This window comes from Columba livia, chromosome 10, assembly GCF_036013475.1.
Source record: "Columba livia isolate bColLiv1 breed racing homer chromosome 10, bColLiv1.pat.W.v2, whole genome shotgun sequence".
Lineage (NCBI taxonomy): Eukaryota > Metazoa > Chordata > Aves > Columbiformes > Columbidae > Columba > Columba livia.
The window spans coordinates 14,727,112-14,994,745 of record NC_088611.1 but is presented as its reverse complement, the minus strand read 5'-3'; the positions used below and the strand labels follow the sequence as shown (position 1 = coordinate 14,994,745).

General features: G+C 44.1%; 2 protein-coding genes and 1 long non-coding RNA gene across 8 annotated transcripts; 1 reads left to right on the top strand and 2 right to left on the bottom strand.

Annotated features, from left to right (window-relative positions):
- The first annotated feature begins 24,113 nt into the window (after window positions 1–24,113).
- SLC25A26 (solute carrier family 25 member 26) lies at window positions 24,114–108,876 on the top strand. 4 transcript variants are annotated; one of them, XM_005505616.4, is made up of 10 exons: window positions 24,114–24,350; window positions 26,074–26,230; window positions 27,831–27,940; window positions 40,492–40,596; window positions 42,086–42,133; window positions 80,795–80,839; window positions 92,159–92,228; window positions 99,912–99,976; window positions 101,189–101,262; window positions 105,805–108,876. In XM_005505616.4, exons 1-10 carry the CDS (start codon window positions 24,318–24,320, stop codon window positions 105,899–105,901), a joined length of 804 nt encoding a protein of 267 aa, XP_005505673.1. In that variant the 5' UTR covers window positions 24,114–24,317; the 3' UTR covers window positions 105,902–108,876. The 4 variants fall into 4 exon arrangements, with proteins under 4 accessions (XP_005505673.1, XP_064931548.1, XP_064931546.1 ...); XM_065075476.1 differs by lacking the exon at window positions 80,795–80,839; XM_065075474.1 differs by lacking the exon at window positions 26,074–26,230 and having other exon boundaries at window positions 24,134–24,350.
- LRIG1 (leucine rich repeats and immunoglobulin like domains 1) lies at window positions 108,747–200,443 on the bottom strand. 3 transcript variants are annotated; one of them, XM_065075470.1, is made up of 19 exons: window positions 199,803–200,443; window positions 165,055–165,126; window positions 160,131–160,205; window positions 141,480–141,617; window positions 140,293–140,436; window positions 137,890–138,033; window positions 136,975–137,118; window positions 131,936–132,079; window positions 128,365–128,445; window positions 122,952–123,023; window positions 121,595–121,666; window positions 119,227–119,390; window positions 117,057–117,377; window positions 116,156–116,437; window positions 115,169–115,588; window positions 113,750–113,872; window positions 112,995–113,159; window positions 111,639–111,947; window positions 108,747–111,458 (listed from the first exon to the last, which is right to left on the bottom strand). In XM_065075470.1, the coding sequence occupies exons 1-19, from the start codon at window positions 200,441–200,443 to the stop codon at window positions 111,226–111,228; spliced, it is 3,744 nt and encodes a 1,247-aa protein (XP_064931542.1). In that variant the 3' UTR covers window positions 108,747–111,225. The 3 variants fall into 3 exon arrangements, with proteins under 3 accessions (XP_064931542.1, XP_064931543.1, XP_064931545.1); XM_065075471.1 differs by having other exon boundaries at window positions 112,995–113,141; XM_065075473.1 differs by lacking the exon at window positions 199,803–200,443 and adding an exon at window positions 194,197–194,249.
- Window positions 200,444–207,918: 7,475 nt separating this feature from the next.
- Window positions 207,919–209,132, bottom strand: LOC110360958 (uncharacterized). Its single transcript, XR_002417222.2, has 2 exons — window positions 208,858–209,132; window positions 207,919–208,312 (listed from the first exon to the last, which is right to left on the bottom strand). It is a non-coding gene; the product is annotated as an uncharacterized LOC110360958 (long non-coding RNA).
- Window positions 209,133–267,634: the final 58,502 nt, after the last annotated feature.

Below are 267,634 nucleotides of genomic sequence, written 5' to 3'. Positions count from 1 at the left end.
CCAGGACTACGTCTGGGCTTGTCCAATATCTGAGCAGTGGGAGCAGCTGGAGTCGCAGTGAGGTCCAGAGCACATCATGGGCCAAGATGAGGCTCACCACCGAGCTTTGAAACTATGTTCTTGGTATCTGTATGTATATGTGTGCCAGGAAAGCAACACAAATCATTGCCTACAAGTGTGTTTTCTCTGCTGTTCCTGCACTGGTTCCCCAGTGCAAACACACAACACATGGGACCTTTTCTGCAAGCCTTTCAGCGATACGTGACTGTCAGCATTAATATAGAAGGAGAAGCAGCACAACCATCTGCAGCACTGACAGGAACCAGGCTTGAGCCATGAAAGCACTGTGTATTTTCAGCAAAGATCAGAAAAACCGGTTACCAAGGAGTAAAACAAAAAAAAAATTTAATCATTTAGTAGCCTTGTCTTTTCACCTCCTCCCCAGGATACGAATCTGGACCTTGTGATGTTCTGGCTTTTATTTTATTCAGCTCTCTAGAGGATGAAATGACTGGGATCCCCACTCCAACGAGATAAACGTGGCTAACATATAGGTAGTGCCACTGCCAGCAAAGAGCCCAACCTGCTCTAAGGCCTCTAAGCGATCTGTGTTCAGTGGTTTCTGCAGATGGTTGAAGTGGCTCATCTCCTCTCTAGCAGAAATGTTTTATGTTCTCCGTAGGGGGAAAAAAAAAGAAAGGGAGAATAACTGCATAAATTACCAGTGGAAGCAATCTCTTCCCTGACAGTCTTCCCTGTCTGCTCAGCTCCTAAAGGACCAGTATATACTGACTCTAATCAGGCTTGTCTGCTTGTGTCGGGAATTTCAACAAGAGGAGGGAGAAGAGAGACTCTGCTTTCCAACTGGCAGAAAATCTCCTGCAGCAGAATCTGCTCTTGGTGGGGCTCAGGCCCTTTACTCTCACCGATCAGATGAAAAAGTCGCTCCTAGGCATTACTTAGTTACCTTGGCCTCCATTTTCAGGAGTAACAAGATGGCAACAGCCTCCTGCTGAGCTGGATGTCCAGCTTACATTTTAACAAGGCTGGTTTTCAGCTGGGAGATGGCTGGTGCTACCTGGACATCTGCCTGTGTTTCCCATTGCTCAGGCAGGGCCAAGTGTGACCAGCTTCGTATCACACAGACCAGCACAACCACAGCAAAGGGGCAAAGCTTCACTCCTTGTTTTCAACGCAGGGAAACAGGATCATGAAAGTGCCATTTACAGGTTTCCTGTCCTACTGCAGAGAAAAACTGGTCTCATTTTTTACTGAAGTTAAGGAATTGCAGGGGTTTGTGCTTTCCTTTAAAGAGCCTGCCAGCCCTGCAGAGGCAGTGTCTGTGTTCTGTGTTTTAGCACCTGCAAAAAACACTCAGATCAGCAACTTGCCAGAGCTACAGAATACATAAACTGGTATTTTTGCATCTGCTTAGTGTGAACCAGCTGAGTAGGTTCATGTCTTTTTTGCAGGAGAAAGCAGGTGACACAAAATCCCTTTCCTTGTATTTTTAAAAGGAGGCCAAGAGAAGCCACTTCTCACTCCTGCATAAAACATTCAACAGGGCCCAGGCTCTTTATTTTCCACATTTTTGGTATAATCTCTAGAAGTAATGATCACAGCTGGGAAAAACTGCAGCCTGCAAACCATGAGACACTAATTTGGTTTAACCTGTCCCCTCTCTACAGTTTCAACTGAGGTGGGACCAAGCAGACCCCTTGGACCGAGTGTGCACACAAAACTGTTTTCCTTAGTATCAACTGGTATTTCCCAGTCCTCTCTCACAAGGTATGAGGATCTGGGAGCTGTCTGGGGAGATGGGATAAGACAGAAAGAAGAAAACGCCAATATTGAGTTGTTAAATGTTGCCTGAACGACTGGAGCATCACTTGAGCAGGGAAATGAAATGCCACTCGCAACTGCACATCGGGTGAGAACACTGTATTAGTTTCCTTTTTCTACTTGGGCACCACCTGCTGGCGTATAATTAAATTAGCATCATCAGCCAGATAGTAAACCCTCTGCAGTCCCTGAGAATATGCCAGGTTTTTTCCAGACCATTAAGCAAGGTAGAGATGAGGATTTTTTTTATCACCTTGTGCACTCCCTGTACCAGCACTTAGTCACTACAAATATACCTCCTCATACATCCCTCGTGTTTTTAAGATTGCAGTGGAGAGCTCTTACAGTGAGCGTTTTTCTGGGCACTACATGCTCCCAGCAGCAAGCAAAGCCAGGCCTGGGCACGGCACAGGCTCCCGGCTGCTTTGTGCTTCCCGTCCTGCCCGCAGAGCCCTCCTGGAGCTGCCAAAACACAGCCGGGACAAACACGGGACTGAGAAGACATTCTTGGGAGCCAAGGCTACTTAACTTGCTATAACTCCAGAATATAAAATCACATGGCTGAGAAATAACTGGCCCAGCTCACTCAGGCATCCCAGAAGTGGCTGCTCCTGGCAGGGGAGGGCTGCAAGGGGGGACCAGGAGAGGACTTGGTCACATCCTAAGAGCTGCTAATAGGCTTCTGGGAGTTTTGACTGAGAGTGAAAAGCCTCCAAACTACCATTTTTGCTGCAATCTGCTGTTGAAGGTTTGTGGTTTTGCTGGACCCCCAGTGCTGTGGGAGACCTGTGTCAGGTGCCTCTGCAAAGGGCTAGGGGAAGCCCTGTGAGACATGTGGGACCATTTATGTAATATCTGTCTTTAGCTGGCTGCAAAATAGTATGACTTTATGATAAACAGGTGCTTTTGAGAGCTCTAATCTCTCATTTTTGTCATTCAGAAGATAACTTTGCAAAAACAATACAATTTCCTACAGAATTCTTTGCAAGAAGTAGAAGCTTAAGGCAATCGAAGTGGAAGTGTTTCCTTCTTATCAAGCATGGGAAGAAAACAAAACACAACCAGGTATTTAAAAGCAACTTCTGGAAAGGCCCCTGCAACATCCAGAATGTGTGGAGCTGCAGGTAGGATTCATGCAGAAGGGAGAGAGAAGTGATCTGAAGTTGATGAAAGGATTTCCCAATGGTTGTGCATCTCTGCTTGTGCATGGTGACGGGGCTTTTATTTTGCAGCCCCGTGCCTGCTTTCTATCATTCAAAGCTGTTTCAGATCCCCATATAGGTAGGAAAAAAGTTCTCAAAATAATCAGAAAAAGGGATTTTTCAAACACAAATGCAAAAGCTTTCCTACACTACTTCGGCATGCAGAAAAATACATGTCTTCATGTCCTCCCTGCAGTAACAACACTCCTCCAGCTCTTATGGAGACAAAACAACTTGCCAAATGGAACTGTACCAGCAATTGCATTGAAAACTGCACTTGCATCCAGAGGAACCTGGACTTACCCCCATGACCATAATGCCCTGTGGGTCCAAAGGAGATGGTTAGATACGTGCAGATGGAAGCACCAACATGCAGCAGATCTACTAGAGCTGCAATTTCTCTGCTGGATTCAGCCGAGGGGAGCATAGCGAGTCCTGGGGGTGCTGGCCAGAGCTCAGCACTGCTGGACACATAGCCCGTGGAGGGGAGCAAGCCCTCTGCCAGCCCTCCTGGCACAGCCCAGGAACTGACCGTGCCCTCCAAGGCACCACATTGAAAAAAGAAAAATCTGAGAAGGATTTTAAATGTGTTTTGTGAGCAATAAGGCTCTCCCCATGGTGGCTTAGTCTGACAATCTCTCCTCATACGAATTTCAAAGAAGGCTTTGCCTTAGTGAAAATACAGTGAAGGGCTCTCTTTTATATGTGGTTTTTTTTTTAAAGCCTATGCAATCAAAAAGCTCTTTGAAGCTCCAGGAGCCCTAGACATTGTCTAAAAACATCTGCTTCTATTTTTCTGCTGTATTTTTCCTCAATGGGAAATGAAACCAATCAAAGCCTTGTTAGGGAGGAGACGCAGGACAGCACTGTGCTGACAGACTGGGTGCCGGGCTGGGACCTGGCTCTGCTGGGAGGGACTGGTGGCACCTGCACAAACAGCAACACTGGATTTCCAAAAGCTGGGTTCTGCTTTACCTGTTGCAATGGATGGGGATTGAATCGGCACAGTCAGGATGACCGGTATGGCTGCAGCCACTTCTCCAGTTATTCGCTGTCCCCAGCCCTGAAGCTGGTGTTGTTCACTGCTCACCCTGCCTTCTTGCAGTTCTGCACGGGGACATGTTTTTCCTCTCCTTCCCAAAGCTCAGTCTCAAGAAGCTTTTCCCTTGGTTCAGCCTCATGAATGATGGAAAGCGGAGCTGATGGATGGCAACACTGGCCTCAGAGAGGCTCCAAGGAGCTGTCTGCAGCATTCCCATGCCCCTAGCAAGTGAGGAAGATGCTGGCCAGTCAGTGGCCATCACATTGATCAATACGAGTTTGTATTTAAGCAAGCTGGAGAGAACATCTGTGAATATGCCATCTAAAAGCATTTTAACTGGAAGAAGCCCATTTTTCAGTACAAAAGCAGAAGCTCAAAGAAATATTATAAACTGTGTGCATTACTTTCTGCTTCTTTCACAGCAGGTCTGAGCCATCTCATCTGGTGCATTATGAAGAAATTATTTTAGATCTGCTAAAATACAAATAAACAAACAAAAACCTCAGGAGTAATAGTGTAGCTACCTTGCTGCTTCTCCCAGGGGAAAACTGCTGAATAGGAACATCTCCCTGCCTCCAAAGGAAAATAAAATCACCCAGCCTGTATGTCTTCCTCCCCAGCTGTTCTCTGCAAGTGCCCACAGCCACTGCTGGTAATTTCTAGTGCCTTGGCTGCTTGTAAGTCACAGCTACAAAAATATCATAATCGCCAACAACCTCATTGTGTAAGAAAATAGTATTAACTAAGCTGGAATTGATGCCACAGTGACAGCCAGGTTAGCATGTCCTGTGTCCCAGGACACTCAGAGCTAATCCAGCCTCAACAGTGGCCAGGGCTGGCACCCATCCATCACCTGTGGGTGATGGGGCTCCTTCCACCCAGGAACCCTTCAGCTAGAAACCCAGCAAGCAAAGCCAGCTGGGCTCAAACATACAAGGGGAGAGTGCAGAGTTCCTCAGGCTGTTGTTCCTCCTCCCACACCCCTGGGCTGAACAGAGTGTGAAGTGGAAGGAGTAAGAGCCCAGGCCACGAGGGCCCAGGGGAAAAGCAAAGAACATCCTCAAGAAGAAAAACAGGTTTAAGCAGAGGATAATAGTGAATACTATATGCAGTTCTAGAAAATGTGCTCAAAGGCAGTGTCAGGACAGGCCCTACATTCCCATAGAAATCAGCCAAAGCAAAGCTTGCATTTCACAGCCTCAACCAGCCTTTCACGAGCACCATGGCCCACCTGCCATTCACATCTCCCAGGGCATCCCACAGCCAGGTGAGCTCTGAAGCCATTGTAAGAGAAGAGAAAGGACCACTGCAGCTTCACTCCTTTGGTTCCTCAACCCTTGATGTTCCAACATCCAGCCTCAGCTTTCAACAACTCTGATTTTTTCAATGGCAGCCTCATTCCTGCTCTTCTCCATCTATTCTCAGACAACTTCAAACAGCCTTTAATCATGCCTTCAACTGCTGCAGCCTCCCTGTTTCTCTGAGGACACTTGCTCTCATCCTGCTGTTTTAGGCAGGGTGGGATTTCAAACCAGAACAGAGCTCCTGGTCCTCACCCATTCCCATCACATGCTCCCCAGCCCTACGCTGAGGTTTTGCTCTTGTTGGAGGTGGGAGCTGGAGGCTCCTTCCCCTGGACGTCTGTTGACTGAGAGGCAGTGCTGAAATGCAACACCTGCAGCATAAGAACTACTTGGAAAAAATGAAACTGCAGGGAGTGGAAAGCTCAGTATAAAATTTTATACTCAACTTGAGGCTGAAAAATCAGTGTGCTCCCCATTCACTCACTTGAGTTCTTCCCTCCCCATTAGCTCTGAGAGGGCCATCAAAGCATTGCAGCTGAGTATATTTCTGTATGGAGACAGGAGGAGTGATGATTTGGCATTCAAAATGGATACAGTTTATGCAGCAACGAAAAAACTGGGGGGAGAGAGACTTGGCAGTGAAACAGGAAGGTTATAAGATAAATATTCAACACCCTCCTTCCCAAATACACACTCACTCAGAAACAAGGGAAATAATTAAACAGCAATGCCCAGAAAACAAACAAACAAAAACCAACCAACCAAACAAAAGCCACAAACAAAAAAACCCAAAACAAAACACAAACACACAAACCTAAATGATGCCAAACCAGATTGCAATGCAGCGTGAGCTGCATCTAGCGGCCAAGGAAAGTAGTGCTTGTGTTTGGGGGAGCAGTTCAGCTTGGTAAGAACAGTAATCACCATGCCCAGAAGTGGAACCAGCGCTTCTCTCCTTGCTGTTCAAGTTGGGAGCCCAAACTGCAATCGTCCTGCCTTAAGAAAAACAGTAGCTCCCACAACAACAAAAACAAACACCACACACACAAACACCAAACCAAACAAGTCACAAAGCATTTCAAACAGTGTTCATTTGGGAGGTGCCATAGATTTGGGAGGTTTGCAGCAGCCCTTACAGACCACAGGCTACTGTGGCCACATCTTTGGGGTCAGCCGCAGTGCAAAAGGGCAGCTGCTGCCTGCACCACTCACAAATGAGGCAGCATGGGCAGAGGATGTGGGACAGAAAGGCAGCAAATGCAGAGCAAGGCAGTTGCATGCATTGGCCAAGACACCCAGAAGGCCGACAGCACAGGCTACGTGAGCCCTCACAGCTTCGTATTCTGCTCAGGGCTGTGTAATCCCTGGCCGCATGTTATTAGGTTCCTCAGCATTTCTTTCTCTAAATCTTGACAGTATGCTGACAACTCAATTTGGAAGCCAAGGTGTTTTCTTCATACAGAACTTTTTCTAAACAGGAGGCAGAGTACATTAACCCATGGCACGATTCATTACCCTCAACTCAGAATATATGACATGTCAGGGATAAAGCCATGAAGTTTTGATTTATACAGGTTAATCAAGGGGAAAGCTATTAACCAAGGGGCAATGGATTATTAAATAAAATGACAGAAGAAACATAATATTGAAACACCTAGTTCTGACTCTTGGAACATATAATTGCTCTTCTTATCCATCCCAAGTCATTGCTATGAAAGTTAAAGCAATCCCTCCAGCTAAGATACAGTATCAAACATGCTGAGGACCTGACCCAGCCCCCATTCAAGCATTTAGAGTGTAGGAACATGCTTGAAACTCTGAATAATGCCATTGAAGGGCTTTCTCAAGAGTACTCAATAACAGTGATCTCAAAGATGAAGACCTGGGTGCTACCTGCTGCAAAATTTTCAGTAAATTGCTCTTGACTAACAGAAGAATTAGTTTTGGGGCAGAAAAATCCCAACTCATGAAGAACTTCCACCTCCATGCCCCATATGAGAGCTATCTTTATGATCCCCCTCTCTGCAGGGCCACATAACACCTTTCACTACCACCTGCCTTGTTCTCAGCCCTTATCCGGATAGAAACATGTCCTCCCTGTGCCACTCCTGCTCCATCCCTGGAGCTACTTCTCACCCTGGTCCCACTCTTCCCAGCACCACTGAAGCCCCTATGCCTCCTCCCATGGCAGGTACCTGGTTCCTTCCCACCATAACTGAGACAGCAGGTACTGCTACTCAATTTTCCTACCCTGTTACATTTGGGGCAGGAACTTTCTGAGTGGGGCCATGGGCTGCCTGCCTAAGCCCTGTTATTCAGCAGGGATCCACTTAAAAAATAAGACTAGGGGGACTCAAGCAGCCCTCAGTGTTCTCCTCTAGCAGCTTTTAGAAACCTGGCATTGATGTGTGGCAGACCCTCTCTCAGCCTTAATTAACATGCCTTGCTATAGCTATTTGTCCAGGGCTTCCCCCATTCCTTCCTCTTCTCTGGTTTTATACTTAAGCTTACCTGTTTTGCTTTTCTGTATCTGTTCCTCCTATGTGAGGCAGACAAAAAGCAGAGCCCAAGAGGCTGGGGAAGCACTCATCACTAAAAGAGTGAATGTGAAGACACAGCCCAGAGATGCACACAGTGGCTCAGCTGTAACACCTGCCCTCCAGCTGCAAATTCACAGAAAGGCATTTCTGAATCCCACTTGGTAGCTTAAAGAAAACTCAGAAGTCAATCAACCCAGTGGGCTTGTTCTAAATCAGACATGCAGCGTGGTGAGCAACCGTACATGGAGCAGAAATAGTAACACTATCCTGCCTGCCTTTCCCAGCACCTTGGGTTTACCTGTTTATGCAGCACATGAACACTGAGGCCAGGGCTGCCTGCCCCAGCCTTCATCTCCTGGAGTTCCATCAGGCTGAAATAGCTCCTGGGGTTCTGCTAGGGACCTCTGAACTATCCACACCACCAGCACTTCTTTTTCTTTTTAGAACCCACAAGCCACATTACATTACATTACATGCACTCATCTCTATACTATCAGCTCTGCCAATGATCATTTAAGTGGTTGCATATCAAGTAAGTGCTCTATTAAATTCTAAACCGAAGGACTTCAGTACTCCTCTTGCCTAGACTATATGCTAACTCAGCAAAGATTACATGCAATAAGACCCCCTACAGCCAGCTCACCCTCACTTAAGGTGATCCTAGTCAGACAATGTTCTAAAGCATTTCTTAAGATACGTAGCAAACTTGACTATAATTCAAAAAACCTTCCCACTTCACAGCTCTATCTCTTCATCATATCTTCTCATTGAGTCTTCCTCTTTTATCTCAGTCATATTGCTCTTCCAACTCAGCACCTGCTGCCTGGTAACCAGCTGACTCCTGAGACTCCTTCTTTCAACCTGCCCTATACTCCCTTCAGAAGACAAAACCCTTTCCCTCCAAGCCTCTCCTACGTGCCTTTTTAAGGGATTGTCTCTCCCAGCTAAGTCAGTAATTGACTGATTTGGATCAGCTGAGGAAGGGAGGGATCAGTTGCCCACCACAGATAAAGCCGAGCCCAGTTATCTAGGGAGAGTATAGCAATTTTTTTTTTTAGACTAAAAGCTTTCTGAGTTGAGGAGCTGGTGCTGTGGTGCACTGCTTTTGGAGCATGGCAATGGATCAAGGCTGGGAATAAATAGGTGAGCTTTCACTGTATTATTATTCCCAAGACAAAGATATAGCAAAGCTCTGCTTCTTGCAGTGGTTAGCTTTCAACATAGAGATGCTGGGTGCTGCTCTGCTCATGGTGTTTTTTTTTTCTTCTATGATAAGTTGACCTTAAGCCTTTTCTGAGTGTTATTTTTTTCTAGTTAAAAGGCTGTCTGTGTTCTAACAGGCTGCTAACAATCAGGCCTGCAATTTAAGTTTTGGGTTGTGCTTGGTTGCTCATGTAAGACAACTTTGTTTCCTGGTTTTCAGGGATGCCTGCACACTAATACTGATGTGGTCCTAGTGACAATGGAGTTGCCCTGAAACATGAACATTGGTAATCCTGGGCTTCCTGCAGGCTGTTCAAAACTCCAAAAGAAGCTTCCTATGAGTAGGGAAGTAGTTTCTACTCATTATGGAAAATGCACACTTGTTGCCTTTGTTTTACAGAGGGCTTTGCTGTTGCAGGTAGATTAATGTATTTTCTCTCACTTTTGCATGAATTTTCTTAAATTATTAGCCTAACATTTCTGTTGGTTTTGAGCTCTGAGGTAATCTCCTGGTATGCCTGCCCTGAGCAGCTGTGTGGCTTCTGGCCCTGGGAACTGTAGGAGAGGGGTTTCATTTGGGTCTGTGTGACAAGGGCACTAACAAGTGGGAAGGAAGGAGAGAGACAGGACAGGAAAATATCTGCTGGTATTAACCCCAGGATGGTGGAAATAGTCTGTTCCTCTGATTGCTGGATATCAGTGGCAAGGGCAAATGTTGGTGACAAATCTGTCAAATAGGGTTTTCTCTTAAATCAATAAAACTGCTTTCCTCTAAAAGGGATTTCTTGGCTGCTGCCAAACAACTAGCACCAAGAGACAAGAACCATCAGGTTTAGATATCAACAGTGTCAGTTTAATTTTAGATGGAAGAACTTGCCTGCATGTCAGTCCTGAGCCATTTCTCCCTGCTGTCACATTTCTGGCCAGACCAGAAATGAGAGGGACCCTTGTTTCTGCCCCTCTTTCTTTTGAAATGTCTCTCCAGAACTGGATGACCTGAGAGTTTTGCTGCTTTCCCTGGTCTTGGCTGGCTCAGGCCTGTGGTGAGACCAGGAGATCTGCCCCAATTTCCTACCTATATGCCAGCCCTGATTCCAGCATAGGGAACAGGCAGGGAATTTCTGCTGGGAGCAATCTCCATCCTCTCCCTCACTGCAAAGGAGCAGAGGGCTCTGCAACCCAGTGACATCTCCATTTCCTCTACAGGAAAGGTTCAGCTCTCATTCTAGGGCAGCAAAATTCACTTTGGCCTATGTTACCAAGCAGTTTTAATTTTCAAATGGCTTTATCAGTCTGAGAAGGTGTGCTGAGGGTTACAGCTTGGATATCTGAGCTTCAAGAGAAATTTGAGATTTGTTCACAGCCCGTGAGAGAGAATATTTCAAGTATGCTGAAAATGAAAGGCAAGCGCTCTAAAAGGGGTTCAAGAGCACCAATACCTTCAGCTTGAGGATGCCTAGACCCCTTACAAAATTGTGAAATTGTGTCAATAATTTGAAGAAATAAAATACCATTATGGCTTTAGCATCAAAAGCGATGTAATGGCTCTTCTTTGCTGTCAGCAGGTTCAAGGCTTTCTCTGAACTACAGTGTTTTCAATGGAAGTCATATATAATGAGCCTAGTGTAGTGCAGTCTGTCACGGATCATTCAATACCTGCAATAAAGCAGAGCTGCCCCAATAGTCCCTAATGCAATATTTTTCTAGCTGAAAATGTTGTTACAGCACATTGAAACTGTAAGTGGAGGAATGGGAGGATTTTAAGGTAACTTCTCTTGGAAAGATACAAGAGGTTTTTGTAGGTCAAAGGGGAACTTCCCATTGTGTCTTTTATTTAAAATTATGTTGGAAAGTATAATAGAAGGTGAATGGTAATTTGATAAAAGTCAAAGGCTGGAAGAGGTGTTCCCTCCCTGTGCCAAAGTATTCAGTGTTTCAGTGGCTTCCAATGCATTTTCCAGTCTCCCCTGCAGCAACCTGGACAGAACATAGTCCTCCTCCCCTTCAGGCAGCTTTGTAGGGCTGGAGGATCACTCGATGTCTCCTTGGACTTGATTTTATAAGCTGGGCACAGCAAACAAAGACTGTCCCTTAGTTAGGTTAATGCTGCTGAAGTCACCTGTTGCTCACTGAAGCAGCCATGCAGTGGGGCTGGGGCTCAGACTCCAAGAAGGTTCCCAATTTGGGAGACCCATTTTAGAGGAAAACAAACTCTTCTAGCACCCTGGAGAGGTTCTAAACATGCTTATCACCTCCACACCAGGAAGTGTCTGGAAGCATTGGCTGGTCTGGCACAGCTGTGTCATGAGCTTCTCCAAGGAGAGCTGAAGATGCTCCCAAGGCAGTAAGAGATATCTGGTGAAGCACTGAGATTCCACACTTGATCTGGGCCGGTTCTGTGGGATATCCCAGGTGTGCTAATAAGAGTATAAAGTGCTATCAATTTCACTGGACCTCTGGAAGAAAAATACAGAAACCAAACATTTCACTTAGGCTTTCTGTGAGAGCTATTATTAAACCAGCTCAGTGCTTTTTTTTTCCAAGATCATAAGCCTAGTTGACTTTCCTGTCCTAATTCAAGTGGAGAAAATAAGATGGCATTGTGTGGCCTTCAGTCTCTATCCTATTTGTACATGTGTCTCAGGAGATTAATTATTTATGATAATGTAATTATAGAAGTGAACAAACAAGTGCATTGTAAATTCTGCCCCCACCTCAAAGAGGCCGCAGTCTGTCATTAGGACACTAGATGGTAGTCTCAGCCCAGAAACATTTCAGTGGATGTCTGACATTGCAGTGACAGTACGTCGTGGCTGTTTCAGTGGGGTTTGCTCGTTGAAACACAAGATTTGAGGTGAATCAGTTATGGTGTGGAAATGGTATTCAAAGCTGAACTCTTTGCAGTGTGTTTGGAAGCTGATAACCAATTCCCAGCTGATTTCCAAAAAGGGAGATCTTGAGTGTGATAATTATTCAGTTAATCACCACAGATCTACCTGAAAACCAGCAAAATTTCTATTTCTGATGATGTGAGCGCAAACTTTGATCGAAAGAGAAACCCCAGCCCTAGGTATCTCAATGGCTGCAGTCAATGAGATATGGAAAACATGTTCGTTTTTGTTTGGTTTTGTTTTTTTATTTGGGGTTTGGTTTGGTTTTTCTTAGTGAGGAAGTATCACCTGAGACCACTGAAGTACCGCAGCCTGTAGGCTATTATGTGAAGTTGTCCTGTTTCACGTTTGGAATGGGCAGACTGTGACCCATGAAGCCATGGTAATTTTATCATATGTGATTATGTTGGTATATTCTACTTTGCATAAATCACAAAGTACTCAATGACTTGCATTCTTTGTTGTTAGGGCTCCAATACGCTTTCAGATTGAGCCTGTTTGAAGGAGGTGGGCTAGAAACTCTAATTTGGATCTTCCATAGCCAGTCCCCAATGGTCTGTAAGACATTCCCTTTCACTTGTTTTATTTCTTCTGAAAACTCAGAACCTTTAAGGCTTATTTTACAGTTACTGCAAGTATATTTATAAAAAAAATCCTCATATGCCATTAAACTTTCAAGAATAGAAGAATTTTATAGTAGCACTGAAGCAGAAGAGACTTGGTTGGCTTTGCTCCCCACTGACCAATATTCAGGCTATTTTAGATGTGCTGGCTGGAGAGGGAGCTTCTTCCAGCTTTCCCTGAATCAAAGAAAGGATTCCCTGTGACACCAGTGATGTTAAGGAAAACTCACAGCCATGTTCATGCTTGCTTTATGTCTCACCACCAGGTCAATTAAAAAAAAAAGTGTGTGGGATGTGGAAATAACTGGTTTTAATTATTGGATATAATGGATTGACTGAGAAATGAATCCAATTCTCACTTTGCTGAGGGACTGGGAATAGAATGCATGAAGAAATCAGGCATGTGTTACTCCTAACATGACCATTTCTGTTTCAACAAATTGCAAACTATTATTGATTTCTATATGTAAGCTACGAACTAAAAAGAATTACAAAACTTCTCAGCAGTCTGAAAAGCCAATATCGACCAAACTAGAACACCATTTAGGAGAGTGATGCTTAGCTGATGAAAATAAATAGCAGTAAAATAGCTTCTCACTTGTAATTTTTATCTAATATTGTATCAGGTCTGTAATCCTTTGCAAGTGTCATCTAATGCATCACTGGCGACTGCAGAAATGTGCAGAATTAATAAAGAAGGTGCCTGGATGTGGAATAGCTCTCCACATCCAATCTTCCTGAATGGTTTCAGTTTGATGTGTGATATTCCTCTGAAAGTACAAAATCTATTAGTTCATGAAGCCAGTCTTGTTCTTGAGCTCCAGCAAAAGGTGCCCTTTGCTCAAGGCCTCAGTTTCATAACATTGATCTGTCTTTATCCCAACATGTGTCTTCAGCCATGAAGCTGTGTGGTCATGTTATAGCACTTGTAACAGGGATTGGGAATGTGGATTAGAATAAAATCTGTTTTAATACTTCAATACCTTTAAATACCTGATGGAGAGGAAAGGAGTAACAGTAGATGGGTATGAAGTGGCAGGCTGCACATGAAGGGAACTCAAGCAGGAAGGGGAGTAGAGCACGGAAGTGTGTGACTGGCATGCTGTGAAATAAATAGGCATGTCATAAAGCCAAAAATGTGACAAACATTCCTCTGAAGGGTGTTGGATTGTTTCTTCTGGAGATCCCTTCCCCTTGTCCTTCCTCCAGAATGTTACTGTCCCAGCATGAGACCAGCATCAATAGCTTTTAAGGAACAGATGAGAAAGTCTTCCTTGCTAGTGCAGTCCAATCATCATTTGCATTGAACAACCTTTCTTGACTAGGTTTTGGTTTCTTCTCTGTTTTAGAGCAGGGGAGCCTGGGTGGGTGGGTGGATGGGGGACTCCAAGAGGGTGGATGTTAGCAGAGCACAGTATGTGGGAACATTCCCTTCAAACATGCAAGTACAAAGACATTTCCCACCATCATCCTGGTGCCAGAAGGAAAGAGCCTGTGGAGCAGGCATTAGGTCTCTGAATGAATCTGCCCAAGGTTTAACACCTCTAATGTTCTGGTTAAAACTGGGGCTCCTGTTCCTCCCTCCCTTTGACAGGTCCTGGGTCTCCCTTGGGTTCAGCAGAAAGCGACACCCATCAGTATGTTCCCTATATCCCTGGGGTACACTTCAAAATTCCAGGCTTTTAAAAGGGCATTTAGACCAATAATCCTTAGTTCCTTCAGTAACCTACTCCACTGAGATGAGAAATCTCTATGAAGCAAGTGCCACTGCACTTTTGAGGCTCAAGAGGTATAAAACAGTTTGTACTGATTCTACAAGGATATAAGCTCTTTCTAAGTATGGTAGGGTGTTGCTTGGGGTAGGAAACTGGTGTTTTAAGTTGAACAAGCGCTTCACTAGCCTGGAGCTTCAATCTTTATTTGCTTGTGGCCAATCACAAGCAAGAGTGCCTCCATCCCGTGGGTTACAAATATTACTGTTTGACTGGTATCGTAGTTTGAAAAGAAACTAAACTGAGAAGCAGGTGTTGTGTATGACCAGACAAGGAAAAAGTTCAGGAACTCTCTGTATCTTCGGATCAAGATGAACTTTGATAAACTTGGTTATTAAAAAAAAAAAAAGCAACATTTTTCTACTTCTTCTGACTTGCAAATTAAGCTAAACTTACATTATCAAGTCGAATTGGAATTTATTTTCAGCTGAAGAGTTCATCACAGACTTAAAAGACTAAAGCCAAGCTCCTGCTGCAAAAGATTTCCTGATTTCGGAGCAAAAATTTCCTTAGTGAAAGGGTTTTTTGTACTAAATGAACAGCTAAAAGTGCAGAAATTTGTGTTTCTTATTCAAATGCAGAAAGGATTTTGATTCTAAGCCTTCCTCCTTCCCTTTGAAATGCTATTTACCTACACCAGATTCTAATAAGGTTAATGTGTTAGATGTTCCCCCAGTGTAAATTGTATCAGTGGGAAGAATACTGCCTGAATAGAGTCCTCCAGCTCTATTCATTTGCTTTCAATGTGTCAAATTAATTTTGCCACATGGGTAATAAAAGCTGTGCTTCTGTGTATTTCTGTAAACATTGTACAATTTAGAAAGTGTTTATGATTTCTTTCAACAATGAAACTTAAACTGTGCACAGTCCAATATCAGTGAGTAATTTCAGAAGCGACTGAGGCATGTAATTGAGTTTGTCAGTGTAATTGTATTTTGGAATGGATAGTGGTATGTTTTTTTTAGTCATTAGCGAGTCTCATATTTAGTGTGCTGATTAATTCTATTAGAAGAGTTAATTAGACTGAGGAGGTGGGGGTGAGAAGGGATACAAATCACTTCAAAGCACTGCATTTAACTCAAAGTTGATTATTCTGTGCACAGAGAAAGGCCATCTCTCCCCATTTCAGACTCACGTGTGTGATTAGAGCTCATCAGAGCAGCCCCATGCCTGCCGATAAGGACAGAGGATGAGTATGGATGCAATTCTCTCTCCTTTCAAGTGTGAACTTCCAAATTGAGGCACTACAGGGTACAGAGGTGACTTGACTTAAAAATAAGCTTCTGGGCACACTCCATAATAATAAAAATAATAATTACAATATCTGTATTTCTGGAACAGCCTCCCCATATTGTTCCCTGAAGAGAATAAAAGGCAATAAGGAATAAACAGGCACCATTTAAGGGCACTCTCTGGCTTTCTGGACTTTTAAAGAGCTTGGGCACCAGTCTTGGCATGGGAGATTTAGATTTTCCCCTGGAAAAAAAAAAAACAAACTTGGATGCTGGAGGTCTGGCAGCTTCAACCTCTGCCCTGGAGGTACTTGAGTCAGGAGCTGTATGCAGAGGTCTGTTGGCATCCACAGGCAGGAGCTGGCACATCTTGCCTGCAGGCAGCACCAGGATGGTGGGTGCTCTTGCAGAGAAGTTGACTTGTCTAGAAGAGGGAGCTGAACTTGCAGCTGCATTTGAAAAAAGACTTACAGATTTGACCCAGAACTGAACCATTTTTAGAGAGCATCACTGGCCCTGGGGTGGCAAATGGAGGAGGATGGATAGATTTTAATTCTCCCTACCTGCTGGCAGAGTGCTGCACACAAAAAGGTGCAGCCTTTTGAGTGGCTGTGGAGGAGCTGACGTGGCCCTGTCTCCACATCTGACCTCGCATGGATCAAGCCAGTTCAAAGTGTGAGCAAGCTGAGATTAAGCCGTTCTATGCCTCTCCATCTACACAGTGTGCCCCAAAGCATGTTTAGGTGTGAGATGGGAGGGATTGAGGAAAGAGGGGATGGATAATTGGAACAGCCTCCTTTAAAGCCAAAATATGTGAAATAAATACATACAGAATAGATTTTTAAGCAACAGTGAGTAATTTTTTTAATCACCTGGAATATTTTCAACTAGATAAACACAAAACACTGTCAGAGGAGCATTAAAACATGCCTTGAGGCATCATCTGAGCTGGACAAAAGTCAGGTCCCTTTACAAACCAAATACACATTCGTTCATGCTGTAAGTTATATTTTTGAAGTCAACAAGTTAAAACGAATCTTTTTAATATCTCAGAATTTTTTAATGTAGATTGTATCAGTTACCTCGGGTAAAGGGTTGAAGTTGAAGGTCAATATGCAGAAATACGTGACTAACAGAAGTGATTTTTTTTTTTTCCTTTTTAAAAAAAATACCTTTCTTTGGTAATACGTATCCATTGTATTGGAAGCTGGTATAATTTTCTGGAAAACAATCTGTCTGAATAGATGTGAAGGAAGGATACTGTCAAATGAAACAGTGGTCAGGACTACACAAAACCCAGATCAACAGCCTATACAATGTCAAGAAATTGTGATGTTGTGTCAGGGAATTGCTCCCAGGCTGCCTGGTCAGGCCATTATAACACTGTCAGTAATGTCTTTTATCTTCCAACTCCTTCCATGTACAAATAAAGCAGCCATGGTCAGTACAGGGCATATTTTAATAAGATTTGGAGTGGTAACATCTGGCAAATTCACATGTCATATGCTTCTCCTTCCCCATGTACAAACAGCCTGTGTTCCCATGCTTTTGTGTTTCCTTTAGATAATGGCTTTTCTGCAACAGAATACGAATGACAGGTTATCGGCTGGGAATGGCAATGCAGCTCACAATGGCACGATATGAAGAAATGATCCTAAACTTCTCCTGTTGGGAAACTTCTCATCGGAAGCCAGCTCTGATAATTTTGAGAGGACTAAAGCTGGCAAGTCTCTCTTGCTGCAAAACAGAAGGAAAAGGAAGCGGGCCCTGGAAAGTCACAGGAGGTTGAACAAGAATTTCATCAGCCTCCTTCCGCTGTTCCTGGGAAGGATCTTTTGGCTGCTTCTCACCAAAGGGTTGTGCTCCACAATGTCAAAGAAAACACAGAATGAATCTCATAGTCATGACCAAGATGAGATTGAAATATCTCAGTTAGGAATAAGAGATGCACGGAGGGAGAAAGCAGTGGGAGCCTCATGTAAAAGAGCAGCTGCATGGATGTCCAGGAGCACCGTGTTATCAGGATGAAATGACACCTTTTTTGCAATGTCAAATCACATCCTGGCTATTAGGCTTGGCTGCTGGATTCAGTGGCTGTTACAGCAATGGTGCAGGGCTTTGGGTGCCAACAGATGCACACAGATGCCTCTAGGGATAGTCTAAAATACCCAATAAGGTTAAGTTTCTGCAGCTGATAGGACTGATTAACCTGAAAATGTTTAGGTACTGCTGAGACATGATCCTGTTTTATGTCACTTTTGCCTCACTGTAATCCCAGCTTTGTTTGACTATTAACATTTTAGCCCAACATTTAGTGCCACAAAAGTTTTAGTCTCCTCTTGTGCTTATTATAATTCAAAAAACAAGCATTGCCTACAGATAGGGTTTGCACTTGTCCAGGTTGAGGTGTATAATCTGTGCTGGACTGATGCTGCTCTAATGTAAGACTTCAGGTTAGCATCCAGAGATTGGAGACCCAGTTACTAGACAGGGGTAATGAAGATGGGGGTTAGGTAGCCTTCCTCCCTCCCTGATGACTCCCTCCTTAGGACAGGGCAGCACACACATCCTGCCTCTGTTTTGGACTTTGAGATGGGACTCTCCATGGAGTAGTCACCTCCATTCACTCCAGTGTTGTCTCTGCAGAAGAGGAAAATGAAGCAGGACTTCATGTGGACTTGCAGGACGCAGGTGGCAGAGTGGAGTGGTAGCAAAAAGGAATGTGCAAGAGTTTTGGGGCAGGCAATGTGCTCCAGCAGCTAGTCCTTATGAGAGTCTGTACTCCCTTCAGCCCTCTGCTCCATGTCCTTATGCTGTCATCTGTGGTTTTTTGGTTTCTTTGTCCTTCTCTGAGTAGACAAAACAGATGGAGAAAATATTTTGAAATAAATGACACTAAAAATGAAACATATCAAGTACACAGCGACAAATACACAGCCCATTTTTTAAAGCAAACTGCATTCTTTTTATGGTTTACATTTAAAAATTAGCTGCAGTTTACATGCTGAAATTTAGCTCTTCAAATAAAGCCTTAACCTCCTTTCTTTAGCGGGATCTCCCAATAGGTAGATAATTTCAGCTGTGGTGGCTGCCCTATATGTCACTGCAAGTACTTCCCATCAGCTGTGCTCCCTGGGAACCAGAGGAGGAATTTATCTGATTAAAAACCCTGAGCTGAGCAAACAGCTGGCAATGAACTAATTTTCTAAAATATTGCCTCTTGTCTATACGGATGCAATTGCAATTTATTTCTGCCAGAAGGTTGATGGAGCTGAGCAGTGGAGGTGAGGATCATCCTTGAGCTGGAGCCACAGGCCCCTCTCAGGGGCTGCCATTGTTGCTGGGCTGTGGCATCAGGATGGAGGATCCATCCATCATGATGGAACAGGGAGGAGTCAGTGTCCAGCTCTCCAAAAACATGAAATTCAACGAAATCAAATTTTAATTGTGTATTCCTTATTAGGGTCAAGCAAAATAGCCTGAGGGCTCATGCTGGGCCTCCACCAGGATGGTCTTGGTCTCCTGCTGGTCTGTACTGGTTGGAAGGGGAGGATCAGTGGGTCTAGCACTTACATTGCACCCTCTCCTCTGAGGGGACAGCCAACCTCGTGTTTCATTAACAATGGCTGCAGCCTTTGGAAGAGACCAAGTCTGTTAATTCTCTTTTTTTTTTAAATAGAGGAAGGTACTAATTAACTAGGAGAATGACTCAAGCAATTCAGTGGCTGAAGGAACCTGTTGTCCCAGCTTTGGCCACACTGCAGGAATGTCAGGGATGCTTTTCTGGGACCATCTGGTAACGCACAACTGTCTGGGCAGCTTAGGTCCATCCTGTTGCAAGCGTTTTCTTAACTCTGCGTCCTGAGTCAACTAAGTCATTGCATCAGCCCACAAAATGAGCTGAGAACAGATGTGAGTGATTCCAGTGTCAGGGGTTTGGTCTATGACTGCAAACGCAGGCATAATTAAGATTTTCCTCCATTTCTGTCATGTGCTAAATGGAAATATTAGATTAACTCAGCCATGCTGTAAGGCTGCCTGCAGAGAGTCTCTGGAAAACGTGTTCACATGAAAAAGGTCACTATGTTATTTCACTTACTTTACCCAGTAGTTAAAATGCTTATTTTCTGTCTTTCCCAGACCATTCATTTTCAATTGTCCAGGCGGCCAATAAGGCAGAATAAATGAGGATCATCAGAAAGTTGTACAGTTTAAGGCTTTCTATCATTATGCAAAATCTATATCTTCATTAATCACTTTTTTTCTTAATGAATTTGGGGACTAGTGTTTCTGCTGTTAAGTACTCAAAGGAGTTATTAAACCTCTGGCTGTCTGGTTCCCCCATCTGTTTCCAGAAAAACGTACTGCAATTAGTTTTTCAGCAAAATTTCTAAAAACTGCCATATTTCTTAGCAACAGGGAACTCTACTGTAAGCGTGAGGGGAAGCTTATAGTGTCTGAGTGGCAAACAGTGACCTAAAATGCACATTAAACCAGTCTTCCTTATAGTTTGCAGGAGAGTTGAGGCAGAAAAAGTGAGACTGGGCAGGGGACTCTGCTCCCTTGCACAAGAGCCCCCGGCCACTTGGTGTCAGGAGGCCTCTTGGATTGTACTACGCTGAAGCTGTGGCCAAGAGTGTTGCTGTCCTGTCCCTGGCAGAAAGAAATGGCAGAATTTAAGCCTGTGCTTCTGCAAAGATAGAGCAGGATCTCTTGCCATAGTGTGTGCATGTGGCAGGTGTTTAAGGAGGCTGGTGACAACACTGTCTCCTGGAGAAGTGTCACATCTTTCTGGTGCACATCGCTCTCCTGTGCACTGACATGGTCTCAGGGAAGGCCGTTTGCTCTGCACTCATTTCACAGTTCTGCAGCTGTTTGTAATAAAATAAGATTAAAAAGTTTTTGATGGCCAAAGGGTTATGTTTTGTTTCTAGACCTTGAATTACCAGGCCCCTCTGCCATGCCATGCTCCTGTGGTGCATTGCAGCCTCTTGGATGTTGTATGAGGCCATGTCATTGAAATTCCTGTTCTGGGTGGCCTCCCTGGCCCCATTATTTACCTGCTTACTATCAAATTAAAAGGATGTCTGAGATTTTATTTTCACTATATTTATGCCAGGATAAATTTTTGCAGCTGATATATTTCCATCTGCTCTTTGCAACAGTGGGATGGGCCCGGTTTCTCAGGAAGCAAGAGTTGCAGGCTGTTGTCCGAGCTGAAGAAAAATCCACAATCCAAGAAGGGCTGACGGGTTGGAAGGGGTTGGCTCTGATGTGCCTGAATTGCCCAGGAGAAAGACAATAAACAGAATCAGGAGAGCAATTGCTTTAATAAATAAACTGGAACATGTCTGTGACTGATACTGTCAGGGGCTGATATATGCCAAGAAGTCTGTTTTTAACATCTGCTCTTCAGCAGCCTTAATACGTTATGACCAGATCAATATTTCTTCTGCTGCTGGTGTCAGAAGTCCTATAGCAGCTAGAGATTCGGGGGGGCAGGCAGGGGCGGAAATGCACACAAACAAGCACACAGATATGCGTATACATATAGACATACACATATTTTTGTATATTTGCATTGTTGTACCAGTGGAAGAATTAATAGTGTGAAATCGATCCAAAATGGTGCTTAAGTAGCCCTGACAAAGTGCACCCATCAGTAGCTGGTATTTGTTCCCTATAATGTCTTTTTTGCAGAGTACAAACTAGAGGTTTGCTATGTTGTTGGCAGCTTATATCCCACTCAGTGCATCCATAGATGCAATATCTTCTTTGTCATACTGTAATTAAAAGGCTTTTCAACTCAGGCCAAGGCTTTTATGTGCTGCAAAGGCTCAGGGAAGCAAGCGAGGTGCAGTCATTTTTAAAAGCACTCCTGCAGCCATGGGCAGGTAAGAAAAAGAGGAAAAGGGAATGAAAAAGCAGGTGAAAGGATGGACTAAGCAAAAAGCTGGTAGCCACTAAGCTGTTCCAGTGCTGGCAGAGTCAGCACTGGCAGCAGCATGGACACAGCTATTGTCTCCTCTGCTATAGCGTGTTGTACCCACAGAGCCAGGGAAAAGGAGCACTTGGCTGTTCCTCAGCGTGCCCTCCAGCCCCTGAGCTTCAGTCACAGCTGAAAGCCAGCTTGGGAGTAGGCACAGGACCATGAATGAGCTGAAAATAGGCTTGAGCTTTGGTATAGGACCAGGAACATCTGTCGTCCAGGTGCAGTCAGGGACTTCCTTTGCCAGGTGCTTCTGCTCGGCCCACCTTCTTCACTTGCAGTGGAGATGCTGGGCAGCACCTGTGACATTTCTTCACAAGGAAGAAAGGACGTGAGAAAATAGGTCTTCTCCTTCATTCAGCTTACTCTTCAAGCTCAGGGGGAGTCCACTGAAGGACTTAGAGATTAATGTGTGGCCTGCAGCATTAAGCAGAACTTGTTCATTTAAGACAGAACAGTGGTTTGGAAGAATAGGAGGTTGTGACCTCTCTGATGCAGCAGCAGGTCTTCTGACAGAAGGTGATAAATCAAAGAGTCACTGTCACTGAGTGTAACTGAAAGCTTTACACTGAACAATGTGAAAAATCCTTGCTATGACCCCAAGAACCCCTACATCAAGAGACCCCCCCGGGGCACACGTAGGGAATAAGGTCTCGTTTTAAGGCCTGCCATCAGTGGGTTGTATGGGGATAACAGTAACTCTAAAAGCATGTTTCATTTAACGCAGATGTCTGATTTTTCCCCTCAATACTGCTCCAAAGTACCTAATTTAACAACAGACATGAACTTGGAAACTGAGGAACTTTCAGCTTTTGTGTTTATTTAGCCACTTACCAGAATAAGAGCTGGAAATGGTAGATTTCAGATTTTTTTTTCCTGTCTAAATAGCAGAGTTCCTTCATAAAGCCAGGTACTCTGCTGGGTGTTACTGTAATAACTGCTCACAGTCCAGTCTTTGTTACATCACAGCTGAAATATGTAACTGTGGCTCCTACTTCTTCCAGGAATCAGAACCAAAGTTTTCAGGAATTAATTCCTAGGACAGCAAACTGGCCTGCCTTAGGCTTCACAAATATCACAGGCTTTGGAAGGAAGGGTGGTCAGACTGCCATACTGGGGTCAGGTGTGCTAGGAACATTGAAGTCCACCTGTTTGATCATGTCCGATATGAAACCAAGAAGTGATCCCCAATAAACATAACAAAGCCTAAATTAGAATAAAGTACTGAGAATCCACCAGATTATCATAAAAAATTGTAAATTGAGACCAGAAAAACAGGGAGCTCCCTTAAAAATCAAAGGAAATTGAGAAATATAACAAACTCAGGTTCTTTCTACTTTTGCCTGCAGAGCTTTGAGCTTTTCACTCAAATGAAAATGAAGACTAAATTAAATGAAGACTATTCTAACATCACCTGTCTCTGGGGACTGAGGCACTTCAGAAAAAAAATCACAGTGTTGCAGGAGAGCTGTAATAAATTTGCTGGAGTTGGTAACACCACTTTGATGCCAATCACTGTGCTGCTGAAGGCAGATGTTACGGGGCAGGATAGCACGGTGCTTCCCACCTGCAAACACCCTTAGCAGTTTGATGAAGAGGAGCTGAGCTGCCTGAGGGCCGTTACTGATGCTGAAAACATGGAGGCATCATCACGTCCCCAGCTGCTACGTCCAAAAGTCATCCCCAGTGATATGCTTGCAGCCAAGGAAATATGGAATTGAAGCCTGCCAATTTTCCAGCTCTGCATGTACTATAGTGCTCTCCAAGATTTACCCCTTTTCCCTCCCCTAGAATTTTATTTCCCGTAATTTCAAGTGTAGTTTCCTGCTGGTTGAGGATTATGTGAGGCCTCTGTGCCAAAATCCTCCTTGGAGCTTTTGAAACTGCTGTGGATTTGAGTGCCCTTTGTGGGGATGGGTAGAGGCCTCAGGGACACAAATATGAAAGTGTTCCTGATGGGATGGGAGTGAAAAATGACATTTTCATTTCCAGGGAGTGAACACACTTCCCAGAAACTGGCAGAAGAGACAACCTTGGCCAGGGGGATTTATTAACTTCCCTGTGCTTTTCTATAACCTGCTCTTTGCAGGAACAGCCCATGGAAATTCTGGTGTCAGCAGGACCACGCATGGGGCATTTGTGCTGCAGTCATGAACTGAGGAAAAGCCCCAAGTGACCTCAGAAATGTTTTTCCCTCAAAACACCTTTTTTTCCCAGTGGCCTTAGGTTTTATTTTCTGAACAGATCCCAGCTGTGTGCAGAAGGAACTGCAGTGGCCATTGGAGAACCCACCAGCACCTCGGAAGCCCGGACAGCAGGAGATGCCTGTTCTCCAGTTTCCTGGAGCAGCACGACTGCTACCACACAGAAAATCACCATTAAGTAACAACTAGTTAAAGCTTAGTAATAACTGATTGGTGCTTTCACCCTAACAGAGTGAGCACATTACTCCCCAGCTGTGGGCAGCGGCGTCACCACCCGCCGTGCGCATGCGCGGCGTCAGCACACATGCGCAGTGAGGACACGTTCCCGCCTGACCGCGGGTCAGGGGCAGCAACATGGCTGCGCCCGTGTGCGCGCCCGGGGCACGGCCAGAGCGGGGGGTTTAGTCCCGTCCCGTGGTGCGCGGAGCTGGTCTGTGCCGCGTCGTGTGGCCACCGCGTACCGCCACCCCTGCATGGAGCCGCGAGAGTCCTGGGCGGCCTTGGCGGTGAGTGAGCGCACCCGGGCCTGCCCGTTGCCAAGGCGACACGGCGGCCTGTGCAGGCGGGGCGGCAGGAGCGCGCCTGGGCGGCGGGAGCGCGCCTGGGCCCGTCCCCTTTGGCTTCAGCAGACGCCCCCGGGCCGGGGTTGTCGGGGTCGTGGAGCGTGTACTTCGTGCTTTATTTCCCACCCTAAAGCTGCTTTTCAACGCGTACTCCCAGCAGAGCCGCATGTGGGGGCAAAGCCCCCAGGCCCCAGAGCTGGGGACCCCCTGGCACAGCCCCAGCGCTCGCCCTCGGCGCTGTGTGGGGCAGCAGGGCTGTGGTGCCCCCATGGCAAGGGGGGAACTGGGGGACACCCCGGAGGCACTCAACTGAAAGGTCATGGCTCAATAATTAGGTCCTGGTTTCATTAAATCGCTTTACTGACGTTAAGTTTAACGGGTATGTCCAATTCCTGGTAAAGGTTTTCAGCTGTTCCCCTGCTGATAACGCTGCTGTTGCAAAAGGTGGGGGAGAAGGTGTGTTTTAGTTGTCTTATTATCTAAAAATCATGACCACTTTCTGCTGATGGTGTGAGCACACAGGTGTTGTCGCCCTCTGGCAGGTGCTCTATTAGCCGCTTCATGAATTTAAATGACATTTAAGATACAGAACTTTGAAAACTAAAGAAGCAATTAGTAACTTTTGATTCATGTTTTAACAGATGGGTAGATTAAATCTGATCGATGTTATTTTGAACAGATAAGGATTTTGATGAAAAAGAGGGAAGAAAAATCAATACATGCAAAATAGCAAACTAGATTAAAAAAAGTAATTAACTTATTGATTAAAACTTTAGTAGTAGATTGTGAACACCTCCCTGAATCCTCTGTTGGCCCTGGAGAAAAAAAGTGCGAATCACACACATGTGATTTGTATTCAGGCTGAGTTAAAAATTGGTGCAGCTACTTGTTGTGTGCTGTTCTATATGTGGTAGACTTCAAACCATTTATTTCACTCTCTTATTTTTAACAAGTCGTTATTTTCTACAAACCAGATGTCGTTTAGAAACACAGACAACAGAAAAAGATTGAGCTTTAGTTGAAACTATTTGGGGTTTAGTTTTAAGGATTGCTTTGAATAAAAACTTTCTCCTTTTCTTTATGACTGTGAAAGTATCTTTATTTTTTTCTTATAGGCTTTTGTCAGCAAAAGAACATAAAGCAGTTTTACTTTAGGCTTTGTTCAACCGAGGAAATCGGGGGGCTAACACTTCAAATGAAGATTTTTGCTCAAAAAATGTGAACGTGCTTTCTAGCGATGCTTACAAGGAAGCAGACTTGCTTCTGTCTTTCCCTGATCTTATCACACAACTTCCTAGAGGTGCTGGTCATTCTGTGCTGTGTCATCTTTATAAGTGACATTCACTGTCTTGTTTATAGGCATGGGGGGGTAAGTGTTGCATTGCTTTGCTTGTGCTATTCAAAACATGGAGATTGTTTTGAAAATACCTTAAAAATGGTTTAAAAGTTGTAATGTCTGTTGCTTTCTTGCTTTTGTTGAAGCTTCCTTGTTGTGGCTATAGAATCTATTGAAGTGTGTGTGTAAGACTGTCAGTTTATAATTAGACAACAGGATATGGTCAGTAGTGCTTTGGTTTTGGTTTTTAGGTATGCCTCAGTTACATAAGCACCACAACTTCACCTCTATGAATATTAATATTCTTTATTCCATGGTTTTGTCTTGAAGGCTGGTGGAGTTGCTGGTGTCTGTGTTGACTTGATCCTTTTTCCCCTGGATACTGTAAAAACAAGACTGCAGAGTCCTCAAGGATTTAGGAAGGCTGGTGGGTTTCGTGGCATCTATGCTGGAGTTCCGTCCACTGCTATAGGATCCTTTCCAAATGGTAAATTTTCTTTGGATTATGCTTTGTCTTCTTTAAATGGGAACTTACGTAGTACAGGACATTAATGTCCGTGGCTTCCTCTCCTGCAGGTAATTGGATTCTGTAAGTCCATGTCCAGCTGTGAGGAGTGGTTTCTAGAATTGTACAGCCTTGAACAAGTTCTTTGAGTGAGCCTGGAGTGAAGGCTGCTGCATGTTTGCTCTGAAAAGCAACCCTTACTCCGTGAAAGTGTTCTTGGATGTCTCATAGGCCTATTCTTACTTATAGGGACACCCTAAAGCATTTCTAGGTGCCAGAGAGGGCTTGAGCCTTGCTTCCCCTGGATGCTTTTGTCATGACACACCCTTTCAGGGCATTGGAAATGAACTGGACGCAATTCAAAGTGCTTGAGCACTGGAGGTCTTTGAGTTAGTTGCCATGGGGTTGCTCTGCCTCTCCTTTTCTGTCTGGAAACAACTACAACACTTACAATCAGAAGACATCAGGAATACTTTTGAAACTGAAGCTTTAAAAAGTAAATGCTGGAGAGAAAAGACATCTAAAATTGCTAATGCCTTTGTCCATTTTGTCTTTGTAGGGAAGGATAAAAAAGCAGCAAGCTATGCTGTCAGTTGTGTTAGGACAACTTTGCTGACAAATCCACTGACACCTTCAGATGTTTGATGTCCTTCATAAGATGATATAAAAAAATTCATTTCTTTATCTTGTCTACTCTCTTATCTCCTTTTGTGGTGATAAGCATCTTTTGATTAGCAGAAAGCAATTCACATAGCCCTTCTTTACAATTAAAATCTGTTCCCCCGTAAGACATGTCATTTTTTTTTTTGGGATTTACATCTTCAAAATCTGAACTGTGGTTTTATCTTTCCAACATATGACAGAGAGCTAAAATTATCTTTAGAAGAAGGGATAACCCTTAAGGTGCAAGTGCCTTTGTAGTTGTCTGTTTCAGTGAACAAACACAGCTCATGTTGCTGTGCTCAGTTTAGTTCTGTATGTTTCTCGTTCGCTGGACAGGACTTTTAAGAGTTCTTCAGAAGCTTTGAAGAGTTTTTTTCTGGAGCTAAAGTGCCAAATATTAAACTGATGATAGCTAGGAAGAAATTTTTAATAACTGGTACTGAAATAGTTTGCACATTGCAGGGTAGCAGACGTGTATGGTGATTTTTTTTTCTTTTCAATTAATTAACTGATTATTTTTTTTCCAAATAATAAAGACGATCCATCCAGTTCAACAAACCAGCCTTCTCTTTACCCTTCCTATCTTTTAATATGAATATGAAGATACCATTTTTTCAAAACCTATTGGACATTTGTGACTAATTAACACATCTTTCCTTATGTCAATACTAAATACAGCCTTAAGTGTTGGTTCCTCTGCTGTTAACATGAGGCTTTCCAGTGATAGCCAGGAGCATGAACTTCTGAATGAATTACCCCACAGATTGTGTTGATACTATTGTACTGTTTGGGGGTAAAAATACCCTGTTTTCAACTACAGTGTTAGAATAATAGGTGACAAAATCCACCTTTAAACGTTTTTATGCTAGTTCTGTGGTGGAGGAACAGTTAAATGACTGCATGTATTCTTAAATTTCAGCTGCTGCATTTTTTATCACCTATGAGAATGTGAAATCCATGCTGCCCCACAGCTCTACACCTTACTTGACGCCTGCAACGCACATGGTGGCTGCGTCCCTTGGGGAAGTGGTAAGAAAGATGTTCATGTGTTGTGTGTCTGTGGGAGGAGAGGCCCAGGATTGATGTCATATCTTTTTTGAATGTTGACCATCTCTGTACTTGTGACAGTTCTCATGAAAATAATAATTTTCTGTGAGGAAATGATAACTGGGTAATTTAATCATCAGTAGCTGAAGAACAGTGGGCTACAGATGATTCCTTGCATGATTGCAAAATGTGTTGCCCGTTTTTTCCAAGGTGGTCTGTAGTCTCATGTCCCTCACAATTTGGACATTTACTGCTTTTACTTTCAGGCCAACAAAGGGAGATGCAGCGTAAATTGAATGTGTTGCTCAGGGCTGTATCGTGTGCTTGTCTTTGCTGCTCTACGGCCAGAGAAATATATAGTGATAGCCATTGAAATGGCAATCTGACTTTATGGTATGGAAGCTATGGTGTTGTAACAGCTTTTTTCAGCTAATAAGGTTCTGCGTTTTGCTAGGTTTTCCTCTCAGTGTGATGGGAGAACTAAGCTGTAAAATAATTGAGATAGGGATTTAGAGGTTTGCTACAACAAACCTGTAATAAAAATAACATAATGCAAGATCTTCTCACATTTGTTTTATATAAAGTCTTAGCCGATCAATAGAAATATATAAACTATTCCAAATTGCGTCAGGGTGAAAGCTATAATTATAGTTTTATTGATTAGTCATTAAATTTTAATCAGGGCATAACCACTGGGACTATTATTTTGTCAGTAGTTTTTTTTTAATATGTACTTTTCTCCTTTGTACACTTTAATAATCACTATGATATAAATTGCTTTTAAATGTGAAATAATGAGCCAAAGACTCTGTCATGTTAGGATTCCCAAGGCATCTCTCTGCGTTTCCAAACTGTCTTTTTACAAAATGGAGAAATTAAGATTTAGAGCAAGGAACTGATATTGAGTTTGTAGGGTTGCTGCTCCTTCACTGCTGAGTATAAATGAGTCAGCTACTTTCTTGTGCATCGCTAAAATGTGAGTTATGTGCAAAGCTTAAAGGTGTGTTAATACTGACTAATCTGTGTTTTGACTGTGACCCAGTAAAAATAATAAAATGGGTAAAGATTAAAAAAAATGCAAAGGTTGCATCAAGATATATTGAAATATATGGGAGAAGTCAGTCAAATGGGAGGGTTTAGTTTTTATAGCAGCCACTCTTCTGTATTGTTGACAGCCTGTGTAAATTCGTGGGAAACATGGTCCCCTGGAACTGGTTTGGTCCAATTTCCCAGTTCCAGGCGAGAAGGCACAAAACCAAGCAGTAAAAAAGCAGTGGGTGTAGCATGTGTTTTCTTTTCCTTTTGGGCAGGAGGAATATGGAAGGCTAATCTCATCTCCCAGAGTGAGATAAAGGAAAGTACATAGAAAATCTGACCCTGTTAAACATAATTATTTTTTCCTATAACTGAATCTTGCTGTATGGGGACACAGAGTATCCCATAATACATGAAAAATTACTCACAAAGATACAGCCAAAACTCTGGAGAGCAGATATATGGTATAGCATCTCATCTAGGAAGAAGGTTGAAGGATACATGAGTTACCAAGGGGGGAAAAAACCCTTATTATACCACTTGGGTAACTGAAATTTGGAGATAGGAAACACACTTACTGAGTCCAGGGCTTTGGAATTTTTCATCTTGAGTCTGCATTGCCCTGTATGTTTAGTCTGCCTGTATCTTTACAGTGAGCTGCCAAATGTACTTGGAAAACATGATATCATAGGGAGTGGAAAGGAAAACCAGATGTTCTAAAGTTTTACTTTTAATATTCTAAGGCGGTGTAAGTAACTCTGACAAGGAACAGTATTTTTAACCTCCTAGTGCCCATTTTAAATAACTAGGTGCATCTTGCAGATCCATAGTTAATTGTATAGCCCCAGATTGATTTGTACATAATTTTTTATGGCACTTTAATTATGACAGTGAATATTATTGATTTCAAGAAACTTTGATAGAGAGACATCCCTCTCTGGGCATCCCCTACCAGGCTCCTGCAAACATGGTTTTATGAGACAAGTTTGAGATTGTTGCAGTTTGACTGATGAGGTTTCCTTCATGAGTGCCAAAGTGGCTGGGTTCTGCACAGTTAAGTTTACATCCTGCTGGCTTTTCCGTGGAGGTGAGAATAAAGTCATTTGGATCACGTTCTAGAGCAGCCAGCTGACAACAGGCTTTTCCATCTGAGGTTTAGATGTTGTTATGGTCACAATCTGAGCCTTGCAAGATATTCAGTGAAAGTTTTGGGCTGTTGCCTGTAAGTATCAGGTTCACTCTCATCTTTCTGACCTTTTATTTTTGATTGGCTATTTTTGGTGATGTCTTTTTTTTTATTATTATTATTATTTCCCTCTACTCTGTAGGAAAACAAGGTACCTTCACTTCAGCTCACTTGTGAGAGAAAGTGTGGGGGAGGACTGAGAACCAGGGTGAGAGGTAGATGTCCCGTTCTTTCGGCAGCCAGCAGTAATGACCGTGCTCTGAAAGTAGATTACCAGCTGAAGTTACTGAGCTGCTTTTGTCCTTGTGCAGGTTTCCAGAGTACTTTAGGATTACAGCGCTGGAGATGTGTTAACACTGCAGAGTGTCCCCAAGTCTGCCAGATCCCAAGTTATTGCAATGAAGCGCTGTGTCTGCAGAGTGTGCTGTGGCACCAGAGAGTAACTCAGATCCTGAAAACTGCCTAATCATATTGGTGACACTGTGCCTGCGTTTGTTTGTCCTGTTAAATTTTTAAGCAGATGTAGCCATGATACTTTAGGTTCCTCATCTGGCTTGTTTTCATTCTGCTTCAGTGTCTGTGCACTGTGGTCCCTTGAGTTCTGTAAATGCTGGACAAGCTTATAAGTCTAGAAAGGTGTTTCTGGTCTGGCTGCAAGAATGCTGAAACTTGGGCTACCTGCTGGGCTTTGGTGGAACACAAACCTCGCAGGAAGAGATGGAAACTTCAGCAATATTCTGAGAGAGCTCTGAATGGTTAGGTAGGGACTCTCTTCGAAGGTGAGAGGCTTGGCTGTCTTCAGCAAGGATTTTAGCGTAGCCTCACACTTAACGTTTTTTTCCAAAAATTTGAGAAAGGGATGTTGAATCAATTTGCATTCAAACATCCAAAAGTTTTGTCACAATTTTGTGGTAAGTGTGTGGTTCATCTGATTAGAACGTGAACATCGGTATTAATAACTTAGGATTGTCTGTTGTGCATCCTATCTCCTCTCAACCAGTGTAGTATGGGCTGGCAGACCATAGTATTCAAAGTAGTATCCAAAGTCTGACAGCAGCCAAAGTTTGATGGAACCTCTTCCACAGTACTTAAGTTTGTTTGTTTGTTTCTTTTCTGTTTTCATTGATCAGTGCCTGTCATTTTAGGCATGACTGTATCTTTTGTTCTGCGCATATCTGGATGCATATAGGGACTGAGAAGGAGAATGTGCTGACCCCAGCAAGACGAGCAATGGTGGGGACTGCAGCAACGTATGTAGTCTTTTGAATAAATTGTGCTGAATTTTGAAATATTCATAAATTAATCTAGGTGAGGTCAGCCCTGTAATACAGAGCTGCAGGATTTTTGCCAAATCCTTATGCAGAAACATAGCTGAGGAGTGGTTGGAAGGTGGTTGTAAAGGTGAGACTGCTGCCATTAAGGGCCAGTGGAGGAGGAGGATAGTTTGAGCGGATGGAAACTCAAATTAGAGCTGCAGCTGAAAATTGATTGTAAATAAAGATGAATGGAGGCATGAATCCACAAATGCTGCCAACAAATTCATCATACAATTAAAGGCCGAAACAGCAAATTAAGAAGTGTCAAACAGCTGAACAGCCACCCAAGCTGATCTTCTCTCATGTGCTCCATGTTAACTGCATCTCCTCCTTTTCATCAGCCACCTTTCCTAGATTGCTTTGTGTTATCTACTCAATTCAGGGCTTAGAGCACATGCTACTTTGCAGTAAAGAGTAGAAGCTTGATGGTTGTCATCTCTTTTCTTTCAATCCTAGGGCTGATATTCAGCCAATTTAGTAATATTTGTAGCACAAAGTGTCAATAGGGGAAAGCTAATTTGGGTTAAAGAGTACACATGAGAAATAAGTAATTGAAAAGTATTTCCTGATGGATTTCCTGGCTTGCAATGTATTTTGCCAGAGTCAGCTTTGAAAATGTCTCAGATAGTTTAAGGTAAGTTTATTCCAAAGTAAGGTTCTGTACAGGATTTGTCAGGAATAACTATTTCTAAATAGCTCCATATGTGGACAAGCCCATAATTCTTCAAGTGAAAAGGCTGTAGGAAAGAGTAGGGGATCAATTAAAGGAAAATACTTGATAAAATACAATGTAGTTGAAATTTCCGTGTTCTGGGCCAATGTAACCCCAAGAGACCAAGCAAATTGTAAAATACTAGTCATCTTTCAACAGGAGACTTAATGTGTTTTCAGAAAATATTGCCTATGTTCTCTTGCCTGGAATCTCATTAACATTTGTCCTCTTGTAACACAGCCTGACCCCACTTGGCTCCTGGGAAACAGTTTTATGCTGGATGGGATGCACCACACTACTTCTGCTGAAAGAACAGTTTGGCTGGTGGATGCGATTAGTTTCTTGCACCTTTCAAAATAAGTTTAACAGACTCTCAGTGGTGGAAGAGCTGCTGGGATAGATTGCATCATGCAGAAAATTCTGTAGGTTGAATTAAGGGTCTACTCTTCCTTTTGGCTTTAGGGCTTTCTGTATTTAAATGTGGTAGTAATTTATGATTCAAGCATCAACCAGGCTAAGGAGGATTTTTTTTCTTTAAGCTATTCAGCTGTCTGATTTCTGCCACTTGAGTTTAAACCAACTGCTTGTGTCTGTACTGAGCAAAATCTGTGGGGCAGTTTGTGCTGGAGTACAAAAGAGTTGTGCACAACAGCTGGCCGCTTTCTGTAACTTTTACATTTAATTTTAAAAAGGAAACAAACTCTACATTGATTAAACTTTGAAAGACTAATTTAGTTATGCAAAGCAGACAAACTTTTAAAACATCTGCAGGGAGAAGTACTTCTGTAAAGAAGTGTTTAGTGTCAGGCTTGCCAGCTTCACAAACTTGCCCTTTTCTTTGCTCATTAACTGATATAACTGGTATAACAGTTTCTCCTTGCTGTGAAGAGAACTTGCCACATATTTCCACTGTTTGAGGGGGGAAAGAAAAGTTTTTCAAGGTGTTTCTGAGGTGGCTGATAGAGAAGTAGGCAGGGAACCCACAGCAAGAGTTGTAGGTCATGTCGCTGGGCAATTGAAGAGCCACACGTGGGGAAGGAAATCGTGAGAGAAGAGCAGGAGCCCATGTTGAGAGGGCTATGAAGTGACGGACTTCAGGCAGCTGGGGTGAAAAGGCTCAGCCAAGATGGCCATTGAGAAGGAAGAAGTACGTGGTGGTGCCGACGATGCTCTGTAGCAGGAAGAAGTGAGCTCTGGAAAGCAATAATAGGTAGCTGACTTAAGTTTGACAATGACAGGATGTAATAGCACCCTGCAAAACAGCTCTGCTGATTCTAGGTGAAGTCATCTGAGGTGGAAACTTGGAGGAAGCTGAAAACATTTCTGCAGAAGCTCCAGTTTTCCAAATGCTTGTGATATTCAGTTCCTGTTAATGGTCTCATCTCTGAAATAGTATGTTTGTAAGCTCTGGGAAGTGCTGAGATCTGAGGGATCTTGCTGGGTGAGATTGCTCTTTGAAGAAATGTTTCCTGCCAGCGTACAGGGAGCTGCAATTAAATTTATGAAGGCCCTGTTGTGTCAGTCAGAGGAAAAGATGGGACAAAGAGCTTGGCATTGTCTAAACCTTCCCATTAGTCAAAACCTGTTCTCTCTATGGGTTTTAAATTAGGAATGGAGTCACCTGTTGGTGACCCCAGCAGCTTTGCACAGGACTGAATTTAACTGTGCTGAAAGGGCACATCTGTGCTGTGCACAGTACGGAAGGGGAAAACAAGATTAGCATAATCTGAGTTTTTATTTTGAAGACACACTTTTTCTCTGGGCTTGGCACTTAAAGCAGAAAGTGATAGTGGACAGTACAAATATTGGGCAATTTCTGCCCTTCCTGGAGACAATTTCTTCATCAAAATAGGTGTCAATGCTTCAATTCCCCACTTCAGATTTGCTTCAGCAGGTAGCACAGCCTGCTGACAAATGTGTGGAAGGGCTTGTTCACAACTTGAGTTGTGACCCACAGCAGATTACAGACCATAGAAACTTAAATTTTTGTTCTGTCTTGGTCAAAAGGGAAGCAGTTATTTAGATGAAGGCTTATTGGTGTTTGAACTGTTACGGGTCTATGGTTGCAGCAACTCAGGCTTCTCTCTTCAAAGGAAATATGAAACCAAATGACAAATGCATATTTCATGTTCCTCTGCTTTTCTGTTAATTTTCCTGGTGGTGGGAAGGGTGATGCAGTTCATCTTCCATCTACAGATAAAATCTCATGCTCTCCACCTTCCCTGCTATTTAACATTCCCAATCCAAGAACTGTGACCAGAGTCTAGAAACAATTATTGCGAGGATGAAATACTTTGCTAATCTCATAATATTGCATCAAAATAGTTATTTTTCCTCTTGTATCGGAGAAGGGAATCCCAATGAGATCTGAAAAACCAAACATGAACTTACAGAGTTTGGAAAGGCATGGAAAGCTGCAGTGCTGAATTCAAGGCTTGCTGAGAGCCCTGAACTTGAACCAAAAGGGAAATTTCTCCTTCTTTTTCAGGATCCAAGGGAAATCGGTGCAATTTAAGATCTCTTAATTTTAGACTTGCATATGAATTTAATAATTCAGCTATCTGAGGAATGGAAAAGGACATTTTTCATGTTTCAGATTAAAAATAGCAACTTCCTACTTAAAAGGGAGCATCTGACATAGAAATTCAGATGCTCAGATTATGTCATATTTATTAATATATTTTGGGAAGCAGCATTTTTTAATATTAAAAAAACCCAACAAATTAACACCACACACCCGAGCTATAAGGTAACTTTTGTCTGCAGGAGTGTGTTCAGGACCAATGCAGAGTACACTTAAAAAGAAAAACCAACCAAACAAAAGAACCACATAAACAAACAAAATCAACCCACACCAAACCCAAACCACTAAAAACTTCTTTATTGTTCAGTCTCTTTCAGCAGGGTTTTAGAGTTGCTCCATTTCATTTTTCTTGCTCTTTCTACATTATGTTGGAACAGGTAATCCTTCTGACCTTCAAGAATGGGGTGAGAGATAAGGATTTTGTTACCAGATTGACCGCAGCCTAAACATGTGTCCTTTGCTAAGTCATAGCCTCTTTGTTGTCATTTTTGTGCAGCAGCTTTTTCTCCTGAATGGGTTAGTGATTATCTTGCACAGGTATTGTGAGGTTTAGTTTAAAGTCTCTGCTCTCTGGATACAAAGTTGTATAGTGTCATAAATTAGGTTCTTATTTGATTAAGAATGAACTTATGCAAATGACATTTAAGAGTAACTCTCCCCAGGTATGTTCCTCTAGTTCTGTGCTAAGTTATATTTATGTGGTGAACATCAATTAAAGCTTCCCCGCCTATTCAGACAAAGTCATTAAAACTAACCTCCTGCTTGGGAAATTTAAAATCCTTCAGAAAGTGCTTTAAAGGGTTTAAAGCCGCAACACAGAAAGGTTTTCTGGAGCCTACCACATGTTTCTGGATCCAAATTTCAAATTAGGCTTAGCAAGCCAGAGATTTGCTGTGAATCGCTGAGTGCAGGTTCCCAAATCACCAGCCCCTATCATGTCCCAGAGCAGTTCTCTGTCCTTAGACTGCTCTTCTCCTGCCTTGAAGCAGAATGGCTGGGTAATTATGAAGTGGGAAAAATCTGGTGTTGATCCTCACCCAAGCCCAGGTTAGTTCAGAGACCGGATCAGTTCATTAGCCCTGAGAACACCAGGTGCCGGCATCTTAACAGGATGGGCTTTTAATCTTTGCCCTTCAGTAGTCTTAAGGGCATGGGTAATATCTGTCTTTTATTAAAGATAAGAACTTCTCAGTATGATTGTGGGAGCTTTTAAGAGTGTGAGTCAGATAATCAGCTGTGCAGGCTGCATGCCAGCCTGTGTAAGGAAATGCTTTTTCCAGCTGCTCTTCTTAGAGCTACAAAACTGTGAATAGTGTTGTACCAGGTGCCTCCCCAGTTCTGAGAAAATCCTTCTGTCCATCAACCCAATTTAAATACCCAGCACAAGTCCTTCATAACGAGTGTAACACCTGCTCTGTCCTCTTTCAAATGGTTCTGCAGACATCTCGTGCACAGATCATGCCTGCGAGGTTAGTGCTTGAAATGTGGTGTAGTTGCCTTATAACAAATGCACATGTTGTCTTTGGTTGTTTACTAAGTCCTACAAAATCAGCCATGTAGAAAATGGTTAGCTTGGAGCACAAAGGGTGGAAGTGAAAGGCTGTTAATCTAAATGTGATATGTTTATATTTGGATAATAATACATCTCTGAAGACCAGGAGGAGTTGTATTCTTTTCTAAAGATGTTGTCACTGTCTTCTATTTGGCTTTGCCTAAAGAGCAGAACATTGGATAGAGAAGCAAGGACGTGCCAGTGAACTAGAAGTGGTGTCATGGTGGTTTGCAGATAAGTGCTTGCTCCAGAATTTGCATATTTGTAGTGGCAATGCAATGGGTTTTTTCTAGTCCAACCATCTAATTCAGCCTCTTTGTCATGTTAACCATAACAGCATTAAAAAAAAGAATAACCTCCTTTTGGTTGGGAGTTTTCTTCAGCCGTTTTCATAATAGACTGTGTTTGCTGGTTTCCCTGGATGAGCTGTGTACAGCTCACAGCTTTCACTGTTCCCTGGCTATTGAATCATCAAGGCCTGGGGAGACCCACCTGCACCAAACCCCCCTGGAAGCAGGGCTGTCCCCTCTTTGCTCTTTGTTATGTGTCTTACTGTCCAGACAAAAATGATTGGTAGCCTTGTGCTGATTAGATGAGTACTGCCTAATTCTGAACAGCTGCTGCAGCTTTAGGTAGGATTGGCTCCTATCTAGAAGTTAGTGATTTAAAATAAAAGTATTTTGAATGAACTTAGGTGAGCCCATGCAAAAGACTGTGGGTTTCTGGTGCTATTTGCAGCGTATCTTTTCGATTAGCTACAGCCATGTAGAAACAGGTTTCAGGTGTACTGAAATGGTTTAAGTTGGTATATAAAGAGGCTTTGTGTTGACTTCAAGGCACTTTTGAGACTTTAATTGCACCAGTCAATCTTCATGATCTGTTGAGGAATCGGCCAGAACCATCAGGAAAGTCTGTTTCCAACATGAGTCTGGCCAGGAGATGGCAGCATCGATTCATCAAGGAGTATCAAAAAATAACATCACCTTTCCCCGAACTGGCAGAAGAAAAAAAATCACCTTCATTTCGTTGGAAGATATATTGTCTTAGCAGTACATAGATAAAGGTTAACAAAATAGTCCTGGTTTTGCTTTTATCCCTAACTGGTTAATGCAAGGTAGCAAATTAAAAATGCATGTAGGTTAGCATCTGAATACTAGCGTCACCCTTTGACCTGGTCATGATTTAAGACAAGGATTTGGAAATTCCGTACTCTTTTGTTCAGAAGTGATTACAGTATTAAAAGACTAGAAAGGTAATAGGTGCTAGTATTGTCATTTCTGCCTGCCTGGTCTGTAAGCTAATAAGAGCTTTGCTTGTAGCTGTAGTTAACAGCTCAAGGATTTTTAGTTTTAAGCTTTATTTCAGTGTTATTGTCTTCCTGCCCTTATGGTAAGTATGGTATGCATTGACATGGGAGAGAGAAGCTGAAAACTGGAGAACTGTATTACCTGGCCTGGTAAATAAGGAAGGAACCCATAGGTCAGCACCCATTTTCCCCATGAACTTGATCTGTAGGATCTTGATTCTTTCCATTCCCATCAAAAGATGGAAATAACTCCTGGCTCTAGAGCTTGCTTGGAAAAATGAGCGTAGCCCATATCAACAGGGTGATGTTGTCTGATGCCCTAATGTTTGCTGAGGTGACCAAGGACCCGCTGCTGTCCCCTCTCCATGGCTGGCTATGCAGAGGGTTGCCAGAGCGCTAATTCATCCTGGGGAAATCCCCAAAACTGGTAGGATACACCAGGAATGGCCTGAGTTTTGCCACCTGTGTTGTGCTCTTCTGTAGCAACAGGTTACACCTATGTAAACAGCCAAGAGATTAAAAAGCAAATTCTTCCTGGGCTCTTGGTGATTAGGGAAGTAAATGGCCCCCACCATGTGAGGTCATGTTATTGTCTGTTTTCTGTGTCTATTTTTCTAGTACTTGATGTGCAGGTAAAAGCAAATGCATGGACAGCTACTGCAGTGCAGCCATGTAATTATATCTTTCACCCTTGCTCGTGCAATTTGCTTATAGCTTTTTGATGTCTGAAAACTCAAGTGTGAATTCTGTCAGTACAGTGTTACCATACTGGTGCTACTTTAATGTATTTAGCTAAGAAAGCAAACTGTGGAGATGTGCATTGTGTTCTTTTAACTTTGGCAGCGTCACCTGGAAGGTGCTGCAGTGATTGAGGATTTTCTGCACCCATTCTGTCCTAGGTTGTTTCTTTTGTTTTAACCCTGTGGGCTAATAAGATATATGTGAACTTCATCTTGCATACTTCCCTTTAGAGACCCACATTTGACATCAAAAGACTGCTCAGATTGTTATTGATAGTAAGGTACACATGTAGGAACAAATAAGGTAACACGTTGTAAGTTCAAGTGCACAGTGAAAATGTCACCATTCAGTCTGATGTTGGCAGTTGCAGCTGGTGGCTTTTTTAGTACCAGAAGTGCCCTGTGGAGCCAATCTGACAGCGCAGCCCAGGTGACACAAGCCTTTATTTCCTTTCATAACAACACGGTGTAATCACTGTTTTTGTTCTTGTGCAGCCACAGATTCCCTTGCAAGCGCAAATTCAAATGGGAGAAACATCAAAGTTAATTTGAAATGAAATGCACCCCAAGTAGTCCTGGGGAAATGGAGACGTTACTTTGTAGCCACCCTTCTCCTGCCAAAACTGCAGCACCCCAGATGTCAGGAAGCCACGCTGGGCTCTTTGTCTGCTCTTGATTGACTAGATTGTTTTCATCCCAGCCTTTTTAAAGCTTTCCTCCTGCCTCCGTATTTTTAAGGAATAAAAAGGCTAATATAAGGACATGGAGTGTTATGAAGCATGAAGTTCTATAAATATTTATGCTGAACTATCAGAAAACTTGACAGTTCTTATTTTCTTGACAGATTGGGGTCACTTGTTATTTTTGACCCTGAGAACTGAAGAGCGTATGGAGTTAGATCTGTTTGTAATGACTTCTGGATATTGTTGCGTGGTAAACCCGTAGGAATGTAACAAAATAAGGGATTTTTTTTCTTGGTCTCTTTGTGAAAATGGAACTTAAACCTTGTACTGTGTTACCCACAAAAGACCACTCAGGTTGCCATCTCTGTGCAATCTGGCTGTGGATTCCTGAACTCAAATTCTCTTTGGCACCTGTGGGTTTCTGAGATAGCAGCTTAGTTTGCCGCTTCAGGTGGACAGCTTTCCCCTAGGTTGCTCTTGAAGTACTCAGTGATCACCTTTACATCTAGGGACCAAATTCATCACAGTGTGTTCCTGAGCCTGGCACAAGATGAGACCAAGAAAGGCTAAAAATCTGGCAAAGGCCTGTGATGTCTCCAATGTTTTACCTCCAGTCCCTGGGGCCAACTGAAGACAAACTTGTCTTAAAAGATGAAATGCTGGTAAACAGGCATTTTCTAGAGAGCTGAGAGGCTTCTAACTCTCTAACATTTCAGGATTCTCATTCCTCAGAATTATGTGCACACAAGATTGACTCTTACCTGAAGTCATAGTGGCTGGTGAACGTCTCAAAGTCACTTTAAGGCTTTTTAAGAAAAGCTGGAGATTTGTGGCAGCAGCTACATTATTACATCCAGCTGCAGTGGCCCTTCTTGCCTAGTAAATTCATTGTATAGGAAAGAATCAATCCAATGCTTCACCTTGAATGAAATCCAATGCATGTTTTAAGGTAAACCTTGAATATATCGTATGCATGTAATGCTAACTGGAGTGTCTCTTGCCATCAGCCACTAGAGGGCACAAAGGAACCACCTCGGAGGGAAGTTTGTTCTTCAAGTCCTGAATTTGCAGTTTAGATTTGAGAGTGGGGGAAAAATTCCTGTGGATGCCAGAAGGCAAGATGGCTTCAAAATTTTGGTTTCATTGCTGATTGATCCCACCCAAATTTGCTGGAAGTCAAAAATCTCAAGGATACTCAGATTTTTCTGTTAGTACAATTTTGTGTTCAGAAAGTATATAGGTCTCAGAGCAAATATATAAGCTGCTCATAAACAGCTTTTAAGTTCAAGTCATATAATCAGAAAAATTATTTCCTCATTTCTTAGGTTTCTGTACTTGGAACAATGTCTAAATGTGTCAGCTGTGTGCAAAGCAAGGCAGCAAAAGGACTTGCTTTCTGAACTTACACTTCTTTTGCAGGTCGCATGCCTCATACGGGTTCCATCAGAGGTTGTCAAGCAAAGGGCCCAGGTCTCTTCTTCCTCAAGTACCCTCCGGATTCTCTCCCACACCCTGTATCATGAGGTGAGTTCAAAGCAAAATTTGAAAGAAGTTGCTTCTTTCTTCCAACTCAGTGCTGTACATGTCCGGAAGCATTCCTACAACTTTAGTCCAGTTCTGTGGTCTCAGCACTTTCCCACCTATTCTTCTGTTGTCAAAAGTGATTGGCATGTTATGTCTAAGGAAACCAAACCCCCATGTCTCCCATGTGTGTGCACTTGCATGCGTACTCTAAACGACTCCTTTGTTTCCTCCTCCTTTTATATGGGGTACCTACAATTAAAAAAACAAAACAAAACCCAAAACAAACAAAAGCAAAAAAATGCACAAAAAAGCCAAGCAAGCAAAAACCACAAAAACACCCAATCAACCAAAAAAATAAACACCACCAAAATGAGACTTAGCTTTCCAGTTTCCCAAATTCTACATGTATTTAGACAAACAGCCCTTGTCTGGAACAACAGGATGTCGAGTCTCTGTACCCAGAGTTTGTTGAATGATTTACAGTTTTGGAGCAGGCTCGGGGGGACATATTCTAAAGGCACCAGGCAGAGGCTCTGTAGGAGCTTTGGAAATGAGTGCTCATCCAGTATTGGCAACTTCTGGAAAATAAGAGCTTTTGTCATCTTTTCAGTAGTTATACTGTTTAATCCTGTAAAACTTGTTCACCACTGTTTTTACAGAGTCTCACAAGGGATGTTTTGCAAGTTTTATTCCATGAGAGAAAGTGGGTCCTGAAAACACTGGGGGGAAAAATATTATACCTGTTTCTGTTATGTAAAATCCAGAAGAAGGAAGACATAGATATGACCTTTGAATAATCCAATTGATTTTTATTTGCTGGAACTTCTTTCTGTCATTTGGTTATTTCTGAACTTGGTCATTCAAGCTGGTACGTTCAAAACCATTGTTTTCCCCTACTTTCTAGCTGGCCAGAGACTTGCCCAACACTGGAATAAAATGTCCTTTAAGATATTAAACATAATATTATATACGCTTATAAAATTTCAGTTGGTTGGAATTTTATCAGCTTGCTAAAAGTACGAAATACTTGTGTTGATAAAAGCTCTAAAACAAGGCTTAGAGGGTGGACATTGGAAGCTGGCATCCTATGGGTTTATTTTGCATGGGCTATTTAAATAGAACAGTACTAGTTTCGAAATATTTATGAGATAGTGGATACCTCTAGACCAAAATATTGCGCAAGTAGAGTTTGAAATAATATGTTTCTGTGCCTTCTCACCTTTTTAATTTTAACTGTAAGGTATATTTTCTTCTCTATTACTGATTACTCTGAACAGTGGTTGAATGTTCTTTGAAATGAACATAAAAAGCTCTGGCATTGTAAATCATGGAGTACAGTATACAATGTTATAATCAATATACTCAATTTGCACGAAGTTCAGGTGTGACATTCAGTAATGCTGTAGCGCTTGCCTCATAATCACCGATAAATTGTGGTCTTTGGCAACCTAATTCCCTATAGCTGATGCTTTCTTTTGTTGGTTTACAGGGTATTCAAGGACTTTATCGGGGTTATAAAAGCACAGTATTAAGAGAGGTAAAACACTTGTCTTTCTCTTGTTTTTAATTGATTCCTTTGCCTTGCTTTGTTTTCTAACAAGATAGTAATACAGTTGAGATCAATTGCTCTAACCATAAGCTCTAAATCCTAGCATGTTTCATTCTAGATAAATTATGAGCTTGTAATTTAAAGAGAATACTGATAATGTACACTACACTACATGCAAGACATCATCTACCATCCCACCTCTCATTTCTGCTGCTGCTAAATCATAAAAGGATGGAAAGGTATATGTTAACATGATGAAAACCGTAAAATAAAGTACTGGAAGCTTCCTCAAGTCTTGTGATTGCATCATGTGAAATATGTATGCCAACAATGGTGAACTGGTGGCATCAGGCCAAGTTTGGCACAGACAGATTTAGGCTTTCTTTAAATATATTTGTCAGTAGATGCCAAGAGATTAGCTGTCATCTGTATATAGGGAGGATTGTGTGCTCTTTTTTTATTTAAGGAAAAAAAAATGTGTGAAAGAAATTCATTTAGTCTGTAGCTGTGATATGGCATTACTTAATTCTAAATCAGAAGTATTAATACTTCACTCTTGGAAAACAAATGGAGCTAAAAATATTTTTTGCCTGCTTGGCAGAAAATAGTTCCTAAACGAAAATATCTTCATAAACGTACTGTGAATTAGAGGATTGGTGTCATGGAATTGTTTGACATGCTGTGTGAACTGAAGGCAGATTATAAAAAAAGTAGAAAAACATACTGATGAACAACTTTAAGTGTAAAACTGTTCCAGAATTGGATCCCAGGGGGTCATATTTGACAAAACAGAAGTTGCATCATGAGTACCTCAGATACAGAGAGGAGGCTCAATTCGCATGGAAACATAACAGCTATTGTCCAGGAAAGGTTCTTTACTCACTGTGTTCAATGATACGTGTTGGTTTGTCCTCTCCTTATATAGCTCAACTGAGTACAAAAGGTTTGGGTATTTGCTGCTTTTGTTTTTGAAACACAGGATCAGATCTGTTGATCGTATTGCCATTGATGACAATAGAGGCTTTTTAAGCCTTCATTCAATAGCTCTGCTTTTAAAAGCCTTTCTTCATGCTGAAAACTGTTTTTAGGATGGTTATGTTAGCCAGCTCTTGTTAAGTGTACGGAACAAAGATGGATATGACCTAAAAAAAGAAATACCCGATTTAGTGATCCTTAAATTGCTGACAAATGATAATGCTCTGCAGTCTATTTCAGTAGTTTTGAATGTTTAAAAAATTAGTTATTTGTGCAGAGATGACACCTGCTTTTCTGAAACGTAACCCCCACCATAGCTTCATCCTGTACTTATTTTCTGGCTCACTAAACATGTGTTATTCACTCAGATTTCATTTGGAGATGGGCAAAAAAAGGCCAACGAATCATTTTGATTTCTCTGAGGAGTTCTGAATAAATGAATAAATTTAGATCCCATTGAATACTGATTTTGAATACTAACAGGTAGATAAAGCACATGGTTACTACTGGGTGCTATTCTCCATAATATTTGTTTTGACATATGTCAGGGTGGTAATTAATTTGCAGACCGTATTCATGGCATAGTGTGTGACCCTGCTGAGATAACTTTGTTTACTCAAAATGGCAGCACTTTGTTGGAAATATAATGGGGGTCCTCTCCATTATGTATATTCATAAAAGATCCTTCAGAACTGATTTCGGGTGAAGTATTGCTTTTTGGGAGAATCTGTCCAATAGAATGAGAAATAAATGATTACCAAATGAAATGTGCTTTCTTTTCAAGATGAAACAAATCATAGGTGATGTCTTTAAAAAAAAAAAAATCTCTTTGAATTTAACACTGTTAAGACTGTTGCATTTTTCTAAAACTAAATATTGTAAGACAATGGCCACTTGAGTAAGAACAGGGTATTGAACCTTCAGCTGGAACTGTTGTAAGCCTGGTATTTAATTTTACTATTTTCCCTTCTAGTACAGAGGAAAACTGTACAAAGTACAGTTCTTCCTTGAGGCAAAGTCTTTATTTTCAGATAAAAATCTATATTAATTCATTACGGGACACATCCAGGTAGCTGCAGTACGTATATATGCTGATATTTAATTCCAGAAGACTTTTGTACTTACCGAATTTGTTTACATGCTTTGGTTCTTTACTTACACGACACCTTTTGTTTAGTTACAGTGGAGTGGGTTTTTTGCATAGAGGGGCTTCAGTGCATGATTTTTCATTTAAAAATAATTGGAAAAGGCTGGAAATATTGATAGTTTTAATATTATTATATTCTTGCACTGGCAAAATTCTTAAGCCAGAATTTAAAAAAGGTTTATTTTAGTTGTTGCATCAGGATAATATTTTTTTCATATTACATAAAGCGGATTTTGGTCCCTAAATAAAGATCTGCTTGCTAATTGCTTAGACTCAAATGAAAATGAGTCTGATTGTTTGTAAAGGGAGTTCAATGTTAAAACCTCGTATTTTCCTAGAGCATAGTAGATCTTTTCAGCACAGCCTCATTCTGCTCCATGTGATTTGCATTAGCTGATGTGCTGCTACTGTTCTGTTGCAAGGTAGTTGTTTCATAATTCATTTTTGATTCTCACTCTCACTTATGCCCTTTATTTTCCTGTCAAAATACCTTCTGTACAAATGAATAGCAGAAGAGAAAGAAATAACTTTGTCTGAGTGTACCTCAATGCTTGGAATTTTTGGCTGGTGGCTTTCCCTACCTCATTTTTGGTGCCTGTTCTCTTGTGTCCGTTACATTTTGGTCTTTACTTCTTCCTTTGATGTAGTTACACGGAACTAATCCTTGAATCGAAAGGGAAGTGGGGTACAGTGCATCATTCTGTTGGCAGTAAGAGCCTGGAAGAGGCATCTGTGCTCCAAGGGGAAAGCTTTTGTGATAAAGCTCAAAGTGGGAGTACGGTTATTAGGTTGCTGAATGAGACTTTGAATAAACGGCAGAAATCGGAGGCTGTGAAATCATGTGGAATTCCCATTATGTCATTTCCAAAGCAAATCCAAGTGAGAATTGTCCTTTCCTATGGTTGTAGCGTATCAGTGCGCATCATTGTGGAAACTGGATCATGCTACTAAGAACAGTCAATGAACAGGTAAATTTACTAATGTTTTCCAGAACAGAGACAAGTTCATTTGTAAAATCTCCAGCCATCTTATAACAAGGCAGGAGCAGACTATAAATCCACTGTAAAACCTCTAGAATGTATTTAATGGGAACGTAGTTCTGCTGCTGAGATCTAATATAAGCAAATGGAGCCAGATTTTTAATTCCTGCATAATTCATTTTATTAACTATGACCAAGTAGAACATCTGTTAAAATTCCATAATGTTCAGTTCATGGGAAAAAGAGAGAAAACCCCTGAGTTCCCATTGGAGCTTTTCCATTTCCATTAACGTTACAGGACTCTAGCAGATGTCTTAAAAGGACGTTATTATGAATGAGAGGACAACACACAAGAAAATAAAGTGCCTTGTCCAGTTTGCCTGTGTACCATGAGTTACTTCACCATCTGCCTCTCTAGGTGCAGGTTGCAGCTTCGCACAAGCAGTGCCACCATTAACTGTTGTGTCCTTTCTGTCTTGCGTTATCATAGTTTGGAAGAACTGAGCGAGTCCTGAGTTCTGTGTGGTTTTAATTTCTTTCATCACTTTTAAAAATACTGCAGATGGACTTGGCCCTAGCCCAGAGGTAGTTTTGAAAGGAGCTAAAATTAATATTAAACTCTTCCTCAAAGGGGATGGGGGATGACTAGCTCTTTATAACTCACAGGTGTCTTGAAAGAAGACTGAGAATCGCTTTCTAATGCCAGTCTTTGCTGTGCATGCAGCCCAGAGTAAACCTGTCCCCTGACTTGTAGACTCTTTTGAGACAGTTCAGGCTCTCTGCTTGTGGTGGCCTCTGTTCAGGTAGAGCTGGTAATGACACTTTACTTGACAATGTTGTTTCAGACCTCAGAGCTCTGAATTTGAAAGTAAACTACTGGTAAGTCTGAACCCAACTCTTGTACAGCGTGCTGTTGATTTTACTTTCAGTGAGACAGCCTAGTCATCACTTTAAAGAGTCCTAGTTTATTTAAGTCAGTGCAGTTGTGGGTTGGTTTGTGGTGGTTTTTATGTATGTTTGTTTGTTTTTTGTCCCCTTCAGTGTACGCAAGTCAGAACTCTAAGTGGATGAAGGCAGCTACTGCTATCTTGGGAGAGAGACAGAGTACTCCATGCTATATTAATTTTGGAGAGGAGAAAGACAGCTAGTTCAAAGAATGCTATTGCATTAACGAGTGGAAGCAGTGTGACAAACAGGCAACAAATTGGGGGCTCTTCCCAATCTCAGAAAGCCAAGAACTAATAATGTCTCCTGAGGAGGAGGTAGTGCTTTTTCTGTGTGTGCTGCAGAGTAAGTGTCCTGATATATTGTATATATCAAAAGGGATATGCAGTGCAGCCTATGCAGATGAAGAAGGAACTAGCAGAAAAAAGACCAACAAAAAAACTCCTCCTTACATGACTTGCAACCTGGGAGAGAGAATCTAAAGCAACTGGCAGCAAAATGTGGCTTAAAGGTAACACCTGCTGCATTTTCCTAAATTTAAAGGCTCAGTGAACAAAGGATGCTGAGAAGGGTTTGTGTAAAAATGTGAAGCCCAGCTGAGATATGTTAAACACTATTGACTGAGGGAGGGAGGGGATCTCTGAGGGCTGAGCTCGATAGGGAACAATCTGCAAACAGGGAGCCTGGTTTGTTTATCCACTAGAGGTAGTTTTGCATGCTTTTCTTTTGTTAGGACATCTTTATATAAATATCCTGTTCTCCTAGCTGTTAGAGGTTTTTTTTTTAAAGTTTATCTCTGTTGCTGTAGGACAGAAAGAATGTTATTAATACATTCTTTTACTTGCACAATTAGGACTTTGATCTTCTACTATTCTCTGTGTATTACAGAGCAGATGTCCATAAAATGGGCAAACAGGACACTATCTTAATACAATATTTGGAAAAATAAACATCCTCCTTGATGAAATATGTGCAGTATCTGTCTTTTGTTACCTTCTGGACAACTGAACTGTTTTTTTTTTATTTTGCAATTCTAGACAGGTTAGGTTTAACCAGGAATTTGCCAGGCAGGATCTCTAATACTGGGAGTTTTGACTTTTACTGGGAAACCAGCACTTCTTTGGCTGTGTTGTTTCCATATAGAGCAAGAACAGTCTCATGAAAGGGATAGGAACTGTAAAATGGATTAACTAGCTAGCCTCTGCCATGTGGAAAGTTGAGCAGAAGTTGTGTGACATGATTTATGGGAGGAAAGTTGAAAAATAAGTCCCTGCTTTCCCCACACCATTAACATTAGCCTGTCATGGAAAGCCTATCACTGGAGTTGTATCAGCTCTTGTATCACTTGTACCATTCTAGATATCTGTGTTCAAGGGATTTTCATTTTGAAAGGTGTGTAAGAGTTAAAGGTAATTCTTGTGGGGAAAGAGCAGGGAGCAAGTCCATGCTCTGGGATAAGAGCTCAGGCACATCCCTGCTTCTTACCTGGAACATTGACAAATGGACAAAAGACATCATTGTCTTTTGCTGTTGTAGGTTATGCTCGTTACCTTTTCTCTGTAAACTCTGGAATAGTACTTGGAAATGAACATGGAGACCTTGAAAAGCAGTTATAAATGACTTCTACAGAGCACAAAATAACCCTGCTTTTTCTAATTTACCAGTTGTGGGAAATAAGTTTGGTGACATGCCTGAATGGCAAATAAACCAGCCAGGGTGGACAGAGACCTCAAGCAAATTCCTTGTTGAAGTTTGGAGTGCAAGGGGTGTCTTTTTTTTGGCAAGCATGTGCAATGGTCTCAGATTTTCTGATTGAACTCTATTTCTCAGGCTAGGTGTAATATCCATATATACTCATTAGAAGCAGAACGTAGCCATCCTTGCTGCCATCGATGTGCAGTTTACAAGTGGAGTGTACAATTATTGCATCTGTCTGGTATCAGTGGATATCTTAAGATGAATAGAATTTCACGTATGCAGAGTGTTTCTGTATTTTGAACACCACGGCCTTGCATCCAGGGTCTTTGAACAAAAAAAACTTTGAAAACTATGTGGACTAAAAAGGGTTTATGTGATTTGATAATGCAGATTCTCTCCAAGTGAATGTGTATGCAAGCAGTGTCTTGAAGGAAGCATATCCTACTGCATGCTTGAAACAGAGATACTATTTCCATACATTCTGTGAGTGGCTTTGCTAAAGCATTTTTGCAAATGATGTTTTCTGTAGTATTCATGGTGTAGGCATTTTATTGTTCACCAAACACATTCCTAACTTTGTTCCGCTTTTCTTCATGCTGTGATAATGTATACGTGATTGTTGTGTTGTTGTGTGTGGTGGTTTGTTATGTTGGGGTTTTTTTGTCTGGTTGGGTTTTATTTTAATATAACCTAAAAAACTATATTCTTTACATTGATTGCTTTTAATCTTCACATGTTTCACAATGGCTTGAAGAGCACACATGCGATCTCCACTGGAGAGCATGGATTTCCCCACCTAAACAAACTTATCTGTGACAAAGTATCTGGAATTGGTTGCAAATCCCTCATGAAGGAGAACACACCAAAAGCATCCCTTTCCCTGACGGGAAGGTGGGACTGTAAAAAGAGGAAGGACAGGCACCAAGAGATCTATTCCTCACTGTAAAAGGAGGAGAAAAGACTTGAAATAGTAAAAGTACTAAGTAGCAAATAAGTGAGGATAAGGGGTATTTAAATATATATATATATATATATATATTTTTTTTTTTTTTTTAAGCTATCTGATAGTGTCACTGGATGAGCAACATCTTTAAATCTTTCCAGGGCAAACTAAGGATATTAGAGTTAATGGAATAACTTTGAATCTTCAGTCATTGTAGCCTGACAGCGTCCCACTGAAGTCAGAGGAAGCCACTACAAGTCTAATGGGACTGGACAGTTGTGCCTACTGCTGTAAAATGTGGCTGGCCTTAACACTTGTGACTGTTTCAAAGCAAAAAAAGAAAGAATCAAACAAAAATCTATGCATTTTTTTGGCTGAGTGGTGACTACTTAGTTTTAATTCCACAGCCACATTCCACTATGGACAACTGTGTTTTGTCTGTCTAAATTCTTTCTGTAGTTCTCAGTGGGAGGGAAGATTTCCTGTTCTACTAAATTGTAGAGTAATCCTGCTGGTGGCCGGGCTGTAGCTGGTGAAGATGATGCTTCATTTGTGGGTGAAGCAATTTCTATATGTCTGTGCTGAAGTGCCTAATTCTTTAACCCTAGAAAGGTATGTGCATGCCGTATATCTGTTTATATAAAATCTGTACAAAGAGACATAGGGATGCATGTACATGTAAAATATGGTATTGTTTTTAATAATACCTTGTCAAGCGTCTTGGACTCCCTGAAGCAACTAGTCCTATAAATGCGTGTGACTGGTGTGGAACAACGAGCAGTTTAGCAATTTTCTAAAAGTACAGGGCTGTCTTTCAAGGATGAAATTGTAGCCTGAAGTAGACCAAAACATGATTTTTACAGTGGAATACTTCCATTGCTAGAATCACACTGCTGTCAATATTAATAGCAATTGTCTGGTTTTCACACCTGGGCTGCTATTACCCATTTTCTCTACATCTGCTAAAAAACAGAAGGACAGTTAAAAGGATCAGCAATCCAAGATCAAAAGCTTTTTCCCCAAATTTCTTGTATGATGTTAACTCAGCCAGTGGTTCTGCTTTAACACAAAGACTTGAGTGTCTGTTTTGGCCAAGAGAAGATGCTCTTCAGGACCTGAGGGCATAGTGGAGTTGTGGGGATCCGGGCTGGTGTGGGGCCAGGAGCCAGGGCTGGCTGGTGTCTGCTTGCCCTTGAACTTGGCAGTGACTGGGAGCCTTTAGCACTTGGGAGTCTCCAGCCACTAATTGAGTGGTGGCTGTCATCTTGCTTTCTCTTTTATCAGAAAGATAATGTTTTCATATTCTGTAGCTTGTTGAAGTAGTTCTGCAAGAGGGAGGCCTGAAGGCGTTGACATGTGAGCTCTAGTGATTTTTTTTTGGACAGTGTCCTCCTTTCTGTTGTGGCTTCAACACCTCTTTAGCTTAAAGTAGCAGGAAGCAGCAGCTTTGAGCTGCAGTTCAAAGAACAGCCTGATATATACTGGCTTCTTCTGGTTCTGCGTGAGGAACCTCTGGCAGTGGGGCTGGGGAAAATCTCTTAAATCATCCCAGCATTGTAAGAATTTGTCATCCATACCCTCAATATGAAAATTCAGGTCTGCAGGTATCCTCAATATCATGCCTGTCAGTGATGCTGGGTTTGCTGGGAACCTTAATCCTCAAATTACCTTTTGTGCAGATTTCGAGGGTGGTATTGATCATGATCTTTCATCTGTAGGTACAACAGCAGATTTGAAGGGATGTAGCTAAAGCATGTAGAGGAAACTGTTTTTAATCTAGACTGCTGCTGCTGAAACCATGCCTTCATTTGAGCAGTAATAATTCCACCCACCCCTGACATGTCACTAGATTATATATGCATATAATGGCTCTGTTACTTGTTCATATAAATGTATACTTAGATATATACTTAGGTATATGTAAATAAATATTAGACATCTATTGAGAAATATGAAACTGAAAAGTTGAATTTGAAACCCAAAGGTTACGGTGAAAGGTGTGAAAACGAAACCAGATCTGCGGCAGAGAGCTGATGTAATTTCTCACAGTTATGATGTTTAGAAGCGTGGCTGGAGATGTGCTCATGAGAGTCTGCCTCAAGAACGTTTCTTTCAAATGCTTAATACAGATCATACTTCATTTTTTTTAGAAAGACTAGCTTATTGTTGTCTTGCAGTAAATAAGAATTGATTCCAGTGTTTTGAATGTAGAAGTGAACACCAAAAAAAGAAAACACTGAAAGTCATACCTATATTCAGAATATTTCAAAGGCCAGGATTTAGCTAACAGAATAGATGAAACAACTTTCCTGGCTTGTTTAAAGGGGAATCTTGAGAGTGGACTAGCAATCAATTCTTACAGTACAGGTTTCGGCCAGTTAAGGGGAATAGAGCTAATTTTGGGCATAGCAACTTTTGCTTCTATTTGAAAAAATAATAAATAAGAGTGGAGCACAGTGCCCTTTCTCCTGTTCTTTCCTTGCTTTGGGCAGACAGACTGCAGTGCTACGAGCTGCCACACGCTAGAGGGCACGCGACGCCTGCGCTTGCTGCGGTGCCAGCCTGAGAAATGCCTCTCGCAAGGGCTCAGGCTGACCTGTGGATCTTGGAACTGAATTTGCTTTAATCTGCCTCTCAACCCAGCTGCAAAGGAAACATAAAATTTGAAACGTTATTAATTTTATTTGATTCTGGGGACTCGTCCCATTGAATTTCCGGGGACTAACTTGTGTGAGTAAATGGAGTGAGATTCAGTTTGGGAATGATTTTATTGATTCCTGTTTTTGAATTTGACTGGGTTTTTGTTCTTATAAATTAACTGAATAAGGTCTGTAGCATTCCCTGTGTATTCCTGCCCAGTGGAATAATGCCTATGTGATCGTGAAGAAGATAAGAGCTTGTATGATCATAACATATTACAGTGTCCATGCTGAGACTTCACAGGTTATGCAGTAAGCTATTTTAAATTTTATTTTAGCATCAGTTTTTGCCAAGATGCTGCATTTCTTTAGTTTATCTGTTTTTAAGAAAAAAATACAGTAAGGTTTATAATCTAGAAGGTGTACACGCCACATGGTCATTATCCCAGTTTGAGAATCCCACGTCATTTTGTGTGTAGTTGGAAATGCCTGTGGGGGATGGAACAGGAGAGATGGCGGGTAGCATGATTTTCATTATTTTTATAGAAATGTAGGCAAAGCCGGTCTGGTGTTTATACTGCAGATGGAAACGGTGTTATTAAACGAGGCTCTTATCTCACTTTTATTTTTCTGTTAATTTTATAGAAGCCAATAAAGTGTAAGCTCTGCAAATTTTCTTTTTATGCTGGTTGTATATGTGAAAATTGTGGTTGGGCTTTTCGAAGCCGGCAGGTCTAGTTGTGATAAAGTAGAGCTTGGCCTGAAGGTTTTGGCATCGTGCTGCAGATGCAGCAACACTTGGGTCCCTCTGGCTGTCCCGGGCTTGGACCTTTCCCAGTTAAAGGCTGCTAGTGATGCATAATATGTGACATGGATACATTTCTGTCATGAGTAAACTGAGGCTTCTCAATGCTTTTTCAGACAAAACAAACTCCTCAAAAAGAGAGAGAGAAACATAAACCAGGATACTTTCCATGGGAGAACAGCTAGTACATTGTATTCTGTGTTTGCATTTGACATTGTATGGTCTCTTAACTTAAAAATAGAAGAGCAAATAAAGAAGTATCCATACATATCAGAATGAATGTTCATACCTTAGTGGGAGGTTGTCTGCTCTGTTCTTCCTTTTGCTGATATGAAATCCTGAAGTGTAAGAAAACATTTTAGAAGTCTCATGGAATATAAGACCATGAGGCACTTAGCTGAATCTTGTCTTTCTGACTTTAAATGTATTGAATGCCAATTAAAGGAATATTTAGCCAGTGGCAAAATTAATACTGGGCCACATACCTCACAGGTTTTGAGTGGCTCTTTTTTTCTCCTTTTTCTCCAACCCTCCCAGCATTTTGCCTTCTGGCCTGCACAGATGTGCTGCCAGTATACTTTCTATTTCTGGAAATGACCCATGCAGTTAGGTCAGTTTGTTTTAGCCTTGCTCCTTGTTGCTGAAGTAGAATAGCACATTTCCCCTAACTGCATGAAAGCCGGGGTAGACAGTCTTGATAAATATGATTAATGGGCCTCTTTGCTTTGCTCTGCAGCTGAAGGCTTCCTGAGGTTCTGTGTCAGCTGGGCTACAGCTCCCCAAAGCAACTCTTACATAGAAAGTATGCCTCAGGTTCAATTATGCTGTTAAAGACATTTTTATTCACAGCTTTTGCTATAGGAACGTCTTGGCAATTGAGATAGGGTAATAAGAGTCTGAAGAGGTGGTGTTGGCAGGAAAAGCAACAGAAATAGAATTAAATCATATAGAGGGGGGAAAAAAAACCCACATTGATGTGAGTGATGGTAAAATAAAATATGTGATTGTCATCAAGGAACATTCAGCTTGCACCTCTCTATTAATTAGCAAACACTCACATTTGTGAGGGTACTCTGAATTATCCTTAACGTTCAGAGGCCAGAGTTCTGCCCTGCACATGGGAATTGCTGCCTGCAGCACGGGCCGGATCCATCCAGCTTTCCTGGTGCCTGCTCTGCAATTGTAATTGCAGGAGCACATCAGCCCTTCTCAACAATTGAGTACAAGTCTTAATAGCAAATAATCCTCTTGAAGTTGTTTCCCCCTCCACTGCAATCAAAGGAGAGCTTTGTTAAGGCATTAACGAACAAATTAGCTGCTAAATACTGGTAATAACCTATTTCCCATAGATTGCTTTTTAATTACGGCCTAAGCTGTGTGATTCCTGAAATCACTGCTTTGGTAAGCCAGTGTTTGTGGTCACTTCCAACTGCTGTAACTAATTGGCAAAAAAGTAATTTTTAGTCTCTCTACTGATACCAGAACACACTGTGCTTATATATTCCTGCCTGCAGAAATACTTTATCAGTGTTTCTTTTAACTGTCATTTGTATTTTGATTTAAATGTATTAGGCTCTGCTGTGAAATTGTTGTTTTAGGTTTACTTCTATGTACAATATATGTTCTCATTAGATTTTTAGATAGCATAGATATTTTTCCACTTAACTGTTACAAGAAGCTTTTCCTTTGAGGGGGGAGGAATTAACCACTTTATATCGGTTGGTTTATGCTGACTATTATTTTGCTAATCTGTGTCACAGCAACCAATTAGAAAACTTAAATGATGGTTTGTTTTTGGAGAGAGGGGATATCTTTTGTATATTTGTTGCTTTTCCTCCCCAGATTTCAATAAAGGCTGCGCGTCTTCCAATATATCATTCCGCCTTCCTTCAAACCTGACTTTTTTATAAGGGAGCACAGCCATCAAAATTGGCAAGCGTTAAGCCTGATAATTAGTTCAATATAGTGACCAATTCTGTGAATTACAAGTTCAAAGCAACATATGGACATGGATGAAATCAGATTTTGGCATTTCTCACTTAAATTGTTTCAGGACCCTGCTGGAGCGTCTTTGATCTGTAAATAACAACTGCAGTTCACTGCCTTACTTAAAATACATCAAACACATTCATGACTTTTGCTTTTACATGTAGACCTCGCTTCTAGTTACAGTTTTGAATCAGATTAATAAAGCTATTCATGTTTTGAGGTTTCATAGAGAACGCTACCAAAGATAGCTCTTTTCATTCTCCTTGTTTTAAAAGAAGCAGTAAACATTTCTCTGTCTTAATATGCACCCCAGACTCCATCAACAGATGCTTTATGAAGTCAAAAACCATCTTCTGTATTGCAGATCCTCTACAACTCAATGGCAATGGGAGTCTTGTTTTACTCTTTCAGCAGTATAAAACAAGTGGACCAAAGGTTTATTTTCACTGCACCATTCAGTAACTTACTCCAGTAGCTCCTTTCCCTCCTGCATCTTGCCCACAACAGCCTTTTTCTTAGTTCTGAACTTTGTGGTGGTTTGAACTCTGTTGTGCCATCTAGCAGACAGTAGCTGGGCATCACCAGGCAGACACTGTTTGTTACTCCTTAAAGATACACACAGGTGCTGACCTCGTTCAATAAGCATCATTGCCCTTCAATAGTTCATTGCATGCACTACCTCTGAGCTTATCAGTCACCTTAAAAAGGGCTGTATGATTTCTTGGTAGCAAAAGAATGTGGGAAATTATGGCTTCTCAGTGTGTTTTACCATCAGCTTTCCAGCTGGCTAACTATTGCTTCTAATTTAACTCCCAGTGTTTTGCTTACAAAAGTTAAGCATTCAGCAGTAGTGCAGTGTTTTGTTTTGTTTTTTCCCCTGCTAAATAGTATAATTGAGTTCTACACAAATGCCCGAGAGTTGTTTTTATAGTGCTTTAGGGATAAAGTTCTTGTCCTATACAAGTTTGTACAGAGTGAAAATTCACTGCAGCCCTCTATGCCCTCCAGAAACCCATAAGCTTGCAACTTAGCTGAAAGACAAGCTCTTTTTCTAACCCTGTCCCTTTTCTGTTTCTAGTCCCTTAATAAGATGCCAGATAGCTCACACTTGCCTGATGGGATCAGACCCATGTTCTCTCCAGTCCAGTATCTTGTCTCTCTTCATGGGGCCAGATGTGGAATCCTCAGGGAAGCTGGGAGGTAGGAAAGGTGTCCTGCTGTGTTTCAGCCTCACAGCTGGCAGCTGTTAAAAGGCAAGCATTCAACCTCCACTCAGTGAGTCCTTGTTCCTACAAGCACTCCCAGCAAAAATGACTGTAGAAGTAGGTACTGCAAATCCCAAACTTTTACATTAACCCTTTTAAGTGGATGCAGCTGGCTCGGAGATTTCTTACTCCAGTGATTGATATTTGGGGGGCACAGCTTATATTTATTATCTGGGAAAATAAATGATCCTTCCTACTTATTCCCCATTTATCTTTCCCTTCAAGCCTCTCTTCAAAAATGGCCTTATTTGGTTTTTGCATCCTCCCTTGCAAAACAGGATTTGTTTTGTAAATTAATATATGAATTTTTTCTGGGATTTGGTAGCATTAGATTCTAAAGAATGTTATTCCTCTTTTGGTTGTCCCTAGTATTTGTATCAAAACTATATCCCACAAGGTTGTAGTTTATGTATTTTTTTAGTTATTCTTTTGTTTTCTTATTTATTTACTCTTCTTGGTACTCTGAAATATATGCATGTTTTCTATGAGTGCTAATACTTCATCTTAAAGAGGAGGAATTTCATTTTGGATTTGTGGCTCTGTTCGCTCATGTTCTCTATTATTTATTTCACTTTTGTTGTCAGTTTATGTATGTGTTTATTCTGTTCATCTTGAATATTATGTAGTTGAGAGATGCTTATTCTGAATATTTAATAGTACTAATTGTTACTTTTAGAACACAATGTTTCTGAAAGTGTGAGATTAGAAACTGAGCCCAGGAATTTCTGTGGCAGGTCAGGCACTTTCTGGCCTCAACTGTCATTGACTGGAGAAAGAATAAAGCCCACGGTGCCTGTTCAAATCACTGAAGCGTTCCCTTCCCTGATGTTATGATACGTGTCATACGCTCTGTTGAGAGACAATATGAATGTGCCAGGTGCATAAATGTTCTCTGGATAAACCTGGATGTTACTCTGTCTTCTCGCTGTGCCTTTTATGATACACATCTCTTAGACTGATGTGAGTATGTAAAATACGAGCTGTTTTTGAGAAAACTGAAGTGTATATACATCTAACAACCATGGAAAAAATGAGAAGCAAACTAGATGCTCTGGTGAAGTTTTAAACACCAGCCAACAAAAAAGCCCTGATGTGTTTGTTTTCATTCCTGTACTTTTTAGAGCCTATTTCATAATTGTTGATGCTCGATTCGGAATTTTAGGAGGGTGTTTGAAGAAGACAGTGTAGTTGTATGATTTAAGAGGCTGGTGAACTGCCATGGCCTCTGCGCACAATGACTGAGAGTAAACTCACCCTGCCTAGATATTCCAGATGTCTGTGAGAGAAAATAAACGAGGGAAAACAACAACTATTGAGTGAGGGAGAAATACTTAAAAATAAGTGTTTGGGGTTGGCAAACCACGGGGAGAGGATTCTGCCTGAGATCCTACAGGGCTGTGGCTCGTTCAGAGTGCTGAAAGACTAGATACAAAAGATCTTTAGTCCTTTGTTTTACTCTGAGTCAATATGTTGCACAGATCTATGGGTCAGGTGAACATAAATTGTTCTGTTGGAATTTATCCGGCCAGTAACTTAACCTCTGACTCACCCCAGCAATGGTACAGCATTACAAATGTAGTCTTCAAGGAAGGATGAACACATTTCTTAAGCCATTGGGCACAAACAAAACCTTCCAAATCAGTCAAGAATCCCTCCTTGTTCCACTGTGCCGTCACCCCTTGTGCCCTGGGATGCGTTTATTGTGGCCAGCTCTTGGAAAATTCAATCTGCCCATCTGTGTTCTGTGCTCAGAGTGACTGAAAGTACCTTTCCTTGTTTTGTCCAGCTCATGCTTAGCTCTGTGTCCTTTTAAAAATTTTCAGAGCTCCAAGTGTGATGACTCTCAGCTAAAAATATGTATATCTATGGTTTGATAAACTAACCTCTTTTGTTCATTTACTTCAACAGAAGGGAACATAAAGAAGGGAAGGCAAAAACATGGTTTGCTTGGTAGTCACAGCAGTTTAGAAATAAACTCATTCAGGCCGCAGGAATCCTGTGTATTACTAAAAAGAATGTATCTTCTTGCCTGTGATTTCATTTTACCTTCGTGCTCTCTCAAAAACCACCAGACATACAGAGCTCCCCCTAGTACTTCCAGAAACAAGTAAGGCTGCTTAAGTGCTTAAATCAGGTTTAGCTCTTTGACTCTGAAGTATGGGAGTTGGAAATGTCTTGTGTGTGTAAGGGAACTATTCACTATTCCCATTGCTAAATTTCCTTTCTCTAGTATTTCCCCCAATTTTTAATTTAAAAAGAGAGCAGAGCTGGGTAGTATTGGCAGGAAGAAGCAAGTTCAAGGATCAATATGAATTTTGTGCTAAGTAGGTAGCTGGAAGATCCTGCCTGGGTCATGGGGCAGACACTGAAACCATGGGACCACTTGCTGAGATCAGTGTTTGACGGGATGGCCTTGAATGACTTTAAAGTATTTATTTTCCCAAGGCCTGTGAATTGCCAACACAAGGAGTACTTTTGCTGTAATAAAATACTGTGTATTTAAAGAGAATTCCTTCTTTCTCAGGACAAATGTGACCTTGATTAAATTATTTCTATTTTTAATCAACTTTGAGGTCCCTGGAACTTCCAGAGTTCTTAGCAGCTGTTCCTCAGATGTCTGCTGGCCTGTTGGCCTCACAGATTTCCCCATCTCCTCAGCAAGACTATAGACTTGGAACATGTCCTGAACAGCCAGAGATAACATTTTGTGGCCAAGAAAGACTAAGTGATGCCCTGAGCTTGGGAAAGGGCTCTGTAAATGGTCTCCAGCGCATCCCCACAGAAGCTATATGTTGGAGAACCCTGTTAAAAAGCACTTCAGCTTTAATAGTTGTACACTGATCCCCAAACACTGGATCTTCCTTCTGCTGCCAGTCTGTCTTTTGTGCATTATGTTTCCTTTAAGAGCAGAATACAGGCAGAATCTCTTAGGCTTCTGCTTTACTCTTTAATCCAGCACCACAAACCAGAAATCCTTGGGGTTTAAACAGCTTCACCGTTTATTTACACAGGTCTGCAGCGGCTTTTTGTTTTCTTTGTTGTTTCATCTGTGGTTTTCCCTTGGCCACATTTGGGATGGTTCTGTTTTCTGTAGGAAATTCTGAGCGGCTGTTGAGCTGCATGCACGCCGTCTTCCCTGGACGTGCACCCGGTCATCTCTGCACATGGTGCAATGCCTGTCCAGCATCCTGTTCTCAAGGTCATAGGACCTTTTTTTTACCAAAGAAGGTCTATAAAAAAACTAAACACATTTTCCTATGGACCCATAATCCACAGCATCTCTGCCTTCCCTATTGCACTGTCTCAAGCTCTGCTTTCATGCTCCAAAACTCCCTCCTACAGCCCTGAGCTCTTGGTTGAGCAGGTGACAACATGAGCTGGGGCACTTCCCCAGGTGTCCCTGTGCTGGTCACCTGCCTGTGCCATACAGATAACTATTGAGCTCTTTCTGCAGCCTTTCCTGCAAAGTGATGTTGCCAAATGGAGTCTCTCAGCTCAACCAAAATGCTTGCAGATGTATTTGAGATGTTTGTTTGATGTTCACAGAAGTTTTAGGAGTTTCGTGCCTAACTCCGTCTTAATTGCTGAAAATCAGATGGTGAGTTCGAAAGTCAAGCAGAGAGGAAAAAGAAGGCAATTTCATGCACCGCTTCAATAGCAATCCAGTCTAAAAATGCACCTCTGTACAGTCAGAGACAAGATGTCAATAAATATCCTTTTGAATGGCTTGTGTTACATTACTTACTGGTACAGCAGTGACTTTTTGGAGATGGGTTATAAGCATATGGTGGAGGTGGAAACCTTAGTACTGATTAACTATTGTTATCCAAGTGATTAACTAAATTTTGACCATCCAGACATTTTGTAGTTGGAGCTGGTGGAAGGCAAAACCCAACAATGCCAGTGAAATTTGGATTAAGACCATGTTTGATGGTATTGCTAGTTGGCAAAGGTGCCAAGTTTTACTGTGCTAACCAAATACTGTCATTTATCATGTCTCAGGTACCCACTGAAAATACATGGGCTACAGTCCAAATACTTGTGGAGATTAACAAGTTGAAAGTTTACTTCAGGGCATTCCTGAAACCTCTCAGGAATTAAAAACGAGGAATACTTCTTGGTACAAAATGTCCTCAAACTTCCATCAGCGCCGATGTCCTTTTCGCAGTTGTTATGGATAGTCTGCAACTAACCAAACGGTGACGCAGGTCTGAGGTACCACTTTCCTTTTCCTGGTAGATATGAGACCATTTAATTGAAGATTTAGTTATGGAGTTTTCTCTCTATGAGCAGAATTCCATAGTTTATTATAGCGAAATTCCTGAAATAGCCAAAAAAAAAAGGTCAGTTAAGGGAGGATCAGGCAGCTTAAAGCCAAGAAAATAGAATTGCATGGTGTTGTATGTGCATTGGGTTGTAATGGCCATTACCCATCATGAATCAGACTTGTAAATGCTGTATGTTTGCAAAGGAGGAAATTTGCCATTGCTGGTTTATTTTCAATCAATGCTGTCCGTAACTGTTACAGGTACTTGAATGGACTTAGAAATCTTTTTCTTTTGAGGTATCTACTACTTTGCTTCTTTTAAGGTTTAGCACTCTTCTAATGTTTTATGTGAATCTATCGATGTTATTTCTACCATTTGTGATTTTATTTCTGCCTACAAGCATTACTATTTAATTCTGTCTAAGGTGTTTCCGTAATTAAATTTATAGTGCAGCTTAATAACAGTTCAGAGAGTATAAAGCTCCCAGTGTGCTTTAGTTCTATTTGAAAGTGGATACCTGGGCTACAGATTGGATCAGAGACAGTAAAATTGGATAGCATTTTGTGACCCTAAAGCTTTTCTGTTCAATCACATCTTAACATTCCATGTTACTGGGATGGAAATGTTTTTTGTACAAGCGTGTTTTGAAGTATTTTAGTACAGTAAAGAAAAATCACTATAAACCAGAACTATTGGTATTTCTGTGTCTTAAGAGCTGTTCTGCTCTCCAAGCTCCTGTTAACTTAAGTGTGAACTGCTTGAATGAGATGTTTGCAGGGTCAGGCTGCTTCCAGGCATCAGTATGGCGGGTACCCTGGTTTTCTTTACTTGATGAAGCATGTTGAATTGACAGGAAATTACTAGTACCTTGTCTTACCCCTTCTTTCATTTTTCCATGAGAATAATCAGGAGATAGAAGTTTGTTGCCTAACAGAGAAATCATCAAATTGTGCTTTGACAGTAAAGAAATGACAGCATTGGAAAATCCTAATGAACAAAAGTATTTTGCAGGTTTTGGAAACTCAAGTGTCAAGAATATGGGCCCTGTGCAGATGCCACAGCTTGAATAAACTTTCTGATCAAGCACACAGGTGTAGCTTTGGACAAAAGAATGCAGAGTTGAGCACTGCTTTGGTTTTACCATGAGTTTTACTGCAATATATCCTTTAATGCTTGTGCTTACAGTGACAGAAAACCTTTTGATTACCAATGCCTATAAAGAGCAGATGGTATCTTCTGAATGTGCTTTAATATGAGAAGGTATTGAGTATAGATTGAGACCGTGCGTATTGTGAATGAACTGTGTCTGTAAACTCCATTTCAGTGTTACCTGTGCTTTGAAGAACTTACGATATTTAATATGTCTACAGACATCCCATAAATTCTTATTCATCCCACCTGCCTCCCTGTGCTAAGTTCCTGCTGTTACAAGTAGAGCTTTGATGAATATTTAGATTGCACTATAAAGTTCTTTCCTTCAAAGATATGGATTTTCCTCCTGGAAAAAGTTTCATCTCTGTTCAGAAGCACATAGGAGAGAAGAACTGTCTTGTGTCCGCAGCTCACCGGTGTTGCAAATGGAGTGGAAATGAATGGCTCTTCCTAGAGTAGTGCAGAGCAGCCAATACTGTTTCCTAATACCTTAAAAGCTTGGTCAAAAAAACAAGTTTAGTATATACTGAAGATTTTTGGTACTGAAGCCACCTCTTTCCCTAGTCCTGAAATGACTGCAGTAATCATCTTGATGGATATTGTTCTGTGATTGTTTCATGCTTGTAAATTTTGTGACCCCTTCCCTCCTTTCTACCTTTCCAACCATCCATCAGAAGTATCAGAAGCCTCAGTCACAGGAACCTGGCTGGGCTTGCTTTATTTTCCTTCTTCAGGAATCAGCTATTTAGTATGAGATGGAGTTTTATATATGCAGCTGTTTGAAATTACATCTTCCTTTTCTGAAAGGGGATGTTTACTGCCTCATTAATACCAGTTAGAAGTTCTACTTTATAGCATTACATTAATAAAAACAAGGTGGAAACACTAGTGGAAGGGTGAGGTCTGAGATTTTCATTGAGATTTTGAGTGTCATTCCTGTCCTTGTAAAGCTACAGCTAACAGGTTGTTCTTGTGAGAAATATGTGGCCCTTATTTGGCCAGATAGATTGTGGAGCTTTAGATGTATCATTTATCATCTTCCTTGTCTTTCTTCACAAATGACTTCTTTGTGAAGCCTTCTAGTCGACAGCCATTTTATCAGAGTTGACTTTGAGAGGTCTCCCCTGGAACTTCCTGGAAGACCTTGTCATTTAATGCTTTAATTTTATCTTGAAGCACTGTGTTCCATGGAAAATGCCGTGTATGTGTGAGCATATGCCCCTGTAAGAGGAAAGCTGAGATCTTGCAGCTACTAGAAATGTTTGTGTTGCGGTGTCAGGATCTGACCTTTTTGACTCTTGACAGAGGACTCTACAAGAAATCTGGATCACGTACGTGCTGTTTTAGGCTTCAAAGCAAAATTGGAGATCTGTGGACATAATCTGAATGTCCCTTGTGTTGCTGGAGAATAAGACGTGTAGGTGAGATGTGTTCTTATAGAAAACGCTCATCCAGAAGTTCTTCCCTTCAGGAAATTTATACTTCTGAATGCAGCAGTAATCATTAGTGGAAAGAGGTTGTGTTCTCAGGTAGACTTCATGCGTGTTATTGCACATCTGAGCTGGCACATTATGTTTGGGTCCTTCAGCCGCTGCTGTAATATGAATAATCCATACAAACCCCATCAAAAGCAAAGCCTTACTGTTTTACTGTGTCCTCCCAGCAAAAGGTCATCTTTGAGCTGATGACCTTGTAGTCCAAGGGACAAGATGAAGGGCTACCATTTTTTCCAGATGTCAGATCCAGAAAGATTGAGTGCTTTGCCTGAGGTTATGCTACCAACTTCCTATGCAGTTGGGGAATTCTCAGTGCCAGACCAGTTTCAGAAATGAAGGACTGTCCCACTGCCTCACTTAAGGATTTTTTGTTGTGACTAACAGTCAAGCACACACGTGCCATTTTTGCAAGGCACTGCGGGGTGAAGCTGTCACACTGGCTGACTTTGCTAATGATCTCAGAAATTCAGTGTACATATATGGTGACTTCTCTCCTGTTCACTTTTGAGCTCCACAATAACAGAGTCTGTAGCTCAAGGTTCTGCACCACAGAATGCCTCAGACTGCACAGGCGTGCACAGACTTTTAGGGTTATACTTGTTTCCCACAATTTTCTGCATGTTTGTCTCCAAACGAACCATGAAATGATTCAGTGCCCGCATGTGGTTTTAATAACAAGCGTATGTGGGCAAATGAGAAAATACAGAATGTTCGACTGCAAGTTTCCAGCATACGATACAGGTTAAAATTGAAGTAGGTTTGTAGTACAGTGTTTGTCAGAGTTGGTTAATTACTGTTGCGTTATATGACATTTTAGATGAGAGTTGTCTCTCTAACCTTGTAACAACTGTTGAGTGGTGGAAGGCTCCGCGTTTAATCAAGGGCAGATTTGGAGCAATAAGCTCCTGTTTGATCTTTGCTGAGATCCGACTGTTGTTCTCGGAAGTTGTGTGGTGGTGTTGTTGGGTTGTTTTTTTGTTTGTTTGTTTTGCTTCTATTGTTATTGGTGGTTGGGATTTTTTGCCCCCCCCCCTTTTTTTTGAGAGAGAGAGAAATTAAAAAGAAGTGCAGCAAGTAGCTTTCTGATCTTGTTTTAGCTGAGAGTCACGTCAAGGGCTTATGCTTGTTTAATAGTCACACTAGGCATCCGCATCTTGAAAACTACAACTGCTGTAGATAAATTCTGGCTTCAGGTGGTCTTTTCAAAGTCCAGGGCAATCCTTCCCTTTACCACATATCCTCAGCTTTGCAAAGCGCTTCTGAAAAGACATTTTATCTTCCATTATTATTTTGCCAGAGGGTATTAAGTTCTCAGATTTTCAAAATCTGTTTTTCTGTTCTTCCACTTCAGACATGTTCAACTCTGATGTTCCTTCCATGCATACTGAAGGGAGATTGTAACATCTCACTAGCTCAAAATCAGAAAAAGAAATGTATTGCTGTCAGACGAGAGAATCTCTGTTAGACTATTCTGACTCTGTATTTTCTTCTGCTTCCAAACATGAAGGGTTAATGTTGGTTTAGACTTAACCAGCTATTGCTGACAATCTGGCATAGGCTTGCTGATGAAATACACAGTGAGAATTGCCTTTGTCAGTCTTTGAGACTGATGTCCTTGTGCGTGAAAGGAAGGAAAAGCATTGAAAAAGCCACAGGGAAGAAAAATGATAAATAAAGACAAGTACTTGAAAAATTTCTGTGAAGGAGAAGAGAAAAATCTGTTGTTATGCCTGTGATGAGAAGGTGAAGAAGTAATGACTTAAATAGCTCTGGGGAACTATCCAACAAAGCAGCACCTGAGCTGATCATGGCGCAGGCCCATCCATCACAAGAGGCCCTTAAAACAGGTCAAACATGTTGGGAACAGGCACTGCCCTTGGTCTACAGCTTGGGATCTTGTTTTCCCTGTAATATTGTAATTCCCGGGAATGGCAGGTGTAGCTGTAAGAGAAAGTGAACAAGAAACGTAAGGAAGCAGTGCTTTCAGTATCGTGTAGAGTAAGAGACTTCAGTAAAACAAGTGGATAAAGCCTATAAAATTCATTATACTCTGCATTGCTCCACTTGTGTTATTGGAAGAGTTGTTTCTCTATGGAGATTTTCTTCAGTATCTAAATGACGTGTTAGGGTGCCTGTATTGTGTAGAGATAATTGAACTTGGTGTATATGAGATGTACTGGGCTACGTTGGTTTCTTCTCACCGTGATCTTTGGGTACCAAACCAGATTGCAAGGAGAACTCCCATTGCACATGTAAAGGTCTTTTTGCTGCAACACGAATAGCACAGGTCTGCTGGAAGCTCTGGTCAGTGCAGAGGTCTGAAACGACAGCAAAGAAGCCATGGTAAAATTTGCTATAAATCCTGCCACCTCCATAACTGGCATATATCAAACTTACAAGAAGTATATTTGGCTCAGAAATTTGAAACCAGTTGAATGTCATCCAGGCCTGTAAGCTGGAGAAGGCCAAGTGATCTGTGTTTTGGGAGTGCAGAAGACCTTAGGAGTACACTGAGCTTGAGGGCAGGGTAGTTCTCCATGGCTCTTCTGGCTTTTTGCCTGGCTGTGGAAATGCACCCAACCCAGGCAGCTTATGGGACTTCTCGCAAAGCAAAGGCTGTACCATCAAGGCAAGTATCTGTGTGTTCTAGAGAGGAAATGTACTTCTCTGAGGCACAAACATCCCAAAGTTCTCTAGATGATAACACCTGTATGCAGTTATTTTATCTCTGGGCTCATCAGGATTTAGGAGCAGAGCCATATCTTAAAGGAGCTGTCACAGCAATCCTTGTTTGCCTCCAAGGTGTCTCCTGAAGTGCTTCTGCAGGTAATCAATCAACTAATAAAATACACTCTTTGACAGTAGGTGGAATTTGGAAATTAATTTGCACCCCTTAAATGAGGCTTCTAAAACTATAATTATCATGAAAGGAAGAAACGAGCTGTGTCAGGTGTATAAATGATTTATTTTTCAAGAATAAACTGTCACCAAAGTGGCACTTCAGCTTACACCGTCTGTGCTGCATTTCTTTTAAGTGAATTAAGCAATGACATTTGCCTCCCCTCCCGTATTTGCAGGTCCTGGGGCAAATCTTCAGTTATTTGTGAAGTGATTGGTACAAAAGTGACCTGCGACAAAATTGTAGCTGCTTTTTCCATGTTCTCTTTCTCTAATGTGTGATCACTCCTTACTGCCACATCACTCCCTGCTCAATGCCTTATGCCCAGAGGACACCACAGACTTGTGCAGCCCCGTTGGCCATTCAGATTTCTCATTAACTCTCCAAATGGTGGATTTTATGAACGGGATGTTGGTAACATCAGGAGATAGAAAGGGGAGGAAGTTTTAACTAGTTCGGGGTCTGGACTGTGTATGGCAAAGGGAAATCCAAAATATCAGATTCTCTCCTCTTTTTTTAATGAGCCTCAGAGATCTGTTTTTGAAGGTTATGAGAGGGCGTTTTTTATTTTCCTTTGGAAAAATCCAGAGAAATATGAGAATTGTGAAATTTGAATGGTGAATCATTTCCAAAAATATTTACCTTCAAAATCGAGCAAATACTCTGCCAAAAATGTGTCACTGAAACGTCTGATCTGTTTACCAGAGCATCCAAAATGTATTTCAGCTGTGTAGGTAAAGGGGACACGCAGCCTTCACTGTGAAATTGCCACTAATGACCCTTCTAGTTGCTACATCTGAAATGTATTTGTTGCTGACATGTAATTTGCTGGCTTCAAAGTGCGTGCGGTGTGCTGATATACTATATGTAGTTTGTGTGACATGGAAGAAAATGGTCTCATTATTATGTATTAATCTTGCATTATTGGTGCATTAATTTCAGAGAAAGCCCAGGAGGATTTCTATTCATTTGTGTCAGACTGACTGCCCTAATGCACTGTTTCTGAGAAGGGCTGTGCCTGATTATTTCCCCTGTATTTGGTTGCCTGAAGTTAAGTTGACTTGAAAAGCGGATGTGGATGCTCAGCACCACTGGCTTGATTCAAAAGTCTTTTGCACGCTGTGAGATTTTTTGGGAAAAAAACAGAGTGTGAGTGAAATAAAGTACGGTGCCCTTTATCTACACTAGTAATGCTGTCTCCTACACCAGAACTGGCTTTCACTGCAAAGCATCACAAAAAAATGGCTTGTGAGCAAAACATACTCGTGATTCTTACTTTTACGCTTAGGAGTGTAGGTTGGAATAATGCTATGCAAAATCCCTTCAATATCAACTAATACCTTTCTTCTCCTTTCTCCTCCAATACCACAAAGTATTTTTACTGGATTGCGGAATTTTTTGGAAGTGTACTCAAGATATTTTTCGTAATAACCGAGTGGCAAAAATTAAACACTCTGGAATGCAGCTGAAGGGACAGCCCAGCTACCCTGAGCATGTCCTGGTTTGCTTGAAATATGGTTGCCCTTTACAGGCACTCAATTCATCTTGAGGCCAATTTTAACAGTGCACAGTGCAGAAATGACTAACTGTTATGACATGCCCTGAACCAGCTCCAGTTCAGCTTGTGTAAATTCTACATGTGGGGTGCTTTTGGAGCTGACAGGTGGAATTTTATTGTGATGGTATTTAACTATTCCACCACAGTAAAGGCTTTTGTCATTTATCTTACTGAGTTGCTACGTGTTGCAAAGCAAAGGCACAAGTTCTTTTTACTTTTTTTCTATCAGCACATCTTGTGAAGTTTGTTGTTCAGGGTCTGGAAACATGGATAGGAGGGTCTTTCCAGGGTTCGACTATGCTTTCCAAATAGGTACTTATCAGTTCGTCTGTGGGCACAGGGCATCATATTGGGGTCTTTTTCTGGGATGGCTGCTGCTGGGTGCACCATGCTGGTGGTGGTGAAAATAGCTCATCCTTGGTTTAAGCCCGAGAGTTAAGTCAGGCTTAGGCCATACTCAGAGATTCTTTTCTGGCTACACAGCCAGCTGAGGAGCTTACGGCCCCTGTTACACTCATCATTTTTAACCTAGCTCATTTGGCATGAAGTGGGGATGAAGCAGTTACCTGAGGAGCCAGACAGGAGCTAGGGAGGGATGGGGACAGTCAGGTGTGTCACAGGTTGTGATAAGCACTTGGGAACAGGGCGAAAGTGGTAACCCCTTCATCCCCACAGCTGCAGCTGGAGGGGAGTGCAAGCAGAGAGCAGAAGCAGAGGTCATTCTGTCTCACAGTCTCTTTCTCAGTCTACTGGACATTTTCCTCCAACATAACAAAGCTATTTTCACCATCTCTGTCAGCATTTCAACACGCGTTTGGGAACCTCCTTTCCACCTCAGGTTAGTCCTAGGTCTCAGACACTGATAATATTCACGGCAGGACTTGCAAACAAAGTCAGGTCATTTAGTGGCATCATGTTAACTGAGCTTTTAAAATTATATGTGTGGATGCAGAATCAGCACACTGTTCCACACGTTTCTTAACACTTTTTGTGATCCCGAAGACCACTGCCAGCATTTGTTGTTACTATTTGAGAAATAAAAAAGAAAAGTGTTAATGATGATGTATTTTTTGATTGAAAGCCCTAGTTGATTTTTGCTCTTGTATGACTTCTGCAGATTTTGGTTGCGTTGTCTGAAATGATCTATTAGTACTTGCTCTGAGATAAAAACTGTGTTTTAAGTGAAGAAAGCATTCTGGCACAAATTAGAAAATCCCAAGGAAGATAAATGAAAAATGTAATTAAAATGCCTTGAGGTTGAAACATTGTGGGAATGGTAATGCATAGCTTGCTAATCTCATTAGAAAAAATACTGTTTTAAGTCACCTGGATATATTATATGCTGCTAACACCAGTCCGTTCCAATTCACCCCAAAAGGTTATGAACGTTACACTGCTTTGAGATCATTCTTTGTATTAGGTGATAGCATTACTTTCTTTCCTTTTCTATTTGATTCTTAACTTGTTTGTTAATTTTTCTTTACTGCACAGCCAAGTTCTTTGAGTCCAGCTATGTGCAGGGCAACCTCAGGGACACCACGTCTGAGATCAGGATCAGTAGTTGTTTTCCTTCAGATGCTGCTTTGCAATTTTGTTCAGCTAATTTGGGCAGATACACCTCAGTTTCAGGGTGAAAGGAGCATCACGTGTGCTTTACAGGGCCTGTGGGTGGCATCCAGTTGCTGCAGGAACGGAAACAGTTCTGTAGACCTACATTAAGGGCAGGTGTCTCAAGAAGATACTCAAATACTTCTGAAATGGTAAAATTTCTGGAGATTACTCATGGTTAGGGAATGTCTGGATATTTCCCCAACCAACATTTTTATCTTTGATTGTCTTTCTTTTCAAGTAATGACTGTTAGCATGAAAGTTATTTCAGTGCTGATTTTCTGTTTCCCAGCTGGAAAACGATTAGGAAGACTGTGGCTCAAACCATATGTTTGTAAATACCATCTACTGCTGTGCATCACAGGCAGAAGCTCATACCAGGCAACACAACTCAAGCTATTGCACTTGTGGGTTTTATGAATCTACCTATGGCAGCAGGGAATCGGCAAATCTGCTGCTTGGCTGTGATGGGCATTTAACATGGTTGCAAAACTAATGAGGAAAAGAAATAATCTCAGTGGAATCTTCTGGATGTGAAATGGCCTTTAAATGAATTAAAGCTGTGAGAGCAGCATTTCCCATCCCTTTCCCTCTAGAGGCCACACTGCAATGGGTGTGCAATTTGGCCTTCTCCTTTTGGTGTCGATGGTTTCCACAGAAGGACGTTTCTTAAAGGGACCGTCAGTGCAGCAGATGCTGTGCTCAGACCTGCTGCGTGGCAGAGGAATGTGCTGGAAATGGTGGGATCCGATCCCATGGCGGGGCCCTGGCAGTTACATTGACTGCTTGGGTTTTTCTGCTGCTAGTTGTGATGCTAAAATCTCTTGGTGGAGCTGCAGTTGTGTTGTTATCTTGGCTTATCCTCTGTTGGCTATTTGGGGTCACTTTGAGTTCTTTATTGTATATATAAAGTAACCCACAGAAAAGTTTAGACTATTTTCTTTGGCTTTTCTCTTCATTCACCACGTTAGTTGCAGCACCAAATTAGCAGAAAACTTTGTTTAGGCGTCAGTTCAACGCAACACTTCGGCTCAGCTCCAACTCTGAGAGAACTTTTAGATTAATGGGAAGTTGGGAGCGTAAAGAAGAGTATGGAGTCTGAAAACTTGTTTGGGTCTGCTCTTTAATGTTTTTAAAGCACAATCTTGCTCCTATTCAGCAACAGTGAAAGTTAAGCATGTTCTTAAGTCCTTTGCCAAGCATGGAGGGGATGATTTATATTGCTAAAGTGGAAACTTTACAGTGTCTACTTCTCTGATCACAGCTCTAACCAGGATTTCATAGAACAAGAGTTAGCTGGTGCCATGCTCTGGAGTTCAGTTCCCATCAAAACCAGCCCAAACCTATAGCTGGGATGTGTGGACAGCCCTGCAGGCTGAGCAAATGAAGAAAATAAGGGTTTGTGTGTGTCTGGGATGTTCTATTTGTTTAGTTCTTGCCCACCAAAGCACCTTTGTTCCTCTGGAACCTGTTCCCGTGCTCTTGCAGTTTGGTGCACTTTCCTCATGTCCAAGCTGAGTAAACAGAGTGTGGGAAGTTATTTTGGTTTAGCTTTGTGGTTTAATATCATGGTTAGGCTGTATAAAGACATGCAAATTAATTCAAAGGCTTATGGTGAAACCATCTTCTCCATCAATGGGTTGAAACAAATAGTTGGAGAGTAATGGCTTTTATTTCCACAGGTCTTATAATGGTGGTGCTGTTGTGCAAGCAGGGTTAGACTCCTCTGAGGAAACCTGAAAGAGGTTCTTGAAAGTGAACCCTTCCCGCTCTCTGCACGCAGCCAGCCGCCTCTAAAGTTTTTTCCCAGCTCGCTGACAGGCAGGAAGGTGGGGGCTGCAGGCAGCGAGATGGTTTTCGGCTTTCCCAGGGGCTCGATTGCTGCGGACGAGCGGGCAAGCCCACACCTGGGAGGGCAGCAGGTCCCAGGTGGCCCTGCGGTGTCCAGCCCGACATCCTCCAGCTGCTGCCTTGGGGGGGAAAGAAACGCTCCATTAGGAGCAGAGCAGCTCTCCAGCTGCATACGCAGGGAGGTCTGAGGGGTCCAGGGGGCTTCCTGTTTAAATAGTTAAAGGGTCTGCAGAATTGGTTAAACTGTCAAAAAAAAAAAAAGAGAGAGGGTAAAAAAATAATAAAGGAACCATCCTTCCTGTATCTGTACGTGTGTTGTCTAACTGTTCATTTGGGTTCAATCAAATGCTTGTTGTGATTTTTCAAATCACTTTAATGGGGTTTCAATTGTGTCTTTTGTAATGTAGAATCAGATTAAAGTTTGTGGAACTGTAGCTGCAGTTCAGGAAAGCTCATGCTTTAATACGTAAAAGCTAAGAGAAACGATTGTCATAAGCTATTACGTCCCCTGATGTAAAATAGCTGAGTTGCTTCACTGTGTGACTTCTGCAAGACCCTGTCTTGTGGTTTGCGCTAAAGCAACACAACTGTTTATTAAAAACTAAAAAAGGTAGGTGAGGGAGAGAAAATAGTCCAGTCTTAGTTCAGGCACACAGGATAGTCAGAATATTTAGTACAGGACTTCAGGACACATGTAATTGCTCCTGTGTAAAGAGGTGGGAAATTGGACATGTGTTTTAGTGCTTTGCAGAGCCAACTCCTGTTCAGCCAACACCAACAGAGAACACATGGCAAACTCTTCGAAGGAGGCTGTGAAGATCAGTCCTTTAACCCCACCTCTGCTGACCTGCCCGTCAGGCTGCTGTGTGACAGCCACTCGCTGTCCCGTCCGGGGGCTTTCCCTGAGCCTTGTTTCGTTGACACCCATTGGGACTGAGAACCTTGCAGGCCAAGGCTATTTCTTCTTTTACTGCACTGTGCAATGCAAATATGGCTGTTCCTAAATAGTTGCAAAAAGCAGTCACAGAAGAAAGCTTAGCTGTGCCCCATTTTGTGAGTTACTCACAAAATTTTGGATGTGTATGCACAGAAGTGTGTATACATGTGTGTAAGATAAGTAAAATACCTTTACATGAATAGCATTTACTAAATTCGACAATTATCTGCATTTTTTCCTCTCTGCCACATGATGGAGATAATGGTGTAAGATATATAAACAGTGCTGCATGGATCATGCAGTTCAAAGAAAGAAGTTTCAAGTTGCTGGTTTATAGTAGTTCTTCCATTAATGTTGGTTTTGCACTGGCATCGATGGAGTAATTTTCTTATAGTATCTGTGGCATGTTGTGTTTAAAGCAGCATTTGGTTACTTGTCTTGTTCTACATTTTTGGTGTGGTTTTGGTGGTTGTTGTTTGTTTGAATTTTTACAGAAGGCAAATGCTCAGTAACACCCTTACCAAAAAATCAGGGCTATTGATGCAGCAGAACACGAAAGTTTCTATTTGGTAAGACATTCAAAAGAATTTGCTTAGCTTGCATTAACTTTATTGGGACTTTAAGTTGTACTTAAATGTACACAGTTTGGGGTCAAATACTAGTAGGTCTGTTGTGTCCAATTCTGCAAAACCAGTGAATTTGCCGCAGTTCCTGCTTAAGATGTGAAAAAGGTCACATCTTGGATCCTGCTCTCACCATGAGTCTGAGGCTGTGCAACCTGGGAAGGACACAGTGGGATCTGAATTAGTTGATCCTTCTGTGCTAGAACCCTTTCACCTGCCCTCTCCTCTTTTCTCCTTGAGCACAGGTCCTGATCCAAAAACTGTTGAAAACATGTGTGCAAAATTCCCAGTGATTTCAGTGAACTTTGGATCAGGCCCATATGCAAAAGCAAAGATGCATTTTCCCCTGGGTTTTTTTTTTTTGTGACATTCAGAAATCTCCTGGAGAGAAATGTATTTAGTTTTTATGGTGAGAGCTGCTGTGTTATGTTTATAATCATAATGTATAACAAAACTGCTATAGGTTGAGATACATCCAGGAAGCAAGAATCACCTGTTTCTTTCCAGTCTGTTAACTTTTTGTGGCTGTTACTCTGAGGATGCAAATTCCTGTGCTGATGTCGGTACAATTAGAGCTGCGCTGTTGTCAAGTTTCTTTGATTGAATATTTGCTGGATGAAGCAACTCTCACCCTTTCCTCTCCGTAGATCCACCTGCCTTGTGAATCAAACATGCTGCTTGTTTAATTCCTTGTACTCAGGTCCTTTTACCTCGTGCAAAATGCTTATTTGAGGAATTGTTCAACTTCTGTGATACTGCAAATCTGTCAGTCCAGTGTCTACCTACAATTTTTTTTTTGCTTCAATCAGATTTGTGTATGTTTGTACTTGGAGGATCTCATTTGATAGTTGCCTTTCATAAAGCGTTGCTGTAATTACATTAAAAGAGTAACTTGTATGTAAATGTACATTACAAATGCCAAATACAAATCAGAGAACTGACATGCTGCCCAAGCAGCAGCACATAACCGTGTGTGTGTGTGTGTGCACCCACGTATTGCTGTAATAGCTTCTCCAAATGTTAGGGTTTTTCCTCAGAAGACTTCTTCCAGAAATGCTCCATGCTCCAGGGTTCTGCCCCTATGTTTTTTTCATGAGAACAAAGATTAGTCCTTCATGGTCCTAAACTCAATGCATGTGCATGACTTAAAGGCATTACCTACCAATAAATAGGAGATTAGCTGCGGCTTGTGTATTTCCTGATCAGTTCGGGTTTTTTCAGATGGCTCGTTGTTATCCCGTTTCCTTTAACGATGGGACACTTTAATGAGTTTGCCATCTGACATACATCTGTTTCCTGTTAAACAATACCTTCATTCTTCTAGAGCTGCTAAACTCATCTTTTATCCGACCAGATTTTTATCTGCGCCTTGAAAACAGCATGTACAAGTCCATGTCAGCATATTCATTTTCTTGTTGAGGATTTTTCTGATATATTGTTCTTGAGAAGGAATAGCAAAATGGGCACCTCCTTTAGTGCTTGTTTGTTGGAAAATGGGAGAACATGGATATTATTTGTATAATTAGGAGCTGGTCAGTCCAGCTACTGTTTGGAGTCTAATAATATTGACTTCTGTGGGTAACACTATACATTCTAATAGGTATTCTGTCCTCCCAGCAAAGTAAGGGGCTTGTGCAAAAGGCAGTGATTTTGAAAGCTGTTAATATTGTTTCTTTGAGAAAAGAGCCTTCAATAGCTCAGTCATGGTCTGTCTCATGTAAAGTTAGGGCTCTGCGATCTTCAGACTCTCTTAAATCAATCCAGCCTGCATTGAGTTTGTGCATCTGCCTCTGTGCTTCTCTTCTCCCAATGTTTTGGAACATGCACTCATGCTGGATCTCTGCCTGGGTCTTTCCCCTCTGCTGGTCAATATTACCCCTCTAGAAACTGTTTTTGTTTGTTTGTTTCATAACAGCTTTTTCTAGTGGAGGAAAAACTGGATAGAATTTGCTATGCATCGTACAATCTACTTATTTGTCTCTACATAATGCCCATTATATGTTAATTTTATAACAAGTGCGTAGTGCTGTTTAAAAAAAAAAGCCCTGTCTTATGTGAAATTCTGCCACACATGTCCAAAGCACACCTGTTAGAATGGTTTGTAACCAAATTAAGCAACCATGTGGAGCACATAATATTTTGTCTCAGAAAAGAATTTACTTCCAAACATTGACATATGGTAGGTGACAAGTGGAAATGCTTTGGATTTAGAGCTGGGGAAACAGAGGAAGCACGATGCAAATATTTACTTGAGAGCTAGTGAATGCTTGAATCAGAATAATGATTAGAATTAAGGAATTTTGTATTTCTTCCCATTTATAACATGCAGTTCTCTCCCAACTCGCACAGGGTTAATGCTATTTGCTTGAAAATGGGGGAATAGCTGATTACCTCAGGTGGATGCTGGTGCATGATCCAAAGCTTTTGTTTTAATCACACTCTTGACACTGTTGAGACCTGTGTTTCTACCACCCTAAATGCCGTTCCTTTGCCCCTGGCAGTGCTGTAGAGCCATCGGTTCAACTCCCAAGAGCTGTGAAAAGTTGTTTGTTGCAAATACAACTTGATAGTTTTACCACTGATGGCCCTGCTTCCCATGGGGTTCCACCTCTTTGGCTTTGTGCGGTCTTATAGGAAGGTGCTGTATGTGAATGTGGTCTTTTACTGTGTCCTTTGTGGAAGGGAGCCAAGAGGAGATCTTCTCTGGACACTGATAACCCAATGCTGTCATATTGCCTGAAGAGTTTTGTTTCTAATTGCATCAGTGTTTATTAACAAAGCCCTCCATCATTTATTTAACATATAAACATCCATTCTTTCACCACGCTTACACCTTTCATCTCTCGGTGCTGCAGGAACATGGCTGATGGCTTTGACAGTCATTCTTGTTAAGATTACAGATTACCTTTGTTGGGTTCCTTGTGGAGTCTGCAATTTGTCAAGGAGGATCAGGAAAGCAGTATTAATTGAAGCTTTGCAAGAAAATAAGTCTGCTTTGGGCTATACCATGGATGATGGCTCTGCTGAGCTCCTCTACACCTTCACCTTTAGTCAGTATTGTGGAAAGCTACAGGTCTTCATAATGGTGTCTACTGTGACCTCTGACAGGGCTGGAGGGGAAACTTACCTTATTTCATGCTGTTTTATCAAATCACATCATGGGGGAAGTATATTTATAGCTGGAACATCAGTTTATCATAATCCAGATCTATTGGGCAAGCACGTGAAGAATTTTAGGAGGACAAGACACTGAACCAGATTTACTATGATTATTAATGTAAATGTTTTACTGTTAACTCCAGTGGGCAGACAGGGTTGTTTTATTCTATTGTAATTTGAAAGTGTTTGTAAAGAACCATCTTTTATAAAGAAGCTGTTTAAAAAAAAAAGGAATGTAAAAAGAACTTAGGTAAAGAGAAGATTGCTCTCCTGAAATTTGAGGTGAAATTTGAGGTTTATGTATCCTTGGAAACCAGTATATTTTTTAGATATTCAGAAGTGGGTTATTAGACTTTTCTTTATAATGACAATGGAGAAGGCACAGTTTGGCACCCACAGCTCAGACGCCGTGGTGGGGATCTCCTTGTAAATCCAGGTTCCAGTGGTGATGGCATCTCCATGGGCCTTGTCAAAGTCCGGGCAAGCGACAAGTGAGGTGCAAGTTTGCGAGCCACTCTGTGACGGCTGCGGTACGTTCTCCCTGAAGTGAACAGGTGTTCTTGCTGGTGGCCTTTGTGATATTAGTACTGTCAAAATCCTCTTCATAACCATGGGCTTTTCTCCGCGTTCTGCTAACGTAGGGAACAGTGGAGGTGTAGGTGAGAGCAGTTTCAGGGATGTTGAGAAAGCTCTTACAAGGTGAGCCTGGCTCATCCTCTGGCTGTTTATGCCCATCTCTCCTTCAGTATTTACTGTAATGTTTGTAAAAACAGATAGCTTTTCTGGAGAGCAAAGCCTGCTGAACTGGAGACAGGGAAAACCTGAATAAACAAACATGTGCCACAGATTAGTTAAGAACATCTGTAGGTTTTATATTGTTTTGAGAACACATACCACATGGTTTTTCATTTCTTATGCTTTTCTAGTTTCTCCCTTTCTTTCTGTCTCTCTTTTTTCTTCTTTTTAAATATATTGCTAATAAAGGTTGGAAGTAGAAAGCACAGCTGGACTATGCATGACATGCCACTGTTTAATTTCTAGCTCGGAGGATGAGAAGAAGAGTAGTTTTATTGTATCCTAGAAGAGAATAAAGCCACATGCAAATTCCAGCCATGGACATCTGTTTCCTCTTTGTGTGAAAGAATTCTCATATTTGGAAGGGAATCCCAGTTCTGAAAGGACTGATGAGGGTTGGGGGGGGGGGGGGAGAGAGGAGGTTGTTTTTTTGTTTTATTTTTCTTCTGGTTCTTCTCCCTCCTCCTTTGCCATTTCTCCTGCGTGCTCTCCTTGCTCCATGGCTTCTGCGTTTCCTTTTGGACCATGTCAGTTTGCAATGCAGCATGAGATATTGGATGTGTGAATTTCGAGTTACTTTAAAATGCTGTGTTGTAGTTACAAAGAGTTATTATTAACTTTCTTTAATTAAACAGTATTTGGTGGGACGACTTTTTCTCTGCTGTCAGTCTTCAGTACTTGAAGATTGGTATTTTTTTTAGAAGTGGAGAAGTGTGTATCTGTTTTCCTGGCTGTGAAGTGCAACTGTTTCTAGAAGTAACTTATTAAAAATAATGTTTTTAAATCCAGCTGTGTCAGGAAAATTAAGTAGATCTGTAGAAACAAGAATCTGCAACGTTCATTTCATTATGTTAGGCATCAGGTGCTAAGGACTAGAGTGACCAGAGTAAATGATAATTTCATTGACCTATAAAACATTTTAGAATAATGATTTACAGCTGTCTGGGCGCTTCAAACTTTTGTGTGTGTGTGTGTGTGTGTGTGTGTAGGAGTTGACTCTGTCGAACAAACAGCACAGTTATATAACATTGGGCCAGACATGAGAGCTGGTACTCTGTCTATTTTATATTAACGTCAAATGAGAGGTTGGTGGAGCTCGCCAGGGTTTCATATTTGCTGGCAGAAAGTCACCCACATGTGTGGACCACATTTTTATTGTTGCCTCAGCCTATTTCAGGCATAAATATTGCTGCCTGGCAGGGTGTGATTCTGTTCATTGCTGAAGAGCTTTTCTTCTAAAAAGCAAAATATGAAAAGGAATGAAATACTGTAAATGTGCAAATTAAGAAGTATCCCCAGACTGCGAGATTTTGTCACGTCTGTCGTGGTAGAGGGATAAAGGGCAGTAAGCCATCTAAAGGCTTTTTAATTGTTGGGCGAGTTACCCTCGCACAGCTATTTCTTTTTGCATATGTTAATCCTGCTTTTGGGTGTGGGCTGGTTAGTCTGATCTCTTAGGGGAACGAGCCTTGTGCACACAGGGTGTTTGCGCACACGGATGCACAGCGGCCTGCGCAGCCCTGGGGCACGTTGGCCGCGGAAATGTGGCAGAAAGGCAGAGGCTGCAAAGAGAAATACAAGTTCCTATAAGTTTCTTGAAGATACGGGTGTGAGGACAGAATAAAGGCGATGAAGGGGTTTGAGGAAAGGCTTGCAGTAGGAACTGAACTTTCAACAGAGGATGTGGAATAAATGTAGAGAAGAAATGTGATAGAGGTCCGTGTTGTGGGAAGATCGCCGAAACCGGCTTGGAAATTATTTGGCTTCAGAGAATCCAATGACAAAACCCAAACTCGCAGGAAGCCAGACTCCCTTTCATTCCAGCGCCCATGAAATTGCCCCTCAGTTCAAGAAGGACAGGGAACTGCTGGAGAGGGTCCAGCGTAGGGCAATGAAGATGAAGGGAGTGGAGCACCTCCCTTATGAAGAAAGGCTGAGGGAGCTGGGTCTCTTTAGTTTGGAGAAGAGGAGACTAAGGGGGGACCTCATTAGTGTTTATAAATATATAAAGGGTGAGTGCCATGAGGATGGAGCCAGGCTCTTCTCGGTGGCAAACAATGATAGGACAAGGGGTAATGGGATCAAGCTGGAACACAAGAGGTTCCGCTTAAATTTGAGAAAAAACTTCTTCTCAGTAAGGGTGACAGACACTGGAACAGGCTGCCCAGGGAGGTTGTGGAGTCTCCTTCTCTGGAGACATTCAAACCTGCCTGGACATGTTCCTGTGTGACCTCACCTGGGCGTTCCTGCTCCAGCAGGGGGATTGGACTAGATGATCTTTTGAGGTCCCTTCCAATCCCAAACATACTGTGATACTGTGAAATTGCCTGTGTGGCTTTTGTTTTAAAGTCAGGATGTTGTCAAATAGGCTCTGATGGATGGCTGTAAAAAATGGTGGACACCTCTTGTTATGATCTTCTTGATGCAAGCCAAGGTGCTGCTCTGCTTGTTTTTGTTGGTGCTGTTTCCTAGTTTGTTTTGCAAGTTTCCAAACCCTGTGGAAGTGTGACTTGTGAATGTTTGGGCCCTTATCCTGCAGGCATCTTAGAGAGCAGGTTGCCCAGTGTCTGTGCAGGTCCCACTGACGCACATCCCAAATCTTCCCGGCTGTTTTGGAAGCCTGCGCGTCGCAGCATCTCACGGGGTGCACGGGGAAAAGTGAAGCTGATAAGCCCCATGCAGGTCTGGTCCCCACTGAGCGGGACACGGAAAGCAAACATCACTACCCTTGAAAATCAAACAGCAATCATGAACAAATTTCCTCTTTAACTGAAATGCTTCTAGCTAGGAGATAAAAAAGGGTTTATGTCAAAAGCTTCCCTTGTTGTCTTATTAACAGCTGCATAATTTTACGACTCATTCACGCGTAAAAGAAGCAAAACTTGGAGACTATTTGAAAGCTTGTTTTGTTTGCTGTACAGCTGGATACAGAGCGTTTCCTCTTCTCTCTTTTAACAAATGCGAAGCAAATGTAGTGGGTATTGTTGGGGTCTTTTTTCTATTTTTTTGGCCTAGATAATAGAAGATTGTGTTGCTTTTCATTTTACGTTGTAAAGAAACCATGCCATTAAACTCCAATTCAACAATGATGCAGCAGTATACGGAGATATATATATCTTCTTGTAAATATATTAGCACATATTACTGTCAAATAGCTGGACTTTTTCACCCAGTATTAAAAACAGAATTTAATTGCTATACTAGGGTTACAAGGGCCTGATAAATAAGAGCCTTGTCTGACCTTTATTGTGGGGCTCTGAGATGCCACCAGGGATATTGCTCATTGTTCAAGATGACAAACTTCCTCTGAGATTTCAGTTTGTCAGCTCAATGTACAGCAGTGACATTGATTTCTTCTCACTGCCATTTCCTGCCTGAACAGATAACAAATTTTCTGTGGCAGGTGTCTGTCAAGCTTAGTTTTGCCTGGCAGATTAACTTAATAGACTCATTTATTAATCATTAGTTGCAACACAGTGAAGCAGACAATACTCTTTAACTCTTGTGATGTTGAATGGATGTACCATTTCAGATTCCTTTGTGTAGCTTGAATTTGGATTTAATAAGCTGTTCATATCTCTGCAGTGAATGTGTTTAACCTGACATCACTCATGTTACTTTTCATGGCAAAACCTGCATAAGTGCTCTCTGAGACTAAGAAAACGATGCACAAACTACAAAATTAGCCTACATAAGGGGGAAGCTGATCTGACATGCATCATGCTTAAGGAAGGAAGATAAGAGTAGAAGAAAATAGATATGTGGAAGACGATTTGAAACTGGGCCTGGCTGGCTGTTGAGGTGGAGGAGAGAACTGCAGGAAGCATTTAGGAAGGGGCAAAGTAGACCTGCAGATATAGCTGTAGGGCAATTCTGGCACAGGCTGCTCTTTCCCTAGGGAGTCCTTCTTCCAAGATGACACCTGAGCTGAAGATAGCAAAGGCAGGGTTGATTCCTGAAGCGGATTTTGGACAGGGCTTGTCAGAGTGGTGAAGGAAGAGGAAGAGCCAGCAGAACGTAGTGCAGAGATTCGGGGAGGACAAAACTGTAAGGGAAGGCAAGCTTGGAATGTGACGTCTCTTGTTGCAAAGAATCACTCTGTTCATGGTGAAAACTCACTTACTCCATGTGTTAGCCCTGCACAGCCTGCAGAGCTGATGGACATGTTTGCTTTTTCTCCCATGTGTTAAGAGACTTGGTCATTAGGCATTTATTAGGGCAAAATCTGTAAAGGAGCTGGAATTGCACAGGCACTGCTGGGAACACATGGCAACAGGAATGAGCCTAGACGGAGATACAGGCTGTTGCTGGACAGAAGCAGCTTTTGTTGTAGGTGATGAGAAAAGAACCACCGAGCATCTCCCTTGGATTTTGGTTGGGTTGTGGTAGCTTTTCACAACCTGCTTTAATTCTCTGGGGAAATTGTTAATGTGAGATCACTGGGAGATGTTCAGAAAAGTTCTTCTCTGCATCTGATGCCCAAACTGCAAAGCCCTGGTTGTAGCACAACTGTTTTCTGCTCAGCTTTTGTGAGAATGTGTATTCCTGAAGATGTTATTTTTTGCCAGACTGTGTTCCTGGTCTCAGGAGTGTTTCGTGAACCATCCTTCTGGCTTTCTTGGCTGAGCGTCAAACCAAGCACGTCCCTGCACTAGATCATAGTGCTTATTGCTCTTCTAGGCCACCCTGGTAACGATACATTAACCTCTCAGCAGGGAATGTGATAAACAAAGTGAAACCAGTCATTGAATGGCAGCATACATAAAGTGTCCTTAAAGATTCGTAAATGTAATAAGCTGCAGTTTGCTGAGTGAACAATAACTGTTCCTAATTTAGTCAGTCCAGGAATGTGCCAACCTAATTTGCTTTTGTAACATTATGTTGTGGTATTTTTCTTTTCTTTCCCTACCTCTCCAGATTCCTTTCTCTCTGGTACAATTTCCCCTCTGGGAGTCCTTAAAGGTAAGTCCTCTTTAATGACAGAAATACATTACACATTTGACATAGGCTATCCATGGTTACTCATCTAACTTGGTTATCACAATTATGGGTGCATGCAAGAATCATTAAGTATGTACCAGCCTACCTGTGCATGCGAATTCATTTGCCTGAATATCTGTAAAAACCCAGGGAACATCTAACCATTGATATGTGGCATAAAGTCTGAATTTTACTCCCCAGCATGCCAGAAATCTTATCTGCTACCCCAGTTTTTACTGATTAAACTGGGAACCATCTTGTGTTGTGGCTATTTGTTAATTTTAATTTTTTTAGCATTTTACTCTTCAAGGTAGGAGGCAATTGCAAATGATACACAGGAGACTGATTTAGCCTGGGTTTATAGGCAGGGAGAGACTCTCAGCGCATCGCTGGCAAGCTATTTTGATTGGCAGTGTATGCGGTATTTCAAAGGTCATTCAAAGAAGGTGTCAACTGCATGGTCTTTTAATAGTGCAGTCTTTAGAATGATGTGTTGTTCTCCCACTAGCTGGTTGCTTTGTTTATCATGGGCAGAGTCAGCGTCCAGATTTTTGAGCACAGAGTTGGATTTGAAGTCATGTCATTTCTCTGTCCCTCTGTTTTTTGCTTTAACTCACAGCAAAAGATCACAGAGGGGTCAAAGTTTTCTCACGTGCTTTGAGATCCTGACTTGAAAGCACAGAAAATTATTGCAGATCATTAAAACAAAATGTAGCAAAAATATCATATTTATAAGAGAGGAGCTAGAGAGAGAATAATTTTCTTCTTAAGGGTGCTGGACTTCTGAGAAAGCTTGGCACTGAGACCCCAACTGGGAAGGATGGGAACCGGTGGTGATCTTCCTTGCTGCTTCTCTTGAGGGAAGAGAGCTTATGTTCTCCTCGGTCCGTGTATGCTTGGGTGGGTCATTAGCTTGTCCCCTTGTGTGTCAGTAGCTTGGTTTGTTCTGGAGGAACAAGCCCACAGTGTGAATGTTTGCATCTAGAGCAGGGGTGTCAAACTCATTTTTACTGGGGGCCACACCAGCCTCGCAGTTGCCTTCAAAGGGCCAAATGTAGTTTTAGGACTATATGAATGTAACTACTCTGATGTAGCCGCTGGTGAAAATGAGTGTGACACCCCTGATCCAGAGGCTTCAGGGAGTGAGATATAAATGGGAGTCCCAAGGCAGGAGGAGCATGAAGAACATGAAGAGCTTTCACAGAGCAGACCTGTGTTTTGCAGAGGATTCCATAGGAACTCCACAAGCTTGGTCTGATGTGGTGTCTGGATATCGTTCCATTGCACAGGGCAGCTTTGGCTGCCTTATTAGGAATCTGTTTCCCTGCCGGTGTCTAGGAATGACTTTCTGTAAACTCCTGGGCAGTGATACTGACCTGACCTGCTAATTGTTAGTGCAGCAGCCGTGTTTGAGAGCAAGAGGTGGCAGTGCTAAAGAAGTGCAGCCTTCTTGCCAAAACCACATAAAACAGCAACGTTGTGTAGCTGTTTTCAGAATGTAAAGTTGTTTTAACTAATGTCCACGTAGCTGTGACAATAAAATGTATTGTTTAGATTGTGGGCTTTAAAGAAGACTTAATTCAACTAGCTACAGGAGTGAGTCACTTAGGATGAGACATGATGTTTAATCTAAAGAGGCCAGTGGAGATCTGAAGAGAAACAAAACTGGGTTAGTTTGTTCCACGGACCAGTTGCAATATATTCTGTGGAAGCAGGAGTAGAAAATGGCAAAAATCAGTCTTGCATGCTCCAGTCACTTTGGCTCAGGACATGGAGAGAACTTGAGGTTTGTCATATCAAAGCCAGGCAGTGAAAACAGATTATGTTTTGTTGGTCTGAATGAACCTCTTAAAAAATGGCCCTGACAGTACAACAAAGGAGAAAAATCATTATGGCCTCATCAACAGTGGCCAGTAGCATCAATAGAAGTATGATTCAGGGTAGGGCTTCTCATGGGTGCATGAAGAGACAGTAATTAAGAAGAGGTAGAAGTGCAAAGGACGAGAGACAGTGTGCAGCCTTGACACAGAAGAATTTACTGAAGCTGTTGGTTAGATAACGCCTGAGGGACTATTCTGCACTGTATTAATGGGGTTACTTGAGAAAGTAAATGCGGGAGCGGTTGTGTATGATGTGCGTGGATCATTTCACAGAAGAGAACAGTGCGAGTCCTGTGGCTGTGTCATTTTTAAAACCATTAGAACAAAGTTATGTAAGCTGAGGGATGATAGACTCAGTCTTCAAATTCCCCCCAAAAGCTAATCACTGTAAAAATGAGGAAAAATGTCTTTCCACTGTAAAAGACAGCTCGTGAGGCACGTGGAAGAAGAGGAGTTTCCTTTTCTCTAATGCATGTGCTGGCTGTAGCCAGCAGCAGAGTATTAAGCTTAAAGAAGCCCAATAAAGGCTTGTTGTAGGCAGCAAATCAGGTGCCTCTGTATCCCATTTTCTGTATCTGCTTTGCTCCAAGCTGCTGTGATTATTCTTTATGCTTTCAGTGGACTTTAGCCACATATTTATGTGCACAGCTTTCTTCTGTCTGTGAATGTAGACTAATTGTCCTATATGAGAGTAAACTTAGATATCGTGCACTAAACTAAGTTAGAAGAAGATTGTAGAGATTACTGAATTATAAGGTTGCCTACACTGTGTGTGCTGGAAAAGGGGTATTGCAGTAATTAGCATGGAATAGATACCGCTTGAAATAGTGGCTTTTCTTCAAATTGCTCAGGTGAACACAGACTTTAGAAAGAGTCAATAGACTCATTTCTTGGATCACAGTGACTCAAGAAACAACAGTAAAGAAATGATGGTGATTTTAATAAAAAACAAACAAAAAACAAAAAACAAAAAAAAACCCTCATTTTTTTGGATGTAGGTAGCATCCAATGCTATATTGTACACCTAATGTCCTTTCTCTTCCCAGTCCTTAGTTTTTCCATATTTTGAGTTAGGTGAAGATTGTTGATACAAACCAAAGGGGAGAAGGAAACTGTGCTATGCTGTATCAGATATCAGGACAGAGATTGTAATTCTCTACTAGGGTGAGTTAATGTAGTGCTTCTCGGTCTTTTTAGCCTTACAGCTAAAACAATTTTGAAGTCTCCTCAGAGTTCAGGGCAAGAAGGGGCATTTCATATTTCATTGACTCCACCAGCCCTCAGAGGAGCACTGTGGCTGATTAGCACTGTGGCAGTTTGATCAGGTTTAGGTTCTTTTAGGTGGGGTTAGTGCTTCTGATCCCATCTCAAAGCCAGCTGGCCTTGAAGAACGGCAGCAGAACATAGTTGTGTGCTTCCCCAGTGCCTCCTGAGCCCAATGCCTTCTGTATTAGTTCAAGTTTTGGAATAACATTGTAAGATACAGGCCCTCTGTAGGCTACCTTGGAACTTCCAGGTTGCCTCTATAACTCAGTTTTGAAATACTGTATATGTGTTCTTCATTGTGGGAATTTCAAATTACAGGGCTGCATATTTGGCATGAAGCTGTTGTGGGTTCCAGGGAGCCTGGCGCAGCTCTGGCTCTCACCTGCTGCCAGGGCTATGTCGTCTCCACTCAGATGACTGTAACACTGAAGTTCATCCCTTCTGTGTGATCTTCTGTTCTGCTCTATTCATACGACAGAAATGCAGAGCATCCTTTTTTTTTTTCCCCAACAAAACAGAGTTTAAAAAAAACTCACAAAATCAGGAGCCTCTGGTTAGGTTTGAGTCCAGAAACATCTTGTCAAAAGTCCCTGCTGCTTATGTCTGAGTGGAAATGGTCCGCTCCCTCAGAGAACAGCGCTGTAAGATAAACTCATCTCAGGTGAAACAAGACTCAGTCCTCTTGGGTTTTATATTTCTGCATGTTGGCTGCACTTCAGAGCCTCTGAGAGTTACTCCAACACAGCTGTACATGGAGAATGCTCTCTTTATAGACCAAATGTATTATATGTCTGGAGAAAAGGCTCTGGTAGCCAGTGAGGAGAGAAAGAACAGGCAGGGCAGGAGGAAATACTTCTCAAATGAGTAGACTTGAAAAATAAGGGGTTCTTTGGTTGGTTGGTTGTTTTTTTAAGGAGGGAAAACAAACCTACTATCCTGGGAACCTTTTGTCTTTTTCATTAGACAGGTCTGATTCTGAGATGAGACACTTGGTCATTGCTAAGACTGTATAACGTCAGGGTCTGGCTGCCTTCACCCTGCAGAGCGTGTGTGCCGGTGAGTCCTGCTCTTGCACACACAGCCTCTCTGGGAGGGCTGGCACAGACTGTGCTGCTCCATGGGCCCAGCACCTGCAAGGAAAGATAAAAATCTTGGGCTGACCAGGCTCAAGGTGATGTCCTGGCTCTTCTGGCACTCAGTGGGGCCCAGATTTCCCTCTTTTTGTCTTGGTGCTGGGCAAAACCTACAGTGAGCCCATGTGTTTTTTCTTTGTCATTGGCTTTAACAATAATACAATTCTCTCAGATCTGTAAGTCTTACCAATTAACAGGTGTTTTATAAGGAGAGATATTTGGTTGGACCTTCAGAGGCAATCGCTGGAGACATGGAGGTGAGATACACAGGCAGGTCCCTCTTGTGGGAGTTTGTAATGGCTATGGTGGTATGTGATAGTGGTGTAAGGTGCTGAACAAGCAGAGGAATGCTTTCATGGCTTCAGAAAGAGACAATGGTTTGAAGAAGATGCACAGGCTCTTCTCCACCCTGTGAAATAAGCAGGGTATTGCAGTAAAGAGAATGGGAGAGTCCAGCTATTCACCTGTGGGGCTGAGCAGCAGAAGTTTGGTTGGATCAGAACAGAAGTTCCCCATGTTGTTCCTAAACTGAGCTCTGCCCACGTGATGGAGAGCAGGCATGGGATTTGGCTTACACTTCCTTTGGTCCATTTTATTGTGTTCAGGCTCAGCTGTCACCCCAGGCACAAGGCACTTGTGTTCAGAGCAACAGAGCTTGGGAAAACTCCTGGTAGACTGGACTAAAGATCTACATGAAGGCATTGGCCATGTACTTGTTCGCTTGGTTCTGCTAGTTTGACCTCCAGAGAGCTCAATTTGTGGGGACTGGTATAGACAACATAGTGTGTGAATAATCCTGGTTTGAGGGTGGGCTCAGCCTTGCTTGTAGCTGTCAGTGCAGACGTGCCTTTGAGACGTCTCTTGAAGCGTGCTCTGCAAGGACTGCTTGGGGAGTTTCCGTGGAGGGTGAGGACTCTAATCTTGGTTGGAGCTCATTGCACCTGATTTTTAAAGTTAATATGAATGAAAAGTATACAGAATGCTTCTGCCCAGGCAGCTGAGGTTCTCAGCAGTAATACATGTTTATAACTTGACCATTGAAACAATAAACCACATGCTATTTCCCTCCTAAAATTTACAATCAAATCTGTTGCTGTCTAACAGGGTAAGTAGAAAATAGAGGAATGTAGCCAAACTTGGCCTAAAATGGCTTTCCCTGCTCTATAGGTAGGTGACAGCTTTCCTTTTTTCCTGGAGAAGCAGTCTAGTATTTCTTTTCTGCTGTGCTCAGCTGCATATAAGAGTAAATGAAACCCAGGCCCAACTTTAAACCCATTTCCTTGCAGGCAGTGTAAGTGTTCTACCATACCTCGCTCCATCTTTGAGTAACGATCGGGCTGATTTAGGGATTAAGCCCTAACCATTAAATAACGCTAACGTGTCTGCCATTTGCTTAGGTGCTGTATCAGGAAAACAGATTTCCATGGTGGCGTTTCAAGGCGTGATGTAACTTGCGGCCAATGTGGCGTGTGCATGCCATTAGCATAACGGCTGCATTTTTCTCACAAAAGAACAATGTACCCAACAGCTGTTCAGCAAACAGCCCTCGCTTTATTAGTGTCACAGTAAGTGTCATTCACACACTCTCGAAGCACAGTTGAAGGAATGCTGTATGCCATCTGCACCAAAGAGAAAGAAACAAATGCAATCCTTACTTACAGCACTGCAGACACGTTTGAGAAAGTCAGATGGTCTGGGCTCATCAATGCAGCATTTAAAACAGCAGTAGAACAGGCTCACGCAGTCTGTAGATACAGAGCCAGATTGTGATGCTCTTGGTCATGCCTAGACCAGAAGCAGTTCTCTGGAAGTTGCTGATGCCAATGGTGTCTGGTAGAATATAGACGTAATCAACGTAGAGGGCTCACCATTTGATTCAGATACTTGCTTTCTTGCTGAAGAACCTTAAAAGACTCATGTAGTTTTTCCATGTAATTTATTCACACGAGCCTGTATGAAGCACAGATTTATTAGCAGGCAGTAGCAGTGCAGATGCTTAAGGAAAGCTGTCCTAACTTTGAAGTGATTTTTCAGAAGTGCATTTTCCTCCCCAGGCGTATATGGACCTTTGTGCCATGGAAACTGAGCGTAGCTGGCATATTATGTTCTGCCTTGCCATGGAAACATGGTTTCGAAGACATTTTCTTTAACCAGGCTTTTAGCACATCCATTTTGATTTACATCCAAATGGATCACAGACATCAATGCAGTATTACATAGGGAGAAAAAGGGAATGAAAAGCTTTTAACATGAAAAATACGCTGTTGAATGTAGGCTGACTTTTGTTCTCTTTCTCTCAATTTATGTAGGATTTGTGTGGGTTTAATTCTAGTGCCAAATTCAGTACGGGCATAAGTGAGCACAACTCTATTAGAGTGAATAGAGTCTCAACATTTATGTCAACAGTGAACTTAGATCATTGAATTTTTCCCATGTTTGGGCTTGCATGTTTCCTGCAAGATAATATACACGTGTACTGCACATGTATTGCACATATGCTGCACATAAGCACATAAAATTCACTTGGGAGGATGTTTGGCTCTATGCTTTTTGACTTTATGTATAGAAACTGCAATCAGCTTATGAATTTTTTGCTTCTCCTGTAGCTAATGTGCCATGCATGTGTAAGGATCAGCCATGCAGAATGCCACGTTGCGAGTAAAATACCTAGTAGCAAAGACAAGCGTGAGAATTGCTTTTCTTTCCTCAGTCTGCAGGACTGCACAGTCACACAAATCTATGTCATTAATTTAGAGAGGTTTTTCTCCTCTCTGTTATCATGAAGTTGAACACTGCCTTGAACAGAGGGGTACATAGAAATACTACAGATGCTTATCATTGGAGTGAATTGTAATATTTACTCAGCTGCAGGCCTCAAGTTCAGTCTATGCCATGAAGTCTGCTTGTGTCTTGGTGTCTGAAGACTAGCAAGGCCATGGCAGAGATGTCTCATTCTCTGTGATGCTTCCTGCAGCATTTGGGTGTTGTTCTGGTCATCAGGTTTGAGAGAGGTGCGAGTGCTGCGCTTTGCCAGGATCACCACAGCTTGGATGTTCTGAATAGAGACCAAGAACCAGCACAAAACAGATGATCTCTGCCCCAAACCTTTACCACAAATACAATGCAAAGGTGACAGAGGTAAGGAGTTGTGTGAACTAGTCAAAGGCTTGGTTTTTAGAGTGAAAGGCCTTTGGTATATCCCAAGAGAGACTTTTCCAGTGTGCCTTCTGCCCAGCAAAATGGGGTGTCCTTGTATTCTCAGTATCAAAAGAGCTAAATAATGTTTGTGGCAAGAAGCAGAAGACACTGGCCTATGGGACAGCATGAAATGGGCTGGTTAGGAAGAAAAGTGAGGTTCTGCCCACATATAAAACTTGAGCCTTCTCTGTGAACATTATCCCTGTGAATAATTGGAAATCTGCATTCAGGCTTCCCACTGTGTCCCATCCCTTGAGGATACACCGGCTGTATTGCTTTACATGGTGCGGCAATGCACAGCGAGATTTACATATATATCACATAAAAGTGTTTACAAAAAAAATTAGCATGTGATTGAGCTGGGAAGCTGCAGAGGGCCCCAAATGTATGAGTTTCCATGCGCTTCAGCCAGAAGATTTATTTCCAATTTGTTATTCATAAGGGAAGAGCGAGAGATTGGGATGGGGTCCTTTGAAGTGGAAAACAAAGTCTTCTATTCAGCCTTTAGCTTAATAGAATACACATGACACAGGCTTGGCATGGCGGCCCGCTTTCATGTAATGTGCTCCTTGTCGTTTTGCTTTCCTGGGCTGTGAATACTGGTGGGAATGGGTATTGCCCTGGAAAAGTCTGGCTATCTCTTGCTGCCTTCTGCAGGAGGAGCACAGTGTGAGCAGGTAGGAGCCGTTTGGTGACAGGGAAACCAGACTGATCCAATCGTTGCAGTCGTGTTGCTCGTGATTCCTGGTGTATGTTTCATATTGAAAGAGTGTGTGTAGGAAAAGCAGTGTAGCTGCAGGGCTTCTGCAGGCATTACACGGGTGCTTCTGTCCTGCTGGGAAGTCCCTGAGCAGGGAGCTGTGACCCGCGGGCTCTGAGCCGGCCTCTGACACCTGCTTTTGTGCAAGACCTGAGCTCTCTCTGTTATCCCCGGCGTGGACGTGACTCTTCTGAATTTGTGCAGCATGTAGGGTTGCAGAGCATGATCTGGGCACTGTGTCCCTGCAAATAACTAGCGATTCTGTCCATAGTCGGTGTTTTGGGTATATGTGTGTGGACCCTGTATTTCTTTCCAGGAGCAAGGCCCTGGTTTGACAGTGATGTTATTACCTATATCTGCAAGCCTGTAATAGGTTCTGTGCTTTGCCCTGTGTTAGTACTTTTAAAAACATGCTCGATACAGCACAAAGGCAAGTGTTCCTGAAGAACTTGCAAGCCCAACATACTGCAGAGCCCTGTCAATTGGTGGGTTTGTGGGCTGTGAGAGAAAACATGTGTGACCTTCAGCACATCAGCTTGGCCCACAGTGTGAGTGTGGTTAGAGAGAATTTGGGTCGGAGTCCTGCTGGTCTTCTTGGCCCTGTGGTACTTGTTCCCCCAGCTTCCTCCGGGATGATGTCCTTCTGCCCCACTTCTGTCTTGCTATTCTGCGTATTCAGGTTTGGAGCTCTGGGTGAATCACCGAAATCAGAGATGGAAAGAAATGCATGAAGTCATCTCACCCTGCCCTTGCCAACGCAGGATTATTCCCCACAGTACAGTCTGGAGTGCCTTCTCCGGTCTATTTTTAAATGACTGGAAGGAGAGGGCTTTCCTCTCCTCCCTGGGGAGGCTGGCTCTGCTGTTCACTAGACCTCACTGTTGGGGAATTTTCTTCCTGTTCTCCAGCCTCAATTCTCCTTTTCCCTAATTTAATTGAACTATTCCTGGCTCCACCCTTCTAAACCATTTTCTGTATTGCTTGACTGTTGCAAATACCTGTTGTCAATTTGCAGGCATAACGGATGGGAATTCATCACCATTTGCCCTGCTTGGCAAAGGCTTTTTGTGCAGAACTGTACTGGGAAGCCAGGCTTTATCAGAAACCAGATTGCAGAGCTACATGCCAAGAAGTGAGAATGACCTTTTCCTACTTCTTTGGACAATGTCATTAACATAAAACCCCATCATGACTGAGAATAGGCTGAGCTTCTGGCAAAGCTATGAACGTCTGTATTAATGTGCTGGTTTTCCTCTTAGTCCTCCAGCAGATTTTCCGTAGTGCTTTTTTGCATATCAGAAGTAATGTCTGGCTTTTTGGGTTTAGTTGTAGATGTATAGATGTTTGGAGAACATTTAATGAAAAAATACAGTAATTCTGTTTTTATCAAGTGGCTCCAGAAGTTGTGTTTCTAAACCCTTACTTTCAGTTTGAGGTTTCTTAAGCACCTGAATTGTTTTGAAAATGGGTTTTGAAGGCGGGTTTTGTGCTTTGGCAATGCCTAGATGCTCTGGAAAGTAGCACCTTTTGTCTTAGGGGGCACACGTCCTTCATCCAGCATGGAAGAAAACTGCGTGTCCAAAGAGTGTAAGTTCTTCCAGAAAAGCGTCATACTGGTTTGAAGAATTATGAATCCTTATTTATTTATTTCTGAGATGAAAATCAGTTTCTGCTGCGAGTGACAGCAGAATAAAAGCCCATACTGAAAACACCAGGAAAAGAATGGTTAGCATTAAAGAGACTGAAATCCCTTTAGTGCTTTTTTACAGCAGAGCTGCAGCTATTTAGCTATGGCAGGATACCAAGCAACATTGTGGCTGGCCATTGTTGCTTGAACAGTTTGATTTTTAAAACATTCAACTGAAATATAACCACCAGCCAAGTTGGAAGAAGCAAGTCACAAGGCCAGTGTGCTAAATGAAGAGTCAGCAAATGAGGGAAATGGGTTGTCGTGCCTCGATGGGAAGTGGCTGCACTGCCGACCAGGAGCCTGAGAGCAATCTCTCAGCCAGGCACAGCTATCAGGTTGCTTTGAAGACAATTTTATAGTATAGAAATAATATGGCTTTAAAAAGAAGGAGATAGTGCTACAGCCATAAAATAAAATTACCGATTTCTCTGCGGTAGGCCTCAGAAGAGTGGTGGATTCCATGCCTTTTGCTCAGCACTGGATCTCACATCATAAACTAGAAACCTCTCCTCCAGAGAACTTCCAATGTTAAGCATTTCAGGAGATGGGGAAGTGGTGATGGAACAGGGTGGAAGAGGAAAGAACACAGTGACCGTAGCTGGCATAATAAAATCATCCCACATGCCTTGGCTTTCATTGCTGATACTGATCCTACTCATCAGGATGTTTGACATGGTTCTTGAGATGTGTTTTTTTAGAAGGCACCGTTCTTGGTGGTGTTTTTAAATGTGCGTGTTTAATGATGCTGTGAGTTAAATGGAAGGGAGCACGGTGTGTGGGAGTAGTGGGGAGGAGAAGGGTGTGTGGTCCCTAATGATGCCAAGTGAAAAACAGAGACACACCTGCTTTGGGATATAATGGGAGTGATAAGAGTAATTTCTTAACGATGGGGGTTTTTGGGGGGTGTGAGAGGAAGAGTTGGTTTAAGAAAAGTAGGGGGGCAAACAGGACTCTCGCTGTGCTGGGTATTGTTCGTTTTAAAGGGGAGTATTTGGTACTTCTGGGCTGAACTGATAATGGTTCTTGCATGCTGTCCCCCCCGTTTGGTGTTTTGCTTTGCACTGTTTTATCTGCCAAAAAGAAAATAAATTCACAAAATATTTGCAAAGTTGCATGGCCACAGGCTTAAATACATACATATGAAACCTCTGAAAGCAATTTGCTTCGAGCCCTCCTCAGTTCCAGACATCTTTCTCACTCCATCTGCTTTTTCAAGTACACAAGTTTCTTGGGAAAAATCGCTTATTACATCACTGAAAAATGCCACAAAAATAGCTTTTCACTTAAGTTCCCATCCTCAGAGTTAACTCACAAGGGGATCGGATAGATTCAAACATTTAATAACTTTTTATTTTCCTTTCTCTTTAAACACAGGATCTCTGGTCATGGAAGCAGGGTCACGTGGTGGATTCTTGGCAGTCAGCAGTCTGTGGAGCTTTTGCAGGTGCAAAGGATTATATGTTATACTGGGAAACACTAAAGAAGAAAGAAAAATGTGCAAATCTATTAAGTATAGCAGAACAACATTCCTTTGTAATTCAAGTTTGTTTAGAAGAAAACGGATCCAGTTGTTGTTTGGAAATAGGAAAGTCAGCAAAGGAAAGGGGAAAAAAAAGACTCAAACAGGGTGTCTGTTTGAAAGACAACCAATTTGTTTTTGACAAATTTCTGTTATTTAAAAACCAGGGGCCTGTCACTCAGGCTTTGCGATTATTTCAAAGTTGATTTGTAAAACCCTCATCCAGGAGAAACTTTGCTTGGGTGGGGGTTTGTGCAGCTGTCTGCTCCGAGCGCTTCCCCAGAGCCCGAAGTGATTGCAGCGAGAGGCCGTGATTCACCATTCATGTGACAGCTCTGACAGCCGTGTAGATTAACTGGAGTCAGGAGAGCAGAGGCTTGTGCTGCTCAGCCCGGAGGCAAAAGCCTTCCGTGGCAAAAGGAAAATATGGAGGACGAAACATCTGGGCAATCTCCAGACATTAGAACAAGAATACGGAGTGGCAGAATACAATGCTGCACTATTTATTACCAAACAAGCCAGAAGTTAATTGAATTCTTCAGTAGGCTTGCTTGATTTTAGCCTACTGTAGTTGTTTCAAAAATAAGGGAGGAAAAAAAGAATCAATTAATGACTCATCAGTATAGCTGACAAGTTTGAGGGAGGAGAGACTCAACTGTCTTAATAGAAAAAACAGATTAGTAGTTAAGAGATGGATAGCCAGAGCTTTACCCCAAGGAGCTAAAATACATTTCGAGATTCCAAACAAGTAACAGAATGTGTGGAAAAAATAAGTCCTGTTTAAAGAGAAATTATAGCATTTCTTGAAATAGAGATTACCAAAAGCAAAGCTTGTTCTTTGATGACTTACAAAATCAGAGCCATTACGTTGTATGTAATTTTTTAAAAATACGCTCTGTTAAGGGAACTGAAGTATTAATAGCAGCAGAATTCCAGCAGAGGCTGCGGCTTCGTTTTGCTGGGTGCTATAACTGCATGACTGAGAAAGGGTGCCTGGCTGAAACTGCACACAGTTTGGTAGATAGGGCATGTGAGCTGTGAGGGAATGGTTTAATTAGAATTGATTTCATTTTGGGTCAGTGGGGATATTTTAGACGATCTCTTGTGGCCTTGTCCAACTGAGTTTTCCATGTTTATGTGATGGGAAGGGATTTTATTTTGCTTAAAATTTGGTCTACTGTTGGATTTTACACTGACTTCATCAAATTATTGCAAAGAAAATCAGAGCAATTGGAGCATATGATTCATTTTTGTTTTGAAAGAAACCAAGCTATCAGGCTAAACATGCTTTAAAATAAAATGCAATCTGTAGGTCTGCAGGTGTGATAGAGGATCATTAATTTAGCTCTGTTGATTTCTTTACAGTCAGATTGATACAAATACTGTGTTCAGGCATGTTCAGAGAGCTGGAAAGGTTATCTGATTTACCCAAGGCCTTGAGGAGTAATTTCCTGAAGTCCAATTTGGTACCTCAGCTGGAAATTTAGCCCAGTTCCTCCATTTCCTTCTCTATATTTCTTGATTCTGACCAGCTGTGCTTGGACTCACTACTCTTTGATGGATGTTCAGTAGTGTGTGCTTACTTTCCAGCAGAAATGTTGCAGAGGGAGCATCCAGAGGCGCAGTTGTGCGTGGACAATTCCTTCCCCTTTGGCAGATGGTGGGGAGACCCAGCATTTTGTGCTGGAGGAGGCAGTGGGTCCTGGAATGGTACCGGGACTTCCAGCTCCATGGTGGTGGGAAATGTTCAGCCCAGCTGTCTTCATTCCCCAAGCATAAATCTTTGCAGAACTGGAGTCCTATTTTGTAGATCGTGTTGTAATTGGTGATGATATGTATTTTCTGGGTTATCCTTCCAGCTTCACTTTGTCCAGCCTGGTTTTCCTTCTCTGTTGTTTCCCCATTCTTTCCTTTTCACCAGTAGTATTTTAAACTTCCTTTTTCATGTGTCCTTTGAGGACCTGCTTCAAAACTCACAAGGTTAAACTGGTTTCGGATGGGAACCTTCCATCTCCATTGCCTCTGCAGACACATAACAGGCAGGCCCTGTATTGATCTAATCCAGTACTGTTTCTGTTTCAGTGAAAATATTTAGCCTTTTTTTCTAAATGGGGGCATTGGAAAAATAATTTCCCACTTTCTGAAGAATGGTTAAAAATTATTAACTGCCTACATACAGCTTCAAATAAGGGAAGAAAACAACAGACAAAATTTTATCCCTTTCTTTCCACTCTAAAACAAAAATTGTGAAAACACCACCAGTACCCTGTGAATAAAAGAAAATGGACGTATGCATCTGAGTGATGTAAAATCATCATGTTATAAACCTTAAAAAGAGAAGATTTTCCAAAAAAACAACTTCTAAATGCAGTGATGCTTTCAAATGCCACCGTGGTAGTAGGGGGGTGGTGAAATCACACAGACATGCTCTTCTAAAAATATGTTAGATATCCTGATGGGACAGGGTAATAAGCACAAACAAACTGTACGAAAAGTCCTATTTGGCTTCTGTTTGTTTCCCTGTGTGCGTTGGTTAGTTCCCAGCTAAGTCATAATCAATTATTTGGCAAAGACAGAACAAAGAGCAACAATCTATTGAATTCGGCACCTGTGAAATGGCAGCGATTTCAGCCAAAGTGCTGGGAGAGGTCCGACTCCTCTTTGTTGAGTGCACGTGTTAGATGTATGTATGCGATCTGTGGGCTTTTTGTAGAAATGTAATAGGCATGAGCATAAATATCAGCAATTTGGAATCCTCTTTGTCTCATCTGTTAATAATTTAGTCCCTGGAGGCCTTGTCCAGCTTTATCACCATCTCTGGTGTCTCTTTGGAGCAGTCAGGGAGTGAGAAAAGGTGATAGCTGAGCAGCCGGTAAGGAGGAATCCAAGGGTAGAGCTACACAAAATTTTAAGCCTGAGCTTGTGTTTGAACCAAACCTTCCCTAAGGATGTCTGAGCTGCTCGGACACCAGCTCAGATTTGGGCACAGGCTTTGGTAGGCTGGAGGTAGAAGAGGGAAGCACGTCCCCGTTCTGTGGGCAGGCCAGGCCTGATGGAGGCCGCACTCTGTGCTCGACTCTTCTCTGGGCTTAGGCTGCCTGGCTGGACCACTGCACCGTACCAGGGCAGGCTGTCCCACGGGTGGATTTCCTGTGTCCTCCATGGACGTGGACCTGTGGCAAGGAAATCCTGCCATAGGGTATTAGCTGTTGGGAAAGCAAAGTGCTGCCCTGGAGCAGCGAGACAGCTCCAGCTTGTCAAAGAACCTGAGTGTCCATTTAACGCGATTGAAAATTGCCTCTGTTAAAGATGTCTTCTTTCTCCCTACTGTAAAAAACAAGTGTGGCTTAACATTAATAATTAATTCTCTGTGGTGACAAAGTCACCAAGAATGGAAGTGCAAGCCTAGTGAATAATAAAGCACTAACGAGAGCTTTTTGCACATTAGCGGGGAAGACTTCCCATCACTTTTGTTTTGATGTAATCTGCTTTGACAAGATTACACACTGTGTCTAAAAGCCTCTTTAACTCTATAGCTCTGAATAAATTTTTGAGTGGTTATAAAGATTTCCCTGCAGTGTCTGCTTGGGTTGTGCTTCTAACCCTGAGCTGGATGAATCGCTGGAGGAGCAGTGCTTTGTTTCTTGGTATTTCTGCTGAAATCCCAAGAGGTTCTTTCTTGGGTCACTTTGCCATTGGCAGCTGGTGTTTCCACAGTGATAAAGGACCAGGAAAAATTCCTCTTAAAAATTTAACATAATGTCAATAACAGTTCAAATAAGAACTGATTGATAAAAAGAGATCTGAAGAAGATTGTGAACTTGAAAATCAGTTGGTGTAAGAGGATGCTGTGAGGTTTAGTATTTGGACCTGTGTGACTCAGTTTTTCAACCTGGATTTGGGATTCAGTCCTGAATCAGTCCTGGGTAATATATATACATAGGGACTGAAGAACTTGTTTTCCTCCCTTCATAGGATCTTACTTGAGAAGTGTGTCAAAAGAACTCATGAAACATTTTCCTATAGCACTAGCAGCAAATTCTGCAGGTGGTCACCTTACTCTGAGGACATAGGGTTATGTTATTGTTCTCAGGTGAAACATTTCACTCTGTTCTGATGCTTCTCAGTTTTCATTTGCATACGACAGCTAAAAAGGGTAGGAAATGCCAGCAGGAACCTTGGGGAATATCTTTAGTCTTCAAGACTTTTTATTCTTGTTGCCAAGTCAAGGTCAATCATTCTGTGCAGATGTCTGTCACTAACACTTCCATCAAGAACTGGTCACTGGGAAAGTGTGAGTAGCAGAGGGATTTTCTGTTTAACACCCTGCGCTTGGTAGAGTTGAGACACTCAGTGACGTGTGTGAATATACAGTGTCCATTGTAATTTCTTGGGAGACAGGTGATGAATTTTCCACTACTGCGTGAAGTTTTATTTTCCCAATAGAGGAGTTTGTCACTCTGTTAGAAGTATTAACAAGCTAAGAGCCTTCTCCTATGTGCAAATCCATCTTTATGACTCCTTGCTGAACCCAAGTCACCACCAGATCCTTCTAGGGTAAGGGAGAAAGGAGCTTTCTGTACGAGTGCATTGGTGAGTGAGTCTGTCTGTCTGTCTGTGCACAGACTGCCTGACAAGGTGCCTTTTTCTCTTTGTCAGCTTCACGGAGAAGACGGAATGACGAGTGTAAGGCTGGATGTGTCTAGGTCTTTCTTGTCCACCTGATACTTTGATACCTGGTTTTCCTGGTTGCTGACTAGTTGAGCAGACTCCAGCCTTATGGGACAGCTCTTGGAGAATTCAGTGGCAGCAGGAATAGACTAAAGGAGTGACTTAAAGATCTGTTGGCCCTTACTGTGTATTAGACAGTCCAGTGCACAGCCTTCCTATTTTGAATGAGTGGACTCTGGTTGTACAGATTTGTATCTCTTGTATTAATCCGATACAGATTAATAGTCTGAAGTTCTAAGTCTCTTTACCTGGTTCCAGTAGGTGGGACTGAGCAGCACCTCACTAGTGCTGTGGCCTCTTCTTGAATACTTGTGTACTGAAGTTGAAGAGGTCACTCTAAAATTACCTTGGACATTTAGGGTTAAGGCTGAAGCTCATTCATTTTGTCAGACTCGCTGCCTTCAATAAAATGCGGTTCCCAACACATGCTAGCTTTAATCTTTTGTTTTGTCAAGCATAGACAAACTTGCATTTAATTTAGCCGCTATCCTGCCGCTTGTTGTGCTTATGAAGCATTTTATTGTTGCTGTTGTCATTCTAAATTGATTGGTAAATCTGTACCAAATACTTCCCAGTGATGGAAAAAGAAACATTGAAATGTTAATAACGAAAGAGTCTGAAACATCCAGATGTTAGCTGGGGAAAAAAATGAAAACCAATCAGCTTTGATTAAACCTTTCAGGTAAGAATTTGAGAACATTGTGTGAGGATAAATTGTGTTTGTTCTTATCACTCTATCAGCCAAAATTGAAGCTTCTACCAATAAGAAACTGATAGGAACAAACACTTAAAAAAATTACTGGGATCTGATAAGGGAACTAAGGTAGTGGGACTAAAGTGTTACTGTCAACTCTGTAGCTGAGTGACGCATTGAGATTTTTTGCTTGATACAGGCCTGACAGCCATGTGGTTCACTGTTTAATTTTATCTTGGTCTGTGGGCAAAGGAAGGGCTTCTACATCGAGACTTGAAAAGCCACTATTTTCCATGGAGATTATTTTTTACTGATCTAAAAATACATTGCTGACATGAGTACCAAAGTTTCTAACCAGATCATTCTCTCAAAGCCTTTGGGTCATTTACTCAAAAACTGGCTCACAATAAAAAGATTTTTGACCTTAAAGAAGGTCCAAGAACAGGCTGGAATTTAGTTTAACTTACTCATAGTTTCTGCTTTGGCTTCTTGAGTACAACCCATTTTTCTGCTTTTTAGTGAGGTATCACTGCTAGAAAGCTTCCGGCAGAGTGAACCAGATGGGCTGAGCTTACGTGAGCAGAAGCTGCTCCTAAGCCAGGAGTTTTGGGCTGTTCACTAACTCAGCCTCCCTGCTATTCTTGTTTGAGATCCTGCATCTCCTGCACTGTCATGGGACATTCCTTAATTAACTGTAAGAAATCAGAGTAGGGTACCAGCTGGTGTGATTCCTTTCTAACATAAAGCAGGGGTTTAGTATGTTGAAGCCAAGGTGGTTGAGAGAGAGATATGGAGGTAAAAACACAAGCTAGTGGGGAAGATGGATTTTTTTCATTACTTTACAGATTTTAAAAAAAGTGCTTTTCCCCCTTCCCAAGAAAAGAAAGGGATCAATTTTTCTACATTCCATAAAACTTGGAACAGAAAATAGGTTATTTTTAGCTTATTCCCTGGGTACTGTGTAGGCTTCAGACTTTGGAGTCACTTTGTTCCCTGCTGTAGCAGATACAGGATTTATACAAGATCCAGAGAAAAAAACAGGAGGAAGAAGAGAGAGAGATTTCAGAACAAGTGTCTCTCTCTTCTCCCCTTTCTTCTCCCCTTCTCTTTCTTCACTTACTGCTGGGCTGCTCCTGCATTTTAAAAGTTTCATTCACTTTGGCTCTTCCTCATTATGAATTGCTTGAAATATTGTGAACAGAGGAGGGAGAGAAAGATTAATTTTAGGATGGGGAAATAAGGCAAAGGGAATAAGATCCTGGGAGTAAAAGCAGCAAAGCTGATCCCTAGGTAGCACAAGAGGCCAGGCTGTAACCACAGGGTTAAAATAAGGAGACAGACACAAACAGATTTGTGGGTGAGACGTGCAGATGGTTAAGCTGATGATTCCTGTCTTTCAGGAGGAAAACCACAGCCGAGCTGGCTGCTCCAAGTGCAAGTGATGAGCTCCAAGGGTGAAGTTTGGGAGTGATTAAGGAGAATAAAAACTCCCATGGGGTGATAATGGCACTCGTGGCACCAGACTTCTGACAACTTCCAAGACCCATGGGCAGTTTTGCATTGTTGTTTTCCAAAATGGAGCTGATCTTGTTTGTTGGAGATGAGCTCCAGCCCAAACACTGGCTTATCGTTTTTCCTTGAAACACAGTCCCAGGTCTGACTGTTGAGGTCCAGATCCAGCCTGTCTGTATCTTGTGGAGAGCTTTGCCCCTGTGGCATGTGTGTCTCAGATGCAGAGCATCTTTCATCTCTTTCTAGCATTTGAATGGTTGGAATTAATTGGCAACACATAGCACAGTATGATGAGCTTATTCTCCCATCTTTTCAAATGAGCGAGCAGGTTCTTCCTTTCAAACTTGTCTGTAGAGGTTTGAAAACATTATCCTTCCAACTTCATATGTTCATATGTGTATAGAGTTCAAAACTAAAGAACAGTAATCTCAACGGGGATGTTTGGATTTACAATTAACTAGTATAGAGCTGTTTCCTTAAGTCAACACATAGGAATAAAACACTCTGTGTACAGACCTTCAACAAATGTACCTGGACTCTGGCGCAAAGAAACATGCTGTAGGCATTAATAATGGAGCAGTGTTGACCACAGCCATGGGAATTATAGGCAGTGTGGCATTCATATTCACCTAACAATGTCTCACTTGTGTTTGGTATTTTAATTTGCTCAGGTGGATTTGCAGCTGCAGTCACCACACCTCTCGATGTAGCGAAGACGAGAATTATGTTGGCAAAGGTAAGGGCAAAGGAGGCCAGCAGACACGCCGGTGAATGGCTTGGGTAGTTCCACAGTTTCTCTATGGGCGTTACAGAATTAAAAATCAGAACCTATTAGTAATGATTTCTGCTCTTGTCCTTGAAGGAAAGGTTAGATATGAATGGGTTCCACATGCAGAGCTAATGAAATTGTTGTGTTCCTTTCCTTGAATTGCTCTTGTGGTCCTTTCCCAAAAGAGCTGTCTGAGAGGGGCTTAAGCTGGTGCCAGGCTTCCAGAGTCTCCTGCAGTGTCTTTAGGAGAAAAGCCTTGCAGAGTCAGACACCCAAAGTTAAACTTCCATCAGGGATTTATTCCTCTGTTGTTCTGATAATTGTTGGGCTTGAGTATGTGTGTGTGTGTGTCTTTTCTGAGGAGGGTTGGCACTGAATTTTCTGTCCTAAAATTTTATGCCATGGAGTTTGTGATGGCTTACATCTGCCAGCCAGGGGAGAAGGAAGGTTGCTTTATAAAATCAGTAAGTTTAGCAAGTACTGAAACTGCTAGTAAGTCTAGTGTTCCCATCATCATCTCGCTGATGCAGAGCAGAGCCCAGCAGCCCCAGAGCTACAAGCCCTCAGCAGGTAGATTCCTAAAGCCTTTTCCTGCCCCAAAAATAGCTGTTGTGTTGGCAAAGGTCAGGCAGCCCAGAGGTTCTGTGGATACTTTTTACTCTGTTGCTCATGTCCCTCAGTGTGGGGGCAGTTTTTTTGTTGGTGACATGCACCTCCCCAGCCGAGTCTCACACATCTGTGCTCACCATGTTGCTGTGGTGTGTATCTCATTGCTGGGTGTTGTACCTGCTGCAGCTTCTTTGCCTTTGGATAGTGCTTGCCATAAAACTGTAAGAAATTGATTTCATCTGTGTCTGCTGCTGTCCTGAGCAACCAGGTCAGCGTTGGTAAGGGAATGCTGGTGCTTTGGGATGTTCTCAAACCATTCAAACAGCATCTTTACATTAGTCATCTCACACTAATGAGATCCGACATGTAATTTAATTGCCTGTAGTCCTACTGCTTGGTCTTTCTTGCACTCGAGGCAATTCTCATATGTAATACACTACTTATGTATTTTTTAAGTAAATCTAAAGGCTGTCCTCTTGCAGTGAGGAGCAAAGTTGCTTGTCAATGCTTCGAGTAAATAACTAGACCCCTCTGCCAACAGTTTCCCATCTCTCTCTTTCTATGGTGCAGGCTGGTTCCAGCAACGCGAGCGGGAATGTTCTGGCCACCCTTGGTGACGTCTGGAGGACACAAGGCCTGTCAGGGTAAGGACATTCTGCAGAAGCGCATCTCGGGTGTTGTGTGTCTGTGTGTGTTGGGGGACAGGAGAGGATGGGATAGTCTGCTTGTATTTAAACCCTGTCATACAGAAGAGACTTTTAATTGCTCTACACATGCCCAGGGAGCAGCTCTCAGGTAGCTAGGAGCAAGAAGGTTCCTCTAGGGAGGTCTAGTGTCCTTGGTTTAGCACTGTCTGCGAGGAATGTGCAGGGAAGAGCACAGAAACAAACGTTATTGGGGATTTGTGATGGGAGCGTGTGGTGCCAGCAGCAGGGATGAGCTGAAGCAGAAGGAAGGGAGCCCTGTGCTCCCTGACTTGTCCTTTGAGCTTCCCATCAGGTCTGGGCTTGAGCACATGCCCACTTGGATTTCTCCAGTGAGGCACTTGTTGCAAAAATGCCATTTTTCTGAGACAGACTTGAGTGCAAAGAATAGGCCTGAACAGCCGCACACAGCTCTCTGGCTGCTCTCCTTCTATAACCAGAGTGTGCAAATGTTCTGGCCTTTCTTCTGACCAACTGTAGAAGTTTGGGGTGATGTCAATTCAGTCTCTTAGTTACCTTGATTTACCCAGTCCTGAGACAGCGAATTGCTCTTCTCACCAGTGTTGTGAACAAAAAGTCCTCTGCTGGAGTTTGTAGAACATTTTGAAGTGTTACAGGCATATAAATGATTACTGATTTTTACAGGCACCTGTTTCATTTACTCTACCTTGCCCTTTTTTAGTGCATGAGTCATACCAGGTATTGGCCACTTGTAGTGAATATATGTCTTCAACAGCTCCTCTGGTTCCTGAGATTGAACCTGCGCTTCCTTTGGTAGGGCTTTTGTCCCACATGCCCTTGGCCTGGGAGAGAAATGGAGGGTTTTTGGAAGCTTTACATGGGGCTTTTCACTGTAATTTCTCATAGGTTTCTAATCCGTTTGATGTGGCCAGTGCTTTCAGGGTGCTGTTCTAACACTTGTAAACTGTTGGCTCGAAGCAGCATGCACATCGCAGATTTGTGGGAGACGGTTTTCTCTTAATATCTGATCTCTGCTTGCCCAGCTAATAAAAGCTCAGTCCTCTTTCTACACATGTGGGAAATAATTCAAAACAAATTGCAGGAAGTTCCTGAACACCGATTGCAGGAAGACATCCAGCTGTGCCCCCCGGCGGTGCTCAGAGATGGGTTGTCTCAGGTTGGCTCTTTGAGATAATTAAGTGACCCATTGGTGGATGAGTTTTGGGTCCTGTGTGGCTTGGTGGACTCTAGGACACGTTTTGGAGGTGGCTGGGATGCTGCTGATGGCAGTTGAGCTCTGAAGGATGTGAAGAGGCATGGATTTGGCTGGGGAAACCTTGCCCTTTCCCCAGCCAACAGCAGAAAATAAATATGTATATTTGTGTTCTTTTCAGGGCGTTTCAGCAATGCCCTTTTCTAAACAACCCAAAATTAAACTGCCTAAAGATAGTACCCGTGGACTAGGACCAAAGGGAACACAATTCAATTGAAATCAAAACAATAAGAGATTTGGAGAAAAAGTAACGTGTAAAGGAGGCCAAGCTGCATCGGCTGCAAGGAAAAGGAAGAAAGTCTTGGGAAAAATAAACGCAGAGGCTGCCATGCCTGCTGCCAATTATAAATCTATTAATCAAAACCAATAAAAATGTCAGGCTTTTTTGGCCAGTTGCAACATGAAATGATTTATGGCTCCTCTAATAAATCTCATGCTTGAAGAGGAGGAATTCTAAGGGCAGAAAGATGCATTGCTTATTGCCACCTTATTAAAACCAGAGTGCAGGGCTCAGCTTCCTGGTCTGCACCTAGTAAATCCCTCTGCTTCATGCCAAGAAATTTCACATCCCTTTCTGTCCAGAGAGAGCCAGGCCTGGGGCAGGAGATGGGATAGGGATGGAGTGAGCAGATCCATGCGCCTCTTCACTCTTGCCAGCGCATCAGATAAGCCATTTGCATGAAAACATGTTTACTTCTTGTCCAGCTGCTTTTCACACAAGAAGGTGGTGGCTTTTGAAAGCTGTGGATGGAGCTTCACAGTGGCTGGTGAGAAAGGCGAGGGTTATTAGATAAATCCAGTGAGATGGTTTGTCGCAGCTTGTGTGTAGATGGGAACAGAGCTGGTGCTTTGCACCAGGTGTCCTGTTCCTTGACTGAGCATCCCGGTCGGGGTGGACATGGACCACCCCGCTCTCCAGAGCTGCATCTCGCTGAGGTGAGTGGTGACAGCAGCTCCCGTGCCCAGGGCTTGCTGCTTTGTGAAACACAAGCTGCCCGCAGGACTGAGCTCAGTGCAAAGCTGTAGTCAGATGAAAATGGTATTTTTCTCAGCATGGCCACCTCTTCGGTCTGGAGCGTAGTGCGGAGGTTTTGTGGCTGAGCACACAGCACCTTTTCCAGCACTGGTCCCTCTCTGCTGCCTCCAGGCACCACAGCGCCTTTTATAAAGGGTGACTTCAGACAGCGGTCCTGGTTAGTCTCTGTTGAGAAGGAATTTGCTCTGGGTTGCCAAATTGGTGCCCCAAGACATCACTTTTGCTGCTGGAACTGTGGGATTAGGTGTGTTGGTGGGCTGAGAACCCTGAAATGAAGAGCTGCACCCTGCAGGGTGTGCATATGGCTGGGGAGGGTACACTGTGCGAGTTTAACACCTTCAGCCAGGCCTTGCTCTGGGATTGAAATGTGATTTGCAGATTTGTGGCTCCTGCAAAGCTGTTCCTCACACGGCTTGGGAGAGCGCGATGTGTCTGTACCTGGAAGCCCGTGTTTGGTCCTTGCAGTCACTGATGTGCTGTGTGTTTATTGCAGATGTTGGTGATGAGGAGGTGAGGTGAAGCCCCCAGCCCTTGGTGCTGGGTCTGACCAGTAACTGGGAGAATTGCTTAAGCAAAAGGGAAAAACACAGCCATGGAGAGAGGAGTGGCAGGGTGCCAGGTGAAATCTGTGCTAACAGACAGCAAATACAAATAGGCAGCAGACCTGTGCCTGCCAGAGGGGTTTCTGATGGAGCCAGCAGAAAATAAACAATTAATCTCATCTGCTGACGAGGGCAGGTGTGGCCCAGCAGGGACCCGTTTGCATCAGGCCTGCAGCAGAGCTCGGCTCTCTGGATTCAGGACAGCCCTGGAGCTGTGCAGCTCTCCCTGCCTGCAGAAGGGAGCCCAGGGGGACGCGTGGGTCAGAGAGACCACGGTCGGCAGGTGGGAAAGGGAAACTGGGGGCAGCAGGGCCAGGATTCTTGGAAGTGATGGTTAGTAATAGAGGTTGCCAGGGGTGCAGCTTCTGGGTAACTCAGTTATCTGCCCGTTTGTGTAATAGCTGTGTCTCGAGTGGGCTGTTCTATAACTGAGCATCTGCCACTGCTCCTGTAATGAGGTAAGGCCTGCCTAATTCAGTGGGAGAAGGATGGTGTGTGTTTCGAGAGCGATGCTGCACCGCAGCATTTACCCTATCAGCGCTCTGTCCATACATGCCTTGTACAAATTACTCTGTTTTAAAGCTGTCATTATGGTAATAGACCCAATTGCTGTCTAGTAAAGCCATAAAATGTTTCCATCTGCCTGTGTGCTCCAGGCTCCTTAGCAAAGCTCGTTACAACAAAAACCAGCGTTACTGCAGCCAGAGGTTTCCCCGGTGCAGCGTGAGTAGCCGAGCGCGGGCAGGGAGGGGAGAGCTCCTGAGCAGCCCTGGGATTGTGGGCATCTCCTGCACAGCCCTGTCTCACCAGGAATTAATTTCACCTTGTCCCACTGTGGACACGCTCCTACAAGGGTCCATGCCGTGTTTGGATGAAGCCGATGACAGTGTCCCCACGGAGTGCAAGCCAAACGTGCTGCGAAGGGCTCTCGCTGTGCGATAGATCAGCGGGGGGATGTCAAACAGATTCTAGCCTAATGTTTAATCCTGGCTTGCAATGAAGTAAGCCTGTGATCCTCTGGGAGGATACATTGACCTATCCTGAAGTTGTTAAACCAACTGTGAGCTTAGATGTGTTGAGCAATTGGCTTTACCCGAGTTTCCTGTTCGCTTCCAAGAACTCTTAGGATCAGGCACCTAAAAATCATGGCAGCTGAATGTGCAGCCATTCCCGCTCCCTTCCTGCTGGTCTCTGTTGGATATTGTTGGGAATGAGCTGCTGCAGTGAGCAGGGCTGTCTGTAGTGGGGGGCTCCCGGCAGAGAGAGGGGGTCCCTCTGCCGAGGCTGGATCGGGGCAGCAGAGGATGGGACATGTCCCATCTGCCTGCAGCCCTTTGTGGGGATGTATCTGAGCTCCACAGCACGGCTCACAGCCTCCTGCACCTTTGCTTCTGCACCTGAGGAGTGTGGAGAGGGGTTAAAAACCACCCAGCTTGGGAGTGCTCTGTTAGGGAAGCCCAGACAGGTTCCTTCAGTGAGCAGTGGGGTGGGATTAAAGAAACCAGCAAGAGAGGATTTTTCCTGGCTTTGTTTTCCGAAGCTCCGGCAGCCAGCCGTGCAGCATCCGCTCTCCACTCGCCCTCTGAAACTGCCTTTCCTTCGCCTTTCAGCTTGTTCGCAGGTGTTGTCCCACGGATGGCAGCCATCAGCCTGGGGGGCTTCATCTTCCTGGGGACATACGAGAAGACCCGGCAGCTGCTGCTCTGACCCAGCCCGGCCGGTCCTGCAGAGCTGGAGAAGCTGCCGAGCTGGAGGAGGAGTCCACCGGCAAACACGGCCTTCCTCCTGCCGCCTTCCTCCTGCCGCCCCTCGCAGCTGTTCTGCAGGCTGAGAGCCACTTTCACTGTTAAAGAAAAGTAAATCCTCCAATAATCCAATTTCCCAAACATGAAATTTCCCTGCATGGAAAGTGAGTGAGCTCATGGTGAGAGAGTCGTGCCAAAAAAGCAATGTTTGGGGGGTAAACAGCTAATTACGGTGGCTGAGAAAGGCATTAGTTATTAGAACTCCTGCAGGGGAAGTGTTTTGCAAACCTCCACGTCGTGGGCTGAACGGAGAGTCTGAAATAAAGTGAGTTTTCATAATTCAGTGGCACCTGCCTCATAACACAGGGAGGGTTTTTCTGGTCGGGGAAGGGGCCGATAGAGTTACAGCCCGCTGCCCTCCAACAGCACTGAAACTATTCCAGGTTGGGAGAGCTCTTTGTAAAAGACAATAATCCATTTGTTTCTGATTTGAGCCGTATTTGTGAAAGTTTATATTCCTGTTTATACCTACAGGTGCTCAGCAAGCATTCCTGTGTGGTAGCCAGTGCAGCTTTATTAATTAGACTCACATTTCTCCAGTAAAAGCATGGGCTTGTATTATTTTACAGCTGTGCCTGTGCTTAGACACGCAGCTCTGCCTTATTTTGGTCTTCCTCCCTCAGTGGCTGAAGGAGCAGGTGGCTGGAAATGCTGCGGGAGGGGAAGGCGAGGCAGGAGAGCGGGCAAGTGCTGCTGCCCATGGATGCTGAGGGCTCGGTGCCGGCAGGCTGAGCAAACCTCTGCCCTTGCCCTTGTGTCGGGAAAGAGAAGCTGTAGTGGCCACAATGGTGCAGGGAGGAGCTTGGTGAAAAAGCCTTATTGAAGTTACTCAATTAAAATTAACACCAGAGCCTGGGAGGGGGAAACTGGCTGAATTTACACCAACAGCTTGATAGGTGATGCTTGGAAATGTTTAGATGTAGAGGGTGTTTGCGTGGGGACAGTGGGCAGCAAAGCTGAGCTCTGGCACCCACCAAAGACCCTCGTTGGCTGCGCCAGCGCGGTGGGACGAGAGGGGCCGGGCTGTGCCGTGGCGGTTCAAGTGTTTGCAAAGGGCTCGGCTGTGGTGCTGGGAGACCGTGGGGCTCCTCGCGTCGGGGGTGAGGAGGTGGGTGCCACCGACGCCACCGGCTTCAACCTGGTGGCCCTGCACGTGTACACCTGGGCTGACTGATGCTGCCGTTTAACTTGGAGGTTGTTCTTGTCAAGGAGATGTGAGGGTGTGAGGAGTTTTGGGTGTGGGGAGCGAATGCCAACCCAGGTCAGTGTGTGAATGGATGGGGGCGGGGGAGGGGGGGGTGGTGTATGCACAAAGCCTGAGTCCCCGCCCAGAGAACAGGCTGCACATGTGGGCCAAGCTTAGTAAGGCTGGATGTTTTTTTAAACTGTCATCCCATTAAATACTAATAGGACTTTTTCTTGAAGCCAAAACGTAGAAAATAACTGGCAAACAAGTAAAACATACAGAACAAAGGACATAATTCTTAAAAATAATCTTCAACTAAAATAGGGGATTTCAGCCAAGTCCTGTATTGGCTGGTTAATTCTGCCTGTTCCCATGGCACGGTGTAGCAGCGCTTCCCGCCGCTTCTCCGGTTGTCTCTTTTAAGACGTTTTAAATATACAGCAGAACAAATTGGGGGCGAGGGTGAGATTTATTACTCTGTCTCAAAAACTAACTTATATTTTCTATTAAAGCTCTTTGAACACAATGAGAGAGTCAGCACTACAGTTAGTGCATTTAATTACTTGAGCTGAAAATAATCATGCCTTTGGGTGCAAATGCTGGATTTTTGTTGGCTTTTTTTTTTGCTTAATACTTGCATAATCAGTTTTTGTCATCACGGCTTTTATTTAAAAATGGCGGGGAAGAGATGGAGCCCAAGTGCAGAGGGACCAGCTCCGCACTCCTGAGCGCCACGGGAAGGACACGCTCACCTGGGGATGGCACCAGGCAAGTGAGACACTGATTTGTCTAATCCTGCTGAAAATGATGCTTTTAGTTACAGGACGACATAGCAATGTTTTATTTCAACTTCATCAAAACTTGAACCATTAATTTTAGGCCATTATTTGGATAACGTAGAGTAAGAAAAACAGCCTCCCAAAAGCTCTTTCTTTTTCATTTAAAAATATTTTAACTCCTTACACGTGTTAAGGGATTTATCAGGGTAGTCTCAGAAAAATCTGCTTTATACCCAAAGTTATAACTTGCAGGAGAAAAAACTTTATTTTTTTAAATATACAGATTGAGATTTTTTTGTTGTTGTTAAGACAAGAATCCAAGCTGATCTCCAGAGCTGCTTCTGGAATTTCCATATGAGACTGGTTTGAGAAACCAGAGGTGTTCACACCTGCAGCCAAGCACAGGGCTCTCCTGGCCCCACTTTTCTTAGGTACTCACATATGGACATGCTGCCTCTCTTCTGTTTTCAGTGCTATTATAGATGGCGCTTGCCAGATACTTTGGCAAGTTGATATATTATAAAAGTATTTCTTACAAGTTCGTTATTGCATCTTTCAATTCAGCCCCCAAATTCCATCCCATGTGCAAGTCAGGCTGCCAAAGTCCCTGCTGATCTACAGGATCTCATGGTAAAGTCATGGGTCTAATTTCACGAGCGGGTGTTTCGGCAGTTAGTCCCCGTTTTCATCAGAGAAAGACAGAAAAGATTATAGCAATGGATTAGAATTTTATTTAATTTTCAACTGAAACTCCCAAAAGCTCACTCTCAACAAAACAGCTGTAATATTATAAATGAACCTTTATTAAAGACACTTCAATGCCGTTTGTTAGACACTTCAATATCTTACATGTTTTTCAATGTACAACATTGTACCAAATTTTCTAATAAATAAATAACTTTGTACACAAAAGTAATACTTCCTCTTTCACATTGCCTCTTAGAAGCAGCAAATTCACATATTTAGTGGAAGTCATAACATTAGGCAGTTAACTTTATTCAGAAACATTATTTTCAAATGTTAATGTGGCAAATATGCTTTGTATCTGCAATGGTGATGACATTTCTGCCAGCAAAATGAGTTAATTAAATAATTCCCATATTCCCCCGCTTCTACCGCTTCCACCTTGCGAGTGAGGTCTGCAGCACTCTTCCCTTGAGTAAAGGGGAAAATTATGCTCGGTTTATTCTTTTCTAACATCTGTTTCCTTTGCTTTCAATAACTTGGCACTCAACATAACTCGCCACCTGTCTCAAAGTGCAAACGTGTCAATAGTCGGGAGCTGATGCAGACAGGTACCTGGCGGAATTATGTCTCCATCAAGGTCAGGTTCGGCTGCCCGGGCCATAGGAACTCGCTGCCAGACAGAGCCCGGGCGGTGGGGGCTCCTCAAGGTAAGGCCGCGCGGATTCAGCAGCGCTAAGTGATGGATCTGAACACAAAATTAGATGTTTCTGCCTTTATTTTGGATGCTTGAGCCACAGCACTAGCAAAGGTGGATTTCCAGCAGACCTGGTTTCAGTGGAACTGGCATTTGAGTTGCTCCTAAAGAAAAAATAGTAACTCCCCTCCTCCCCCCCCCAAAAAAAAGCCCCAAAAATCACCTTCCCCTGAAGTAGTCATCACCAGAGTTAGCAACCTCATGTTAGCAGAACTCAAATTACAAGTAACTGGAAGGGAGTCCTCCATCCACAGGTACCAACACCGACAGAAAGCAGCCTGTCTATAAATAAAAAGCATCATAGTGACATTGGAAGTGACAAAGATCTGTTTGACCAAGGTGGGTATTTCTTTTTTTTTCCCCCCATTCATGGATGAACTTAAAAGACCAAATAAAAATACTTGGGACGTCCATTTAACAGAGTACTTTCAACCATAAATATACAGTTTCCCTTCTAAATGAATAGCCTAGACCTGCTGCACGAAGCAGCATTAGGCAGTTAAGTGTATATTTTCACATAAAGAGTGTGGCTGCAGCCGGGGTAATGGTGTTCAACAGGAAAGCAAAATACCCTGTTGCAGGAACAAAACTTGAAAGTATGACAAGAATTAGCAGTACAGCTGTCAGCTTAGGAGTGTGATTTTAGCTTTGTTGGCAAAACAGCTCTATGGTTTCAAGCCCCCTCCAGAACAGATGTATTTTTTTTTTGGAGGTGTTAAAATGCATTATACTGGTCATGGGTTATTCCTTCTGAACGGGGCTGGGTTGTATCTCGTTGTATTCGCCTTATACAGCTAAAACTGCATCCACTTGGGAGGGAAATGCCTGTAATTCAGTCTGTAGGGGATCAGTGCTGTAGCAGCACCTATGGGCAGATAACGCCTTCTGCTGTTTTCTGAATACACGAGACCACCCCACACTTTATTGCATAAATTATTTATTTTGCTAATGACTGCTCACTGCTCCCAACAGCCATTGCGGCCGGTTGGTTTGGGGCTCCGCACTGTTGCCGAATTATTTAGTGCCTCTTGTGTGGTCCCCTCCAGAGTATCGCACCGTTTTGAAAAGCAATGGAATTTAAGTTCTTCCACCAACAGGAAAAAAAATCAGGTTGCTATGTAATTTCTCACTGCATATTTTGTTTTTTCCTATAAACTTCACTTGAAACAGTTGAAGATCTCGGTTTAAATGTGTGTTAAGTGCAATAAATCACAAAGGGGAAGGAAATTTGTGCTAAGTAACCCAATTGATAGTTGATTTAAAGGAACTTCCATCGAAAAGAGGACAATCCCTTTGGAGCAATCTGGCTTTTTGAAGTTCTGCTTATGCATTTAAGGCACCAGAATTATTTCTCTCACAAAGTTTAACAGCAACCTGATACTGAAAACAATATTGCCAAAATTGTAAAATTTCACTCAGTTTTCCATGCACTAAAGATTAAAATAGCCTCTGTAAAAGATATATATATATTTTTATATATATATATATATATATATTTATATATGAAAACTCTTATGTACAAGTTTATCAAATACTTTTCTCTTTACACAATAATCCCTTGCATTTATGTGCTTCATATGCAAGTCAACTTTTGAACGCTTCATACTTCTCAGGGAAGTTTTAAACTATGTACAAACAGATGACGCTCGAACAGGAGTTTGTTCCCCATACAAGCTTGTTTCTCATACCTCAGTTGTTTGCCTTTGACAGGTCATCAGTTCAAGAGTTGAGGTAGAAGTAAGTAGCCTATATACTCTGTGCAAAAAAAAATAACAAAAATAATAGTGTGTTTGTTAGTTTGCACGTGGCAGCCTGTCCTCTCAGTCCAGCGATGTGTTCGGTGGCTTCAACTCGTGAAGGGAGTCGCTGGGCGCGGGTGCGCAGCCGTTGGACAGCAGAGCCTGTTTCACTTCTGCTTCGCTCTGCAGATCCAGTAGTGTTGGGGAAATTTCAGGAAGCACGTTCAGTTGCTTTAATGACCCTCCTGCCGGTGAAGCTCTCACCAAATTAAGGTTGTTAAGCTCCGAAGGCTTCGCTGCTGCTTGCGTAGAGCCTGCAAGAAACCCAAGAACCAGCGGGGTTATAGTTGATGCTTGTCCCAGCACTCCACATCAAACCAACCCTGCCAGTACCATTCCTGGCCTTGAGCCAGAGCAGAAACAGGGCTCTGATACAACCCAGACGGTTCATACTGCATCTGGGGAGACAAAAACACCCCCAAAGAAGGACGTACCGTGTTTGTCTGCCAGCAGCGGGCTGGTCGTGCTCACAGGTCTTATTCTATCATGGTTGCTGGGGTAGAGGGTCCCGTCCGTTTCCGTCCTCGGGCCGCTGGCAATCCCGTTGCACGGCTGACGGGGAAGAACGCCGGTGCCTGCACCCCTCTTCCTATTTCGTTCTTTGCTGCTCAGTGTGCTGGGGTAGGGATTATCCATATTCTTCAGGCTCTCAGAGTAGAACTCCGACTCCTTGGGGTAGATGTGGACGTTCATGCTGTCCGTGCTGCCGCTGCAGTCCGTGCACACAACCGGCAGCCCGTAGCCTGGCGGGGGGAACAGAAAACAGCAAAGATGAAGCAGCTGGGAGTTGTCAGCGCGGAGGCACAGAACGTGCAGAAGGAAGAGGCCGCTCCGTTGAGTTCCTCTGTCCCTCGGCAGTGTGGGAATCTCGGTAAGTTAACACAGACATTTCTGGTTTTATACAGTTCCATTTAATACATTTAGTAGTTTTAACTCCAAAGAAGTTGTGACTTTTTTTTTTGATAAACTGTGCATTTGTTTCCTTTTCCAGACTTTCTAGTCAGAGCAGAAATAGAAAGCGGAAGCTTCCTGTACCTGCTTTAAAATACCGGAGTTACCTTTCTTATTTTTGTGCTGCTGCTTTGCGGGGATCACTGTCAAATCATCTTGTTATCTCAAGATACTTTATTGATGTTAGTGGTAATAACAGATGAGCAGAATTCAAAGCAGCAAGCAGGAAGGAGTTTCTAAATGTTGAAAGTTAATTTCCTTAGTGTACTCAACAACTTTCCATTATTAAACTTTACAGTTTCTCCTGGAGAGAAAAACTGTTTCACTGACTTTTTCTGTGGATGTTACAATACAGCACAAGAACAGAAAACACATCCTAAAAATAGCAAAGTATGAGTGTAACACCCAAGAAATTGGCAAAGGGCAGAGGCAGGTGTAGTGCCAAAAACCACCCTTACATTTTGAAAAGAAAAAATAAATAGCTGAGCTTTTTTGAAACTGACAACCCCAGTGATGAGCATGAGAAACGTTAACACCTTCAGTTTGTAACTGCTCTCGTGTTTTAGGAAGAGCTCAAATCAAAATACTGACCAGCCAGCTGCAAGCAATGGCTATTGGGAGCTTTCGTCTTTCTGATGGTTCCTCGAATTCATACTACCCAAGCTTGACAGAGGATCAAAGGAAGCAAGGGAAGGTAAATTTACTCTGCTCACACCTGAGAATCATTCTGGGCTTTTTTTTCTGAAGGTAACAATTTCTTCTCTTAATGCTGTCTGACTGGGAGTGCTTTCTGATCTGTACAAACACAAAATACCTTTCCAGATTAATGGGTTTTGTACCTGTCTTATCTGGAACAAGCATTCCATCCGCCACATCTTCAGTTTTCCAAGTGTCTTTACTATAGCCGATGCACAGCTTTGGCTGTCTGCAACCTGCGGTGGCAGCTTCAACATCTGGACACCTTCCAGCATCAGTCTGACAAATACCTGTAACAAACGAACCATCTGACTAAAGATTACAACCATCTGCTCCCAGCTGAATGACTTGTTAGTCTTAGTTCTACAGTAAAAGCTGTGAAAGGGAAAAAAAATAGCAATGAAGGTAAAAATTTTAAGCTAATGGTTAAGAGAACAAGATGCTGTGCAATCTCTGGAGAATCTTGGTCCAGAATGCTTAACTTTTCCTTCCTAACCTGTTTAAATACAATAAAACCCCAGCATTTAATTTCTAAGCCTGAAGGCAGGGACAGGCACTGTTTATGTATTTTCTAGTAGAGCTTAATTAGGGGTAACTGTAGTGCCAAAGAATTAATCCAAAATTAGCAAAAAAATAGTCCTTAGGGCCTGACTGAGCAGTTTCTGAAGCAGCCGGCTTGTATGAACAGTCATGATGGGGAGAGGACAGCTACAGGAGAGCTTTGTGAGGTGAAACACAGATCCTTGTTCTGCATAAATGCAGCAGCTAGAGAATGACATTATGCAGATCTTCCCGATAACTCATAACGAGCACAGAAGTACTTTGTTCTGTGATTTCTCCCTCCTCGTATCGAGTTCAGATACAGCATTACAGAAAAACCAATTAAACGGGTTCTCACCGTTGCTGTCTATGTGCCCATTGGGCTGCTGGTTCTCTACTCTGACGACCACGTCCTGCCGGTCAGACAGGGTCCCTTGTGAAGACAAGTAGCTCGGCACATCGGGGGGCACAATAGTCTCATCTAGAGCAACGGGAGCAGAGAAATGTCAGTTCTTAGTAGGATACAAAGGCTTCTGTTTTCAAAGACACATAAAAAAAAATCACATTTTCAAGAGGGATTTGGGTATTTCTGGTATTTTCTGTAGATGTGATGGAAACAGAAATGCCTGAACACCCCATTCTCCTCAGAAGCGTCACCCCTGATTTTTCAAAGCTTAAAGCTGTGAGATACCGTGCTGTAAAGCCATTTTGGGTGTTTGCCTTTGGTGCGGTCAGTACCCGGTAGGTGGAGATGGAACTGTCTCTTCAGGGCAAATAAATCTTTCCTTTTCCCCTGAAATTCCGAGTACCGCATTTGACTCAAGTCCTCTGTCTCCCAAAGTCATGAGTAACAGACTTCTGGAGAACAGGGCCTTTGACTCACAGAAGCAGGCAGGTAAGTCTAAGCTCCTTAGTTATCCTTGGCTTTTTATGTCAGGCAATTTCAGTTTCCCCTGTTACGCAAACCAACTCAATTACACAAAACATGAAGGCCCAGATGCTCAGGACTGGAAAAAGGGAGAAAATCCCCAGTTACACTTTGCACTGGTCATATGGTATCCAAGACATTCCTGCCTCCACGTCTTTAAAATCCTCCATTGTACTATATCTGCAGCTAAGGGTGATACATCGGAAAGCTGCAAATGCCAGCAGGGTTGTGAGCCTTAGGCTGGTTCTTCCATACTCCTGTTCAGAGGTTGTATAATGTTGCAGGCAGAAGAGTTGTTTCTCCCTGCAACACTTATTGCAGCACCAAATTATCCCCTTTGAAGATCAGTAGGAAGCAGTAAATGCTGCTTCTTCCCCAGAAAAGTAAGGGATGCCCCTCATCAACAGGGCTACAACAGCTCTTACGGGCAACATGGAAAATGGGAATCCACCTTCAAAGCCTAATTTTTCTATTTTTTGAATACAAAGTCTTTGAAAATAGAGATTTCCAAGAAGTAAGACAGGTTCCCAGCATCATGGATATAATCCAGACTGTCCAAAGAGTTATCGTTTATGGTCATGGAAAATCAAAGTAGCAAAGCAACGTGTAACTATTGCCAAGTGGAAAAGACCTTTCTGAAGAGCCAGCCAAGTGGGGAAATGCAGCTCTGAACACGCTTCGACAGCAGCTGAAAGCTGGCTCCAGCTTTCCAAGCCAAGAGAACCACTGAGATAAGCCAACTGCTTTTCCAGTGTGATTGTGTGGCGACCTGACCTGCCGATCCAGCCGCAGCAGGAAGCCTGACAGCACAAAAGGCCAGAGGGAGCCTCAGCAGGAGCCCAGAGCTACCTGTGTTGGTGACGCTGTACTCCTCGCTCTTCTTCCTGGTTTGGTAGATGATGCAGACCCAGACCAGAGACGTCAGCACAATGCTACACACCACGGCGATGGTGATGATCCCCACAGTCGTACGGTCCTTCCGACAGCCCAGGGACTGTAAAATGCTCACGTGGCTGTGCGCACGCTCTGTCCCCAGGGTGTTGGACATTTCACAGGTGTATTTCCCCGCATCCTCCAAGACAACGTTCCTAACAATCAGCAGCTGGTTGCCAGAGGTGAAGTGATGCCTTTCTGTCACGATGAGGGGCTGGTCACCTTTCAGCCAGGTGATGCGGGGAGGAGGGCTCCCCGTGGCTTTGCACTGAAGTGCCACAGTCTCACCTACAGACACTACGTGGTCTTCCAGTGGATGAATCAAAGACGGTGTCTCTGCAGGAGAATAAACACAGAAATTAATTCTTGGAGACAGTGTAACAACCGATTTCTTCTAAAATAATTGAATGCAACTGATGTTCTTATAGATAAATGTACAGATTGCTGGTACTCCACGGCCAGGTACCCAGGAGCGTGGCAACTGCAAACCACAACACATCTAAACAATCACAACCAAGGCCTTCCCATAACCAGGCGGTGTTAAGTCTTCCCAACAAAGAAACCCCCGAGGACAAGGGACAGTGGCTGACACACGTGAATCACTTCATAGAGCAAGAGAGATGGAGTGCAATTTCCTTTTGAAGTAATTTTACCAAGCAGGAAATAGGGTGGTTGGAGGGGCTTCCTTGGCACATGAGGAAGCGCAGCTCATGGCTCCCCTTAATTAGCAGGGTATTTTTCCTTAGTTAGCTACAGTGTAAAAGAATGAAACAAGACTAGTGCAGAGCACTGCCTCTTTGCCCCCTTTCTGTATCTGCAACTGCTGAAGAGCTCCAACAGCAATCCCTTCCAGTCCCCACTTCCAGAACACCTGGTTTCTTGGGACACCACAGTGCCTCTTACCCAGTACAGTCAGGGTGGCGTTTGCAAGCACAGACCCTGCAGAGTTCTGTGCCGTGCAGCTGTAGACACCCATGTCTTCTATCTTCACATCCGTAATGAAGAAGACGTCGTCGTCAGGCATGACGTGCATGCGGCGTTCTCGGGCTGCGGGGAAGTCCGTGCCCCCATCTTTCTGCCAGGCGATCTGTGGGGTGGGGTGTCCCTCAGCAGCACATTCCAGCCGTGCTGTCGTCCCTGTCCGGCTCGTGATGTCGTGGGGAGTTTTGATAAATGAGGGCAGCACTGGGAAAGAAGAACAAGAAAAAGGGATGAGCAACTCCATGGGGAAAACACCATCTTCTGGGCAGTTCTGATTTCCCTCCTAGACAGGAGATGGATGTCATCATTACCTATAGGCAAGAGGATGGTAAACGATAAGCTGCTTTTACAGGATGCATCTAAACGGCTTGGGACTAACAATGTGTTTCTGCAGCATACACCTATCTGCAGAGTCCAAGACCCCACTGAGGATCATCAAACATGGAACTAAGGTTACTTTTCTTCTATGGTTAACCTGGAAATAAACCCCATTATCTCTTCTTTGTATCCTTTTGTATTTTCATTTGCATTTGGCCATTTCGTTAGGCAGAGACTCCACAGGAACAGCCAAAGAGAGGCAGCTAAAGCTGTTCAGAATGTGCTGAAGTGCCTGGCTGGATGGAAGCCATCACAAGCTGGGCATGTGCTCCCCACATGGCATTTTTCAGCATCCACAGAGATGCAAGCTCGTGGCGTGAAGAGGTTTGGAGGTCCTCACCATCAGGAATGGACCCTCAGGAGTAACTGCCTGCCAAAAGTGGGTCCCAGAGAATTGTACTGACTCAGGCTGAGGAAAGGAATGAGAAAGCAGCTTCCTACTCACCATTAACAGTGAGTCGGGCCTTGTTGGAGTAGGTAGAGCCAAAGTGGTTGGTGATGATACACTGGTAACGCCCTTCATGGGTGAAGGTGACATGCCGGAGGTGCAGAATGGTGGTGTATTCCATCACCTCACCATCCTTTGCCCGCACGTGGGCAAAGTTCTCGATCTCAGCATTGTGCAGCATCTCATTGTCTTTCTTCCACGCAAACATCATGGGGGAGCTGCTACTGCTGGCGGCCGAGCACGTGAAACGGATGTCCTTCCCAAGGACAGCCACCGTCGTCTCGGGCTGGATGATGATCTGCGGCTTGGGGAAATCATCTAAAAGAAAGCAACAGGCCTAGTTAGTCCTGGACTATGAGGAAGATTGGAGCAAGCAGAGAGATGCAATGAGAAATGAGCAGGGCGTAAGTGAAAGACACTACAGCACACTACAGCACATCTGCTTTTACATCCACTGTTGTCTACACCAGGAGGGCAGCTTCTCTTGCAAGGTCCACCGAGACTGGCTCTGCAGTGCAGATGTGCCACACACAACTCCACTGAGCAGCTGCTCTAAGCTGGGACTCTGGTTCCTCTGCTTCCTTCTGTAACCAGTGGACTGAGATGGTCACTTCATGATCCTCAAACACCTACACAATGCCTAGTTCTCTTCACCAGTGTAGCTGAACCTCAGAAAGATACTGTGGTCCAAAGAAAACATTCTTCCTTGTACACCCCATTCATTAAGAGCAATACTGAATTTACAATTTCACCTCCAGGCCTGCATTAGCGTGAAGCAGGAGGGGAGAGCAGGAGGACACTTAAAAGTGCTGCAAATGCCACCTCTGGGTATAAATTCTTGCAAGCAAGGTGACAGCAGCACACGCTGTCAAAGCAGAAGCAGCTGTATTTGCCTGTCACCCGTCTGGAGTGGAAAGCTTTGCATGCTTTCTCTCTGCCCTCAAGACTGTTGGTTTTAGCAAAGTTCCAAGCAGATTCATTTATTAGATTTCTACAAATGGTGTAATTTAATATTTGACTAAGGTTTAATTAAACAACCAGGCCTCTGGAACCAGGAGTACTAGTGCCTGGAGGACTTGGCAGGCACTGGAGAAGCAAAGCTGTCTTCGCTTTGTGATGTTGCTGTGGGGATGGAGCCTTCATGATCTCTTCTTCCAGATGAACACAGCAAAGCCTCCCAGACTCGCTCAGAGGCCACCTAGGAAGAGCCCTGCCAGCCTGGGATCGGGAGGGACAGGGGACACCAGCTGGAACAAAGCTTTTGCTCTGCGTTCAATGCAAGTCATGCATCCAACTTAGATCAATAGCATTCTCAAAAGCTCATTTTTTCCTTCATCAAACAGCCATGTGCAGCTCCCCCCAGGATCCACACTGGTTGGCTCCACAGCACAGGGTTTGGCTCACCAAACCAGGCCTTTACTTTGCCCCAAAGCTGGATGCATTAGTGGCATCGCCTTTGGCTTCATCCAATCATTTACATTTCTTTCCTTTACAAGAGAGTTAGTAGATGTTTATGTGTGTGCTGGGTATTAAGTAAAGCTGCTTTGCAGCCACAGCTCAGGTGCAGTCAACTGCGGTGTTTGGGTGGGAGAACAGCAGTAGGTGCTGTTCAGAAGAAAAAACAACTGTAGGATACAAAAAGCAAGATTATAATGCAACTGTTGGTTCATGTGTCACGCCTTACTGGCCCCAAAAAGGGAGCTGTGATGAGGGGATTCTCCTCTGCTGTTTTTCTCTTTTTTAACCCTTTAGTTATTTGCAAGAGGGACGAAAGATGAGTGAAGAACACAAAGCCACAGAAGAAGCTCAGAACACTGTAGAGTGAAAATAATTATAGCTGCAGTCTTGGTGGTATCAAACCAAGAGAACGGGAGAAGTCTCTGTGCAGCCCCATCTGGAACAGGAACAAGCATCAGACCCTTTGATTGAACATCGGGAGCTGTAAGGAACACACTGGATGCAAGCAATGCGCTGTGTGGTTTTGGTGGGAAGTAAATTGTAGCCAGTGACAAATTTTTAAAATGCAGGCTTGGGCTTCCTTTGATCCCACTGGATAACAAAACAAAACAGAAACCCGCTCGTAATAACATGCTAGTAGTCAAAAGACAATGTTTCCCAAGTGAGTCCTACCCTTCATACAACCTCAAAGCACACAGGCAAGACTTACCACACACAAAACTTTCTGGCAGGATGGCAAAAATGCTCTTGCTTTTCAGTGACTCAGGATGGGCGCAGGTGGCCACCACAGAGGATTGCAGCTCTTTCTCAACTAACCACTGGGGCAACCATTTCAGCTGGCAGTCGCAGAGGAAGCTGTCGCTGTTTATGTGGCTGCAGGGAAACAAAACCAACACGGCCCTGCTGTGAGTCCTGCACGCAGAGAAGGCTGGAAAGCTCACAGCCCTTTCATGCTAGACACATTCCTCCCTCCCCCCCGCAGCATGGGTGGAAGGAAAAAAAAGACTGCAGGGTTGTCACTGAGGCACTAGTGACGTTAAACACATAACACATTTAAACAGTATTTCATCTCCACACAGAGCAACCCACTCCTGTACTGCAGTGACACTCCCTAGCACCTTTTATTTACTAACCAACTTCCAGAGTGATCTCTGGGAACATACGAGCAAACCCCTCCCTGGCTTAAGTGAGAGAAACCAACAAAGGAGACATGCAGCCAAGGCACAAGTCAACAGTACAGCCCGTCCTGCTCCAATTTCTCATAGGTAATTGCGACCCGTGCGCCTTCTCTGCCTCTGTGGTTCGAGCATCTTTGGTGAGGCTGAATTCGGGACTTGCTGAACAGTGAGAACATGCCAAGTTCCTGCTGTAAGACCTTTATTTCCCTCAGTGGCTCCTCCCTGCCCGTCTGTAAGGCACATGTTCACCCACCAGCATCACCAGGGATAAGAGGTGCAGCTGACGTTGTGTTTACTGATTAACAGAAGCAGTGGAAAAGAAATGACCCAAGACATTTCTGGAAACCCAATACAAACAGTGCCTAGTTTGGAAAGCAAGACATAAAAACATTTCTCAGCATCCTAACGGTAATTTAGAAAAGAGCTGTGAAAAAGGGGCAAATCAAAAGGAAGGCTCAAGCTTTGTTTTTTAAATATTCTGGGCCAAAAGGTGGCTCAGGATCACTCTGAGGCCAGAGAAGAACTGCAAGTTTATACCAACAAGGAATTCAGACTTCGGTCTGGTTTCATCCAAGATCCTAGGAAAACCCAGACTGATCCCTCAGATTGAATGTGATGGTGCCTCAGAGATTGGGAAAATGGCCCCACAGAGAAAAGTCCTGTCCTGCAATAGTGCAAGCTGTGCAAGAGCAGGACATCAAGAGCACAGCACAATCCTAAGTCCAGCACTGTGTTCTAAGATGTGAATCTCCTCCCTTTTTTCAACCTGATAACCTCAGGGCATCCTGGTCTGAAAGTGCGCAGAAAAGGGGAAAAGAAAGGGACTGGAGAAGGAGAGAATGAGGGAACATAGTGATCTGAATTTCCACATTTGTCCACTTTGCTGTCCTAGAAAAACATGCAGCCCTTAACACACATGATGGCATAAACACTGCTGGCTGGCTGGCACAGGTCAGAGAGACCCTTCAGATTCAGGACTTCAGTATGATGCATTCTGCATGTATACATGCCCTATCTAAAAGCCACCTTTTCCATGGTATAGATTCCATCACAATATCTGGGATCCCACAAGCTCTGATAAGATAAGTCTTTCACCTCACTTTTGTTTCAAGAGCCAGTGCAAAAGATAGAGGTGGATAAACAAACAACGGACATGCAATGTTTATGTTATTCATTCCTCAGTCACTGGTATTAAATGTCATTGCTAATAGTGACCATCCCATTCCCTCTTCCAGCATCAGGAAGAAGAATCTGAACGTGCCCAAATACCAAAGAAGTGATTTCTTGTTCCACAGACGTTGCACTACTCCAGAGTGTAGCAATGCACTGACAGTGGATTAAATATTTATGGAGAAGAAGAGAAAAGGAAACCAGGCAAGACTGGAAACAGTGTCTGATAACAGCGCAGGGCCCCACCCTGGAGCACAAGCAGCAGCTCTGATAACACATCTGTATTTTTACACCAGAAGGCTGGATGACAAGTGGATCCAGTTCAAACGGGGCTTATCGCTGAAATGTCAGTACTGTATGTGAATCATAAACATAGGTACAGCAAAGGAGCAGATGGGCCACTGGGAATTAAATCAGTGGCGGTGTGAGAAGGAGAGATGGCTAACAGAACCAGGGCTGGGCTTCCTGAGCAGAGATGAATAATTGCACAGATGCAAACCTGCTGGAATAACCTGTTCCGATCATCTAACTTTGACTCACTATTAAATGCAAGATGTTCCTGTGACATCTACTCGTATAAAAATACCCTGCAGAGGAGGACAGAGGAGAGGAGGAAATAAATGAAATGTAATGCGGATAACACCCCACTGGAAACAACGTGCTACTTCTCACGTCCAGAGCAAGAAGGATCCCTGCCTCCTGAATGGTGTGTGCAGTCCGATTACTTACAGCTGCCGCAGGCTCTTCATCTTGGCAAAAGCATCTGCTTGAATGGAGCGGATGGCGTTATCCCCAAGGTTCCTGCAGAACACAACCAAAGGCAATGTGAGCAAAAGGGATGCTGTGGCTCTGACAGGCTCTCTGTATTCAAGCAATGACTCCAGAAGCAGGTGATTTGGTAGCTCCTCATTAAGACCATACATACTTGCGGGTCATACACTAATATTGAGTAAATATTGCAGAACAACGGTCAACCAACAAGAAATATGGGAATAAATCATTAAGTCGTTCCCTACCCCGTCTTCTCACCACACTTTCTCAGCCCCAGCTACCTCCATCATCCATAGCTCAGAAATTCCTCAGCCCCCTCAATAACCAAAGATAGTCAGGAATGTCATATCCCAGAGGAGAGCTTCAGCAAACATAAAGAAAGTAAATAGTTGCACTAAAAGGCATCTGAGAAGTTATTTGAAAGTGACTTTGAGTAGATATTACTGTATTAGAAAAACACTGCAATGTTTCCAAAAGAAGGTATTTTTAAAAGCTTCCTTCACAACTATTGCTAATTAAAAAATTCATTTGTTCTCTGAAAAAGGATAGTGTCAGGTTTAGGGCTTATGTTTGGTAAGTGGAATGCAGGACAGACAAGCACTGCTTGCAGAGAAACCTCAGTGGAGCATTAATACGGGAACCTGTATCTGGGAATGTTACCCCCAGTCAGGCAGCTCTAACCCTTCAGTACAATCACAATGGCACCAACATTTCATATGATCATCGGCCAATAAAACATCCAGAGCAAAATTCACACACTTTAGCTTGTGCTAATTCAGAAAGGAAGTTATTAATGAATCACTGCTGGAGTCATCAGCCTTGGGACACAGGAAAAAAACTACATAGCGGCAGCCAAAATTTACTTCTTGCAAATTGCCCTACGTCAGTTGTGCTGAATGGGGATGTTCGGTGCCTGCATCGCATGCAGTCGTTTGCAACATGTGTAACTGCCAGAGCCCAGATTTAGGAGGAAGTTGGAGCGAGGGAGGAGGAGAGAAGGCTACATCTGAAATAGCATATTTTCATTGCTAACAGTCTGCAAAGCAGCAATGTGCAAGTCAAGGCGATACTTATCCAAGAACAAATAAAAAAATTAAGAGCATACAGATTTGCCATATGTTCTATAACTTTGTTCCTGGCACAAAAAAAGGCCAAAGTTGAGGCAGACTTATAATGAGAAGGAAGCAGGTGGCCCCCACAAATGGACTGGCTTCTCAGTTTACAAAGACGCTATTAAATTGCTAGCAGATCTCTCAGGCAGCTACTTTTGGCAGCGCCCCCCTCCCCAAACTCCGAGGCATGGTGGGTTACTCACAGGTGCTCCAGGGCCTCCAACCCTGAGAATGCTTTCTTGGCCACCGACTTGATCTTGTTTCCAAACAGAGTTCTGCAGTTTCCAAACATCCAGTGCCAGATAAACAGAAAGAAAACGGGGAGAGGGGGGCAGAAAGGGAAGAAACACAATTAGTGTGGTTTTATCTGATATACACGCTCAGTGTAAGTCCTGGGAAATGTGAACTGCATGGAGATTAAGGGACTGAAGTACACTCACTTTCCCACTCCTGAAATTAAATCCTTTTATCTGTATTTGAATTTAACAGTGATGACAGCACAAAAGGGAATGTGCCGTATCACGTAAAAAGGTAGGCTTGCTCCAGCGCTGGGAAACCAGCTTGCTGAGTAACAGAAAGTCCCCTCTATTCTTTGCAGGCAGGCTGTGGACAGGATCAAGTGCAATGACAGTTTAACAAGATTTTGGTCTCTCCCGGTGACTCTTTTTCCCTCACTTCTTCCCAGAGAGTAAAAGAGTGCTAATCTATTCACTGCTGCTTGGCGTGGATGGACACTCACACACAAGGGCTGAGGGCTGGCTCTTGGCTGCACATTTACACAGCAGCTAACTGAAGTGACTGCTGACTTCCTTCCTCAGTTTATTATAAATACAACAGCAAAGTAATGTGATGCAACAAATAACAGGCCAGTGGTAATTTCAAAGGGCAAAAGGAAGAACAGAAAAGGTAATGTACAGAGCTGAGGAGCGTGCCTGCTTGCACCTGTGAGCAGAGAGCGTTCCTCCCAACCAGCACAGGGCTGTGCAGCAGCGAGAGGGGGACGGTGAGCAGCGAACAGCCAGCTGGAGCCGTCACAGCCCAGCTGCTCTCTGCTAAGTAACACTTCTCCATAAATATTGACCAGTGGTGGTCAGTCAGGGGCAGGGTTCATACAAAATGGATAGTCTCTTCACCTGTTTTAATAAAACATCAACCAATGCCATTAATTAGGAAATGCTCTCCTTCCCCACGTTCTCTCTGTCTAGGGTTTATCCTCCAGGCGCATCTTTTATCACTGCCTGCTGTGCGTGGTGTCCAATGCAAGTCACGACTCACACCTCCGGTAAAAACTTGGCACATCGGGTGCTGTATTTGACTGAGTTTTCCTTTAACATAGGGTGCAACCTGTACTTGTACCTAAAAGGCTCTAAAACTATGACGGTCCCACTGCTTGCTACCGGCTGGGAGAAGGGGGCTGGGGTGCAAGATGGAGCACGTGCAGCCATCGTATGAGCAAATACATTTGCAGGAGTTCGCAAGGGCTTTCCACAAAGCACCCTTCACATGTCAGGACAATCTGGTGTGTCAGCCGTGGCACCCATAAAGCCCAGTTTTGGTGTGGATGAAGCAGTGGATGCCACAACGGGTAGATGGAAAACTGGGGCTCATCAGGCTGTTATGACAGCAAGGATTGAGACTGTACCACAATCTGTCCTTGCAGCCTGAAGTCTTTGGAGAGAATTTGGGTGCCTGTCACTGAGCAACACTATGACCCTGAGTAGGTTCTTACAAAATCAATCACCCTGATGGTGGTATTGTCAGATGAGCCACCACTCCTGGAGTAGACAGGAAAGGCCGGTTACTCCTTGCTCTGTACAAAAGGTCTGTGGCCCCAGGATCACAAATCTTAGCGTTCCAGAGCAATTGCAACCAAAAGCTTCAGTTTCAGGCAAAGCCACCCCCCAGCCTCCATAGCAAGATGCATGCTTGAAGCCCTTTCTTACGGGAAGAGTTAACTTGGTACAAAACCACAACCAAATTTTCAGAGCCATGTCCCTTCTCTAATTGTTTGACTGGAGGCGAAAATCAAGACAGCTACTGTAGGCATTCTGGTGGCTGATAAAGGCTCCAGATAGCCACAACCTGCTTTATTGACAGAGTCATTCCAATATCTACAGTGAACTTTACTGACCTTCATCTTACAGCACCAAAACCAGGGTATTTATTGCATAAGAGTGTGTGTGGCTTTTTCCCCTGGGTGAGATACACCAAGCAGTAAAGGGTATGTGCAATCATGTGTACCATCATTTGGTAAAAAGGATGTTGGATTAATGAAGGCTTTGAAAAATCCATTAGAATGATTAATATAGTAAATAATTTACTATATGCGAACTCTGGTCATATGGCTGCATCCATACACACTGATTTCTGGAGCCATACTCCTACATGAGGGTGTTATCCTGAACTTGGGTTTGGCAACTGCAGATTTCTGTTAATTGTTTACAGTGGATCTTGGACTCTGAAAATTGGAGATACTGATTATATCTGTTTACTTTTCTGTGCAGAGATAAACAGTACACCTGAGGATGTAAATACACGATGTATATAACCACTTGTATAGGTGCACACAATTTTATGGCTATATACACAAGAAACACGTAACAGACTGGTCATAAAGCCATGCCCCAGCAAACTCATTAAAATCATTACGCCTTTCAAATCTCAACTAACCACTTCTCCGATTCCAAAATGGTTTGAACCCAGCAGCCCCTTCCAAGGGCTGCAGCGGCTGGAATGCGAGCCCAGGGACGCGGCTCCGCTGCCGGCAGCGCCAGGCGCGCACACAGAAGTGTAATTATACGCTAGGCACGCAATTCATTAGAAAGAGGCATTTTCTCCTCCAGCCAGTTTTGCACCTGCGGAAGATCTCAGTCACTGAGTGAGCCATCAAAAAAAACGGTTACATTTAGCAGCTTGAATAATTAGGAAACTCCTTGTTCCCCAGCGATTCCACTGATGCTTTTTATGCTTCAGTGCTTCTTGACTCCCTCTTTCTGAAGCAACCTTTTAATTTAGCTCTCCATCCCGGAGAGCTTCATATATAATTCAGGGAAGGCTAAAGTGACTGGCCTCCCCACCTCTCAGTTTAACACCTTCATTTCAGTGAACAACCCTCTCTGTGCTAAATCCTTTCAGAGGCTAATCTGTGCCACATCAAAGGGGAATGGCTTTTAAGGCAATCTCCATAGAGCTGAGGTGATTATTAATTCATTGGAAGGTCTCCTCTGAAGTGCCCATTTATTTTTTGTATGCTAATGCATTTAAAGCCCATTGACAGTTTAAACAGAGGCACTAAATCATGCAGTGAAATGTTTGCTGTAAAGGCTGATATTTTATTTTACTAACGAAAAAAATCCCAGCAGCAAGAAAGATACTCATTTCAACCTTAAACAAAATTACAAGTTTGGGATTTACATGCCGATGAGCTAAAACAGACCTGAGCAAATCCCTTTAAAATTGACCACTCCCGAGCGTCTCCAAAACGCCTCAAGAAATATAATGAAATAATCTCACATTCTGAGGGGTTTTCTAGCCTTACACTCCGGCTGACAATGAACGATCCCAGCAACCTGTCTGTCCCACAGCAGGTTTGCTCTGTTAGGTTAATCAGACCACTTCCGTCTGCCCAAGACCAACCTGATCCACATGCTCTTCCAGGCTATGAAACTGGCTGCAACCCGCCCCACAAACCACAGGCACATGTCCTTCCCTGCGCTCAGCCACACTCAGAACTGGCTCAAGCGCACATGCATCGAAAACCAGAGGTCAACAATGTGAAAAAATATGCAAGCTCAGCTTCTTTAGACTTGTGCAAGCCCTTGCTGCATCCTTTGCTACCGGCAGACAAAACTGTCCATCATTTGAAGCCGTTCCTTGTGCCAGCTGATAAACACTGAACCAGGGTACAGTTGTTCTGTTGCTCTGCCCAGAGCTCCAGGCACAACCCGTACAGCCCCGCAGGCTGCATCGCTCCGGTCCTGCCTCCTCCTGCTCCTGGCTGTACCTCCTGGCCTCTGCCTGACCCCACAACTCATCAGGGTTCATTTCTCCTGGTTGCTGAGTCAATCCTTGTGCTGAACTCTTTCCCTCAATGCTGTCTCCACTGGCTTTTTCACCCCTCTCCTGTTATCTGCACCCAGCATTTCTAACATATCCCAATCATTTGGGACCGCCACTTTTGCTCCCATGCCAGTGGCCACGTTGGAGGGATGCCCTATGGCGGACATCCCACCAGGACAGCTCTCTCTCTGCTCCTTTCCTTCACCTTCTCCCCCTGATCAAAGGAGCGCTGCAGACTCATAACCCTACAGCCTGCAATTCCTTCTGGAAAAAGCATCTGCTCCCACTGCCTTTCTAGCCACTTGCATGGTTTCACTGGCTTCTTCAAACCAAAAGCTTCAGCAACAGCAGCCAAGGACTCTCCCGCCCACCACCTCTGCTCCTCTGCCTTTTTCCTAGCAACTCTTCAGAATTTTTCCTGACCCCACGTGCACAGCAGTGCCTACTGGTCTCTCTCCATCCCACATTCTGCCTCCCTGCCTGACTGCCCCCATCCTTACACCCCTCTCTGCCTTCTGCCTCACTTTACTCGCAGCTACAACTTGGTTCCCTTCTCCTTGGATCCAGTGACTCTCCACAACAATGATCAGATGCCATCTATGTCTGCAACTTCAAATTTCTCTTCTCCACCTAAGCATTACGTCCCCATGAATCCTGCCCCAGCTCTTCCCACTCCCCCAGGAGTCTCTAATGAGAGCACGACAATATACCGCCTGCCAGGATTCATTCTGGCCATCTGCTACCCATCGAGGTACTTTTACTGCACCTCTGGCTGTGCCATCTCAGCATCAGAGACAGCGCGATGGGGGGGTGCTGAGAACTGAAACAAAGGCAAGAGGTAATGATTAGAAAGACTCTTGATTTGTCACAAGCCATCAGAGTCTTCTCTGACAGGGCTGATTTACACAGCCGATTTCAAATAGAATTCGAACAAGTACAGAGCAATGTGAAAATACTTGTGAAGGCCAAGCAAGCTATAAACATTTGCAAGGCGCATGCTTGCCTTAGGTTTCTTTTTATCTCTTTAAGAGCCTGTGCCCCATGGTGCCTTTTATTGTCGCTGCACATGGAAGCAAGCCCAAAAGATCACTTTCAGACAGAGTATCCCACAGAAAGGAATCCTGTTTCAATCCTCTGTTGTAACAGGAAATGGGGTGATTTTTCTCTTCTGTTTATTGTTATTTGTTGCATCAATCAGTGCTTTGCTGAAGATTGCAAGGGGTCTTTTTTTGTTGCTCTTTGCTTTTAGAAGCGAGGAACAGTTGTGCTGAATCTTATAAATGAAAACAACCTAAGTTTCTTTCTCCTGTCTCTGAGCTACAGTATGTGGCACTGTCTGTTCATGGCTTTAAAAGGACTATAATCTTCAAAACACAAGGGCCTGATAACCACATCTGCACTCTTGCAGTAAGCCTTCAAAACTACTACATTTCAAATTTTCTGTTGATTTCTATCTTGTTGCAAAGGGAGGAAGACTGCGTTGGAGGGAAGAGACCCACCCCCACGCAGGCTCACAACACAACTGTTTCGCAGAACTTCAAACCCAGGGATACTCACAGCTTGCTCAGGTTTTCTAGCCCTGTAAAGGCTCCATTGGTATCTTCTATTGTGCCTGAGATGTCGTTGTGGTCCAGTTCCCTGGGGAGAGGACAAGAGAGAGCTCATAATCAGTGTCTTAGTCCCAGGCATTCCAAAACCAGCCCTCTGTTGCTGAAACAGCAGTAGTAGCAGATAGCCACTATTTAACAAGTAGGTTTGAGACCTTTCCTAATTCTGTGCATCCAAAGAAAAGGAGGAAAAAGAAAATAAAGTCCTAAAACTAAACTGCAAGGAACAGTTGTCCTTAAATGCTATTACAAAGAAGATAATTTTGGCTGTTTCAATGTATACATGTATTTTTCTGTAGCTGTATCTTAGGAAGATGATTTGGTGTATTTTCTGTGAAGCTGCATTTTTTTCTGGCAATGAACTTGAAAGCTTAACAAAGGAAAGTCCCATCATCACTACACAACCCCAACTCTCTGTATAATCACTTTTTTTAAAAAATGAGTAAGAACTCTTTTTACAGACTTAGCTTCTTTTGGCTTTCAAATTGACCATCAATTACAGGAGTCAAAGAGGTCTGAAGAAAAACAAGCACACAGAACAAACAGAGAAATCCACAAAAGCTGTTTGAACAGTCTGTTTAAAAATCTTTCCCTCCTAGCTTTAATTCCATCTAGCAATGCATACCCAGCAACACAGACAGAAATTTATCATTTCTAATGTTAAGTAAAAAGAAAGAAAAAATAAATAGGCTTTGTTGGTTTTGTTACATCACTTGGATCTAAAACCCAGCAAAAACCAAGAACAAAGCAACTAAACTGTCCAGATAACCCCCCTGAGCCCTCAGCTGCTCCTTTCACACCTTTTGAAGATTATCAGAACATTTCCAGTTTAAATATATGAAGACCAAAAGGGAAAAAAGATTTCCAGAACCAAGTATTTTGTTGCATTCCCAGCACTGGCATCTGAGTGAGTGTAGCTTTTGGGCTATACAGCACAAATACACAATAATCCACAAGAAGAGAACAGAAATGTTTAAAATCCCCCAGTTTCAATACTAGCATGGTTTTCCCCAGGCAAGATGAGACTTTTCCTCCCAGTACCTAAGCTGGCTGCAGTCTTTGCTCGTTCCTCAGCTGTGGTGCGTGAACTAAAGCTGTGAAAGGAGATGGCCAAAGGCCACAATTCCTGTTTCTCAACTGGCTTTAGCCTGAGACCTGAATCCTGTGTCCCTGGGGAGCCCTGGCCTCAGCCAGCATCCCTGCGGGTGTCAGGGTGATCTCTGGGTCGGTCTGTGCCAAAGGGATGGTTAAAACCCAACCTCCCCACAGGGTGCAGGTGCACATAATGCTGTGGTGGCATAAGAGACAAGTCCAGGAGAGACGCTTTGATGTGCTGTTTGAGTGGAGTGGGAGCAAATATATCCTCCTGGACTTAGTTTCTACATTTCCCCTATGGTTGCCAAGCCAATGCCCATTGTTCTGTTTGGTTTTCAAGGGCAAATCCCTTCTCAGACATTTCTCCTCTTCAGTTCCGCCACGGGCTACCAGTCTTTGGACCAGTAAACCCTTTCCCATGGCAAAGACAGACAAGTGGGAAGAGGCTGTGGGAGCTCTCTGACCCACACTTTTATTAATTGACTGCCACACATTGTGTTTTACTGAAAAAGAAAATGGTATTGCTTGTTCATCCAGAGGCAACTCAAAGGTTTAGTGTTAGAAAGGAGGAATAAAAACCTTTTTAACGAATGAGTGAAAATAGAGAGAGAGGGAAAAAAGAGTGGGGTATTTTGGCCCGGCTCTCTTTGTATTTAAACTCCTCTCCCAGTCCCTGTTGCCAATTTCCTATTCTTTCTGGCTGGCTGAGCTTGAATGCTCGAAGCCTTGTTAATCATTGTGCTCTGAGGTCTCTGGGCCTGACCTCTATTTGAATAGCTCCACATTTCAGCAGTTTCACACCCACCAAAGGCTCCCCAACAATAGGCCATAATTAAAGCATGCTCGGGTCTTTTTCACCAGGTGCAGGACCCAATAGGCCCTTCTCTTTATTAAATTAGAGCTCACTCACACACTCCCTGTCCGCCTCCCCCCTCTGCCCTAGACATAAAAGAGGCTCCACATTCACTGCAGAGCAAAGAGAACTACCAGCTCCCCTTCCCCTCCATTTTTCTTTGGAAACCTTTAGTTCCGGTCTTGACAGCTGCCTCAGAAAGGTCCCTTTCTGAATGCCCAGTGGCTGAAAGGCTTTGGCTTCAGTTTAAAAAAAAAGAAAAGGAAAAAAGCAAACAAAACTCAAACTCCCTTTCCAGTCACTTCCTTCACAGTGAACTTCAATAAAGGAAAAAGTAAGATGCAAAAAGTACTGTAAAAAGGGGAGATCTTTCTGTTCCCATTTCCTTTTAATTACTCAGGCCACAGTGGGATCCTGAAGAGGAATAAAAGTATCAAAGTATGTTTTTTTCTTTTGAAGGAAGAATTAAATCAGTCTGCTGAACAAAACCAGCCTGGGAGCTTGCACGGTGCTGTAACACACGGTGTGAGAACTTTGTGGTGAGCCAGATGAAGGTGCTGAGCCCGCAGGCTCTGGGGAGAGGAGGAGAGCAGCCAGCAGCCCTATGGGTACAAATAAGGGAGACAGAGGCAACACAGGAATGGACAATTAAAAGAACTGGATTCCCCATCTTCTGATGTTTGTAAGGCAAGCCCAGAGGTACCTCAATCTAATGTAGCTCTTGAGCTGAGCAGTGCATAATGGTGCAATTCCATAGCTGGCATCGCAGAGGAGGTCAGACTGATCTGTCTAATGGTCTCTATTAGCCCTAAAATCTAGAAGTTGCTGTCTTCTGGATGGCAAGCTCATTTCTAGTGTGACACTTCCAGGTATTGTTGTTGTGTCAGTGACTTTAAAATAAAAGTCTCTGGTAAACAGCCGCATCCACCACAGGATGGATCATTTTACAGTTCAACATTGGGACACACAAAACTTCTCCCTTGATAGCATGGCAACTTTCTAGTTGTTCAGAGGTCATCAGGAAAATCAGAGCCACAGAACATTTCATGAGCCAAGTGAGCCCAATTAAAGAGAAAGATTTAGAATCATAGAATGTCCTGATTTGGAAGGGACCCACAGGGATCACGGAGACCATCTCCTGTCCATGTATATGACAACTCCACAGTTCACGCTTCTGGTTACTCTCGTGGTACCTGTAGCAGTTTCCTGCTCCCATAGTTGAACACAAGACTAGGTGAAGCTTCATGTGTTGTTACACTTCTGGTATAACCAGATCACAAGCCCAACCACTGAATTTCTTTGTTGTGCCTTTTTTTTTTTCTTCTCAACACCATCTTAGACTAGGATTCAGCTGCAATTCTCCTTACTACTCTTGATTAGAAAATACAGGTTCACTGATGTTGAATACTGGGTTAAACACAACAGCTGCTCAAGACAACCAAGCCAAGTGTAGGGGAGCTTGATGCTGAGGACACAGGCACCCCAAGTGACCGCAAAGCAGAACGGTTTGGCAGAACATGAACTGTGGAGGGAAGACAAGTGTCAGCTGACAAGAGCTGGGGGGGCAACTTACAGGACACGTAGGTTTTTGAGTCCCTTGAAGGCACCTTCTGCAATATGATTGATGGAATTGTGGCTCAGTCGTAGTACATGCAGTCCCCCAAGGTCTGCCAAGCTTCCCTCATCCAGCCTGGTTAGGTTGTTGTAAGAGAGTATTCTGAGGGAAAAAACAAGACAAACAGCCCTTGTCAATCCAACCAGTATTTTCCAAACCAGTGCCTGCTTCCCACAACTACCTTACGAGAGACAATGTGTACTGGGTGGATCCATAACAGCTTGATGATGAAATAAGACTGCAGTCTGCAAATATTCCTACAAGACACCCATGGGGCAGCCTTGATGACCATAATGGAGCACAAGGCATTTGGCACCTGGCTATAGGGAAGTTGTCTGTACTGGCAGCAGAGAGAGACTCCCCCAGAAGTGAATGAGAGAGATAACCCAACACGCACACTGTTAGTTATGGCACAGAGAGGCTACTCCTTCTCCATGGCCTGGGAGCATCACCCTTTCTCAGTCCCCATATGTACAGGTAACGCTCAGACATCAGCCCTGGTTGCGTTCAGTCCTCAATCCCATCTGCCGTCCCCCTGTGACTTCCAGAAAAAAGCAGTCCCCTCCTGCCCCCTGCCCTGCGAGGTGGAGAGTGACGTCAAACGGATGGATTTTGAAGTTCACACGCGCTCTTGGCAGGGTCTAGACTTCTGCATTCATGAGGTGTCTTATCGTTCTGCACTGGTGCACAGCAAGCCCCAGGCATCTGGGTGTGGGTGTCTCCACCGCCTGCTCCACCCCAGTCGAGAGCCAAACGCATTTCACCACAAGGCAATTGAATGCTTCCTTTCATGCACGGGAAGGAGGTGTCTGTTGTAAACCAGCCACCTTCCCTCCCGCTCCCCTTTGTCAAGGAGCGTTCAGTCTGCTTGAAATCTCCACTTACAAGTGACTAATCTCAGAGGGGTTTACTTCTTAGCTTTTCATCTATCTCTTCCTCTTGCCTGTATTCTCTTTGGTTTTGGAGATTTCTTTTTTTAAGTACAACTCCTGTCACAGTTTGCAAGATGTTAGGAAAAAACCTGTTGTTCTCTCCCAGACAGGGTGCAGATGAGGCTTCTATGATTTGACACCAAGGGCAGGGCATGGGAAGCTACAAGCCACTGCAGACGCCTCACAAAACACACAAGCCACAGCGCTACTGATGTTGGAGGCCAGTTTGGCTCATCAAATGAGGGACCTTGTGGGGTGGCAACAGGCAGAGTCACTGCTCAGTGGTCTTCAGCCTGAAGCATCCACCCACAGCTCCCTGCTGCAAGTATATTCCTCCTGGTCTCTGGATGTCACCGCACCTGGGTAAGCCCTGCAGGGCTGCTGGCAGGTGAGCGTGACCAGCAGCAGCCACAGCTTCAAGTCGCCTGCACACCGACGAGGTACAGAAAGTGGCATTCGTCTACATCCTGCTACTCTCATTTTCTCAAGCTTCTCTCTCCACGAAGGGCAGCTGCATAGGAGTTATGAAAATACCTTAATGACTTGGGAGCACAAGTCACTTTAAAAGATGTGAGTTTGGGCTGCTAAACTTTTAAAAAAGTGGAGTTACACAGATTTGAACAAGCACCAAAATCCTTCATTGTACAGACAACAAGAAAAAAAAAATCTCGCTCAGTTCCAAACCTCCAAATTCCTCTTCTAGTGCTGCCTCTTCAAAGAGTCTGCTTATAAATGTGTCTAGGGCTTGCATGGAAGTCACTGCAAAGCCAAAACCTAAGTCAAAACAGACACATACTCCGAAGTACCGAGAGTGTCATTTAGTTGGCAAATGAACCATCTATCTTTTAGCCGTGTGAGTGGGCATAGGGCAAGCTTTGGAAAGCATTCAGCAAAGATTAATGAGATTGAAGAAGGTATGGGACAACATACTTTCATTCCTAAAGAAGCTGTAGTGTTAGTTATGAAGAACTGGCATCCAGTCAAAATTATGTCCTCACCTGCGATTAAAGAATTTGGCTTAAAAAAAAAAAAGGTGTTCAAAAGTAATCCTAAACCTGGCTGAGGAAAAAAAAGTTCCTTTTGATTCTGCAAAGAAGAGTTCCTGCCACAACTGGTGAAGGCATGTTCCCCTCCGTTTGTCCTGACGTCACCTCAAGATGGACGGACAGCAGGAGTCTTTAGAGGGCTCTCTCATCAGCTGCAAGCAGATGGAAGGTTTCAGGAGCTAATGCACCTGGCAGGTGTCCTTCAACATGTAAGGGCTCTGATTGCTGCTATGGGACAGGACAATCTGCAAAACAACGTGTTCCCCTCTCGGCAGTTTGGATTATCTGGGTTGAGAGAAGTCAGCAGATCTCTGCTGCTTCCTGTACCTTCTCATCGCTCTACCAGTGAGAAATCACTGGAACGAACAAGCGGAAATGTTTTTCTACACAAGTCTTTTGGCCTGGTGAAGAAGTGGGCGAGCAGCACATAGAGCAGCATGCCAAAAGTGATACACAAAGGGTTTAACCAGAAACCTGTTGTGCAGCTGTGGCTCCTGCTGCCAGCCAGTTCTGGACCAGCTACATCTAACGTATTTCATTCCCATTGACCAAAATATAGGTAAAAACTGAAAAGAAAGACCCAGCAGCCAAGTCATCTTTTAGCTCTGATGAGATCCTATGGTCCCACTGTGGATTCTTCCATGATGTTGATGCCATAGCTCCTGACTGGTGAATACAATCAGCCCTTTCTCATGCCCCTAACACGGCAAGAGCTCTCAATTTTCCTTGTTAGCTTTTGCATCAGCCTAGAGCCTTGGGGTCATGTTTTTTTCCCAAAAACAGGAGAGACCACTCATCCTTCAGATGACCATCTCGTTCCTCAGCACAGATAGGCAGGGGTCTGGCCACCTCTCCTCCTTAGGTCAAGGACTTTGAAACTCATTCCCTGTACAAACAGAGACAGTGTTTTCTACTAACTGAAACCCAGCAGATTTAGCAATAGGGGAGGTGAGCAAGGATCTTTAAATATGGAATGAGACGTACACATTCAAACAAGTGCACAGAGGCAGTCTAGATGTATCTAGTGCTTCCTTTCCTCACCCTGCAATTTCAGAGCAGACCTCTCCTGTAAGAACTCTTTGGCTGTTGGAGTTTCAGTTAGGAGTATCTGATGGCTCCCTGCAGCAGCCTTACCCTAAAGGCAACACCTGCAAGAGCTTGTAAAATTTTGCAGAGATGTGTGCTAACACCCACATAATCACCTTTAGAATCTCAGCTGATGTCGTCTCTGGCCTCACACTCCAGCACAATCCTGTTTGTCAGGCCGAGCATGCCCCAGTGGCTCCTACCACCTCACATCACCAGGCATTTTCCAAATCTACTCCATTCTGCAACAGGGCAAGTGAGTCCTGCACTGGGTTTCCGCAGTTACCACAGAGGACGGCCTCTAAGCCACGACAGCTCATCATTAGCGCTACTTGTTGGCAAGAGATGCCAAATCCATACCTGACAAATAACAGGACTCAGAGTGCAACCTCCCATCTAAACCTGGAGGGTTTGCAAAGACAATGTCAAGTGGAAAAGATGAGCATAGTTCCCCCTGAAAGAGTTCTGACATTAGCACTGCAAGATGCAGACAGGACTTACCCATCCCGTCTCAACCCAGGCACCAGATACTGGGTCCCAGAGAGCAGAAAGCTCCCAGATCTGTGCGACAAACACAGTGCAGTGATCTGAATTTGGCTATTCCAGGGGTCCAACTGTGAGCGCCTTAGGAAGACAGACTCCCCTTTTGGATGTTTCAGATTTAAGAAGACCACGGGTGGAGCATGGTGCTGATTCTGATCTGTTGCACTGAAAATCTGTCCATTGACACTGCCTTAATCTAGTAAAATATCACTTGAAGATCTGCACATGAAAGAACCACAGCAGTCTACAGCCCTGTGCCAAGCAATGAAGCCCTTTAGGCATGGGCAGTTTCACAACAATTTGAAAAATTAGGTAATTAATCAATCATACACATTTAGCTAAATAAAAAAACAAAGTATCTCCTTCTGCCCACCTGGATGTATAATTTAAGTTCAACAGAAGATAACAGTTGGTTACTGGGTTAACATGTTAATTCTGCAGCTTCTAAACTTAAAGGAATTACATGTGTCATGTCCACCTCCCTCTGAATCGACATCCTAAAAGCCTAGGGACTCACAGACACCAACCTTTAGTCTGAGTTCAGAGTGAGGCCTCTGAAAGCAGGATGCTGCTTTACCATACTGCTTTTTGGTCGATAGACAAATCCCTAACAAGAGATTTCAGAGCACCAAGCAGAATGACTTACAGTTCCACTAACCACATGCGTCAAGTTCTCCAAAGAAAAAAGTGAATCTTTCCACAGTCCCACCGAGGGGATGACAGCTACTTCTGTAAATACTGCAAGGGTCCATGTGTGCCTCTTCAAAAAGGCATTAAGCAGTGCCACAGACCCAAAAGACACCCTTGTGGGGCTGTCCTTAGCAGCAAGGCTTGCTTTCATTTATCAGAGAGACTGTATTCACAGCTGGAAATCTCAGGAGAGCAAAGTCCATGTATTTACTTTTCAACAACTGAGCCCTACAGGAAGGGTAAAGCGTAAACAGGAGAAACAAGGAGAACTGCCTTTAAAGGGCCAAATCTCTGCTGCTTAAAAACATGGTTGTTCTTTGTAAATACAGAGGATAAAGCAAAGCTTCCTTCAGGCTGTACAGTCATTATATGGCAAGCCGTGCACGTCTTGTAACCACGTAGCTAAAAAGTGTTGGCAAGCCGCAGATCACAAACTCTCCAGGTCTTCTGGCACTGCATACTTTTAGTGGGTTCTAGTTTTTGTTTCCGGTGCAAACATATTTTAATCGGGTGCTCTGAAGGTCATAACGTCATGAATAATAAGGGCAACACTTCAGAGGCTGCAGTTCCTGGGTTTCTACAGGTTGATACAGCAGGAGCTGTAGGCCATGTGATTGGGAAAAGTTCTTACTTCCCTTTGCTGCCAACATTACTTTACCACCAAACCCTGCCCAACCAACCAGAACAGAAACCAACTTACAGTTCATGCAGCTTCTGACAGAAGCTCCAGCCATCGGGGTTGATCCGGGATATGGAGTTGTTACTGAGGTGAAGCTGGTGTAGAGATGAAAGGCCATAGAGAGAGCCACTGTTTACTTCTCTCAGGCTGTTATACTCCAGGTGGCTGTGGAGAAAGATCAGAAAGAATTGACAGATAAGCAGCACTGGTCAAATACTGAAGAATTTCCAACATGGATTGGGATTTTAGCCATTCCTACAGACCTTTCTACATACCCATGAGGATATGTGGATGTATGGGCATCTCCCGTGCCTGCAAATAAACTGGGCTTAAAGCATCCCATTCATGTGTGTATTTGTAGAACCTCAGTTGTGTGACAGCAGTGTCCAGAAACATGCTGCCTTGATCACTTGTGACCTTGCAAACACACTTGAAAATCAATCACATTGGAAGTTTCAAGCATTTCTCTGCAATGACTATTCAATTTGTTCTCTCGCATGGAAAGAACACACCACTGAGACAGGCCAGTTTGTTTCTAGGTATCCCAAGAGGCAGAACAATCAGGTCTGTAACACATAGTTTCCATCTACCAGTCAAAACAAATTTGCAGAAGCCAGATGAGTGTTTGTTTAAAGACCAATTGAGATCTTACTGAATGTTCAAATCAAACTTTCAAAGGAATACTGCCACAGCTTGAAAAACAGGACTTTTTCTACAGAACACCGGGTAAAGCAATGAGCATTAGTTAACTGTGGGTCAACTAAAAAGAAGAGTGTGGCAAGAGCTTTGTGCATGCAGGACACTGAAAGAAGCATGAGGACTGGCACAGGTGCCCACAGGTCTCTGATGGGAGTCCTTGCTAAAATACAGAGAAGGACACGATAGCAGGTGAAGTCTGGGCTGTTTGAGGGAAAAGAGCCCATCGCACCAACTTACAGAACTTGCATCTTGGCCAGACCCCAGAAAGCCCCATCGGTCAATTTGCTTATGTTGTTGCGCTGGAGTTTCAGGACTTCCAAGCTGTCCAGTCCCTGGAATGTCAGGCCTTCAATCAGGCGGATGCGATTCCGGTTCAGCTCCCTAAAATCACCAAGGCCATACAAGTTTATTAAATCCCAGTCCTTTCTCACGAAATCATCTGTGCAGCACACAATGGGGACAGCAATGCCAACAGCTCCTCTGTCAACGGTTCCCAGGAGAGAGCAGAAGTTTGCCGGAAACTTTCAATCCCAGACTTAGCCAGGGAAGCCAGCTGGGTGTGATCCCTTAAATAAACTCACCCTGCGACAGACTCTCACTATAGAGAAATAAGAGAGACAGTCCGGCAGTTCCTCTTTATCCCTCCTCTCTCTGCATTTATTTTAAGCCATTTATCCTTTTCATCAGTTTTCACACTTCATCTTCTCTCAAGCAGAGACAGCATTTGAACCAATACAGTTAAAACATCAGCATTATTTCTCTTACAACCCATTGGTTTTACAGGACTTGTAATCACCCAGCAAAAATGTGCTCTCAAGTGGGTGCCGTAACTGTGAGCCCAGGAGAAAATGTTATGGCTAAGTTTGAAAGCAAAGCTTTCGGTTCCACTGACAAATTTCACATTGTTTCCTATTATAAGAAACTAATAAAGAGTGAAACAAGTTGTTTCCAATAACAAGGCAGTCTTAGTATTTTGTGTACACGAAGATCTCCAGCTTGGTTCATTGAATTTCTTCGCCGCCATCCCCCGGGTGGGGAAGGACTTCTAAATTTTGGGAATACCTTTTTTCTTAATAGCAACACGAACATCATCACAGCATGCTTTACCAACCCATGTCAGTCTTACGGATTGCTAGACCCTGACATACCAGGTGAAAACCCAGTTCCGCAAAGTCAGTGGAAAACTTCATCAACACAATGCACTAAAGCCAAAAATAGAGCTTTTAAAATGGATACATTTCTGCATACACAAGACTAATCTATGGCTAGTTCCCTGTTCGGCATTTGTGTTTAAGAAAATGGTAGAGGTTACAACATCAGAAGTTGTTTTGGAAAACGTGAGAAAGTCATAGAAACTTTAAGCTTACTTTTTCACTGCCTAAAAAATAATGTTGGACTTGCACTCCAGTGTAATTAAAGTCAAGTAAAGAATTTGAAAATGTTTGCAGGCCTAAAGAATCTGGCCTTACTGCACGTCTTAGGCTATTACTGCACTACGCTTTGCCAGAAAAAGAACTGTACACAAATTCTACGAGTCTCTATAACTTGCAATTCATTCATGTTTATCCATAGGGCTAAACAACCAGCTGTGAGACTGCCTTTCGGAGTACCAACTACTCCAACTTTCAGTGAAAACTGTGTTCCTAAACAGAAGGAGTTGACCCTCATTTTTATTACAGTTTTGCACATGATGCTGATGAACACAGTGGATTACAAGCTCTCAGTCAATGAGCAGTAACTTCCAACTGAGAGGCAACAGACTTTTGAGACACATGTGGTATTGTGTCACACCGTTCAGTTCCAAATTAGCTATAAATACTACGTGTGTGCAACCACAAATGCATACCCACTTCTTAGACACATCCTGGCTAATTTGTCTTTCAATCAAGAGGTTGTCACTTAGAGGTTTAAGATCCAAAAGCTTTTGTGGACTTCATGGTAACAAACGGGGGTTGACCTTTGCCTATCAAATTTGATGGAAAGACTGCAACGGGCCTCAGGCTGGGCCCTTTCTCCAACTGCAGCAGAAGGGAAAAGCTAAACCATCAGTACTACTGTTTTACACATAAAGCATATTTATAGCTGCAGATGTCTACGTGTCCCCATGCAGCTCCTGCCATGGGGACCACAGGCAGGACAACAATGATGTGTGTGTTAACTCACCTCAAGTGCTAATTTCTCTGCACAAATATCACCGCACAGTTTAACAGCTTTCCATCATTGCTTTTTTATTGCCACATAAAGATACCTGTGTGGTCTTGGAAAACTAACATGGTAGCTGAGTTCTATCACTTGAAATAAAAACATTTTCCAGATCTCTCTTGTGCCACAGATACCAGCAGCTTTCAAGGGAGTGGATTTGTCTTATACCGTCAAGTCCACAAGATGCTGATGACCGCTGCAGCATCCCTCCCTTCACACCTGATCAGAAGAATGGCCTGAAAAGCCAATAGTCACAAGACAAAAGGGACCCTCTCCCAGTGTGTTTTACTAGGTGCTGGCAGAGGACTACCACATAGCATATTCTAAGTTTTATAGATAGCAGGTGTGGAAGGGTGACACTTGGTGTGCATATCCTCAGGGATATTTTGTCTCCATAAAGTGTGGCTGAGCTTAATTAAAGTGCACATTTCTACTCACAGTTGTATTAGCCTGGGTAGCCTGAACGCCTTGACAGGAAGCTGAGTGATCCTGTTTTTACTCAGACGAAGCATTAGCAGGGACCGTGACAGACTATCAAAAGCACCAGGCTCCAGGGTGCTGATTCTGTTGCTCCCCAGGTAGCTGCAATAAATCACAGCAGAAAAATGAACAGTCCTGTCAGAAATCTCCTTTTATCAGCATTTAGTTGGTCTCCAGACAGGCTGGTGAAATTAGAGAGGTGACTTCAAATCAGTTGGATTTCTGGCTGTGCAAAGAGCACAGTGCCTTTCCCAGAGCCATGTGATGAATGTAAAGAAGTTCTGTGCAGTTCCCAAGAGCTCCTGGATACCCTCCTACTTCAGCAAAGCAACTGGGAGTGGGAGCCAAAAACTGGAGAATATTCTGGTGCAGGATGATGTTCCCCGTTTTTCCCTCAGCACCTGTCCCCAGGGCTCTTTCTTACTTGAACCACAGTCTCAGCCACAGAGGCTGTTTATACAGGACAACAGCAAACATCAGCCACAACACGACTGTCTTATATCCACTTAGAACCAGGGGGAGAAACTTAGGCACAAACTTTAACGCAAGCATTATCTATCTGCACCTTTTTGAAGGTACATAAAACATAGAATAGTTTTTGTTTCCCTGAACAGGCAAACATCTCTATTGAGAGGGTGTTACTCTGCTTAACCCCTGGTTTTCTTCAAATCACCAACGAGAGATTTCTGTTCTTAACATTCAGTAGCCACTTTTATTGACGAAATAGTCATTCTCCCTCCCCTTTTCCAGATGCACATGGGCTGATCTGGGAAGCAGCACATACACTTCCCAACAGGGAAGAGACACGGGTCTGCTGCAGACAGTTCTTCTGGCTTCTAGGTTTCCAGCTCTAAAGACACCCACACCTGAAGGATGCAGGATACCTCTTCTCTGTTGCAACATTCCCATGCCACACAATTAATAATCCGCTTTCTTTACAGATATATCAGAAACCAAAAAGAACTCAAAAAATAACCTGACAGCTGGGACAATGTGCTGCCTTCTGATTCTCTTTTGCACTTAAAATCCTGATGAATAACTCCATACTTTGTATGATTATTCTCTCTCTTTTCTTTTAAAGGTTTGAGGCCCTTCTCTCTGCTGTGGTAACTCAACAAAAGCTGTTCCCAACAAGAAAAACTCACAGCTCCTTTATGTGAAGTCCCTGTGGAAAGCAGCCGTTTCGGATTTCCGTGATGTCATTGAAACTCAGGTCCAACGTTTCCAGGGTAACGTAGGGCTTCAGTTGACTTGATTCAATGCTGCGGATCCTGTTGTGATGCCTGAAACAGTCAGGAGGAGAAATGGAGACAATTTAGTTCTCTTAAAAACACAGAATGAATCCCTGAGGCAGCAGCAGGCCCACAGGCTGGCCCCCGAGCTCATACGCTCTGACTTACGGTGCTGCTTCAACAACTGTCTGAGGAGGAAACCCACATCAGAGAGATCTTCCCTAATTCCCACTCTGTTCCTATGGTTAGACAGACTAGCTTACAGATATTTGTGAGCTTCCAGACACTTTTTTCTGGTATGGTACAAGACTCTTCCCTCTACAGAACCACTGTTTTCATTCACCAGTTTTCCTTCCAGTATTTTGGGGTCAGTCTCCTACAATCCCGCACTTTCAGAATGGATTTATTACATGCAATGACTGCAGGGTTGGATTTTAATCCTGCAGGCAAGGAGTGCTGATCGATGGTTTAAGCAATCTGCAAATGTTTTACACATAGGATGGGATTTTCAGAGCTGTCTGCAGGTAACAGATAAGTAAATATGAGCTCAGCAAATGTTATAAACCATTGTTTCCTTAATTCCTAAAGATCCTTCTGAAAAACCCCAGCTTTAGGCCATATTACAATGATTTGTAATGCAAAGAAATACTGTAAGAGAGCTCGTTTTTGCAAATGTTTCTTCACGTTTTGCTACCTTTATCCCACTGTGCAATTAGGACAATTCTGCCCAAGTGCTCTGCCCAAGCACCAGTTGCAGGATCAGACCCTAAAACAATCACCTGCATTTGCTGCCTCACCAGTACCAGCCTGAAGCATTCAATCTGATATTTTTCTTTAGAGAAGGCGCTACAAGATGTTCTTGTGGTTTCCACAGCTGTCAAACAGTTAAATACCTCTAGACCTCATTGGTACTCAACACGGTCTAACTAAAAATCACCCTAGTCCTTTCCTCTGACTCCTCTCTGGCCTGAATCAGTAGAGGGAACAGTAACCAATTAAATAAATACATTGCGCATTAGTCACCAGAAGCAGAGCACATGCCTGATGTGAATTTAGAGCAGTCACTGATATTACTGGCAGGGCTGCGAGTGAGGCACTCCAAACAGAGACGCTCCGCAGACACTTGAGAACTTGCTGAATAATAAGAGATAGTAGAGAGGGTTCAGACAAGTACTGTGCCTTAATCCGGCCGGCTACCCACTGAGTAACCAGCAGAGGAGACAGCAGCCAGTGAAAGCACTCCTGAATGCAAACCAGGACATCCCAGCTCTCCCGACAAAGCATCAGCTCTTTGAAACAAAACAAAAAACATCCAGATGAGCCAACCGCAGCCATCCAGGCACTGAGCTGAGGGGAGTCTAGGAGCCCGTCTTCTCCAGCCTCACCCCCCTTCCAGACTCTCACAGCAATTCAGACAAGACACTTGCAAACAAAACCTCACCCCCCAAAAAATACCAATAGCACATGGCAAGGGACCTGCTCCCTGCACTGTCATCTGCTCCTTTATCCTCCCTGTTAGTAAAACCAGATTGTTTCGCCACCACGTTTACTGGCACCTGTAACAGGAAGAGGGTAAAAACCACATTCCCAGAACCATTTGCTTTCTGGAGAGTCACCTTTAAAACAGCCAGCACAGGTTCTGACACTGGGGAAACATTTGCAAAACTGCTGCTTTGACTAAAGAGTTTAAATGCTACTTAATTAATTCAGTGCAGGATCACAGATCATTGAGGATAAATTTTATATCGCTACAGCGATATGCTGCTAATGTGATGCAAAAAGGCATCAGGAAAATCAAAGTAATTTTTCAAAACCACACAACTGGTTATTCCACGGGTTACGTGTACACAGGTCCCTGCAACCACAAACTCTATAAAAGGCAAATGATATGGCTACTATTCAAATAACCAATATTTATTTACAGCTAGGAATAAAGACTGAATTTTCACATCTACAGCACAGAGCGGAACAGAGCTTCAGTAAATTTATACTATAGTGAGACTAAAATACAGGAAAATTCACTATATTCAGATTTTTCTGGCCTCCATAAATTCAATATGTGGATGAGGGGGGTGTCTCTTCCCCAAAGACTAGTTTCTTTTGCAAGGAATTCAATTTAGGAGAATCTGCAAGTTCAAAAATTGCACTCCTTTTCCTCCTCAAAAGAAGAGAGTCCATTAAATGTGTGTGCAACCCTGATTCAGGAAAGTACCTCAACACAGACGTAAGCGAAAGCAAACCCCAAGCATGTTTTCTGGAGCTCTGCTGAAGCAGGGGCTGCGAGTTCAACTCTGATCTCATCCAGGCTGTGATGGCCGAGATGAATCTGGCTGTAAATTAACAGGAAATGAAGGCTTGTACAAATGAACGTGAAGAATCTATAAATTACCTGACAATCCCTGTGCAGGGCAGCTAAGTCTGCAAGGCAGTGAGAGCACAGAGTTTGGACATGAAGTGCTCTTCAGAAGCCAATGTTATTTTTCTGGAGTATTAATATTTCTGGGCTTTAGTTGCTCAATGTACATACAATCTGCCCGCCTGCCAGATCTCCCAGCATGTCCCAGAAGACAGACTTTAATAAGGCAAGAAAAGGACAGGAAAGAACTATTTTGTTTGAGCCACGTTCGCAGGTTCCAGGTGACTTCTGTCCATTTGCCTCTTGCTTTTCACGTGCTACAGCTGGCAGATTGGATAGATGAATTATTTCACACAGGAAAAAAACAGGCTCCTTTCTCTCCCTCTCTCTGTCTCCTTCAAACATGGGCTGACTCCAAATGTAACTCTCAGCTCCAAACACCATTCCCGGCCAGTCCCAGCTGGGGAATGTCAGACAGTTTGCTGCAAAGCACTGCACTTCAAACAAAACCAGCCAGGCCAACTTTTCCTATACACACCATGTGACATGAATGCAATATCGTCCAAACCTTTTACTAGCTTGATTACATTTTATTTTTCATTCTTTCAGTAAGAGCTGAAATGTGATTTAACCCTTCCTGTTGTTACTTGGATCCTCCCCACTTGCCTGTCTCCATTCCCCATCTCATCACCAGGGTGTTTTACACAAAAAAAGCCCAGTGACGTTATGACTTTGCCTCTCCTCTTTAGCAGTGACTGGAAAAGGGCTGGATTCTTCCCAATTAGCTCCTTAGTTTACACTTTGTTGGCTTCAAAGGTGACAGATCGGATTTTAGTACCAATTGCCAAAACCAGGCTTTAAAGCACAAATTATTGGTGCTTCCACAACCAATTTGCCTCCAAGTGTCTTTTCCTCTCCCCACTCCTTAGGTATCACAGCCTGGAAACAGCTTTCCCTGTTGCACTTCAGCCAGCGTTACCTCAAGAGTATATGATGACAGGGCTTCAATGTGAGATTGAGCAATTAGAGCCCGGAGCAGGAGCCAAGTCTCTTGGTTTCTATTCCCAGCTCTGGCACTGACTCATCTGCCTTGGGCAAGTTTCTTAACCCCTCTCTACCTGCAGTGTACCCGTGTGTATGGAAACGTGCTGCCGGACCAGGATGATGCAGAACTGCATTCGCCAAAAACTAAGAATTTGGAGTGAAAGCAGCTCAGGTGAAAAAGAAAACACAGAAAATAAGGACCCCATCCAAGTCCACTTGGATTTGCTCGTGAATAGGGCAGGATCTGGCTAAAACAGCTGAACTTCTCTGCTCACACCCAGCCTCATTCCCAGAGACACCCCATTTACAGCAAACAGAGACCCTGAACTGTAACATCTCAGCACCCAACGAAGGTAACAAAGTCAGCAGTGGATTATATTTATGGTGTGAGCTGTATACATGCAGCACTTGTTCAGCAACTGCTTTGCCCTCACCCCAGCATCAGCTGCAAACAGAGAGAGCTGAGGGAATGCACCCTCTGGCCACTACTGCTGAACCCGCCTGCACCCCTGGTCAACACCCCGAGGTACCACAGCCCCTGAGCCCTTGTACTTTGCACCACTCTTGAATAGACCCTTCAGGATTACAGGAGATTTGGATTAACCTCCAGCCATGTCTTTGCTAAACCCAGCCCTTGAGGACCATGTCAGGAGGCCAACACGAGCTCTGTGCTCCTCCGGGCTGCTGCGAGACAGAAAAACAAGCAAAATGTTCCAGTGAAGCCAAAGCGTGTTTGGGTTTGCTCTAAGCCAGGAGGGAGACGAAGGGGGTGGCAGGAAAACAACAGGTGGCCCACAGTCAAAAGCTTGCAGCATTTCCAGGAATCTCAGCTTGTATTTTAGAGGTAAAGTTACACTTTAATCCCGGTGGGTTTCCTCGTTCGAAGCGTCTTTGTGAATATTTATTTGATAAATAGGTTGTGAAACATTTTCCACTAGACCTAATAGGAGAAAAATTCACCTTCCCCTTTGCAGCAAGCCTGTGCTGTGGAGAACACTAATCGGTTTAATTTAGACCGTGGCTTCAAACTACTTGTGTGAAATCGATGCAGAGAGCAACGCAAACACACTCCTTTGTTGTCCGAGCCACATTCACTTCCCCTCAGCAGCTGCCCATTAGAACGCTGACAGCGGAAAATCAAAGCAAGCAGACCCTCAGATGGGAATGTACGAGGGGCTTTGGTTGGACTGATTTAAATACAATCAGCAGAAAACCTCCTGGTTTAGACAAAGCTTGAATTAAGATGCCTTGGCCGCTGGGAGCCTGCAGCGCAAATGTTTGGTGTGAAGTGCGGCTAAAGGCAGGGAGAAGTCACACGCTCGGCCTTCATGTCGTGTCGGCTTACAGAGCTGGCCGGGCTCGCGAAAGAAATAAAGAAAGCCCTAATACAGCAAACCTATTAAACCAACACCTGTTATAAGCATCAAAAATAAAAGCAAGCTTCAAAAGAGAGGCTCCGCACTTCGGGTAGGGTTCTATTAATATACGAGCACTTTTTTGAAATTAACATATGAGGGAGATCACAAGAGTAGAAATAGAGAGATTAAAAAGTTCAGGGTTTGGTTAATATTTCCATACTGGGAAAGTATTGGAGAAACCAAATACTAGGGCCAGAAAGAGTTATGGGGTTCGCTACTAAAGGACAGGCAAGGTTTGGTGTCAGAGACAGGCCATGCAAAGAGAGCAAGATCAAAGAACTGTAACAGGAGATGGATCACATATACACTGTGACTAACCCATGCCTGGAATTACCTGCCCCCCTCCTCCTCCTCAGTTCAGAGAAGATGGAGATCTAATATTGATCCTTCCAGAAACACTACAGAAGATTCAAGACATGGGTTTCTACAACTCCCACCTTAGACGATCTGCCATCTGATTTTAGCCCATTACTTGCCACACACACAAAACATTTTAAAAAAAATCATAATTTCAGAGTGAAATGCAATGCCTGAGCAATTTTCCTGACAAGGATGAAGGAGAACTGATAATGTGGAAGATGTCTGTGTTTACAACAGCAGCAACACAAATGTTTCTGTTTGTTCTGGTGGGGGTATTAAAATTAACAATTGAAGGTGTGTCCCGAGTGCTTCTTGTTAATGTATGGAGACAAGAAAAGAGGAGAATATGATGGGGAGCTGGACATCAGCTTTGACTCAAAATTCATGCAGTTTATCAATGCACAACTTCTTGCGTGATTTTAACGTTTAACTAATAAAAACTTTTTTGTTTCCAAAGACTTGACTTGCTTCTGCTGTACTGGAGTAGTGAAACATCTCTGCAGCCAAAGATGAAGTGAACACACAGGTGACACACTGGAAATCCACAGGACATCATCCCCATGTACAAGACCTTCCCAGAAAGGCTGAACTGCCCACAGCAGTTTCATGCTTCCCAAGTGCTCTGAGCAAACCCCAGTAGCTGTCTGACACTTCGCACTATCATGTCAGCCTGGCCAGGATAATCCAAGAGGCTCAAGATTTTGTATCATTATAAAAATGTATATTTTTATCCAACACAACATGTGCCGTATTTGCTTACGGGAGCAGCCCCGCTGTCCTTTGAGAGCAAGGCTGCACGGGTTACTGTCCGGGCAGGAAACAAGGATGCAGGGAAGCTGCCCCCACTTTTCTCAGATGCTCTGAATCACTCCTTCCCTGAGGAATCCTGGCGGGTTCCCAGGCTGCCGCAGATACAGCTCTGTTTGTTCAGGTGCCGGCTGCACACACCAGAGCAGAGCAGTGGCAGGCCAAGCAGCCACTGCATTTTAGGGTCAGCCACAAAAAAACCCAGAAAACCGAACAGCAACAACAACAGAAAAACCCCACAAACACCCCAGCAAGCTAAAAACTCTACAGAACGAAAACACATCATCCAAAGATCCCATCCCCCCCCCCAAAAAAAAAAAACAAAACACCTCTGTGTAATTTTTCCAGGTATCCTACTTTTTCCTTAAAGGTTTACGTGCTCTGCCTGAGTCTGTATGAGAGCATCTTCCCTCTCCCTAGTATTGCGTCAGAAGAAAGCCTTTCTAAGATACAGCAAACATCATCTGCAATCATTTTACACTGTTTTAATTTAAAACTATCATACGTAAGTGTAAAGTAAGAAGAGGCTGGCAGCGCTAGTCTAACTTTATCAAACCATGGCAGAAAGTCCACAGACATCTTCCCATCTGCTATACATCAGCTTCAAAACTGATGTATTTCAGAGGGCTTTCATTTATGAGGTTACGTTCTTGCCTTGTGTTGGTGGGTTAGGATCGACAAGCATGAAGCAAACCACCCATAGCTGTACACAGGCTGGGACAGACAGGGGGATCAAGAAAAAGTATCTTTATTTTTTTTCCTTTTTTTTTTTTTTTTAAAGCAGAGAAAAACAAACAAACAACAAAACACACAACCCACACAACAAAACACACAAATACAACCTTCCACAGTGATGTGGCTGCATTTCTGTTCCACGCCACGGACATGGTGAGAGGAGGAGATGGGAATTGTTCATTCACACCTTCGGACCTGCGAGCAGCAGCCACTTGCAGTCAAGCCAGTGATACTGCAAGGGCTGGGTTACGACCTCCTTATTCCCCCAAGCTAACTATTACTCACACAAATAGTTCCACTGTAGTCAACAGGACTATTCATGTGAGACCAGCGTGACACAAGGGCTATGCATTCGCTATCTATTACAGCCTATTCTGTGGTCACCCACAGGACCAAGCTCCTCTGCCCCTCACATTGCCGGACTGCAACCATCAACCCTGGTGCGGTCCCAGTGTGGCCTCAGAGCATCCTCGGGCCCTGGTACCTGAACACAGGCAGACGTTATCATCCTCCCAGGAACACTCTCGTAGCTCTTTCATGAGGCAGCCCCATGGATAAGAGTTAGGCAGAGATCAAGTACACCAGGAGCTGGCTTTCAGAGCAGCTGGACATGACCAATGGCCTGGATTTGATGAACATTCATGAAGGGCTTTTGTTTGGTTCAGTATGAACTGCACAAGGGAAAACTTTTCTTCTAATGTAACCAAAAATGCTACATCCAGCAAGACACATATTCTCTTAAGATATTTCTGCACTAGAAATCTTTTTGTAAACTTTGACTTGTTAGAGGACCTTATGCTGTGTGTTAGATGCAAGTGATGTAACTTTTAAAAGCCTTCTCCCTCTACTTTGATCTCACTAGACTTCTTTGACTCGACCATTTGATTTCGGGTCCTTTTTGCAATACACAACTTCCTAAGCCTTTGCCATTGAGTCTCACTAGTAGAGTAAAACGTGTGGGACAGGCAGCATTAGAAGTTAGTCATCTTTAAAAGGGAGGCTGACTTATCTCCTCAGCAAATTACACAACCTGTTATGACATCAAAGCAAATTAAGATTCCTGAAGACAAGCCAGTCTCTATTATGGGCACAGTCCCCCCATCAGCAACAGGGTGGATCCAAAAGGACCAGAGTTTCTGTTCTCTTCTGGTTACACTGGATGTTTCATGAGGACCGTACTCCCCAGAGGCTTTTTAAATGACGTATTCACAAAGAGCACAGATCCATTAAAAAGGCTGTGCAAAGCATCTTTTATTGTGTGTCACAGCCTCTCTGTAAGTAGCTTTCCTCAACTTTTATGAACTCAATACCAGAGCACATCTTTGGCTCCCTGGGTGCAGCTCTACCTCAAAATATCTCAGCAATTAGCTTCAGAGTGACTGTGTGCATCCCTCAGCGGGATGATGCACCTGCAAGGGTCAGGGCCAGGGATCTTCAGCAAGGGCTGCCCAACTTGTAATACAGTTTGGTCAGTAGTTCTCTGGCACAAGGGAACGAGCGCATCTCTAAGTCACCAAGTGTAATCAATGCTGATTTTGAAACAGCCCATTTATGAACACTCATATCTGTTCTAGTCTTTCACCCATGTCTCCTCCAGCTCTCAGTCCAAACCACTGCTTGTCACCCTCCATCTTCTCACATATCCTAACCCCAGTCTGGAGAAAGCACTGAGAAAGGCTGCAAAGGCGAGAAGAGGCCTTGCTGAGTGCTGAACTCTAAGGAAGAGAATTGTCCTATGGGAAGAGAAGGAAGAAAGTCATATCAGTTAAATGGCAGTTTTCATACTAGAACGCAGGAAACCATGTGGCTCTTCACCAGGGGTCATGGGGCTCAGCAGAGCCTCTTCAAAGGAAGGGCTGCATCAGTATTTGAAAAGAGTCATTCAGTTGCTGGCAGATGACAGTCAGGTCAGTGTTTTATGCTCTACATCTTGTATCTTTGGTCTGCTACTCTTGTTGCACCATTGGTTTTTCCTCATCCTTTTACCTTGAGGGCTTTCTTCTGCTGCTGATACATGCCAGCCAAACTCAATTTTCTAACACAAATTAAATGCACAAGACAGTCCTCAAAGCTGAGAAAAAGAGTCCAGCTTTACCGCTGCTGGTTTGCTGCTCTGACAAGTTCCTGCTCTCCACAGCCCCACACTTGCACAGCACCCAGTGCAAGCAGCCACTCCATGCCACACACACGCTCATCACTGCTCTCAGAGATAAATCAGGTTTGTGATGAGGAGGAACAGACACAAGCATCAGATACAGCCCAGATGTCAGTTTAAAGAGCCCAGAGCAGAGGCTGGAACAACTACCATGTCCCACTCCTGAGCAGGGACAGCAGCTTCTTCTCATTTTCATCGCTGGTAAGTTTTGTGCTTCTAATCAACAAGAGCAGCGTTTTCATTTGAAAGCCAGTAGGGTCCAGGATCACAAGGCATGTAGGCATTTTTATCCTTAAATCCTGATGCTGATTTTAGTTTCTCTTTGTGCAATAAATGATCAAAGTAAAGAAGATCCACCACAGTCTAGTGAGTGCATGTGTTTTGTGGGTGGCTTTGTTTTGCTTTTGTCTCTCTGCAGGAGTGAGAAGGGGAAAATACACAAGTGGAGAAGCAATTTAAGTGCAAACCAAATGTAATGACTCTGCCCATGATGCTGGGACATTAATCCAAACTGTAATTACAAGCAGACTTCTTGATAGCACGCACTGTTTGTGCCTGAAAACCCATGATGTGACACAGGGGCTTTCCCACCTTTGACAGAAACACAATGATAGCAGGTGGATTTAACCACACAAGAGCTCTGTGACCCTGATACTAATGTAAATAAAGGACAATATGTCTAGTCTCCAAACTGAATTCTCTACGTCTCACAGAACTTGCAGCAGAAGTTGCTAAAAACTTGCCCCTTGAAGAAGGCAGCAGTTGGAGAAACACATTTGTGACTGGTCAGTCAAACTCCTGTTAACACTTCAGAGCTGTAGATAGGCTGGCTGGTTAGTCTGTTCCAACATGACACACACTTGTGCTCTGTTGAAAGGGCTTATCTGTCCTGTCAGCAAGGTGGCCAGAACAGGGACAGCCTCTAGGCAGGCTTGGTGAGCTCTGCTCAGCTGAGACTGCTCAGCCTGCAACAAGGAATAACTCCTGCATGGAAAAGCAATAGTCAAGTTAGCAAAGAAAATAGCTCTTCTTAACACATCAAGGCAGCCTATTAATAAAGCACATGGAGTAGGAAGGATGGCTTTGGGAAACTGCAGAACAAGGTGTCAAAAGATCCAGGGAATAGAAAATTTGAGCTGTGAAGTAGAACTGCTATTGTGTTAAACCAGGCTGGTGTAAAACACTATCTGCTGAAGCTGAAGAGCAAATCTTATAAAATCAGTGGTAAGTGTTTACCACTACTTAGCCAATAAGTTCTTCAGGCTTCTTTAGTAAGACCATTTACTTCTTCAGTTCCTCTTATTTTGAAAAACAAACAAAACAAAACCAACACAACAGCTGTCTCAATAATATAATCTGGGAAAAAACAAAAACGACCAAAAAACCCTCCACAAACAAAACACACACACACAAAACCAGAACAAAACCCAAACACATTTTCAATAAGACCACCAAAAGGTATTTCTTTTCCAGTGCACCTGAAGAATTACAGAAAATCCAAGCCATTTGACCTGGTTGTTTATGCTCATTACCCCTCCATTCAGCAACTGTTTCCATGCAGTATATAGATTGGACAGCGAGCCATTTAGATTCTTTCTTTTGCACTCAACTCTAACCCTTCCCCTCTCCCCAGCTTTTCTCTGCTCAGATCTGACCACTAAAACAGTTGCCTCTTCACTCAAATGCCCCTGAGTTCTGTTTCATTTTCCAGCTGCCCTTTGCTTTTTTCCCTGATGTGCAATTGAACATTAAATGGTTTGACAGGCAAAACATGTACTCACCCAACCACTTACTCCCAATCAATATTCACGCGGAATTCCTGTTAACAAGCAAGAGTTATGCGCACACTTGGAAGGGAGCGCGGCCTCTTAAGTGATCACTTCATCTAAAGGTTTGACTGATTACTTTCTCATCTACCTAAACCAGGGATCACATTTTCCACGCCGCACACCCCCAGCAGGGTTGATTTTGCAATAATAAGATCATAGCGTTTGACATTATCTCTAGTGCTCATCTCTACAATTAACTGGGGAATTTAACATGGGTTAAAAAAAAACAGAAAATCCAGCAGATAGCCAGCTTTTGTTCAGTTAAGCGAGCTTCCTAGACATTTATTTTGCTAATCTTTTCCAACCTAGACATAGCAGGATCATATTTTATCTAGTATTTCTCTACTCTGAATTACATACAATTTCTAATTATGCTAGTGGAAGCAATGATGGAAGTGCTAAGCATTATATGGAGCAGAAGGTAAATGGTAAAACTGGTATTTTACTCACTGGGCTTTGAACCACACGGGCAGGATTGACACCTCTGCTGAAACAGTTTAGCCTTGTTGCATGCAGAGGAGCTAAAAGACACTGCCTGTTCTCAAGCCTTCCAGGATGCTTGACGGTAAACAAAATGGAGAGACTTTTTTTAAAGTGCTTTATGGCAGCATACTTCAAAAAAATAAAAATCACAGTTCTACCCCCAGCCCTGTTCTTACTCCTTGCCAGGCATCTATTTGATGCTCTGAGCAAGCACCACTGGTCTAAGAACCAGGATAAACTGACAACTGATGATGAGGACTGACTGGGCAACCTCAGTAGGAAGAAAGCACAGAAACACTAACACATACTGATAGTTTCCTGATTTTGCGCAATTTTGTTACAAAACTGAATCATCCAAGAGTTCAGAGATAAAAAACGGGTAGAGAATTCTATCCAAAAAATAATTTAACTTGCTTTTACTGCTGTTGCAACTCTGCTTTTACTCATCCCTGAGCAAACCAAATTGCCATTACTAGCAATTTTTAGGCAGGAAGCTCCAATATGCTAAAAAACTTTCAACTCAGCAAGTTATTTATGTTTGAAACCTGCTCAGCCTGTGAAGACTAACAAAGGAATTGCTTTTGTAGACATGTGCTTTATTTGCCATATGCCATTAAATGAGACAGTCAATCTACCATAGATATTAATAGTAGCAAGTTTGGGCTATTCTAAGGCTCAAATATGAAGCTATTTTTCATATTGACCTTAACAAAAGATCATGGTCACAAATGACCCTAACAACTAATCTTAGGCTCGATCTGCAGAGGGACAACTTGGAAACCATCTTGTGCATTATACACAACAAGCACCTGCCCTCGGACAATGCACTAGAAAATGCTTTACGTTCATGAGTTACATCTGCCCTGGGTAACACCTGCTCTGCAGCTCCGAGGGAGCAGGACTATCCAAACACAAAGACATTTGGTCCTGGGGTGTCATGAATATGTGGAACACACACAAGATACTGGTCCAGTATTCCAACTCCTAATCTCATGCTCCAGCCCAAAAGACCACTTGTGTGAGTTCTGGAGGAAGGAGAGGACACTAAACTGGCACGGCCTGCTAAGCAGCATGCAAATGTCACAGCAGACCTGGCTCAGCTCAAAGCAACTCTGTACTTGCAGAAGAAGCTGCCACAGCTGCACAAAATGGTTATCCTCTCCAGTAAAGACATTAAAAAGTAGCCTCAAGGAGTAACTGCTATTCCACGAGCTGCCATCAACATGTACCATCTTTTTCCTCTAGCCAGTTTTACACTGCTCTGTATGTGCCCAGATTGCTTTCTGACGCTCTTCTGTTGAGTCTGAGGACTATGCTTCACTGCTGCTGCTTTTCTAGAACAAACGATTACTCAGCTCCCCTGGAACAGCCTCAGATCCTTTGCCATTTCCATGTGCTCACATTATATCTGAAAGCTCATAGAGGACATGCAAGTGATTAGAACAGTTCCAACAGCCCAAACAAGAAGTCAAAACAACGTCTCTTCTGGTGCTTGGGAGCACATGATTAACGAGAATTTCCTCCACTGGGAAGGTTCTTGCAGTCTTTGGCCTCAAAAATTAGCAGACTTTACACACCAGAGCCTTACTACGAACTCTGAATGAAACAAACAGGAGAGGTGGGCTTAAGAATATCTTATGCCTGTACATACTGAACCACCCAACTGCCAGCAATCTTTTTATTCACTTTTCCACATCAATATATTCACATTAAAAAATAGAAGCTGACTGGTGTAACCTGTACCAAATCCTCAGAAAGCAACTCTCCAGCCTCTGAGGGGAATCGCCTGAGTAAGCACTAGAGAATTGGTCCCTGTAGACATTACACCACATAAGAACTGATGCAAGCAGGGGCTGGGGGTGAGTCTGCTCCCACTGGTCCATCTACACCTGCGTTTACAACTTTGCCTTACTTACCAGAGAAAGTTTTCTTTGTGCAAGTGATGATGCAGCGTGGCAGGCAGTGTGGTTTTCTGAGCTGCCAAAGACACGTCCTGCACACAAGCAGAGCCTGACTTCACCCGAACCCCGCACACGGCTGCAGCTGAGTCATCTGGATTTTGTGCTTATGAGTGCAAAAGCGCTTGCTGTGACCCAGATGGAATTAACAGAGTATTCTCCTTATTTCTAATTGTTAGATCATCCTTTTTTTAACTCCAGCAAAGATGACTTGCAGACTAAGTCTCTTGGGGGTCGAGGCAGTTGTTTTGTTTGTACAGCAATTAGCACAGCTGGATCCCAGGCCACAAATGGCCTCCAAGGCCACATCTATACCATCGTGTTAGCTCAGACCTCAATTCTTCATTTAAGCCCAAACTTCCCAGCTATCAACACCGCCTACACAGAGGTTTATACTCTGGCCTAGTCAGGAACACGAAGTGAGCTCACGCCTCATGTAGAGACCAGCTCAGGCTTTGAGCTCTTTCTTCTACAAGGGGTCACCAAGAGAGGCTGCCATGGGCAGGAACTGGTGCTGCAGTTTTCTGGATACTCAGCTGGGCCTTCACCATCTGAACTTGAAAAAGGAAGACAAACTAGAGTCACATTTCAACATCACCATCCTAGCTCCTGGAAAAAGTTGGCTAAAAGTTTCAGCTAACATCAAGAAACTTTTGTCTGGGGTGAAAGCAAAGAACCTAATGGTCCACATGGGTCTTCAGAAAGAGGTTCTGACACCATCAGTGAAGCAGTGCAAACAGCACTGAAGTAATAGTTGCTAACAGTTGCTTTCCCAAGCATTGCCTAAGAAAGCGTGAGGCAACAGCTCTAGGAAGAGGATCAATAGTATGATCCCAATTTTGCCACATTAGGGATCTCCAAGACCAGTCAACTCTAATCCAGTACAGAGGTCTAATGATACACAATGAAAATTAAAGCCAAAGTCAGACAAGCAACAAAGGTCACATTATTAACAATGTAACTAATTTAGCCAGCATTATACTCAAATCCCCAACACTTCAGAGAAGTTCTCCAAGAAACCATGCAACTCTAATGGAAATATTACTCCTGATACAGAAATTACTGGCTGCAGTTTTTGACCTGTCTTGCCCAAGGCAGCTGGATGAAATACCACAGAGTATCCTCCTTTTTTAAGGGCCACGCTGCCCCAATCGGCATCTCACCAGTCCCTTCCACCAGACCTAACAAGTTTCATCACTTCCTATTCTCTGTGTATTCAGTCTTCAAATTTTACATGATATATTTTGCCTGTGGCACAGTAGATCACTTACCCTCCTCCTACTAGCCCTCTCTGTTTAATTACAGTTTAATGCGAATTGATCTTTACATTAATGAGCCTGTAAAGAAGATTGATTTTCTTCAAGAGACTTTTATGCTCAGTTTGGCAGCAGAGTAGTCCTATTGATTTCACTTTCCTCAGTAAATACGCTGCAGAATGTCGCTGCATCCTCTGTGAATCCGCTAATCCTATTTCACACTCTTTTGCTCCAAAAACCCCTATTCTGGTTTCCTTGTTATCTGTGCTTATTAAGAGCAAGAACATGGGGCCAAAGCATCTCAGACAGCTTTGACTGTTGCTAACATACAGCTGACAGCCGCAGGTCACTATCCCCTTTATTCCTAAATGGTTGTGGGCTTAAAAGCAGTGAAAGACTTAGTGAAAGAAATGAAAGTGATTTTTAAGTGTTTGATCTGTTAACTTCCTTAATTCCTATCCAGCTAAGAACACAGCACAGCGTGCTCTGTTTACCACACTTGCTGCAGAGATCTGGTCAGCAGGCTGAGCCTTACAGCTGTGTAACAGCCTGTGTCCGTGTCCCTGCATCGGTGCTGCTGACTGAATCAGCCTGGCCGCCCTGGAGCCTCTCCACTCAAGTTAGAAGCTGGACATAAACAGACTCAGTTCCACTGCAAATAAATGGCTTCTTCCACCCTCCACTTCTCCACCAGCCCAGGTAACAGAGTCTGAGAACCTACAGAGTTAACAGGCTTGAGCCGCAGCAGAACATTGGGAAGGGAAACCCTCAGCCAAGAGCATGTCAGAGAAAACATCCTGCCATCAACTCCCAAACGTCCATGTCTAGGAACTGTAGCTAAATTACAAATGCTGTGAGAATTTCAGGCAAGATTCTCCTCTCAGTTGCTCCGATGTAATTTCGGAATGAGTCCAGATTCAGACTCTCCCCCTCCCAGCTGAATTTCCTGGCTTTTGTTTGCATTAACAGATGTTTGCATTTAATGTCTGTCTTTATTTGGTAACCCGTACATAGATTATTTTTCCCTTCTGTTCTATTAAAAGCCTTATCAAGTCCCTTATGTTTGCTCTTGTCAAGATGAATGACTTTGGCAGTATTTTCAACGTGCAAGGCAAACAAACTGACTCTTCAAGGAATAATTAAACTGAACTAAACTTCACGGCAGTGTATTAGGGCACAGAATGTTTGATACATATGCTATGCTTGCATCCATCTGCAGCTTGAAATATCCAAAGATTTGCAGAAAGCCTTGAGAATTCTCTCTCCAACAGATTCCCACATGCTTACACATACATGACTGGCCCACAGTCCACACGCATGTGGGGTCAAGAGAGTTTTAGGTGTTGGAGACAGTTATGGGAAACCCTGAAATAGGGAATGCAAAGCAATCCAGCTCATTCAGAATCCTTTACGGAAAATCTGAGCTTGGCAGATTTCTTTCTCCCAGCACTAAAAGAAGAGAAAGTCTCTTCCCCAATTTAGGAAGAGTAGGAGATGAAGTAACTCATTCAAAAGAGCTGTTTAGAGTGACATATATACAACTCTTGCTTTTATAATACATTCAACAGCCCTTTGGAAATACTTAACCACATGCAATACACAAAACCTACTTCAGAGGTTTGTGAGGTAAACACACTTCACACATTTCTAAACACTGGAAAAAAAAATAAAAAAGGAAATGTATTTATTTTTCTTTAGCAGTAAGAATACACTGTAACACTATATACTTAAACATAAACCAGTTTCTCAGTACACAGTCTTCATTATGAGTCTTCACCCTCGGTTTAGTTTGGCAGCCTCCCCAATAATTACTTCACAGATTTGAAGGCCAGAAGAAACCAGTATGACCATATAATCCAATTCCTTACATCACACCAGGCCAAAGAACTTTACGGAACAACTTGTGTATCAAGCCCATTAACCTGGAGTTGAACTAAAGGACCGTCTTTTAGGAAGCCATCCAATTGATTTAAAGAATCCCAAGGCTGGAGAAAGCCTCACTTCCTCAGCAAATCATTCCAATGTGAGTTAGTCAGCAACATCGATTAAAGCAGGTACTTTAAAACATCTTTCAGATTATTTTTACCTCTGATAAAAATTAAAAGGAAATGCGGGGCGGGGGAAGTGGCATTCTTTGAAACAAGCTAAACAAAGAGATCCTTCTTGCAGAGGTATGACAGCAGCATTACAAATCCTGCTATCAGAGTTATTTATGTGTAGCAGCTGAGGAAAGCAATACAGATTTCTGGAAAGTGATCCTAAGCAGGTCTGTTTAGAATACCGTCCTTTTATCATCTGGCTTTGTACCTTCCCCTTCCTTCTGCACCACTCTGAAATTTCAGAGGAGCTGTAAATCTCCTGCCTTCCACCAGCCATTATTCCTCCTTTCCAAACTGCTTGTTTTGTTTCAGGAATTAAAAAAAACAAAAACAAAGCTCCAGCAATTCGATCCTTTGCCAATGGCTAAATTAACAGCAAAAATAACAAGAGCTTGTGAAACTCAGATCATTTATAGACACTGTGAGAAAGAAAAGCTGATTTGAGGGACCTAAAACTACATGCTGCATGGTAAATTGTATGTAAGCTTTTGACCCATAAATCAGAGTATTTTGAATCCAAGCGCATAACGCCCTGAGTAAGCTGAGTTCAAGTGGCAGGCAGATGGCCTCTCGAGTCAGCGGATCGTGCCTTAAACAAGGGACACGCTGCTCGGAGGGAGTTACTGTCCCTCTCTGCAGCCAGCAGCCCCCAGATCACACATCCAGACTTCACATGTGGTCACACAAGCAGGGAGGGTCTGCGGGAGGAGGCAGAAATCAAACGAGATGGTTTCACACCAACTGCGTGTGACACATTTGACAGGTCTGATAACTGCTGAGACACAAGCCACCTCCTCCACCCGGGAGGTGAAGTGGTTACTTAGGCATTTTACAGAGAGACTTGCTAGATCCAGCACTGATGACAGCAGAGGAGCACTTTACTTTTCATAAGCTCTGCCAGAACATGGTATACCCAAGAACCAGATCAAAGGTGCCATATCTCAAACAAAAGCTAAACTCACTTCACGCCAGGAGTGAGATATGGACACCGATTAGAAGCTAAAAATCTCTAAACTGAATTAAAACAGTAAGGGAGTTCTTCTGCTTTGCATATTTTAACACTGCCTAATGGAAGAGCAGGAACACTGCCAGTTCATTTCACTCAATTCTGTCCTTGATTTAAGTAATAGGAATTTACTTTTAGTCAAGAGATAAAGGTTGTCTTGGCATAAGTTGGAACCTTTTGTGCATGAGAGGTGGTATGGACACTGCAGGGACACACACTAGAAGCCTTCACTTGAGCTGCTCAAGTGCTTTGCTGGAGTCTGTATCAACTATAACCACTTCCCCTTCCTGGGAACTTGGGAGGTGTCATGCATACCTCAGCAAAATTCCTTCTTGGTGTGCATTACAAGCAGACACATGCAAAATTAATTTTAGAAATACATACTCTTAAGACACTAAGAAGTCTGATATTATAATGTCTTTATTCCCTTCAGCAGCATCCCCAACCCACGTTCCTTGGTGGCAGGTACACAAGTGCTCTCAGGTGTCCAACACTTCTGCAGGCACCTAAACTGCCAAAGTCAGGAACTTCAAAGCTTCTGCAGATCTAGCCTTGCACTCATCAAGCACTCTCAGAAAAAAAAGTTGAAAGAGACCCTAAAAACAGGTCTGGAATGAGTTCCCTGAAAGATTAAGATGTGCATAGTCTCTGGCTTTAAAAGAAAAAATTATCAGAGCAGGGCCAGGAGAAAAAAAAAAAGAAAAATCAAGCACAATATATGAACAATAAAGTTATATACTCCTTTAATAGCGCAAGTATGACATAATCGTTGAAACCCAAAGGCAGATGACAAAAAAAACTTTACTCAATGTGCAGCTAACTTGTAGAGTTTACTGACATAAGTTACCACTGATCATAAGCACAACATTAATCAAGCCCACCATCATGCAAATTGCACAACTGCAGAAGATGTTTCTTAATTAAGGTGCCAACAAGCCTGCAGTCTGGAGAGTCAGCAGAAGCAGGTGTGACACACATGAAACTCTGGGTCAGTAGCAGCCAAACCCATCCCACAAACAGCTCAAGCTCAAAAGCCAAAAGATGCAACAGCGACTTACAGGTGGAGGGAGCGGACACTGGCAGCAGCGGGTCCCAGGGAGGGAATGGTGGTCAGCTCATTGTTGTTCAGTCGCCTGCAAGAAACAGAAAGTAATTGTTGAAGCAAGCAGCCTACAACCAAGCGTGTGGGAGCAGGGGACAGCCATGGCGCTTCCTCATCCATCCCTCTACAATTCTTTGGGATCACTGACATTCTGGTGGAGGCCTCCATCCCAAGGGAGATGTTTCTCTCTGACAGTCCCTCCTTATCCTCCCAACCCTTAATAAATCACAGACCACCATAACTGGTTCCACAGTATCACCTCCATAAAAGCAAGGCTCTTCTCCTTCTTCCACCCACTCTCTTAAGCAAAGTCAAGCACCACTGAAGAAGGCGCTGTGCCACAGCCCTCTATCAGCCTCAATTTCCAGAGTTATCAGGGAGTGGAGCCTGATAGAAGACTGTTTGCACCCGCTGCTGCCTAAGGACAACAAATTTAACCCCCTCCCCAAGCGACAGCCCCAACTTGCCCCTCCATGCCAGGCCAGGGTGCCAAGGCAGCAGGGAATGGCAGCCTTAGGCCTCCTCTCCACACCAGACTAAGATCTGAAAATCCTGCAAGGGCAGCCAGCACCGCACACAAAGAACTGGTGCTGAGCACAGTAATGCCACCAAAAACAGGTGACCTGCTCCAGTCGGCCAGGGAGAACCGTGGAGCCCCCCGGGGCTAATGGCAATTGCAGATGGGCCCTGCTCCTGGAAATGCCAGTGCAGAAATGTCCCCCTCAATGGCCTAATGTTTGAAGTGTTTTTCTGACTGAAAACAGATCCTCGCCATGTGACCGGCTCTTCCTTGGTTTAAAGAGCCCCTGTTTGTATGGTGAATTAGTCAATTAATTACTCTAACAGTCGCTTGTCTGGCTGCTTGAAAATTACCTAATTTCTTAGCCATCTTGCCCACTCCCCCACCGCATGCTGAAGCAATTAAAGCCGAGCCAGGCAGCACATGGCAGCTCCCTGGGACCCCCCAGCCGCCTCCATCAGCCATTGCTTGGGGCAGAGCCTCGCTGGGTCTCTCTCCACCACCGCCTGCTTCTAAACTATTCCCCTGCTGTAGGGGCTCTGCAAGATCTTAAAAAGATCACAATTCAGGTGTGAGAAGAAGAGGACCCCACATCAAGCAGGGGAGCACAGCTCAGGTGTGCTTAGCCACGGGCACAAGTTGGGGCAATCCTATTTTATTTTTTTTCCTATTTAAAACTATTTTTGGCAGGTGGGAGAGGGCAGCAACGCATCCATTCCAGAACTTCCTTCTAACTCCTTCGAGAGCAGGCAAGATATTTGATTTCATGAGGAGTTCCAGGCACTGCTGGGATAAAAGCCTTCCTCAGCCTCAGCTCTACCTCTGACATTATACCCGTACCTTAAAATGTACAAGGAAAAAGCCAGATGCATTGCAATTCAGCAAGGAGCTCCACTTTGCAGCTAAAAGCTCACTGCTGCTCCTATTATAGCAAGGTCTAGACCTTTCAAAGGTACAAAGCAAGCGAGAAAGTGTATTAAAATGCCTATATTTGTGCCATGTTTCCATTAACATCCAACTGAACATCTTTTTGAAAGGCACTGGAGAGAAGGATAATTAGGCCCACCCTCCACTAGCCTGGGTCAGCTCTGGTTAAGTGGCTCTGACACAGACTGGCATCCAACAACTGGTCAAACCCTCCTCTGACATAAGTGTGATTTTCGTGTATCAGTCTCCTGTCAGGTCAGCAGTCAGTCAGAAGTGCTTCTGCCACTTCATTTTCTCTCTTGGCTCACAGGCACCAGTCGTTGACAAAGAAGAGAAAGCCAAGCTTGGTGTTTGTCTGAGACTTCCCTCTCCTTTTGCCCTTCACCCAGGTAAAGCAAACAAAAATAATAGCAAAAAAATATCCCCAAAACAGAAGAGTCAGGCTCAACAAATTTCAACTTTCAGCCTCCTTTCTCCTCCCCAGCCCTCACCTTTGACAATACAAACCTGCTGCCTCTGGATGCTAAGGCAGAGGAGGAGGGGGGCCACCCATATAAAATATTTACGGTCCGGTTGCCAGGCTGGTGTCAAGCTGAAATGGAGCCTGCTCAAAAATAGCACAGCTCTCCAGAGCTTTCAGTGAAAGGCACTTTAGAAAATAAAAGGTGAGTTGTTTGGAGAGGAATTTTAGCACAGTTACTACTTCTCTGTTACAAGAGAGCCTGGAAAACCTGAGAGCTGTGCAAGCACCACTTTCATGGATCCCATGATCCACATGGCCTGAGGAAACCCCAGGAAGGACCAAGGGCCTACCCCACAGCAGCACCCGCCATCCCACCCTTTCAACCGCAGCACAAGAATGGATGAACCCCAGAAGGGTCACCAAAGGGGACGAGAGAAAACACAGGTGTCCTGAAGGAGGAAAGCAATGTCACAGTCGAGCCCCTTCCACCTGAGCATCCATCAGCACAATGCTACTTATTTCAGAGCATGTGGGATCATGGGGTTTCACATCACTTTGAGCTACTAAATTTCATCCCACACAGACTTAAAGCTTTCAAGGTAAAAAAGCTTCTTAAAAAAAAACCAAACAACTGCCTAAACCCAGTGAACATGAAAAACTGTAGGGTAAATACAGCTATTATTTTATTGCTTTCTTAGCAAAGCAAACAGAGCATCCAAGATAATCTATTCAGTTTAAATCTTTTGGTTCACAGAGATTTTCTTGAAATTAAGGGAAAACAAAGTTTTTTTACAATATACCACAGTGATTATTCACATAGAGACACACAAAGAGCTTTGAGCCTCATCTGCAGTGCTCAGGAACCACAGGCATAGCGTCTGAAACACCATGGGAGGCTTTGGGTCGTATCAATGCATCTATTATTTGGGGCAATCTCTTTCCCTGAGGCTGACTTGGTTTGCCCAGCACAGTGTGCACAGCAAAACACTGACTTGCTCTCAAGACATGCCACAGCATGATGCTTATTTCATGAATGTTTGCAGAGTGCTTAAAAAAAACCCACCCAACCCTTACAAAGGAGATGCTCTAGCAGTATAGATGTGGTTCTCTTTGTGAAATGCAGTTTATTTCAGTGGTCTGTGGTTTAGCTGTTATTCAAAAGCAACCAAGATTGGTAGATAGGGCTTTTAATAAGCTTCTCCCTCACACTTTCCAGAGCCTGCCTTCCAGGCTCAGCTCCAGACCTCTGCCTCCCTTCCAGTCTCCCATTTCTGGTTGCTCCCTTTCCCTCCTACTCACTCCTCTGCTCTCTCCCTTTTCCTTAACCCTGCCTTTCTGACACAGCAAGCAGCTCTTATCTACACCATTACTCTGTGAGTGGCATTACTTACCTCCCCTGAACCCTCACAACTTTTTTTTAGCAGCTGACTGTTCCGTGCAGGGCTTGTCCTGCTCTCGACACGTGCAGCACTGTGCACAAGGGAGCTCCCTACCTAAGGAATCAGAAGCCATAGGCATTTCCCAGCTTCACGCTCCCCAAAGTCACAGGCCTTCAGGCGCTTCCACAAATAAAAGCTATTGCTAAGCCACAATGATGTTAGGATAATTCTAAAGTCTCATGGGATCAGGGCTGTGATTCTCTTCTTTAAGCACAGAGCAATTTAAGGCTTTCCACAGCTTAAAGAGAAGTTGAGAAAACAGATCCTGTAGGCAGCATTTTGCTTACCTGGATCACTTTCTCTCCACTCCCTGACTGCTCTTTGGGATGGCTGTGATGAACTGATTGCAGAGCACTGCAGTCCCTCCTCATGCATGTTCCTCACTTCATCATGATCCCTAGTAAGTCCCTACTATTAGTGTAAGCAGGGGAGCCAGAGGCAATCAGGCAGGGGGAGAGATGCTATATTAGTCCAATCCTGCCAGCATTAGTCAGGCAGAACTCCCACTGCAGCAAATTCTGTTGCCTGTAAGAATCACAGGATCTGGCCCCTCCACAAGTCCCATAGCCAACACTTAACAAAAACAGACAGAGGAACAAGAGAAAATGTATTATATACACAGAGCGCTGCATTGTTTCTGAAAGGAAATGTTTTTTCAGTTTCCCATGAGGCATCAGTAGCTCTTCAAACAGAGCCCAAACCTCAAGTATGCCAGCGATTCAGCATTCAAACGCGAGCTCATTACCTCAACCCACCGCTTGCAATTTCAGTCACTTTCATTTTTCAAAACCCAAAAATCAGCGCTCCGGTAGAATCACCATGAATAGCTGACAAGCACAGCTCCTCTGAGAGTGTAACTGCAGGGCATTTACACAGATTGGGAGCTAGAAAATCCCACGATTCCCCAAACAAGGCTTCTTTTAGCAGTAAGGGGAGTCTGGCACAGCTGCTCAGACCTCCACCAGGTCCTTCACTTCCCCAACTAAAGCAGAAGACAGTTCTGCTGTTTTAGCCTCTCCTAGAAGACTTCAACCAGAACTTGTTCTGCTTCCAAAAGGAGCACAGATGTCTGAGAAAGGAGGAGACACAGTTAAGTGCTTTGTTATCCCACTACACTACACCTTTGTTTCCTGGGAGATTTGGGTTAGGTTGGCATCAGGTATCACAATCCAGGCCGTTGCGCCTTGCTCCGGGGTTATCCTTTCAGCAAGGAGCGACGTGTGCACGTTCAGGTGTGTCAGCTGAACTGCTCTCTCACAGCACTGCACAAGACAGAGGGAGGCAAACTCCAATGATTTCCAATAACAGCTGTGCTGTTTTCATTGGAATGCTGTGTTCTGCTAATTGATTAGTTTAAAAAAACAGCACAGGTACAATATGGAGGAAAAAAACAAAACCTCCACGCCAAGTTGGATCTGCTCATTCAAGTAAGCTAAAGGAACATACTGTCTTGGGAAACTAGATACAATTTCCTCCTGGCCCACAAGCTGCCCTGGCAAAATACAATTAAAACCTTTGAAAGAACACTTACATTTCCTGAAGGTTTGACAGCCCTTCAAAGGCGGAAGGATCAATCTCCGTCAACTTGTTGTAGCTCAGGTTTCTGTTAAAATGAAAGACAGTGGGATCAGCATACTGCAGTTACTATGCTCAGCTAAACACAGTCATTTTATTTATTCCGGATTGCACTGAGAAGGTGGGTTTGTTTTTAACAAGAGCACTTACACATGGCAGAGCAGCACTTTTCTGCTGAATACATCAGACTTACTTTAGTTTTGTGATCAAAATGTCATCTAGCTCTCCCTAGCTTTTTCCTCTTTCGCATTAGTGTGGTTTTAATTTGTCTTTATATTACACAATTACATTTATTATTCTTCTATTGGTTATTCATAACCACAAAACTAATCACAGATGAATAGGTTATTTCCTGACAAATTAAAATCCGAATTGAAACAATCAACAAACCTTCTGCTAAATATTTTATAACTATATTCACATGGGGTGTTTTTATATACCACCATGTATTACCTACAAGCAAAAACACACATAAGTACATACACTCACTATGTGTAAACATGACATATTCTACATTTTCTAACAAGATATTAGTATATTGCTAAATGTTGAGGTTTTTTTTTTAATTAGTGTGATTACAGCTTTCAGCTGGTTACACAGTAGTACACACTTTGCTCTTCAACAATCCCAACCAACACTTTCCAGCTACCTGACAGTTCAAATCCAGATCGTATTATAGCACTTCACTGATGGGAGATCCCAGAACATTACCATTTGGAAATACAGCCAGAACATTCTGGAAGGAATGCACTGTGAGGGACAGCAAACAGAAAAATGATGCAAATAAAGCATCGACTCTGAACACCACAATCAAGATCCTTGGCGTGCTCTGCTGTAGCATCGCGTGGCACAACAGCAAAGCTTCCCTTCCTACATTTGCACTATCAGCACACCACACACAACAGGTTGAACCTGCAGCTGGGGACTCACTGGGAGAGCACAGATCAATTAAGACCAAGTGACTAATGATGCAGAAATTAACAAATGGCCTAATTAACATGATGTATGCAGCGCTCACATATTCCTGTGAGTGTGTAATCTAAAGAGGGAAGAGGCAAATTGATGGGCGGTGCAAGAAAAGCAACCGCAAGAAGCTGTAAGGAAATTGTGAGGGGGGACCTGCTTTATTTTCACCCTGCTCCACACCCTGCTCTAGGATATTATCCTGGGTAAAATTCAACCCTCCCGTCTCCTCTGCAGGGAGGTTACACCCTCCTACGGCACCTCTGAACATGACCCAAAAGATTCATGGCCCGATTTTAGATAAGCCCTCAAACATTCATCTACTTATTCAAACCACCAAGCCAGTCTGACTAGAAAACTGGCCAATCTTCCCTCTTTTGTATATTTTCTTTGTTTTAAAGCTGTACCCACAGAACCCAAGCAGGTAAACAGGACCTAAGTCACCAGGGCACCTACTGAATTTTTACACACGCTACATAACCCAAGAGCTGAGGACACAAAAACAGGGGCAGCAGCCAGAAGAGCACAGAGACCTCCTGTTTGAATTGCTAACCCGCTGCACTTGGTGGCAATGCAAAGAGAAATCCAGGCCGACAGCAACCTTAGAAATACCAAGACTTGAAAGGCTACAAAGCTCACCAACTTCACACGATTAGCAGGAAGCGATAAACACCTCTTTCAAGCTAAAAAGCAATTATTGATCACTTACCCTCCTATAATGCATTTATGGGAAGTCCTCAAAGCATTTGCCTGTTCTCACATCTCTCATCCATAGCTCTCACACACGCACCGTTCCCCATAATTTCAGCACAGCCAGCTCTGGAGACAGTTCCCTGCATCTTGCCTGAAGTGTTCCATTTTTTTGCCAATACCTGCTGTGAGAGAGGGCTCTACAAATCAACACAGGCTGGCTCTTAACAGAATCTAGACCTGAAGCCACACAGGAGCATAAAACCTAACCAAGCATCTAGTTTTAAAATACGTTGTCCTGTAAGCCCCTACTGTATTTTAAAACACTCAAGAGACCTTTAAATCAATACCAGCCTACAGCAGATATCCATTTCACTATGAACTCAAAAGCATTTATCTAAATAAAAGTCAAACTGCAGTTTAAACTCAGAGCGCATTTGAAAGCCAAGTCCATATTCATAGCACAATTATGAATTAAAGTGCAATTTGCCCACAGATTACATTACTACTTTTTTTTTTTTTAAACCACACAGCAAAATCAGGTTGGAGCTTGTCCTTGCCTGATGTGCAAGCAAAATGAGGAAATACAACAGGTAACATCCTATAGGCTCAACACAATGAAGATAAAGCTGACGCAGAAATACTAGTGATAAACTGTAAGGGGAAAACACAACCACCATCATGACCATGCATGAATCCATCTGGTTTAATGTATTTCTATACCTTCTATTGCTGCAAATCTTTGAAGTTCTTCAAGGTAACTTATCAAGCACTGAGAATCACAGACACCAGCTGATCATTCCTACACTTGTCAAAGGGAACAGATTCCTGGCTTAGCCAATGCTCAAGCACCGAATGATGCTGACATGAACTTCAGAAGCTCACAAGTGAAAAAAAACCCCAATCTTAATAAATTAAAGGACTTTATGGCCACAGTTTAACATCATCTAAAGCAACTTTCTGATTATTGTTGCTGCCATTCAAGAAGTCTGAACAAAGACATTGCAAAAGTAGCTGGCCCTTCAGACATCACAACCATATTTTGCCTGTTCTACACAGAGAAAGGCTTCCCAATGGCTGCTGCAGAAATACAGGGGAACTCCACCTTATCACACCCTGAAGTCTTCAGTCCTCCCCACACTACCCACCTCCAGTCACCAGGTATCCTCACCAAACATACACTACACCGTTCAAAAATCAGTGGGGAAATGAAAGCTAGAAATAGAGTCAGTGCAGAATAAACAGGAGACTTGAAATTCAATAGATACACCAAAATAAACAGCTTACTCAATTTCTGAGATATATCTTTAGCTTACATCAAAATGCCCAGAAATTTCTTGCCTGAAGCATCAGCAATCAGAAGATGCATTTTCCAGAACTCAGATCCCCTCACTAGACAGCACTTGGCATGCTGGTCACAGCACGCGAGCGGCAGAAAGAAATAACGGGCTCCAACAGATAGATCATTGGGACTGGGAGTCAGGCAACTTCCATCTATTCCTGGCTCTCTTAATCTCCTGCTGGGTGACCGGGTCATGTCACATCACCTCTCCAGAGCTTTTGTTTCTACAACCACCCTTTGTCTGTCCTGTCTATTTAGACTGTAAATAAAATTGAGGTAGGTATTGTCTCAGTTTGCCCAATGCTGATGAAATGAGGTCTCAGTCTTGGTTGGACTCCAGTAATGCAAATAAAGAGGGGAACTCAAAACTTGAGGTCATGGGTGCATATGACATTCCCCCACCACAAAGCATGGGTCGCAACCGTACTGCAGCGCACAAAGCACTGCAAGGGCTGCAACATCCCTCTCAGGCCAAGCAGACCAGCAACACAGGCTTGTTGGAAATGCCAATCCTGGGGGCACAGCTGTCCCATTGGTGGAAACGGTCACATTTCTGCTCTCCTATAGCACAGGATGCATTCTGATGCGCTGCCTCTGCCACGCAGCAGTGCAACAGCTCACAATGAGCAAATGTTTCCGCTAACAATATTGTAAAACACCTTCAAAGAAACAAGCCCTCAAAATCAAAACTCCATCCTTTCCCAAATCACTACTCCCCTAAACCATCTGAGCTATCTCAGGCAGGGGCATCTTTCCAAAGGGGAAGGTCACAGAGCATCATCTCCAGTGTTTTATGCCAGTTCCAGGAGACCGTGTCTTTGATGTGTGGTCGGCCCATGGCCCAGCACCTGCACCCACGTACAGATCCACAATTGCATCCTGCATACCCACGCAGAACACAGCCTGCCCAAGCGTCCTTCTGCTTCTCTGCATGGCACAAGTTTCTGCTGAGTTACTCATGGGAGGATATTTTGATCCCTCCAAGGCAACCGTGGAAAGAAAACAAAATTCAACAGACAATCCTACATAAGTCCTAGACAAGAGGAGCCTGGGCTGTTAATTCAGGGAAGCATCCTACAAAGGTCAGAAGCTTCTACAGATCGCAAAGAGAGAACACAGCCACCAACTTGAGCGGCCCTTAATTTTCTGATTTTATTTCTCTGTTAAACAGAACCTCAACTGAGGCTTGGATTTTTTTTTTTTTTAAACTGTATTTTAACTTGATGGCATGATAAGTGCTCTGCCCGTTATTTATCCATTGCACACTTCTTCAGGTCTTCCTCATATCGGCTAATCCAACAATGCAGGGTTTTCCCCCTCCTGTCACTAAGATGCACACGATCAGGAAGGGCCCTGTTCTGTCTATTCATCCATTCCAGTCTCTAAATAAGAAAACAGTGTTTGCCTTTAGTCAGCATTGTGACAATGGCACTGTGGATCACTGAACATTGCAGAGCCTGAAAGGAAACCGTTGTCAAATATAACCAGGTACCCAGCCTGCCTTGAAATCACCTCCTGAAAGTAATAATGCTGTCACATAAAGAGTCCTGCTTGCCAGGGAGGGGATCGGTCAGCTCAGTGAACCATGGGATGCCAATCCTGCCTCCCTGGGCAAGGTGTGGGGTAGACAGGGAGTTCATGGAGAAGTTTTGGCTCTGCTTGGGGACTTGGCTGGTGCAGAGAAAAGCCACTTCTCTTTTGAAAAGAGAGGTGCCTGGCTGGCTTTCCAGACAAAGGAGGAAAGGCATATGTGGCTCCTGGTCTCTGCTCACCATGATGATGGCTGAATTCTGTTCAGCAAGGTGAAAGTTTCTGACCCTTACAGCAAAACCATTTATCTGTCAGTATGGAAGATTATGTCAAAAGCATTTCTGCACCTTTTGATGACAGGCACTGGAGAAAAGGAGGATGGCTCCAAGTTCTGCCGCTGCTAACTGCGGCTTTCAGTAAACACTTTGTCAACCATTGTCATAACAGAACTTTTCATTGCTCCTGCACAAAAGGAAGCCGAGGGCCCAGAACAATCGAACCCTGCAACAGAAATTCCTCTGGCTAATCTGTCGAAAGATAGCTGACTAGTCCACAGCTTACTGAATAGGCACCATCCTCTTCCCACATGTTTGTAGAAGGCTTTACAGCACTGGAATGGAGGCCCCATGCACACTTGATTGGGTATGAAAAGCACAGCCGCAGCTGAATTAACTTGGGGATGGAGGCCAAGGGAACTAGAGAGGGAACACATTGGCCATGTTAAAAGTACACAGCTGTGCGGGGAAGAAAACACACTTGAATTTCTCTTTTAAACAAGCTTGTGAGCTCCCAGAGAGATGGCAGAGTCCTCATAAGCAGTGAAATATGAGGCTTAACACTAAAGCACAAAGCAATCGAAGAGACTTCAAGGATTCAGGTGGTTGTGTGGACCGTAAGGACAGAAAGAAGTGGCTTTAGTCCATGTTTTTTTTCTCCTTGTGCAGAAGACAAGTCCCAAATCTAGTCCCTCGAGGGAAACTGAGCCAAACAGCTACTGCAGCCAGTGCCAGCCACCCCCAGCTGCATGCATGGCAACACCTTCCCTTAAATGGGATTTTTTTCAGTTCTCCCTAAAACAAATGGCCGCTAAATGGAATTGCATAAGCCACCACAGTGATGCTGCTTCACAAAGCAGACATGCAGTCCTTATTTACCTTGTGGAGGATTTCTTACAGATTCCTTTGAAGTGGCTGACGCACTGCCAGAAGCCAAAGCCTGAAATTGGGGGAAATCACTCACCCAACTCATCACCACCATTCCTGGGTCTGAATCCACCAGTTAAACTGGTAGAAAAACCACAGATTCTTGCACCCCTCAGCTCCCTCATCACCACTATTCCACTGCTCCCAAACTAAGCGTAACAGTCAGGAAGGACAAAGAACAGAAATTCATCTTTGCTGAAGGATGCACTGAAGGGCTCTGCATTTGTGCTTCATCTTGCTGTTCAACCAGCCTCAAGCATGAGCTGAACAACACCTGGGCTGACCAGGCTCTGCGGCCTCTGGGATTCTCACCTTTTTGGGGCACGTCTGGCTGCGATAAACTGAGCCTCATGATTTCTTTTGCAGTGTACCTCTGGAGAGCTCTGCCTGCCTATGCCAGTTTACAAGAGAAGGGACACAAAAATGTTCCACACCAAGCGTCAGAAAGATTTATCTCCTAAAAGGAGGCAAGAGTAGCAAAACACAGGGCACCAGAAAGGCGAGTGTCCCAGCTTGCTAATGCAAGTGGTTTGAGGAGAACAACAGGACTCGGGAAGGACAAGCAGCACTTGTGCGGGTGAAGCTGTGCCCCATCACTGAGAGGTTCTGTTAGCAGCTAAGCGAATGTGCTCACTCAGGCTTTACTTATGTCCTAGCTCAAATTAGCAGCAGCAGCATCATATTAGCTTGGGTTAATGGCCTGATCATATAAGGGGCTTTATGTGCAGATGGGAGCAACTTAAGGGCAACCCTCAAACCATAATATGAGCTAATTTGACAGTGAAGACAAACTTTGAGAGGTCATCCAGACACCCAGAAATCTGCACCATGAATCACTTTCAGCCATGACCAACAATACTGTCTAAAGGAAATTCCTGTAGCATGATCACCGAAGAATCAATACCACATCAATTCCAGCAGATGCACACAGTCATTAATGCAAAGAATACTAATTAAAACCACATCACTGAGAAGCATTGTGCCGGACTCCAATTTAATTTAGCACGTGGATGATCTGGTTCAAGGAATTAGAGAACAATCATCTTTTCTCCAAGTAACTTTCAGAGACACATTTCCAGCCTCACACGAGGCTGCAAGCATAAAGAACATGATGAGGTCGGCTCTTGGTCGCTGAGGAAGGGCAGGAGTCCTTCGCAGGAGCGTTGGGTAAGACCACGCTGCTGCTGGGCTTTCTAGATCTCCTACAACAACGAGCATCTAACAGGCTTATCTGTGTCTTTAAAAAGGGCAGTGTCCAGTTATTTTAGGCCCTGTTCAGTTTATACAAGTATGTTTTGACAAAGCCTAGGATCCTATTTCCTCCTATTTTAATAACCTCAGCAAAATGAAAGTGGAGTTCTTTTCTGCCTTTTATTTTAAATTTTCCTTGGAAGACTATCTCTTCCAAATACCCTGAATGTTTTATTTTCTATTTTTTTTTTTTTAAGAAAGATTAGCTTCAACTTAATCTACATAATCACACACCTATACAAGTACAGCACAACATATGTACAAAGCACTTGCATAACTCAGGTGCTTACAGACCCTTGCTGTGCTTCTGCAGCACCAGGAGAGACATGAGGATACTCATTTCACCAGGGTTTGATCCTGGTCCACTCAACAAGACTTTTATCAGTATTTCAACAAAACAATAGTAAAGTAAGATTTCAAGAATGGAAGTAATTTGAAAGTCATCCAGCAGTCTCAATGGCAATGAGAACTGTGAGCCCTTGTCTGCAAATTGCCCCACCAGCGCTCGTGGCTGGGGACACCCACAGCCTCCCCATCTCCTGGCAGCCAGTGGGGACCCGAAGCAACAGAAGATGGCAGGACAAGGTAGGCATAAATGACAAGGTATTCAACAACTCTTTCTCTGCTTCTGAAAATCACCCCAAGCAGCAGCCCCCAGATGGCCCGCAGTTAGTGAGGCTACAAACCCCCCATCGCGACTGCATGTTCTTCTGCTCCTAACACAACAGCCCAGTCAAAGGCAGTTATTGTATGCTGGGAACAGGGGATGCTGCATGGGTGAGAGCAGGCAGTATTTAATTACAGCAATTTTTCACTTTATTTGCTGCTTCTGTTAAGCCGTGCTGCCTGAAGGAGATTGATTCCCTCCAAAACACACTGAGCCATCAGCCGCAAGAATACCAAAGCAAAAACACATTTCGAAAGGAGCATGGACATCTAAATAAAAACAACCAAATTTAACATAAAACAATCCTGGCTTGCCACCTGTGACAGGTAAGAAGTTGGAAGGAAAAGCGGGATGAGGAGGATTTTTTTAACCCACAAATAAACTCCACTCTTCATCTGCCCAGATACCCATAGGGTGCGTTCTGGGTTTATTGTTTTAATTAACGCGCTACCTACAGTCACGAGAAAGATATACCCTAAAATCAAAACTCCCAAGTTGCCTGCTCCACTGCGCAAGAGCAAATTCACCCTTTTCTAGTTCGATAGCAAACTTATTTCTCATGGATTTTGCTTCCCAAAGGCAAAGCACACAGTCTTAAACCGCTGAAGCGAGGGCTGGAGGCCTAGCTTATAAACAAAATACTCGTGAAACAAATTGCTCCTGCTTCCATCGCCACTGTGTTTCTTCAGTAAATCAATAAAGGCCATGACTGCTTTACTAACATTTTCAATTAAGGTTCCCCACTGTGTATTCAACACACTAATCCAATTTATTGAGGATTAACAACTATGTAATTTACTGTATGTGTCTACCTTAGAACAACTGCTAAGCCTCCATTAACTGATAACAAGAGCTGCATTGATAAACCAGCATTAAGTGCTATTTACAGTTTCAAAAATTGCTGCTTCTGCAAAGTAAATATTTTCAACTGAAAGTTGTGCAATTTTTCATAATTATTTGCAGCAGATAAACCATGTTAAACCCTTGGCTTTTTCAGTAACTTGAAAAGACCCACAGCAACACGTTCAACCACTGGCAACCTCACCCTCCCACCACTTGACTGCGCAAAATCCAGCTGTGGGTTACAGGTCGAGTGCAGAGGGAGAAAGATAATTCAGAAACTCCCCAAACACTGTTCAGAAGTTTCCACAGTTTACAAAAACATCCGAAGTCAATCATTCTATAATATCCAATAACACACACTTTAAGATACATCTTCTCCTAAAACATAGAAGTGCAATGTGCTCTGCTCATTTTGGGGATGCAAGTGGTTTCAGTCATGTCCGCAAGGATTTCTGGTAAGCTCAGAGTGCTTAACCAGCCCAGAAGATACTTTTCCAGTGCTCCACCACCACAGATTATTTATCAGAAACATTAATTTAGTAAATACATCACCAGGTACCACTCTCGCGGTGCCACTGCCCAGCAGTACCATTTGCATACACGATGCCCCAGGGGGGGGGAGAGCACCAAACCCCAATGCTGAAGTTTCAGCCACACATCCAGCATCGCCCCTTCATGGAACACACAGCAAGCGGGGCTTGGACGTGCCCAGTTCAGCCCAGCCATGCCAGAGCAGAGCCCGGTCAATCATTAATGGCAGAGAGAGGACTGGCAATCCACTCCTGCTGTGTTTGCTCAGCGCTTCATCCTCTCGCAGTTCTTATTAATAGTTAATCAGGAGGGACCAATCTCCCCCCAAAAAACACACTCGCTTGGAAGCAGCACAAAGGAATATTTGTGAGCTGGTTAAAACTAGTCAGGCAAAGAGTTGGGGGGGGAAGTCTTAGAAAAAACAGCATGCAGATTTTTCCTGCGGGTTGGGTATGGGGGGTCACCAGCTTGCTCCTCGTCTCTCCTGCACTTGATGCTGCACCACCTCCCACCCTCCTACAGCAGAATGGCACAAAAGCAAAGGGAATTTCCCAGGAAGAGCCGTTCTTCGCCCATCCCCGCCAGCCCTGGCTGCCTGTGCTACGCCACTCTGTTCCACCTGTGGCTGCTCCTCATCAGCCACCCAGTGCATCTGCTGTGCTGTCAACTAAGAAACATATTTGCTGAGATTTTGACTTGTAGCTCTGTCTCATTAGATCTACTGCAAAATTTAACAAGCTGAGTGAGCCGAGCCACAGCAGCTGCCTCAGCGGTACCTGCAGGACAGAGGCGGTGGCCAGTGCCATTCTGCGCCCCTCTGCCCACCTGGTGACAATAGCTCTGGTCTCACAAAACACCCAGACAACTCTGCAGCGGAAATAAATCCCTTTCTGAACCTAGCAGCAATCCAAGGGGAATTACAGCACTGGACTCCTTGCTATGCCTGCCACAAACCTACTCAGTTTAAAATTCTCCCAAGCAAGGATGTTCCTTGCGCTTCTCAATACCATGGGCCGAAACTGAGAGGCTGACCGAATCCAAAGATCTTGCACCTGGGACGGAATGATGTATATAACCTCAAAGCATCAGCTAAAGGACAAGTTACCCACAGGGCAGGCAGCGGCTGCCAGCACCACAGGGCCAGCTCTAATCCCCCAGAGGTGTGAGAAACACATGGCAGACAACTCTCCATTTTCAGTTTAAAAATAGTTGTTCTTCGGAATAAAGAGAAGCATTTTAAAGGCAAAGCATGCACATTTTAAGCTAAAAAAACCTAAGCTGGCCATCCTGGCGGGAGGTGTGTGGTTTACACAGGCATCCACCCCTCTCTCTTTTTGAGTAATCAATGTCCAATCATTCTGCACTTCCATTCCAAGCACTTTTGTACTGGCACTAAAGCACCGAGCAATTTAATGGATTTCTAACCCCAAATTGGAAGCTGTACTGCATCCAACTGACTCAATTTGTTCGGCCTTAGAGGAAGCCCTGGAACAAAATGCTAGAAATAAAACCACATGTACTGATAACATTACAAAAATAGATACACCAAGAAGCAAGCGTTCTGTCCCTTTATTTCATCTGACCTTCAACCTGTTTTAATTGACCTTCAAGATGGAAATGCTGCATTTAAAAGAAACCATTTCCACCTAGATCAGGAAGAGTAAAAGCCAAGCTATATATAATGCACTTGCTGCAAAACAAGGCAAATAAATCTATCATGAAACTACCTTTCACCTGACAATGAAGAGACTTTACAGACTGACACTGCTGCAGAAGATGCTCTTTATTTTACGATGTGCTATAGAAATTTATACTCCTGCCCCAATGCTAAGAGCAGGGCCGTTATTGGAACAAGCACTCATGCTTTTTCTGGCATAATTCCTGTATTGGTGTTTACTGCTGGGCCAGCAACAAGATAACCTGCAAAGATTCCACAGCAGATGAAGCTGGTGCTCACGTCTCTGCCCAAAGAACACCACAAGGAAGCCAAAGGAGGGTTTAGGTCTATTGCTGCTTTCCAGTCATTATTTTTGTCATTACATGCCAGTCTTTGCACTCCTTATATACACCAGAATTGCACAAATAAGAATATATTCTTGCTTAAATAACTTGCACATGTACATGACTGTTTCACTGTGTGAATTTACAGAGGCACATACAGCCATACACGCACACAAATGTGTACACATGTAATGCATGAGGCAATACACCTATAGTGATGTGTAAGGACAGAAAGGCTTTATCAGGAGACTTTGGGACAGCTGTACAGCTTATGACTGAGTTGCGAAGAACACTTGTAAAAAAAAAAATCTTTATTACAAGCTCTCCCAGCATACACCACCACATCTTTCACAGAAGCACTATTTTAACAAATAGAGAGCTTTACAGTTCTTACTGGTGCTATTTTTCAACTCCTTCCACTTATAGAGCCAGACTTCTTTATTAGTGCAACTCCAACTGCAGAAAGACTCCGAAAGAGGAAAAGTTATAGCCAATAAAATTTTAGAAAGTTCTTCAAATGAGCTTGGTCTTTGTGAAGTCCGACATCCCAGGACTTCCCAGACAGCCCCTATTTCCAGTAGCTGCAGCTTTTTGCTCTTCAGGTCTCTTACCCATTCAGGACCATTCAGCACATGGAGCTGTGGGCAAAGCAAAGCAGCTGGTTCATGAGCCACCACTTGCTCCTGCTCCCCAGACTCCTGGTTGGGGCACTTAAGCTAAGCTCAAACCCTGCATCAGCACCAGTCAGGCGCCAAAGCTGAGCATACATTTTGCCTTCAGATCGGGAAGGTATTTTTTCATGTACTTCAAAGGGCCATGATGTACTTTGCTGGATGCGTGCCTTGATTTATTATTCAACAAACTGCCTTGGATTTGTGCAATTTCTCAGCTAAAAGCATCACAGCTAATTCAAAGGGATGGTCGATAATAAGGTTGAATCAAGGAACAAACTTTCTCTAGATATTTATCCTTTGTGTTGTAGAGAGATAGGAAGAGGAGCTTTTTCCTATTCTTTTGCTACAGGAAGCAATTAAGGACCCAGCCTCTTGCAAACCTGCTGGATTCAGAAAGCATTTGATAAACTCATTTCATCTTAACTATCATACTGCTCCACTTGGCATTTGAGATCAGATTTTTTGTTATAACCATCAATTTTTGCCCACCAGAAGGTCTGTATGTGCCAAACGAGGCTCCAGTCCCAACTTCAAGCACAGGGAATCCCTTCATGTGAATGAAGGCTGCATCCAAAAAATTCTGCAGGGAAATGTTAAAAGGCAGACAGTTCCTTTCCTTTTGCTTTGAGCCCATCTCACTCAGGCATAACCCAAAGTAGATGCCGTCTTAAAACTGCCAGATGGCCTCTGAAAAATAATTAAAGCCCCATCATGAAACTCCACGTGGGTGGCTGCATTGAAAATAGAAAAACCAACACTACAAGTAGGCCAAGAACAGAAATACCATTTTGCTTTTCCGAGTGGTCCTCACAAGCCCAGGCATCGTGCCAAGGAGCTCACCATTCACTGCTTGCACCTCTCAGGGGGCAAGAGGCACCTTGGCTTCACACCAACGCCTCATGCTCCAAAAAGCAATTATTTGGAAAACATGAATGCAGCAGGAACTCCCAAGGTTTGTTATTGCATGAGGAGGGCCACAGGTGTACTCATTGCTTGGAGAATTCAAGCCAGGCCCTTTTGAGAGTAGATAAATTAGTCTGTATGAAGAGAATAAGGAAAGCTGTCATGGTTTCATGGTAATCAAAATAAGAGATTTTTTGGGGCTCGTGGAAAGCATTACTGCTCTAAGCAGATGGCAATGGAAAAAAGCAGCGCTTCACGCACAAAAGATGAATAAATCCTGAGAGGAACCATGATGGAGAACCCAAGGTACCCAACCATCTCTCATGGGAGAGATGAAAGAGGACAAGTCCAAGGAGCCCAGAGGGTAAGAGCACACCACATGGTTGAAAAAAACACAGAAAAGAAATACCCATGCAGCTCACTACAACATCTGTGAAGCCACCAAGAGGAGATTCTGCTCCTGCTTTGGGCAGGGCACAACCTGGCTGTTACCTGCACAGTTTTCTCAGACATTCCCAAAACCAGGCTGTCAGAAGCAGGACCCTGAGCTGGACAGGCCACTGACTCACAGCAGCCTGGGACCATGCACTAACATAGACTCTATCCCAAGGCTGCCTTGACTACAGCAAAGCCACATCAAGAAGGAAAAAAAAAAGATATTTTCCTCAATTTGTCCCAGCAAGGTATGAAATAATAAACTTTGCAAATCTTCCAAACACACAGGCTCCCCCCAAAAGGTTTTTGTAAATCAACAAAAATAGTGTAAAAATAAATTGTAGGGCATTTTACAGAGGAAAATAACTGCACTGCAACTGGGAACACATAATCTAACAAAACCTACAGGAAATGGCTCTGCAAAAGTTAACTAAGTGATACTGAACTTTCTCCAGAGTGTTGTATAGGAAATAACACTGCAGAAATGACTGCCTGATTTAACCTTTTGTCCAGACTATGCCACAAAGCCACACTACAGAGGTATCTGGCTGATGTTAACAATCCTCTGGTGTATTCTCTAGAAGCATAGCAAGGGCAGGTTATCTCACACATGCTCAGCAAAACACCCTTGACACAGCACAAAGCCCAGGCAGCCAACTGCCGATGCAAAACAGAACTGTACAATTTTCCCTTCCTGTGGCTGGCAGTTGGTTTTTATTACTATTGTTCTAAAATTTTTAAAGTGAAGAAGCCACCAGCTGTCCTGTGGTGCAAGGAGCAGGGCAGATGCACACATCCCCTGCATCCAGACCTGTGCCGGACTGGCAGTACAGACGCACCAAGGTGTCCCATCTCTCTCTGCATCCTGACCATCTGTTTGTTAAAGACCTCACAATGTAATACTATAGTATTTCTGGGTGAAAGCCCCTTTAGCATCATGTTTCTCAGCTCCGCCACTCTTGCTGAGCTTCTCCCCCTTGACTTGCCACCTCCACCATCCCAGAGAAGCTGCTTCATATACCAACAAGAGCTACCAAAGGATCTTTTACTCCCGGGGCATCTCAGGAACAGCATGTCTGCCAAGAAATCTGGTGTCAATATTTGCCTGGAGCTCTGCAATCACAATTACACAAACCGGGCCAGGCTGCCCTTCATCCTTTCTCCCCTGCCATTCACATGTGCCAGTGTGGAGAAAGCATTGCTGCAAAGATCTGAAATGAGCCTGGGTTTCAGCATTCATTTCTTTTAGTCGAAAAAAGCTACAGCATAACATGGGTTCTTCATCTACTGAATCCCCAACATCCCACTCAGTCTTCACTTTACATAAAATACACTTTCTGGGAAAGAAAAAGGCAAGGAATAGAAATCAAAGCTTTCCCACATTCCCACAAAGCTTGGGTTCCTATGTATTTCCCAAAAGAAGTGCTTTAACCAGGACAGAGCTTCCCAGGAGCTCCAGGACATGTTTACTGCTTGATAGTTTAGTCGGGGGAAAACATTTTGTGTTTTCTTCAACAAATTTGACAAAACCAAAGTTGCTTTGAGATAAACAAAACAAACAAACAACACAAAAAAACACACACACCATAAATAGGTACAAGAGCCAAAAAAAACCAACCCACACAACAAAACCAAACATCTAAGACCAAGGACACAACCCTTGGTTCAGGAGGCTTACAATGGAACACTACACATGGAATGACACTGATATCAATATAGAAACTGGTCACTGGGAGGGAAGCCAATACACAGCAATGCTGCAATAGCTCTTGAGAATTAGCCCTAGTAGCTTTATTTTTTTCCTGCAGCCCCACACTTATGTCAAGTCACATGAATACAATTACATAAACTGTACCTTATCCACAAACACCTTCTCTGTGATACAGGTTCTCCTTTTACTCCACATTAAAAAAAAATCTCCACAGGTTTATAAGCTTTAATTGCTATGTGAACACATTAAAAGTGCCCCAAATAAGTCTTATTTAATGGTTACACATTAACTATCATACACCTCCAGGCTTGTGTTATCCACTTATTTGCTAGATCAATAAACTGCTTGTAAGTGAGCTTTTTTAAAATGGTGTTGCTACTGTTCACTAATAACTTTATGAAATTAATCAGAAACTCCTATATCTGAAGTTTTCTGCTTAGTTCTGCTAGGGAAAAAGCAAGCTGGTTTTCAGCACAAATAATTAAAAACATATATCTGTCCTGTGCTCAAAATTGGACACTGGCCCACAAGGTAACGCAAGAGCAGTGCAACTGTGGGCTGGGAAGGACTTTGTTGAATAAAAACGTGTATGTGTGTGCCTGAAGAGACAGAGCTCCTCTAAACCCAAGGAGAAAAGGCCTCCGGGAAACACCAAAAGCCTGGACAGCCCAGACCAGGGAAGCTGCATGAGCATGATGGACAGGAAGCATTATCATGAAGTCTTAGGAAACCATACACCCAAAATATTCTTGTTAGCAATTAAATTTAAGTGCATAATTCTCAGTGAATCCTCTCCTGCTATTTACTTGCTGCTGTCCTACATTCACCCCACAGGACTCTGAGAGGTGAAGTTGGCCGACTGAGGAGCAGGTGAGGCGGTGGCCGCCCAAGGCTGACACATGCAACAGCATCATCAAATAAAACCAGCACAAGGCTTCCTTGACTGTTCAACAGCACCTGAACGAGTCACTTCGGAAGAGCCCTGCCTGCAAAAGCAAGGCCTCTACAGCACTCCACACACCTCCACAGAGGAGCAGAATGCATTTCATTTACTGTCCCGTATCTAAAGCGGTATCAGCCACCTGACGCAGCCCAACTGCTTTCTTGTTGTAGCAAGAGTGCACTAAGCACCGGCTGAATTCCACCCTGGGCATTTACAGATGCCCCCATGTGCTATCAACACACCAAGAAGACACATGCAACCAGCAGCAGGAGCGTGAGCCTGACTCCTGCATCCCCTGGGACAGGGAGAGTGCAAGCGAGTCTGAGCCAAGCAGCCTGAAAGTGATAAGTGATCAAATCCAACTACTTAATAAAGTTTCTGGTATGCCCAACCAGCTTCAGTGGTCACTGCACTTTGCCATGAAATCCCTGTGATATTTTTGAGGTCTGAAAATGGTTCCTTTGACACCTTTTATTAACTTCTTAATAAGGAAAATTCAGAGTCTGAAACTCCAAAGATGCATCTTGACATCCAAACACACTTCTCCAATCATCCACTGAGCACTCAAAGCAAAGGCACCAGAGCCCCACACCTCATGCCTTGCACACCTCCAGGGATGGATAACACCGCTGTTTTCTCACTAACCAGCTCCCCTTTCCCCATAACAAGGAAACATTCCTTCTCCCACACTGCCATCCTGCCTTCCCAGCCCCACATCCATGGGGGGCAGACAGACAGCAGGCACTTTGCACCTCCCCACCATAAACCTGCCCAGAGCAATTACCAGGCCCTGCTACAGCTGGGAACACATTGCTGCCTAATTTATAGCAGCAGAGCTGCAAGGGCAGCAGGCGGCTGGTCCTGGGGCCAGGGTATGCACGGAGAGAAGCCCATGCCCTATGACAGCAGAGGAAATGCAAACACATGGGGGCTTGTGCTGCCCGCTCCCCCTGCCTGCACCCATTAAAAAAATTAATCCCAATCGTAAAAACTGGAGCACAGCCTATATTTCAGGCCAAATAATAAGGGGAGGTCTTTATAAATGAGGGATCACTTACTATTCAGAGGGAGGGGGTTATAAAAGGTTATTTAAATTAGAAACAAACTGCACAAACAAATAAACCCTGCTGCCCAGCCCCCAGCCCCACACTGGCTGCCTGTTCCACACATGTTATCTGCAAACCGCAGGCAAAATGATTCCCCACTCCACACCGTTTCACAATCTGCTCACTCTGAACTTTACACTACGTCAGGAATTGAGCAAACATTTCCTCCTCCTTCTTCAGGGTTCCCCCCCTCCTCATCCAGAGCTCAGCTCCGAAGTCCAGCCAGGCAGCAGCTATGGGCTCAAGGTGTAACTGTCAGCTTAGGGAGCTCGACCCGCTCCCCACCACCTCCAACAGCCCCCCAAAAGTGTCCATGAGGGCAGCTGGCAGTGGTGATGGGGCACACTGACCCTTCACACCAGGAGAAGCAAGAGGAAAGGCAGGAGACAGGTGTTCACTACAGCCCTCCATGAAAAACAGCCTGGAAAACAGGAGAGGGGCCCCACAAAACCCCCAGTACTTCTCCCACTGAGAGAGGATATATGCACCAAAGCCACCAAATCTGTTTATCATTCAAAAATGAGGAACAGAGAAGGGAAACTTGCTTGTAGCTTTGCTCCCAAGGAAGACAAGGCTACAGATGTGTGTCCTCATCCCAAATAGCCTAAAGCGGGGATGAGACCAGAAGGGTGGGAAGGGCAAGTGAGCTCCTGCCGGGCTGCAGGATGAAGAGGGACAGCGGCCAGGCCAACACGCGGCCTTTGGCCCCGGATGGGATCACTGGGGCCCATTGCTACAGCAAACAGGCAGCCCCAACCACCGAAATACACCGTGGACAGCAGAGGAGGGAAGGAGAGCAACACTGAAACACAGTGCAGAGAAAACGGTAACACTCCACTGAAGTCATTTAAAGCTTTAGTCAGCCCTGGAGACAGAAATCCTCAAGAAACCAGACTTCATCTGCCCTTTTCCACACAGATTACTGGTGATTGCAAGTAACTTCAGCAGAAAAAAGAATGATGAAAAGTCTTCTCTTAATCTGTTTGTATTTCCAAATAGGTTTATGTTATAAATTTGGGGTATATCTACCTTGGAAAACACTGCAAGGGCCTTAGCAGGGAACCAGCAAAGAGAGCATGAGGGGCCAAACGTCCGAGAACCAAGTCAGGTTGGCTGAATTTTTGTGTGGTTGCTGCTATTTAATGGCAATGCCTCGTTAACATTTGGGATAAAGGAAGCTTTTGTTAACGACCTGCTCCTTCCCTCCCTCACGTACCTTCCCTCAGGCTTTTGAGATCACATAAAAAACACATCCTCCAGCTCCTCAAGGGAAAGCCAAGGCTGACAAGACTTGACATTCCTGAAATGTTTAAATGGGGGGAGAAAAGGAGAAACAACATTTTTTCAAACCCACTTTATGCATCATAGACAAGTAAAAATTGGCCCAGGGCCAACTTAAAAATAAAACTATTTGCGAGATCATCTTAAATACTCCTGATGTTCCCAATGGAAAAGTCGTCGGCTGCACAGTGGATACAAGCCCCCGCATCAAATACTGCACATTCCTGGAGGGAGCTGTGGAGCAGAAAGACATAATCGAGGCGATTGACAAACCACTGCACACGACTGTCGCTCGGTCCCCAAGTACCCCGTGGGGACATGCCACCCTGGCACTCGCCCACAGCCAGTCTCAGGTTCTGCCTTCCAAGCAGGTGAGGAGAAGCCCTTAGGAAACACATCCCAGGGACTTGGGTAATGAGCTCGGAATTCAGAAACACAGCTAATGAAGAGGCAAGAGCCAAGAAATTGAATTTCTGCCAAATATCAGAAAAAGCACACTGCTATCAAAAGCCATTACACTCATTATTTCATACACCTGACCATTTAGCAGCTTTTTCCAGGCTGGGATTTTGCTTGCCTGATGCTGCAGGACAGAACTGGGCAAGGAGAAGGGTCTGCACGGAGCACTACAGCTTGCAATAAAAACCACTGAAGGTGATACAAACCATATGTGAATGGTTAACTCCACACACTCTGAGAAGTATTACAGCTTCATATGCCAGGCACAGCACGCCAAACACTTGGGAACAAGTACCCATACTGTCAAAACATGTCAAAAAATGGGGAGCATTGCAAGGGGGGCAGAATGGGTTAATGAGAATCCACCAAGCTCCACCAGCCAATTACTCTTCCTGGGTTTACTAGCACAGAAATCTGGGCATCAAAGAGGGCCGGAGTGTTCCACTTGTGCAATAAACTCCTTTCACCAACATCACTTCACACTTTCCAGAGTGCAAAGTTTGTGCCGATATTGCTGGCTTTCTCACTCACTGCTTTTTGGCACCATCCTGCCTGCTTGGCTGTTCATTAATATGCAATCAGTACATTAAAGGCTTCATTCCACAGTCCCAGCTAGGCTGTAACAGCTTTTTCCAACAAGTGCTGTCTTGTGGGAGACAGAAGTGTGAAAGTGTTTAGGTGCTCCCAAATACTATAAATTAAAAAAAACCCAAACCCTATATTCCTAGCAATTGGATTTTGCAGAATAAGAGATTATCACTATCCATGCAAATAGCATTCAGAGAAAACTTGGAAAGCATACCGAGTTTACGCTCATTATGCTTTACTCCTTTATGCAGCAGTTACACTACTAAATTTTTGCACAACTTACAGACTAATCACGGCTACCTGGCAAAGGCTGCCTAAATGCACTGGTGATGAGAAAGTTTCCATCATTTTCAGAGTCATTTCTAGCTGGGATCCTGTGAACAGTCCCCGAAAAGAATCCCACTGCCCCAGGCTTGACCATTTCAGCCTCTGGTCCAGCCTTTTTCCCCCAGCATCATATCCCACCCGCTTTCCAAACAGGCACAGAGAGCTTAACCCAGCCTCCTTTAAATATATTAAATCCTGTCTTATTTTTCTTCCCTGGAAGACTAAACATAAGATGTTAGTTCAATATAAAATTAAGTACATGCTCAAAAGGCAGAATAGAGTTTAATTGTAAGGAGTACTAGAAAAACCACCACACGCACACAACACTCCAGTTGTTTCAGGTCATTTTAAGCCACATTAATAAGTTTCTGTTTCACTTTTTCAAGAGTTGCTTATGATGGAGATGAGCCCAACTGGAACACCAAAATCAAGAATCCCTGAACTGTGAAGGAAGGTTTATCTGAGTTTAGGCCCTGTATCTGCCCTGAATGCAACACAGCCAAATAACATTTTTCCATTACTTTTTAATCACTTCATGTTCTCCCCCCTCAAGCACAAAGTCACATCAAAATTTCTCCAGGCGGCCCCATGCCCCATAAATTGTTAGAGATCTGGATTTACATCAGTGAGATTACACAAAATCAGCCAAACGTGCACATGTTGGAGAGAGAGGGGACAACACAGCACTTAAAAACTGGAGAGTATTTTTCATTTATAAATAGTTTACATTTTTTGGATCCAGTGGCAGACAACCCGCTCAGTCTGTACTGAAACCAAAGAAATATCATGTGTGAGCACTAACCACAGTGTAACAGAGATAATAAACAACAGACAGGCAGCCATACGCAACGAGGCTAGTGCTTTTGGTAGGGGAGGCAAATTAAAAGGAAAAGAAACACCAAGTTCAGCAACTATCAGACAGCTAAAAGACCTATTAAACATGGAGCATGCGTTGGCATCTGAGTCCCAGGGCAATGCCCTCGATTAATGTGCACCGGAGCAGTTCAAATTTTGATCCAAGGAATCTAAAATACACTATGCATCTTTGCAACCACATAGTGTGTTTTCACACGCCATGAGATCATGTGTGCAAACAGCTCGTACTCAGCATCGGGCAGCTGAGGAATGGAAGCACCTGAAGTCTGCTGTGCCCCTCAGAAGCCTCCAGCCTTATGGACTTCCCCAAGAGAACTAACCGAGCTGGATTACAAACCTCCTACACCAACCTCTGCTTTAACATTGATATCTAACTTATCCATGCTTTTGCAAATGTTTTTGATATAATGTCAAGCAATATCCTATATCCCACAGAACAGACAAGCCTTAAAAGGAAGAGGGGTGACTCCATACTTGCTAAGCAGAGGAACCTGGACTTGCAGCACCTCTATTGAAATTAGCCTGCCAAGATCAATTTGATACATTTTATTACTGCAAGGAATTCCACAAATATGCTGGTGACTTGTAAGCATCAGTGTGTGTTCTTACATAGGAAAACTCTTTAAAATATGCACTTTCCAGATTTTGCAAATATTTACCAGATGTAACAGAATTCACAGACAGCTCATTTGCTGTGACAAGTGTGTAGACACCAAATCTAGGAGAAGAGGCTGAGCACTTATCTCTGTCATGAGTGAAAGCCTACAGTCAGATAAGCTTGGATGCACAAAGGTTTGTTCTCAATTATATTTCAGATTCTTCTAACAATAACTGCGTGGCATCTGGCACCAACACATCTGAGCCTTTGAAGTGGTTCTCCACTTCAATGGGAAGAGGGGGGAGAGCAAAAAAAGGGAATCAATCAGCAATTTTGGTCTGAGTCAAACCTCTTCTCTGAAGAGAAAACATTAATACTGCAATCCCTGAGCACACCAGAAATGTGCTAGCATAAACCAAAATCCCAAAACAAACCCCACACTTGGGTCAAAATAGCAATGAGTCTCTGCTGCGGTTGCCGCTTTCACCTTCAGAAACAATGTTATGAGATACGTGGGTCAATGGTCCCAAGACACGGGAGCCTTCCTGCTTCCCAGCACCTCCCATGGCTGCCCGGGTGGTGTGACACTGCACCCCCTTCCTGGGCACTCATGCTCACACCTGTGATAAAACAATCATGGGAAGAGACGTCAAACGCCGAAACCCCAACCGCAGCAACAGCACAGTTAAATCAGAACAAGGCAGCAGTGAGCAAAGCTTGTGTTCCGCATTCAAAACGCCATTGCTGGCCACCCAGTCCCAGGGAAAAGTCAGCATTTCCATATTTCTAGATGCAAGTAGCAGTTCCCACTGAGCTCTTCAAAAAAAACCTCATTGTGAATGTTCATTTGAAGCACCCATGACAGACCAGAAAGTAACACATGGGTGCTGCAGGGTGTAGACTATGGAGTACTCTGGTGACCACAAGACTGAATCACCTCTGGACACGCTCAGAGCATCCCCAGGAGGCTTAAACAGGGTTTGAGCACCAGTTTGCAGTGACTTCAGGTCAACAAGCTGCCATACACCTTTGCTTCCCTTTCACCCAAGTCTATCTTTAGGCATCCAAACCCCTTTTCAGATGACATCACCAGAGAAGTACATGAAAAAGCAGGGCACCAAAATTCATTTTAAGATGCATATCTTATTTATCTGCTTTATTCAAACAAGCACAGCTGTGGTTTAACAGAAACAAGGTGGCAGAGCACAACAGCTCCCAAGACTGGGGACGGTGGTTTTGATCGGAATGATGTTCATTTAAAGAGGGATAAAAATGCCTTATTCATTTTCCCCATGCTGAGCCCAAGTCCCACCAAGTCTTTTTGTTAGGTCAGGCAGTTTCTGGAAACATCGTCTGGCTTGAAACATTTGCAGAATTTCAAGAATCTGCTCCACAAATCCTGAGGCTGCTTTGTTCAGGAATGCTGACATGTGGGCAAAGGGAAACCAAACCGTTGAACACTGCAGAAAACTTTAAAGTCTGCCCAAGATGAAAAATGCAAGAGTCAAAATTCTGAAGGAAGTGTGGGTTTTCTGCTGCATTTCAAATATCACCCTGAACATGCTTTTCCAGTACAGGAATGTGGCCATGCCAGGACAGCCTGCGTGCCTAGCAAGGCTGGTGGCCTCCATTAACTCCCCTCAAAGCAGGGCTAGAGTTCGGAATGAATAAATCGACTTTCAGATCAAGTTTTCTTGGCCTTTACAAAGATGATCATGCTGTGAAAGAGCTCTGGGCAGAGAATCTCTTCTCCCCAGACAGGATCCACCCCCTTCCCAGTGCCTCCCCATCTACAAGCACCAGAAGACAAGCATGCACTTGGTCTTCTGCTTGCACCGCTCCCAGGACAGTAATTGAGTTATCCTCTGGAAACATCCATTGCATTCCACAAAACTGAGAAAACTAGACCTCTAGCTTATCCATAAAGCCTAATATTTATAGGCTTACATTAGGTTAGATGGATGTTAATTACAGGACCATTTTCAGGCCAAGAAGGCTTGCCCAAGCCAGCAGTCCGCTGGTGGCAGCAGAAAGAAGGCCCAGCTCATCATTTAGTTCTGCTTCGCTGCACAATGAGTCCCAACAGACACTGCACGATGAGAGCTGGAGGGATCCTTCCCACTCCCAGTTGCCACTGTCACAGTGCTGGGCCAAATGCAGACCAAGGGTGGAAACCAACCACAGCAGCAGGCTGGGCACAGCTCGAAGAGCCACATACTGCCCCAAAAGCACTGTCAAGTATTATACACACAGAGGGATATGGTTAGTTCATTTTGGCTTGAAAGCTCTCAACGAAGATAGTCACAGAGAAAAGGAGCCAGCAACCAAAGGCCCAGAGGAGAAAGAACTGCCAGAGGGCTCTTTCCTGGCTCATCCTCTGCTTTTTGCTCTCACACCTAAATGGGAATCCTGTGAACCTCTTCCCCACAGCACAGGAACACCAGGAGAAGGACCAGCTCTGCTTCACTCCGGTGGCTTCAAAGCCACCCAAACAAGCCAAGAGGAACTCTGCATTTCAAACAAAGAAAAGCAGGAAAACCATCAAGAGGCATTTCAGCTACAACAGACCATAACCTCCACAAAACATTGCAAGGCACATTTTCAATCCACTCCCAGTCCCACTAGGGCTGTTGCTGTTATTGTCCATCACATAGCAGTGTCAGGAAACCAACTTCCCATGGGTCAGAAATTTTCCTGCCACCAGCTGCAAAAAGCACGTGGAGCCCAAAGGGAGGGGACGGAGCAGCCTGGGGAGGTGGTGGGCAACAGGGGCAATGGAGGGATGATACATCCTGCAATGGCGAGACAGACAGTTTTATAGCTGGTGGTCAGAATTACTCAGGAAACCATAGAGGAAGCAATTGGAAATTGCTGGACAGGGAAACTTCCCCATATTGTTTCCGAATGTGCAGGCCTGTAAATCTGCACTGAATTCCTCTTGATTTAGCCATGCCTCTCACAAAGTGACATTAATTAGCACGCAGGCTCAGAAGGACTCAGCTGCCTCCTCCTCTACCTCAAAAGGTGGATTTGTGTTGTTTTGACAAAAGAAAAAAAAAAATACAACAAGCGTAAATCGTTTAATCACACACAGCCTGTTCCCCAGCAAGCCTCACACTGCCATTATGACTTGAACACAGGGTGCCTGAAAACCTCGCCTTCAAGCTGGCTCAAGTTTTTACAACTGGGGGGTGAGGCAAACCAAGTAAACAGCAGCAACTAGAGCCCCACTGGCAGCTTGCGCACACCATCGGCTCAGCAGCAGCACCAGGATGGGGTGGGCAGGGGGGGCATGCAGGGACGGTGCTGAAACAAAAGCTTGTGCTCTGAATAAAAGGAAAGCCTAGGAGATGTGCAGAGGGGTGCAGCACAGTCCAGCGTCCCTGCTAGCTGAAAGGCCAGCTCCTCAGGCTCTTGTTAAGCAGACCACGAAGTGGCGGCACTTGAGAGACAAGTGCTAGGAACCATGACAGAGAAATACTGTAGTAAACAGCTTGGGCTGCAATTTGGCATCCCCCAAGAATGCTGCGTGGCTTTGCCTTCTCCCCACACTTGCTATAAAGCCCAGAGCCCATGAGCAGCGGGAGCCCCAGCCAGCCACCCCTGCCACAGGGCTGCCAGGGAGCAGGGAGATGCAGACAGCCAGGGCCACTGCGTCCCACCTGCAGCCCATTGCTCAACAGCCATCAGGCCACAAAGGCACCTTCTTCCTGGAAACTCTGCTCCAGAGAAACAGTCACCAAAAACAATTCTTAGTAGTGGTAGTCACAAGGGATTGATGCTTTGTCTAAGACTCTCCCCATCCACATAGATGACAACACTTTATACAGAGAAAAGACAATGCTGGTCCCCAAAGAGGCCAGGATTTAGGTGCTGACTCCACAGCATCCCCTGCTCACAGGAACGATGCAGGGGTAATGCAGCACCAAACCCTCCACTCCTACCTACAGGTATTAGCCAATACCAGCACCATCCCAGCAAGACTCCGAACCCCTCCTTCACCAACCTCCTAACAGAGCTAAGCTCCTGGAAGGGGTTCAGATCACCAAGAAGCTTCATTGGGGAGCTGAACTCAGCCCCATAAACAGATGCATTTACTAAAACTGCAGGAGATGAAGCAAGTCCTGCATGCATCCCTGGAGACCAGACACAGGCTGTGGCTCCTCGTCCAACAGGCAACAAACCCAGTGACACTACTTGAGATGAAACCTGGGGTGAAGCCTCAGCTCTGCAGACCTCCTCCCAAACCAGAAATCTCCTTGCCCACTCACACAGCAGAGATGGAGTCTGCCTAGGCACCATTTTATTATCTTCAAACTATTTTTAACCTAATATAAGAGGAAAAGTTCATTCATCTCCTCATATGAGCAAATAAAGCCCCTTGACTTCGTCATTCTCAACAGCTTTTGGGTGGTCACCATCTCAATAACAAAGTTTGGAAAGCAGGAAGGAGGATATAGAAGATGTGAAACAAAGACAGCACAACTCTCACAAATACTTCAAAGTCAGAAAAGTCTGAAAACATGCATTATCTTATTCACTGATTTAATGCAGAATGACTGCCTTACTCCAGAAATAATCCAAGGCGTTTGAAAGCCAAGAATTCTGACTTAGAAGACTTGTTTAAGGAGGAAAAGGGAGGAACAGAGCTGTTTATAGACGAACATAGATAGGAACAGCACAAAAATATGCTTAGCAAAGTGGAAAGTATTATGACACCTTCCAAAATAAAACATCATATGGTTTGTTGAAATCTCCTAAAACAGGAGAAATCACCTCATTTTGCCAAAACAAATGCAATACAAATGTGGATGTGACTGCCTGCTGGTTCAGATGGAGACAAAGATTTATGGTAAGTTACAAAGACAAACAGAGCACAGGGTGCTCTCCTGGATCACAGAGTCACTGTGACGTGGGCCATACACACATCCCTGCCATACTCTCCACATCCCCTTGGGGCTGCAAAACCTGGTGAGAAAGGAGGAAAATCCCATGGCTCCATGCACCTTCCAGCTCCAACTCAAAGCAGCTACCATGGACTGGAGAAGACACAAATTGAGTTTGCCTGCTCACAGACTGGGCTGCTGCAGGAACAGCCCATGCCAGCCAGTCTGCCAGAGGATATTTTTTAGGCCTGTGTCTTTTCAGAGCACTCAAATCTGGGTGGACAGAGCAAAAAGCAAGTAAAGGCTGCTCAGGGAAGGTCCCCCTGCAGTGGTGGTGGAGAGCTCGCTCCAGCCTCCCCCCGCACAGGCAGCAGAGGAAGAAGAAACACCAGTGTTTGGACAACTGGAACACATTTAGGGGGTGATTTTTCACAGGGCCTCCAGTCGGGCTATTTCCTATGACAGCTGTTTTATTACCCACGATACAACCCACAGAGCAGCAGCTCCCCCATCCACAAGGTCTCCCACCACCTCAGTCCTATAGGAACACCACCCACATCAAGCCCCACCAGCACACCTCTGCACCAGTGACACCTCCAGCGTCACATCCTTAAATGCAACCGGAAGACAACACCCAGTAAACCTGCCATCTCCATCCGAGTATCTGCCACCAAGCCCTGGGCACATCCAGTTCAGCCCTGGTATTGGTCTGCACGGGTGATCAAACAGCACAAGCCGAGCGCTGCCACGCACGCTACAAGTGCCGGCCCACTGGCCAGCCGGCACTTTTTAGAAGTATTTTTTAGATGACAGATAACATCGAAAACCTGTGTTTATATTGGCACAGGGCAGGTTAAAACAGACTTCAAGTGCAGTTATAAAACAGCCCATTCTATGCTAGCTAGGCAAAATGTGTATCAAGCTTACAGGACAATACTTGGAGAGATGCTCGGTACTAGCTAGTGTTGATGGTGAACTCTCTGGGGCAGAGGAGCCGTCACAGCACTGAAAGACAACCAGGTCCCATCCTGGCAGGTGCCCATTCCAAAAGCACAGGCGTTGGGCAACCAGGGACAGACATGTCAGTGGTGAGGATGGATTCATGTCCCTGTGCATGGGGAAGCAGGAATCTGCACAGCCCCAACTTTGCATTTTGCATCTCATTTCCTTCTTGCATCTGAGGGCTTGTCCTGCCTTTCTGCAAGGACCAAAAAACTGCCAGCTGGAGGAGGCGATGTAGGAAAAAAAAGCATCTTATTTCAAGATTTCACAGCCAAATTTCCACTGAACTCATGGGGTGTGTTTTCTAATCTGAAAGCATTGATCTAAAAACAGGTGCCTTCCACAAAAGGGAAATATTTGCAATATGCAGCCTGTATAGATGAGTTGAGTTTACAAGAAAAGCATTTGAGACTGCACCTCTGTAGATTTCCAGAATTAATGAGATTGCCCCAGGGAGTCCAAAAAAAGACACCAAAGGAAGATTCATAAATGAAAGTTACTGCCTCATTAAGAGCAGCAGTATCAAGACTACGTATGCACCTCCTCAAAAAAAAAAAGGCAAATTATCTTGCACACAAAACCTTAGCTACAGAACATGGCTTTAGGCAGCTAATGCATTTTTAAACGCAACTTATAAATTACATTGGAGTATACATTTAATAAATCTGTAGTTCTGCATAAGGCTGTTCAATTGTAAATGGCCTCTGATACTTTTCCTGCCAAAATCCATGCAATGCCCCTGCAAACCATGGAACGACAAGTGCATATAACCAGCCATCCTGCCTGCATGTTCAGCACGGTTAACATTAATAAAAACTAGGCAGACAGTTACAGTTGGAAACCCATCCTTCAATTCTTATTCAAACTGAAAACGCAGCCACGCAGAAGTGAACTATGCTCATGGAACTGGATGCAACACGTCATCAGGTCTTGAGAGGTACCCTCAAAACAGCAGGGCCGGCTTCTAGACTTCTCCAAAATTATATGGTTGCGGCTGGAGAGACAACGTGCTGAAAATATAATGAGGGAGCATAACATATTACATATGTTGTGGTCCTGCTCTAAAGCTGGAGGAGGCTGGGGTTGAAGGACTTGGGCTGCAGTGCAGACCTTGGTTAACTATTAATGGATGACTCAGCTATTATAGAATAATAATAGGTATTTTGTGCTGTGCGCTAGCACAACGGCATCCTGGGCCTTGACTTGGGCCCCTGTGCACAGCAGAAAAAAAATACCTTGTAGCACATCGTTTAATAGGCGGACATACCAGGAAATAGGAAGGAGGGTTTATTCACCCTCTGTTTCTTCCTGCAGCCTCAGCTCTGCTCCTTCCTTCATACGCCACCCAAAACCAGCAAAAGACCTCAGAGAAAAGCTGCTAATGGGCACCCAGCCTTGCAGGCTTGCATGAAACCACAACACAGACCAAGGTGCTAAGTTTATTCACTGTTAATTCACCAAAGCCAGGCTCTATGTTAAATCACTCCCCTCACCCTCAACAAGGTGCTAATTGCTGCCCAGCCCTGGTCCCGCAGAGCTGATGAACCTGGAGCCTGGATTTTCTGCAGATGGCTCTTCCCAGCAGTATTAGCCTAAATTACTCTATTCATCCACATGATCCCATCCAGCCCCACCCTGCAAAACAAGGGAGTCACACTGGGCAATTAGGTTAGCAGCACAAAATGATTATGTTAAAAGCTGATGAGCTAAGATAACTCAATCCAAGGTGTCTCCCGGGGCAGCCAACAAGATCAATTAAAAGCCCTGCAGCCCTAATTGAGAGTTTCTGGGTGCGGTTGACATACAAGTCAGGGACAATACACAAGTTCTCATCACAGCTGGCTACTGAGGAATGAAAGCCATCATCCCATTTTGCAGCCACTAAAACTTCAAGACACAACTTTAATCCCTCTTCAAGAGATCAAAGCAACCAGAAACGAAAGGCAGGCACTGCTTGGGCATGGGCAGGGCCTCCCGGCACCCAGCAATTCCCACCTGCCAGCACAGATTTTCAAGAGCCCAGGTGTACACACAGTCAGGAAGATCAGCACCTGGGGGAGAACATCAGCATGAAGCCACTTTGAACCCTTCGAGCCCTCATTGCTAAAGCTGCACACTGGGCAGCATCCTCCCGGTGCTGTAGGACTTCTCCGCACCAGGAGGGACTCGCACCATCTCAGCAAAGTGCTTCTATGTCTGCCTAAATCCCCAGAGACAAGACTCCAGCATCAGCTTAACTTCAAGCAGGTAAGTGAAATCTCACCCATGTTCAAGAAAGCATTTAAGTACCTGAAGTGTTTTGTTGAAGTGTCTGGGATCCCAAACATATCAGTTTACCACCTCTAGCCTCTTGATGCCAGCAAGCAAAGGAGGAAGGCAATCGACCTCATATTTGCTCCTTCACCCCTTAAACTCCAAGTAGGAACCCTGCAAGGCTCAGCCACCCACAAGCCTTGCGTCCAAAAAACTGTAGAGCAATTTGCACAAGCAAATAAAAAAAAAATATTAATCTGTATCTAACACATAATAATGGTTGATTTTCCCAGAGAACAATTGATGGTGTGTTCATTTTTTCAGCTGCCTACTGAGATGCTCGTTCCCCTGCCCTGGGAATTTTCCCTCTGCAGCTCCTCCTCCCCCAGCTCCCAGACCATCCATTCTCCCCTTTTCAAACAGCACCCATTGTAAGTGGCACTGAATATTAACACAGCCTATTGAGCACTTGCTCCTTTTGTATGGAACCCCTGCGTTTCAAATTGCAGTCACTGTAGAGAGGAAAAGCCTCTAAAGTGATTAAATGCCATGAAGTTTCTTAAAAGGAAAGAGGAATATGCAGAGGAGGCTGAGGGGGTCCTAGAGCCTTTCACTTAAAGCCAGGAGCTTCTGCGAGAACCAGAAAGGCTTCTTCATGGGGATATTTCATCCCATTCAGGCTCCATTATGAACATCACATGTAGTTCTAATCCTAGTCTGATTGAGGTAATTTCTGCCCCAGATGTGGCTCAGTCAGGTATTAAGATTATAAGATCTGATACCAGTTGCAAAGGGCTTGCTGTTAACTGCTGTTCTCCAGTAGGCACCAATAAATGCCACAGCATGCTGAGGGTGGTCAGCAAATCCACCAACATATGTTCACACAGGAAGGGTGGATTTACTTGCAAACACATGTATTTATTTGTGTATAAGCAGCAGGCCCAGAGAGGCAGTGCTTTGTGAGGAGAAGTTTTGCTGTCACCCCACCAGGACCAAGGTCCAGAGCAGCAGCTGCAAGCCTGTAGGGTGCACAGCCATCCTGCAACCCCTGGGCTGGAAACCTTCCCCAGCAAGGCCACTGCTGAGGACGATGCTCCAAGAAGCACCAAAGCCAAGCGCACCATTGCCAGCTGAGTAGGATTTCTTTTACAAGCTCTAGCAGCTCCCAGCGCTGTTGCACTTGAGTAGAAAATCTCGTCCCAGACCACCACCAGACCCAGAGAGCTGCTGGTTCTGCAGAATTTCTTTGGGTTTCCACTCTCTCTCCCCAGAAAGAAGGCTGAGAACCAGCTCCCTGCAGCAATCTGCATCCCCCTCTCCCAAGCGCTCCTTCCAAGCCCAGCGGCCCCCCAGGCAGCCAGCACACAGTGAGGGCTCCACAGCTGCACCGGGCCAGGCGCTGCGAGCCCAGGGTGACGATTACTTAATCTTTGTTCCATTATTTCAGCAGGACTGGAAGTAGGACACGCAGGGGAGGAACTGCCAGCAGCACTCCCCCATCCCAGCACCATCAGCAGAAGAGTCACCCCCATCGCCTTCTCTTCCAGCATCTGCAGAGGAGCAGAAGTTACTCCAGGGAGCACCCTGTGCGCAGGCAGCGGCACAGCAAGTTTTCTGCAGAGTCTTACTCTGCTCTACCAAGCAAACAGAGAAGCTACCCTAACATGTGAGAGCAGAGCTACAAGACCTAGCACATTAAAACTCCAGTTTAGCGAGAAATTTAAGTTTATGGGTAATTTTGAGCCCAAACATTTCATTTCATGGCCTTCAACAAAATCTTTGTGTGCATACACGAGCACAGCTGAAATCTGCTCGTGACTCCTAGTTCAAATGCACTTCCAGGCCCTAAAACCATTGGCAGGCACCCACAGGATTTTCTAAAACATCCAGACACTTTGCCCAGCTCTTTCCAGACAGCAGCAGCACCGTGGAAACAGCCAACATCCATGCAGCTGGTGCCTTGGGGCATCTTATCCACACAGCCAAACCCCAGAGCCCCCCTAGGAAACCAAAAGCAGCTTTGAGCCCAGTGCTGCTGGACACTGCCAAGGACTCTGCCTTGTTCCCGGACACACCAGGCACACACCGACCCAGGGGCAGAAGGGTCTGTGCATGAATGCCCAGCATCCTAAAAACTCCACTTAGTCATTTGGGCCAAAAACGCAAAACATCTGTTTAAGAGAAAACTTTTCATTCCTCCAGACCACACCAGCAATGAATTAGCTAACCAGCTGCACTTCCACAGCTCCAAAGCCTTCTCACCATTAAGATTTGGACCCACAATACTACTGCTCTGTCACTAAAAAGGAAGGAAAAAAACTCTCATACATGATGCCTAGAAATAATCTCTATCATTCCTCAAAGAATCAAACGCATGAAAACACAGAAACACAGAACGCAGAGGATGTGCCACGTCACCGGCACTGCTGGAGCCCTGCACCTGGCTTTTCTGGGCACACAGCATCTTGTACTTAAACTGGGCCCTAAAGTTTACGCCACAGATTACACTCTAACATAAAAACAAGCTCTAGACTCAAACCTCAAAAAGACGTGAACCGTCTCCAGCAGCTGCAAAGTGAGATGCTGCAGAGGAGTCCTGCTCAGCAGATTTTGCTTTGCCGGGCATCCCCCGTGGAGCAGGACTGGTCAGAGCTCACAGGCAGCTAGGTGCTGCAGCTCCTGCGAGGACACTACAGGTCATGCCACAGCACTGCAACGTGCCCAACGCAGGGCTGCTCAGCCAGCAAGTCCTGCACACTTCTGTAGCTGTATCGAGCTGCCTGTTGCTTTTAAGAGAAAAAAAAACACATATGTGCCACGCCGCATTAGCTGTGAGCAACTGCAGTGCACCAGCCCTTCTGCATATCAGTTATGTCTTCTGAAAGCTAGGGAGAAAAATTACAACTCCGAGCTCTACTGCCAACAGAGAAATAACAATAGTTTCAAAAGATCCCAGTGCTTTTCCTCAGTACTGATAGCCCTGTTGACAAAATATGCGGCATGATTAAGTCTGTTCCAGAACCCTCCCCAGTGCACGGAGCCACATTTTCAACGCCACAAACAAAAGCTTTATCTCCACCGCACTGAAAACCGACTCCAAGCACAACTTCAGTGTTGTGGAACTCATTAGGAAAAAAAAAAAGAGATAAACTGCTAAGGTGGGATTTTTCAAAAGCACTTTAACGAACTTACAGCACAGCCACCACCAGTCACTGAAAACAGGGTTTATCTCATCTCCTGTTGGTGATCAAACATGCCTGAGCTTATCACCCAGGGAAGCAGCAGACACCTTTGGTGGGAGACGCAGCCTGCGCAGAGGTGATGGAGATGATGGATGCACAGCTGACGTTGCCCCTCTCACCCCGATTTACGCACAACAGACCCAGGGCTGCGGCAAACCTCCGCGTTCGCCTTCTGCTTCTTTAAAAGGGCATGTTAAAACAAAAAAAAAAGCTACACAGATAGTTGCATAGAAGTAAATTTTCTCCAGCATGTGGTGCTTTTATAGAGGACATTAAACAACTAAAAAAATTAACGATTCTCTGCACCAGAAATTAGTGTTTATGATCCTTATCAAGCATGAAAAATGTGGTCCCCTAAACTGAAATAAGCATTTAAGTGATTTTTAGTGATTAGAAACAATAGTAGTTTAAAACTAAAATGTCCTAAACATCTGCTTTTTATTTAGTTATGAACAAGGAAAAAAAAAACCCACAACCTTAATTTTGCATTATCACATACGAAAGCCATCACAAATTTCCACTTTAGATAATTATTTCATTACTTTATAGTTTAAAAAATTACAAACCGTATTCTGCCTAAGTGGTTAAAAGATCAACAGCCCACAGGTCTATAGCAGTAGATGTATACATGCTATTAGTTCGCCAATAAAATTTAAACTGAACTCAAAACACTCAAAAAATCTATTCTATACGAAAAAAGACACTCCTGGCTATTAGCACTCCCCAAAAAACCCACAACAATAAATTTGTTCAGAATGGGCTATTAACTTATTTATCTACATTAACAAAGATACACCGTTCTATTTTAAGGAGAGCATGTGGGATGCTGGAATTATGCTGAGAAAACTAAAAACTTGCCCTGAAAGGTGCCCAAGGCAGAGACAGAAGGATCCTACAGAGCAACAGGTGAACGGGATGAGTCAGGGTTTTAACACAGAGGTCACGCGTTCCTCTCTGTATGACACCTGATAATTTCATGTAAAACACAGCATTTCTGCAGCCAAAAGTGAATAATACCAGGAGAACCTGACAAACCTTCAATAATTCTTCTTAATAAGGAGCTGGACGATGTCCAGCAACACTTCAGTGGCCGTTCTCTCCTGGCAGAGCTAACGAGTATCCATTACAACCAGCGGTTTTATAGATTCAATAATCTATAAATCTGTTCAAACAGCAGAAAAGCCCAGCAATAGAAGTACTGAGGCACCTTTCCCTCTCCCCTTCTAGATCCTTGTTTCCCCAAGGTTACCCAACAGTTGAGGACACTTATTTTTACAAGTTTCTGAGCGCACACGCAAAAACTCTCAGTCCTCCCGCACTGGGGCTGTCAAATTAATTGAGTTGTCAAAGCCGAGCACACTTTCCCCTCCGAAACTTCTGTGCTTCAAGTGTCTGATGTTGTATTTCAGATCTTATCGGGTGGAAGCAGCAGCAGCGCTGGGCAGTTACACAACCCCAGCAGACCCCACTGCGCTTCACGGGAAGTGACGATCGCACTGTCCCGCACTCGGGCATGAACTGAACACTCTAAAATATCTGTCTAGGGAAAAAAAAAAAAGTCGCAGTGCCGTACTAACCACCAGGTGCTGGGCTATAAGCTCAGCTGCCATTCAGGATATATGATACACTGCAGGTTAATAACTTTGATAGACAGACAAGAACCAAGGGAATCGCAGTCAGCCACGCACCTTTTACTGAAAAGACCACCTGTTTTTTCTCAAAACGCCCCAACAGCACCTCAAGAGCCCACGGCTCTGTTTCGGCCCATGCTCGCTGCCTCACCGGCTTTCACACCTTAACAGCCGACAGCTCGAAACGTCAAACGGGAGAGCACAGCCCCACAGCTGGGGTCCATATTTGGGGCGCGATGATGGGCACAGCCCCGACGCGGAGCAGCAGGCCGGGCGCGGGAGGGATGTCCTAATAAGGATTCGGGAGCCCGAGCTGGCCGTTATCTCCAGCAGATCCCATCACTAGAGACAAAACCCCCTCCTGGCTCTTTTTACGCCCAAGACACCCATATGATGCGGGGAAGAGCCAGTCCAGCGAGGGACCGGGAGCCCCGGGACCAGCATCGCACCCGCCGCCTCCTCATCGCCTCCATTCCCGCCTCGGGTGGGAGTCTAAGGACACACCGGATCACGAGAGAAGTTTCACACCGCGCAGCTCAGCGCCGACAAGGCGGCGGAGGCCAAATTGCTTAAAATAAATACACATGCATGAGTTTGGGCTTGGTTGATTTGTTTTGTTCGGGGTTTTCTAAGTCCCCCAGCACACCCAGCTGCCGGCGCGCTGCCCCCGGCGGCTCTCTGCTTCCCAAACACCCGCTTCGCCCCCAGTCCCTTTCTCCCCGGGTCGCGCCCCCTCCCCAGCGCGGCGCGGCCCCCGCCCGGTACTCACACATGCCGCGGCCAGCGGGGCAGGTCCCGGGGCACGGCGGGCAGCGCCAGCCCGCCGCAGCTCAGCAGCTCCCCGCCGCAGGCGCAGCCGGCGGGGCAGTCGGCGGCGGCCGAGCCCAGCAGCCCCAGCAGCAGCAGCGCCGTCGCCCCGCCGCCCGCCCGTGGCGGCACCGCCATTTTGTATCCGGCACCGGAGAAGGTCCGAGGCGGGAGGAGGAGGCGGCAGGGACGGCCCCGGCGCGGAGCGCAGCGGTAACGCCGCGGGGCCCCGTAAGCGCTCAGCGCCGCTCCGCTGCCCGCAGCATCGCCTCGGCCGCTGGCGGCGCAGCCCCGCGGGGCAGTCACGGCACCGGCATCCACCCGCCGGCGGGCGGGCACCGGCGGACGGGTCGGGTCTGTGTCCCCGCCGCGGGAACCGCCTTCTCCTCCTTCACGCCGCACGGCTCCGGCCCGGCGGCTGCTGGTGCTCCCCGTCCCCGGTGCGCTCCCGCGGTGCTGAGAACCGCCGCGCCGCTCCCGCCGCTGCTCCGCCGGCCCAGCCCGGCCCCACCGCTCCCCGCCCGGCCCGAGCGCCACTCGCCGCGGACCCACGTTGGCGACACCGCAACATGTAGCCGCACCGCCCCCCGCGCGCCCGCCCATTGGCTGGCGGGCGTCCTCCGGCGGGCCCGCGCGCTCCGCCATTGGCCAGCCGGCCCCCCGGCGAGGCGCCGCGGCGCCCCATTGATGCCGGTGGCCCGTCAATCAGAGGCGCCGAGGCCCGCCCCCCTTTCCCACTCCAGGTGTGAACGCGGGCGGCCACCGCCCCCCCGCTCTGCCCCTCTTAAAGGGGCCGCGACCGCTACCGCCCCCAAGCGCTCCGCCGCTTGAGGATCTCCCTCCCGCGGATGTGGATGATCTGCTGCAAGACCAGGGCCCGAGGACTCCTCCACAATCCGATGTGCCCTTCCCCGGACGCCACAAAGTGGGTGCAGGGCCACACTCCTAAAGGACATGTGTGTCCCCACCATAAGCCAGTTGCTGGAGTGGATTCATTTTTCACTTGTGTTTCAGACTACACTTCAGCATCTGTTCCACTTCCCAAATTTACCTCCATTTTGGAAAGCCCAGCACACACCAGATTTAAGAGAGCACACTGTCCAAAACACATGACTCATTAGATAGCTGCAGCAAGATCATCACAGGCAAAATTAATCTTAGAGCATCAATACACTCCAAAGACAATTTAGAGGCTGCTCCTGAGCTTAGTGGAGAGCATCCAACTGTATTGGGTCATATTTGGATGTGGCCCATGCAGCATTTAGGGGAGGAAGGGCTCAAAGGACTCGGTGCACCCACAGCAGGTGGGAATACAGTTTAACCCCAGCCTTGCACCAGGAGTTACATAGGGGAAAGAGAGTATAGGGAAGATACTCTCACCCAGTCCTGCTACCACTACCTTTGATTGGATTTCTATTTTTCTGCTGCAGATTATCCCTCAGTGCAGAGACCGAGCTGTATTTCCTCTTAGTAACAGGACGGGCCATTGCACCACAGGATGCTTTAATCACACCGCTCATCTTCCACGAGTCCTGTGTCTCTTATAAAACAGCATGCACAAGGGGAATTGCATCCAGGTTTGTTCAGAATGGTACCCAAGGTGTAAAAACATGCTGCCTCCTGAAAGGTGGCAAACATGGATTGGTGTCACCTAGAGGATAGAGCAGGTCACCTGAATCAGAAACCAGGAGCAATGTTGAATTTGCTCCAAGCCAAACAGAACAAGGGGAGTTTGGACCACAGGTTCCCCAGAAGTCCATTTCAAAGCCTGAAGTGTACCTTTCTCATGCAGGATGCTGAGTGTTGGCAGATCCCTGAGTCTCGTGAGGAATGTGAAGTCACACCTGCTCTCCACATCCACATGTGGGAACCTGCAATGTGGAGAAGTGCCATGTTGAAGCACCATCATCAACGGACAGAAGAGGAATGGCAACGATAGGCCAGCTTTTAGAGTGACAAAGAGTGGTGGTTTTTTAAGTCTCGGCTTCAGTATTCCTGCCCAAACTGGGCAAATACCTTGCAAGACACTTCTCCTCTACCACAACATCAGTGATCACAATGAAATGCAACTTTGATGATTTGAGGAAAGCTGTGAGAAGAGACACACTTTTTGAAGCTATCACTCTGGATGAGGACTTTCTCTTTTCCTGCCTATTCCCCTTCTTTTCTTCATCAATGGAGCAATTAAGTTCATCTGACATAAAGCAGAGGCATCTTCTAGGTTACACAGCCAGCTGTCTGCCCCAGACAGCAATTGAGTCATCTGCTGGACCTGACAGCACTGTGGGGAGGATGGCACAGCAGCTCCTGTACCTCCTGGATACTTCAGCTTCTGTGCTATGTGCACTGCTGAAAAGATATGCATACAAAAATGATACCAAAGAGCACTCAAAGCGGGGAAAGAAGCCTGGAAATCCTGAAGGGAGAAAGATGTAGCTCTGGAAGGTGACATGATATGAAAGGAAGAAACTGGGTTTATTGGTGGGGCAAGATCTTGCTCCAGGATGAAGAGTTTGTGATTTCAGCATCCCCACTCAAAAGCTCAACCTCACAGTTCAAGAAGCAGCATGAGCTATTACTGGCCTACCGTTTCCTTCTTCTTCTCTATTTACTTTCAACAGTCCACCTGCACAACTGTTTGGCCTTGGGGACAGCTTTGAACATATCAGATTGCTGAGATAAACAATAAATAACTCAATCTCTGCAAAGGCTTCTCCCCACTCGACGCTGTGATGACCAGGACTTTCAGGTATCCCATCCCACTGAGTCACGCCTTCCAGGGGACCAAACACCTGGTGCACCGAGGCTGGGCAATGCCCACTGGTGTCCATACCTGCAGCAGCACGGCTGGGACTGGTGGCGCCCCCCAGCCACACACAGCCTTGTGCTGGGTCCCTGACAACAAGCACATCTTTCAGCACAGACACTGCAAAATACCTTCCTGTATCTTCCTCGAAAGACTTAATTTGCATTATTTATACACAGGGGCTTTCACTAGGTAAAACTTGGGGCTTGACTTTTGTTATGCCAAGAGGGTGGAAAAAAACAGATTAAAAAAAAAAAAATCATATTGTTGTAGCTTAGGGTCTTATTTCAGCCTTCAAGGACTGGAAAAAATAGGAGAATGGGTTATGTTTAGTCCCCTAATTTATTTGAAAGCTGTTTGCAAATGAAAAGCAAGTGCTCCTGTCCCTGGGAGGGAACTTCAGACAGGAACAGTAGATGCCTTACAGAAAATAGTGCAGTCTTACACAAATATATAGCCAGTTAAAAACCATATCTTTAGTTCTTCAATGGGGGAAACCCAAAGTTTAAGGCACTTCTGTGGGGTGGATTTCTCTTGCCTGGTGGAGAAGACATGAAAATAATAAATGTTTGTTTCTTTTTCAGCTGTTTCAAATTTGACGCCCAAATTTTTAAATCTATTTTAACAACTAATTTTAATATTTTTAAGTTACTCTTGCAACCTCTGATCTCATGCCCTGCTGATTTAGCCTCACCCATTGAGTACAGAACTCCCACCTCACACCATGCATCTGCCACTGCAGTGCCCATGCCCAAAGCCCCTCTGCTGTTCCCCTGTCCCGTGACAAGAGGCTGACCATGGGGTTTCCCATGGGGAGGGAGATCTGAAGGCCTTAGCAACCTTATTAAAAAAAATATATCTAAAAGCAGCTCTCCTGAAAACAGGGCCAAATCACCTCACGTTTGCACAAGATTGCCGTGCACTGAAAAAAATCCAGCAGAGGCAGTTGGTAGGAAATGATAGTTCCCACAGTCACACTCTGTCCCTCCTTTGCTAGAGAGGAGCTTGTGTACAGCATGAAGGATGTTTCTTCCTTGAACCTCATTAAATCTAATTAAATAGCTTACAAAAGTATTTATGAAAACAAATTTTAAAATGGCAAAGGCATGCCAACAAGGAAGATATTTCTAATTCTGCCGGTGTCTTTTTGTGGATTTGGAGTCAGTTCAGAAGTACACACTTGGAAGGTAATTGCTGACAGCATGCAGAATCCATCAAGCTATAATTAACACTCTACTATTATTCTAATTGCCTCACTCAAGCTTCTGTGTTTTTTAATTGTAGAGCAATTTGCCAATAGAGAATTTAATTGCAATACATATTTTATACATTTTGGGACAAAGTACCATTATTTCCACTTCAGCAAAAATGTTCCTCAGTTTTTAATAGCTTGCTTTATTTTTTCCTAGGACTCCCCCCACCCTGCTCCCTGATAAAGGAATTTGATTGCAACCTCTTGTGAAATTAGTTATGATATAACATACAGGAGTGCCTGGAGGCTTCAGTTTGGATCGTGACTCTATTAAAATAGGAACTGTACATACATGTAGCAAGACACAGCCCTGAGGAGCTTGAAATCTAAACAGAGAATACAAACTGAGGTGAGAACAGAAGTATTATCCCTATTTTACAGCTGGGGAACCAGAGCCCCAGATGACTCACCTTAGGTGACCCCACACACCTGGGGTACAGCCAGGAACTCACACAAGCCCTGAACGCAGGGCACCCTTCGTCTTTAACATGAACTTGGTTTCTGCTTCCTGCTAAATAATCTCTCTGTAATATGATTTGCAAGCTAAACCCTCTAGATAACTTCTAACCATCTAGGACCTACGGTTGCTTTTCTTGAACGTGTCAGCTTTCAGCGTGAGACCCAGCGTTGCAGAGGAGCCCTGGTGAGGGTGCAAAGTGCCCCTGCAGATGGGACACGTTGGATGGATGACTAAGTAATGCCGTCAGGCTTTGTGAGGCACTGCTCAGCTTCTCCTGAGGCCAGAATGAAGGTCAGAGGCAGTGAAAATAGAAAAAGATGGACTTTAGCTCACATTGACCATCCTTGTATTTGACAATTTTCCTTCACTCCAGCCTGCTGCTTTTATCTGTAGGGCCACAAATCTCTCTGTAACAAAGTTTTTTTTCTTCTAATAATGCTCATGATGGCTTTCTACTCAAGACTGATGGTGCTGAGACTTGCAAAATGTCTGATACCCATGGCTATGACCCCTTATATTGTCACTCTGGTGCATTCAAGTGTCGATCAACATTAATATGATGGCAAGTGCTTAAAAAGGTTACAGAAGGTGTGTTGTGAGGGGACTGCACAAGATCACAATGATTATTCAGCACGACAACAGTCACATTTATACATAGGTAACAGTGGTCTCTGGTATTAGCTGCTCATGGCGAGATACGTGGTTCGGCTCCTGGCATCCAGATTGTGAGGGACAGTTTCTCTCGTACAACCAGATCAACCAAAGCATCAACATCCCAGAGGTCTGTTAGTTGATCTTGTTACACCTGATCTGCAAGGACAATTTTATGGCGTCTTGCCACCAAAATCTGGTCTCTGTCTCTCTTGAATCCCAGCCTTGCTCCTCAGAGCTCTTTTTGTTGGAACAACCTGCGAGATGTATGATGTGATCCAGAAGTGCCTAGCAGCAATGACTAACAATAACATCTCACTGCTATAATGGGTGAAGCCAATTCAGCTTAGCAGGAGGCAGCATATGACAGTGAGAACTAAAGGAAGAGATGATCAAATCAAGTTTCAGTACAGGGTCACTAGCAGTGCTGACATGAAAGTTTAGCTTGGGCTCAAACTCAAAGAGTTTGCCTTGCAATGACACAAACCTTTTTTTCTCTTAAAATCAGAGAGTGGTGCTTGAACTCTGGTCATCCAGGAACATGAAGTCTTTGATCAAGACTGGATCATGCCTAGTTATTGTGAAAGTTCACTCAGGTAGCTGCTGTCATTTCGTTTTTCACAGGCAATGAGTTAAATTGGTTTCCCAGCCTGTAACTGGCATAGGCAGTTAGCAAAAGATGGTGCAAATAGCTAGATCCAATTAACTAAATCCACTTTCTGTCACAACATTGCCCTCTCTGATCCTTTTTTTTGTTCCACTCCTGAAGGAGTTGTTTTAAAACTTTTATATAAACATATGTATCTTTATCTCCTCTTTTTAAAAGCAGACTATCTGAAAAGAATGACGGCAATTTACTGTCGAAACAGAAGGGAGAGAGAACACAGACTGTTCGCATCAGAATATTGCATGCCATTTGGATCAGCAAAATGCATGACAAGAGAGAAGATTTGGCTGTAAACCTGTGGCACTCAAGCCTGGAGCTTACACTTAATGGCTTAAAAGCATGTTTTTGTAGACAAGACCATGGACTAACTCCAAGAGCAGGAAGAAAGCTGGTAGACCTGAAGTATGAACACTGTCTGTCTGCTTGGATCATACGTTTCAGCATGACATTACCCTCTCCTAATCGTGCTCAAGATCCAAAATTCCAAAGTTTCCCCAAGCCCAGGGAGGGATTTGGCCTTGTAAGCTGGCAGGTATCGGGGTTTGCTCTTCAGATCTGAGCTTGAACTCAGATCTGTGCCGAGCCTCTGACAGCAAGAGCAGAGCTGGAGATACAACTATTCCTAACAGTGACTAGCATGATTAGCATTTATGCTATGAAGAGCTCTATTAACTGGTATAATAACTATAATTATATGGTATAACTTCATTTCGTTGCTTTCACCTCTAGGCTGAGATGGAAGCGTGAAGTTCTTGCAGCCCCAGAGGAATGTGTTAGATGAAATCATGCAAGTGGAGCTAAGAAGCTGGAATCCAGCTACAGCTGAAATAGGAGCCACCTGCCCCTGCTCAGAGAACAATAGAAAAAAATTTAGAAATATTGGAGGAGGAGTTTAACTTCTCTTTCAGGTAGGGATGCATTAAAATGAGACAATTTCTTCTCTCTGGACAAACCTCCTCTAGAAAATGCAAGAGACTTCAGGTGCATCTGAAAAATAGTAAATGCTTGCTTTATTTTACTGCAAACCCTTGCCTCAATCTAAGCAGGAAAATGAGCCACCAGCTTGCTTAACAAAAGTAGCAGGCTCCAAAGTGTTTCCAGAACAAGCTTGCGTTTCCTTGCTGACAACTGTCACCTTCCCATGAATTTCACAGCAAACAAAGCTTACTCACAATCCCCCAAAACAGCACACACCTTTCTGGGGGCTCAAAAGGTTGATAAGGAAAAACACAAATGGAGTGAGTGCAGGGTGCCCTCTCAAAAAGCTATCAAGCTGAACACTCTTTTAATAGCTGTCAAGACTTTATACTACAGATGAATGGCATCATCAGCAAGGGTGGTCTCCGCCTGGTAGTATTTTCAAGGCAAGTTCAGCTGAGAGTTGCACAAGTTACGGCTGTTCTCCAAGGTCCGGATCCCATATAGCAATTAAAGGGAGATGACTGCAGAATGACCACAGCAGCCAGACTTCGGAAGGATCCGGCAAGCAAATGCTGCCTCGCAGGTCAGAGCTAGTTTTTTCCAACTGTTGTACTTGATCTTTATCCACACTGGAAGTGGCGCAAGATACCTTGTGACAACTTTTATTGGTACTCAGTAACTGCCTCTGTGATTACCATGGGCTATTACTGCCAAACTGCCTCTTGTTACTTCATCTGACTGGAAGCTATTAGGATTTGTCCACTGCTTCAACATACTTTGATCCCTTGTTTAGAAAAGAAATCTGTTTCCTTGCTCTTGAGTGCCTCGTTCTTGGCTGGGGACTGAACTGCAGGCTGATATTTCTGTTTGGCCCTTGAAGCCAACTATTAACCACACTTCTTGTCCTGCTGGTACCACCCAGGAGTGCATCAATAGTGCAATACAAATGGCACAGTGTCATTATATGAGGAACAAAATATGTGGCAGGGCCCTGCTGTGGCTTAGAGGCTCTGAGAAGAATCTCTCAAAATATCTTAGACATCTGCCATGTGTAAAATCTCATGATTGTTCTTCAAATTCTTCTGTGGATACATCAGCTTCTCCCGCACTCCTCTCACTGTCTCCATCTGCTAACGCATGTGCTTCTTACCAGCACTGTGTGACACAAGGCCTGTTTTCCTCCACAGTTACTCTATTTTATTCAATACCTGAGGTCATTATCCTCTGGTTTGAGACATCTTAAATCACTTCCATAGCGCACAGTTGGGATGACATGAAGGATTATGACTTCATGTGGGAATAAAGAAGAGCAGATGAAGACTTAATAGACACAGATCCTGTTTTATGCCAATGCCATAACTAATTAGAAACAGTGGGGAAACAAGTAGAAGTGAACGATCTCAGACTTCTCTCAGAGTTTGCCATGGCATATGAATGGGTCTCTAGCATCATCATGCCAGCATTGCAGTAGTTGGACAACTTTGTCCACAGATGCAGTGGTGGATGTTTGGGATTTTCATAAGCTCTGTGTGTCTACAGTGACACCCGTTTCTCACACGTCTTCTCCATCTCCCACAGGATGCAAGAGACGATGGGAAGTTGCAGGGATGCATAGTGACTGTTTCTGTTATGTCCCAGGAGGATTGCATTCCTTTTGCCTTTGAGATGAGGTTTCCATCAACTCAGAAGTAAGGCATACTGCAACGTGAGACCTCCTGGAGAAGAAGTGAGATTGAATATGTTACTAACCTGTGATCTGGAGGCAGCACTGTTTAAAGAGGCACAAGATGCCTCATGCCCCTTGCCACACAACTTTAAAAAAGAGAAAAGGCACCCCAGTATCATGTAATTTTTCTCTTGTATTAGAGGAAGCTACATACAGATTTTAGTTGCACAACTGTTCCACTCCAGAGAGGACATAAGCTGAACAAGGATTTCTTTTTGCACTTTAGCTTCCTTGCTGTTCTTCAGAGGGCTACATTACTTTCTTTCTATCCCACTTGGTCAGAGCCTTTTTGTCCTGGTTACACTGGACAATAGTACCATCTGTCCTGCTTTAGAGGATGCATAACCAAACACCTTGAAGACAAAGCCACATCAACCAGCTGTCTCTGCCTCCTCACCTAGTTGGGGCAACATCATCTACTCCCCAGGGCACTGAGAGTACATTCTTGTTGAGGACAGCTTAGAGAACAAGCAATGTCCTACAGAAACCCTAAACGAGAAGGTGGAAAGTAAATGGAAAAAATGCCACTCTTACCTCCTGCTTACATCACTCTCCTGGAAAGGTTTATGCAGTTACTGACTCCAGCTGGCAGCAATGCTGTAAATAGCCACATCTCTGCACAGGTTGACTGGCATGGATGACCACAGGCTTGCTGAGAGAAGAAAGGGGAGCTGAGTTCATTTCCTTTTGCTCCATCAAGCACCACAAGATGATACACAAGACCTTAGTTATGCAAACTCTCCCTTTGAACCAAGGCTGTCTGCATGCAGTAGGGCTGCAATCTCCTCTTCACAGCATTTATGGGGTGTACCGGTGTCTCTGTGCTGTGGCTCCCTGGCTGGGCCTTTCCAGATGGGCTACACCTGTGGGGAGAAAAATCAGCTGCAGGTTATCAATTCCAATCTCATGTCCCAGGCACCAGGTTTGCTGTCCCAAGCTTTTAGCTTTCAAGGGGTCCTTGAAAGAGAAACAGTAGGCATGATGATATTGCTGGCTGTTTTGCCAGAAATACCAGAGCTGTGCTTCAGATGATTCCTTGTTCCTGGTCCTAGGACTTGTCCTTGTTTTGGGCAGAAGGGAATGCCTCTGGGGTGTGCTGGCTGCTTCTGAGTGCACAGTGGAACCTTGTGACACTTGGAATATCTATAATGATCTCAAGCTACAGCATGAGGGGTAAGTGAAAGAGGCTTGCTTCTCTCACAAAATGATATTTTATCATGTGCTATCTTGTTTTGTTCACCTCCAGTAGTAACTAGTAATGGCTGGGTGACTCTAGCTGAACTATTACATTGTTTGAACTGGTGCCTCTGTGCAAGCTGTTTCCTTGGGAATTCAGATACCTTCTCTGCTTCTGCACAGAGTCTGATCTTGGATGTGTTCAGGAGGGGGTGCTGGTTCCAACGCCCAAGGCATTTTTAGATGGTTTATGTAAGGACTGATGGTTTCCCTTGGTTCTTTGGCTAATAACTTTGAGACTGGTGCAGTAGTTCTCCTAAATGTCTTCCTTTAGCAGCTGGATAGAAGGCAAATAGGCAGAAGGCAATATAGACAGGAGGTCTGTACGTGTCACCATGCATATAGGTAATACAAAGCTTAGACTGGCTGGTCTCTGAGATACCCAGATTGCATAGGCTTGGAAAGCTTCCTTACATATGGCAACCTGCAGGTGATTAGAATCCTCTAATAGATCATCCATAATTTAATAAAAGTTAGCTTGCTGTATTAATGTAAAGCAACACGTTGGAAAAAGTCATTAATCATAGCAAGTCTTGATGGCTGCTGAGTCCGCACCTGCGAAGCCAGAGCCTTGGGAAATAGTATTTTGAGCAATCTGCATGGCTCTGACAGAATGCCTGTAAGTTTTTCCCATTACATCATTACTGGGGCCAACACAAAGGCTATCTGGGTTGCTCAAGGAAGTGTATTGTGGAAAACAATTCTACTTTGATGACTGATCCAGGCATTTATTTAGGCAAAGCAGAAGCAGTTGCATTGGCTCATTTGATCTGTGCTGTTAATAGGAGACAGCTCGGTGCATGCTTTTGTTACTTGCTCTTGCTTGCTTAAGTTCTTGAGGTTGTTTTTTTTTTTTGAACAAAACTATCTATCATTTCACATGGTGATCATGCCAGTGTCACAATCTTAAAATATCAGTCAAATTTTTGAGATGGGAATTTTTCTGAAATCTGGCTTAGAAGAATTTGCCTTGGTTTAAGACAGTCACTCAACAGAATGCCAAATAACTAAAAAGGTATGGAGTGCTATGTGTGTAGGTATGGGGTAAAAATAAAACAGTGACTTGATTTCTAGTTGCATGTGTTGTTTTTGTACCAGGAAAACGTCAGCTCTCTATTTTGCAGCAAGGATGTAAAAGTTACTGGTTCCCTGAAAGAGAAGGAAATCTGTTACACAAATCAGACCAGTCTCTGGGACTGCAGTTGGAGCAGCTTGTAAACCATTTACTTTTGTAACAATCATGCTCTGTTAACATTTCTCGTATGTTAGTGCCTGTTATTAAAGGCTTGATAAATTCTTTGAATGAAAGACTTGCAGAAATGGCCAATTCACCTCTTCAGTATCAGACTTTCAAATTTTGTGTGCTCCTTATCTAGATATTAATTAAAGATAAACTGACTTTCTGAAAAAACGAGTAGGGCTTTCAACAATGTGATATCTGAAAATAAAAGGTGAAACTTCGTGAGGGAGCTGACAAAGGGGGGTTATGTTTTTCTCAGGTCTATGTAATGTGATAAAACACACTGTTGCTACAGAATTTTTCTGTGTCATAGCAGTTGTATCCGGTTCTAGATCTTTTCTGAGGGTTAATATTTGTGACCCCAAAGCCGTGGGAGAGGAATAGGTTTTCAGCTGTGCCTTGCTGGTCAGAAAGGCCACAGTAACTAGCAGGACTGGTCAGAATTGTAAGAACTTACCGACAAGGGGAAATCTGCTCCACCCTCTGCTAAGGTAAAGCCACTGGTGATAAATCTTTACTCCCAAGCTGATCTTTGAAAGACTCAGCAAAACCTGGCCATAAGCCTTTTTTTTTTTTTGCATAAAAAGTAGTAAACTGGACGTCCAACTCCACACTCACCAGCACCCCTGAGCAGCTTCGATGGGAGCTGGCTCTGTTACTTCTCCTCCCACAACAGGGGGAACAAGCAGTGGGCACTGAGACCGGTGCTGAAGTCTCTCATGGGGTTTTAAAAAACCAGGAGGGCAGACTCTCTGTACACCTTCCCAGGGCATTGCTCCAGCTGCGACAGCTGACAGGCTCTTTTGCACTCCTCTCCTCCTAAAACGTTGCAAACTGTAGTGGGAAAGAGCATAAAAACTGGTGTCCGGACAGCTGGAACTCGTGCCTTGCCAGATAATGGAGTGTGCAGATTTGCACTGCTGTGGATTTGATCCAAACTGGCTGTCTAGCTTGCAAGGATGCTGAAGGAGCCCATGGGGAGAGTCCCCCCCGTGGCATCCTTCAGTAGAACAGTCTTTCCCATCCTCTGCCCTTAGCTGCTAGATCATTTGTCTGCTTGTCGTCTCCGGTTTTGTCTAAGAATGTCTCATCGCCATCTCTTCCTAGTTCTTGGAATTAATTTTCTACAAACGTTATAGGGTGTGTCTTTTTTGTTTTTTTCCCAAAAAGGGTTTATTGACTAGCTCTAAAGTGACAGCAAAGTCTGCTTCAGTATGAAGCTGGAGGAAGGCAGAGCTGTTTGCTTGCCCACATATCACCTGCATGCACCCGACCCTGCAGCTACTGATTCCTTCTTGTACAGGCAGCTCAGCACAGGCAGCTGAGAGAGTGACAATAGTGTTTGGATACCATCCCATTTCCTCCTTCCTTAGACCTGAGTGTTGTCTTCCAGGTGTTACAGACATTTTTGAAGTCAAAACACTTGCCAACTCCAATTAAACTTGTGGTTTGCAGACAAATTTGGAGCTGGCTAGAGAGGAAACTGGTGGGAGAACATCTTGGTCTGTGTACTGGGCTCCAGGACAGCTTGATTTCCGTAGGTTTTGTGCAGATAGCCAGCCGGGCAGAGAAGAGACCATCTGTGCTCTGTCTTTGCTAAAAGAAAGCATAAATGCATATCTGTATTGTCTGCAGTGAAGGGCTCCACAAGGGCAGGGATGTGGTTTGGTTAGGTAGGATGAGCTCCTGTTAGAGATTGCAAAATTGAACAACTCCGATTGCATTTGTCCAGCTCGTCGTTGTAAAGCACGGTTGAAATGCCACCTCTCTGCATGTCCTGCCTGCAGGGACACCAGCAGCCAGCTGTGATGGGCTGGAATTGGGCTTTGTATGAGCACAGTCTGCTCAAATTCTGGGGCACCTCTATGTTCTTCTTCCTTCATCCTCATTTTCAGCTATTTCAGTCACCTGCGCTGCCCTCCCCCTGATCCAGCCCTGTACTTTTATCTTATTCTCTGTAGGACCTGGACAGACAAAGGTGCATTTACTCCCACCTCTTTGCAAATTATTTCTGGACATTTGAGGTCTCCTTTCATGCCGAGCATTTCATCAAGCTAAGAGGTACCTCGCAGCCATTTGTAATGTATTTCTTTAAAATGGAGTGGGAAATAGTTTTCCTAAACTGGACCTTTTGAACAATGTAATTCTTGGATTGCATAGTGACCAAATTCAAAGGGGGAGTTTATGTTGAACTTTTCTCTACTTGCAGCTTTGGAAACTGATGCATTTTGAACAGCGACATTTAAAAAAACAAAACAAAACCACAACTCTTCAGTTTTGGCACTTGCCCGAAATAGGACACTTCACCTGGATTTAAAAAATGGATCAAAATGGCTTCAAAACTAAACAGTTCTTGAAAAAAAAAAGTAAAGTTTGTTTTGAGTTTTGTTTTTAAAGGTGGGAAAATACTGTATAGTGAGGAAACTGCTCATCAGTTGTAGCATTTGATACTATTGGGAAGGTCTTTTACAGCTTAAAAGAGATATTGCCTTTTTTTTTTTTTTAATCCTCTCTGCCAGCCAAAATGGAATCTGAGAGCAAAGTGAGACACAAAACCAGGAGGAAATAGAACTTACTAGATTGGGGTGACTTTTTCAGTGCCTCTCACTCTCCTGTTCTGGTGATCTTTCCAACCTGGCTGGCCGCATCGCAAGTGCATTTGCAGATAATGTGTCCCTGGTGTTGCAATGATGTTTCTCCCCAGCATCCTGACAGTTCAGCTCTGGGGGATTTCCAGCCCTCTTGCTGATATTACTTGCTATTCTCTGCCTGAAAGCACTACAACCATCCCCCAAAATGCCTGCGTGCCCTTGCCATGGCCTTGTTCCATACCCTTTTAGGTTTTGTTTGCTGTACCCTGTCTCCCAGGCATCACTTCCATTTACTGCCCCTCCTGCACCCATAGAAGCTCCACACTGGTGTATCTGAAAGCCCTGGAATATGCCGCATTATGGCAGAAGAGAAGGACTTGATTGCACTTGTGAACATGAGGATGCAGGGGACATATCCTGAGTGGCTTGGCAACATCTGAGTTTCCAAAATCAACCACTTGGAGTGGGCCCATGCCCCTCATCCTGTGAGTATGAGCCATCCCCTGCTGTTTGCCCACCAGCCCGAGAAGGAGGTGCAGGTCTTGGTGCGGTGGTACTTTTGCCTCCTGGAAACACCTCTTTTCTCCTGCAGCCTTCTTCCTGACCACGTTTCTGTTTTTCCTCTTGACTGTTTCTTCATTCTTCACCTCCCCCCTACCTCCATCTGGTTTCTATCTGGACTAAACAGATGTTTTTCCACTTCTTAAATGTCCTGTGCACTCACCTCGCTGATGTCTAGCGGTGATTGTTCATTCTTCTTTCCCCAGGTGTAAAACTTGAAAAACTGGAGGGGCTGGGGGAGAACCAGCTTCTCATAATACCTTTGTGTGCATTTAGTGCTGGATGGAGGGATGAGGGAAACCTCTCCAGTTATTCACCTTGCAGCCTAGAACCCTGTTACTTCTTCCAGGTCCCCTTTCCATTGCCAGTGTATACAGAGGATCAGACCTGTGATTTATGCCAGGGCAGTGTGTATAATATTCTCACTTTCATGTTATAAATGTTTAACAAATCCATAAGGTATCAAAAGAACTTGCGGAGGAGATTTGCTAAGAAGGACTTGTGGATAAACCTTTCGGACTTGGCTGGAAAGCAGACATATACAGTTTATTGCTTCCCTCTGCTGCGGAGTGACAATAGGTTAATTGTAGATTTTTCCTTAAAATAAAAGTTCCTTGCTTGGCAATTCAATCAAGTGGTATCTGTCATGCAGAGGTCTTGTGAAGGATTTATTCCCATTTTAAGTAATGTTTCGGAGGTGCATGCTCCATATGGAACACATTAGATAGACAGCGGCAAGGTTTGCTGGCATGTTCACGGGGCTGGGGAAGGTATGTGTCCTGTGGGCACTGGGGCTCGGCAGCAGGGATCTTCTGCAGTTAAGGGGGGATCTGGTTTCCCCTCTCCCTCTTTCTCTCTTTTTTTCCCCTTACATGGCTCTGAAGGTCTTTGAGGGAGGGTTTTCCCAGCCTCCCTCATGAAGGAACCAGGAGCATCATGGCAGAAGGGTCTCTGCCCATTCCCAGGTGCCATGGGAGATGGACCCCATCTCCTTGTCCACCAGAGCAGGAAGCCATGGGCTCTCCTGGTGAGTGTGGGGCAGGGATCTTGGTGCAGAACTCAGCTTGGGTCCTTGGGGCAGTGTTGGCACAGCAGTCCCCAGTCCTTGCAGGGCTTGCTGGGGTTGCAGAGATGCTTTGGGTCCCAGAGCTGGTGACAGCCACTGCCGGTGGCTCTTTCTGGCCATGGCAGTGCCCAGCTCCTGGGCAGGGGGGACTGAGGTGAACAACTGCTTCCCCCAGGGGAGAAAACAACTCCTTTCTATGATGGGAACTGAATGACCAAGTGAAATAATGTCGTTTGGAAGCTGCTCCCTGCTTGGCTTTTGTATTTATTTATTTTTCAGTTGGCTGGACTCTTTCTCCTGTAAAAACAGCAACCAGAGAAGGGATAAGTGACCAAAATGCTTGCAGGGCTACTGCCTGCTGGGTTTGGGCCCAGGTTTCACAGTGCTTTGCTACTGGGAGCTGCCAGCTGATCGGGAGGTGGGTGCTGGCCCCTGGTTGCCCCAGCCTCTGGGGCGGCCCATCCTGCTTTGCTTTAGGTTTTGGAAACTGTCCTCCTTAGAGACCGTATCTGTGAGCACTGGCATTTTCCACGCTGCCTGCCAAGGGGGGCTGTGCAGGGCGGATTAGCGAGCCTGCGTGTTTTCTTGCACTGGCTGCGGCACTCGCGGGAGCACAGCCTGCTCTCCCGGGGGATTTGGCTTTTGTCACCCACCCACCACCAGGACAGAGCGCCCATGTTAGTGCTCTGCAGGTGCCCAACTGCAAAGGGCTCTTTGCTCTGCTGCAAATGAGCTGGGTGAAGTCCCCATGGTGTGCTCAGGCAGTGGTGAGGAGCAGCAGGGAGAGGGAATTGCTTCTGCTGTGAATTTGCTCTCATAGCTGCCCTCTATTACATCCACGGTCTGATGAGTGCACTTGCTTCAAGCAGGTGTGAGCACAGAGCTGCACCATTAGAGGGGCCTGGAGACATGAAATGGTGAACTGCCTGGAGTAAAAAAAAACCAGCTAAATGAAAAGCAACAACCTGAACAACTTGAGGCCATGTTAATCTAGATCTGCTTGTTAATGCAGCTGTAGCTCTGCAGCATTGTGCCCCTCGGCACTGCCTCACCGTGCTGTGTCTGGCCATGAAGTCTGCAGGTCCCCTGCTCCCTGGGTCTGTGGGCTTCTGGGCATGTTCCTTGCAATTACTGCCAGTCCCAGAAAGAGCAAAAATATCCCCGTGCACCCCAGAGGAAATCACATAATGTGGCGGCAGAGGGAAGAGAGCCAAAAGTAGGGTTTTGGTTGCTTTTATGAAAGTACATTGTAATGACAGAAGAAAACCAGCCCCTTTGGCCAGGGTTAGCTGGGTTTCTGTCAGGGCATCTTAGCATTGCACCCATGTCTTTTTGGAGATGAGACCCTTTTTTGGGTGAAATTGGTGGCCTTGCACAGCAGTGCTGGTGCCTGTGACACCAGCACAGTTAATGACAAAAAAAGAAGTTTAGTTTTTCCCAAAACACATTTCCCTAAACATCCTGACCTTGAAGTTTTCAGCCAGAGTTTTGGTATTTCATGTTCCCCAACCCAGTGAAAGATGAAACTTGGCACGGAGCGGATGGGGTGCAGCAGGCGCGTTACTAATGGGATGTGGAAATGCCATATGGTCCTGAAAAATCACTGTCAGCGAGACAACATCGAGGAGCCCCCCCTTGGAGGGGAAGGGGGGATGGCAATTAATCATCTTCACCTCCTAACAAGTATGTGAGCTCTCATACCAACCAGCGCTCTTGTTGGACGAGAAAACTTCAAAGTGCGCAGTGTCCTGTAGCCCAGCAAATGCATGGGCATTGCTGAGCTGTGCTGCTCCCCACTGGGTTACAGTACATGCACCTGAAAGCACCAAGAACAAGTGACAAATGTGATGGGGGTGGCTGAAAATGCTCCCTTGGGATGGGGATATTGTGTTTTACAGGGCTTCACCCAGCACCATTCCTGGCTCATCCCAACACTAGTCTCTGTGTTTGTGGGGCTACTGAGAGAAGTGGGCTCCTGGTGGTTTCCAGCTGGAGAGCTTTTGTTTCTCTTGAAATGTTTGAGAGGTCCACAAAGCAAGGAAGAGCACTTGGCTGCACTGGCCTCGTGGGGCCCAAGTTCCTATTGGATCAGTCGTGCCAGTGCGATGCTTAAGAAATGCTTTCCTGAAGCCACCAGCTGTCTCTATACTGCTGGAAAATCAGCAGCTCCTTGTTCTTTTATCCTTAAGCTCTAGCTGGATGAAGCTGAAAGTGGTGTGGGGGGAAAAAAACTGTTTATTCAGGCTTTTCTTACTTTAACAGACTTCCCTTTGTCCCAAACACCTCTATTTCACACATTTCACAGTGGAGTCTGCAGTACCATCATCTGGCCACAGACAGGCTCATACAACCCTTTCCACTGTTTTAACTGTAAACTCAGTGTTACGCTGGAAAAGACTCAAGCAAATAATGTTTCAGCTCGTGCCTACTTCCATTGTCCGTGGATAAAATACTTCCAAACCTCATAGCACTTCATAACTACCACTGCCTGTGTAGAGAGCAGTAGGCACTTTTTAGAGCTCTGTTTACCAGACCATGGAGATTTTGAATATTCATTGGGAAGCTGCAGCTGGACCCATCCCTGCCTGCAGTGCTGGCAGTTGCTGTTTGCTGGGGAGCAGAGGTCAGGGCAGTGGCTTTCTTGGGACAAGCCTCTGACTTCCAGAGGCGCTCGCGCATCCAAGTCCATTATCTCTGGAGCAGGAGGATCTGTCCCTTACTAGTACAGCTGATGAGGAGGCAGTGGGCTGCACAGTGTTGCTGATGCTGTAGATGGATGTGCAGCTCCTACGCAAATGTAACTGGGTGACAAGTGGTGACACGGGGGCATTCATATGCCTCTAGGAGCCTTTCTATGCTTTCTGTTGAGACTCTGTCTCTGACAAAGGCCACAGAACAGCTTCCAGTTTGTCCTTCTCCCATCTGTGCTGACTGCTGCTCTTGCTGGTGCACCCACCCCAGCACGGACGCTGCTGCCAACGCTGCTGCCACCGCTTCTTTGTGCTACCATGGGAGCAGCAACAATTCACGTGGGCCATCCAGAATAAAGGAAGGCAAACCAAGCTGTCCTTGGCTCAGGTTTAGGCCTGGTTAAATGAACAGGCTTTGCAAATTCCATGCTCCGAACAAGCTTCCACCTGCATTTCCACATGCGGCCTCATCTCAAGATGTAACATAAAGCAGATCCTGCAGAGGCTTGCATATGGGAAGACCTCTGCCCAGGCAGATATCAGCCACCAGAGTCTTCCTCATGGTAGTGTTATCTGAGCACAGAGTGCCTTTGCAGAATAGTGTGGTAGAGACCTGGAGATGAATGTGTATGGAATGTTGCTTAGTCATAAAAAATTATACCCAGCCTGGGATATGGATTTTGCTGGGATTTTTTCAGATGTCTGAGACTGAAAGTTTGTGTGTGCGCACACACGTCTTTTCCCTCTTGTGCACTGACAGCCCAAAAAGACAATTTCCTTTTTCCACACACTTTGCCTCGCTACCGTGCCCAGGAAGGCTGCACCTCTCTGCCGGCAACATCGCAAAATCAGTGGCTTTGATTTTCTATATCCACCCTGGTGTATCTGTGCGGGGAAAAATAAAAATCTGTCTGATGAACACAATTGTATCATTGGTCACGGGGAGGGCCTAAAAGCAGCCAGGCTGGGAACAACTGATGCTCTGAATGGGTATTGGAGACCTCCCACTTGCTGTGGATAGGGACACATGGGACTTGGCTGAGCACTCAGGGTTTCAGTTGAGAATTAACAACAGCAGTTATATATCCAGTTATCTCTGGGAATTCACCGTATCCTAAAAATGTCGTTTCATTAAAGTTGCTTTTTGAAGCAGCTCTTGTGTCCCAGTGAGGAGAGGTAGGCCACTGAACCAGCTGTGGGATTTTTTGCTAGTTTGCTATATTGGATTTTTAAACTCTGCTGCTCAGTTTGCCAGCTGCTGTTTTTTCTGATGCTACCCAGTTGTTTTGCATGGCCTTGAAGTGGTTTCTCAGCTATTTGAACTCTCTAAATGACAATGCTTCATTATTGTCTGATGGAGAAGTGGAATCTTCTGTTTATATGTAAAGGTTCCCCTCCTTCCCCCCTACCTCCCTCAACATATGCAAAGGCACTGCAGAAACTGGAACCAGATGAAAAGAAGAAAACAGGCTTTTAAAGCAAGTTCTTAAGTGTAAAGATGTGAAGGCCACTTAGAAATCATTGCCTTGCGCTTTCTCCCACACTGTGATTCATTTGGTCCAATCCATCATTGATTCAACATGCTCATCCACCAGAGCCTTCAAAGACAACTGTGCATCTGCTTTAGCTGTTCATCAAGGAAAAGCACAAAAGAGAAGGGCAAAGGAAAATGTATTGCCAGCTCCCTTTGGTGCTGTTTAATGGGTGTGAAAAAAGGACAGTGGAGAAGCTGGGTTAATGAAAACCAGGACGGCTGAGGAAGTGCCTCTGGGACAGATATTTTTCAGTCCAGGTATGCACATTACTAAATTTGATTGTGCAGAGGAACTTCAAACGCAGAGCAGGAGAGCTAAAATGAGGTCAACAAGCAAAAGAGTAATCCAGTGCAGATGGGTGCTCTTCCCCAGATGTGCCTCCCCACCCCGGCCTCGTGTGGACACCAAGGTGAGGGACACTAAGGACCACTCAGCCCCATTGTGTCTCTCATTTCCTTGATAAGCAGCAAGGTATTTTCAGAGAGATGATGTTCTGCCGCTCTAGAGAACTCCCACAGCCCGATCCCTAGAGAGATGACCTTATGCGCATTTTCTTCAACTAAAATGAAACTAAAATGTGAAGATAGGCCTTGCCTATTGGGGCTGCTCATTCAGCTGCAGTCCAGCCTGCAAATCACTTACCTTGCACATCTGCTGAAAGGCAAGTCTCTGCAGCATGATCTTCTGCTGCCCAGGAGTCACTGGACCAAGCCCAGATGTATTAACTGAGATGTCAAGCTGTGTGCACGTAGCATTGATACATGGACCTGCTGCAAGCGCCTGGGGTACCTGAGCTCACAGGCTCTGCACTAACAGAAACATCTGTTCAGTTCTTCGCTGTCCTGGGAACATGCATGGCTGAGCAACCCTTCAAGCAGCAGCACCACCTCTGAGCAACTCAATGTGCTGGCAAACCCAAGTTTGTGATGGGTTACAGAAGAAGTCTCATCTTAACACAACCTGGAAGGTACTTTATTGCGGTTGCTGGGCTTGTTCCCCATGTCATCTGGGACCCTGCTGAGCTGTCTAGTGGTGAAGTGAGGGATGTTTTACCTCATGTGTTTCTGTTTATTTTCTTGCCTTCTCACATTGTCTCTCTCTTGGCCCTTCTTTGCTCCCTGTGGTCCTCCCTCATTCTGTCTGTCCCTCCTCGTGTACCCTTCCCCATGTGGAGTGGAAGAGAAGGAAGGAGACAACCGTTTTCTAGGAACAGGTTTGACACTTGTTTGTTCACCTTAAAAAAATGAGAATGTTGAAGGGAAAATATTCTTTTTGTATTTCCCAAAAAGAGGGAAAAATAAGACAATAACTGCAATAGTATCATGCCATCTGACTGCACATCCCCATGACTGTCCAAACACATATGTTCAAGTTATGCTGGTGGACAACCCTGAATGGGACAAGAGGAGAAGTGACGTGATCTCCATCGCTTCTTTCGCAAAAGAGGAGTCACACTTGTGCAGGTGGGAGGTGGTGTGTACTCGGGATGGCCTCAGTGTTTCTGAAGTTTAAGCCAGATTGCCACCAACTGCACAAGGAGATGAACTCACAGATGGCCTGAATTGTCCGTGTATAGCATCTCCTTTCCCAAAGGGAGTAAGGTACTTGAGATGTGACTGTGCTCTCCTTTGCAAAGACAGGAGGTATTATTGATGGGATATAGTGTTTTTGTGGGCATTCCTGAAGCTCAGCCGAAATTCCTGGGCCAGCCAACCCACTGTTAATAAAGGGAGATTATTTGTCCTTTTTTAGTGTGAGTTTATCTGGGTGCGGGAAGGTTGTTATGAGTTGCACAGAGGAAGAAGGACACTCTGTACGATACCATGGGAAAGAGTCTTGGGCAACATATTGGCTGGTATTGAGCAAGAAATGATAGAACATGTCTTGCAGTTAATTATATCACTTCTGGAGGAGGCTGAGGCCTCCTCCTGTGTTCTCATGTGATATTATTTATCACTGATATTACGTTCTTTTCAATCAGAGATGCCTAGCCTGAAGTTTTGTGAAGACTGCTTCCAAGTAGTTGAGCAACAATTTGTTCTCGGAATAAACCAATTTGCAGCTGGGGCCTGAAATGCTTTGAAGCAGATGAGTTTATACTTGCAGGCATTCTGCTTTGTGCTTATCTTGATTTGGCCTTACAGATCTTAGTCCAGATTTATAGCTGAATGCAGTCTTTGCTTCAGGATGGGGAGGGAAAGCACTATGCTTCCCAACAGCATGTGAATGGGTGAGCTCTTGTCCAAAATCCTTCCCCTGTGAATTAAATAGAGCTTCTGGATTTGTGTAATGCACTGGCCAGTGAGTGCTCGTCTCTGTCCTTCTTATACTGCAGGATATAGATGGAAGCTGGTATGAATTATTAATCTTTGTGCTTCAGTTCTGTAAAATGAGAGAGTTGGAGTTTACAACCTTCTTTGGGAAAGGTTGGAAACTCTGGTCAAGAAGCCTGTAGAAGTACTGTGAGTTTTTTCACTGTGGTGCATCTACCACATAAGCCCTGTTATATCTATATGTGCTTCATCTTTCAGGCCAACTGTATAGATTTTATTTTTTTTTTTGATCTGTATGCTGCAGGTTGGGATTTGCTTTTCCTGGCTGTCTTCACTTCAGCCTCCCTTATTGATGCCCTGGTTTTTAACTTTTTGCTCTTGAATTCCCTTGATTTCAGACAATTCTGGAGCTTTAAAACTAAGGCCTGAGGATCCCTGCTCATTTGCTTGCAGCCCAAATCAAATACAGCAACACCTCTCCACAAGTCCATCATTGTTATGGAAATATTATAAATAATTTTTGTGAGGTTTGAGTTTGCTAATGAAGAAAGCAGGACAATACATGCTGCTAAATGAGTGTACTCATGTCAAAAGGCTTTGGGGCAGTGAAGTCACATAGCCCTAGACTGGTGTGGTCAAAATTGTGAACAGACATATTTTTTTAGATAAAACAGTGTTCTAGCATTTGTGCACTTCTATAGAAACTTAGTAGCGTGGATGTTGACCTTATGTTTGGCAAAAGTAGACTACCCAAAACATGTGTGCGAGGCAGATGGGGAATGCGATTTAATTAAAAAAGAAAATATTATGATATTCTGAGAACAAAGTGGTAAAATCTTCTGGCTGTGCAGGAATTTCTTTTGAGAAATGGAAGCCACTGAAAGGCTGGACTGGGATGGGATGGGTTCTGAATGTCCTTCCCCAGTGGGGAGGAAGAAGCACAATCCTGGGGTATCTGGCTGGTGCAGGGTTGTCAGTTATTCAGGAGCAGTGATGGCTGGAGAGCTTCCAAGCACATTTTTCCATAGGAAGCTGCCAGCTCGCTGGAGCTCAAGCGCTTTGCAGAAGAGGGTTTGATTCCAGCACGATAGCGGCGATGGCTCCCTGCCCACCACAGACGGCTGCTGCTGGCACCCCTCTGCCCCACCTGCGCTGCCCACCTGTGCCTGCATTTGCCACGGGGCTCCCCTCGAGCCCCCCAGATCCCGTGCCAGCAGCCCTGTGCTGCCTAAACCGCAAGGCACCAGGTGATGCGATGGGGAGGTGGGAGCAGAGCTCGGTAAACAGGAAAGTCCTTCACCCATCAGCGTTCCCTTGCATCTGGGTTTCCCTCCGGTCCCTCGGGGACATTTGATAAAGAGCTGGAGCCTGGGATCGCTGGCTCCTGGCTCCTCTGCTCTTCGCCAGGCAGGCGGTGCGGAGCAAAGCCCTTTGAAGCGCTGCTGCAGCGAGGCAGGTTTTTAGGACCAGGGAAGCCCCGCGGGAGGACAGCTGTGGAATCCTCTCCTGGTGGGAACAACGTGACCCTGGATTCCTGTGTGGAGGGAGAGGGCAACAGAAACCTCAGCTTGTTCCCCTGATGTCTTGCAACCATGCTTTGCTTGCTATTGTATGTCCATGCCTGCTCACCTTCACCCCAGCCAGAGATGAGCTTGTAGCTGCTTCCTGGCTCCACACAAGCTGGGGAGGGTCAGCAAATGGGTCTACATGGGCCAGTCACAGACAAGAATGGGCAAATAAAATAAGAGGCTTTTCCGAAAGAAAGGCTTGCAGTCGTGGGGTCTTGTTCCACCATGGATCCTTGCTGCCCACAGTTGATGTCACCTCTGGGTACACAAGCAGATTGCTGAGTGCGGAGGGGTTGTGGAAATCAGGTGATTTTAAGGGGCTTTCATGCCAAGGGCACCTCTGGGGAAAGGACGTGGGAAAGGGTCTGCATGGTTGAGTAGGTCTGGGTTTGCAAGGCAGAGTAGGGTCTCTGAGACAGAGAGAGCTGGATAATCTTGGGTGTAGGTACAAGGGTGACCTCCTTGCCCAGGAGGGAGGATCTCTGTTGGGTGACAGAGAGATGACTCAGCTCAGGGAGGACCTCCCTGTGCATGGTCTGCTCACGTAAGGACATCGGCTCTGCTCACAGCACTGGCCTTTGGACAGCAGGGTGGCTTCTGCCACAGGCTCAGCCCATCAGGGAAAGGTCTGCTAATATTTGGAGACCTGGTAATCATCATTCACCTCTTGAATGACCCCAGAGAGCCACAGAGGGAGCAGTACAGCCTACAACCCTGATCCTCTGATCCATCATCTAGACCTGTCCCCACGCACAACCTGCAAGCCATCTGCCCTGGCTCTGGGGGTCTTTTGGACCTGAGGTGAGCAGGTCTGGCTGCAGCCTCCCGGTCTTCTTTTGTAAATAAACACCTAGCTGCTATGGCAATGCTTATTTAATTTAGGCTAAGTATTTCTACAGCCGTTCTGGGGGAATCATGCTACTTTATGCTAAACATTAATTCTTGTCTGCTCACAGCTGCAGGAGTGTTTTGGTCAGGTGCAGTCCCAAGGACAGGTTCTGCTGCATGGTGAGGCACAGCCATGTGGGCTGTCCCTGCTTTGGGGTTCACAGAAAATGCCAGTTGCTCCCCAAGACCACTTGCACATAGCTTACACAAGACAGTCACCACTACCTATCTGTGCTAGCAAAGCAGGCTGTAAGTTGTAGTTTACCTAAGGAATTTTTAAAGATAAGGATGCCGATCCACCTCTCAGATATAGATATCTTTTAATTTACCTGCCTTCTGCCCAGTCGTGCCTCATCAGAATGCATGCTGGGTTCTCCTGCCTCTATTAGATAGAGCTAATTCTCTCCTTGCTTCTTAGCCAGGCTTTGAATGACTAGGGTGGGTCAAGGTGTAGAAACCAGGGGGATGGACACTGAGTGTGTGCCGTCCACCTCGTGCTCCATCGCTGCTCAATTCCTCCTCCTTAGAGCTGTGGAGATGCGCTGATCGTCCACAAAGACTCTGCAGACCCCCCTGCCCCATTCTGCAGCGCACATGAGTTATATTATTCCCTCCATGGCTGAAACCTCTCCCAGCCATGGGATCAATAGACTCCAAGGCTGAAATGCTGCCAAACCATCCTGCTGTAGCAGGTGGGCCCCGCTGGCAGGGAGGAGCTGCAGCGAGTGCTCTCAGCCCTGGCTCCTCTGGTGCTGTGAGCAGCTGGGAAGCTGCTGTTGTTGGCCAAGTGTGATAAAAGTCTCCCTGCAGCCTCCCCTGGGCTCTAATGGGTTGGAAAGCCTAGCTTAACTCATACTGGGGCTGAAAAAGCTCTCTGTGAAAAGCAGATTTTAGGGCATGCTGCTCTGCAGTCAACTTTCTGTTGCTGATAGTGTTTTGGGGCAGGTTTTGGGGAGCAGCTGGCAGCCTAGCCATGGTCCCAAGCATGAGATGGACCCAGCAGCACCTCAGTGGGTGCAAAGCTTGCAAAGCTGCTGGGTCCATGGCATGGTTGGACCCAATACACCCTGAGATGCTGCTGAGTCCAACCATGCCGTGGACCCAGCAGCTCTACAAGCTTTGCACCACCTGAGATGATGCTGGGTCCAAGTGTGCCCTGGACCTGAGATGATGGTGGCCCAGGTCCCTAGCTGGGCTGTGGTCCCAAGTGTCCTGCAGACCCAGCATCATCTCAGGTGATGCAAAGTTTGCAGAGCTGCTGGGTCCGTGGCATGGTTGAACCCAGAACCATCTCAGGCCTGTGGCACGCTTGGACCCAGCATCATCTCAGGTGCAAGCTTTTCAGTGAGATGATGCTGGGTGTGTGTCACGCTAAAATAAGTCCTGCTTTCACAGGAGCCTTTGCATGGGCTATCACGCAATCTGTTTATAGCTCAGGATTGTCTTTGACTTTAAACACTGCAGCGAGGAGTAAACGCAGCGAGCCCAACGCGGGCTTTGTTATGACATTTTGTTGCAGGCAGGAGGCAAGCTCCAGCTCCAATAACAAACACCCAGTGTTATGACACTTTTACCTTTCCAACTATTTATGTAAGCACAAATATTTTATTTTAAGGTTTGAGACATGCTGTTAACATAAAGCAGTCTCATTCCTTTCAATGCGGCCTGGTTTTCACTTGGGGAGCTGTTGTTTAATGAAAAGGTTAATTGTGTTTTATAGGGCTGTATTGCTTGCCTACCAGTTTCTGGCTTGGAAGGAGGCGAGGTGTGGCTCTGTTGCTTGTGCCAAGTTATGGGCTGTGAATACAGGCAGGTCCTGGGAAGAAAAAAATATGCACAACAAAAAGTAGCTCAGAAAGCAAGGGGTTTGGTGGTGCAAATCCATTCAGGGGCTGCAAAATTATTGCAAGTCAAACGCTTTCCAACAAGCCTACCTCATGACAACACCCTGTGCAGTGGAAGATGAGAAGGGAGTTTCAAAGAGCATGAACTGTCTTCCACTCAGCAGTAAACACTCTCAGCCTTTCCCTTCTGTAGCTGCACCATGTTAAAGAAATCCTGCATGTATTTTCCTCTCCTGAGATTGTATCAATTAACTTGAAATTTCTTCTTAACAGCACATAATGGCTGGGGAGAGCAGAAGGAACTGAAGGTTTAATCTTGACTTGTCAGCAAATTCCTCCTCCAGCAGCTGAAGGAGAAGCAGCCATGCACTTGCATAATGCCCTAGTGCAGCTGCCGGACTGTTTTGATTAAATGGATTCTGGGGGTTTAGGAAAGCTACAAATTTTATAGCTATGGTGCTCTTTGCAAAAGTGATGTAAAACATCATAAAGCTGCCAAACCACTACTGTGGTGCAGGGATTCACGCTGGCCTCCTCTGCAGCACTGTCAGCCGCAGAAAATGCTGTTAAGAAAATATCTGAGATGGAGTTGGCTGGAGGGGGTGGGGGCAGGTTTGTGCGTTACAAACTTTTCTTCCTTCTTTCTGAACATTTCATGTCTTTCCGTCCATGCCAGTTAGAAGCCACATCTGAATTTGGCCCTGTGTTTGAAGGTAGACACTTGTGAGACAGGTGTTTCTCTGCAGTGGCATCAGTAATGGCATCATACCTGACCTTTCTTTCTTCCATTTCAAAAGACATTTCACAACAGCCCTGTATCAGGTACTGACTATTTCTACTTCCAGTCTGCATTGAAGACAGATCCAGGAGAAAGTTACTATCTAAGCAGTGTAGTTTCAGAGTAACTCTTGGAAAGAAGGTGCTATGGGCCCAAAACCTCCTGTAGGAAGTTGTCCCCTGCCCTGTATCCACCCTGTGTTGCCTCCTGGCTCCTCAGGTTATGTGCTCTGCAGCTGGCAGCTCAGCCATGGTCCTAAGCATGGGGTTGGACCCAGCACCATCTCAGGTCCATGGCACGTTTGGACCCTGCTTCATCTCAGATGGTGGTGGGACTTGTGTGTGGGAAAGTGGTGCTCTGAATAAGGCCTCTGCTTGAAGCTGGTGGAAAAAATTTAGAATCAAAATACTCTTAAATGCCTCTAATGTATAATAGTGAGTTCTCTAAAGCTGAAGGTTTAATTGATATTTTTTCTTCAAATAACAGGCTAAAGTTGAGTAACTTAAGCCATTTTACAGCAAAGGCAATTGAATAATTGCTAATGGCTTTCAGCTGAACATATTTAAAGTCAGGTCACAAATCTGAGCTGATTTAAAGACCAAGGGGCATTCCTTTCTCTTGAAGAAGAATTAGATAACAATGATAATTACAAGATGGGATTCAAAGGAAAATCAAGATTCGAGTATATGCCTTGGCAGAGTAAGAGCAAAAGAACTGACCTGGTGAAGAAAAATGGTGAACAACTATCCTGGAGAGTGCTTGAAGGGAGCAAAACAAGAAAACAGACCTTCACATTAGAAAAGTGAATTATGTCGATATGCATTAAAGCATGAAAATGGAAGGTTGTTTAGTCTTGTATCGCAATGTGGAGGTCAGGCTGCTGCAAGATTTCTGGGACTGTGGCTACATCTTGCATGTGTTCACAGGCTGGAAAATGGTTTGGATGTGGTATAATAGGCATCTGGGTGAGAAGATCCCACGAGGACATTGTGGCACACGGAACAGTGCAGACTATCAGTGGGGCATTATCATGGGCTGTGTGCCTGGCGATGGTGACAGAGTGAAGTCTTAAAATGACTCTAAAGCCAAACAGATATACATGCCCACGAATATTGATACTTCAGACAAGCTGGGACTCCTGCCCCAAGATGCTGTCGGGGCAAGTCGTTGTTGTATTTGTTTGTTTTCCTGCCCCTGGCTCAGGAATTTGTTGGCTTTGGGAGTTGGCAGGTGTCTGTCCTCACGTTGCCGCATGTGTGTCACTGAGCGCTGCTGCATCTGCTGCCTGCCATTGCCTCTGCCATGGGGGACTATCCTGCTGCTGGGGAAGGTAATAAAACTTAGCAGCAGGCAGGTCCATGCACAACATCTCTAAAACTGCTCTATATAATAACTGTAAGATGTAGCAACTGTGCCCAGCCCGGGGCCTGAGTGATAAAGATATTAATACACATCTTATTTGCAGTTGTCTCCTGAAGCTGGTGTGGGCTTCAGTTTTCAGTGACAAATTGTGGTAATGGCCTCCACACTCCAGTTGCACAGAACTGTGCCTTTTGCTGTCCTCTTGCTCTGTCAGTTCTGGAGTCACGGAAGAAGGAAAAAAGAAATGGCTCATCAGTTTTCTTCAAATAATAAAAAGTGGATTTCTTTGTCTTTTCCTTTTTTGTTTCCTTTTAAGGTAATTTGTACTGGCTCTTCAGAGTAGAACTTTTTTCTTGCCTCAGTGTTTGCTCAGCTTCTCTGAACTCCTCCTTGCACCGTGTCCTTCCTTCTGTCCAGTAGCAGAGTGACACATACCCTCCTTATCCCTTTTATCGCTCTCCATGATGTTTCACTGCAGTGTGTTGCTCACCATGCCTGTCTGTTCAGCTGAAGTCTCCCCTGTCCCTTCTGCTTTAATGCTCTTGGTCCCTTTCTGCCCTGTGCAGTGGTGTGAGCACCTTCCAGCGTGTACAGCTTTGCCTCTATCAGCACTGAACTTTGATTGCTATTGCTTTGTTTATGTAAGGTGATAGTTCTGCCTCCGGAGCACGGCTGTTTGGGAACTTTTACACATCAGGGCCTGCCTTCTGCTGTAATTTATCTCTTTCCTTATGCCAGCCACCACATGTGGCATGTGGAGGTATGATGTAGTAATGCAAAACTGCATTGAACTTTAAGTAAGAATTACCCAGGATGTGCAGTGGGTAGTTTTGCTATGACTTGCAGGCCTATGACTTCTTTTTGGCAGTTCAGTAGTGCTAATGAAGCATTCTTGCAGCCCTTCATTGCAATTCTCATGGGCTTTCTTCAGGCTTTATAGCTCCTGGCAGAAGATTCTCCTCACCGGATCCCATCTGTTCAGTGTCTCTTCTGAGACATCCTTCGTTAAAGCCTTGTTCCTTGCAGATTCCCTTCTGGATGCTCCTGTTCTCCATCAGATTAGGGCCGTCTTCATCCTGATGTCACTGGAGCACCTCCTCATCTGAAGGCATGGCTACTCTTCATTTTCCTTCCCTTGCCTTGTTACTTGCTCCTCAGGACTCTCAAGGCATGAGTTAAGGAGAAACCAAAGAGCAAACAAAGTTGCCTGTGTGCTTTTAACGTCCTGTTGTCCTGAGAAAGGATCTTGTACTTTGCTGTTTTCTTTGCTATCACCCAACTTTCCACCACAGTCTAATGTGGGAACAGTTAAGCAGCATAAATAGCAAACAGGTTCTCATGCCTAAGTGCTTCCAGATGCCTGAGCAGGTAATGCTTTGAAATGTCTTTTAAATGAGTGCTGAGTTTTGACCTGCAGGATAAATGCCGACTGGCATGACACAAATAATACCGATCTTGAAAATTATCCCAAATTATCCCCACCAATCATAATGGTGGTAGCAGCTCAGAGACCTGCACCTTAACGAAGCGATTTCCTGCCAGGATACTGTAGAGCTCTGCAGTTACTGTCACTGACTTGAACTTTGAATTACCATGTCTTTGCTAATTGCCCATGCTTACTCATCTAGGCCTAAACACAAAAACTTTGTTTTTAATGTGTTATCTGTTCATACATCCATGCTCCAACCATGTCTTCCTGCACTGGATCTAAGGAGCTGAGTGCTGTGTGTTCAGAATCGCTCATGCAGTGCTTTTTCCTTTGGTACCCTTTTCTCATGCAGGGATTTTGCAGCTGGTCTCTGCAGGATAGAGGTGTCCATTTTCCATGCCTCTCCCTTTGATTACAAATCTCTTTTTTCGAGGAGGACAGTGCTTGTCTTACTGTAATAGCAGCACTACCAAAGGAGTAATATATTTAGCTTGGTGGTGCTTAGATTTCTCTGTTACAGCTGTAGGCTCCTGCTGTCCAAACAGCTTAGATGGCCCCAGTACCTTTATGAAAATAATTAGGTCAGGGTGTGTTTTGTGTCCTTTCGAGGAGAAAATACTTTGGAACCACTGACAACTCATGCTTGAATCTAGCCTGTAAATTAGTGCGGATCAGATCAAGCTAGCACCCATGCTAGGATATTAATTTTGACTGTGAAACAGAGGAGAGGAGGTAGAGGTGAAAACCTGGATCCCACTCCTGGATCCTTTAGGAGGACTTATTGTCCTTGAGAAATCTTGGCATCAAACCCTGCTTCCTTCCAAATCCAATGAGCTCATGAGAGACAACTTCTATAGAATTTTGCATTATCTACATGTTCCAAAAATTCCTCAGTATGTTTTGTTTGGTATTTTTTTTGCTGCTGAGAATGAATATTGCATCTTCTACAGGAGAGAAATTAATAGGCAAAAACCTGAGGTCTGTGTGTGGGATAAACCAGTGAGCTGGACTGTACACTGAGGTATTGCACACTATGATCAAATTGTATTTCTAGTAACTGTTTACAAATGTTTGCTTCTTGGAAAATGTCTTCTATACTTGGGCAAGGAATTAAACTACTGGTTTAAAATTATTATGAGAGAGATCACTTTACTTTGTGTTGAGTGATAACAAACATTCAACATAATTTTAGAACCCTTCCCTCCTATGGCTGTTAATATTTAAAGTTTAATACTAAAATAAAATGTTAAGGGAATTATTCTCCCTTTACTGCATTCTGTCTCCTCCCACTTTCTCCTCTGATAGCTGCAGGAGACCTTCCCTAATCTTTCCAATTAACTCGGTATTTCCTGTAAGGCTAACACTGAAGAGGGTAAGAAAGGAGTGTAAAGCGAGGAAAGACATCTGTCAACTATTGGAAATACTTTCCATGTTAGAAATTGAAGGGAGCTCACACTGAAGCCAGATGATCCGACGAGAAGAACAATTGCAACGTTGGCTTGAAAAGAATGTGGGTGATTTGTTATAGCTGTCCTCACAGTAGGCACTCAGTTGTCGTGTTCATATGAGAATACCTTGGAGATATGCTAAACACATATCCTGTTCCCATCAGGAGTGCTGAAGGGCCAGAACAGGCAAGGTTTGACTTGCATTTTCTGGAAGACATAAATTATCATTTGTTCCTAAATCTCCATTTTTTTTCAAATCCTTCTCATTCCTTTCTGCCGTTCCACAACTAATTTAAAGCAAGCTGTGAAGAGTTTGTGTGTTGTGTAGGCAACTGAAAGTGTGCATTTTACCAACTATTGAAACTCCCGATTGACCCTTTTTGGAGGTGAGGCTGAGTGCAGAAAATTTCTGATGGTCTGGTTTTGACTATGAGCTTTACGTAATAGGTCAGTGGAGACCCACTTTGGTAACACTGCAGTAAAAATATGAAACACTTTCTGGGGAGGAGAGACCCAGTACTTCAGCTGATCTGACACATGAGCTCTTGGATTGTTGTTTGCTTGTTTTACTTTTTGGTTTATTCTGAAGTTTGAAAATGGCTCTAGTATAGCCCGAAAGCAAACTGGAACAAGAGTTCAGCTTTGTGAGCCAGAACACATTTTAACAGGAGAATGGGTCTGCAGATTTCCAGGTCTGTCTCACTTCTCCACTCCTCCTCATCCAACCCAAAGTAAGTTAATTCTAGATGCAGAGAGAAGAACAAACCCCATTCTCTTAAAAGGCAGAAAACATTATTTCATTGAGAAAATTTCTGCACCACTTGGTGTCCTCCCTTCCTTCATCTGATCAAAGACCAACTTTTTAGCAGTCCCTCGCCATCCCCATCTAGAGAAAGAGGCCTATGAATTAGTCAAGATGTGGCCCCACCATTTTGACATTATACTCTTATGTTTTCCTGCACTTCATCTCCCTTCTTGTGCCAGGCTCTGGGAAAACAGAAGAAACTTCCGTGAACAGCTGGATTAGTTTTAAGGGCAGAGAGTATCACAAGATCAACAACTGGAAGTTTACATTTCATGAATCATGGGACTTACCCAGTCACCCTGGCAATGAGCCCAATAAGTCTTACTCCAAAATGGCCTGTCAGTGAAGAAGTCAAGGGATGGAGATTGTGTTAGTAGCTTCTTTGTTATCTTAGTGCTTAGTCACGATGCTTTAATTTGGCAATGTTCATTTCTAACACTAATTCACTCCAGTCCTTTCTCCCTGAATTTTGGCAGTGGATGTTACTGTGGGATGAGAAAAGGCAAACTGTGGAAGTCATTGCTGCATGTTTAGGTCCCTCAGAGCAGCTTGTGCTCTGTATCTCATGGAAAAAGAGCAGGCTCATCCAAGGGAGCCCAGCAGCACCTTGAAGACATCCAGCTTGAGGGTATGAACCGATCCAGGATAACCCCTGAAAGCACCACATCTCTGTAGCTGTGCCCTCCACTGCTGGCTTCAACACAGAGGGACCTATTTTAAATAGAAACCTTTTATGAAAACTGTTCAACATGTTCTTCTTCGAAGGGTCAAACCTGTTTTGTCTTTTGGGCTTTTTCCCTCTTGAGCTGTGTCTCTCATTCTGGCATTTAACAGGGATGGACCCAACAAGGACAGGAACTCGTGCAAGACTTATATCAACGCACTGTGGGTTTTCTTGCTCCAGTGCATGCCTGGAGAAGGCACAGTGATCATCATGAGCAATAGACCTGCCCAACTACATCATTTTTTTTTACCTCTTCTTATGAATATTGCTTTCTTTCAGCTTGTTGACGATTGCTGGTTACGCTAACCTGTGCCTTTTGTTGGGACATCCTGGCCATGACGACTTCCAGTCCCAACCTCCATCCGTGGGATTTAAGCTCCTCCCTGCCTTGCATGTCGCCCAGCTCCAGCCTCATGACATATGTGCTATTTGCAGAAAATGTTTGTCAAAACCAGGTGGTTGAAAGTAAAAATGCCAACAGATCTGCCTTTTGTAAGTGTGCAAGCAGCTTGTTAAAATTAGTCACAGGCTAAGCTGCAGTCCATCTGTGCTGTCAGCCGTCCAGAGAGCCATCGATACCGCCCGCTCCCACTGCACCAGCCCCAGATGGGAGCCGTGCTGCTAACGCTGATATTCGGCTCTGCGCTAGCACAGGCTGAAGTCATTCCCACTGTCTTTTCCTCCCTCCTCCAGTTCACAAAACTTTGCCCAAATTTAGCCACGAGCCTCCTTCTAAACACATAAACATTTGTGTGTCCTGAGTTTCAGATGCCCGCAGACAGAGCATCCCAAAACAAAACCTGGAAAATATAGATGTTGGCATTTACTGTAGAAAAATCTGTACTTGGCTGTTCTGGAAACTCTCTCTCTCTCTTTTATTTTTTCTTTTCCCCATGTAACTGAGTAAGGACTGTGATTTCCAAGACCTTTTGGGGAGCGAGGTGCCTAGCTGTCATTGAAGGTTTTATTAAATGTAAGCCCAACTCCCATTTTCTGCTTGAGAAACTGCAAAGCAAAATTCCTATCTGGCACTCTGCTGTTGTACAGCTGTCTATCAGAAAGCACCAAATCATCTGGTAAAGAATAGCTGTCCCCAGTGTTGAGCAGGAGGCATCTGTTCCTGCTTTCTGTGTGGCACCCAGCACCAAGAGACCTGGGGGGCAGTAGCCCAGCAAGCACGACACATGGGGCTGAGAGGGGCGAGCCGTGCTGGCAGGGCAGTGCCGTGCCTTGAACCCTCCGCTTCCCCATTGGGAGCTGCCTTTGATGCATGTCCAAAAATACGGCTTGAATTGGCTTCTTCGGATCCATCGTGCTTAACTGCTCTATCAACATGCCCCACTGTATGAACACATAAACATTTGGCATGTCTGTCCTTGAGCCAAGGGTCTTGCGTTTCTTTGTGTCCTACCTCCGGTGACTTCTCCCGACGCGCTGTAGCCAGTGCCTGTGCTCACCCTGCCCTGCATCCCTGCTCCATCTGCATCCGTATGGCCCCAGCCTGCTCTGCTCAGGAATTGCAGCTCCTTCTCCTGAAGCACAGCAACGCGGGGGTTTTATCCTCCCACCCTTAAAAGAGGGATTCTCACAAGTTTCACCATGTTTTCTTGCACCACCAAGAGCAACGGACCCAACAGTCCACGCATGGGTGGAGAAGGGGAGAACATTGTTCTGGCTTTGCCTGTTTCAGAGCACTTTTGGTGCTGACTTCCAGGCATTTTGCACATAATTCCCTGCCCGTGTGAAAGCCTGACATTGTGCCGGGAGGGCATGAACACAGAACCTTTGTGCTGGGGATATTACGTTTTCCCTGTGCACATGCTCTCTGCTCGCACATGCCGTCTGGCCAGCCCTTGTAGCTGGGTGTCTTGCATACCACGCTTTCCTATGGAATTTGGATTCAAATGTGAAAATTCTCTGCCACACAATAAAAGTGGCATTTCCATGCCCTTTAGCACATCAGTCTTTTCTTGTGAATAGAGCCCTGAGTTCTTTGGCTTTTGCCATATGGAACAATTGATCCCTTCAGTTAACTTGCCAACAGTAATCGGTTTATTCTAGCCATAAATTTTAAACATTCTTTTTTTTTTTTTTTTTTTCCTTTTTTGGGGGGGACATGGAGGGGAATAATAATAAAAAGAGACAACCATAAAGTAGGCAGCTGTTACTAGTCAGATCTTAGTCTGGGAAAGAAGCAAAGCAAATATCAGCCTGACTTCTACCTGTTGCTGCCGGCTGATATTGAGCTATCAGGACAGGTTGCTCTATGATGTGTCCTGCTGACAGTGTTCCTGCTTTCTCCATAATGACTGACTGAGTAGTGTCTTGCTGTATTTAAACTAAAGGAATAAGGAATTTAAAGCACCCTGTTGGCTTTAGTAGTTGCTGGATGAGGTAATATAGTCCAAGTGGGCAAAGCCATAGAGAGGCAATAGTCTTGTTGTGATGGGGTTTTTGGATCCATTACTTTTCTATTTGGTGACATTATTTGTTTACCTGTTCTTTGCCTAGCATTGACAGACTGTTTGTTCATTTTACCAAGACTTTCCTCTTCTGCATCTTGCAGTATCTGTTTCTAAAGAAGGAGCTCAGTGCTCCTTGCTCTGGTTGATTGCAGTGAGCTGCTGGTTTTGTGCTGAGTGGCACTGGGGATGATCTTCAGAGCACTGCAGCATCCTAACGTCAACCCCAACCTGTAAACTCTCCTTTCCTCTCCCTGTTGCTGTCCTGAGGACCACATGTGTGTTTTGCTTTTCTCCTGTCAGCAGCTGAGACAAAAAGGGGTGGGAAATGCCAAGGAAAACAATTCCCCCTTCTCTTCCAAAAACTAACACCATAGAGCTTACTTTATAGGACCTGCTTTCTCCTAAACCTTAAAGGTGTCTCAAGGATGGGTTTATTTGAAATGTGTTTGTCCTGGAGGGAGATTTTCTATCCATATGGCCCAGTACAGTAAGAGTTGTTTCACACTTCTCTTGTGGTTTAGGGTGAACTGTGAACATGTGCCTCTTCTGGGCTTGGGAAGGGTAGAGAGGCATTGAAATTGCTGATAAAATTCTTCTGCAAGGGAACTAGATCTTTCTCCATTTCCTTCCTCCACCCGCTCACCATTCCACACCGCTGGTATCAGAGGAGGAGAGTGGGGCCTTTGTTGTGAGTAGCTTATTAGAGGAAACACAGCAGATTTAGGGTCTGATCCCTTAGAATTACAAAAGAAAATCTTCTGCCACCATGGGAGAGAGGAACATCCTACCTGGGGGCGACCTGCACCTCTGCAGCTGCTGCTGCTGCTCTGGTGACAACCAGGAGGCATTAAATGGGTGTCTGATGGGGCCTGGCTGTGCTGGATGACTTGTAGAGCAACCAGAAAGCCATTCTGCAGAAAGTTTCTCCTTCTCCTGCAGTTGCAGATCTGCAGACATTTGCTTTCTCTCCAGCAGGACTTTGATTCCTACAAAGTTCTTCCAAAACTGATGTCATCTGGGCAGAGACCTGCCAGATTTTCTGACCTTTTTGACACACTCCCAATATCCACATCCCCTGGGGACTCTGCGAGATGACGTGTGCCATGAACAAAGGCCACTGGGCTGCTGGCCCTTGAGCAGGGTGCTTGGCTTACAGGCTGCTCCGGGAGAGTCAGCCCCAAAATCTGCACTCCAGCTCCCCCCAGCCTGGATAGATCCCTCCCGCTGAAAGCACTTTGTTTTCCTAATAACGCTCTACAGTTCCATTTCGATTTTTGGGAGGGCTTAGGTCCCTTTCCACCATCCCCACTGACTATTGGAAAGAAAAATGTATATTTTAAACACTGTAGATTTGGCAGAGTTAGCCTTTTCCAGTGGTGTCCGTGCCCACTGGATTTGTACATCACGTGCCAACATCCCACTGCAGTACAGCTCCAGTACCACCTTGTTTCCACCAGTTAAGCATAGGACATTAAGCTTTTTTAATGTTAGATAAACCAAGACAACCAAAGAGAGCTGTAGTCATGACACATGTCATCAAATGTTTGCTCTTGAGGGAATATCCATTTCAGTGCCTTGTGTACCCATGAGTCTTGTATTCCACTTTAAATACTGCACTGGTGGTGTTTCTAGTAATGTTACATTGTCCCCCAAAGTCCCTTTTGGAGGACAACGTGCATCATCAGCCACACTTCGAAGAGGTGGGTGGTTCTTGAACACAAGTGTGAAGCAGCTGGACCAGCTAGTGTGAGGGGTGAGTCTGGAAAGTGTTACTGAAGGCTCAATGCATCTCTGAGGCATTGCAGTTGTCAAAAACAGTTGAGTATTTGTGTGGTAATTTCATGCACAAAGACAGAATCTGAAATCCTGATTCGGGATTGTTTTCCAGATCTTGGCATGTTGCAGCCACCTTGACTGAGCAATAGCTTTCCACCTTCAGATGCACAAAGCTTAGAGCATGTTTTGACATGAGATGGGCTTTTATTTTGTCCATACCAGGAATCTGCCTGTGTGTGAGGCTGCGGGGGCTGCCTTGTGACCATGTCTGTGCAGGGTCTGCTTTGAGAAGACACCCCCTCAGATGGATCTCCAAAACATTGCCGAGAAGACTAATAAACTCCAGGGAAAACCAGAAATAATATATACAGCCCCTATTCACATTCTTGTCATGATCAGTTAAAAAATATAAATACACATAACTGTCAGTCTACCACAACTGAACACAGTTGTATTATCTGCTCCACTTTCTGATTTATTTGTTAAAGTATAGCAGAGCACTTACACTCTATACAGCTAATAGTTGCTCTTTCACAAGCAGCAGAAATGCTTATGCATTCCAGTAGTTAAATGGTGCAATATCCAGGTGGATATTTAATGGCCCATGACAAATCTGGAATGACACAGCAGACACCATAAATATCTTCACTCGGACAGATAGAACAAAACCTTTTTTATGAAAGCTGTTCCAAATTTTTTTTCCACGTGCTGGCTGTATTTTTAAAATACCTTTTAAAAACAGCCCAGGGAATCGTCCCTGTCCTCCCTGCAGCCCAATCCTTTCAATGCTCTTCAAGATGTGGACCCCATGGTACTGCAAGCAACAGAGCTCTTTCTTATCAGATACTTCTTGGTGTTTCTTTCATTATTCACAGGAAAAATTTGCAGAAGTTCATTCGTGCAAATACGCCCAATTTGTTCAGCGAAACTCCACAGGCCCATGCGCATTTATGAGCTTTCTTGCATAACCCTGGAGGGTTTTTTAAGCATGTGCTTCTGCTTATAGGTAGGTGCTGTCTAGGTTAGGGCAAGCTCTTGCAGGATGTCAAGGCTGGCAGTCACTTGTGGCACCGTGGTGGGCACTCCTATGCCACCAGTGTCCTTCAGCAAGTAGATGTTCTGCAGACACAAAGCAGACCTGAGCAGTGCCCACACAGGTGTGCCCGAGCATGTTCTCTGAATTTTGTTATCACTGAAGCTGGTGGGACACCTGGAGCACAAGCCTTATGAGGAGCTGTTGAGGGAACTGGTGCTGTTCAGCCTGGAGAAAAGGAGGCTGAGGGGATATCTTATCACTGTCTACAACTACCTGAAAGCAGGTTGTAGCATGGAGGGTGTTGGTCTCTTCTCCCAAGTGACAAGTGATAGGACAAGCAGAAATGGCCTCAAGTTGTGCCAGAGGAGGTTCAGATGGGATATTAGGAAAAAATTCTTCACGGAAAGGTTTGTCAGGCATTGGAACAGGCTGCCCAGGGAAATGGTGGAGTCACCATCCCTGGAGGGGTTTAAAAGACGTTTAGACAAGGTTCTTAGGGATATGGTTTAATACTAAAGTTATGGTTGGACTCAATGATCCTGAGGGTCTCTTCCAAATGAAATGATTCTATGATTCTGTGATCACGTTACATATAATATGCTGCAAAGGAGCAGGTAAATCATTTAAGAGAAGGACACATTTATTTTTAAAATAAGGTTCTGGAAGTTCTTGTGTATGGAGACTGAAGTTGGTGGTTCTTTCATTTTTCTACTAAAGCTTTTTAAAAATCCTCATTCTTTACTTTGTTACCCTTCAGATTTGAGTGTATTTTAGGTCAGCATTGAAAGGAAATTTCAAAAACAAAAGAAGTTTTTTAAAAAAGAAGTCTAAGTAACCTGAAAGTGAAGTAGACTATTTTATTATGTATAAAGAAAAATCATGTTCCGTGTTGAAGACTTTATCTGAAGTTTTTCAAAGGGTAGGGAGGAGAGGAGAGTGTTTTTCTGGAACATGTCTTTTGGTTTAAGACGAATACAAATTTTAAAGCTATTTTATTTAGTTACTAATTGGTTTAAAAACTCTTAATTTTCTCGACTCCATTGCTAAAACAGTGGTGTAGCATCCTCAATTTGATATTTAGCTTGTGGAGATGCTATTTCTAAGTGCACAGTAACCCCCCAGCACTGGTACAAATAGGCAACAGTTGGGTCATTATCACACTTGATCATTCTGAAAATTCTGATCTTAAAAAGGTAGAAAAATGGGTGAAGGGCAGTGCAGGGTGGGGGGCTGGAGCTGGCAGATCCTGCTGGCCACGGTCGCCAGTGCTGTTATGGTCCCAGGAACCCTGCTAAAGGGACAGAGGTTTGTCCTTGAGTGCACCTTGAGTCCGGGGGTCCCAAGGAACAAATGAAGGTTTTGGCCTTGCTTCACATAGGATTTCATCCCTTGTGGAGTGTATCGCAGAGCCCATATGGAACAGTTCCCAAACAAGCTATAAAGATTCAGAAGAATGTATCTAATGCTACTGTCCTTGTTTATAGGCCTTTTCTTGTGTACTTTTTTTCCAAAACATTTAGAAAGTAGTAGGGTTTCATTACTGGTACATGTGTGCATTGGAGGCAGCTACTGAGTCTAGTGGAAACATCGTCATCTCTGAAAGAGTGCTTTGTAGAACAAGGTATTAACTAATCCATTAGGTTTAACAACACAGGCTGGTACAAGGTACCTCAGAGACATTTTTCAAGATAGGCAAGTCTAAAATGCAGCATGCTCAGCTTAATAGACTATACACATCTATACTCCTGCCCACACATCAGCTCTCTAAAAATGCTCTTTATTCTTTTAAATACATCCTTTATTCATAAACAGTGAACTTGTCGATTTGTCACGGTCTCTAAATCCCCTTCTCATCCCTACAGTTAAATCCTTATCATAGGGTAACAAAACTGATTTTTATCTGTTCTTAACCACTTAACCTTTCTGGTATTTTGCAGTCATTTTTACTGATACTTCTGTGTTTATTTCTGTTTAATCTCTAGTGTCAAAGCACTAGAAATCTCTCTTCGTCTTGAGTTATGGGATACTTGTCTCTACCACATATTAATAAATGATGTAATCACAGCTGTGTCTTGAACTAGCCTGCATGACGATACCTTTGCAGCACTCTCCCGACATGACCACTTTGCAATTGCCCTGTGAAAAAGCCCATGGTCAAGCCAAGCATCAACAAGAGCCTTGCAGATGCACATGTGGACATGTCCAATTGCTCCACTCAGCAAGGGTCTAGTGATTGCTCCAAGGGGAACATCCTCTGGGTTTGTTCTGGATGTGAGTATGTCTGATGGCAGATCTCTGTTTGGAGTGACGGGGAGAATGTCCTGGCCACTGCTCAGCCTCCCCAGCAGCAATGCTTTCCTTCTTATGGCTTTGAACTTGCAAACTTGTCTCTCCTCTGGCAAACTTTAATGTTTCACTCTATTGCATGGGAATGTTGATGTTTCTCTGTGAAACAGTAAGGATTCTTTTTCTTTTTTTTTTTTTTTTTCCTCAGTGTAGACAAAACAACCCTGTTTTCCATGAGCTCATTCTACGAAACACAAGACATGTTTCAAGAGATGTTTTCCCCCAAAATCTAGACTGAAGCAGATGCTCACTTGGAAAAATTAAGCCCCAATAGTTGAATTTTGGCAACAGCAACTGAAAAACCAGTGTCTTGTCACAGAAAGCATCTGACAACTGTAACTATTGAAAAGCACTATGTAAAATAAACCTGGGGAAATCATTTAGCATGCAGAGGAGGCTGTGCAAATGGATGAATGGGGAAGGATATCTTCAGGCATGTGATTTTCACCCACTTTTGGACTGTACACGGTCTCCCACCAGCCAACAGGGCTGGGGGCCACTAGGGCAGCCCGGCTGCAATGGATCCACACTTTCCTTATCTAGGGAAGCGTTAGAGGAGATGACAATGACACACAGCCCCGGCCTTGGCTTGGCCGGCATCCTGTTTCCTCTATCTCTGCCGTGGTTAGCAGCCGCTCACTTCTTGTCTCCCTTACAAACATAATTTCCTGGAAAATCATCCAGAAGTGCAGATGTGAAGTTGTCCGTACGCAGGGTCTGCTGCATGGGCAGCAGAAATGTGGAAATGTGGGAAATGTGGTTTGATACTGACAATTGTTATTTCTTATATTTTCCGCTTTTTCCTCCTGTAGAAGAGATTTGTTTTCCTCCCGCTGTGACAGAGCTGTGCTCTCATTACTCATTCAATTTTTATCTTTTATGGCAATGAATTGAGAGGGTTTTTGGCCATAAACTCATTTATTCTGCCTTTGCCCTGATTAGCTCGCATTTGCTTTTCCCTCACTTCCTGCAAGAACATCTTTTCCTACAAAAACTTCATTCATTTATCTTTAAGGCATTTATTTGTAAACCACTACTATGCCTTTGTACTTAATCCAAAGGCGAAAGCTCTGGTATCTCTAGGAGATGTTTGCAATCTGACCACAAAATGGAGCCCTGTATGTGGTGGGAGTTTGCATGTAGGTTAGGGCCATTCCCCTGGGTCACACCAGAGTTTAGCCCTGCCTTGTGTTTGAGACCATGGAGTAGATGCCAAGAGAAGAAGTCTAAGGACAAGGCAAGAACGCTCTGATACCACCTTCAGCATCATTCTGATTCATGGCAATCGATGGCTTGGGGACTTCGCACGCTAGAGGTTGTGTTGCCTCTTGGTTTTTAATGTCTGTGTCTCTAATCCCCGTTTAAACACTGTGTTTAGTAACATTTGTCTATGTGGTGGCTGACGAAGCCTTCTGTAAGTGGCTTTTTTATTTTTCTTAGCAAAATATTTTTGGGTTCCATAAAACGTTTCCCTTAAAAAAACAAACAGAATAAATCTTGGTAATCTATCAAATTTAGCACTGTAAAAATCATAGCAATTCCCAAGCCAAACCCATTGTCTCGGCTTCAGCTCAGACTCTTTGAGAGCTTCCCTGAGCAATGGGAGTTTCCTGGGGTGCAGGGATCTCCGGGGGGAACAGTGCATGTCCTGGGACTGTAACTTCTCCATGCAGGAGTGAATTTACATCTACGAAACCTCCCCAGAGGTGGAATCAGTCCAATGGCATCTTGCTGGAATTTTTCCAAGAGAATGGATTTTTCCTGTACTGAAGGTACTGTCATTATATGCCTTATTTTGTGTGTTCCTTGTGTGACCATTGTGCTCACCGCACTGTCTAGGAGCTGATTGCTCCAGGGCTTGCCCACATCCCTGTACAGACCATTGCTGCATCCTGATGCTCATTTCTCCTCTTTGCACTGTAGAGGGAAAAGAGACAGCCCGAGGGGGATGGTGTCTGCCTCTCTAAACCTTTTCTGGTGTGTGCATGCCCCAGACTCCTCTTAACAGCAACAGCAGCTCTTCATGCTGGTGTTTTTCCTGTTGCTGGGATTAATTTTTGCTTGATGCATCAGGTTGTACTTCTCCCTTAAGCAAAATGTTACCTTCTCATTTTAAGTCTTGCCCCTGCACCTTTATTTCTTCCTTGAAGCAATTTTGTTTCCAGGGTGAATTTTTGGAGTGGCTCCTCTGCTGATTTCACTTCTCTACTATAATAATAACACTGAATAAACGTGACCCTTGCCGCAGCCAAAATCTCCACACACCTCCTCTGCCTCTCCCCATGGCTTTGCACACTTGGCATCCCATTTCCCATGGTTATAGGCCTGTGGTCTCCTTCTGAGTGACTGGTTGGGTCTGTTCCATAGCTGGAAACCAGGTCCCATCCCCTAGGGCTGCCCATGGAGGTCTGCATCCCTTCCTGGCTGGGAAAGAGGGTCCAAGAGGGATGCGGCTTCGCTTATCCAGCTGAGCCTGATAGGATTTGGGGCTACTCAGGCATCCTCTGTGTCCATCCGTCTGTCCGCAGCTGGGAAAACGGCTCTGCCAGGGGCTCGGCTGTGTTGCGGAGACAGAAAAACTCCACTCCAAGTGCTTGGGCAAGAGCCTGGTTTTAGAAAGTTGCCTGGGTGCCTTGGCAGTGGAGATTGTTTTCCAACCCGAAGCAAGCCATCAGGGCAACAGATGATGTTTACTTCATGTGACATAATACTCAAGTCAAATATTATTTAATAGTGCTTTCTTTCATGTCCTGACAACTCTGAAAGTGCCTCTGTATGACAAAAAGCTGTCGAACAACTTTTTGCAGCTTTTTCTTGTTTTGTGTGCAGAATGAATATTTGTCTTTTCTTTGGCCAAGTCAGACTGATCCCAGAAGAGCTACATCAGGTCAGACTGAAGCCATTTGCCTTCAGTTTTACCGACAAAAGTTTATCATGTCCTACAAAAAAGACTGAAAAAAAAGGCTTCAAGGGGTTTCAGATTGAATTTAAGGCCAGCTAGAGCACTCGGTGAAGTGGGAGGGATTAATAAAAATGTCTGCAAGGAGTCATGGGAAAAGAAGCTCAGATTATGACCCAAAAAAGTGTCAGCGCTTCCCAGCTGTGTTTAGGTGTTTGGGCTCAAGTTCCTGCTCCTACCGACATCCTTTGCTGGGTACCGCTGCCCTCACACCAGGTCGGGACTATATAAATGTGGAGATGAGCACTGCTGACACCTTGCAACTGGGAAGGGTCATTCACTCCTTTGGTGTGCCCAGCTTTGTGACAGCTGATGACCGGTGATGGCTTCTCCTCTCCTATGTCATCCTCAAGCAAAGAAGACTCTGTCTGGTAGGCTGCTGCCAGGCTTTTTGTCTCTGTGAAATAATATGGTAAAGATTTTGTGGATCTGTCTGAGCCTCACCAAGCTCCAAACAAGAGATGTGATAACTATCACTGAGCACTGTCTTTGGGACCAACCCCAAACAGTGTCCTCACATTCAGGTAGGAGAACATTGAGGTGGTGATGTCCAAAGGCACCACCACTTCATTGCAGCACTGGCTAGTTTATTAACCTCCTACAAGCCAAAGTCCACAAGGAAATCACACATTTTAGAGACATGAACTGGCATCTTGCAGTATCACAAGTTGACTGAATTCTGAGAGTCTTTTCCTGCTAAAGCTTTGTGGATCAATAAAATAGTGCCCCGGCAGTGTAGTAACCATGATGTAATGGGCATACCATTTCATTTTTACAGCACGCTTAGATGTATTTTATTGTCAAGTTCACTGCAGAAAGTAAATTCTATCTGTCTTGATGAAAATGTTCCTTTGGAGAAGTTATCTCAGATGACGGAAGCTGACAGAAGGAAATGCAGCTGTTCTTTGCCTACAACAGGCTTTCTCTTTTGTAGTCAATAAGTCTCCCATGAATAATGTAGAAATATCCAAAGATTTTGTTAAAACTTTTGCTGATGAGAGAAAGCGTTACTGGTGGCATGCATTTTAGCAGCATTCAGAGGACCTGGCTGAGCTCAGGCTCTCTGCCCTGCACCAGAAGCTTTCCAAACTCTGGCTGGTTTTAGAGAGGTAAAATCTCTGTGAGAAAGGCAGTGCCTCACATGCCATTTCGTCTTTAGCAGAGTCAGCAGATCTGAAGTAATTTGGAGAGGTTGGTGTCTGCCCCGTGTTTTGAGACATTGGTGTCTGCCCTGTGTTTTGAGACTGTGGGGTAACACATACCAAGAAAGACTAGAGGGCACACCTTGGACTGAGGGTTGTGTTCAGGATGTTTATGGGCTGTGCTAAGTGTTGCAAAGCATTTGGAGCAAATTTGTGTTGGGACATGATTTAGAAGTGAAGAGTTGATAACTCCTGCATGAAGAGTGAAGCTTTTCCCCTTCCCCTCTGCTGGCTGCAAGACTGGTGGGAGAAGTCAAAAATGCTGGTGATGGTTGAATGCCACAAAAGTGTCATGAATATTCATTGATATTTTTACACAAATTTGCATAAATTGTGATCACACACCCTTTGCATCCACTTTTCACTGGTACTCAGTCCATGAGGTTTTACTGGCAGCAGAATGCAGGACTGAAGCCAGCATGTCATTGGCATGAGCACTTGTAGAAATCAAACTTTATATTCCCATGCAGAAAAAAAAAAAGGGCAGAAGAAAAACAAAGAAAAAGCTATGGGATGTATTCAGAGCATTATTTAATAGCAACTGGTGGGAAAATTTGGCTCTTGGAGTTGCAGTTGATTTCATTATGGGCTTGGAAGCTGAGATGCCAAGTACAAAAAGGGCAATAGCCACCAAGACCAAGTAATACTTAGTTCAGTCTTTGCAAAGCAGCATCACTTGGCTTGTTAGGGTGGGTTGTCACTATGTTTTAATTACCCTCATAAAAGTTTTCTCTGGACATCCTAAGCACAATCCTCTGAGCAACTTCTCAGAATGAAAAATGTCCAGGAACGTTACATATGTGCAAAGATTAAATCAGTCTTAAAGTTGCAAAGAATTATCTGTGTGCTCTTGAGTCCCATCAAGTCCTCCCCGTTTTCTTCAGTAGTGACTGTGTGTGGTAGTACAGGAAAATAAACTCCAGCCCATTAAAGTAGACTTTGCTAAGAGTATTGGACCAATAGAGCCTACTTTATCATAATAAAGTCGCACTTAGAGCTGATACAGATCTGAAGTCACTAAAGCTGATGTGTTTGGAAGCAAGATGTTTGGTCTGTTTTATGAGTTTTATTGTTTTAAGATGATTGATGTTGCAAAAGGCTTTATGATGCTGTCAGCAATAAATTGAGAAAGGACACAACACGTCCAGAGTCATGGATTTGGTAGCTCAGCCTGGGTCTCCTGACTTGCAGCTGCACATCTCCTCTGCTCGGCCACCCTGTCTTCTCTAAAGTACCGGACTATTGTGTCCCAGCTCAGCAGCGAGCCGAACACCCGCAGGAAGGAGAGGGATGTCTATCAGCAACCCTGGTGGGCTCTGCTTTAAGAGCTTCAAACCTTGTGGGATTTTCAAACTGAGTATTTTCAAACCCAGACAGTATCCCAGGCTCCACTTGGGGCTTCTGCAGACACGTTGTAGTCGATTTGACTTAACGTTTAGATTGGAGACAGACGGCGCGGTTTAATCCAGAAAAGATGGAGACAGAAACGTTTTTAAAAATGACTGTATATTGAAGTTCCATCTCTGCTTTAATGTCAGGAGGGGCATTTTAAGAAGACAGAAGGTTGGAAATCTGTCACGGCTCCTCCCTTCCATCACTCTCAACAGGGTACAAATCACCCTTCCCACTACAGATGCACAGAAGGAGCCTGGTGAGCCCGTTCTCTGGGAGCCCAGCTTAGCAGGGCCAGCCCTGCTCCACTGGCACAAACCCCAGTGTCCAGCCATCAGTGAGGGGCATCTCTTGCTTTACTTGCTCCCCGCCTGCTTTTATAGGACAGCAGTTTTTTTGCCACTTTTGGCTGTAAGACAAGCTTTGTCTGAACAAGCAGGAGGGAGTCTTTTTTGGCAGCTCCATGTCTCCTCTCTTGTTTCCCCTGGTGTTTTGGCTCTTTCTCCCCTCTCTGTTTATTCCCTCAGGAGCCCAGACACTCACAGAGCTGTTGAGACTCCAGTGAGGGTGCAGCAGTTGCAAACATGCAATCACGTTTCACTTCGCTGAGAGAGAAAAAGAGCAGATATTGGGTGCAGGGGGGCTGCCCTGGGCACAGCGTTAATGGTGCAGATGCAGAGCTGGACCCGTGTTGGCACCATGTGGCCTGCCAGGACAGGCCAGGTTGGTAGGATGAAGCTCAGCAACAAATTGCAGTCATCGTCTTTGGAAATCTGCAGGGTTGGCGTTGGAGCAAATCTGTCCTGCAAGGGAGCCAAGGTGAAAACTGCCACCAGGAAAACCAGCAATCATTTGTAAAATGCCTTTAATCTCCGTGTTGCCTTTGAGTGCCTCTCTTTTTAGGAAATCGGATTTTCGATGCTCAAAGGAGAAGATGGGGTCTGGATGCTAACAGATTTCACTAATTCTCATCCAGAATAACTAGAAATTGGAGGTGTAGTGGTATATTACTGCCTCTTCCTTGACATACCAGGAGACAAGGATGTTTATTTTGCCACTATTTACCCTCAGCTCTTGAGACAGCTTTTTGGCTGACACAAGCTGTCCCCAGGAGCAAGAACTGTTTGTTAGCTTACCCCAGCCCAGGAACTGTCTTTCCCACCTTCTTTTGGAGATTTTGAAATATTTACTTTTCTCCTTAACTGTGATTATCCCTAAACCATTGCAGTGAAACTCCCAAATTTCTCAAGAGCTCTCCCAGCAACAGGGTTCTTGCCACCCCTGACTGCACCCATCTTTCCCCACTCTCAGGACAGGTGTCTGGTGTCTGCAAGAGAAGAGAGATGCTGGTGGGCTGAGCCCTGCCTTCAGAAACCTTCCTCTCCTGCAAGCCTGGGATAAATGACAGCTAAAAACTTCTGGCTTTGTAAAAGAAGCATTTTCTAGCTTTTGAAAGAGATTTTATTAGCTCCTTTGTGGTGGTAGGATACTGGATTCAGAGGCCTTTTCCGGTTCTCCATCCTTAAATCCAAAGGTTGTAATTTAAACATTGATTTTATCCAGTGAGGCTGGCGTTCTCTGTTAAAAAGAAGCCCAAACTTGGTAACAACAATAGCCTTTTCTCACCTTGGCATTGGCGCTGATGTGACTGTCTCTGATTTATCCCTACTGTGAGTGTCCACCAGCAGCGCTGCCATGATGAGGTCAGCAGCCTCCACAGAGGATCATGAGGCTCTCAGTGATGCCCCACCTCTCAGCAGGACAAATCCGAACCCAAAGATTCCACACTGGGCCTAAAGGAGCCCACTTACAGCCCCAGTGCCTCTGCCATGCATTAATTCATCACAGGGCATGGCTTTGAACCTTGGTTATATCTGTTGGAGCTGCTGGCTTGCCTAGCACAGGGACCTCCATGATCCTCCACAGGGAACGTTTGTTTCGGTGATGACAAGACTTGGATGTCTGAGCCCACATCTGGTATGACAAGCAATGTCAGGGAGGGCCATCTCCCCTTCCCTGTGCCTTTCCCAAGTGAGGCAAAAAAAAGGGAAAAAGAGGCTTTCAGCATGGTCCAGCTCCTTGTGGGATGGCTGATGAGGAGGTTTGTCTTCTTGAAAAACCACCTACGAGCGTTTCCTATGCGCTGCATGGGTCTGGGCTGGAGTCTCCATGCTTTGAAGAGCAGGACCACACAGAAAGTCCAGCCGTCCGACGAGAGATGCTGCTAATTGTGTGTGTCTGCTCGGGTGTCTGGCTACTGCTTGGCAGGGGTCACCGGCACAGGCTGAGCAAGGTGGGCTGCAAAAACACAGCCCAGGCATCTGCGGGACACGGCAAGGGCAAGCGGGCTGTTTGTGGTGACTCGTGCTGTAAATTGCTGTATAAACAGCTGAGGAATTACCTTTCTGTTTCTTTCAGGAAGATGCGCTTAACTAAACAGCAGCACGGAGGGGTTGCTTTGTTTGTTGATACAGTTGGTCTCCATGCAGTACAGGGGCCCTGCCAGGTTGGAAACCCTATCAATATTTTGGTGACACAGAGTTACTAAGTTACTGTCAAACCTGGACAAGACAGCAAGCAGATTACCTCCCTGAATGCAGCTGTTTTGCTTAATTCACAGCTTGTCATTTTGAGCCCATTTTTACATTTTATGGCAACATTGTGCAACGTCGTTATCTAGTCCTATTTAGCTCTAGAGACGGTTGAAATCGGAGCGCTCTTCCTTTCTTCCTGGAGATGCTGAGCTGATAATGCTCCTACCTACGATGCCCACGGCAGAAGGTGCAACTGGGATGCTGGAGGAGCCTTTTCTTTAGGAAACCCATCTCTGGTCTGACCCAGCTGCGGTCACCCCACTGGGGTGGCTTTGCACAAGGTGAGCCAGGCTTGGCCAGGGGTTGTTTTGTTTGTTCTCCTCCCTGTGCTTTGACTCGGAGCCTTGGCAATCCCTGCAAAAATGCCTCAGGGCTAGAAAAGTCTGAAAATGTGTTTGTTTCAAATACTTGGCTGTGCTTTTTTTAGGCAAGGTTCCCAGCACAGGTGTGAAGTTTTTTAGGTGCTGGTTATAATGCAAACGGTGAAGGAAGCGCTTCCATATTCTGCCTGGATTTCATAATGCTCCAGCTCACTTTGGGTTTTTTTGACTTGTGGCCCTTGGCAGTGTTAGTTTTATTCCTTATTTATTCGCTTATTACTTAAAAAACACTCTCCCTTCACTGCCTTCTTCACAGTCCCAAACCACGTTTGGATGCAGACGGGGAGCGAGGAGAAGCCATGGTCCCTTGGTGGCTTTGTCCCCATGTGGGGACGCTCCTTCCTGTGGAGCTCTCTTGCCCCAAAACTATTCGGCCAGGTACAGCCCTTGCAGGACTCAGGTGACTAATAAAAGAGAGAAAGGTTTGGGTTTTTTCAGCCCTACTAAGAGGTGATAATTCACTAAAGTCCTAAACTGGCATTTTGCCTGAATCAACACTGGGTGCATGGGGTGGATTTTTCCCTTTTAAGGACAGGGCAAAATTGTACCTTGTTTGCTTTATCTGTTTTCCCCTTCCCTCAGTTTGATGGAGTGATTGAAGTGCTTGTTGAAATAGAACTTTAAAAGTCAGACAAGCATTTTCTTGACATGCAAGGGGTCTGTGGTGTTGCTGTCAAAACACGACTCAAGGGACGCGGTGCTCTGAGTTAACTTCATGTTTCTTTAGAAAATAATAGCTTAAAAAAAAAAAGAGTTTCAGCAGCAGAGCAAATGGACATAAACAAGCAGAAAATGTGAAGGTTTGTAATCTTTAAAGGATCAAGTCTGCTGGGGTTGCTGCAGGTGAGACCAAAGAGGATGGGAGGTTTTCAGGGGAGCTTGTGGTGCTTTTGAGAAAGTGCCTGTGTGATATACAGACTGGTGGTAAAAGGACATATAAGGTGCTCAGGGAGTAAGGATCTCTTGCTTCTTGTATCTCGTTTATTAATGAGAATATTTTCATAATTAAACAAACAGTCTGGTGAGAGCAGCAGCGTGCCCCAGGTTTTTCCCAACCATAATTAGTATTAGAATCTCCTTTGCTCTGTTTTTCCCTAGGTTCACAGTGGTAAAAGCAGCCGAGCAAACACTGTGGCCCGGGGAAATCAGCAGCTGAGTGCAGCTTTCTTTCCCCCGCAGCTCCGGTTATTCAGGCACCATTTCAGCCAAGCGTTTGGCCTCGTGAGCAGCTTTGCTGCCTGGAGGAAGTTTTTCTGGTTCAATGGGAATATTCCCCCACCTCAAGCCTGGCAGCAGGTCTGAGTGCTCTCCTGGTTAGGGGTTCAGTTACACAAGATTGTGTTTTTTGCCACAGAAATTAATGAGGTTAAAGCAAATCAGCTAAGACAATCAAGCTACAGCAAAGAATGCCCTTCCGCTATTTTTAAACGTAAGAGCATAAAATCCAAAAGCTCCATGTTAACTCAAAATGCTAATATGTATTTCTCTCTATTTTTGTACCAATGAGGTCTAAGACAAGAGCCTGGTTCTGCTACTGTGGACAGAACTGTTTCTTTTAAAGGGTTGTATGAAAAATGTCATTTTCTTGGCAGAATTTCCATCCTAATTTTGTACTGATTCATTTAGTCCAATCTGAAATATGGGGAAAAATCCCCAAACCTTCAATGCTTGCAAAATATCCTGTGTCCATTGAATCCCCCACCTCTAGCTGTTTGTTTTGTCTGCTTCACTTGCTTTTCAAAGGAGACCTGGTTTTCTAAGGCACTGCCCGAAGACCCCAGTAGATATTTTGATTTGACAAAAATCTCAAATTTTTATATAATAAATGAAGGTGGGTATCGGGGGATGCTACAGCCTTTGGTGTATCATAGGCTCTGGTATAATGGGAAAAAAGGATTAAATTAGTGATAGTGCCAGCCCCTGCCCTGCAGCCCTCCCACCCTAAAACTCCTCCTAACTGCTCCAGGGTTTGTGGGTGACAGAGGGTCTCACTGCCCAGCACCGTGGGGTGGGAGGGTGGGGAGAGGGACCTGCTAATCTGCTGGAAAGGAGATTTCCTGGAAAATCTCTAATGCAATCACTACGCCAATACAATGCGAGGCAGGGATTGTGATGGGAACAATGCCCTTCGCTGAATTAGTCAGGGGGCAGAACTGCAACACAGTGGCTGCTGTGGCATCCCCCTTCATCCCGTTCATCCTCACCCTGGTACAGAGCATCTGGTGAGAGGAAGGTATATGGCCAGGGTTAAGTTAAACATGCTACAGGCTCCTTTAAATCCTTAAAGGTGGATCGTACTTTACTTTCTGCAGCAGTGTGCAGGGTCTGCCCATGCCTTCACTTTCTTGCTTTGATCCATCCTTAAAGCTGCTGGGAATATTAGCAGAATATTTACCTTTAAGAAACTGAGGTAGCAGTAGAAAAATGGCTCAGATGGGGAAAGTCTGGCCATGGTGTGCACCCCACCAGCTTTCTGCCTTCTTTGGGGATAAGCTATAGGACTTCATGCTTCTAAAATATTTGGAGCTCTTATTAAAGGCTCTCTTGAAACAGAACCAATTATAGCATTATTTCCTTGCTCAAGCGTGACCCGAAGTTGTAAGTACTCAGATTTGCTATTTGTACTTCATTTCAACTTCAATAATAATTCCTGCTTTTAATTTGATGCTGATTGATCATGAAACTGTGTGTAAGCCATATGGCACCATGTTTACAGTTTTACACCATTCCCATTTTCCAGCAGTGGTATCGAACAATTTACATAGCTCCAGACATGCTTAAGGGACAGCCAAAACATGGCATTTGTTTTGATTATCTTATTAATGCTTTATTCAATCACGAGAAATCATAGCAAATGCGTAGCAGACGAATGTGTACAAACACAACCACCCAAACTCACATGAGGGCCAGCAGGCAGATCAGGAGGAGGAGTGTTTGATAGGGTTTTACACATATGCTTGCCAAAAAAACAAATGTTATCTCTGTCAACAAGGCCTGAGAAACTCTTACTGAAGGCAAAAGACCTAGTTTGCTTTGACTTGCCCTTTTCTGAGTTTTTCTGAGCATGGTGGGCACAGCTGGTGAGCGATGGGTTGTGCAGGTTGGTGTCCTGGTGGGCTGGGGTCCACCTTGGGAGCATGGGAGGAGCATGGGGAGCGAGAAGTCCCCAGTTTCTGCCTCTCCAGCCTTCAGCCAGCTGTAGCTCAGAGGCTTCCTGACCCAGAGGCTGTGGCATCACGTCAAACGGAGGTGCCGGGTGACACCTGGGCTCTGGCTGCGAGAGGGGACCTGTGTAGCATCCCCTGAGCACAGGGATGGTGAGCAGGGTCACCCTGGGAGCTGCTGCATGGACCAGGCTGTGATTCCTGCTCAGCACAGAGCAGTGCTGCTGGGTGCCCATTGCCTGAGCCTTAATTGCAATGTTTGGTTTTGCAATGTTTTATCCAAACCAGGCTGTAATCTCGAAACAGGGAGGATGTGTTTTGGCCGGCTGCACTCAAAATCAGGAATTCCATTTATCCTCAATATCTGACAAAAGGGAGAGTCATTTTCCACTGAAGAGATGGAAATGAGCACTCCTGTAGCTATGGGCTGGATGTGCAACTGGGCATTTTTAAATTGAAGCTTGTCCTTTTTCCTCCCAGCGTGCCTGTAAATGTAGAAGCCACAGGTGCTCAATATGGATGGCCCAGATTATTCAAGTTTGAAACATAAAATAAAATGGCAAAGAGGTAGACAAATCATGACAAATACCAATATTCCATTGTAATCTCATTCCTGGCAGTGTCTGGAGCCTTTCATGGTAGCCATGCATCTGAGAAAACCAATTAATATTTAAAAGATTAATTTCTTAAAGGCAAACTTCACATTCAAAATGAAAACCAGGTTAAGGGGAGAAATCTGGGCTGGATGCCTCACTCAGACTGGGGTCGAGGCATATGAATATGGTTTCAGTCTGAGGTTTGCAAAGATGTTTTAGGGATATAGTGCTCAGTTCCTATTAATTTCAAAAGCTGTTGATCATGCACATCCTACACGTGGCATTTTCCCTTTTGGACAAATGCTGCTCAAGTTATCTAACGATACAAAGACAATTTTATTTCAAAAAGTGCTCCAGATAGAAGAAAAGGAGACTATCTTGCATTTTAATAGCTGGGATACCAGTTGTTCATTTAATTTAACATTAAGTTAAAAATCTACTAAGCTTTATAGAAAATAAACTCTATCAGTTTCATACTTTTCCCAGTAAAAACTCACACTGCTTTGCCAAGAACAACGATTAACTCAATAGTGAATTTGCACTTACTGGCATAAAATGAGAACAAACAATTACATGAGACTATCACTAGTAAAGGTGAACAAATCTTCTACAAATATTGGAAGTGTCTTCTGCCACACTGGGAAATGAATAGTTATCAGTTGTTTTGCTATGAAGAATGATTTTCTCCCTGGTACAGAATTTCTATGTGATGGCAAACATGAAACAGAATATATGTGAATTAAATATTTCACATTATTGTGTGCACTGTTTCCTGTTAAGGTCTCACAGTTAAAAGACAGAAAGTGAAAATAAAATATTGGCTTTTCCAGAGGTGCCTTCGCAAGGCTTCACTCAGGGCAACTTCCAGTTCTGCAGTAGTGGGAAAGATTTGGCCTGCGGGACACAATGAGTTATAGTCTTTCTAGGAGGTTTTCAAGTCAAAGAAACTCCTGAAAGAGTAAGACCTTCTGAGCTGAATGACCCATGATGCCTGGAGAGGGCGATGCTGTGGGGAGACCTGCAAGTATAGAGCTGAGCATATGGATAACAACTGACAACTAGGATTTATCTGCAACAAGTAACTGCACTTGCAATAAGCCCATTTTCCTGGCTGGTCATCTGTCACCACTGGCATGTCTAGGTTTTGCTGAAGGTGGCATTTCCCTGTAACTGTTTGCTTCATGCACGGGTAATTATTTGCAATGCCAGGAGTAACTCCTGTCTCGCAGCAGTGTGGACAGGAGACCTCTCCCTCCCTGCCCGCTGCTATTTTCCTTTAAGACAAAGCAAAAGCTCAAGCAGGGAATTCAGAGAATGTTTTTTCTTCCAACTAAGGAAATCTCAGGGGCTTCTTCTAAAACACTGACGAGTGCCCCAGGCCTGGCTGCAATGTGCAGCATCTCTCACCGGCTCAGCTCCGTCACTGGAAAATGCACCATAACCTCTTGGGCAGCAGCTGGGGAGCAGTTGGGTGTGGGGTAAGCACCCACTACCCTCTGTGCTGGAGAGAGAGGCAGAGCCAGAGCCAAAGCAAAAAGCAAAGGAGGGTTTCTATATATGTGGTTCGGGGTTTTTTGGATGCACGTAGAGGGTGAATTTTATGCTTGCATGTCCTTTTTCGTGCAAGGATGCTTAGAGGCAGAGGTGTTGCTCCTCTGCTCTGTATCCATGAACAAAATGTGTTTGGGCAGATATGTGGCCACATGGTCAGTGTTGCAATGAGGTAAGGTATTGCTTTGCTTGGGGACAATGGTTTGTCATGTGATGGAGGACAGGCCTTGCCACTGAGCTGTTGGGATGATGCCCTTTCCCATCCCCTCATCACTCAGTGTGGTCCTTGGAGGCAAGTGTAATATTTTCTGCTGGTTTTTACCCAAACATTGCCTGCCTTTTGCAGTGACGTGCAGCTCTGAGCTGGGTGTTAGTTTGGTTTTCCTTTACAGTGATCAGGAATGAGTGTGGTGTCTCCTGACTGTCACCACATCTGTGGGTCTCTCCCTGGGTGGCCCCACAGCTCCTGCTGCCGTTTCATTCCTGGGGCAGCCTGGAGAAATAGAGAGAGTATGGGCAAAAACGGTCCAGGGGCTGGTTCGAACCCCTGACCCTGTCTGTTTAATTTACTTATGGAAAAATAAATTTATTCTCTTTCTACATGAAAATCTAGTGTTTCTATATGAACTTTGGACTGATTTCATGAGTACCGAAGCTGAAGTCCCCCAACATGTAGTAGATTCCTAGTGCAGTGTAAATCTGCTCTTGACTTAAGCCACCTGGAAGCCAGAAGAATTTATCTTCTGTATAGACTTCTTTTTTTTCCTGCCATATTAGAGAAGTACAGAAATCAATTTTACTTACTTTTAAAGGATAAATGGTTAAAATCAGAACTGATTGAAGTATTTGCTTTCTGGTAGGTGCAAGGAGTCTTTTGAGGTCTCTTAGGCAAGCTTCAAAAACACCTAAAAGTTGCATGATCGAAGCTTTGTTTTCAATTATTCATTTGTTTTCAATATCTGAAGGTCATACAACAGGCTGGGATGGGGAATGCAGCTGTCATTAAAAATTTACTTACTTTTTGTACTTCAATTAAACTTACAGATAATAGCAGATAAAAACAACTGTGCAATTCCTTTCTTGATGAAGGCACTGATTTATTGACGCTGAACTTTGATTCGGTGTACTTACACCAGGGATGAGTTTGTCTGCAAAGGTTTGCTTCCATCTCAGGACGAGAAAAATTGACAGCTGTAAAAACAGCAGGATGTGATGCTGTCCTTGATGAGGATTGTTCTTGGCAGCATGGTATACACGTTTTGCAAGACTGTGACACACCCCATGCCCTCCAAAGACATGGTCAGCTAATGCTTATATGTTGAATTAGGGATTCAGTTCCCTCCATTCCCTCTACAGTCAATGAAAAAGGGAGGAGAGCTGGATCCAGGATGGGGATGGAGGAGCTGCCTTCAGAGTCCAACCACTGGACCTTTCCCACATTTCACAGCATCTTTGAATTTTGTTACATTAAAAGCAAGATCTTTCTCAAGAAATCACCTCCCACTCGGTTTGCCGGACCTGCAGGTTGGTGTTTCAACAGTTCATTGGGGTGTCAGTAGGAACAAAGTTATCCAAAGGGTAAGTGCTTTTGGAAATCCAGCCATGTATTATAACTTTGGCATTTGAGCAATATCTCCTCTTACAAGGAAGAGGAGATGCTGCAGTGAATCAATACATCCTGCATACATCTTGGACAGACTGACTTACGGTACCTAGAACAACTGCAGAAGTAATTGGAATATGCAGTAATGATGCAACCTTTTGTTATATGTGATCTAAAAAAGAAATGGGACTGAGCCTCATGCACCTGCTTCTCCTGCCTAGATTTATAATGTATGTACTCAGCTACAGCCACTTCATATATTCTTTGACAGAGAAAATTGGGTAGCTACACCAAAGCAAACTCTGTAGCAATGACTCATCCCCAATCATTGGCCATTAAACCTGAATTATACTCAATATATTTATAAAGGTCTGTGGGCATATAAAGCTCTTTCTAATGTGGATAAATAGGAAACAAACAAACAAACAAACAAACAAAAACAACAACAAAACCTCAAACCAAAACAAACCCCAACAAACCACACACTAGCTGCACACCCCCCCCTCCCCCCCTTGCATTTGGAAGCTACTATAAAATAAGATGTCATGGTTTATGAAGAAGGATCAAGAGGAGAAAGATGTGTATAGAAATGAAAGAAGGAATTAATTTTTATATTGATGTCTCAAGGGTCAGGATTTCCCAGAAAAACCCAGTAATTTTAAATGTAAATGGATCAGACCAAAGATAGTTGCACTCTCATCCCTAAGGCTCTCTTCTTCTATATGGTTCTCCATCTCTTGCTGTGGATTGCTTGTTTTGTCTCTCTCAAAACTATGTCTAAGCTAATTAGTAATATTAAAGATCGATCTTGAACATTGGATCAAAGGGATCATTTTACTGTGAGCTTTCTTGCTAGTGAGTTTAGCTTCTGCACAGCAGTTACCCCCCAACTACATACAGCCTCTGCTCTGGGAGGGAATTCGTCACCCATGTGAGGTAAAAAATTCAGAAACACTTGATAATTTGGTAAGTGATTCACTGTGAAGTGGGTGTTTATTTTAGTTAAGAATGCAAGAACTGATGCAAAATCTGCTTAGGAATGATCACAGGACTTGCTTAATTTTTACCCTTTATTTCTGCTATGAAGAGAGCTGCCTTTAATATCTCACAGGCTTTGACGGGAATTTTAGTAAAACCATTAGTAACAGTGTAGATAAGAGTATCCCATTATGTTTGTTTTTTTTCAAGAGCAGTTTGCTGATGCTATAGCAAAATATCCTGTGCAGCATGTTAGTGTTGGAGGCCCGAAGACAGACAGGTTATGGCAGAAACTATGCAGATAACAAGGTCCCATGAGTTCGGTGGGTTGTGTCATTTTTACTGGACAAAAACTTCATCCCCTTTTTCAATGCTACTCCAATGAGCTCTTTAGAAGCTTTGAATTTCATGAAACATCAAAGAAGCTATCCTCATGGTGCTTTCAGAAAGACTGATGGTACAGGCTTGCTGTCATCACATTGTCATCTTGTCCAAAGTGGCTGAATTGCAATAAATTAAAGCTCTGGTTTGACCGAGGAAAGGCTTGTATGTACGCTTCTAAGAACAAACTCCTGCTATAAGCCTGTGAAATGACTAAGATGGACGAGAAGGGCTTAGGTTTGAACCAATCTTTAGGTCTTCCTCATGCCTTTAAGTCTGACTGATACGACTACGTGCAGTGAGTAGGAAAATTGGGTCTAAATTATGAAAACAGCTGCAGCAGAGGATGGCTCTTAAATCTTCTCTGGACGTCTGTGTGTGTGTGTGTGTGTGTATCGATCAGCTTTGTCTTCCTGCTCAGCATCCAGCTGGTTGTCCTTCTATGCCAAGCTTAATGAATTGGTTTTGGCAAATTTGAGTAGAATTTGATTACTAGTTTCAGCCGAGGTATTGTATAAGGTCAATTTTGTAAAGATTTAGATGTTTGTTAATAAGTTTTTAACCAAGAAATTACACTATGTCATTTGGTATTTTTCCACATTTCCTTCATTTAAATATATTTCATATATGATGATGCTCAAGCTAAATATGCTCATCCCAAATTGTCATGTAAAGAATACCAGAGTGAGTGTTATTGTAGCCATAGTGAAAACCTTAAACTGGCAAGAATAAGGGTTTAAGAAACACGAACACTGATCAAAGAAGAGATCCAAACCACAGCTGAGATGAAGTCTGGGAGGAGCCAGTTTTGGGATCACTCCTTAGCAGGACACCCGAGCATCCTTATTGAGTTGAACAATGTCTGAGAAAGACTGCTGGGATTGTCATTTCATTTCCACCGGACTTTTTCCATACCCAGACTTTTCCTTGCATATCATGGCCTCACAAGCTCATAAGGTCCATACGACACACTACACTAAAGGATATTTGTCAAAGAGTTGTGGCCGAGAGGAGAATAATGCAGCTTCATGCAATATTTGCCCAGGAAAGAGAAAAGATGTTCAACTCATTAATATTGACATAAGCAAAAGAAGTTTAAGGATTCTTCCTGTGCAGTTAGAATTTTTCCATGGGTTTCCTGAAACTAGAATAACTTCTGGACTGTACTATTTCTTTTCTTTCTGATGACAAGCATTGTAAAACAGGGAATATTTTGGTTTCCACAGAATGTTTAATTTACCATTTAGACAGGATGTTAAGAACAGCATTCTTTCTTGAATATTCACAGAAGCAGTCTGACATCTGCATGCCTACCAGTTTAGATTAAAAGAAGAACAATTTTGGTTTTCCTCCACTAGATTTTAGTGAGGTGAAAAGTTAAAACTGCCTTTAAGGAAAGGACGATTATAGGAGAGGGCAGCCTAGAAACATAAGTGCTAGAAGCTAATTGAATGGATACAATTACATTAAAAAGCCCTTTTATCTTATTGCAATGTTAATGTTAGTGTAATTTTTTTCCCCTTTCTGGGAGGCAATGTCACACTAAGCTGATATCGTTACGATTAGATAAATGTTACTCTTGCATGTATACCGCCTCAGTAGCTTGTGTGTGTACATTTTTAATGATTGAGTTCTCCTTCCGATTAGACAATATACTTTTACACTTCAGCTGATGTAATAGGATGCAGTAAAAAAATATCCTATGCTTAGGAAATACAATTAAGAAGTATTTGGAAAGCTGGAAATTATCAGAATTAGCAGATCTAAATGGGTAATGTGGCTGGTGCAAGGGAAGACCCTTTCCCGTAGAAAAACGGAAAAAAGTTCTGATGGAAAAAAAATCAGACACATGTCTTATTTTCAATTAGTGAATTGTAAATTTCCTAGAATTTCTGAGTGGTATCAGACCTAAAATTTTGGCCCTGATGGTACAGGATAGCACTAGGAGTGGATCATTAGCAAACCAAGCAGCAAAATTTCTTCTCTGAGTCTTTCCCCACCTATTCCCTGCCCATACATTCAAAATAACTCTGTTCTCGTGTGAAAGAGAGCAGCAATCTGGGCAGCTGATACTGAGTTTCATAGTCTTTTTTTGCTGCTATTGTGGTTGTCTAGTTACTGTTTCAACAGGAAGGTATTTAATCAAGGCAAGGCAAAAGGCAGCGAAACAAGCTGGTGATTTCCAGAAGGAGAAAATGTCAGGCTGATTAGAGAGTTTCTTTCTCAGGATGGAGTAGACAATACAAAGCGTGTGATAACACGCTAAAGATACGCCTCGGATCCCCACCAGCAGCCCTGTGAATGAATGGCACATTTCCTATCGTGGCTTTTGCAGTCCGAGGCTGATAAGAAACGTCTAGTGCAGCAAAGCGTGTTTGTGCGAGATCCTTGAATACACCTTTGGAAAACCTCAATCTTCTTTCAGGCAAGAAAAACATAAGAAGTTCAATGAGAGGAAGCAGCTCCCTCTGAATTTTTAGCTTGTAAATTTGCTGGTTGATTTAATTTTAGTTTTCATAATAAACAATTATATTCTCCAGTTCACACAACAGCAGGAGGACAGGAAGAAAGAGGATCTTTCCCTTAAGTTCTGATCCGGAGAAGTGAAATGTTTACTCTCCAAGTGGGTACAGTGTCTTGTTTTGTGCTTTAAAATGTGATTGACACTGGCAAAAGGGACATATTATGCACATAGCACATGTAGCCCTTCATATCCTGCTTGATGTGTGAGCTGAAGTCGTTAATCTCACCCATTTCCTATGCTTAGCCCTGTGTGCCAAGATGTTCAGAAATAGCTAGGGATTTGGGATGCCTTAGATATTGGGTGTCCAGCTAAAGGAACTTCTAAAGGTCTTGGTTTTCAGAAAGCTTTGAATAGCCGTCCTCTGAAAATCTGGCTTGTAGAACATCTGTTGGCAAGAGATTGGACTCAGTCCTTGGAGGTCTTCATGGAGTAGATATTTCAGAGTTGTAGGTTGGGCTTGGTTGAGCATCACTGGCAACCTAAGATAGTCTTTCCGAGTTGTGCTGCCATGAAGGCTGCAGGGTTGGACTGCAGCTGTTACCTGCTGTGTTGTGCTGCTTTAGTTTTCCTCAGATTTGCATCTGGCTGGCAAGAGCAAAGGTCAGATTTTCGCCTTGGGATACAACTTGTGGTCTTTAAACATAAAACAAGGAAAAAAGAAGTACCTCCCTGAGGTATCCCAATATTATTTTCAGTAGAATTCAAAACAGGTATGCCAAAGGTGTGATTGATCTTCATTCTGTAAGTTTTAGAGACAGAAGAGTGAAGCCTCTGCTTTGTATTAAATTTGCAAACATCAAGTTTATCAAGTTTATCAAGTTTATCAAATTCATCTTTCTCTAACTGGTGTCCCCCAACACCAGTTCCATTCCATCCCTATCCTGTCCTATCCTGTCCTGTCCTGTCCTGTCCTGTCCCGTCCCGTCCCGTCCCGTCCCGTCCCGTCCCATCCTGTCCTGTTGCTGTTCTCATCTCTACAGCCTCACAGCAGCTTCTAGAAGTGCTGGTTGGACAAATTTCGTAGATGAACTCTAAGGTCAAAACACCAGAGAATAAACAATACAGGGAACAGAACCAACACGTACCAGCCTTAGTGGTACAAAGCTGAATAATACCTGGGTAAAGAGGGCAAAAGTAGTATTGACAAACTGGCCATTCAAGAACCCAGCGACCTCTGAAATGCTGGAGTCCTGCCAAAGTCCAGCAATGGCAAAGAACATGATGAACCACATATGTTTGAGAGTGAAGACGTGGAGAGAGATATAAATTACATCCCGGATGTTGCAATGTCCTAGAGCTAACACCTCTGTTATCTGCAGTGGTGTGTGTATATAGCATACAGTTACACACACTTAATCTGAGGAATAAATATGTCAAGGGAAAGCCAGTTTTCATCTCTCTGCTTCCAAAGCTTCTTTCTTTTAAAAATAATATAATACAAAATAATAAAATCTGCTCTTCAGGATGTCTGCAGCCAGTTTGGCAGGTTCAAAAGATAATCCTTCACACCTTTTGGCTTTAAATAAATCACCTTTTGTGTAGAGAAGAAAAGCAGCCTAGACTCTTTTTTCTTCCTTTGAAAAGGAAGCCTGTGCAATACCTCCCAGCTATGTAAATGCGGTGGTCATCGAGCAAACACATTTCTCAGTTGTGCAGGTGTCTAACATATTTTCTTCAGTCTCGGGGACCACAGGAATAGGATCTGTCCATTCTGTATGATTTGAAATAGCAAGTCTATTAATCCTTTGTGAACTCTTTGTGAAGACAGAGAAAGGATGCTTGTTCATGCAAATAGCGCTGTTGGTTTTGCTTGCAGTGGTATGCAGTCACCTCAATGATCTCACGTAACATGAAGGCCTTGAATTTTCCCTTTCTGTATTCTGTTTCCAGACTTTCCACTGCCTTCCTCCTCCTGAAAGCTGTCTCACAGGTAGGGTTACTCATCAAAGTGAGGGGTGCTTGTTACCTCTGGTCTTCGCAGGGCTCACTGGCTAGAGACGTGCTGCTGGTAGCAATTGCTCCTCTGAATATTGAACGCCTGCAACATGAGCCGGATCCTGAGCCCACCTGGAGAGCCTGGAGTCCTCTCCTTCCAACAGTGACGGTGAGGGGAGCAATCTGAAATGCCAGAAGGTGTAGGGGTCTTACATGCATTTCTCAGGAAATAATACCTGAGTTTGTTTGTTATGGGTTTGTTTGTTCGTTTGTTTAATCTCTATCCCTGTCTTCAGTGGGAAAAAGCAAGATGCTTTTCAGGACTAGGAAGATGCATGGCATGATGATGGTAATAGTTATGAATAAGGTTCTTGGTAGGGAGAACTATGAAATTGGGAGGAGGCTCTGCCTTGGTCCAGCTGAGGATTCTGAAAGATGATTTCATGACCTCCACTGTGCCAAGACCAGCCAAAAGAACAACTCATGATTATGCTTTATGCAGACCACATGCCACCGATTTTTTCCTCTGAAACACAGCCAAAACGTTTCACTGAAGATGAAGGTGTGTGGATAACACTTTTTACCAATACTGATACTTAATGTCTAGAGCAAAAAAATAGATACTTTTTAAAGCAACTCTTCTAAAGTTTTATTAAACACCTGCTCTAACTCCCTGCTTGATCTTTGGCTCACCTCTGCAATGAATAACCATGGATTCTGCTTTTAAATGCAATATCAGATTTTTTTTTTTTTAAATGTAGTTGTGCATCAAATGAAAAAAATCTCTTCCTCTTAAAAAATGGGATATTTATTCCTCTGCTCTTGTGTGAACATGTGGCTGCTTCTTTCACTGTCCTCGCTTCTGGCCAGCTGCAGGTCACTTTCTCTGCTGAAATGGGGTGGACAAGTGGGTTATTAGTGAGACTTTTTAAACAGTGGTTTGCAAGCCCACTGCTAAAAGCTTGTCTTGCTCCCACTGTCATGTGCATCCTGTGGAGCCCTCTGTCCTCTTTCAGGGTTTAGCTGCGGCTGTATGGCTGCTAATCTCATCTTCTCGCCCGCCTGGGGGGCTAAACCGTTTGACCTGTGACCTTCAGCTGATCTGAAACCTTCATCAATCCTTCTGAAAAGCTTTACTGGAATCAGGGCTTCCAAGTGACTCTTTGCATAGTTCCTAAAAGGAAAAAAAAAATCCACAGAAAAACCCCAACAACCTACTCAAAAAAAGCCCAGCCCTGTGCTGCTTTCTGTTGTTTTAGCAGAAACCAAACATAAGTCATAAAAACACAGGCAAGAAAAATAGAGCACACTGGTTGCCAGAAAAACAAATTGTAACAGAACATAGTGGGGCCTCTCGCAGGGAGGAGGCAAGGAAGAAACACCTGTGATTTCCATTGAAAATCCCCTGATATCTACATTCCCCTGTTCTGCTCCAGGAAAAGCTCTCATGTGCTCTATCTCTGACCTCTGGGCAAGGTCTCGATGTGATGAGGTCCCTCCTTGTTGGGCCACTTGGACACAGCCCCGAGCACCGGACCAGTGAATCACAGCGCGCAGCTGAGGAGCACAGAGCGTGCCTGCCAATTGTCCTCATGTCATTGCTATGGTTATCTTAAAAGTGCTCTGCAGATGTTTGCCTGCTTAAAAAACAAAAGAAATGAAAAAAGAAGCACAGAGAGAGGAAGATAAAAACAAAGCTTTAAATTTCTCCCTCCCCTCCTCGCCACCCGATTGTTATACCAAAACCGCTAAAAAACCTTGGATGGAGGCAGAGCTGTTGCTGCTGATTGGGTTTTGGACTGTGATGGTCCCTAGAGGCTCTGATGGAGAACACGATGCCCAGATGGCCCTGCTGTGCCCGCAGGGACATGCCAAGCACATTCAGTGACAAGTGATCAGGGAGCAGGGGTGGTGCCCAGGACATGTGCACAGCCCTTAGACAGGCTTGTTTCTGCTTGGGCCCTTCCCAGAGCAGAGGAACATTCACAGGAGCTCTGTTCAGCCCTGTGACACCCTCTCCACACTACCTGATAAATGTTTTTGCATAGAATTTTCCTAAAACTCTTTTATTGCTGTGTGAACTTTGGGCATTGAGATCAGTTAAGTACAGGCGACTGGAATAGGAAACTTTGAAGTCCATCATGGGCACAAATCCTTCTGAAAGCTCTCAAAAATCAGACTTCAGGGTTAGGAAGCATAACTGCACCAGAACAGCTCCTTGCTGGACAAATAGCTAACACAGCTGTATGGCTTCCAGGACCCCTCTTAGGACCGTTGTGTGTTACAGACATGCCCGTTGGGGTAATCACAGCACTGTGCTTTAGGACACAACTCAAATATCCAGTTTTAAGCACCGAGTCACGTAACCCCCACCTGTAGGTGCTTTTGCAAACACCATCTCTTAGTTGTCTGGTAATGTCCCATGTTCATGATGATCCTTCCCCAAGCACTCTTTGACCAAACACACAGGAAGAGTGGAACTTGGAGAAGAGATCTGAGACTTAACATGGACGTGAAAGTGGAGTTTGAACGTTTGTTGTGGTTGTTTTACAATTTTTTCAGACTTGGCATTTATAGGAGGCAGGAAGAGAAATGTTGGGAGAAACAAATCCTGCGGGTGTATTTTAATTTGGATGAATGGGTGAATGTATCAAACAGGCCCTTTAAGGAACTGCTTTCATTACAACTACTGCAGCACTTGCACAGGTATGTCCAAGTGCTGTGCAGGGACATTACAAGAGTGTCTGACTTTCCTGGAATGAACAGGAAATTTTTTTCTACCATCTTACATGAGCCCTAAATCACACTAGAAATGAGTGTGCACGTCCTCAGCAGCAGCACCAGCCCACCACGTTTTGGGGTGTTACAGCAGGACATGATCCACGGTAGGGTGAAGAGCCTCTCCCTAAACCATGCAGAGAGAAATCTGGGGAGAAAGCTGCTTCTGTTATTTCAAAGGTGGTAGGTTCGAGTGTACAGTGTTTTCAATAACATTATGTAAAGCTGGGATGGCTAAATGTAGTTTCAAAATAATAGAATTTCCTTTGCAAAATGGGGTGAAAAATCCTTATTAGGAAAGCAGAGCCCAACTCAGAGTTGACTAGAAAATAGTCTTGCTATAAAAGGCATCATTGCCTCTGTCTGGAACATGAGCCCATGCGCATAAAGAGCTCAATTCAGCAATACACGTGATGCTTCGCTGACCTGGGGTCTCCAAATTGTTTGTCCTGCTGTAGGACAGGAAGAAAAGCACGGCTCAAAAATATTTGACAAGCTCTTTCTTTGGATCTGCCTGACTTACCTTCCGAAGGGCAAAAGAGGGAGCTCATGCTACAACAAGAAGACAACTTATGCAATAGATAAAGACTTTCTTCTCAGGACAAGGAAGATCCCAAGTGTTCTTGCACTTGAAACTTCTCCGGTCTGGTCAGAGCTACCTGAGCATGGCCACACCTGGGGGCAGGGGGTTCCATTGAAACAAATTTCTGTCAGCAACCAAAGGCTGTGTGAAAAGTTGCCGATTTTATTACAAGTTCTTGATTTGGGGTAGTCTTTGAAGTTTATACACTCACTGAAGATGCTCACTAGTACTTTTATTTCCTCCTTTCCTTCTCTTATCCTTCTACCCCTATGCAAAAAACACCAACAAACACCATGGATGGAAAGAAATGGGCTTCAGGCAAGAGGAGAAATCAGGAAACATTTTGGAAAGTGCTTCAGTAAACATTGGCCAAAGCACTGAGGAAGTGGGTTTCTTTGTGTCTTGGAGCGGAGGAAGTCTCTCTGGTACACCCTATTAAATGATTTCCCATTTTTTGCACATACCATGTCTTTCTCCCATTTTAGTTGGAGCTGTGGCTTTGCAAACAGGTGCCAGGCATGTGTTGAGCTGATCTTTTGCCCTGACATTTGAATGCCCCATGTGCAGCGCCTGGCCATGCTCCCTGTCAGGCATCACACAGCCTCAGCTCTGGCATGGTGATGTGCTGGGGGACCTCTTGTGGGTGGCATTGCAACCATGGTCCTTGGCCCTTTTCCAAAACCACTCCTGATTTCTTTTTGGGGTTTTACTCAGTGCTACAGGGTGTGACATCTTCAGGCTGTGTTCAAGACAGACCAGGGTAAAAATGAGCCTGTGCAGATTTAAGGAGTGGAAAAAAGACTTGAATCAACACAAAAAAATGCATATCCTGGTTGTATTCTCAGTAAATGATGTCTGTAAGAGGGCTGGCTCTGTGGCCAGTGCAGTACTTGTGCTGTCTTGGAGTCAGACACCGCAGCCTGTCTTGGAAGCTCACAGAGATGTGGTGCTGCCAAAGCTCCCCAGCTGGTGCTTCTGCATCCGAGCTAATGTTACTACTAGTTAGTTATTTCGGTTTGGTTCTCCACCTGGGAGATCACTGTCCAAAGCAGGATAAAGGGTTCCTTTCTTCTGGGTAACATCTGAAATCACAGCCTGGGCTTTGGTAACAGGATACCGGTGGCTTCAGTTCTTCCGATAAGGGGGAATGCTTCTTTTGCTTGTTGCTGTTAATCCTGGGAGTGGAGATCAGTTGCAGTGCAGGTGTCTGATTTTCATTAAAATTGCAAATTGTACTGGATGCTTGATCAGATAACAAAGACATCATTGAAACCATGTGTCTTCCTTCAGCAGCAGAACACGGACAAGACAAAGAATTTCCCAGTGTGTGTCCACTTGCGCATATTTACTACAGAGAGTGAGTCTTAATACTTTGGTCATGGCTGAATAAATAGCTTCTAAGAAATGCCAACCCTATCAAACTTGCTGCAGCTTTGGAACAGCTTTTGAGTTGAATAGAAGAACTATGGTATTAGCCCTTTGGGGAAAATACAGGCTGTTCTCAAAGGAAATTAACTAACTGTAGCATTTCTTTGGTCCCAATTCAGTAGATCTTCTCTTTTTATCAAAGCACTTAAGTGTTTTCTTAACTTTAAGCATGAGCTTAAGTGCTTTGATGAACAGAGATGGACTTTCACACATGCTGCTGTGCTCTCCATGGGAAGGAGTTAGAGAGAGGTCCAACCAGTCATTCTGTTTGGAAATCATACGCAAAAAACTCATCTGGAATAGGAAAAAGTGAGGGCTGATGTCATATACATGATGCTTGGAAAGGAAGTTTCTCCTACAATGTCCTCTTGGTAGCTAAACAAATGATTTTGAAGCAAAGAAATATATAAACATTGCCTTTTCCTCAGCCAACATCTTCTAACAGATGTTACTGAGATTATATGTTTCAATTATGTCTTATAAAAAATCTAGGATTAAGAACATATGTAGGATATGTTCATCTTAATCCTTTAAATATTCGAGAAACCATGATCAATGAGAAAGGTGCTCAGCTGTGCCTATACGTAGATATGCATTTCTGTCTAAACTCTGGGACAGGGAGTTTTCAGATGTGATCTGTGTGGCTGGTGTTTGCAGGGCTTTTGAAGATGATGCATTTAAAATGCCACATGTGAAATCGTTACTCAGCATAAGAGGAAGCCTGAATGATCTGGTCTTGACAATTGGTAGGGTTAGATGCAACCACAACATATTGCTTACCAATTGGGGCTGAAAGAAACTCTGTTCCTGGTGCAGGGGAGCAGGGAATGCCCATGTTAAAAATGTCTTATTTGGAGGTTCTTTACCAACTCTGCTCTGCTCCACAGTAAATGTTGCAGGAGGAACTTCTCAGGGAGTTTAGACAGGTCATAGTTTGGGAAGGAAAATCTTGACTTTTACGATGAGACAGTACTGTGAAGCTCATTGTGCTTTGCATACACAGTGAGCAACTCAACTTTTGAAGTATAATTTGTTGTCCTGGTGTCCTTGAGTAAAATCTGCTCAGCCACAGCTGTCCACAACACAAGTCCCATCTCATCTGTGAGGCAGCTTGCTTTGCTGTGGGTGAAGGACACAATACGAATGGTGTTCGCTCCTGTGGCTCTGGCCATGGGGACAAAGTCATGTGGGGGTACTCAGCTGTGATGTGCCCAGTCAGCTGTGCCTCGAGATGCCCTGGGTGCGCACTCTGAATACTGGGAAAATGGGCAAAATCAGATAAACTGTGCAACTCTGAGAAAGAGCTGAACTTCTTTCTTACCCCCAACATGCTGTGAAAAGCCTATGAAAGACTGAAACATTTTGTTTTCTAAGGAGTGGGCATTATTTAAATACTACAGAAACATGCAAGGAATTTATTGGGACTCAGACACACAACAGACGTACAAACTGATTACTCTGACAGCTTCCCATGCAATAAGCACTTCACAATTACTGTTCACTTTCATGCCTTGCTAAATGGGAGGTAACTTGAAGATATTTTCATTCCTCTCAGAGCATCGCTTGGGATATCTGTAGAATCACTCAGCGTCACGATTCTGA

Coding starts and splice junctions, on each gene's coding strand:
- SLC25A26 (XM_065075474.1), top strand. CDS start 24,149: ATGCGCAGTGAGGACACGTTCCCGCCTGACCGCGGGTCAGGGGCAGCA. Junction 80,840..92,158: donor CCCTCTGGGAGTCCTTAAAG/GTAAGTCCTCTT, acceptor CTTTAAACACAG/GATCTCTGGTCATGGAAGCA. Junction 101,263..105,804: donor AGGACACAAGGCCTGTCAGG/GTAAGGACATTC, acceptor TTCGCCTTTCAG/CTTGTTCGCAGGTGTTGTCC.
- LRIG1 (XM_065075470.1), bottom strand. CDS start 200,443: ATGGGCGGGCGCGCGGGGGGCGGTGCGGCTACATGTTGCGGTGTCGCC. Junction 137,119..137,889: donor CTGGCCAAGATGCAAGTTCT/GTAAGTTGGTGC, acceptor CTTTCTCCACAG/CCACCTGGAGTATAACAGCC. Junction 113,873..115,168: donor GTACAGCGTCACCAACACAG/GTAGCTCTGGGC, acceptor CCGTTGCTCTAG/ATGAGACTATTGTGCCCCCC.